General features: G+C 44.1%; 5 protein-coding genes across 15 annotated transcripts in view; 3 read left to right on the top strand and 2 right to left on the bottom strand.

Moving 5' to 3' along the window:
* APC2 (APC regulator of WNT signaling pathway 2) overlaps positions 1-34,719 on the top strand; it is a 44,046-nt gene extending 9,327 nt beyond the window's left edge. The window contains exons 1-15 of one of the 2 annotated variants that reach the window (XM_060785027.2): positions 4,803-4,856; positions 7,787-7,945; positions 9,683-9,773; positions 14,282-14,462; positions 16,309-16,417; positions 16,699-16,812; positions 17,209-17,286; positions 19,692-19,784; positions 21,049-21,436; positions 25,198-25,293; positions 25,492-25,631; positions 25,953-26,030; positions 26,199-26,315; positions 27,932-28,146; positions 28,239-34,719. In XM_060785027.2, coding sequence (XP_060641010.2) covers positions 4,818-4,856; positions 7,787-7,945; positions 9,683-9,773; positions 14,282-14,462; positions 16,309-16,417; positions 16,699-16,812; positions 17,209-17,286; positions 19,692-19,784; positions 21,049-21,436; positions 25,198-25,293; positions 25,492-25,631; positions 25,953-26,030; positions 26,199-26,315; positions 27,932-28,146; positions 28,239-33,852 — 7,512 coding nt within the window. In that variant the 5' untranslated portion in view covers positions 4,803-4,817 and the 3' untranslated portion in view covers positions 33,853-34,719. Of the gene's footprint in view, positions 1-4,802; positions 4,857-7,786; positions 7,946-9,682; positions 9,774-14,281; positions 14,463-16,308; positions 16,418-16,698; positions 16,813-17,208; positions 17,287-19,691; positions 19,785-21,048; positions 21,437-25,197; positions 25,294-25,491; positions 25,632-25,952; positions 26,031-26,198; positions 26,316-27,931; positions 28,147-28,238 lie in introns of those variants that run through there. The other variant, XM_060785028.2, reaches the window with a different exon arrangement.
* Positions 34,720-48,023: 13,304 nt separating this feature from the next.
* Positions 48,024-86,313, top strand: TJP3 (tight junction protein 3). 2 transcript variants are annotated; one of them, XM_060785030.2, is made up of 20 exons: positions 48,024-48,384; positions 63,706-63,762; positions 63,931-64,055; positions 65,891-65,993; positions 66,662-67,100; positions 68,328-68,431; positions 68,570-68,732; positions 69,187-69,262; positions 69,358-69,422; positions 69,506-69,581; positions 69,674-69,830; positions 69,923-70,031; positions 71,071-71,290; positions 71,844-72,046; positions 72,266-72,361; positions 73,070-73,140; positions 75,081-75,392; positions 76,932-77,165; positions 84,698-84,750; positions 84,895-86,313. In XM_060785030.2, exons 2-20 carry the CDS (start codon positions 63,715-63,717, stop codon positions 85,001-85,003), a joined length of 2,763 nt encoding a protein of 920 aa, XP_060641013.2. In that variant the 5' UTR covers positions 48,024-48,384; positions 63,706-63,714; the 3' UTR covers positions 85,004-86,313. The 2 variants fall into 2 exon arrangements, with proteins under 2 accessions (XP_060641013.2, XP_060641012.2); XM_060785029.2 differs by lacking the exon at positions 48,024-48,384 and adding an exon at positions 56,715-56,826.
* Positions 86,314-86,981: 668 nt separating this feature from the next.
* APBA3 (amyloid beta precursor protein binding family A member 3) lies at positions 86,982-101,155 on the bottom strand. The gene is made up of 12 exons (XM_067473430.1): positions 100,990-101,155; positions 97,940-98,227; positions 95,408-96,059; positions 95,031-95,070; positions 92,876-93,039; positions 92,521-92,607; positions 92,074-92,232; positions 90,787-91,005; positions 89,451-89,663; positions 87,863-87,982; positions 87,563-87,703; positions 86,982-87,322 (listed from the first exon to the last, which is right to left on the bottom strand). The coding sequence occupies exons 2-12, from the start codon at positions 98,194-98,196 to the stop codon at positions 87,251-87,253; spliced, it is 2,124 nt and encodes a 707-aa protein (XP_067329531.1). The 5' UTR covers positions 98,197-98,227; positions 100,990-101,155; the 3' UTR covers positions 86,982-87,250.
* Positions 101,156-104,825: 3,670 nt separating this feature from the next.
* On the top strand, positions 104,826-108,551 carry MRPL54 (mitochondrial ribosomal protein L54). Its single transcript, XM_060785750.2, has 3 exons — positions 104,826-104,961; positions 105,159-105,315; positions 108,296-108,551. Exons 1-3 carry the CDS (start codon positions 104,859-104,861, stop codon positions 108,426-108,428), a joined length of 393 nt encoding a protein of 130 aa, XP_060641733.2. The 5' UTR covers positions 104,826-104,858; the 3' UTR covers positions 108,429-108,551.
* A 2,681-nt stretch (positions 108,552-111,232) lies between these two features.
* Positions 111,233-202,038, bottom strand: TCF3 (transcription factor 3). 9 transcript variants are annotated; one of them, XM_060785038.2, is made up of 20 exons: positions 201,292-202,038; positions 195,475-195,567; positions 194,833-194,905; positions 176,892-176,968; positions 176,508-176,604; positions 161,234-161,298; positions 156,434-156,569; positions 154,621-154,670; positions 149,979-150,081; positions 147,500-147,639; positions 145,330-145,459; positions 139,901-139,959; positions 139,731-139,809; positions 136,926-136,999; positions 135,397-135,588; positions 134,236-134,365; positions 132,463-132,625; positions 119,359-119,585; positions 117,911-118,056; positions 111,233-115,632 (listed from the first exon to the last, which is right to left on the bottom strand). In XM_060785038.2, the coding sequence occupies exons 2-19, from the start codon at positions 195,544-195,546 to the stop codon at positions 117,914-117,916; spliced, it is 2,010 nt and encodes a 669-aa protein (XP_060641021.1). In that variant the 5' UTR covers positions 195,547-195,567; positions 201,292-202,038; the 3' UTR covers positions 111,233-115,632; positions 117,911-117,913. The 9 variants fall into 9 exon arrangements, with proteins under 9 accessions (XP_060641021.1, XP_060641023.1, XP_060641024.1 ...); XM_060785040.2 differs by having other exon boundaries at positions 132,478-132,625; XM_060785041.2 differs by having other exon boundaries at positions 119,359-119,582; positions 132,478-132,625.
* Positions 202,039-288,358: the final 86,320 nt, after the last annotated feature.

The raw sequence follows: 288,358 nt of genomic DNA, 5'->3' as shown, positions 1-288,358 counted from the left end.
GGGCCATTGGTGTCTCCTGAGTGGTGGGAGCCATAGCTGTTTGTGGAGGCAGGAGCTTGTCTGTATAAGTGGATACCCAGCCACATACACACATATATAATTTCACCTTTATTATGTGTATAGATAAGATATAGATATATGGTCATGTTCTAGAGGCGTTCTCTCTAATGTCGAAGGCTTTCATGGCCAGAATCACTGGGTTGTTGCAGTTTTTTTGGGCTGTATGGCCATGTTCTAGAAGCATTCTCTCCTGACGTTTCGCCTGCATCTATGGCAAGCATCATCAGAGGTAGTGAGGATGCTTGCCATAGATGCTTGCCATAGATGCAGGCAAAACGTCAGGAGAGAATGCCTCTAGAACATGGCCATATAGCCCGAAAAAACCTACAACAACCCAGTGATTCCAGCCATGAAAGCCTTCGACAATACAAGATATAGATAGATTTTTGTGTGTGTCAGGAGCGACCTGAGAAACTGCAAGTCGCTTCTGGTGTGAGAGAATTGGCCGTCTGCAAGGACATTGTCCAGGGTGTTTTGATGTTTTACCATCCTTGTGGGAGGCTTCTCTCATGTCCCCGCATATAGAGCTGAAGCTGACAGAGGGAGCTTATCCACGCTCTCCCCAGATTCGACCCTGCGACCTGTCAGTCTTGAGTCCTGCCGGCACAAGGGTTTAACCCACTGCACCACCAAGGGCTCCTTATATCTATCTAGATAGAATTGGTATTAGTATTTTGTAGGTCAACAACTCTGTTTTGCCCCCTCCTTATATCTGCGCCTCTGCAATAAAGGGAAATAAATCCATAAATACAAGCATCCTATATCTAGCAGAGGGACCCCTCTTTCCATCCCAGTTAGCATCGCCATGGTAACTGGAGCAGCCTTCCTGATTGGCTGGAGCATTGGGCATCCTTTCCCTGTGCCTTGCTGCCTCTCTTTCATTCCCTTCCATCTCTTTTGTTCTGATTTATTCCCTGATTTATTCAACTCAGTCTCCAGGGACCCCGCTTTGACTGACACCAAAATAAATGAAATACGGAGCACCAAATAAAGGTGATTTTCCATCGACATTTCGTAGGGAGATCAAAGTAATTTTGCAATGGCCCCCAAACTGGGAAAATACCTTTTGTTGTGGTTGTTGTTGTTGTTTTGTTGTTGTTGTAAGCATATATATCCAGCATTGCCCAGGTATGGATTTTCTTTGTGGCTCTTTCCTTCCTTCCTATGTTTCTCTCTCTCTCTTTCTTTTGTTCTTTCTTTTCCCTTCCTTCCTTCCTCTTCCCTTCTTTTTCTTCCTTCCTTCCCTTATCCCTTCTTTCTTTATTCCCTTCCTCCTCCCTTCTTCCTTCCTTCCTTTCTTTCCTTCCTCTTCACTTCTTTTTCTTCCTTCCTTCCCTTATCCCTTCTTTCTTCCTTCCCTTCCTCCTCCCTTCTTTTTCTTTCTTTCTTCCTTCCTTCCCTTATCCTTTCTTTCTTTCTTTCTTTCTTTTTCTTCTCTTCCTCCTTCCTTCTTTTTCTTCCTTCCTTCCCTTATCCCTTCTTTCTTTCTTCCCTTCCTCCTCCCTTCTTCCTTCCTTCCTTCCTTTATCCTTCCTTTCTTTCTTTCTTTCTTTCTTCCTTCCTTCCTTCCTTTCTTTCCTTCCTCTTCCCTTCTTTTTCTTTCTTCCCTTATCTCTTCTTTCTTCCTTCCCTTCCTCCTCCCTTCTTTTTCTTCCTTCCTTCCTTCCCTTATCCCTTCTTTCTTTCTTTCTTTCTTTCTTTCTTTCTTCTCTTTCTCCTTCCTTCTTTTTCTTCCTTCCTTCCCTTGTCCCTTCATTCTTTCTTCCCTTCCTCCTCCCTTCTTTTTCTTCCTTCCTTCCCTTGTCCCTTCTTTCTTTCTTCCCTTCCTCCTCCCTTCTTTTTCTTCCTTCCTTCCCTTATCCTTTCTTCTGTCCTTTCCTTTCTCTTCCTTTTTTTCTTTCTCCCCTCCTTCCTTTCCTTCCTTTCCCTCCCTTCCCTCCCTACACACCTTTTCACTTCCTCTCTCTTCCTTAATTCCTTCCTTCTTCCCTTTTTATTTGTCGCCTCTTCCTTCTTCCATATATTCTTTCCTCTCTTCTTTTATTTTCGTCTGTCTCTTTATAAATATGTTACTTAGCAGCAGCCAATCCGCTTTTGTCCTTGTTTTTGACTTTTATAGATAGATAGACAGACAGATAGATAATGCAAGTTTCTAGTCCATGCCATGGAAGAAACCAAGGCTAAAGCACTCCCAAAAGAGGCCCATTCGGTCTAAGGGCCTCCCAAAGAAGGAGAATCTTCTTTCCTTCAGAAGTAAATCATAGGCTCAGCGTTGGAAGGGGCCACAAAAGTCCAGCTCCCTTCCGCCACAACTAAAGCCTTTCCGACAGATGCCCTTCCAACCTCCAAAGAAAGTGAAGCCTACTGCTTCCCAAAGGCAGAGTGTTTCATTAGAGGTGGAAGGGGCCTCCAAAGGCCATCTATGCCAACTCCCTAAAGCACTCCCGACAGATACCTCTATATAAAAGTCAAAGTATGTGTGTAGATGCTTGTCCATTTGTACGACAAAACATGCTGCTAGGTGAAATGGTCCTCTTCAATGTCACTGGGAAAGGAAGGAAGGGGAAAAAAGAAGGGAAAGGATGGAAAGGAGATGGAAGAGGAAGGAAGGAAGGAAGGAAGGAAGGAAGGAAAAGGAAGAGAACAAAAGGAAAGGAGAAGGAAGAGGGAGGGAGGGAGGGAGGGAGGAGAAAAAAGAAAGGAAAGAATGGAAAGGAGAAGGAAGAGGGAGGGAGGAAAAAAGGAAAGGAAAGGAAGAGGAAGGAAAGAAGGAAGGAAGGAAGGAGAAAAAGGAAGGGAAAGAATGGAAAAGAGAAGGAAGAGGAAGGAAGGAAAAAGAAGGGCAAGAAAGGAAAGGAGGAGGGAAAGAAAGGAAACAAACAAATAAATAAAAGAAGGGAAAGATAGGAAATGAGAAGGAAGGAAAAGGAAGGAAGGAAGGAGAAGAAAGAAAGGAGAGAATGGAAATGAGATGGAAGAAGGAAAGAAGGAAGAAAGTAGGAAAGGAGAAAAAAGAAATAAATAAAAGAAGGGAAAGATAGGAAATGAGAAGGAAGGAAAAGGAAGGAAGGAAGGAAGGAAGGAAAGAAGGAAGGAAGGAAAAAAGAAAGAAAAAGAAGGAAAGGAAAGGAGAAGGAAGGAAGAGAGGGAGGGGGAAGAAAGAGAGGAGGGAAGGGACGAATGAAGAGGAAAAAAGAAAGAAAGAAAGAAGTGCAAGAAAGGAAATGAGGAGGAAGGAAGAGAGGAAGGGGAAGAAAGGAGGGAAGGAAGGAATGGAAGAAAGAGGGAAAGAAGGGAAAAAAAGGAAATGAGGAAGGAAGAGAGGGGGGGAGAAAATGAGGATAGAAGGAAGGAAAGAAAGAAAGAAAAAGAAAAAAAGGAAAAGAAGGGCAAGAAAAGAAAGATAAGGAAGGAAGGAAGGAAGGAAGGAAGGAAGAAGAAGGACGGAGGGAGAGAATGGAAATGAGATGGAAGAGGAAGGAAAGAAGGAAGAAAGTAAGGAAGGAGAAAAAAGAAAGGAAAGAATGGAAAGGAGAAGGAAGAGGGAGGGAGGAAAAAAGGGAAGGAAAGGAAAGGAAGAGGAAGAGGAAGGAAAGAAGGAAGGAAGGAGAAAAAGGAAGGGAAATAATGGAAAAGAGAAGGAAGAGGAAGGAAGGAAAAAGAAGGGCAAGAAAGGAAAGGAGGAGGGAAAGAAAGGAAACAAACAAATAAATAAAAGAAGGGAAAGATAGGAAATGAGAAGGAAGGAAAAGGAAGGAAGGAAGGACAGAAGGAAAGAAAGAAAGAGAAGGGAAGGGAAAGAAAGGAAGAGAAAGGAAGGAAAGAAGGAAAGAAAAAGAAGGAAAAGAAAGGAAAGGAGAAGGAAGGAAGAGAGGGAGGGGGAAGAAAGAGAGGAGGGAAGGGAGGAATGAAGAGGGAAAAAGAAAGAAAGAAAGAAATGCAAGAAAGGAAATGAGGAGGAAGGAAGAGAGGAAGGGGAAGAAAGAAAGGAGGGAAGGAGGGAAAGAAAGAAAGAAAGAAAGAAAGAAAGAAAGAAAGAGGGAAAGAAAGGCAAAAAAGGAAATGAGGAAGGAAGAGAGGGAGGGGGAAGGAAATGAGGAAGGAAGGAAGGAAAGAAAGAAAGAAAGAAAGAAAGGAAAAGAAGGGCAAGAAAAGAAAGAAGGAGGAAGGAAGAGAGGAAGGGGAAAGGAAGAAAGAAAGAGGAAGGAAGGGGAATAGGTATGAGAGGAGGGAAGGAAAGAAAGAAAGAGAAAGGAAGGGAGAAGGAAGGGGAAAAAAAGGAAAAGTGGGAAGAAAGCAAGAAAGAGAAAGGAAAAAGAGAGGAAGAGAAAAGAAGAACGAGAAGGGAAGGTGCACTTGACTTTTAAGACCCCCAGGCCCATTCCGTAGGCACTGTTTTCCAGCCAGATGTCTCCCATCCTATATATTCATTGCTTACGTATTGCATCGCGCATACTATGCCGATTGCAGTCCGTTTCTGGATTTGGATCCAGTTTCCTGGGTTGCGGGCCGTTATTCCCAAAGGGGTGCCATTCTGCCGACATGACAAAAAGGGCCTTCCTCGTCAATAGATGGGGTTGGGAAAGTATAGGAATGCGTGAGCAACAAAGCCAGCCGCGCTGAGATGAAGGAGGGAGGCGCCATCAGCAGAGGATGCTGCACAGCGCTTTTGTCCTTAGAGATGATGCCTCTCGCCATCCACTGCTATGGAAGCAGAGCATGAAACCCACGCATTCCTTTTGCAAAAGTGGGAATGGATGCCGCTGATGGGTCCCATCCATAGCGAGGAAGACAAGGTGAGGTCCATTGGGGAGTAAGGGCCTCTGGTTAGTGTCCGGGACATGATGCGCTTGAAGGGTTAGGCCTCTTTGGTTTGCATCCCTTGCCTGCCTTTTGCTCTCCTCCTCTGTAGGCTCTCCTCCTTTCTTTCTTTCTTTCTTTCTTTCTTTTCCTCCCATTGGCACAAGGGAAAGTGAAAGGACCCCCAAAAGGGCAGGGGAAGCTTGACCTTTGCCCCCCCCTTGAAGGTTGCAATGGGAGGAAAGGAGAGAAAGGGGGAGACAAAGGGATGAAAGTGGAGGAGCGAGGGAAGGGGAAACAAAGGGAGCGGAGGGATGGAGAGGTGTTTGGTGGCAGGTGGAGGACCGGGTGAGGCAACAAGGGCATCCAAAGTGGGGGCAAGGACCTATCACTATTATTATTATTATTATTATTATTATTATTATTATTGTTACGATTATTATCCTTCTTTTACCCCAAGACTGGGACCCACAATGGCTTTTATTCCATGGTGCATTTGCCTTTGTCTTCCCCTCCTATACCAGCAATTGTAACTTGTTGTTGTTGTTGTTGTTGCTGCTGTTGCTGTTTATATCTCTGTTTTTGCCATAAGATTGGGACGCAAAGTGGCTTTCCTTACATGGAGTGTTTTATCTTTGTATTTCCCTCTTTCTGTATATAGAGCCAATCAAAACTTCTCAGTTATTATTATTATTATTTATATCCCTCTTTTTGCCCCAAGATTGGGACCCAGAATGGCTTTCCTTGCATGGAGGGTCTTATCTTTCCCTTCCCCTCCTTCTATAGAGGAACAATGACAACTTATTCTTATTAGTAACTAGCTTGGGTCCCCAGCATTGCCCAAGTTATTTGAAAAACTCACTCTTTTAATTGTACAGAATGCATAAGGTTGTGGGTGAACTACAACTCCCATCATGCCAGGTTAACTCCGAGAAACTCCATCAGTACTTAAAGTTTGTTATGTTGGGCAAGTTTGCTCTATATGCATCATCAGTGGAGTTGAGTGTGCTCTCTGGCTGTAGGGTAAACTACAACTTCCACTATGGTGGGTCTGTTCCCTCAAATCCCTAAAGTACGTTGAGTTAGTCATGGGGGTTCTGTGTGCCAAGTTTGGTCCAGGTCCATCATTGGTGGAGGTCACGGTTTCTCTGGTTGTGGGTGAACTACAACTCCCAGAAAGGAAGGTCAGTTTTCCCCAAACCCCTCCAGTAATCAAATTTCAGCATATCAGGTCTGTGTGCCAAGTTTGGTCCAGATCCGTTGGTGTTTGGATTCGCAGTGCTGCCTGGATGTAGGCGAACTACAACTCCCCCAAATTAAGGTTGATTTCCCCCAAAAGACCTGGCTGGTGATGGGGGCTCTGTCTGCCAAGTTTGGTCCAATTCCATCTTTGATGGAGTTCAGCGGGCTCATTGATTGCAGGTGAACTTCAAATATCAGTACCTAAAACTCCACAATGTCCAGGCCAATTCCCCTCAAAACCCACCAGTATTCAAATCTGGGCATATTGGGTATGTATGTCAAGTTTTGGTCCAGATCCATCATTGTTTGGGTTCAGTGTGCTCTGGGTGTAGGTGAACTACAACTCCTCTAAATCCCTCCAAAAATCTCCAGTATTTTTTGTTGATCACGGGGGGGGGGGGGGGGGTTCTGTGTACTAAGTTAGTTCCAGTCCCATCATTGGTGGAGTTCAGAGAGCTCTTAGATTGCAGGTGAACTATACATCCCAGTACCTACGACTCCTACAGACCATGGCGAATTCTCCCCAAACCTTTCTAGTATGTTCAGTTCCTGATCAATTCCTCTGTTTGCTGTGTGTCATAGAAGAGAATAGGAAAGGGTAAAAGGAGAGGCAGTGGGTGGTATTATGCAAATTCCACACCAATGGAGAGAGAAAGAAACACTGGGATGTCTGTGGTGGAGGAAACACATAAAATCTAGGATGGAATTGTCCCCATATGAAAGCCTTCACTTGAGTGGTGGGCAGTGTGGTGTTTGTGGAGAACATTGGCAGGGCTCTTGGGCATGTTCATGATGCTCACTATAACCATGTCATTGGAGGGAGGGCCGTTGGTGTCTCCTGAGTCGTGGGATCTGGAGCTGTTTGTGGAGGCAGAAGCTTGCTTGTGTAAGTGGACACTCCAGCCACACACACGCGCATACATATTTTTACTTTTATTATGTGTGTATAGAAGATAGATAGATAGATAGATAGATAGATAGATAGATAGATAGATAATTATTCCTCACTTTCAACCCAGGATTGGCATCCAGAAAAGGTTTTCTCTTTCTCTTCCCCAACTCCTTCAAATAACAACAACAACAACTTTCTTCTCAAGATGGGGATCCAAAATGGGTATATCCTTTTCCTCCCCAACTCCTTCCAATAATATTATTATTAATAATGATAATAATAATAATAATAATCATCATCATCATCATCATTCGAAAACACATCACACTAAACACTTAGGAAGTGTTCGACTTGTGATTTTGTGATACGAAATCCAGCATATAGATCTCATTTGTTGTGACATACTGTGGTTTTGTGTCAGTAAAATAATAATAATAATATAATCCTCATCCTCATCACTTTCTTTTTAAGATAGAGCTGAAAATAGGGGTGAATCTCGTTTGCTTTCTAGTGCGTCATAGATATTTCAAGCGACCTCTACAAATCCCAGGATCCCATAGCTTTGCTAATGTTTGCCAAACCGAATCTTTCTGTGCAAAATCCCAGAGTGGCAACCCATCCCAAAGGAGCTTTGATATATGTGTCTCCCAGTGTGAATGCTGCTCAAAAATCTGCAGCTAGACAGAGGAGGAGGAGGAGCGGGCGGTGGGCCTATGTAAAATGGCCAAAGGGTTTCCTAGCCAAAGTCCTCATGAATGTCACATTCTCCCCATTGGGCCCCTTTCTCTCTAGTCCATGGCGGAGCTGAAGATGCCCGGCTGCCTGGCCTCCTACGACCAACTGGTGCGGCAGGTGGAGGCCCTGAAGACGGAGAACACGCACCTGCGCCGGGAGCTGGAAGACAACTCCTTGCATCTCTCTAAGTTGGAGAACGAGACCTCCGGAATGAAGGTGAGCCTCTGCACGGCAAAATGATATGGGGAAGGATATGGAGAATGAAAGATATGGAGGAGGCGCTTTCTTTTCTTCCTCCTTTTCCTCCTACACCCCTACTCTCTTTTCTGCCTTTCTTTCCATCTTCTGTTTTCTTTCCCTCATACACTTTCCTGTTTTTTTCTTCCTTACTTTCTCTCCCTTTCTGTCCACCTCCCTTTCCCTCCCTTTCCCTCCCTTTCCCTTGTACGCTTTCTTTCTTTCTTTCTTTCTTTCTTTCTTTCTTTCTTTCCTATCCCTACTTCTTTCCTTCCTTCCTTCCTTTCCTTCCCTCTCTCCCTGCCTTCCTTTTATCTTCCCTCATATTCTTCTTTCTTTCTTTTCTCCTTCCTTCCTTCCTTCCTTCCTTTCCATCTAACTTTGTTTCCCCTCATACACTTTCCCCTTCTTCTTTCCTTTCGTTCCTTTCTCTTCCTTTCCTTCTTTCCATCCCCTTTTGCATTCCCTCATTTTCTCCTTCATTTCTTCCTTCCTTTCTCTTCCTCCTTTTCTTTCTTTCCTTTTTTCTCCTTCCATTTCCATTTGCCTTCCCTCATACCTTCCTTCCTTTCTTTCCATCTTCCTTTGCTTTCCCTCATACATTTTCCCTTCCTTCCTTCCTTCCTTCCTTCCTTCCTTCCTTCCTTCCTTCCTTCCTCTTCCTTCCTTTCCATCTCCCTTTGTTTTCCCTCATATACTTTCCCCTCTTCTTTTCTTTCTCTCCTTTCCATCTCCTTTTGCTTTCACTCATTTCTTTCTGTCTTTCTTTTTCTTCCTGCCTGCCTCCCTTCCCTCCCTCTCTCCCTCCCTCCCTCCCTCCTTCCTTCCTTCCTTCCTTCCTTTTCTTCCCTTTTTCTTTTCTTTTTCTTCTTTCCATCTCCATTTGCTTTCCCTCATACTTCGTTCCTTCTTCTTTCTGTCTCCCTTTGCTTTCCCTCATACACTTCCTTCTTCCCCTTTTCTTTCTTTCCTTTCTCTTCTTTTCTTTCCACCTCCTTTTGCTTTCTCTCATTTCTTCATTCTTCCTTCCTTCCTTCCTTCCTTCCTTCCTTCCTTCCTTCCTTCCTTCCTTCCTTCCTTCCTTTGCTTTCCCTCATATATGTTCCCCCTTCTTTTCTTCTTCCTTCCTTCCTTTCTTCCCTTCCCTTTTCTTTTTCTCTCTCCCTTCTTTTCTTTTCTTCTCTTCAAGCTGCATTCCTTCAGCAGCTAACTCTTCTTGTGCAAATGTGATGCAGCCTGCCCCAATCTCTGGTGCCTTGCGAGGGACTGCATCTCCCACTATCTCTGCAGACTTACGGAAGTTTGTGTGGCCTCTTTGAGGGAAACAGATCCAGAAGCGGATTGTTCAGTTGGCCCTCTGCTTTTGCGGGTTTTGATTCTTCACAACTTAGGTTTATCAAATGGAAGAGAAAGAGCTGCATCCATTTAGGGAGAGAGCAACATTATCGGTGCCTAAAAGCTTTCTTGAGATTTCCACTTATTGATTGATAAACATCTTCTCTTGGAACACCTTGGTCCTTTAGCAGAGTTGCACTCGGTCTATTGGGAATTGCATTCGCTTGACGGGGGCACAATCCAAGGAGAATAGCTCTAGAGCCTTTCAAAGTGAACGGTCATTTCTCCATTCTGGTGGGCCCCTCGGTTGTTGCCTTCTCTGGATGCCATCATTCCCACTTCACCTCCTTTCCTCTCTTTCTGCACCTTCTGTGATCCCAGGAGGTTCTGAAGCACCTACAAGGCAAGCTGGAGCAGGAAGCCACGACCATGGTGTCTTTGGGCCAAATGGAGGTTCTGGATCAGCTGAAAGGTGAGTGGAAGGCTCTTTTATGGAAGGCTTTTTCTCCGAGGGGAAGGCTCTTGTTATTTATTTTCAGTACAGTAGAGTCTTGCTTATCCAACATGAACCGGCCAGCAGAACGTGGGATAAACGAAAATGTTGGATAATACGGAGTCTGCTATTATTACCTTTCCAATGCGGTACTAGACACCTAGAATACTAACAATAGGGACTCAAAGGGTTAAGGCAAGGCAACTCCTTGGGGATAGAGCGACCTAGCAGGAAGTGCCCGGATGCAGAAGAGGAGCATGGAAATCACAGAGGGAAAGAGAGAGGACGCTTCCACTTCTGCCTCTTTTCCCCCTTTCCTCCCTCCTCCTCTTCCTCTTCCTCTTCCTCCTCCTCCTCCTCCTCCTCCTCTTGTCTTTTTCACTTATTGGGAATGGAAAGAGAGTTGGGGACCGCTCCTTTAATTGATAGGGAAATGCTGGAGGAAAAGGGGGGCGTCGGATAAGACGGAATGTCGGATAAGCGAGACTCTATTTATATTCCGCACTTCTCACCCCGAAGGGGACTCAGGGCAAATCACAGAACACATATATGGTAAACATTCAATGCCGTTATGCACTCACAAGACAGTCAACTATACATAGATAAATGCTTTCTCATCTCCGGCATCTTGGAGGCTGTGCTCGGTTCTGGCCACAGGGGGTGCTGTCACTCCATCTTGCCTGGCGAAGAGCTTTGTTTGTTAACTTCCTCCTTGATCAAATCGCTGCCATTTTTATGATATTTTTTAGGTGCTTTAAATACCTCCCTGCTTTAAACGGTACCTATTTATCTACTCACATTTTGCTTTCGAACTGCTAGGTTGGCAAAAGCTGAGCTAAAGGCCAGGAGCTCACCCCAACCTGGGTTTCGAACTGTCAACCTTTCGATTGGCAAGATTTACTGCAGCTGGTAGTTAACCTGCTGTACTAAAACCCGGGTCTCATGTGATGAAGGCTTCCTTTCTGGGATGAAGGCTGTCTTTTTTTGGGTTGAAAGTTCTCTGTTTGGGAAGGAAGTTCTTATTTGTAGAAAACTGTCTCTGATGGTGGAAGGCTGTCTTTTGGGCAGAGGCTCTGTTTGGGCAGAAGGCTCTCATTTATGGAAAGCTCTCTTTAAGGGGGAGGTTCTTGCTTTTGGGGCAGAAAGCTCTTATTTGGGGCAGAAGGCAGCAGTTAGTACTGTGGGTTAAACCGACAGCTGCAGAAACTCTTCCCGACCGGAAGGTTGGCAGTTCAAGCCGCCAGTCAGCAGTTCGAAAACAGTAATGTGAGTAGATCAATAGGTACCGCTTTGGCGGGGAGGTAAAAAGGCACCCAGGAAGACATGCTGGGAATCCATGGACAACAAGCTCTTCAGCATGGAAAATGGAACAACAGCACCTCCCCATGGCTGGTTGAGCACAGCCTCCAAATGTCAGAGATGGAAAAAGATGGGAAGCCTTTACCTCTGTTTATGTACTGTCTATCTTTGTTAATTGTATAATGGCATTGAATGTTTGCCGTATACATATTCTGTAATCCGCCCTGAATCCCCTTGGGGAGATACAGCAGATTATAAATAAAGTTTATTACTGTTATTGTTATTGTTCTCTGGGTGGGAGCCTACCTTTTGGGACGGAAGGCTCTCATTTGTAGAAAGCTCTCTGATGGTGGAAGGCTCTCTCATTTGGGCAGAAGGCTCTCATTTATGGAAAGATCTTTGTGGGCAGAAGGCTCTCTTTTTTGTGCAGAAACCACTCTCTTTTGGGCAGAAGGCTCTCATTTATGGAAAGCTCAAAGTTTGGGTGGAAGGCACTCATTTATGGGTGTTGGAGCTCAGCCTATGATTGTGTTTCAGGATCAGGGTGCTTTGGATGTGGGGAGTGATGTCAATGAGTTTCAAGATGGTAATGGTTTGGTCAGTGATATTGATGCAGAGAATGACCATTGATCCCTGTCCAAAGTGTAGTTTCCCATGAGAATGTCCCTGAGGGGTGTGGGGATGATGGTGTGCTTCCTGAATTGTTACCAGAGAGTTCCCATGATAGAGAACATGAAAACAGCCCGGCACCTGGCCCTACTTCAGAAATTAATGAGCAAATAGATAATGAGCAAATAGACGAGAGGAGATTGGTCAAAACAGGAGAGCTGAACAGTGGCTTCGGCATTCTGCCAGGCTCTAAGAGAAAAAGATAAGAAATTCTCAGTTAAAGCGAAACCAATTTCTGAGCGCTAGAGACATAGCTACCCTAAAAGTCCCAAGTATAGAATATGTAGTCAGATGAAGCATCGTTTGGAATCAAGTCAAGATCTCGTCCTTGTTTCATGGAAGCTTTGTTTGGAAAATTCAAGTTTTAAGTGCCTTTGTTTCATGGTTTTAATTCTTGGATCCTATGCTTTTATATTCATGCCTTGGATTCATGTTTCCTAATTTCTTGCATTTTATTTGGGGGGTTTTTACTTTGTTTTTATTGACTTTGCTGGACTATTACCCTGGACTACTTTGCTCTTGCTTACCTTCCTACCTAGTTGGATTTACCTATTTCTTTACTGCCTTTTAATAATCTTCAATAAAATGATTGTTTCCCATCCAATGGTGTGGTGTTTAAAGTCAGAGGGCTTTTCCTGTCCTGGAGTGCAACAATGGGATGAATAAATATAATAATAGACTTTATTTGTCACCCCCTTGGTGACACAGTGGGTTAAACCACTGAGCTGCTGAACTTGCTGACTAAAAGATTAGCGGTTCAAATCCAGAGAGTGAGGTGAGCTCCCACTTTTAGGCCCAGCTTCTGCCAACCTACCAGTCCGAAAACATGCAAATGTGAATGTGCGGGAAGGTAATGGTGCTCCATGCGGTCATGCCAGCCACATGACCTTGGAGGTGTCTACAGACAACGTCAGGTCTTTGGCTTAGAAATGGAGATAAGCACCACCTCCCAGAGTCAGACATGACTATTTATATATTTACTGTATTTATATACGACTTTTCTTACCCCTGGGGGACTCAAAGCAGTTTACAAAAAATAATGGCACTATTCAATTCCTTACATACATAAACCAAATCATAAATCAAACAGCATATGACTAAGCACAAAATACAATAGGACAAATTCACTTTAAGATAATAGGACATTTGAACATAAAGTATAAAAATTAAAAACACCTAATTAAAAACATTAGACTTGACAATGTCGGGGAAAACCTTTACCTTGACCTACTTTATTTATATTTCACTTTGTCTCCCCGAAGGGACTCAGAGTGGATTACAGAATACATATATAGCCAACATTCAATGCCATTATAAAATTAACAACAGGGGCAAAGGCTTCCCCCTTTCCATCTCCGACATCTGGAGGCTGTGCTCAACTGAGAACTCTTATTCCATTTTTTAAGCCAAGAAGCCAGCTGTCTGTGGATGCCTTTCTGGTCATGTTGCTGGCATGGCTGCATACACACCTTAATTACCTTCCCACCAAGGCAGTACCTATTGAGCCAGGCATGTAGCCGGGGGGGGGGGGGGGGGGGGGGCTCGGGCGGCTTCAGCCCCCCCCCCCCCTGAAATTCTCATGGTGGTCCGTGAGAAGACCTTACTGGTACATTATTTAAACTGTTATGTTTATTCATATCATGATCTGATCACCATGCTCAATATATCCCATATGCATGGGGCTATTGGGGTAATGATACAAAAGATTTGCTAGGGCAGACCCTCTTTCACTCAGACTCAGCCCCCCCTCCCGAACCAAACTCAGCCCCCCCTCCCCCCGAAACAAAATCCTGGCTACGGGCCTGCCACCCATCATCATTTTTCTTAATGACATAAATGATGGCACCTTCCTGAAAGGAGTTCGTCCTCCTTGTCTTTGGAGTAGTCATAGATCGCCACAACTTTTTCCATGTAGGATGCTTGCCATAGATGCAGGCGAAACGTCAGGAGAGAATGCTTCTAGAACATGGTCATATAGCCCGTAAAAACCTACAACAACCCTGTATTTCTGGTTTTTTGGCCGGACATCTTGCAGCACCTTTTTGCTATAGTTTTTCAATGAATATCTCAACCAATTCGATATAATTTGCGCCAGCCACGAAAACGAAGGTTCTGGGGTAGAACAACGACTTCCAAAGTAACGTCCGCTAGATTAAACTGGATATAACACATTCGAACCAGGGACATAATTTCCTCCCCTTCTTTTGTTACATAGTGTATGAGCTACACACATTTTCATTTTTTCAAACTGCTAGGTTGGCAGGAGCTAGGGCTAACACCCCAACCCACGGCTTCAAACGGCCAAGCTTTAGGTCAACAGTCAACAGTTCAAGGCTCTCATTTATTGAAGGCTCTCTCTGTGGACTGTCTTTTGGGGTGGAAGGCTCTGTTTTGGAGCAGAAGGCTCTCTCTACAGGCAATGAGCCTTTCCCCAGCGGTGGTGCAGAGGATGGCGTACATCTGTGGTCTATTGTCAGCACACATTGACTGCCCACCTCATGCTTCCCATCTCCCCACAGCTCTCCAGATGGACATCACCAGCCTGTACAACCTGACGTTCCCCCCTCCGTCTGTGCCGGCACCCCCGCCCTCCTGCCCTGAGGACAGTCCAGCCCATTCGGTGTCCCTCCAGAGGAAGGACAGCTTGGGGGACCTCAGCCGGGCCACCCTCCGGCTCCTGGAGGAACTTGACAGGGAGAGGTGAGAGCTGGATCGGGTCTGGGGTTTGTGGGGGACTGAGAAGAGATACCCATTTCTCCAGTCCTCTTCTTCTGCTTCTCCCCTTCACTTGCTCAAGAGGCCTAAACTTCTCTTTCCTGGTCTCTTTTCCATCTATCAACATTTGTTTACTTATCTCCTTTTTCTGCCATTATTTCCCATCACTTCCTTCTAGCCCCCTTCTTTTTTCCTACCATTCTTATCTCTCTCTCTCTCTCTCTCTAATCCACTCATCTAATCTACCATTCTTCCTTCCTTTTCTTCCTTCCTTTTCTTCCTCCTCTTTTCCACACAACTCTCTCTTTACCCAATCTCTTCCCCTTTGTCCTTTCTTCCCTCTTTCTTTCTTTCTTTCTTTCTTTCTTTCTTTCTTCTCTTGCTCCTGCTCCCTCGCTCCTCCCCCTTCTTTCTTTTCTTCCTCCCTCCCTCGCTCTTTCATTTTTCTTCTTTTCTTTCCTGTCTCTTTCTCCCTCTCTTTCTTTCTCAAGTTCTTCTTTTATTCCCTTTTGACCATCCCTCTTTTCTTCATTTTTATCCTTTCTCCCTTTCTCTTTTTTCAAGCATGTCTCTCTCACTCACTCTAATCCAGGTATGGGTAAACCCAGGCCCGGGGGCCAGATGTGGCCACTTGGGCTCTTTACTCAGGCCCTCCTCTCCCTCACCATCCTATCCTTCTTTCCTTCTCTCTTTCCTTCCTCCTTTCCTCCCTTCCTTACCTCCCTCTTTCGTCCTCCTTCCTTGCTTCCCTTCCACCCTTTCGTCTTTCCTTCCTTCTCACTTTCCTTCCTTCTTCGCTTCCTTCCTTTCATCTTTCCCTTCCACCCTTTCGTCCTTCCCTCCCTTCTGTCTTTCCTTCCTCCTTACTTTCCTCACTCTTTCTCCTCCCATCCTTCCTTTCTACCTTTTCATCCTTCTTTCCTTCCCTCTTTCCTCCCTCTCTCCCTCTTTCTCCTTCCTTCCCTTTTGTCTTTCCTTTCTTCTTTCTTTCCTTTATCCTTCCCTTCCTTCATTCCATCATTCTTTTCCTCTTTTTCTTCCTTCCTTCTCTTTTTCCTTCCTCCTTCTCTTCCTTCCCTTCCATCCTTTCTACCTTCCTTCTTTCCATCTTTCCTCTCTCCTTCCCTCTCTCCCTTCTTCTCTTCCATCCTGGCTTCCTTCCCTTTTGCATTTCCTTCCCTCTTTTCTCCCTCCCTCTTTCCCTCTTTTTCCTTTCATCCTTGCTTCCTTTCCTTTTGTCTTTCCTTCTCTCTTTCCTCCCTCCCTCTTTCTCCTTCTGCCCTTTCCTTCCACCCTTCCACCCTTTAATCCTTCCCTCCCTCTTCCCTCCCTCCCTCCCTCCCTCTTTCTTCTTCCATCCTTCCCTTTCACCCTTCCATCATTCTTTCCTTCCATCTTTCCTTCCCTCTCTCCCTCTTTCTCCTTCCTACTTCCCTTCCATCCTTCCTTCCCTCGTTCCTCCCTCCCTCTTTCTCCTCCCTCCTTCCCTTCCATCCTTCCTTCCTTTCCTTTTGTCTTTCCTTCTTTCGCTTCCTCCCTCCCTTTCTCCTTCTGTCCTTCCCTTCCTTCCTTCCATCACCAGGCAGCCAGTTCTCCTAGCAGAGAGTGCTAGCATGCAGCCTCTGAGTTAGAAAGTTTGTCCATGCCTTCTCTAATCCCTCCCTCTCTTCCTTTCTTCCTTCCTTCGTTTTTTCCTCTCTCTTGTCTTTTTTTCAGTTTTTCTCCCCATCTTCTTTCCTCTCACTTTTTTCTGTTTATCTTTCCTGCTATTCCCTTGCAGCCATTCTTTCCTTCCTTCCGTCTCTTCTAATTGTTCTCTTTCTGTTCTCAGGTGTTTCCTGTTGGGTGAAATTGAAAAAGAGGAGAAGGAGAAACTATGGTATTATACTCAACTGCAAAGCCTTTCCAAGAGGTTGGATGAGTTGCCGCACGTGGAGACAGTGAGTTGAGGGCAGAACATGCGATTTGTCAGGTCCCTGGAAGCAAATGTGTGGGTCTCGCTGGGAAGATGGCACAAATACAAGACTTTCGTCCCAGCTGTGATCCTAGAAGCCTGAAGTTAGAAGAGGGCCCCAAAGGCCATCTAGACTAACCCCATTCTGCCAGGCAGGAAGACACAAATCAAAGCATTTCTGCATTTCTTCTCCTGGGATCTGACCTTTGTGCCCTACTCAAGGAGTGGTTTTGTCGCCCTTTCTCCCCACCTCCCTTCCTTGTCTAGTTCTCCATGCAAATGGACCTGATCCGCCAGCAACTGGAGTTTGAAGCCCAACACATCCGGACTCTCATGGAGGAACGTTTTGGGACGACGGACGAAATGGTGCAAAGGGCGCAGGTGAGAAAGATCCATCCCTTGTTGGGAGTGCTCAGATGGCACCTTTCTTAATGGCAAAAGGGAGTCAGACTAGATGGTCATCTGTCGGGAGGGATTGGATGGTGCCTTCTTTAATGGCAGAATGGGGGCAGACTGGGTGACCATCTGTCAGGAGGGATTGGATGATGCCTTCTTTAATGGTGGAAGAGAGTTGGACTGGACGGCCATCTGTCAGGAGGGATTGAATGATGCCTGCCATAATGGTGGAAGAGAGTTGGAATGGATGGCCATCTGTCGGGAGGGATTGGACGGTGCCTTCCATAATAGCAGAACGAGATCAGACTGGAAGGCCCTTGGGGAACTCCATGGTTCCAATCTGTACACTAACCGGATGCCTTGGTTCCTCATCTTCTCTAGATCCGTGTCACTCGATTGGAGCAGATCGACAAGGAGTTGATGGAGGCGCAAGACAAAGTGCAACAGTCCGAGACACCGGTAAGAGCTGCAGGGTTGTGTGGGAGATGCAGCCAGTTCCTAGAGGGGCCATTGTGGTTCTGACATGACGGGATTCTTTCTGCGTTTGCACCTTCAATGCCCCTGCGATCCCAATGCGCAGAATCATCATCTCCTTGTGTCTCTTGCTTCTTGGCGGCTGATGCCTCCCAGTACGATTCAGATGTGCAGGGAGCATAAGGCTGAGGGAGACGCTTTCTGTCTCTGGCAGGAGCATTGTTTCCATCAAAGAGGTGCACTTCATTCCCGGTGCCAGGAAGCATTAGCATCATGTGGCCTGGATTCGAGAAGTGGAGGAGATGCAAAGGGGAAAGGCGAAAAGAAGGAAAGCAGGTGGTTCCCATCCGCAGGGAGAGAAAGCCAGGGTAGTCCTCCATCTTGTGGAAGGAAGGGAGAAAGGGAAGAGAAAGATGAGAGAGGGAGATAGTTAAAGGGAGGGAGGAAGATCAAGAGAGGGAGGAAAGGGAGGGAGGGAGGAAACAGAAAGAAAGAGAAACAGAGGGATCGAGAAGAGAAAGAGGGAGAGAAAAAGGAAGCAGAAAGAAAAATGGAGAGGAGAAGGAGGGAAGAAGAAGGGAGGAAGAGAGGAAGGGAGAAAGAGAGGGAATAAAGAGACAGAGGGGAGAGAAGGAAAAACAGAAATGAGAAGAAGAGAGGGAGAAACAGATTGAGGAAGGGAGGGAAGAAGGAAGGAAGGAATAAACAGGTTGAAGAAATAGAGAAAAGCAGAAAAAAAGGAAAAAAAAGAGAAAGATAAGGGGAGGGAGGAAGAGAGAGGAAGGAAGGAGACATGAAAGAAAGAAAGAAAGAAAGAAAGAAAGAAAGAAAGAAAGAAAGAAAGAGAATGAAAAGGAAGAGAGGGTAAAGAGTGGAAGGGAGGGAGGGAGAAATAAACAGAGAGAAGGAAGGGAGAAAAGAGACAGAAGGGAAGGAAAGAAAAACAGGATGAGAAGAAGGAAGAGAGGGAGAAAGAGTAAGGAAGAGAAGAAGGAAGTAAGGCAGGAATGAACAGGGAGAAGGGAGAAAAGGAGGAAGAAGAGAGAAGGATAAAAAGGGAAGGAGGGAGAGAGGAAGGAAGGAGATGTGAAAGAAGGAAAGAAAGAAAGAAAAAAGAGAGGGAGAAAGAGGAAAGAAATAAGCATGAGAGGAGGGGAGAAATATACAGGGAGAAGGAAGAGAGGGAGAAAGGAAGGGAAAGAGAGATAAGGGGAGGGAGGGAGAGAGAAAGGAAGGAAGGAAGAGAATGAGAAGGAAGAGAGGGAGAAAGAGAGTAAGGAAAGGAAGAAGGAAGAAATGAAAAGAGGAAGGGGGAGGGGATAAATAAAGAAGGAGAAGGAAGGGAGGGAGGGAAGAAGAGAGAGAGAGATAAATGGAGGGAGGAAGAAAGGAAGGAGAGGAGAAAGAAAGAAAGGTTGGAAAGAAGGAAGAGAAAGGAAGGGAAGGCAAAAGGGAGGGAGGGAAAATAAACAGGGAGAAGGGAGGGAAGAAAAGAGATAGAGGGAGGAAGGAAGAGAGAAAAGAAGGAAGAAGACAGGCGAAAGAAAGAGAGAAACAGTGGGAATGAGAAGAAGGAAGAGAGGGAGAGAAAGGAAGGAAGAAATAAGAGAGAGGTAGGAAGAGAAAAAAGGAGAGAGGAAGAACTATTGAGGTGAGAGAGAGGAAGAAGGAAGGAAGGAAGAAGGGAAGGACAATGCACGGAAGGAAAGAAGAAAAATAATGGTAAAGTGAACGGAGGAAAGGAGGAAGAGAAGGAGGATGCAATGAAGAAAGGGAGAAAGAAAGGAAGGGGGAAGGAGGAAGAAAGAAAGAGGTGGCTAGAGGTTTCTTCTGTGCCTGAGCTACAGGCCAAGCGCAGGAGGCCCAGAGGGCTTCGGTCCTTCCACTCAGTCGCTGTGGCGCCATCCAAAAGGGAGGCAGTTGCCATGGAGACGAAAAGTAGGCCAGCGCAGGGACCAAGAAAGGGGGGGACCAAAGGCAGTCACACACTCTCTCTTGTTCCCAATGTATGGGAAGAAAGGAAGGAAGGAAAGAAAGAAAAGAGACAGGGAGAAGGTGGCTGAGGGCCGCCTTGATCAAGGAAGGACCCCAAGGAAACTCTGGGGATGGAAACGCTCCATTTGTCTGTGTTGAAAACATCACACACACACCTCGGGTTTTGGACCCAAAGGCCTGGCTAGGCCTTCTATTATTGCATTGCATTGAGTCTGCGCCAACACAATGCATCTTTCTCACTCTCCTAGGAACCCAACTCTGGGCAGCAAATGTCCTCACAAACAGGGCAGAGCGGGCGATTCCTGCCAAGCCTTTGGGCCGGCTGCCACCCGGCCAGCTATTCTTCCTTTTCTTTCCTCCTCCTTTATTTCATTCTGTTCCTGTCCTCCTTCCAGCTCAGTGGGAAACGATCGGACGGAGACGCCGCCACCGTGGAGATCCCCACGCATCCCGAAGAAGAAGGGGAGGACCAGCCGGGTGGCAGCAAGGTAGCCTTCCCTTTTGATCTAGTTGCCTGAATCCTTAATGCAATACAGGCCGTCCCTGAGTTACAAACATCCAACTTACAAATGACTTCTAGTTAAAGACGGGGCAGAGACAACAGGAAGTGAGAGGAATTTCCCCTCAGAAGGGGAATCCACTCCTGGAAGAATTACTATCAGGGGGGAAAGGGGCTTCCACTGAAGCCTTTTGTCCAATCCTTGTTTTCACAACAAGCCAAAAATTTCAAAATATCAATTCTTACAGGGATAGAAAGTGAGATGAAATCTTCTGAACAGGGACACAGAAAACTAAACAAACCCCACAGTGCTGTTAACCCTTCCCTATATAATCCAAAGCTTAAAAACAATGGCTGAAATACCTGTTCCAACTTACACACAAATTCAACTTAAGAACAAACTTATAGAACCTCTCTTGTTCATAACTTGGGGGCTGCCTGTATGACGTTTGCTGGAAAATATTGCACTCTCTTCCCTCCCGCCCTTGCTTCTTTCTCCCCTTCCTTCTTTTCTTCCACCCCTCTCTCCCTCTTTCCCTCTCTCCTTCTGTACTTCCTTCCTTCTCTCATTCCTTCCTTTCCTCCTGTCTTCCTTTCCTCCTTGCTTCCCTCCTTGCTTCCCTCCCTCCCTCCTCTCTCCTTCCTTCTCTTTCTCCCTCCCTTTCTTCCTTCTCTCCTTCCTTCTCTCCTTCAGTACTTCTGTCTTTCCATCCTTCTCTCATTTCTTCCTTCCTTCCTGTCTTCCTTTCCTCCTTGCTTCCTTCCTTCTCTCATTCTTTCCCTCTCTTCCTTCTTCCTACCTGCCTTCCTTCTCTCCTTCCTTCCTTCTCTCCTTCCATCTTCCTTCCTTCCCTACCTCCCTCCTTCTTTCCTTCCCTCCTTCCATTCCTCCTTTCTTCTCTCCTTCTGTTCTTCCTTTCTTTCATTTCTTCTTTCCTTCCTCCTGTTTTCCTTTTCCCCCTGCTTGTTTCCCTCCTTCCTTCTTCCCTTCCCTTCATCTCTCTTTCCTTCTCTTCCTCCCTCCCACCCTCCTTCCTTTCTGTTCCCCCTGTCCTTCCTTCCTTCCCTCCCTCCCTCCTTTTCTCATTCCTTCCTAGAGAAGGCTTAGGTCACCTTGCTTTCCTAGTGACCTCACAGAGGGTCACTTCACCTACCAGCAGCCTTTGTGCGGCAAACATACATACATGAATACATGCCTGCTTTGAGGTGTGTAACCTGACGGGATGTTGTTCCTCTTCTCGCCCCCCTCCCAGGTGGAGATGGTCTTCTGGCTCCTCTCCATGCTGGCCACCCGGGACAAGGAAGACATGTCCCGTACCTTGCTGGCCATGTCCAGCTCCCAGGAAAGCTGCCTGGCCATGCGCAAGTCAGGCTGCCTCCCACTCCTGGTCCAGATCCTGCATGATGCCGACCGGGGACCAGGTGCCCCCCAGAGCCCAGGGGCGGCCGGGAAGGACTGCCGCATGCGGGCCAACGCCGCCCTCCACAACATTGTCTTCTCGCAGCCGGACGAGGGCCAGGCCAAGAAGGAGATGCGGGTACTGCACATTCTGGAGCAGATCCGGTCCTATTCGGAAACCTGCTGGGATTGGCTCAAGATGCAAAACAGGGAAGCCGGGAAGAGCCCTGATGGGGCAGCAGGTAGGGAACCACTGGGGACCCGGCGGTGGACCAGGGTCAGAAAGTGGGGCTGGTTGGAGGATAAGTCACTGGACACAGAAGAAGAGGGACCGTTTTAACCATAGTCCGGTAACAATAATAATAATAATAATAATAATAATAATAATAATAATAGGAAAAAACAACGTGTGGATTGTCGATGTTGCAATCCCAGGGGTGACAGCAGAATCGATGAGAAGTAGCTGGAAAAGCTGACATAATATGAGGATTTAAAGATCAAACTGCAAAGAGTCTGGTACAAGCCAGTCAAGGTGGTCCCAGTGGTGATTGGCACCCTGGGTGCAGTGCCTAAAGACCTTGGCCTGCACTTAAAAACAATTGGCGCTGACAAAATCACCATCTGTCAGCTGCAAAAGGCCACTCTACTCGGATCTGCATGCATTATTCACTGATACATCACACAGTCCTAGACACTTGGGAAGTGTCCAACATGTGATCCACTAGTGATCGTGTTTGCTGTGTACAAATCTTGTTGTTCATTAAATAATAATAAAAGTATTAATAAAACTTTATTTGTACCCCGCCACCATCTCCCTGAAGGGACTGGAGGCGGCTCACAAAAGCATTCAAGCGTCTGAACAATATCACAATAAGAATAGCAGTAACAAACAGCATAAAACCAAAAAACCCAATAATTAAAAATCAGTAAAATGCAACAGCAGCAGCAAATATAAGACAAGTTGCAATCAAAACCAGTCTATAAGTGCTAGCTGCAATAATCCTTGGTATAATCAATTAGTCTTCGGTATAATTAATTGCTATACGAGGTCAAAGGCCTATTTGAAGAGCCATGTCTTCAACTTGGTTCGAAACACTTGGAGATTAGGGGCTAGCCTGATCATTCTCGGGAGAGCATTCCTTTTGCACCCCAAAGGCTGGGAACCACCTCTGTACTTAGCACACACTCCAGTCCAAGGTAAAATAGCAAAACAGTTTATTGAAGAATATATACGAAAAGCAATTCAGCAAAATAGTATTAAAAAACGAAGTCCAAATATCCGGAATAATCTACAGAAGTCATAGTACAGGAGTAGCATAAAAAAAAACCAAGAATGCAAAAGCAGAATAATTCCAAAATATGAAATTCAGGAACAGTCCTCAAAAACTTGGCATCATGAAACATGAACAAAAGGGAACATGGAACATGGAACTAGAAATCCCTTGACTTGACAGTAGTTCTATACTCTATACTCAAATACCAATGTTGCCTGGACTGACGGACCCATCTGCTGAACTACCTAATATTGAGAGAAAATCGATATTAGATTAGAAAGAGCTTCAAGTGCCTTCTCCCTGGGAAACTGATAAGGACTTCTAGGCTAATAGGCATCTTCTCCTTCGTAAACTCTCCTGAGAAGCTCTATGTTGATGGAATGTAAATCTCCTATTTAACTGCTCATTAGTCTGTCCATATAGACTTTCATTTTCATCCTCTGAGCTCAGATCTGTTTCTGACCTTGCTTCCCTAGCAAACTGCCTTTCAGGAATGTGGTTTTCAGGCACAGACTACTCATTTTCAGGGCTTAAAATCTCTTGTGGGCTCTCCTGCTGACTTGCAGGCCCAGAATCCCCACTAACAGGCCCAGAATCCCCAGAGATCAGGTGCAGGCACAATCAAAGGCTGAACTACAACAATTCCAAAGCTGGGGGTCCACCACCAAGAAGACTCTCTCATCCCAACCAACCACGTTTGGGACCTAGAGGTGGGCCTCCGCGCCAGATCTTAGAGATCTCGCGCTGGTACAGAGAAGAGGAAGGAGAAGAACTTTATTTTTCTACCCCGCCTCCATCTCCCCAAAGGGACTCGGGGAGGCTTACATGGGGCCAAGCCCAGGCAGAATACAATTAAAAGCAAAGCAATAACAATTAAGACAGCATAAAACGGCATAACAATAATAACAAACAAGAGCAGTAATTGCAGAATAGTTTTGAAGGGGGGGGGGGGGGGGGGAGAAGACCACTATGCAAGCTGGTTAAAGGATAAGGTGGTTCAATAAGGTGGATAACAATGTATAATAGCATAGGAAATATCATGAAAACAGAGCAAAAATTAACAGGATCAGAATCAATTCAATGTAATATAGGTTATGATACATGTTGTTTGTCATAAGAGTCGTCAGTCGAAAGCATGACGAAACATCCATGTCTTTAATTCCTTACGAAATATGGCTAGGGAGGGTGCCAGCCTAATCTCCCTGGGGAAGGAATTCCAGAGACGGGGGGCACCACCGAGAATGCCCCCTCTCTCGTCCCCACCAGCCGTGCCTGAGAGGGGGGCGGGAGCGAGAGAAGAGCATCACCGGAAGATCTTAAGGACCGTGTGGGCTCGTAAGGGAGGAGGCGGTCGCGCAGATAGGCAGGTCCTGAACCGTTTAGGGCTTTATAGGTGATAACCTGCACCTTGAATTAGGACCGGAAACTTATCGGCAGCCAGTGGAGCTGTTTAAACAGGAGGGTAGACCGTTCCCTGTAACTTACTCCAGTTAACAATCTGGCTGCCGACCTTTGCACCAGCTGTAGTTTCCGAACCATCTTCAAGGGCAGCCCTATGTAGAGTGCATTACAGGAGAAGGAGATGCGGTCTCACAGATAGGTTGCACCTGAACCCTATTGGGCTTTATAGGTAATAACCTACACTTTGAATTGAGTCCCGAAACTTATTGGCACCCAGTGGAGCTGTTTTAATAGGGGCATCGTATGCTCCTTATAATTGGTTCCAGTTAGTAATCAGTCAGCCGATCTTTGTACTAATTGTAATTTCCGTGCCGTCTTCAAAGGTGGCCCATGTAGAGTGCATTGCAGTAGTCCATTATAGATGTAATTAAGGCATGGACCACCGTGGCCAAGTTAGGCTTCTCGAGGTATGGGCACAACTGGTGCACAAGTTTTAACTGTGCCAAGCCCCACCGGCCACCGCCAACACTCGAGCTTCAAGCATCAGCGCTGAATCCAGGAGGACCCCCAAACTGAGGACCTGTTTCCTCAGGGGGAGTATAACCCTGCCGAGCACAGGTTGCCACCCTACACCCCAAACAGCCTTGCGACTGACCAGGAGGACCTCTGTCTTGTCTGAATTAAGCCTCAGCACATTGAATAGGTGTCCCCCAGCATTACCATCTGGGTACGATCCTCCAGGAAAGAGCGGAGCCACTCCAGAGCAGTGCCCCATTCTGGAGAGCTAACTCAGAAGGAGACCATGGTCGATGGTATCAGAGGGTTTTATGCCTTTCCCTTTTGTTGACATATTCACTTGCAAATATTACAACAAACAGAAGTGAGCCATTTGCTGGATATAAAGAGGAAGTAAAACGGTTAAGGCTATAGAGGAGCTGGAAATCCACTTTGCAAACCCGTTTGGTAGTTTTAGAGGTATAGGTTGAAATATACATTTGTTAAGCAATCGTTGTCTAAGTATGTCTGTGCTAATGCTTTTATTTGTGTGTGTGTGTTTGTGGGAAGGGAAGCAATAGATTCAATAGATGGGTGCAAATGGAAAAGTTGAAAGAGTCAGAAAAGCAGGAACCGTTGAAAAGTGCAACACTGAATACGTTCCGGGGAAGCGTCCCTTAGAATTGTATGGGGTTTGTTATTGCTTCCCTCCAAGGCTGAGAGAGCGTGACTTGCCCAAGGGTTGCAACAGTCGAGTGGGGATTTAGACCCAGCTCTCAAATCCCTGAAGCTCGGCCTGGATGTCAATCCTTTGAACCTTGCTGTCTTTGCAGGTCCAGTCCCCATTGAGCCCCAAATCTGCCAAGCAACTTGTGCCACAATGAAGCTTTCCTTTGACGAAGATTATCGCCACGCCATGAACGAACTGGGTATGTTGGCTCACTTCTTTGGCAGATATAATCTGTTGTCTATCTGTCTATGTAGGGCTAATGGCAGATGATGATGGGCGTCGTAGTTTATTCACATCCTTATATAGACAGGCCATTCATGATCCACCCTCCTTGCATCCCACAATGCCACATGTTTCCATCTCCCCACCAGTGACTCTCCCTTTGGCTTCCAAACAGGGGGTCTCCAAGCCGTCGCCGAGCTGCTCCAGGTGGACTATGAAATGCATGGTGCGACCCAGGACCCACTCAACCTGGCACTCAGGCGCTACACAGGCATGGCACTCACCAACCTCACTTTTGGGGACGTTGTCAACAAGGTAAGAGCATAGAATGGCACAGAGAAAAGATGGGCCCAAGATCACTTCAAGGGATCTAGGGGTCTTAGTAGAGTCCAAGCTGAACGTGAGCCAAGAGTGTGGTGTGGCAACGAAAAAGGCCAATGCAATTCTAAGCTGTATCCATAGGAGGCTAGTGTCTAGATGGAGGAAAATCAAACTGCATGTGAAAGGGATTAGGGGTCTTAATAGACTGAGCATGAGCCAGAAGTGTGATTTGGCAGTGGAAAAGGCCAATGCCAAGGCTGCAGATGGCCCGGCTCAGCTTTCACTCCTGATTCCTTGTTCCTGTTTCGCTTCCAGGCTGCCTTGTGCTCCCGCCAAAGGTGCATGCAGGCCATTGTGGCTCAGCTGGCGTCCGACAGCGAGGAGCTGCACCAGGTGGGTCAGTGCGGGTGGAAGGGTCCATGGGCAAAAAGTGTGTCTCTCCCTGAAGGCAACCTCAGTCTGGAAAACCCACTCCCTGGTCCTTCCTTACCTGTCAATGGGGACCTTGTCCTGTGACAATAAGTAACACCAATGTGCTTCCCGGCTTCCTCCTTGGCTCAGGTGGTATCCAGCATCCTGCGAAACCTCTCCTGGAGGGCTGACATTAACAGCAAGAAGGTTCTGCGTGAAGTAGGCAGCGTCACCGCCTTGATGCAATGCGCCTTGCGGGCCGCCAAGGTGAGAAAGAAACGTCCTCTCCTTCCTTCCTTCCTTCCTTCCTTCCTTCCTTCCTTCCTTCCTTCCAACATTCTTTCTTTCTTTCCTCCCTCCTTCTCTCTTCCTCCTAACCTTCCCTCCTTGCCTTCTTCCTGTATTCCCTCCTTTCTTTTCTCCCTCCCCTGTCTTCTTTCTTTCCTTCTTTCTTCTTTCTCTTTCTCTTTCCCTTCCTTAATTTTCCTCTCCATCCCTCCCTTCTTCCCTTTATTTGTCCTCCTTCCTTCCTTATCTCCCTCCCTCCCTTACTTTTTCCCTTCCTTATCTCCTTCCCTCCTTTCCTTTATTTTCCGTCCTTCCTTCCTTGTCTCCTTCCTTCCTTCCTCCTGTCCCTCCCTTCTTCCTTTATTTTTCTTCCTTCCTTGTCTCCTTCCTTCCCTCCCTCCCTCCCTTCTTTCCTTCCCTCCCTCCCTCCCTTTCTTTATTTTCCCCACTTTTTTCCTTGTCTCCCTCCCTCCCTCCTTCCTTCCTTCCTTCCTTCCTTCCTTCCTTCCTTCCTTCCGAACATGAGGAAGAACTTCCTGAGTGTGAGAGCCGTTCAGCAGTGGAACTCTCTACCCTGGAGTGTGGTGGAGGCCCCTTCTTTGGAAGCTTTTAAACAGAGGCTGGATGGCCATCTGTCAGGGGTGCTTTGAATGCAATATTCCTGCTTCTTGGCAGGGGGTTGGACTGGATGGCCCATGAGGTCTCTTCCAACTCTATGATTCTATGATTTCCTCCCTCCCTCCCTTCCCTCTCATACTCCCTCTCTTCTTTCCTTTATTTTCCCTCCTTCCTTCCTTGTCTCCTCTCTTCTTTCCTTCCTTCCCTTCTTCCCTTCCTTCCCTTCCTTCCTTTATTTTACCCATTTCCTTCCTTGTCTCCCTCCTTCCTTCTTTCCCTCCCCCTCCCTCTCTTGCTCCCTCTCTTCTTTCCTTTATTTTCCCTCCTTCCTTCCTTGTCTCCTCTCTTCTTTCCTTCCTTCCCTTCTTTCCTTCCTTCCCTTCCTTCCTTTATTTTACCCATTTCCTTCCTTGTCTTCCTCCATCCTTCCTTCCTTCCTTCCTTCCTTCCTTCCTTCCTTCCCTCCCCCTCCCTCTCTTACTCCCTCTCTTCTTTCCTTTATTTTCCCTCTTTCCTTCTTTGTCTCTCTCCCTTCCGTCCTTCCTTCCTTCCTTCCTTCATTCCCTCCCTGTCTTCTTTCCTTTGTTTTCCCTCCCTTCTTCCTTGTCTCTCTCCTTCCTTCCCTTCTTCCTTCCCTCCATCATTCTCCCTTTCCTGTCTTTCTTTCTTTCCTAACTTCTCTCCTCTTTTTCTCTCTATTGCCCCCCCTTTTCTCCCTTTTCCCTCCTCTCTCAGGAGTTGTAGTTTTACAAGGTCTCCTGCCTTGTCTGCCATAAAGTGCCCGTGTCTTTCCAAATGACAGTGCCCAGGATCCCATTGCATTAAGCATAACAGTTCCAGCAGTGTTAAACTGCATTAATTCACTTTTGAACCTTGAGCCTAAGCCCCCAAATCAGCACTCCTAATCCCTATGAGCTGTTCTGGTTGTGGTGGTTCTTGCTGACTATCTTTTCCCCGTATGGCTTGTCCCCGGCTAGGAATCCACACTCAAGAGCATCCTCAGCGCTTTGTGGAATCTGTCTGCTCACAGCACCGAGAACAAAGCAGCCATTTGCGGGGTGGAGGGGGCCCTGGGCTTCCTGGTCAGCACCCTCACCTACAAGTGCCAGACCAACTCGCTTGCCATCATCGAGAGTGGAGGAGGCATCCTCCGAAACGTCTCCAGTCTCATCGCTACACGGGAAGACTACCGGTCAGTCCTCTAGTACAATTCTTAGAGAGAAACTCCTCTTGAGCGAAGGGGAGAGTATATATGTAACCCACTTCTCCCCTACTGTCTTCCAGGCTCGTCCTACGGGAGCATAGCTGCCTTCAGACCCTGCTCCAGCACCTGAAGTCTCACAGCCTCACCATTGTCAGCAATGCCTGTGGCACCCTCTGGAACCTCTCAGCTCGCAGCTCCAAAGACCAGGAACTACTGTGGGACCTGGGGGCGGTCAGCATGCTCCGCAACCTGGTCCACTCAAAGCATAAGATGATCGCCATGGGCAGTGCAGCCGCCCTCCGCAACCTCCTGGCCAACCGACCTCTCAAGTACAAAGACGCCATGGTTATCTCACCGGGTTCCTGCATGCCCTCGCTGTACATGCGGAAACAGAAGGCACTGGAAGCCGAGCTGGACGCCAAACACTTGGCCGAGACCTTTGACAGTATGGAGAAGCAGACACTGAAGAGCCAAAGCTCCAAGAAGCCCATGCGGCACATTGACAGCTTGGCAAAGGACTACGCTTCTGATTCGGGGTGCTTCGATGACGATGAGGTGCCCAATGTGTCCAGCAGCGTAGAAACAGGCAACGCGTCGGTCCTCTCCATGTTTCTTAACAATTCCTTCCTCCAAGGCCAGGCGTCGCCAAGAGCTGTTGCCCAAAGGAGAGGCCCAGAGCCAGAAAAGGATGAAAGTGGGAAGCCGACAGAAGCCAAGAAGGTCCCACCGGTCCTCTTGCCCCCCGACAACGAAGTTTCCTTGGCGGCTGAGAAACTGGCCAAAAAGATCACCACCACTGTAGCTAAGATGGATAAGCTGGTAGAAGACATCTCCACCCTCCATACTTCCTCCGATGACAGTTTCAGTCTCAGCTCAGAGGACCATTGTCTTGACTGGCAGTATGTTTCTGATGAGGTCCATGAAGCCCGCGCTCAGTCATGCTCCCCGTGCCGGTTGTCTGACGCCGGCGGTTTCGTCAAGCGGGAAGATCTGAGCCGGGCTCACCCCCTTTTACGGCTAAAGACCGCCTACACTAGCTTGTCCAATGATAGCCTCAATAGCGGAAGCACCAGCGATGGCTATTGCACCAAGGAGCACATGAAACCATGTGCAAGAACCACCTTTGTGGACTTCAGGGATGAATTACACCGCTATCAGAAACGGCCTAGCCGGCTCGACTTGAAGAACATCCTGATGAATCGGCCAGAGAAGATGGAACAGCCAGTGAAGAAACTTCCAGAGTCTGGGGAGGTGGCAGAGAAACCGGAACTTCTTGAGAAGTTCAAGAAAGCCACAGTTTCATCTGGCAGAATGGTTGCTGAGAAAGAAAAGGAATGTGAGCAAAAAGAGCCGAGGAACGAGCTTGATCCTGATCCAAAGGTTCACACCATTAAGCTCTCCCCGTCATACCAACACATCCCCTTCATGGAAAATGTGGACAATGGAATCATGGGGCAGTCAGGAGGCAAATCTTATTATTCCATTTTGTCAGAACAGCTCAATAAGATTCCGGAGAAGCTCCCGGTCCAGATGGCAGGACAAGGAGAACCGGAGCAGCTGCAGAAATATTCAGTGGAGGACACCCCAATTTGCTTTTCCCGATGCAGTTCCCTCTCATCCCTTTCCTCAGCTGACAATGTGCTGGATGGGCAAAGCGAGAATGAGATGGACAGTGACTCCTCTTTGGAGATCATTGAAGTGGAACAAGTGGATGAACCACACAAGGAAGATGAGAAGTCCAAAAGGGAGGTGGAACTCCTCCCTGCTGTCTCACAGCCCATCTCCATCCCCTTCCCCAAGAAAGAGAAGATGTTCCTTCAGGGAGCATCACCATCCCGACTTGATGACTTGACCCCTTCCAGCTCCTCCGAGAACTATATCCAGGAAACGCCCTTGGTGATGAGCCGCTGTAGTTCGGTCAGTTCCCTGGGCAGTTTTGAGAGTCCTTCCATTGCCAGTTCAATCCAAAGCGAGCCCTGCAGTGAAATGATTAGCGGCACCATCAGCCCAAGTGAGTTGCCAGACAGTCCTGGGCAAACAATGCCCCCAAGCCGCAGTAAGACGCCTCTCTTTGAACTGAATGGCCAACCAGAGAAGGAGGCCAGTCAGTTCAACATCCAGTGGGAGAACAACGTCAAGAAGTTCATGGAGATCACTGACTTCAAGGAACGTTTTCAGATGCCCCAAGACCTGGACTCCATGGTCTACTTCACTGTGGAGAAACCCAACGAGAACTTTTCCTGCGCCTCCAGCTTGAGTGCTTTGCCCCTCCATGAGCACTACATCCAAAAAGACGTTGAACTGAAACTTATCCCCCCATTCCCGGAAAAGAATGGCTTGAGCTTCATGGCCCATGACAAGAGAGAAGAAGAGAGGGTCATTGAGAGCCAAAGGAAGCCAGAAAGACTCGAATTGACTTCTGACGAGGATATCGAGATCTTGAAGGAATGCATCAATTCAGCCATGCCATCCCGTTTTCGGAAGGTCCATACCTCCCTCGTCTCAGGCCAGATTTTGAACTCACAGTCCAAGAAATCGATGCAACTTCCGGTCTACATGCTGGTCCCTGCCAATTCCCATTTGGGCATCTCCAAGCATAGACGGGCTGCTGTTGCCCAGCACAAAAGCTACATCGGCGCCGAGGAGGATTCCTTCACTGACTCTGCAGAAGGAACCCCAGTCAACTTCTCCAGCGCTGCTTCCCTGAGTGATGAGACACTTCAGTACCCAATGAAGGAGGAAGCAGACTCGAAGCATTGTTCAGGGAAAAGGAAGGAACTGACTGGAGCAGGAAGCAAGATGGAAGCCAGACAGTATGAACGAGGTGGCCCATGCGCCGGAAAACTGACCTCCAGCCACTCAACTCCAACCAAAATGGTTTCCTCTTGCAAGCACAGGACTGGGTCAAACCACACCAGCCCACTTCACACAGGCAGGGCCCAATCCGCTGAGTCCAGGAGAGGACGCATTCCTCTCAAGAACCTGGAACTGACCCTTGTGAAGCACGGTGGTCTGAGGGCTTCTTCAGAGGGAAACCGTTCCAGGAAGGAAGCCTCCCGAGAGGACAAGGGGCATGACGACATGGTCTTCCCTTCCTTCTGTCACACCACGCCGACCGAAGAGGCGGTTTACTGTTTCTACGAGAATGACTCGGATGACCTGACAGAGTTGGGCGTGAAGAATTCACCCAAGAGGAAAGCCAGCACTGCTGGGAAAGGCCAAAAGAAAGAGTGCTGGGTGGCCAAGAGGGAACCGGAGGTAAGTTCTAGGCCGCAGCATCCTCAGGCTAAAACCAAGATGGCGGCCAAGCTTCGCAGCAACCTCATTGTGGATGAGACTCCGCCATGTTATTCCCTCAGCTCTTCACTCAGTTCCCTCAGTGACCTGGAGGTCTACAGCAATGGAGAGAGAGGGCAACTGTACGGCAACCGGGGTCTCCGCCGACCATTGGCCCTCGCCCGCCGGCATGATTTGAGAGCAGCCTTGACGAAAAGGAGGGACAGTTCTGCCAGTTCCCTCAGTTACAATTCAGAGGATGATCTCCTGCAGAAGTGTATGGGCTTGGCCGTGCCTAAAAAGAGACGGCATTCGGCCAAGAGGCGGAACGCTGAAAAGGAGCGGAAGGGACTCCGGGCCAAGGAGTGGAAGTCGGAGGCCATGCTGGACGACGGAAGAGCATCAGACTTGGACAGCGTGGACTGGAAAGCCATTCAGGAAGGAGCAAACTCCATTGTCACGTGGCTCCACCAAGCGTCCTCTTCCTTCAGGAGAGAGCCGTCTTCAGAATCAGACTCCATCCTCTCCTTCATGTCCAGCCTTTCCACCAGCTCCCCTCTGGAGCTTTCCCAGGACAGGAAAGACAAGAAGAGAGGGAAGAAGTGCTCTGGTGGGGGTTACCTGGAGAAGAAAGAGCGTCCCAGGGCTTTCCAAGATGGGAAGAAGCAGGTGGAAACCAGAATAGCCAGCAGCAGGAACGGGCAGCCAGAGAAAAATGCAGGGCAGCAGGCACCACTGACCAACTTACCAGTTGTCTTCCGTGGCCGAACAGTGATCTACATGCCCAAAGTGGCCAAGGAATCCCAAGTGCAGAGCCCCAGGTGTACCCCTAAGAAAACAGGGCCTGTAACGAAGACTGAGTCCCCCCTGAAGAATGGAAATCTGAACCAGCAGAGATCCCGGAGTCTCCACAGGCCAGGAAAGATTTCAGAGATTGCAGACCTTTCCTTGCCCAAACGGAGTGCGACACCTCCTGCCCGCATGACCAAAGCGCCTTCTTCGGGATCGTCCAGGACGTCCACACCATCACAGCCCAACCAAAAGAAGCTGACATCACCATCACAACAGCAGCCCAGCAGGCAAGCATCGCCTCGTGGTAGTGTGAAGGCAGATTCGAACTCCAGCTCCCCTGGTGCCAACCCCAAACCGGCCCAGAAATCGCCTGCCCCAAAGCAACATAAAACACAGAAATCCCCTGTCCGCATCCCCTTCATGCAAAAACCTGCAAAGAAGACTATATTGATGAGGAATACCATGCCGGTGTTGGAGGAACAAGTGGGGCGTGGGTGTGTTGCGGGCAGAGATCCCAGACCCAAGAGCAATGTGAAAGGCACCCTTCAGTCCAGCCGGCTCAATTTGGTCCGGGTCTCTTCGGCAAGATCGGTCAGCGGCGAGTCCGACCGCTCAGGCTTCCTGCGGCAGCTGACGTTCATCAAGGAATCCTCCACTCTTCTCATGCGGCACCGCACTGAGCTCTCTTCCTCAGAGCCCAGGTCTTCCTCTCCCTGCTCCTCTCTCTCCCAAGGCGCTTCTCCTCGGAGAGGCAGGCTCGGCCTCCCAACAGTATTTCTCTGTTCATCCAGGTGTGATGACCTCAAGGCGGAGAAACCTCTTGGTGCAAGCCAACGGCCTGTCATCCCTCGGGGGCCTCTTTCTGGCCAACGAGCCCCTGTTGGGATCAAGCCTCCAAGGCGAACCAGTTCGGAAAGCCCCTCCAGGCTCCCAGTGAAAACAAACAACCTCCCCCCAGAGCCCTTCAAGCGTTATTCTTCATCCCCTCAGATTAACGTCACCAAGCGGACCGCCAGTCCAGCATCCACAGTGCCATGTTGTCCCGAATCGCTGGCTGCGAGGAAGAAGAGCGAGGAGGGCCTCAAACTGCCAGTGGTACCTGCTCCAGGGATTCCAGAGAAACACCCAGGAGATGAACATGTGCAACATCAGCCACAACAACAGCAGCCATCCATGGTGAGAGGGACGTGGAAGAGAATTCGCGATGAAGACATTACCCATATCCTGAAAAGCACCCTCCCATCAACTGCACTGCCGCTGGTCAATGCCTTGCAGGAAGAAGCGGACCAACAGGCCCTGAAAGCTCTCCAGAGGAAGACGAGTGATGCTGTCGTCCAAACAGAAGACTTCCCCACCACCAAGACCAACTCCAGTACCTCCCCGACACTGGAGATCCCGCGGGAGATGCCCAAAATCTCCTCCGAGGGCTATGACGGTTCGGGCAAAGCCACAGCGGTGCCCCTCTCTTTGACCCACGAAGGGCCCATCAGCTCCTTGGGGAACTTTCCACCCAGCAGGCATGGCTCGCCCAGCCGTGCTGCACGGGTGACCCCTTTCAACTACACCCCAAGCCCCATGGCGGAGCCGCCGGTCAGTGACAAACAGCCGGAGAAGGTGGACGTTTGACAGCCTAAACAGTTGCCCTCTGCTAAGTTTCTGGGATGGATGTCACCTTGTTTCCATCCCATGCTCTTATAAAAAAAACAAGGAGGAATTGGGATGTCAGGTGTTTACACAAGACTGCTGGCGAACAATATTTATTCCCTTTCTTTTCTTTCTTAATATATTTTGGAACCGCTCACTGGATTCCCCCCCCCCCCCAAATATATGTTCACCCACAATATCTTCAGGTGTGCAATGCAACCTGTCTGCATTGTTTTGTCGGCAACGGTGCTACATCGGAAACATTGGAGGGAGGAAGAAGAGGACAACGTCAAGAGGAGCATTTTCCCCCAGACTCAGAGACACAGATGTTTGGATATCGGATCCTTCCAGCCACAAAACCTTTTGGATCCATGCCTCCCACACTGAATTTGATGTGATACCAGTACTTTGGATTTCCACAACCATGCCTCTTTCCACACGTGGACGACGTCTGTTTCGTCTTTTTGTACAAAACCACCCAGGCTCCATTTTGAAATGCAACCACATTGTTGGCAAGTGAGATATTGCAGGCTACGACTCCCATTTGGATGAGAATGGCTTGCATTCTTAACTGTGATTCCCGATCTGAAAGACCATCTAGATAAAAAAGACCTCTGCAAGTATTGAGAGTTTCCAAACTTGTTTTGATTGTCGTCCCTCCATAGACAGGAGTTTCCATCCAGTCTCTTCCTTGGAATTTCTTTTCCTGCTTTTGTCTTCCTCCTGCCCGCCTTGATCCGTGTCACATCCAGCCTCACGCAACGTGTCAGGAATTGATTTTGAAATTATTCTGATCACAGTCGGAGCAGGAAAGGGCTTTAGCAATATTACACTTGTTAAGCACTAAGATCAATGCATTCTTGAGGGCTTTCATGGCCGGAATCACTGGGTTGTTGTGAGTTTTCTGGGCTGTATAGCCATGTCCCAGAAGCATTCTCTCCTGATGTTTTGTCTGCATCTATGGCAGGCATCCTCAGTCATTGAGGGGTCTGTTGGAAACAAGGAAAATGGGGTTTACATATCTGTGGAATGTCCAGGGTGGGAGAAAGAACTCTTGTCTGCTTGAGGTAGGTTTGAATGTTGTAATTGGCCACCTACCTCAAACAGACATTTGGAGCATCTACACTGTAGAACTAATGCACTTTGACAACACTGCTATGTGGATTTAGTTGAAAAGTGCTTTTGCAATATATGACCAAACACTAGATGATGTTGGTGAGGAGAGAAGAAAATCCTAGTTTTTAAAGCTTGCAATAAATGATAAAAACTCTTACTTACTTAGGCGATCCCTCGTTGTCTGGTTAAGATTGTCCTCCAAGTGTGGTGTACTGGCGGTGGGTATGTAGGTGACTGTGGAGTCCTATTCTTGATCCGCATGTTCTCCCGCAGTGAGGGCATTTGTTTCTAGGTGGAAGGCGGTCCCAGTCAGGGTTGGCTTGACGCGCCTTCCTCTTGGCACGTTTCTCTCACCCTCCATTCGTGCAAATTCTACAGCACTGCTGGTCACAGCTGACCTCCAGCTAGAGCGCTCAAGGGCCAGGGCTTCCCAGTTCTCAGTGTCTATGCCACAGTTTTTAAAGTTGGCTTTGAGCCCATCTTTAAATCTCTTTTCCTGCTCACCAACATTCTGTTTTCCATTCTTGAGTTCAGAGTAGAGCACCTGCTTTGGGATACGGTGATTGGGCATTCGGACAATGTGGCCGGTCCAGCAGAGTTGATGGCAGAGGAGCATCGCTTCAATGCTGGTGGTCTTTGCTTCTTCCAGCACGCTGATATTTGTCCGCCTGCCTTCCCAAGAGATTTGCAGGATTTTTCGGAGGCAACACTGATGCCTAGGAAAAATCCAAACACTAGATGATGCTGGTGAGTAGAGAGGAAAATTCTGATTTTTAAAGCTTCCAATATATTACCAAACACTAGATGGCCCTGGTGAGTAGAGAGGAAGATACTGTTATTTAAGCTTGCAATCACTAGATGAGTGGAGAGGGAAATCCTGGTTTTTAATGCTTCCAATATTTCGCCAAACACTAGATGGCACGGATGAGTAGAGAGAAAAATACTATATTTTAAGCTTCCAATACTTACTTAGGTGATCCCTCGTTGGACGAGTACGATGGTCTTCCTTGATGACTATTTTTGTGGGTTTGTAGGTGGCTGTGGAGCCCTATTCTTGACCCGCATCTTCTCCCACAGTGAAGGCTTTGGTTTCCAGGTGGAAGGCGGTCCCGGTCGGGGTTGGCTTGACGCGCCTTCCTCCTGGCACGTTTCTCTCTTTCACCCTCCACTCGTGCCTCCTCGAATTCTGCAGCACTGCTGGTCACAGCTGACCTCCAGCTGGAGCGGTCAAGGGCCAGGGCTTCCCAGTTCTCAGTGTCTATGCCAGAGTTTTCAGGTTGGCATTGAGCCCATCTTTAAATCTCTTTTCCTGTCCTACAACATTCCGTTTTCCATTCTTGAGTTCGGAGTAGAGCACCTGCTTTGGGATACGGTGATCGGGTATTCGGACAATGTGGCCGATCCAGCAGAGTTGATGGCAGAGAAGCATCGCTTCAATGCTAGTGGTCTTTGCTTCTTCCAGCACGCTGACATTTGTCCGCCTGTCTTCCCAAGAGATTTGCAGGATTTTTCGGAGGCAACGCTGATGCCTAGGAAAAATCCAAACACTAGATGATGCTGGTGAGTAGAGAGGAAAATCCTGATTTTTAAAGCTTCCAATATATTACCAAACACTAGATGGCCCTGGTGAGTAGAGAGGAAGATACTGTTATTTAAGCTTGCAAACACTAGATGAGTGGAGAGGGAAATCCTGGTTTTTAATGCTTCCAATATTTCGCCAAACACTAGATGGTGCAGATGAGTAGAGAGAAAAATACTATATTTTAAGCTTCCAATATATCACCAAACACTAGGTGGCATTGGTGAGTAGAGAGGAAGATACTGTTATTTAAACTTGCAAACACTAGATGAGTGGAGAGGGAAATCCTGGTTTTTAATGCTTCCAATATTTCGCCAAACACTAGGTGGTGCAGATGAGTAGAGAGAAAAATACTATATTTTAAGCTTCCACTATATCACGAAACACTAGGTGGCGATGGTGAGATGGCGCTAATCAAGGTGGCCAATTGAAACATTCACACCTAAACTCAGACAAGAGCTCTTTCTCCCACCCTGGACATTCCACAGATATATAAATTTCACTTGCCTAGTTTACAACAGACCTCACAACCTCTGAGGATGCCTGCCATAGATGCAGGTGAAACGTCAGGAGAGGATGCTTCTGGAATATGGACAGACAGCCCAGAAAACTCACAACAACCAAGCACTAAGATCGTTTTGATTTTCTGCAAACACGCCTCTTTCCCACTGATTCCGTGTCCTGGAAACAGTTGCCGTGTTTATTTGGCAGAGGCCATCTTGATTGAAGCATGAGCCAAGTACATATATATATATACATTTATATATGTCTATATACAAGTGACTCTCAGTTAACTGGCACCCATGTGGATTAGTAGATGGCAGATTATAATGATGATGCTGATGATTATGTTTATTTATATGCTGCTTTTTCTCTCCACCAGAAGACTCAAAGAGATAAATGTTGTTTCTGGTTGATTGATAGTTACTGTTTGTTTATTTATTTATTATTTACAGTATTTATATTCTGTCCTTCTCACCCTGAAGGGGACTCAGAGCAGATCACAGAACACATATACGGCAAACATTCAATGCTGTTATACACTGACAAGACAGACAACTGTACATAGGTAGAGGTATATATAGGCTTTCCCATCTTGGAGGCTTTGCTCAGTTCCAGCCATCGGGGGGGGGGGGGGGGGGGCTGCTGTCATTCCACTTTCCCTGTCGAAGAGCTTTGTTTGTAAACTTCCCCCTTGATCAAATTGCCAGCATTTTTTTTTCTGTCATTTCCTTATGGGTGCCTAAATACCTCCCCATGTTTAAGTGGTACCTATTTATCTACTCACATTGCTGTTTTCAAAACTGCTAGGTAGGCAGAAGCTGGGCTAAGGACCAGGAGCTCACCCTGACCCAGGCTTCGAACTGTCAACTTTTTGGCAAGATTTACTGCAGCTGGCAGTCAACCTGCTGTGCTAAAGCTCGGCCCCGCTGTGCTAAAGCCTTGCCTAACCAATACTGTACCATACCATAAACTCTGCATTGTCTTGATATTAAGATTGAAACACTGGAATTTAAAAGCGAATTAAGACGAGCATAAGATAACGCACTTTTACTGTATGATACAAACTGGTTTTATTGCATTATAAAAACATTTTATTCAAATTTTTTATTTAAAGTACTAGCTTGGGGACCCGGCAGTGTCTGGGTTGTTTGAAAAAGTCATTTTGTAATGGTATAAAATGCATAAGATTGTGGGTAAACTACAACTCCCATAATATCAGGTTAACCCCAAAAAGCTCCATCAGTCCTTAAAGTGTGTTATGTTTGGCAAGTTTGCTCTAGATGCATCATCGGTGGGGCCAGGGGCGGCTCAACCCATTACGCAAAGTAAGCATTTGCAGTATAGTTGATTTTGCCCAGGGGCGCTCTTGAGGCGCTCTTGGGGGAAAATAGACATTTGCGAGTTGTAGTTACTGAGATGTATAGTTCACCTACAATCAAAGAGCTTTCTGAACTCCACCAATGATGGCACACAGAACTCCTACGACGAACAGAAAATATATATCAGTGATTGGTTGGGGGGGGGGGGGCGCCAAAATACTGTTTGCTTACAGTTGAAAATTACCTAGGACCGCCTCTGGGTGGGGCTCAGTGTGCTCTCTGACTGTGGGGTAAACTACAACTCCCACTACGGTGATTCAGTCCTCTCAAAGCCCTCCAGTAGGTTCAGTTGGTCATGGGGTCTCAGTGTACCAAGTTTGGTCCAGGTCCATCATAGATGGAGGTCACAGTTTCTCTGGTTGTGGGTGAACTACAACTACCAGAAAGGAAGGTCAGTTCCCCCCAAACCCCACCAGTAATCCAATTTTGGGTATATCGGGTATGCATGCCAAGTTTGGTCTAGATCAGGGGTCCTCAAACTAAGGCCCAGGGGGCAGATACGGCCCTCCAAGGTCATTTACCCGGCCCTCACTCAGGGTCAACTTAAGTCTAAAACGACTTTAAAGCACACAACAACATCAACCCTATCTCATCAGCCAAAAGCAGGCCCATACTTCCCACTGAATTACGGATAAATTTATATTTGTTAAAATTGTTCTTCATTTTAATTATTGTATTGTTTTTTAGTGTTTTTGCACTACAAGTAAAATATGTGCAGTGCACATGGGAATTCATTGATTATTTTTTTCCAAATCATAATCTGGCCCTCCAACAGTTTGAGGGACTGTGACCTGGCCCTCTGTTTTAAATGTTTGAGGCCCCCTGGTCTAGATCTATCATTCTTTGGGTTCATAGTGCACTCTGGATGTAGGTGAACTACAACTCCTATAAATACCTCCAAAGACCTCCAGTATCTTTTGTTGGAGTTCCGCGTGCCAAGGGAGTTCCAGGTCCATCCTTGGTGGAGTTCAGAGTGCTCTTAGATTGCAGGTGAACTATACATCCCAATATCTACAACTCCTATAAATCATTGTGAATTCTCCCCAAACCTCTCTAGTATGTTCAGTTGCTGATCAATTCTTCTATTTGCTGTGTGCCATAGAAAATAATAGGAAAGGCAGTGGGTGGGTTCACGCAAATTCCACACCAATGGAGACAGTCAGAAACACTGGGGTGCCTGTGGTGGAGGAAACACATAAAATCTAGGATGAAATGGTCCCCGTATGAAAGCCTTCACTTGGGTGGTGGGCAGTATGGTGCTTGTGGAGGACATTGGCAGGCTCGTGTACATGTTCATGGCACTCACTATAACCTGCAATGTCATTGGAGGGAGGGCCTTTGGTGTCTACTGAGGAGTGGGAGCCAGAGCTTTTTGTGGAGGCAGGAGTTTGTCTGTGTTAAGTGGACACCCTGGCCCCATACACATACATATTTTCATTTTTACAATGGACTAGCCGTCCCCTGCCACGCGTTGGTGTGGCCACATGGGGGTTCTGTGTGAGAGGTTTGGCCCAATTCTATCGTTGGTGGGGTTCAGAATGCTCTGTGATTGTAGGTGAACTATAAATCCCAGCAATTACAACTCCCAAATGTCAAGATTCTATTTTCCCCAAACTCCACCAGTGTTCACATTTGGGCATATTGAGTATTCTTGTAGAGTTTAGTCCAGATCCATCATTGTTTGAGTCCATAGCGATCTCTGGATGTAGGTGAACTACAACTCCAAAACCAAAGGACACTGCCCACCAAACCCTTCCAGTATTTTCTATTGGTCATGGGAGAACTTGTGCCAAGTTTGGTTCAATTTCATCGTTGGTGGGGTTCAGAATGTTCCTTGATTGTAGGTGAATTATAAATTTCAGCAACTACAACTCCCAAATGACAAAATCATTTTTTTAAGTGAAGGACATACATTGGGTTGTTAGGTGTCTTGTGTCCAAATTTGGTGTCAATTCATCCAGTGGTTTCTGAGTTCTGCTAATCCCACAAACGAACATTACATTTTTATTTATATAGATATAGATAAGATATAGATTATTTTTTTCAATTTATTTTTGCCGGTTGATTGAGTTCTGGTTAACTGAGAGTCTACTGTATATGTGTGTGTGTGTATATGTATATATTCATTTGGGAAAGTATTGGATGGGTTTCAACCAGACCTGCACAATTTGGCAAAGTCTAGGGGCCAAAATTAAAACGGGATAAACTTTGGGGTCACCAACAGGTTTTCAGCATCCCACAGGCGATTTTGGGCAGAGGAGGCTAGAGACGTTGCAAAACAATAACTCCCAGGGTTTCATAGCATTGGTGTCAAACTGAATTGTTCTTCGGTTTCAATATTGTGTTGCTCTTCCTGGATTTTTTTTACACTACAACTCCGAATGACCTCGCTCAGTGGTCTCATGTAGATATTCAAAAGCATGAGGAAAGAATAGAGCCTAGTGGGTCCCCCACAGGTCAATGGTCAGGGGTCCAAGCAGGTGTCCCCCAGCACCAACATCTGGGTACGATCCTCCAGAAAGGAGCAGAGCCATATGATTTGTATTTAGCATGTCAGAAGCAAATTGAGAATACAGTTATAATGTATAGAAAAACCACAAACAAAGTTCAAAACTTGGCATTATGCTAAATGCTGGCCACTTGAAGTGCCTCTGGTGTCGCTGTGGGAAAGTCCTCCATTGTGTATGTGGCAGGGCCCAGGCTGCATTGTAGTAGGTGCTCTGTGGTTTGCTCTTCTCTGCACTCACATGTTGTGGACTCCACTTTGTGGCCCCATTTCTTAAGGTTGGCTCTGCATCTCATAGTGCCAGAGCGCAGTCTGTTCAGCACCTTCCAAGTCGCCCAGTCTTCTGTGTGCCCAGGAGGGAGTCTCACAATTGATATCAGCCATGGATTGAGGTTCTGGGTTTGAGCCTGCCACTTTTGGACTCTCACTTGCTGATGTGTTCTTGCAAGTATCTCTGTAGATCTTAGAAAGCTATTTCTTGATTTAAGGTGTTGGTTTGCTGGCTGATATCTGAACAGAGGATGAGTCAGAGATGTCAATGCCTTGGTCCTTTCATTGCTGGCTGGTGCTTCACTGTGGATATCACGTGGTGCAATACTGGCTAAACAGTGTAATATCTCCAGTGGTGTTGGGTGTAGACATCCTGTGATAATGCGGCATGTCTCATTACAAGCCACGTCCACTGTTTTATTGTGGTGAGATGTGTTCCAATCTGGGCATGTGTACTCAGCAGCAGAGTAGCAAAGTGCAAGGGCAGATGTCTTCACTGTGTCTGGTTGTGATCCCTAGGTTGTGCCAGTCAGCTTTCATATGATATTATTTCTAGCACCCACTTTTTGGTTGATATTTAAGCAGTGTTTCTTATAAGTCAGAGTACGGTCCAGAGTAGCTCCCAGGTATTTGGGTGTGCTGCAGTGCTCTAGTGGGATTCCTTCCTTGGTCATCCTCAGAACTGGAGATGCTTGTCTGTTCTTAAGATGAACAGCACACATCTGTGTTCTAGAAAGATTAGGAATCAGCTGGCTTTCCCTGTAATCGGCAGTAAAAGCACCTAAACCTTTGGAGAGCTTCTTTTCAACCATTTCAAAGCTCCCTGCTTGAGCAGTGATGGCATGATCGTCAGCATAGAGGAAACTCTCTGTCCCTTCTGGCAGTGGCTGGTCACTTGTGTAGATGTTAAACATTGATGGAGCAAGTATGCTCCCTTGAGGCGGGCCGTTCTTCTATTTTTGCCATCTGCTTCTTTAGCCCTGGAACTCAACAAACAAGCTCCTGTTGTGTAGTAGGTTTCCTTTGAAGCTGGTGAGATGGTAATCCTTTGTATTATTATACATTTTTCTCAGTAGAAGGTGATGATTTACAGTATCATAAGCTGCTCACAGGTCTATGAAGACAGCTCCTGTAATCTGCTGTCTTTCAAAACCATCTTCTGTGTGCTGAGTCACATTCAGCACTTGTGATGAGGCATGCCGCATTATCACAGGATGTCTACTTGTGATGTGCAGAGCTGGCCCTCTGTCATCCATGGATTCAACGGCCCTTTGAAGGCAACCATAAAGCAATTGTGGCCCTCGATGACAATGAGTTTGACACCATTGGGCCAGATGGTGCCTGTTGGGGGAAAATTTAGGGGGACACAGAAGTATCATGGGGTCAGGGAGGAGGAGGAAAAAGCTCAGAGGCTCAGGGTGCAGGAGAACCAGCCTTTTTGGGATGCCCAACATCCTTTGGGGGATCGTATGCAGCCCTTGGGCTGAATATTGTGCAGGTCTGATTTAAACCCAAATGGGGAGGAGTGAACAGCCTTCTGTTATTGCCACAAGAATGGAGGCAACTCTCTTGGCTCCCTGAGGCTTCCAGATTCTTTTTAAGGGACACAAAGCAATGCAGATCCAGTTTTTTTAAAAGGACACTGAGAAGGTAACACAAGGCGGGATCTATCTTTGCTCAAAAGTGTTTTCCAATTTTTGCCAATTTTGCCGCTGCATTGAAAGAACCAAGCCATGCCTGAGAAAAAGAAAAGAAACTGGATTCTTTGCTATCCATCAAACCTGGCCCGGAGTTTATAGATGGGGCACAGTTTTCCTGCCATGCAAACAAACCAACAAAGAGAGACCTTTTGCCAACAGGAGGAGAAAGAAGAGCCTTAAAACCAACACTTGGCTGCATGCTTTTTTCAGGCCACGCTCCTTATGTAGTTCTGCCTGTGAGGAAGCCTGGTGGAATTGTAACGGGGCTTATTTCTGGGTAAATGCATATGAGATTTGCACTGTATCCGTCTCACATGTGGGCACTCTTCCCATCTTTTTTATATGGAAAGAAGGAATGAAAAGACACGACCGTGGTGAGGAAAGAAGGGTTGGCGGAGGGGAGAATGGCTCGGAAAAAGGATGTTATGATGCAATACACTCATGTTGGAGGCCTAAAAGAGATGGAAAGAAATTCAGATTGAGTGTCCCTTATCCAAAATGCCCCAGAGTTGTCCACAAATGTTGCTTCTTTGATGTACAACATTATTGCAAAAATTGTGTCTACCATTGCCTGAGCATACATTTTCTAATGTGGTTTACTAGAAATACTCATTCTCAGCGTGAGGCATATCTGGGCAATGCAGGGTACAGAACCAAGTGTTTTTTGTAAGTTTCAGTATTTATTCTCCTAGCACAGATGAACTCAGGGGAATTCTTTTCTCCATAAAGAATACACTGCTCTGAACAAAGATTTTTTTGTTAAGAATTGAATTAATAGTTTTGTCATCTTAAGGACAGTTTTCTTCCTTCTCCAGCTCCCTTCCATTTTTGCCCATCCTCCAAAGGGCACTTTCCTCCCTTCTCCAGCTCCCATTTTTGCCCATCCTCTAAAGGGCACCTTTCTCCCTTCTCCAGCTCCCTTCCATTTTTGCCCATCCTCTAAAGGCCACCTTTCTCCCTTCTCCAGCTCCCTTCCATTTTTGCCCGTCCTCTAAAGGGCACCTTTCTCCCTTCTCCAGCTCCCTTCCATTTTTGCCCGTCCCCTAAAGGGCACCTTTCTCCCTTCTCCAGCTCCCTTCCATTTTTGCCCGTCCTCTAAAGGGCACCTTTCTCCCTTCTCCAGCTTCCATCTTTACCTATCCTCTAAAGAAATGTTTTCTCCCTTCTCCAGCTCCCTTCCATTTTTGCCCGTCCTCTAAAGGGCACCTTTCTCCCTTCTCCAGCTCCCTTCCATTTTTGCCCGTCCTCTAAAGGGCACCTTTCTCCCTTCTCCAGCTCCCTTCCATTTTTGCCCGTCCCCTAAAGGGCACCTTTCTCCCTTCTCCAGCTCCCTTCCATTTTTGCCCGTCCTCTAAAGGGCACCTTTCTCCCTTCTCCAGCTTCCATCTTTACCTATCCTCTAAAGAAATGTTTTCTCCCTTCTCCAGCTCCCTTCCATTTTTGCCCGTCCTCTAAAAGGCACCTTTCTCCCTTCTCCAGCTCCCTTCCATTTTTGCCCGTCCTCTAAAGGGCACCTTTCTCCCTTCTCCAGCTCCCTTCCATTTTTGCCCGTCCTCTAAAGGGCACCTTTCTCCCTTCTCCAGCTCCCATCTTTACCTGTCCTCTAAAGGGATGTTTTCTCCCTTCTCCAGCTCCCTTCCATCCTTGCCCTCTAAAGCGCAACTTTCTCCCTTATGAGGTATATATGAAACATATATACATGCATTGAATGTTTTGCCTTAGGTCCCATCTCCAAGACATTTCATGATGCATTATCAGGAAACTCTCCAAACTCTTCTGGGCCCAAGCCTTTCGGATAAGGGATCCTCAGCCTGTATTTGAACAGAGCGAGATCGGATCGTATGCTACAGGAAGTGCTGTCAAAAGGATGGGTTGCCTCCACCCTCTCCAAATTGAAGCCAAAATCTGTACCATGTCTTAATTAGAAACTGCTCTTTAATCTGTCAATGGCTGTCAATTCTTTTGTCTTTCTACTGGGGAAGAGTGAAGGAGGGCGCAAAGGCGGGTATCACCCAGAGAGTCCATTGTAGTTTGTTATGTTGGGCAAGTTTGCTCTACATGTATCTACATGTATCATGGGTGAGGTTCAGTGTGCTTTCTGGCTGTAGAATGAACTACAACTCCCACTATGGTGAGTCAATCCCCTTAAACCCTTCCAATAAGTTGAGTTACTCATGGAGGTTCTGTGCGCCAAGTCTATCATCAGTGAAGGTCACAGTTTCTCTGTTTATGAGTGAACTACAACTCCCAGAAAGGAAGGTCCGTTCCCCCCAAACCCTTCCAGTAATCAGATTTCAATATATCAGGTCTGTGTGCCAAGTTTGGTCCAGATTCATCAGTGTTTTGGTTCACAGTGCTCTTTGGATGTAGGTGAACTACAACTCTCCCAAATCAAGATGAATTTTCCCCAAGAGCCTCCAGTATTTATTTATTTTATTTTATTGCTGGTCATGGGGGTCTGTGTGTCAGGTTTGGCCCAATTCCATCTTTGGTGAAATTCAGATTGCAGGTGAACTATAAATCCCAGTACCTACAATTCCAAAATATCCGGACCAATTCCACTCAAAACCCACCAGTATTCAATTTTGGGCATATCGGGTATGCGTGCCAAGTTTGTTACAGATCCATCATTGTTTGGGTTCATAGTGCACTTTGGATGTAGGTGAACTACAACTCCTATAAATCCCTCCAAAGACATCCAGTATTTTTTGTTGGTCATGGGGGTTCTGTGTGCCAAGTTAGTTCCAGGTCCATCACTGGTGGAGTTCAGAGTGGTCGTAGACTGCAGGTGAATTATACATCCCAGGACCTACAACTCCGAGAAATCATGGTGAATTATCCCCAAACCTCTCTAGTATGTTCAGTTGCTGATCAATTCCTCTGTTTGCTGTGTGTCATAGAAAAGAATAGGAAAGAGTTAACGGAGAGGCAGTGGGCGGGGTCATGCAAATTTAACACCATGGAGAGAGTCAGAAACACATACAATCTAGAATGGAATTGCCCTCACTTGGGTGGGGGGCAGGATGGTGTCTGTGGAGGACATTGGGAGGGCTCTTGGACATGTTCATGGTGCTCACTCTAACCTGCAGTGTCATTGGAGGGGAGGGCCTTTGGTGTCTCCTGAGTGGTGGGAGCCATAGCTGTTTGTGGAGGCAGGAGCTTGTCTGTGTCAGTGGACACCCCAGCCACATACATAAATACATATTTTCACTTTTCTTATGTGCATAGATAGATTATTGGCTGGGCCAAAAGTCAGCCAATGAATTTCAAGAGGGAAAAGGCTGACCCCTAGGCTTTCTTCAACATCTTTATCCAGGCATCCTCAAACTGTGGCCCTCCAGATGTTTGGGCCTCAAACTCCCAGAAGCCCCAACAAGCTTGTTGAATTGTCAGAAATTATGGGAGTTGAAGGCCCAAACAGCTGGAGGGCCACAGTTTAAGGATGTCTGTCTTTATCAATGCCTTGGATAATGATGATGATGATGATTATTAGTATTATTATTATTATTAATTTAATAATAATAATAATAATAATAATATCTCTGCCTTAACTGGCAGATTATGATGATGATTAATAATAATGATGATGTATTATTATTATTATTATTATTATTAATAATAAAATATCTTCCTAAACTGGAAGATGATGATGATTAATTTTTTTTTGTCGTGTCAGGAGCGACTTGAGAAACTGCAAGTCGCTTCTGGTGTGAGAGAATTGGCCGTTTGCAAGGATGTTGCCCAGGGGATGCCCGGATGAATTGATGTTTTTATCATCCTTTTGGGAGGCGTCTCTCATGTCCCCGCACGAGGAGCTGGAGCTTATAGAGGGAGCTCATCCGCCACTCCCCGGATTCGACCTGCGACCTGTCAGTCTTCAGTCCTGCCGGCACAGGGGTTTAACCCACTGTGCCACTGGGGGCTCCATGATGATTAATAATAATAATAATAATGTATTATTATTATTATTATTATTATTATTATTATATCTGCCTAAACTGGAAGATTATTATTATTATTATTATTATTAATGTAGTAATAATAATATATCTGCCTAAACTGGCAGATGATGATGACTAATAATAATAATAATAAATATCTCTGTGTAAACTGGTAGATTGTGATGATGATTAATAATAATGTATTAATAATAATAATAATAATACTATCTCTGCCTAAACTGGCAGATGTCGATGATGATTAATGATGATGATGATGATAATAATAATGTATTAATAATAATAATAATATATCTGCCTAAACTGGCAGATGATTATTAATAATTATTAAAAATACTGTATTATTAATAATAATATCTCTGGGTAAACTGGTAGATGGTGATGATTAATAATAATAATAATAATAATAATAATAATAATGACAGTAGGATTGCAGAGAAACAACTGGAAAAGTTGACACGATATGAGGATTTAAAGATCGAACTGCAAAGACTCTGGCACAGGTCAGTAAAGGTGGTCCCAGTGGTGATCGGCACACTGGGTGTAGTGCTAAAGACCTTGGCCTGCACTTAAACACAATCGGCACTGACAAAATTACCATCTGCCCGCTGCAGAAGGCCACCTTATTGGGATCTGCACGCATTATTCACAGATACATCTCACAGTCCTGGACACCCGACATGTGATCTAATATAACAACCAGCAGAGTGTCTGCTGTGGACTCATCTTGTTGTGTTTCAAACAATAATAATGTAATAATAATAATAATAATAATAATAATAATAATAATGAATCTGCCTAAACTGGCAGATGGTGATGATGATGATGATTAATAATAATAATAATAATAATAATAATAATATCTCTGCCTAAAGTGTCTGTGTTCTGAAGCAATGAGGAAAGAGGCCCTACTTTTGCTTCTTTGCTGCAGAGAAAACTTCTGCTTGTCAGAAGTATAAGGAATCAAAGCTGAATATAATAGAAACCCAAACCCAAGAAGGTGTTACCTGTCCATTGCAAAATGGCTTCGTCTGCACTGGGCACTGGATGCGGTTCTAAACCGGTAATGGGAGACGGAGGTGTGGAGATGAAATCCTGGCAAGGGTTTGGATAGTTGCGCCCTGATGCGCTTGGAGACTTTCCCTTTTGCGCACCCCTTCGAGGAGTTTGTTACCGAGCTGAAACCGCTTTAAAGGGTCAGTGTAGACGGGATGTTTGGGTCCTCCGTGCCCCCCAGGACCCCAGCCAACTTGAGACCCGACCTGTGCTCCGGTTTGGAAAGGGTTACGACGAGAAAGCGAGGCGGCGCCAGGTTTGGCCGCGCACCTGGGCCAGGCGTCTTCCTCCTTCCACCTGCGCCTCTTGGCAGGAAGAGGAAGAAGGGAAGGAAAGGAGAAAGAGAGCGCCCAAAGGAGGAGAAAGTTCGCTCCCGATCGGGCGCCTCGAAGAAGGGGTCGACGGAGGCGTCCCCAAAGACCCCCCACCCCCCAAAAGTTGGACGGTAAGTTCCTTTTTTCCTCCGACTCCGAGGCGCCTTCCTGGAAACAGGACACCTTCTTTCTCCCTTTCTGTGCGCCGTGGTGCGTCCAAGCGCCCCAGTTTTGGAGAGGTCTAGGGGGACCTCGCTTGGCCCCCTGTCACCCGCTTTGTGGGGGGCCAGGACCCCCCTTTTCCCCCCAGGAGGATTCCTCTGGGGTCCCCGCCGGGGCCGGATGAGAAACAAAGGGGGTTAGATCCGACAAACGGGTTAGAAAGAAGGGGGGAAAGGGACCCCCAATGCTTTCCCAACAGAGAGGAAGACCTCTTTCTCAAGGGATGGCTCAAGGCTTATTTCAGTTTGCAGAGGGCACCAAATGGGGAGGAAGGGCGATGGCCCCCAAGGACCAGGGCAGAACTGGAGCAGAGCTTTCCAAACGGAAAGTTTAGTCCCCTTCTGTCATTAAGGGAGGACAGTCAAAACCCTCTCGACAGATGGCCACCCAGCCTCCAGTTCACAAATTCTCAATTTACTGAAGTTCTTCTCTTCCAGACTATACCAGGCAGTCTATACTAGGGTTGAAGGGATCCCCAAAGAGCATCTAGTCCAGCCCCCTTCTCCCATTAAGGAGGACACAGTCAAAGCCCTCCCGACAGATGGCCATCCAGCCATAGTTCACAAACCTTCAGAAAAAGAGGTTCCATTGGACTCCTTGGCAGTCAATACTAGGTTTTGAAGGGATCCCCAAAGGGCATCTAGTCCAGCCCCCTTCTGCCATTAAGGAAGACACAGTCAAAGCGCTCCCGACAGATGGCCATCCAGCCTCAGTTCACATATCTCCAGAAAAAAAAGGTTCCATTGGACTCCTTGGCAGTCTATACTAGGGTTTGAAGGGATCCCCTAAGGGCATCTAGTCCAGCCCCCTTCTGCCATTAAGGAAGACACAGTCAAAGCCCTCCCGACAGATGGCCATCCAGCCTCAGTTCACAAACCTTCAGAAAAAAAAGGTTCTATTGGACTCCTTGGCAGTCTATACTAGGGTTTGAAGGGATCCCCAAAGGGCATCTAGTCCAGCCACCTTCTGCCATTAAGGAAGACACAGTCAAAGCCCTCCCAACAGATAGCCATCCAGCCATAGTTCATAAACCTTCAGAAAAAGAGGTTCCATTGGACTCCTTGGCAGTCTATAATAGGGGTTGAAGGGATCCCCAAAGCGCATCTAGTCCAGCCCCCTTCTGCCATTAAGGAAGACACAGTCAAAGAGCTCCCGACAGATGGCCATCCAGCCTCAGTTCACATATCTCCAGGAAAAAAAAAGGTTCCATTGGACTCCTTGGCAGTCTATACTAGGGTTTGAAGGGATCCCCAAAGGGCATCTAGTCCAGCCACCTTCTGCCATTAAGGAAGACACAGTCAAATCCCTCCCAACAGATGGCCATCCAGCCTCAGTTCACATACCTCCAGAAAAGGAGGTTCCATTGGACTCCTTGGCAGTCTATACTAGGGTTTGAAGGGATCCCCAAAGGGCATCTAGTCCAGCCCCCTTCCGCCATTAAGGAAGACACAGTCAAAGCCCTCCCGACAGATGGCCATCCAGCCTCTGTTTAAAAAACTCTAGAGAAGGACATTCCATTGGAAGAGACTCCTAAAGGGCATCTAGTCCAGCCCCCTTCTGCCAGGCAGGAAGGCACAGCCAAAGCCCTCCCAACAGATGGCCATCCACTTTAATTAAAAACCTCCAGAGAAGGAGGCTCCATTCGACTCCCAGGCAGTTTATACTAGGGTTTGAAGGGATCCCCAAAGAGCATCTAGTCCAGCCCCCTTCTGCCATTAAGGAGGACACAGTTAAAGCCCTCCCGACAGATGGCCATCCAGCCTCAATTCACAAACCTCCAAAAAAGGAGGTCCCATTGGTCTTCTTGGCAGTCTATACCAGGATTTGAAGGGATCCCCAAAGGACATATAGTCCAGCCCCTTTCCACCATTAAGGAAGACATAGTCAAAGCCCTCCTGACAGATGGCCATCCAGCCTCTGTTTAAAAAAACTTCTAATAAGGACACTCCATTGGAAGAGACCCCCAAAGGGCATCTAGTCCAACCTCCTTCTGCCAGGTGGGAAGGCACTGTCAAAGCCCTCCCGACAGATGGCCATCCAGCCTCTGCTTAAAACCTTCCAGAGAGGTTTAATCCCTCCAGAAGTGGAGTGCTGATGCTGTTCCAGTGTAAGTCTTGTTATATATGAAATATATATATGCACTATTTTAATATTACACACACACACACACACACACATATATATATATAACGAAACTCTTATAAGGGGTTGGTTTAACTCCTGGTTTGCCAGTAAAACCAAAGGGATCTTAGTAGACCGACATGCTGAATATGAGAGTCAAGAGTGTGATGCTGCAGCGACAAAAGCCAATGCGATTCTCGGGCTGCACGCATAGGAGCTCAGTGTCTTGAAGGAAGGATGTAATAGGCCCACTCTCTTCTGCTTTGGCCAGGCTTCACTTGGAAAGGATATTGTGTCCTGAGCCATTCAAGAAGGGATTTGATCATTGGAGAAGAGTGGCCCAAATGGCTAAAGGTCTGGCAAGTGAGGTCCCTCTGAGGATGAATGGGATGAATCCTGGATGGGATTTTTGTGTTGGATCGCAACTCCCGTCATCCTCAGCATGATAGGAATTGTAGTGCCAAGCCCTTCGGTGGCGGCTTGATTAGAAAAGGCTTGCCATAGCCTGGATGAATTTATTTGGTTTTACATAGAACACAAGATGTCATTATGATAGTTTTTGTCATTGTTTACATCATATGCAGCTAACAATATAATAATAATAATAATAGTCAAAGTATATATGGTGGTTGTTTCGTGGGGTTGGTTCCGCTTCCCTCCTGATGCCCTCTAGGCCTTCTAGAAAAGAAATCAATTCCTCCATCTCAATTTCTGCTTTCCGGAGGTCAATATTTGCTTTTGGGACTGGAATGTCCCAAAGAGGAAAGGAGGAGGGCAAAGGTAAAGAGTGTGAAATTCAGGGACTCTGGCCTTGTGTGTCAATGGGAACTTGTATGGCGGGTCTTTGGACCTCGCCCCATTCTCTGCTTCCATTCACTGTGGGAAAGCTGCGCCCTTCGGAAGTGAATTGCAGTATTTTGTGTGAAAAAAACAGAAGAATTTCGAAGTCTTTGGGTGGCTTCGAAATTACAAAGAAAGGAGGATAAGACATTGATTATTATTATTATTATTATTATTATTATTATTATTATTTTACTGACACAAAACCACAGTATGTCACAGCAAAGGAGATATATATGCTGCATTTCGTATCACAAAATCACAAGCCGAACACTTCCCAAGCGTCTAGGACTGTGTGACGTATTTTCAAATGATGTGCCAGATCCAAGTAAGGTGGCCTTCTGCAGTTGACAGATCGTGATTTTTTCGATGTTTATTGTTTCCACATTATTATTATTATTGCCACTAAGTCAATTTGAACATAGGGCAACTCTATGAATGAAACCGCCAACCATTATTTATTTATTATTGCTACTTAGTAAAATTGAACTTAGGGCAACCCTAGGAATGAAACTTCCAACTGTTTATTATTATTATTATTATTGACACAAAAGCACAGTATGTCACAGCAAACGAGATCTATATGCTGGATTTCCTATCACAAAATCACAAGTCGAACACTTCCCAAGCGTCTAGGACTTGTGTGATGTATTTTCGAATGATGCGCACAGATCCAAGTAACGTGGCCTTTTGCAGTTGACAGATCGTAATTTTGTCAGTATTTATTGTTTCCAAATGCTGGCTGAGATCTTTTGGCACGGCACCCAGTGTGCCCATGACCACTGGGACCACCAGTGCTGGTTTATGCCAGAGCCTTTGCAGTTCGATTTTGAGGTCTGAGTTTTTCCTGTTGTTTTTCCTCAATGTGACTGTCACCCGATATGGCGACATCAATAATCCAGACTTTTTTCTTTTCCACAATCGTGATGTCTGGTGTATTGTGTTCCAAAACTTTGTCAGTCTGGATTTGAAAGTCCCACAGTATTTTTGCATGTTCATTTTCCACGACCTTTGTGGGTTTATGATCCCACCAATTCTTTGCTGCTGGCAGGTGGTACTTGTGACATAAGTTTCAGTGAATCATCTGGGCCACAGAGTCATGTCTTTGTTTGTAGTCCGTCTGTGCCATTTTCTTGCAACAGCTGAGGATATGATCCAAGGTTTCATCAGCTTCCTTGCACAGTCTGCATTTTGGGTCATCTGCTGATTTTTCAATCCTGGCCTTAATTGCATTGGTTCTGATGGCTTGCTCCTGGGCTGCAAGAATCAGGCCTTCTGTCTCCTTCTTCGGGGTCCCATTCATGATCCATAACCAGGTCTTCTCCTTGTCAACTTTTCCTTCAATCTTCTCAAGGAACTGCCCATGTAAGGCTTTGTTGTGCCAGCTGTCAGCTCTAGTTTGGAGTGCAGTTTTCTTGTACTGACTCTTTGTCTGCTGTGCTTTGAGAAGTTTCCGATTATTGACTTCAATTAAAGCAGGTTCTTGGCTTTCCTTGACATATTCTGCCAGGGTGTATTTTTCTTCTTCGACTGCTTGTTTGACTTGTAAAAGCCCTCTTCTACCAGACTTTCTAGGCAGCTAAAGCCGGTCAACATCACTGCGAGGATGTAATGAATTATGAATGGTCATGAGTTTTCTAGTTTTTCTGTCCAAATTGTCCAGTTCTGCCTGCGTCCAGTTTACGATGCCAGCAGTATATCTTATGACAGGTATGGCCCAAGTGTTTATGGCCTTGATGGTGTTGCCTCCATTGAGCTTGCTTTTGAGAATTTTTCTGACCCTTTGAATGTATTCTTGGCTGACCACAGTTTTCACATGTTCATGTTTGATGTTGTCCAGCTGTAGTATGCCGAGATATTTATAGGCCTCTGGCTGGTGACACTTGATCGCTTGGCCATTGGGCATATTTATGTCCTCACTTTCAATGATTTTTCCCTTCTTCAGTGCCACTGCCGAACATTTGTCCAAACCAAACTCCATGTTGATATCCGTGCTAAAGATTCGGACGGTGTTAGTCAGAGACTGGATTTCAGTTTCAGTTTTCCCATACAGCTTCAGGTCATCCATGTACAGCAGATATGATATTATTATTATTATTATTATTATTATTATTATTATTTGCCACTAAGTCAACTTGAACTTAGGGCAACCCTATGCATGAAACCTCCAACCATTATTTATTTAAGCCCCCTGGTGGCACAGTGGGTTAAACCATTGAGCTGCTGAACTTGCTGACCAAAAGGTTGGCGGTTTGAATCCGGGGAGCGGAGTGAGTCCAGCATCTGCCAACCTACAAGTTCGAAAACATGCAAATGCGAGTAGATCAATACGTACCACTTCTGCGGGAAGGTGATGGCACTCCATGCAGTCATGCTGGCCACATGACCCCCCAGAGTCAGACATGACTATACTTAATGTCAGGGAAAACCTTTACCTTTACCTATTATTACATTATATTTATCATAATCATCATCATCATCATCATTTTTTTTCTTCTTCTTCTTCTTCTTATTATTATTGCCAATAACTTTAACTTAGGGCAACCCTACAGATGAAACCTCCAACCATTATTCATCATTATTATTACATTATTATTATTATTATTATTATTATTATTATTATTGCTGTTAAGTCAACTTGAACTTAGGGAAACCCTATGAATGAAATCTCCAATCATTATTAAATTATTATTATTATTATTATTATTATTATTAAATTTATGGTATTATTATTATTATTATTATTATTATTATTTAATTTATGGTATTATTATTATTATTATTATTATTATTTAATTGCCACCAAAGTCAACCTGAACATAGGCAAACCCTATGAATGAAATCTCCAATCATTATTCATTATTTTTATTACATTATTATTGTTATTATTATTGCTGCTAAGTCAACTTGAACTTAGGGAAACCCTATGAATGAAAACTCCAACCATTACTAAATTATTATTATTAAATGTATGGTATTATTATTATTATTACTATTATTATTCTTATTCTTATTTAATTGCCACCAAGTCAACTTGAACTTAGGGAAACCTTATGAATGAAACTTCCAACCATATTATTATTATTATTATTTGCCACTAAGTCAACTTGAATTTAAGGCAACCCTATGAATGAAACCTCCAACAACAACAACAATAATAAAAAAATAAAAAAATAAATTATTCCTGGCAAGCAGTAAATGGAAATGTAAGCTGGAAAATTCAGGAGGTGACTTTGAAATTCACAAGGAAAGGTGGGTAATAATAATAATAATAATAATAATAATAATAATAATAATAATAAGTATAGTATTAGTAAGTATGAGTAAGGAGCCCCCGGTGGTGCAGTGGGTTAAACCCTTGTGCCGGCAGGACTGAAGACCGACAGGTCACAGGTTCGAATCCGGAGAGAGCGCAGATGAGCTCCCTCTATCAGCTCCAGCTCCTCCTGCAGGGACATGAGAGAAGTCTCCCACAAGGATGGCAATACATCAAAACATCCGGGTGTCTCTTGGGCAACGTCCTTGCAGACAGCCAATTCTCTCACACCAGAAGCGACTTGCAGTTTCTCAAGTCGCTCCTGACACGACAAAACAAAAGTAAATATAGTATATTATAAAATAATCATAGAAAATAAATAAATAATATATAATAATCGTTTTTCATTCATTTGATTCTTCTTTATATATTCATTCTTCTTGTTGTCTTCTGGTGGGACCTGGACAATCTTCTTTCAAGTATTTGACCAGGTTTTCAGCAGAAGGGACCTGTGTGTTTGAAATGGGTTACAATGAGAAACAACAACAACAATATAATATAACATAATATAACATAACAGCCAAGACCTCCCAACAAAGGATCCTCCAGGCAGGAAGCAGCCAGACTTTGAAGCTACAAGGCCCTTCATAGAATCATAGAATCAAAGAGTTGGAAGAGACCTCATGGGCCATCCAGTCCAACCCCTGCCAAGAAGCAGGAATATTGCATTCAAATCACCCCTGACAGATGGCCATCCAGCCTCTGTTTGAAAGCTTCCAAAGAAGGAGCCTCCACCACACTCCGGGGCAGAGAGTTCCACTGCTGAACGGCTCTCACAGTCAGGAAGTTCTTCCTCATGTTCAGATGGAATCTCCTCTCTTGTAGTTTGAAGCCATTGTTCCTTGTCCTAATCTCCATGGAAGCAGTAAACAAGCTTGCTCCCTCCTCCCTGTGACTTCCTCTCACATACTTATACATGGCTATCATGTCTCCTCTCGTCCTTCAGGCTAAACATGCCCAGCTCCTTAAGCCGCTCCTCATAGGGCTTGTTCTCCAGACCCTTGATCATTTTAGTCGCCCACCTCTGGACACATTCCAGCTTATCAATATCTCTCTTCAATTGTGGTGCCCAGAATTGGACACAATATTCCAGGTGTGGTCTAACCAAAGCAGAATAGAGGGGTAGCATTACTTCCTTAGATCTAGACACTATGCTCCTATTGATGCAGGCCAAAATCCCATTGGCTTTTTTTGCCGCCACATCACATTGTTGGCTCATGTTTAACTTGTTGTCCACGAGGACTCCAAGATCTTTTTCACACGTACTGCTCTCGAGCCAGGCATCGTCCCCCATTCTGTATCTTTGCATTTCGTTTTTTTCTGCCTAAGTGGAGTATCTTGCAAGAGATGTAGTTTCCCAAAGTACCTTAGTAAGCCAGACTCCCTGGTGCATCAATCCTAGGAGAGTTTCTCCCCGTAGAGATGTTCAATGTATTGTCGAATTTATTTATTTATGTATTTACTTCATTTATTTACCGCTTTTCTCAGTCCTTGGTCGACTTTCTCAGCCCTTGGGCGACTCAAAGCGGTCGAAGGCTTTCATGGCCGGAATCACTGGGTTGCTAATCGAGGTGGCCAATCTCAACATTCACACTTGCCTCAGGCAGACAAGAGTTCTTTCTCCCACCTTGAACATTATTCCACAGGTGTATAAACCCCACTTGCCTAGTTTCCAACAGACCCTTCAACCTCTGAGGATGCCTGCCACAGATGTGGGCAAAAGGTCAGGAGCAAATACTTCTGGAACATGGCCAGACAGCCCGAAAACACTCACAGCAAGCCAGTGATTCAGGCTGTGAAAGCCTTTGACAACACATTCTCTGCCTGGCTTGCGTAGCTCCCTCCCTCCTTCCTTCTTTCTCCTGTTTGTTGTTTGCCAAACCGGAGCCTGCTGGCCTCACCTGGCCCAGGTGTGCCAGGCCCTGCCCGAGGGGGCGAGGCCAAGGGAGGGCCCAGGAGGAGGAGGGGCCAAAGGGCAGCCCTGGGCCTTTCCTGGGCAGGTAAGCCTTGGCGGTGGGCGATGGGACCTCCTTGAAGGAGGGCCTCTGAGCAGAACATGGCCGTGAGGTTTCAGGTGAGACCTGCCCTCCCTTCCTTCCTACATTCCCTCCCTCTCGCCCTCCTTTTCTTCTTTCCCTCTTCTTCTTGTCTTCTTCTCTTTCCAATTGTTCCTTTGGCCGCTGTCCTCATTCTTCCTTGTCTTCTGGTTCTTACCTTTTTTCTCTCCTTCTTTCCATCTTCCTTCCTCTCTTTCCAATTGCATATATTCTCCCCTTCCTTCCTTCCCTCCTTCTTCCTTGCATTCCATTCCTCCTTCCTTCCTTCCTTCCTTCCTTCCTTCCTTCCTTCCTTCCTTCCTTCCTTCTTCCTTCTTCCTTCTCTTTATTCCTTAATTCCCATATGCCTGCCCTGCCTCCTTTCCTTTCCCTTTTCTTTTCCGTTCTTCTCTCCTTCCTTCCTTCCTTCCTTCTTTCGTCTCTCTTTCTTTCTTTCTTTCTTTCTTTCTTTCTTTCTTTCTTTCTTTCTTCCCTTTCCTCAACTCAAAGGTCTTTGGACAGAGGACTTTTTCTTCTCCTTTTTTTAAGGCTCTTAAACCCTTCGAATAATCCAATCCTTTCTTTTCTAATCTTTTTTTCTTTCACTGATCTGGCCTTCTTTGGTGTTTTCCGCTCTGCTGGGCCTTGGAAGGGAGGCAAAAAACAGAGAGAGATTGGCATTGGATATGAAGCAAGCCGGTGCCCTTCCTTTGCTTTGTCTTGACAATAAGGGACCCCCAAAGGCCATCTAGTCTGACCCCGTTTGAATCCCATGCAATCCCTCCTAACAGATGTCCAGGGAGAGCACACGTTTCAGCGAGAGGCCCACGTTCCATTCGGGCGGCAAAGAGGGCTTGGCTTGGTTCCATTGGTTCGCCAACTGCCCAGGAATGTGGACCTGTCCCTCCCTTGTTGTGCCTTTCTGGGAGGCACTGTTTACCTTCCCAGGCGGCCTTTTGAGAAAAAAAAATCCCTTTTGAGCCTCAGAAAGACTTCTGACGCTTAGGACTTCTGACGCTTAGATCCACTTTTTCACTTGTTGACATTGAGAGGTCTAGTTGTGAGACCGATCGGGGAATAAAGTGGTTACCTATGCTCCACGGGTTTACATTCCCCGTGAGGACATATCTCTGCAGTCTGGGGGTTCTCCTGAACTCGGCACTGATGCTTGAAGCACAGGTGTTGGCATTGGCTGGGAGGGCCTTGAAAAGCCAGACTTGGCCACGGTGGTCCACCCCTTCGTTACATCCAGAATGGACTACTGAATGGCGCAGCTACTGACAGAGAGGTCATGAGTTCGAAACCAGCCTGGGTCGGAGTGAGCTCCCGACCATTAATAGTCTAGCTTGCTGTTGACCCATGCAGCCCAAAAGACAGTTGCATCTGTCAAGTAGGAAATTTAGGTACCGCTTTATGCCAGGAGGCTAATTTAACTAATTTACGACACCATAAAACCTTCCAGCAGCATGTGTAAGAATGAGGAAGTACTCCATCAAAGATTCGGTGTCACAAGTGGATAGTGAAGCGGCAACTACTCCCTGTGCATACCCTCAAAAGCTGGAATGTTAAATTGCCTCTGTGTCTGTCTATATATATTTTATGTCTAAATGACGTTGAATGTTTGCCATGTATATGTGCATTGTAATCCAGCCTGAGTCCCCTGCGGCGCGAGAAGGGCGGAATATAAATACTGTAAATAAATAAATCCTGCAATGCACTCTACATGGGGCTGCCTTTGAAGATGGCTCGGAAAGGTTGACAGCCAGGCTACTAACCTGGGCTAGTTATAGGGAGCATGCTAGGCTCTTATTAAAGCAGCTCCACTGGCTGCCGACAAGTTTCCAGTCCTCTAAAGCCCTACTCGGTTTAGGTCTTTCCTGTCTTCATGACCACATCTCCCCCTTTGAACTGGCACAGGCTCTAAGATCCATCGGAGAGGCCCTTCTCTCAGTTCCACCTCTGTCTCAAGCACAGTTGGTGGGGACGAGAGAGAGAGAGAGAGGGGGGGGGCTTCTTGGTGGTGGCCCCCCCGGCTCTGGAACGCCCTCCCCAGGGAACTTAGGCTGGCCCCCACACTCCAATGTTTTTGGAAAAACTTGAAAACATGGCTCTTCCAGCAGGCCTTCTCACTACCTCTGAGGATGCTTGCCATAGATGCATAGATGCAGGCGAAACGTCAGGAGAAATGCCTCTAGAACATGACCATATAGCCTGAAAAAACCTACAACAACCCTTCACACATGGTCAAAACATCAGTTAAAACTTGAGGACCAAGCGAATTGTTTGGCTCCAGCACTTTAATGCGACTGAAATTGATACGACCTATTTCAATCCACAGCTATGGCTGTGTTTTTCAGCAAGGATTTTATTTACATTAGTAGGGGTTTTTATTTGCGATTTTTATGTATATCTATTTTATGTTAATTGATATTGCTATTGTTTTATACATGTTCATGTATTTTACTGTACCTTGTGTATTCTGTTGCACTACTACATGCTTTTGTAAACTGACCCAAATCCCTTTGGTGGCAGAATATAAATAAAAGCATTATTATTATTATTATTATTATTATTATTAGATACACAACAAGATTAGTACACAGCAAACAAAATCAGTCTGCTAGCTTTTGAAATGGATCACACGTCGGACACTTCCCAAGTGTCTAGGACTATGTGATGTATCCACAAATAATGTGTGCAAATCCAAGTAGGGTGGCCTTTTGCAGCTGACAGATGGTAATATTGTCAGTGTCGATTGTTTTTAAGTGCAGGCCAAGGTCCCCACTTTGCATGTTGAACCTTGAATGCTTTTGTGAGCCGCCCCCAGTCCCTTCAGGGAGATGGTGGCAGGGTACAAATAAAGTATTATTATTATTATTATTATTATTATTATTATTATTATTGTACACAGCAAACAAGATCACTCGTGGATCACATGTCGGACACTTCCCAAGTGTCTAGGACTGTGTGATGTATCGGTGAATAATGCATGCAGATCCGAGTAGAGTGGCCTTTTGCAGCTGACAGATGGTGATTTTGTCAGCGCCGATTGTTTTTAAGTGCAGGCCAAGGTCTTTAGGCACTGCACCAAGTGTGCCAATCACCACTGGGACCACCTTGACTGGCTTGTGCCAGGGTTTTTGCAGTTCAGTCTTTAAATCCTCATATCGTGTCAGCTTTTCCAGTTGCTACCCGTCATCCCTGCTGTCACCTGGGATTGCAACATCAACGATCCATACTTCTTCTTCTTCTTCTTCTTCTTCTTATTATTATTATTCTCATCATCATCATCACCATTATCTCCTGGACACTCTCTTACTGACCTGATGGCCAATGAAACTCTCCTTGACTAAGTGGTAGGAGACTACCAATTACATCCCGTATGGACTACTGCAATGCACTCTATGTGGGGCTGCCTTTGAAGACAGCTCAGAACTTGCAATTGGGGCAAAGATTGGCAGCCAGATTACTAACTAGGGCTGCTTATAGGGAGCATAGGTAAGGTAAAGATTTTCCCCTGACATTAAGTCTAGTTGTGTCCAACTCTGGGAGTTTGTGCTCATCTCCATTTCGAAGCCGAAGAGCTGGCGTTGTCCGTAGATGCCTCCAAGGTCATGTGGCCGGCATGACTGCATGGAGTGCCGTTACCTTCCTGCTGCAGTGGTACCTATTGATCTATTCACATTTGTTGGCAGAAGCTGGGGCTAACAGCAGGAGCTCATGCCACTCCTCGAATTCGATCTGGCGACCTTTTGGTTAGCAAGTTCAGCAGCTAAGCAATTTCACCCACTGCGACATGGGGGCTCCTAATAGGGAGCATATTATGTCCCTATTAAAGCAGCACCACCGGCTACCAACAAGTTTCCGGTCCTAATCCAGAGTGTAAGTTATCAGCTACAAAGTCCTATGTGCTTCGGGTCCAACCTATCTTTAAGATTGCATCTCCTTGAGACACCAATGGGACCAAGAGAAGGGCCTCCCTGGCAGATTTCTTGGTCCCATTGGCGTCTCAAGCACGGTTGGTGGGGACGAGAGAGAGGGTCTTCTCAGTGGTGGCTCCTCGGCTCTGGCATGCCCTCCCTAAAGAGATTAGATCAGCCCCCACTCTCCAAGCTTTTTCTGCTAGTCTAAAAACTCGGTTTTTTAGACAGGCCTTGACCTTTACTCTTGAGTCATTTTTAGTCCCTTCAGAGAGATGGTGGCAGGGAATAAATAAAGTTTATTATTATTATTACTAGCTGTCCTCTGCCACGCGTTACTGTGGCCCACATGGCTGTTCTGTGTGGGAAGTTTGGCCCAAATTTATCGTTGGTGGGGTTCAGAATGCTCTGTGATTGTAGGTGAACTATAAATCCCAGCAACTATAACTCCCAAATGTCAAGATTCTATTTTCCCCAAACTCCACCAGTGTTCACATTTGGGCATCTTGAGTATTCTTGTAGAGTTTGGTCCAGATCCATCATTGTTTGAGTCCACAGCGATCTCTGGATGTAGGTGAACTACAACTCCAAAACCAAAGGACACTGGCCAACAAACCCTTCCAGTATTTTCTGTTGGTCATGGGAGAACTGTGTGCCAAGTTTGGTTCAATTCCATCGTTGGTGGGGTTCAGAATGTTCCTTAATTGTAGGTGAACTATAAATCCCAGCAACTACAACTCCCAAATGACAAAATCAATTTTTTTTTTAAGTGAAGGACATACATTGGGTTGTTAGGTGTCTTGTGTCCAAATTTGGTGTCAATTCGTCCAGTGGTTTTTGAGTTCTGTTAATCCCGCAAACGAACATTACATTTTTATTTATATAGATTAATCCTTCCTGACAGATGGCCATCTCTTCCTTGGATCACATTTGCTCTTTCACCGCCATAGCACAGGTCTGGAAAGTGAAAGGTCTTAAGGAATTGGTGTGTCATTTTGTTCCTCCTTCCTTCATTCCCGCATATTCAAAAGGAGAGGAATGCCTGTCTTTTTCTTATCTGCCCCAGTGCCCTCCGGTGTTTCCTGATAAGTGTCGTCAGCAAGTTTAGAGGATGAGTATTTGCTTTGGGCCTGAACTCAAAAGCTTGGAGGGCATTCAAGTTGGGAAGGCGCATAGCCTCCTGGGAAGCCACTCCCATTGGCAAAACAAGAGCACATTCCCAACTAGACAATGTGAAAGTACGTATGTTTGTTTTGCAAACGCTCTTCCATCGCTCGGTGGATCGGGACCAAACTTGGTACACAGACCCTTCGTGATCCAACTTAAAATATTGTCATGGTTTCAACTAAGAAATAAAAATAAAACTCCTTTGGGGGTAGGACCCCAAAATTAATAAATACGCAGCCACAAGAGGGTATTATAGAGATAGAATGATTGGAATGGAAGGAGCTTTTGCAAAACAAACATACGTACATACTGGGCTTGGGCGGTTTCGTTCGTTAATTTCATAATTCATTATTAATTCGTATTTAAATTAGCTTACGATCCAATATTGAGCCATGCAGGAATAGTGTGAGGAGTAATTAAGATTCGAAACAATTTTTTCAATTTATTTCGTAATTATTTTGTAATTATTTTGTAATTATTTCGTAATTATTTTCGCATGTCTGGTGCAAGTTTTATAGTTGTTGTTTGTTTTATCACACCAACAGTCAACAACAGAGGGAGAGGGAAGCTTCAGAAGTTCCCCCTGTCCCATTTGGAGGTTTTTTTAGCATATTGCGCAATCTCGTCCGCCATTAACGAATCGATTCGTAATTTTACGAAATTTCGTAAATTTCGAAATTTTTAAAAGGAAAATTTCAGAATTATTAAAAAAAACGAAATGCAAGGGCCCCCTAAAAACGAAACGAGTTTAGAACCAAATTTTTCCGTAGTTACCCAAGCCTAGTATATACATACTTTCGTATTGTCTAGTTGGGAATGTGCTCTTGCTTTGCTAGTGGGAGTGGCTTCCCAGGAGGCCACGCCCCCTTCCCAGGAGGCTATGCCTATGATTTGTGTATTTATATTATTTATTTGTGTATTTATTTGTATATATTTCTTTATTTCTCAAATTCAACCACAAGAGGATGGTATAGAGATATAAAGGATAAGCTACTGGTTTATGTTGATTTGTATATTTATATTATTTGTGTGTTTATATTATTTATTTGTGTATTTATTTGTGTATTTATTTGTATATATTTATTTCTCAAATTCAACCCCAAGAGGACGGTATAGAGATAGAAAGGATAACCTACTGGTCTATATTGATTGGTGTATTTGTTTATATGTGTATGTGTTTATATTATTTATTTATTTATATATATTAATGTATTTCTCAAATTCAACGACAAGAGGGCTGTATAGAAATAGAAAGGATTCACTACTGGTCTAGATTGATTTGTGTATTTGTTTATATATTTGTGTATGTGTTTATATTATTTATTTGTATATATTTATGTATTTCTCAAACTCAACACAAGAGGGCAGTATAGAAATAGAAAGGATTCGCTACTGGTCTAGATTGATTTGTGTATTTGTTTATATATTTGTGTATGTATTCATATTATTTATTTGTATTTGTATTTATATGTATTTATTTGTATTTATATGTATTTCTCAAATTCAACCACAAGAGGGCAGTATTCAGATAGAAAGGATAAGCTGCTGGTCTATATAAATTTAAGTATTTATATTATTTATTTCTGTATTTCTTTGGATATATTTATTTCTCAAATTCAACCACAAGAGGATGGTATAGAGATAGAAAGGATTAGCTACTGACCTCTAGGTATGGCTGTATGCAATACTTTGGTGCAGCCAGAAGAGGGCAGTATATAGATAAAAAGGTTCTCCAGAGGGAGAGATCGCAAATGAAAGATACATACCAAGGCAATGCTGGGCTAGTCTAATATATAATCATGTCATCCTATTTATCCTTGACTTTTGCAGGTTGCCGACATGGAGGAAATGGTGATCTGGGAGCAGTACACAATAACCCTCAATCGAGTGAGTAATGCACCCGACTTTTAATAATAATAGGTGATTGTATACGATAGTATCCTTTCTAGGAATTCTCAAGGTCTTCCAATGTGACTGTGTACTATAGTATCCTCTCTAGAAATGTTCCAGGTCTTCCATTGTAAGCAATGGCTCTCCGTTTCTCCTTCCGCACAGGATCCCCGGAAGGGCTTTGGCCTTGCCATCTCAGGAGGCCGGGATCGCCCCAGTGCTTCCGACAGAGATGTCTCGATCATCGTCTCTGACGTCGTCCCTGGAGGGCCAGCGGATGGTCGACTGCAGTAAGTCCAAACCCAAACTGCATTAATTCCACTGTGTAGACAGCCCCTGGAATGCCCTTGTTGGGCGAGTGGGCTTATTAACAAAAGACCCTCCTCATACATGTACAGCAGAGTAACGCAGCAGCAGCAGGACGAGCCACTACCATCAACCCAGTGGTAAAAAGAACAAGAACACACAGACCAAGGTTATCTCTTCCATAGGAGGCTTTTCTTTGTAGTAAAATAACATGGTTGCACTATTTACAACAACAAGGTTTCCATAACACAAATAAACAAATACACAGTAGCTTTACATGCAGCAGCCTTCAAACTGGAGCTTTCTCACACAGGGCTTCTCTCACACAGAGGTTTACCTCACTCTCCTCAGGACGACACTAGCTTTGGCCCACGGACTCTAACAGGCTTCGGCCTCCTTGCTCTCCTCAGGACGACCCTGTCTTTGGCCCACTGACTCTTACAGACTTTAGCCTACTCACTCTCCTCAGTTCGACACTAGCGTTGGCTCAGTGATTCTAACAGGCTTCAGCCCACTTGCTGTACTCAGGACATTAACTTTGACCACTGACTCAAACAGGCTTTGGCCTACTCGCTCTCCTCAGGACGACTCTGGCTTTGGCCCACTGACTTCAGCCTTCTCACTGTCCTCATGACGATGCTAGCTTTGGCCCACTGACTAACAGGTTTCAGCCTACTTGCTTTCCTCAGGACAACACTAGCTTTGGCCTACTGATTCTAACAGACTTCAGCCCACTCACTCTCCTCAGTTCGACACTAGCGTTGGCCCAGTGATTCTAACAGGCTTGTACTCAGGACGACATTAACTTTGACCCACTGACTCTAACAGGCTTTGGCTAATTGACTCTAACAGACTTCGGCCTACTCACACTCCTCAGGAAAACACTAGCTTTGGCCAATTGACTCTAACAGGCTTTGGCCTACTCACACTCCTCCTCAGGACAACACTAGCTTTGGCCCACGGACTCTAACAGATTTCGGCCTACTCGCTCTCATCAGGACAACCCTAGCTTTGGCCCACTGACACTTACAGACTTTGGGCTACTCACTCTACTCAGGACGTCACTAGCTTTGGCCCACTGACTCTAACAGGCTTCGGCCTACTTGTTCTCCTCAGGACAACACTAGCTTTGGCCCACGGACTCTAACAGACTTCGGCCTACTCGCTCTCATCAGGACAACCCTAGCTTTGGCCCACTGACTCTTACAGGCTTTGGCCTACTCACACTCCTTAGGACGACACTAGCTTTGGCCCACTGACTAACAGGCTTCTGCCTACTCACTCTCCTCAGAACGACACTAGCTTTGGCCCACTGACTCTAACAGGCTTCAGCCTACTCGCCCTCCTCAGTTCGACACTAGTGTTGGCCCAGTGATTCTAACAGGCTTCAACCTACTTGCTGTATTCAGGATGACACTAGCTTTGGCCTACAGACTCTAACAGGCTTCTGCCTACTCGTTCTCTTCATGAAGGTCCTGTCTTTGGCCCATGGACTCTAACAGGTTTCTGCCTACTCACTCTCCTCAGAACGACACTAGCTTTGGCCAATGGACTCTAACAGATTTCTACCCACTTACACTCCTCAGGACGACTAGCTTTGGCCCACGGACTCTAACAGGCTTCGGCCTACTCACTGTCCTCAGAACGACCCTAGCTTTGGCCCACGGACTCTAACAGACTTCAGCCTACTCACTCTTTCAGTGCTTGACTCACATTTTTGCAATTAAAAATACCTAGTTAATTTTTAATATTTCTGACAGCCCTGTTTGGTGCTGTACTCTCAGCCATCTCCTTCCATGTTTTTCTTTTTCTTGGGCAGGACCCGGGACAAGATTGCCATGGTCAACGGCCTCTCCATGGATAATGTCTCCTCCTCCTTCGCCATCCAGACGCTGAAAACCTGCGGCCGAGTGGCCAATATTGTGAGTGCAGAATTTGGGCGTTCCAAAAGCGAATAGTTGGGAATGTCTGCATGCAGCACTCTGGACTGAAAACTGACAGGTCGCAGGTTTGAATCCGGGGAGAGGCGGATGAGCTCCCTCTATCAGCTCCAGCTCCTCATGCGGGGACATGAGAGAAGCCTCCCACAAGGATGATAAAAACATCAATTCATCCGGGCATCCCCTGGGCAACGTCCTTGCAGATGGCCAATTCTCTCACACCAGAAGTGACTTGCAGTTTCTCAAGTCGCTCCTGACACAACCAAAAAAATAAAAAAAATAAAAAGAAGAAGCTAACTGGTTTGTATTTATGCAGTGCTCAAATGCAACCACAAGAGGGCAGTGTAGGATTAACTATTGACCTTTAGGGATGTATGTATTATTCACAGCTGAGATGCTGCCATAGAGGGCAGTATATATAGAGAAAGGATTACTGGTCTATAGCTATGTATAGATGCAGTGCTCAGATACAGCTACAAGAGGGCATAGAGAGAGAAAGACTATGTAAAGAGAAAGATGAATGAATGAAATCTGACCCCAGTGTAGATGCATCCAGTTATAAAATGTATTGATCTTCCATATACAGCTTATGCATAATTGGGCTCATTAATGTGGAGATTTTTTAGTGGGTTCTCCTTTTTTCTTTGCAGACGGTAAAGCGGCCCCGTAAAATCCACCTCCCGGCTTCCAGGCCCAGCCAACCCCAAAGCAGCCCTGCCCCACGCTCCCCAGAAGTCCGCCACGACAGGGATTCGGATGAGGAGGGCAGCTTTCGCCGTGGCGGAGGACGCCATTGGGAGGCGGACCACAACCGTGGCTATGAGGGGGACTCCTCCAGTGAGCGGAGCTCCGGGCGCTACCGGGACGAGGCCGACGGCCCCCGACGACAGCCCATCCGCAACCGGAGGCGCAGCCATGATGGGGGCCACCGCCGAAGGAGCCGCGATAGTGGGTCGGATGGGCCACCTGTCACCAACGGCTATGCCGGAGGCCTGGCCCTGATGTCTGGGTTCAAGCGGCTGCCAAAGCAGGACGACGTTCCAATGAAGCCCCTGCGCTCTGTTCTGGTCAAGAGCAAGGATAGCGAAGGTGAAGGCGCCCTCGGCATTGCTTCCTCCTTTGTCCCAGAGCTTCTATAGAATCACAGACTTATAGAATCATTGACTCAGAGAATCATACTCAGGCTGATAGACTCATAGATTCATACTCATAGACTTACAGAATCATAGACTCAGATTCATACTATAGACCAATGTTTCTCAACCTGGGGGTCGTGAAGGGGTGTCAGAGGGGTCGCCAAAGACCATCAGAAAACATATCATTTCCTGTTGGTCATGGAGGTTCTGTGTGAGAAGTTTGGCCCAATTCTCTCGTTGGTGGGGTCCAGAGTGCTCTTCGATTGTAGGTGAAATATAAATCCCAGCAACTACAACTCCCAAATGTCAAGATCTATTTTCCCCAAACTTCACCAGTATTCACACTTGGGCGTATTGAATATTCGTGCCAAGTTTGGTCTGGATCTATCCTTGTTTGAGTCCACAGTGCTCTCTGGATGTAGGTGAACTACAACTCCAAAACTCAAGGTCAATGCCTACTAAACCCTTCCAGTATTTTATGTAGGTCATGGGGGTTCTGTGTGCCAAGTTTGGCCCAATTCCATCATTGGTGGAGTTCAGAATGCTCTTTGATTGTGGGTGAACTATAAATCCCAGCAACTACAACGTCCAAATGACAAAATCAACCCCCCCCCCAACCCCACCAATATTCAAATTTATGCATATCAGGGATTTGTGCCAAATGTGGTCCAGTGAATGATAATACATCCTGCATCTCAGATTTTTACATGACGATTCATAACAGGAGCAAAATTAGTTGTGACTTAGCAATGAAAATAATGTGATAGTTGGGAGTCATCACAACATGAGGAACTGTATTAAGGGGTCGTGGCATTAGGAAGGTTGAGAAACACTGCTATAGACATACTCACAGAATCATAGACTCAGAATCATGGACATGTAGACTCATAAACTTATGCTCATAAACTTAAACTTATACTCATAGAATCATAGACTCACATGGTCATAGACTTACAGCATTATAGACTCATAGAATCATATTAATATAATCATGGATTCACAGACTCAGAATCATAGATTCATAGACTCACAGGGTCATAGACTCATACTTCTAGATTCATACTCATACTTATACTCATAGAATAATTGGTTTGTTAGGATTCAACCATAGAATGACTCCAGACTCACTTTGATTTTGCTGACCATTTGCCTTTGCTTCTTTCCTTCCCAAAAAACAAAGAATATGGATTGAAACTCGGGAGCCAGATCTTTATCAAACACATCCGGGATACGGGTCTCGCAGCAAAGGATCGCAACTTGCAAGAAGGGGACCTCATCTTAAAGGTGGGAGAGGATTCGAAGCTGGATGGCCATCTGTCCAGAAGATTTTGGTTATGTCTTCTCTGATGGCAGAAGGGTGATTGAACTGGATGACTCTTGGGGGTCTCTTCCAACTCTGAAACCCTTCCAAATCCCTCACAGATCAATGGCGTGTCCAGCGAAAACCTGTCCCTGGAAGAGACCCGGCACTTGATTGAAGGGTCGGAAGGCCGCCTCACGCTGTACGTCGTACGGGATGACACCCACTTTCTGGTCAACATCCCTGAAGTGGAGGAGAGCGAGGGCGAGAGCTCCCACTTGGACGGTGAGGGAACAACAGGAGTTGGGGAAATCCTTCGTGACGTGGGATACCCTTTTATTTGCCAGCCTTGTGTTCCCCAATGTTTGTACTCAAAAAACAGAGGATTATTTACTTTCAAGCCTGAAAGGATGTCGGACACAGAGTCTCCGCTCTAAAGGAAGCCGACATCAGCAAGCAATACAGTACAAGGCATTTTACCCCCTTTGACAGCCATTCAAAACTATTATTATTATTAGTATTATGTTTATACCTCACTTTTTCTTATTTTGGGACTAAAGATTTTTCAACAACACAGTCTCCCAGGCAGCCCCGTATTGGGTGCATTGCAGTAGTCATTCCAAAAGCAGCCATGAAGAACTATGGGAAGTGCTTCATTCCCCCCAATTCCTCTCTAAAAAGGTGTAAAGGAAGGGATTCTATTCTAACAAACTCTTCTTTTCTCTTGGTTTCCTTCCAGACATCTCTGATATCGGGTCCGACGTTTCGCCGCCGCCTCAGCATTCCCCCGAACCTCCTCTTCGTGATGATGTTCCGTAAGTGGATTTATTAGTGATTTTATCCCACTCTCCTTCGGTTCATCTGCACTGTGGAAATAACTCAATCTTCTCCCCATCTTTTCCCATTCCAGACCAAGGAGGCGCTCCAGCAAGAAACAACGTCCGGCAAAGGAATTGACTCCAATTCCTATTTTTGGTGAGTTCTACAACTTTTCTTGCTGCATATTAGAAAAATAAACTACAGCTGTGGAGCTAACTCTTGTATCCTTGCCTTTCTAGAGGTCCCAAAAATCCCGGAGAACAACTATATCTCCCAACAGGAGGTTGGCGACCCCCAGAGCAGTGACATTTATGGGTAAGGGTCATAGATGGGATGCTTTGGAAGGCGGTGGTGGTAATAACATCAAGCCACTCGATCCCTTCCTGAGGCTCCTTCTCCACTTCCAGGTACAGCCCGGACTCCAAAGTGGTCCGATTCATCAAAGCCCGGAGCATCGGCCTGCGTCTTGCCGGCGGCAATGATGTGGGGATCTTTGTGGCCGGAGTCCAGGAAGGGAGCCCAGCTGAGGGACAAGGCATCCGGGTAGGAGACCAGGTCCTGCAGGTAAGCGACGCCACCCTCTCCACCCCCACAGCCCAAGCGCCACAGACTCCGACTCCCATCCTCTTGACCCACCTGAGTCCTCCTCCTTCCAGGTCAACGAGAGGCCCTTCCAGCACCTGACACGCGAAGAGGCCGTGACCTTCCTGATGGAGCTCAGCCCTGGGGAGGAAGTTGCCTTCTGCCTCCAGAGCAAGCCAGACAGTAAGTGGACGCAGCTCTCTACTTTTCTCACCTACCTATCTCCATCCCTCCCTCTTTTCCTCTCCCAGTCTGCTTATCTATCTATCTATCTATCTATCTATCTATCTATCTATCTATCATCTATCTATCCATCTATCCCTCTTTCTTTATCCATCCCACTGTCTGCTTTTCTCTCTCTTCATCTATCTATCTATCTATCTATCTATCTATCTATCTATCTATCTATCCATCCATCCATCCATCCATCCATCCATCCATCCATCCATCCAATTATCTATCTATCCAACTATCTATCTATCTATCTATCTATCTATCTATCTATCTATCTTTATTATTATTATTATTATTATTATTATTATTATTATTATTATCTTTATTTATATACTGTTTTTCTCTCTATGGGGACTCAGGGCAGCTAACATCTATCCATACTGTTTGTTTATTTACCACACTAGCTGTACCCGCCAAGCGTTGCTGTGGCCAACCTTCCCTCCCTCTTTCTCTCCTTTCTTTTTCTTTCCCTTCTTCTTTCTTCCTGTTTCTTTCCTCACTTCCTTTGCTCTTTGGTTCCATCCTTCCTTGTCTCTTTCCTTCCTTCATTCCTTCCCTCCCTCTTTCTCTCTTTTCTTTCTTTCTTTCTTTCTTTCCTTCTTTCCTTCCTTCCTTCCTTCTTTTTCTTTCCCTTCTTTCCTTCCTTCCTTCCTTCCTTCCTTCCTTCCCTCCCTCTTTCCTTCCTTCCCTCTTTTTCTTTCTCTTCTTCTTTCTTCCTTTCTTTTCTCACTTCCTTTGCTCTTTGGTTCCATCCTTCCTTGTCTCCTTCCTTCCTTCCCTCCCTCTTTCTCTCCACCCTTCCTTCTCTACCTTTCTTTTTTTTCCCCCTTCCCTCCTTCTTTCCCTCTTTCTCTTACTCCTTCTCTCCTTCCTTTCCTCCCTCCCTCTATCTAGGTGCATATATTGCATACCCATTTTTGCCGCAGAAGTTGCTACCCCCCCCAAGAACCTTTGACCCCATTCCATGATTTCTGCCCTTTCCCTACAGTCTATGCAAAGATGGTCAAGTCCAACGTGGGCGACTCCTTCTATATCCGCACCCACTTTGATTTCGAGAAGGACACACCTTCCGGCCTGAGCTTCACACGTGGGGAGGTCTTCCACGTAACGGACACCATGTACCGGGGCAAAGTGGGCAGCTGGCTGGCTGTCCGGATGGGCAAGGAGTTCCAAAGGCTGGACAAGGGCATCATCCCAAACCAGAGCAGGTGGGACTAGACATCCTTTGGGGTCCCCTTCCAACTCTTAAGTGTCTATGATTACTCCATGACCAAATGGGGTTGGACTAGATGACCTTTGGGATCCCCTTCCAACTCTTAAGAGTCTATGATTACTCCATGACCAAATGGGGCTGGACTAGATGACCTTTGGGATCCCCTTCCAACTCTTAAGAGTCTATGATTACTCACTGACCAAATGGGGTTGGACTAGATGACCTTTGGTGGTCCCCTTTCCACTCTTCAGAATCTATGATTACTCCATGACCAAAAGGGGGTGGACTAGATGACCTTTGGGGTCCCATTCCAACTCTAAAGAGTCTATGATTATTCCATAGCTAAAAGGGTTTGAACTAGATGACCTTTGGAGTCCCCTTTCAACTCTTAAGTCTATAATTACTCACTGGCCAAATGGGGCTGGGCTAGATGACCTTTGGGGTCCCCTTCCAACCCTTAAGAGTCTATGATTATTCCATGAGCAAATGGGTTTGGACTAGATGACCTTTGGGCTCTCTTCCAACCCTCTGCCTCCTGTGTTTCTCAGAGCGGAGCAAATTGCCAGCCTGGAGTCGGTCCTCAAAGCCTCCTCCACCTCCAACCCCATCTCTGCAGCAAGGGCCGAGTTCTGGAAGCTACGGGGTCTGCGGGGGGCCAAGCGCACGCTGCTGCGGAAGAGCCGGGAGGACTTGTCGGCCCTCACCAAGCAGGGCCACTACCCGCCCTACGAAAGGGTTGTACTCAAGGAAGGTGAGCCAAGAGCATGATGCGGCGGTGGAAAAGACCAATGCGATCCCTTCCTGCATTACTCCAGGAAGAGGAGGATGCTTTGGCTGGAAGTTCTGCATTGGACTAGATGGCCTCTGCAGACCCCCTTCCAAGCTTTGTTCACCCTATCTGTCTCCCCTCTTGCTCTACCTCCACATGGACTAGAAACCTGGGTTTTGTTTTGTGCCTTTTATTTTGCAGCCACATTTAAGCGCCCGGTGGTGATCCTGGGGCCGATCACGGACATCGCCATGCAAAAGCTGAGCACCGAAATGCCAGAGGAGTTCGAAATTGCAGGTGAGATGGGCTCAAATCTTCTTTTGGAGTCCAGATTAACAGGGTTGGTTTTGTTTTTTATGAATGCTTCCAGTAGAAAATGCAGAAGGTTGTGGGTGAACTACAACTCCTACTATGGTGTGTCAGTCCCCTCACACCCTTCCAGTAGGTTGAGCTAGTCATGGGGGCTCTGTGTGCCAAGTCTGGTCCAATTCCATCTTTGGTGGAGTTCTGAGTGCTCATTGATTGCAGGTGAACTATGTATCCCAGTACCTACAACTCCCAAATGTCCAGGCCAATTCCCCTTAAAACCCACTAGTATTCGAATTTGGGCATATCGGAATGCATGCCAAGTTTGGTCCAGATCCTTCATTGTTTGGTCCAGAACCATCATACTGCACTTTGGATGTAGGTGAACTACAACTCCTATACATCCTATGCATTGGGTGGTGGGCAGTGTGGTGTTTGTGGAGGACATGTTCATGGCACTCACTATAACCTGGAGGGAGGGCCATTGGTGTCTCCAGAGTGCTGGGAGCTATAGTTGTTTGTGGAGGCAGGCGCCTGTCTGTGTAAGTGGGTACCCCTGCCCACTTTTATGATGTGTATAGCTTTAAATTATTACTATTAAAGTTATTTTAGTATTATTATAAATATTGTTAGTATTAAAAATATTGTTGTTGTTATTAGCCTTATTTTGAGTGTTATTTTCCTCTTCGTTTTTGACAGAGAGCATCGCCAGAGACGATGGCTCCGCCAAAGTGATCAAGCTGGACTCAGTTTGGCAAATTGCTAAGCAGGTGGGAGACGTAGTTTCACTAAGTCACAGAATTGTTATAGTTATTACATACCACTTTTTCCCCTGAAAGGCTACTCTGTCATCAACATTATTATTATAGTTATTATTATGATCTATCATCAATGTTATTATCATTATTATATACAACTTTTTCTCTTAAAGACAATTCAATTATTATTATTATTATTTCATATTATTTTATTATTATATTATATAATGACAACAACTACTACAACAACAAACCCTCTAGACTCCAATAATAATAATAATAATAATAATAATAATAATAAGGCTACTCTGTCATCAACATTATTATTATAGTTATTATTATGATCTATCATCAATGTTATTATCATTATTATATACAACTTTTTCTCTTAAAGACAATTCTATTATTATTATTATTATTTCATATTATTTTATTATTATATTATATAATGACAACAACTACTACAACAACAAACCCTCTAGGCTCCAATAATAATAATAATAATAATAATAATAATAATAATAATAATAATGATAACAACAACAATAACAATAATAATGCTACTCTGTCATCAACATTATTATTATAGTTATTATTATGATCTATCATCAATGTTATGATCAATATTATATACAACTTTTTCTCTTAAAGACAAATCCATTATTATTATTATTATTTCATATTATTTTATTATTATATCATATAATGACAACTACTACAACAACAAACCCTCTAGGCTCCAATAATAATAATAATAATAACAATAACAATAACAACAACAACAACAACAATAATAATAATAATGCTACTCTGTCATAACATTATTATTATAGTTATTATGATCTATCATCAATGTTATTATCATTATTATATACAACTTTTTTCTCTTAAAGACAATTCAATTATTATTATTATTATTATTTCATATTATTTTATTATTATATTATATAATGACAACAACTACTACAACAAACCCTCTAGGCTCCAATAATAATAATAATAATAATAATAATAATAATAATAATAATAAGGCTACTCTGTCATCAACATTATTATTATAGTTATTATTATGATCATTACAATAATTATAGTTATTATTATGATCATTATAATAATGATAATAACATCATCAATGTTATTATCATTATTATATCCAACTTTTTTCTCTTAAAGACAATTCCATTATTCAGTTCTTGTGGGTTTTTTTCGGGCTATATGGCCATGTTCTAGAGGCATTTCTCCTGACGTTTCGCCTGCATCTATGGCAAGCATCCTCAGAGGGTGCTTGCCATAGATGCAGGCGAAACGTCAGGAGAAATGCCTCTAGAACATGGCCATATAGCCCGAAAAAACCCACAAGAACTGAGTGATTCCGGCCATGAAAGCCTTCGACAATACAAATTCCATTATTATTATTATTATTATTTCATATTATTTTATTATATCATATAATGACAACTACTACAACAACAAACCCTCTAGGCTCTAATAATAATAATAATAATAATAATAATAATAATAATAATAATAATGAAGAGAAACAAGTGGAAAAGCTGACACAATACGAGGATTTAAAGATCGAACTGGAAAAGACTCTGGCACAAGCCAGTCAAGGTGGCCCCAGTGAGGTTTGGCACACTGGGTGCAGTGCCTAAAGACCTTGGCCTGCACTTAAACACAATTGGTGCTGACAAAATTACCATGTCAGCTGCAAAAGGCCACCTTACTGGGATCTGTATGCATTATTCGCTGATAAATCACATAGTCCTAGACACTTGGGAAGTGTCCGACATATGATCCTATACAACAACCAGCATAGTGATCTTGTTTGCTGTGTACTCATCTTGTTGTGTTAATAATAATAATAATAATAATAATAATAATAACAACAATAACAATAATAATATAAGCAGAGTGGCATCTTACTCCATCAAAGCTTGCTCTCTCCACAGGGCAAGCATGCGCTGCTGGACATCACTCCGGCCGCGGTGGAGCGGCTCAACTACGTCCAGTACTTCCCGGTGGTGGTCTTCCTGGAGCCGCAGAGCCGCCAGGGGGTGAAGGCCATGCGCAAATGGCTGGCCCCGGACTCCCGCAAGAGCTCCCGGCGCCTCTATGCGCAGGCCAAGAGGCTGCGCCAGCACTGGAGCCATCTCTTCAGCGCCACCATCAGCCTGGCTGACGGCTCCGATGCCTGGCTCCAGCGCCTCAAGGAGGTCCTCCGCGACCAGCAGAGCCGGCCCGTGTGGACCACCCAGGAGCAGGTGAGTGGGCTCCGTAGGACACACGGCCATCTGTCAGGGGTGATTTGAATGCAATATTCCTGCTTCTTGGCAAGGGGTTGGACTGGATGGCCCATGAGGTCTTTTCCAACTCTTTGATTCTATGATTCTATGATATAATATAGGATCCTAGAGCTGGAAGGGACCACCAGAGGGCACCCAGTCCAGCCCCTTTGATGCAAAAAAAATGAGGAAATAGGGCAATAGGATCCTAGATGTGGAAGGGACACCCAGAGACCATCTAGTCCAGTCCCTTTAATGCAAGAAGACATGATATTATTATTATTATTATTATTATTATTAATACCCCACTTTATCTCTCCTGTCAGAGACTCAAAATGGCTTGTCATAAAGCACCAGCATATTATTATTATTATTATTGTTATTATGATATAACGTATTATTATATAACTAGCCGTCCCCTGCCACGCGTTGCTGTGGCCCACTCTGGTGGTTATGAGGTTTCTGTGTGGGAGGTTTGGCCCAATTCTATCGTCGGTGGGGTTCAGAATGCTCTGTGATTCTAGGTGAACTATAAATCCCAGCAACTCCCAAATGTCAAGATTCTATTTTCCCCAAACTCCACCAGTGGTCACATTTGGGCATATTGAGCATTTGTGTAGAGTTTGGTCCAGATCCATCATTGTTTGTGTCCACTGTATTCTGTGGATGTAGGTGAACTACAACTCCCAAACTCAACATCAATGCCCACCAAACCCTTCTTGTGTTTTCTGTTGGTCATGGGAGTCCCGTGTCCCAATTTTGATTCAATTCCATCATTGATTGAGTTCAGAATGCTCTTTGATTGTAGGTGAACTATAAATCCCAGCAACTACAACTCCCAAATGACAAAATCAATTTTTTTAAGTGAAGGACATAGATTGAGTTGTTAGGTATCTTGTGTCCAAATTTGGTGTCAATTCACCCAGTGGTTTTTGAGTTCTGTTAATCCCACAAACGAACATTACATTTTTATTTATATAGATTATTTTGTTTATCTATGCCCTGCATTATCTCTCCTGAAGGAGACACAAAACGACTTGACATAAAAGCATTAGCATACAATTATTATTATTATTATTATTATTATTAATAATAATAATAATAATAATAATAATAATACTGTGCTTTATCTCTCCTTCAGGAAGATGGTGTCTTCCTGAATAAAAGCATCAGCATACAATTTTTCAAAATTATTATAATATAATATTATTATATAATATATTATTATATTGTTATATTATTATATAAAATAGAGCTGGAAAGGACTACCAGAGGGCACCCAGTCTAGCCCTTTTGATGTGAAAAGACATGGGCAAATAGGGCAATAGGATCCTAGAGATGGAAGGGTCCCCCAGAGGGCATCCAGTCCAGCCCCTTTAATGCAAGAAGACCTGGAGAAATAGGATTCTATCTGTTTAACTATCTCTTAAGAGGTTGGACTGGATGACCTCTGGGGGACCCTTCCAACTCTAAGATTATTATTATCTTTTCCATTTCATTTTCTTCCTCTCCCCTCAGGTGGACATCTCGGCCGAGGAAGGCTTGGAGATGCTGAACCAGGCTTCGGCCCCGGCTCCGGGCTACTTGACCTGCGACAGCCGGGCCAACAGTGACTACGAGGAGACGGATGCAGAGGGGGAGCCCTATACGGACCATGAACTGGAGGAGGCCTATCTGGAGCCGGCTCTGTCCCGCTCCTCAGAGCCCATCGAAAGGGAGCCGGAGCAGGACCTAGGCCAGGACATCGATCTGGTAAGGAGAGCTTTTTCCGTCCATTGTTGACACCATGCCATCTAGTATTTAGTCCTGGCATTGCAAGATGCAACAAAATTGAAATCTACTTTTCAACCAATTACCTTTTCATCCCTGTTGTTTGGGTGCCATCTATTATTCAGTTCTAGCATTGCAATATGCAATTTTTCAACCAATTAGATTTTCTAACTCTGCTCCATTTCTTTGAATCCCTAGGAGTGTCACCCCCCCCCCACCTTTCCCACCTCCACAAACAAAGGTTCAAAGAGACCCCCAAAGGGCATGTAGTCCAACCCCATTCTGCCATTAAAGAGGGCACAATCAAAGTCCTCCCAACAGATGGCCATCCAGACTTCAATTAAAAACCTCCATAGGAGATTCCACTGGACTCCAATGCAATCTATACCACTACGGTTGGAAGGGTCCCCAAAGGGCATCTAGTCCAACCCCATTCTGCCATTAGAGAGGGCACAAAGTCCTCCCAACAGATGGCCATCCAGACTTCAATTAAAAACCTCCATAGGAAACTTCAACGGACTCCAATGCAATCTATACCACTACGGTTGGAAGGGTCCCCAAAGGGCATCTAGTCCAACCCCATTCTGTCATTAAGGAAGATACAAATACCTCCCGACAGATGGCCACCCAACCTTCAGTTCAGAATCCTCCAACCTCTGTTCAAAAACTTATCTAGTACTAGCCGTCACCTGCCACGTGTTGCTGTGGTCCAGTCTGTATATATGTGTTTTGTGTGTGTGTATATGTGTGTGTGTGTATACTACCTGTCCCCTGCCACGCTTTGCTGTGGCCCAGTCTGTGTATATGTGTTTTGTGTGTATATGTGTGTGTGTGTGTGTGTGTATACTACCTGTCCCCTGCCACATGTTGCTGTGGCCCAGTCTGTGTATATGTGTTTTGTGTGTATATATGTGTATATATGTGTGTGTGTGTGTGTGTGTGTGTGTGTATACTACCTGTCCCCTGCCACGCTTTGCTGTGGCCCAGTCTGTGTATATGTGTTTTGTGTGTATATATCTCTGTGTGTGTGTATATATATACCTGTCCCCTGCCACGCGTTGCTGTGGCCCAGTCTGTGTATATGTGTTTTGTGTGTGTATATATGTGTATATATCTGTATGCGTGTGTATATATATATATACTACCTGTCCCCTGCCATGCATTTCTGTGGCCCAGCCTGTGTATATGTATTTTGTGTGTGTATATATGTATATATGTGTATGTATATATTTGTGTATCTGTGTAAATATGATGTTTTGCGCATGCATTGTTTTTTTTTTATTTTTGGCTTTTTTGTCTCTTCTGCTGTGTTTTTCAGTATTTTTATGAATGATGGTCACTTGTTGGCCTGATATATGTATTTTGTCCAAATTTTGTGTCTATTCTATCTGTTTAACTATCTCTTAAGAGGTACACACCACCTCTACACACCACCTCGGAGTTTAAGATCCTCTGGGGGGGCCCTGCTCTCGACCCCGCCTTTATCGCAAGTGAGACTGGCGGGGACGAGGAGTAGGGCCTTCTCAGTGGTGGCCCCTCGCCTGTGGAACTCACTCCCCGGGGAGATTAGAACAGCGCCCTCCCTTCTCTCATTCAGGAAACAGCTGAAAACTTGGATGTGGGACCAGGCTTTCGGAAACTCTGGCAGCTAAAAAGAAGGACCATAATGAAGGGCAAATAGTGTAGGAACCTATTTTAACCTATTGAACCTATGGAACGCGAACACTGACCATGAGATTGCTTACTGTTGTGCTATGGTGCTATATATGGATGTTTTTAATCTGTTAATTATTAATTACTGTTTTTATATTTGTATGTATTTGTATAAGGGCATCGAATTGTGCCGTCTGTGTAAGCCGCCCTGAGTCCCCCCTCGGGGGTGAGAAGGGCGGGGTATAAGTAGCAGAAATAAATAAATAAATAAATATTCGCCCAGTGGTTTTTGATTGATGTCAATCATAAATGCATGGACAGTATTTTATTTATATTTATAGGATGTCTTTAGCAGTATTTCTAAACTTTTAAAATGCCACAACCCCTTAATGCAGTTCCTCATGTTGTGGTGACCCCCAACCATAATACTATTTTCATTGCTCCTTCATAACTGTAATTTTGCTACTGAATCATCATGTAAATATCTAATACACAAGATGTATTTATGTTGAAGGTCTTCGAGAATACATTGTATTTCTGTTGTTATAAATTGAACATAATTAAAGCATTCTGATTAATCACAAAAACAATAAGTTTGGGGAGTATGGACAATGGATGATGGGATTTGGAGTACCTTCAACTGATTCAGGTCAGTCTTCCACAGACCACTAAAACCCCCATGAATGACAGATCTGAACCAAACTTGGCACACAAACCTCCATGACCAGCAGAAATGGAGGGGTTTGGGAAGAATTCACAGTAATAGGATCCTAGTGTTGCAAAAGACCTCCAAGTTCCATCCAGTCCAACCTCCCTCTGCCATAAGGGAAAAACACAACCCAAGCACTCCTAACAGATAGCCATAGAGCAGGGGTCCTCAAACTTTTTAAACAGAGGGCCAGGTCGCAGTCCCTCAAACTGTTGGAGGGCAGGATTATAATTTGAAAAAAAAACCATCAATGAATTCCTATGCACACTGCACATATCTTATTTGTAGTGCAAAAAAACACTTTAAAACAATACAATAATTAAAATGAAGAACAATTTTAACAAATGTAAACTTATTCAATGTAATATCAAAGGCTTTCATGGCTGGAATCACTAGGTTCTATAAACTTATTCGTATTTCAGTGGGAAGTGTGGGCCTGCTTTTGGCTGATGAGATAGGATTGTTGTTGTTGTGTGCTTTCAAGTCATTTCAGACTTAGGTTGACCCTGAGCGAGGGCCGGCTAAATGATCTTGGAGGGCCTCATCCGGCCCCCAGGCCTTAGTTTGAGGACCCCTGCCATAGAGACTCTGTTTAATAATAATGTTATTAATAATAATAGTAATAGAATCCTAGAATAGGGAGACCTCCAAGGGCCATCCAGTCCAACCTCCTTCTAGCATAAGGGAAAAGCACATCAAAACACTCCTGACAGATGGCCATTTAGACTCTCCTTAATAATAATAATAATAATAATAATAATAATAATAATAATTGTATTGTCAAAGGCTTTCATGGCTGGAATCACTAGGTTCTTGTAGGTTTTTTCGGGCTATAGGGCCATGTTCCAGAGGCATTTCTCCTGACATTTCGCCTGCATCTATGGCAAGCATCCTCAGAGGTAGTGTGGATGCTTGCCATAGATGCAGGCGAAACGTCAGGAGAAATGCCTCTGGAACATGGCCCTATAGCCTGAAAAAACCTACAAGAACCTAATAATAATAATAATAATAATAATTCCTTTCTTCCTCCCTTCCTTCCTCTCTCCTTTCCCTTCCTCCCTCCCTTTCCTCTCCCATCCCTGCCTCCTTTCCTTTCCTTCCCCTTTCTTTCCTTCTACCTTTTCTTCCATTCATATCCTTCTCTTCACCAGTCCTTTTCTTCCTTTCTTCTCTCCTTTCCCTTTCTTTCCCTTCCTTCCTCTCTTCCTTCCATGGCAGTTTGTAAGGGGTTTTAAAGGGGGGGGGGTTGGTTGGGGGGATGAAAGGGTGAAGGGGGGATGTGGACCCCAACTGGGAGAGTTGCTGGTCTTCCCCTGGTTTGCATCCTCCCTTCACCCAACAGGCTTGCCTTGCAATCCTCCAGTTTTGCGAGGAGGGTTGCTTAGGGGCCACTTGGGCCTCAAGGAGCCTCTATGGTGGCCGGGGCCAAGCCTCCACACCCTCCGTCTCTCCTTCCTTCCTTCCCTCTTTCCTTTCCCCAATCCCTCCCCTCCCCAAAAGAAAGAGGACTCTGCCTTTCTGCTTGAAAGGGGACTCCATGGCGAGGCTTCTCTTCCCTCACAATGGTTGGTGCGTCAGTCTTCTCGTGTGCTGGGGAGAAGGCCTTTTGCGCATGCTCTGTTAGGTATTTGCGAGGGGGGGGGATTTTAAAGTTATCCCCCCTTCTTTTTTGATGTTTTTTTTTGTTTGAAAGACATAGATCGGATTAGAATGTGTTTTGCTGCCAAATTTGGTGCCAATTCGTCCAGGGGTTTTGGAGTTCTGTTAATCCCACAACAAACATTTTTATTTATATAGATTATTTTTAAAAATTATCTTTATTAAAGTTTTATTTACAATCATTGAAAGAAAAGTTGAAAAAGGAATTGAGGGAACTTGGGGTGGGTGGGAAGGATTGGCACGGATAGTGCTCTGGGGTTTTATTTATTTATTTGTCGTGTCAGGGGCAACCAGACCATTGTATTATATTTCTAACAGAACAAAACAAACAAACAGACAAACACACAAAGTTTGCAAGCTTGGTAGTTGACTAAATGTCCTTTGACCAGTATCTGGCCACTTGGAGTGCCTCTGGTGTTGCCGCAAGAAGGTCCTCCATTGTCCATGTGGCAGGGCTCAGGTTGCATTGCAGCAGGTGGTCAGTGGTTTGCTCTTCTCCACACTCGCATGTTGTGGATTCCACTTTGTAGCCCCATTTCTCGAGGTTGGCTCTGCATCTCGTGGTGCCAGAGCGCAGTCTGTTCAGCGTCTTCCAAGTCGCCCTGTCTTCTGTGTGCCCAGGGGGGAATCTCTCATTTGGTATCAGCCATTGGTTGAGGTTCTGGGTTTGAGCCTGCCACTTTTGGACTCTCACTTGCTGAGCTGTTCCAGAGAGTGTCTCTGTAGATCTTAGAAAACTATTTCTTGATTTAAGTCGTTGACGTGCTGGCTGATACCCAAACAGGGGATGATCTGGAGATGTCACTGCCTTGGTCCTTTCACTATAGGCTGCTACTTCCTGGCGGATGTCAGGTGGTGTAATACCAGCAAATTTCTCCAGTGGTGTAGGGCGCAGACACCCCGTGATAATGTGGCATGTCTCATTAAGAGCCACATGCACTGTTTTAGCGTGGTGAGATGTGTTCCACACTGGGCATGCATACTCAGCAGCAGAGTAGCATAGCGCAAGGGCAGATGTCTTCACTGTGTCTGGTTGTGATCCCCAGGTTGTGCCAGTCAGCTTTCGTATGATATTGTTTCTAGCACCCACTTTTTGCTTAGTATTCAGGCAGTGCTTCTTGTAGGTAAGAGCACGGTCCAGAGTGACTCCCAGGTATTTGGGTGCGCTGCAATGCTCCAGTGGGATTCCTTCCCAGGTCATCCTCAGAGCTCAGGATGCTTGTCTGTTCTTAAGATGAAAAGCACATGTCTGTGTTTTAGATGGATTAGGGACCAGCTAGTTTTCCCTGTAGTAGGCGGTAAGGGCACCTAGAGCTTTGGAGAGCTTCTGTTCTACCATCTCAGAGCTCCCTGCTTGAGCGGTAATGGCACGATCATCAGCATAGATGAAACTCTCTGTCCCTTTTGGCAGTGGCTGGTCATTTGTGTACATGTTGAACATGGATTAAGCAAGCACCCTCCCCTGAGGCAGGCCGTTCTTCTGTTTCCGTCATCTGCTTCTCTGGCCCTGGAACTCAACAAAAAAGCTCCTGTTTTGTGCTCTGGAGTTGAAGTGTGGGGAAAGAGAAGATGCAAAAGAAAAGAAAAGAAAAGAAAAAGAAGGAAAGAATTAAAATACGTAGATGTATATTGACTTCCACCTTCATTTTCCCTGGATCATGTTGTTCTATCCTCTTAGTTTCTTTATTTGGATAACTCACGGTCACTTCTCTGTTGTAATCTGTAATTTTTATCCTCTTTTAAGGGGTACAGAAGTATTGTGGGATCTGTTGACTTTTCAGGTAGTCCTTATATAATGTCCAATCTGTAGGTGTTAATGGTTTTCCCTTTGGGTCTTTTAAGTAGAACGTCAGTATATCCATGTCCATGATTTCCCAGAGTTTATTTTCCCATTCTTCTTTAGTAGCCCACTCTTTTGTTTTCCATTGTGATTCTGGCAGCTGTTGTTATGTAAGTGAATAATTTATCCTTATTTCTATCAAGGTCAATGTCTCCATCCGTCATTCCAAGAAGGAAGTATTCTGGTTTGAGTTGCACTGTAGTTTGTAAGATCTTCTGTGAAGCTTCCTGTATGATTTTCCAGTATTTTTTTTTTTGCAATAGAACAAGTCCACCACATATGATATAGTGTTCCCACCTGTGTTTGACATTTTCAACAATTGTTTTGGGGCTCTTTATACATTAGGCCCAGTTTCTGTGGGGTCATGTACCAAGGAAAGAACATATGGTTGTTTTATGACTTCCATTCTAGTCCTCTGTGGTTTTCTGCTTTTCTTGTTTTCCCTTTTAAAGAGTGTTTTTTTAAATAACTTCTATTCCCCTTTCTTCTGTTGAATTTCTGGGCTTGTCCTTGTTCCAACATCATCTCTTCTGATTTTTTATATAGTTCTCAAACAGTCTCCAGTCTGTTTAATTGGTTTGCCAGTATTCTTCTTAATTAGGAATGTTGGTTTGTCCATATCTTTAATCTCCATAACTTTATTGATCCATAAGTCTGTGTTTGGTATTTCCTCCAATTTCCAAAACTTTGAAGAAGCAATTCTAGCTGCGGTTGTTATGTACGTAAACAAAATATCTTTGTTCACATCTAGAGCTAATTCTTTGTCTGTTATTCCTAGTAAATAATACTTTGTCTGTTATTACTAGTAAATAATACTCCGGTTTCCTAGGATATTTCATTTCAAGAATTTTTTTGGCATTCTTCATGTATGGATTTCCAATATCTGGTTGCTGCTTTTTTTCCCCTTTCTACTCACCATTGCCATCTAGTGTTTTGTCATATATTGCAGAAACATTTTTCAACCAAATCCATATGGCAGTTAGTGTTATCAAACAGGCTTGTTTGATAAAAAGAAAAGGTTCAAAACTCATTTCAGATGTAGAGGACACTGGTGGTTCGATTCTAAAGTCAATTCCAATTTTCATAGAAAAAAACGTTCAAAACTTTTCGAAACTTCTGAGACTTCCGAATCCTTTCATTAATGGTTTGAAAGTGTTATTTCCTGTTTAATTGGGTGGTCTTTACTTTGAAAGTAGTTGTTTTACCCAGAAGCAGGGAAAAGCAAGCGGAGGAAAGTCCTTCCTTCTCCGGTTTAAAACTGGCTTCTCTGGCTTGAGCCAAAAGCGGGAAAAGCAAACGGAGGAAATTCATCCTTCTCTGGTTTATATCTGGCTTCTCTGGCTTTAAAACTGGCTTCTCTGGCTTTAGCCGAGGCCAGGGACCAGAAGCGGGGGGAGCCGAATCATTTCCGACTCACTTCCTGAGTTGGAAGAAACATGGCGAGACTAGCTTCAGAAGGGCAAAGGGACTACCGGTTTCCTAAAAAAGTTCAAAATCGCTTCCAAAAGGTAATTTTTCCAAATTTATTCTGAATTACGAAGATTCCGATGGTACCTAGCCATGCCCATTGTCAAACTGCATAAGTTCTACAGTGTAGATGCTCCGAATATACAAAGAAGGTGGTCTCTGATTTGTTGTCTTGTCTTCCTACAGCATGACAGCAACCAGCAACCGCAAGGACAGTGGCGGCAAGAAAGCGACATCAGGTACCCGTCCCCAGAGAACAAAAACTATAAGATGGGTCCATATAAAAGGGATCTAGGAGTCTTAATAGACTGGCCATAAGCCAGGAGTGTGATGCAAAAAAGCCCAATGCGATTCTGTTGCTGATGTTTGTATTCCTTTGACAGGGAATATGAGCGCGAGGCCCTGCAGAGGAAGTTCACCAAGGCCCGGGCATACGAGTCGGAGTCAGACGAGGACTACGGCTACGGATGGGGACCGGCCACAGACCTGTAGCCCAATTACATAGACAATGCCTTCTCCGTTTGTGCCTTTCGTTGCCTCCCGTTTGCCCCTCGTTTCCATGGCGGAAGCCCCTTTCAGGAACTTGGGTGTTATAGTCCGTCCGCCCCCTGATGAGAGTTGTAGCCCGGCACCTTTTTGGGTGTGTGTTCCCATTGGCAATTCTGTAACCTTTCCTCCCATTTAAACATCGCTTATCAGTGAATCGGAGAGTGCGAAGCCGATTAGGAAACTACACATCCCAGATTTCCTAAAGGTATGGGTTTGGAAGAGTCCCTTATCCACAAAATGCTTGGGATTAAATGCATTTAAAATAATAATTAAAAAACTGGAATATTTGCATCTACCAAGAGTTATCTCAAGTCGAAAATAGGACATTTGCATATGTTTCACAGACATCATAGCTTTAATACTGTTTTTAGGGGGTGTTTTCTGTATTTTGTGCAACAAGATTTGTTATTCTTCTCCATTCATAGGAATATATATACACACACATATACATAAATATCCTATATAACAATAAAATATGTATGTGTGTGTGTGGCTGGGATAGCCACTTACACAGACAAGCTCCTACCTCCACAAACAGCCAGAGCTCCCACTATGCAGAAGACACCAATGGCCCTCCCTCCAATGACATTGCAGGTTATAGACAGCGCAGTAAACATGTTCAAGAGCCCTGCCAATGTCCTCCACAAACACTGTCCACCACCCAAGTGTAGGCTTTCATACAGGGACAATTTCATCCTAGATTTTATGTATTTCTTCCACCAGACATCCCAGCGTTTCTGACTCTCTCCATTGGTGTGGAATGTGCATGATCCTATCCACCACCTCTCCCTTAACCCTTTCCTATTTTTTTCCATGGCACACAGTAAACAGAGGAATTGATCAGCAACTGAACATACTAGAGAGGTTTGGGGAGAATTCACCATAATTTATAGGAATTGTAGGTCCTGGGATGTATAGTTCATCTGCAATCTAAGAGCACCCTGAACTCCACCAACAATGAACCCGGAACTAACTTGGCACACAGAACCCTCATGACCAACAAAAATACTGGAGGTCTTTGGAGGGATTTATCCGAGTTGTAGTTCACCTACATCCAGAGCACACTATGAACCCAAACAATAATGGATCTGGACCAAACTTGGTATGCATACCAAGGGTTTTGTGGGGAATTGGCCTGGATATTTGGAAGTTGTAGGTAGTGGGATTTATAGTTCACCTGCAATCAATGAGCCCTCTGAACTCTCCCAAAGATGTAATTGGACCAAAATTGGCACACAGAGCTCTCATTACCATTGGGGGAAAATTCACACTGATTTGGAGGAGTTGTAGTTCACCTACATCCAGAGAGCATTGTGAACCCAAATACCAATGGATATGGACCAAACTTGGCACACATACTTGATATGCCGAAATTTGATTACCGGGGGGGGGGGGGGGGGGGAAGTAACCTTCCTTTCTGAGAGTTGTAGTTCACCCACAACCAGAGAAACGGTGACCTCCACCGATGATGGATCTGGACCAAACTTGGCACACAGAACCCCCATGACTAACTCAACCTACTGGGGGGGGGGGGGGGCTTGAGGGGACTGATTCACCATAGTGGGAGTTATAGTTCACCTACAGCCAGAGAGCACACTGGACCCCACCCATGATATATCTAGAGAGCAAACTTGCTCAACATAACCAACTTTCAGTCCTGATGGAGTTTCTGAGGGTTGACCTGGCATGATGTGAGTTGTAGTTCATCCACAACCTTATGCATTTTGTACAATTAAAAGACTTTTTCAAATAACCCAGGCAATGCCATGTCCCCAAGCTAGTGTGTGTGTGTGTGTGTATTCCCCCTCTCTCTACACACACACACACACATATAGAGAGAGAGATGGATTTTTTGGTTCCCATCTTTGTAATAAAGTCTTTTCAAACAAATTATGCCTCTTTTTGCTTCTTTTTAAATTGAGTTTTTACAAAATGCTTTTTAATCCAGTCCTAACCACACACCATCACACAATAAAACACAAGGAAAAGGGAAAAGGGGAGCTAACCCACATTATATAGGGGAAAGATCTTTCTTGCAGACTCAATGATGAATTCTGATGCAACCAAATTGAAAAACTGTGCTTTTCCAAAATGCAACAGCAACAAAAGAAAGAGAAGGCAACCGATTTGTCTGTCCTTTTGCTATGTTTGTAAAAGTCTTTCAGGCTTTCCGTTTGCAGCCATCTTTGCTCAGAGGAAGACCGGTTGCTCCTGTCCGGTCAGAAGGCGGTAGGTTGAAGCCGGCATGGTTTTGATCCGGACCTAAGAAGGAAAAAGCCATAAGAAACAAAGGGAGGGGAGCTGGGGTCGTACTTGGGTGAACTACAGAGCCAACATAGTTGGAGAGATGGGGAAAGGAGAGACAGATCGAAGGAAGAAGAAAGTTTGAATGAGAAGAATGAGAAAAGGAAGGAGAGAAAAGACAGAGACTGAAAGAAGGCACACTCTCTCAGCCTCGCCATGGTGCCTTTGCCTCCCTTTGAGGACTGTGAGGAACCGCACCTCGCGAACGGCCTGCGTAAGGATCTGGATGACTTTTTGGTGGGGCATGGCCACCACGCTCTGGCCGTTGATCTCCAGGATGTGGTGGCCCACCCGGATCCCCCCGCGCTCGGCGATCCCTCCGCGCATCAGGCTGCAGATCTGCAACAAAGGGGGCACCTTTTAGATAGAGATATACAGAAAAACAAGCTCTGCGTCGCCAGTTCAGTCTGGAGCCTGGCTTTACAAGACCTGGAATTGATCCATAGTCAGACACCCACCCCACCCCCAAAAAAAGATAAGGCTTCCCGTGCAACTCACAATGCCGTTCTCCACACAGAAGCCCAGGGGGAACTTGGTGTCGGGCCTCCGCACAATGGCAGTGGTGACCGGCGGGCAGTGAACCACGCTGAGGGTCACCTCCGTCTGGTTCTTCAGCTCCTGGCAAAAAAGAGGAGCAGTCAGAGAAAGGGAAAGGACTGGTTACACACCACAAGAAGGCCTGGCAAAAATACATACATATATACATACACAGACATATATGGCAATGGTCTGTCCTTCCTTCCTCCTCTCCCTCCTTTTCTTTCTTCTCTCCTTCTTTCCTTACTTTTTCTTCCCTTCCTTCTGTTCTTCCTTGTTTTCTCCCTCCCTCTCTCCTTTCTGTCCTATCTTCCTTCTTTCTTTTCTCTCTCTCTCCTTCCTTCCTTCTTTCCTTCCATCCAACCATCCATTCTTTCTTCTTTCCTCCTTCCTAAATCCCTTTCTGTCTTTCTTTCTTCACTCCCTTCTTTCTGTTCGTCCTTCTTTTCTTTTCTCACTCCCTTTTTTTCTTCCTTCCTTCTTTCCTCCCTTCTTCTCATACTTCTTTCCTTCTTTCCTCACTCCCTTCTTTTTGTCCTTCCTTCTTTTTTTCCTCCCTCCCTCCCTCCTTTCTTTCTATCCTTCCTTCTTTTTTCCTCACTCCCTTCTTTCTGTCCTTCCTTCTTTCTTTCTTTCTTTCTTCCCTCCCTCCCTTCCCCTCCCTCCCTTTCTTTCCTCACTCCCTTCTTCCCATCCTTCTTTTTTTCCCTACTCCCTTCTTTCTTTCCTCTCTCCTTCCCTTCTTCCCATCCTTCTTTCTTTCCTCACTCCCTTCTTTCTGTCCTTCTTTCTTTCCTCTCTCCTTTCCTTCTTTCTGTCCTTCCTTCCTTCTTTCCTCACTCCTTCCTTTCTGTCCTTCCTTCTTTCTTTCCCCACTCTCTTCTTTCTGTCTTTCCTTCTTTCTTTCTTTCTTTCTTTCTTTCTTTCTTTCTTTCTTTCTTTCTTTCTTTCTTTTCTCCCTCCCTTCTTCCCATCCTTCTTTCTTTCCTCACTCCCTTCTTTCTTTCCTCTCTCCTTCCCTTCTTTCTGTCCTTCCTCCTTTCTTTCCTCCCTCCCGTCTATCCTTCCTTCCTTCTTTCCCCACTCTCTTCTTTCTGTCTTTCTTTCTTTCTTTCTTTCTTTCTTTTCTCCCTCCCTTCTTCCCATCCTTCCTTCCTTCCTCACTCCCTTCTTTCTGTCCTCCCTTCCTTCTTTCCTCCCTCCCCTTACTTCCTTATCCTAGAAGGCCACCATCCAATCTTCCTCTCTTCCTCCCACCCTCCCTTTCTTTCTTCTCTTTGCCCTCCTCCCTCCCTCACTCCATTCCTTCAACCATCCATCCTCCCCCCCCCCCATTTATCTGTCACTGAGCAGCAGCCAAGCCACTCCACCCCCTTTTTCTTCCCCAGTCCTGTGACAGAGGGCCACTTCACCTCACCTCACCTCATCTTCGCTCTTTTCCCTTTCCTCCCGTTGTCCAAATCCCTTTGGCCAATGAAAGGTCTTGTGGGAAAGGTCTGGTCCAGATCCCACCCGCCTCCCGACATGCTTTGAGCCCTGCACGTCTCACCCGGAGGATGCTCTGGGAGGTGGCCAAGGGCAGTCCCACCAGGCTGGTCCCATTGGCAGCCGTGATGCGGTCCCCAATGCTCAGCTTTCCCGACCGTTCAGCTGGTCCTCCGTGCATCAGATTGGCGATGACCACCGTGGGCAGCAAGGAGCCCCAGCCAGACTCCACCACTGCCAGGCCCAGGATCGCCCCCTTTGGCTTCAGGATCACAACCTGCAGCCACAAAAGAGGACACAGGAGAGGAAGCACACCATTAGAAGGGGGCCCAAAAGGGCATCCAGTCCAACCTCTTTCGATCAGGAAGGGAGACATAGTCAAAATCCTTCCAATAATGGACATCCAGCCTCAGTCCAAAAGCCTCCACTCCACTGGAAGAGGCACCCAGAGGTCATGTAGTCCAACCACCTTTGGCCAGGCAGGAAGACAGTCAAAGCCCTCCCAACAGATGGCCATCCAGCCTCAGTTCAAAAATAATATAATAATCATATATGATATAACAATGAAATGGGATTATACATATATGTAAATTATATATCATAATTATATCATTATATATAATATAGTAAGTAATATATGCGATATTACAAACAGTGTAATATATACATATATAATAAATACATTATGTAAGTATATGTAATGTAATAATTATATATTTATTACTAGCTGTGCCCTGCCACGTGTTGCTGTGGACTACAGTAAGAATTTTCGAAGTAGAGGTAGCTATCTGGACTATTAAGAAAGAGAGGTACCTACCTGCCTGTTCTCCCCCCCCCCCCCTTTTTCTTCCCCTTCCCCTTCCTCTCCTTTCTTCTGGATTGTGAGGAGTTTTGTTGCCAAATTTGGGGTCACTTCGCCCCGTAGTTTTTTTGTTTTTAACGTACTCACGATGCACAGAGCATTTATATATCTCTGAATATAGATATATAAATATAATAAATATTTATTATATATATTCATTATATAATTGATAATTATAATTATTATATACGATAATAATTGTATATAGTTATTATATTACATCATTATATATAATGTTGAAATTATATAATTATATACGATATAATAAATAATATAGTAATCATATATGATAAAATAATTAAATGGTATAACTCATATACCTATACAATGAGACTTCAGTATTGACGGATTTTCAGGGTCGAACCCCAGTGGCTATTGAGAGCCTGCTAAACTTTCTTTTATCTTCTCACTCCAAACTCATGGGATCATGAAATGATCAATCCCAAATTAGGTTCCAAATTAATGCAATTCCTTTGACGAAGGGGCCTTTCGTAGCAATCCCACTTGCCGCATCCCGCTTCTGGAACTTTGTCCTTACCTTCTCGCAGTTCTCTTGCTTGGAGAAGTGGGCCAGGTCGGCGTTGTACAGCTCCTCGCCTTGTGCCCGGATGGCGGCGGCGTCTTCATCGTCGTCTTCATCATCGTTGTGACCCGGAGAGGAGGGGCCCAGCTGCTGGGGAGTGATGCCGCTGGCCCTCAAGAAGAGCTGGTAAGCAACACTGAAGGCCTGGCCAATGGCTTGGGCAACCAGCTGGGCCTGCAGGTAAAGACAGGGAAGCAGCAGGGATCACCATTGCATCTTGGGGTGTCTTTCTTAATGGCAGAAGGGGGTTGGACTGGATGGCCATCGGTCGAAAGGGACTGGATGGTGCCTTCCTTAATGGCGGAAGAGGGTCGGACTGGATGGCCATCTGTCAGGAGGGATTGGGTGGTGCCTTCCTTAATGGCAGAAGAGGGTCGGACTGGATGGGCATCTGTCGGGAGGGATTGGAAGGTGCCTTCCTTAATGGCGGAAGAGGGTTGGACTGGATGGGCATCTGTCAGGAGGGATTGGATGGTCCCTCCTTAATGGCACATGGGGGTTGAACTGGACGACCATCTGTCAGGAGGGATTGGATGGTGCCTTCCTTAATGGCAGAAAGGGGTTGCACTGGTTGGCCATCTGTCGGCAGGGACTGGATGGTGCTTTCCTTAATAGTGGAAGAGGGTTGGACTGGATGGCCATCTGTCAGGAGGGATTGGATGGTCCCTCCTTAATGGCACATGGAGGTTGAACTGGATGGGCATCTGTTGGGAGGGATTGGATGGTGCCTTCCTCAATGGCAGAAGAGGATTGGACTGGATGGCCATCTGTCAGGAGGGATTGGATGGTGCCTTCCTCAATGGCAGAAGAGGGTTGGACTGGATGACCATCTGTTGGGAGGGATTGGATGGTCCCTTTGTTAATGGCAGAAGGGGGTCAGACTGAATGGCCATCTGTCAGGAGGGATTGGATGATCCCTCCTTAATGGCACATGGGGGTTGAACTGGATGGGCATCTGCTGGGAGGGATTGGATGGTGCCTTCCTTAATGGTGGAAGAGGGTTGGACTGGATGGTCATCTGTCACAAGGGATTGGATGGTGCGTTCCTTAATGGCGGAAGAGGGTTGGACTGGATGGCCATCTGTCAGGAGGGATTGGATGGTGCCTTCCTTAACGGCAGAAGGGGGTTGGACTGGATGGCCATCTATAAGGAGGGATTGGATGGTGCTTTCCTTAATGGAAGAATGGTGGAACCTATGGATACAAAATGCTTGCTAATATATCTGATGTGAAAGGTCTTACATCGGCCGAGTGAAAGACGTGGCAGATCATTTTGTAGAGCGGCTTCTCCGGGGAAGAGTCTGTCCTGCGAGGGAGTTTCCGGCGGGCCATCAGTACAACCACGTTCCCAATGTCCGCAATGAAAGAAATGGTCTGCAGGGGGTGGTCCATCATGGCCTCCTGAGGCGGGAAAGCAAGAGAAAAAAGGGGATTGTGGAGCTGGAGAAGGGAGAAAGTTGCCCTTTAGATGAGAGGCAAAGATATAAAAACCAATTTATATGCAGATGACGCCACAGTCCTAATAGGCATCATGGAGGATTCGGTAAAGACATTAACAAAAAGTAATTTTAGAAATTGAAAAGTTGATAGGCAAAGATGGAAGGGAGCTGGAGAAGGGAGAAAGTCACATCTTCTCATCAGCTTTTCCTTATTAAAGTGTTGATTTCTGGCTCTTCTTTCTCAGCTCACCTGGGAGTCGGTCGTAAGGACCTTGATCCTCTGCGTTGAGACAAAGAGATCCACTTCCGTCATGGGCTGGGACTCCCCTTCCGGTGCCTGCAAATCCCAAGGCAAGGCTATGAGATAAGCCACCTCCCAAGAAAACCCTTCCGACAGATGGCCATCTAGTCTTACCCCATCTGCCATTAAGGAAGGCACCATCCAATCCCTCCTGACAGAGACTTATCCAGTCGGACCCCCTTTTGCCATTAAGGAAGGCACCATTCAATCCCTCCTGACAGATGGCCATCCAGTCGGACCGTCTTCCGCCATTAAGGAAGGCACCATCCAATCCCTCTCGACAGATGGCCACCCAAAGCCTCACCTTCACCCGGTCCATGGCCTCCTGGGCTTGTGCCATGCGGACGCTGCTTGGGGGGCTCCTCTCCGAAACCAGCTGTGTGGAGCCCAGGTATTTTGCCGCAAAGAGTACCCCTTCGCGCAGGTCTTCGGGGTCACAAGGGCCTGGGGCTGCGGCTGAGAGGTCGTCTGAGGACAAGGAAGGGAAGGGAGGGCACAGCCCTTCTAGTCCTCATTGAGGGCAGCTCAACACAGCCTGCTCCAAAGAACCTCTTGCATTGAGACGAGCGAGAGAGGACTGAGATGGCGACGACAACAACACTATGCAACACAATTTTTGTTCCTGCGTTTTAAGTGTCATTCCCTAATTGGTTCTATCATTAAAACATGGAAAAGTTTATTAAAACTGCAAAAACATTGCAGAAAGGACATTCTGCAGCACATTTGGTTCTAGATTTTCAATGAATATCTCATCATAGAGTCTCAACCAATTCAAGTTTCTGGAGCATAACAAGTACTTTCAAAGAAAGGACTGCACAATTAAACAGGAAATAACATTTTCAAAACAGGAACAGGTTTTTTTTTCAAATTTTGTTACATAGTTGTAGCATCATCATCATCGCCTCTCCCTATCATCATCATCATCATCATCTTTGCTATTATTATTATTATTGTCTCACCCTATCATCATCTATTATTTTTGTTGTTGTTTATTCGTTCAGTCATTATCATAATTAACACTCCTCCATATCATCTATTTTTATTATTATTATTACTACTATTATCATTAGCACAACTCCCTATCATCATCATCATCATCATCATCATCATCATCTATTATTATTATAGAGCCGGGCTTTAGCACAGTGGGTTAAACCACCAACTGCAGAAAATCTTGCCAATTGAAAGGTCGAAAGTTCAAGCCCGGGTTGAGGTGAGCTCCCAACTGTCAGCCCAGCTTTTGGCATATCAAGTATGTGTGCCATGTGTGGTCCAGATACATCAGTGTTTGGGGTCACAGTGCTCTCTGGATGTAGGCAAATTACAATTCCTATAAATCCCTCCAGTGTTTTTGGTTGGTCTTGGGGGTTCGGTGTGCCAAGTTAATTTCAGGTCCATCATTGTTGGAGTTCAAAGTGCTCTTAGACTGCAGGTGAACTATACTTCCCAGTACTTACAACTCCTATAAATCATGGTGAATTCTCTCCAAACCTATGTTCAGTTGCTGATCAACTCCTTTGTTTGCTGTGTGCCTTAGAAAAGAGTAGGAAAGGGTGAAGGGGGAGGCAGTGGGTGGGGCCATGCAAATTCCACACCAATGGAGAGAGAAAGAAACACTGGGATGCCTGTGGTGAAGGAAACACATACAATCTAAGATGAAATTGTCCCCATCACTTGGGTGGTGGGCAGTATTGTGTTTGTGGAGGACCTTGGCAGGGCTCTTGTATAGGTTTATGGTGCTTACTATAACCTGTAATGTAATTGGAGGGAGAGCCATTGGTGTCTCCTGAGGCGTGGGAGCTATAGCTGTTTGTGGAGGTGGGAGCCTGTCTGTGTAAGTGGACACCCCAGCCACGCACACATACATATTATTACTTTTATTATGTGTTTAGATTATTAATATCATTATTAGTGACTCTCCCTATCAACATAATCATCATCATCGTCAATGCCTCTCCCAATTACTATCATCACCTAAAAAAATAATTGTCATAATCATAATTAATGTTTCTCTGTATAATTATCATCAACATCTGTCATCATTAATGCCTTTTCCTATTGTTGTTATTATTATTATCCTTATTAACAGCTCTTTCTATTATTATTATTATTGTTATCATCATTTTGCCTCTTCCTATAGATCGAGGTAGATTAAAGACAAAATATAACTTAAAGGAAAACTGGAAGGAAAGGAGAGAAAGCAAAGGGAAGGAAGAAGGGAAAGAAGGAAGAGAAAGACACAGAGAAAGAGAATAAGGAAGTGAGATAGAGGAGAGCAGAGCAGAGAAAGGGGCAAGACAGAGAGGAAAAACAGGGAAAAAAGAAAGAAAGAAAGAAAGAAAGAAAGAAAGAAAGGAAGGAAGAAAGAAAGACAGAAAGAATACCAGATTTCTGTCCCACTTAAAATCTTAAATGCCGGACCCCAGACCCATTTTACCAGTCACTCTTTTTTTTCTCACCTTCTTGGTAAACGGGGAAGGAGGAGATATCGCCTTTGTTCTGACAAAGCAAGAGAGAGAGAGAGAGAAGATTCAGGGGAAGGAGAAAGATGGATATGGGATTACACTATTGACAAAATAATTTGGTTTTCAAAATAAAGGGGACCCTCTGTTGGGAGGGCTGAGACTGTGTCACCCTGTCTGGCTGGAAGGGGTTGGACTGGATGGCCTTTAGGGGACCCTTCCAACTTGACATCCTGTCTGCGCAGAAAGGGGTTGGACTGGATGGCCTCTGGGGCCCCTTCCAGCTCTCCATTGTATCTGTGCAAAAGGGGGTTGGACTGGATGGCCTTTGGGGCTCCTTCCAACTCTACGATTGCTACGATTGCCTTGCTTACCTCTTGTGCCTCGCTGCCAGGGGATGGCTGTTCCAACCGCTCACTCGCCGGCTCTGACGTGGCCTCCTCCTCCTGCCGAACATCTTCATTTGGACCTGGCATGGAGGATGGTCCCCCTTCCGTCTCTGCCTTTTCGCCCCCCGAAACCGCCTCTGAGTGGGCCAGGGGGGTCCGCTCATCTGCTTCACCCGGGATGCCCCCTTCGTAGTGGAGAAGGCCAAGCAGGTCCTCCCGCTCGGTGTCGGCCGAGAGTAAACTCCGGTTTTTCCGTGGCCCACGGGCGACAACAGCTCCTAATCCGGCGGCAATATGCAGCGGGCAAGGGGTACCTTTCCCTGGTGGATCCCGGCTCTCAGGGAGAAGGCTTTGCTCTTCGCCTCTTCCCAATGCAGACTCCTCTTCACCGTCTGAGGAGGACGGTGGCGAACTGTCTCGGAAGTGCGGGTTGAGTCGCTCGAGGAGGTCTTGGATGAGGTCTGCCCTGGGAACGGTGCTGTCCTCTTCCTCCTTCAACTCCATCGAGGGGTTGCTCTCGTCCGTGCCAGACGGAGCAAGGAGGCTGGAGTCCCCTTCCACGGCTGGGATCTGATCCATCGGCCACTTCGGGGGAGGCTCCTGTTGGAGCGTGATGGCAACATCTTCCATGACATCCCTACAAGAACACCATGCAAAAGAAGAAATTTCAGCCATTTTCATTCACACTGAGCCAGAGTGAAGAGAGAGGGGACCAGGGGACACTTCCACCTTATCTCCTGTGCTATTCTAATAATATAATATAATATAATATAATATAATATAATATAATATAATATAATATAACATAGTATAGTATAGTATAATATAATATAGTACAATATAGTATAATGTAATATATTGTATATACATATATTTTTAAATATTATAATGTAATGCCATATAATAATAATAATAATAATAATAATAATATAATTATATATTTATATTACATGTAATATTACTCATTATATTATGATTTAGTGGTATAGTGCAATATAGCAATGTTTAATGTTGATATTGTACTATGCTAATAATATAATATATTGTATGTCATATATACCTGTAAGCCCCTCTGAGTCCGCTTCGGGGTGAGAAGGGCGGCATATAAATGTCGTAAATAATAAATAAATAAATAAAGACCGTCTCATCTGTCTGCTTACACATCCATCGATCCACCCGCCTGCCTGCCCCTCCATCTACCTGTCACTCTCCTGCTCTCACTCACTATAAATCCATTGATCCATCCACTCGTCTATCCATCCACCTACCTACCTACCTACCTACTACCATCTATTAATCCATCCACACATCTGTCTCTATTCCCATTGATCCATCTACCTACTTACCTATGAGTCTAATTATTTGTTCCCATCTGTCCATCCATTTACCCTTCGACCTGTCCGCCTGTCCATCCATCCACCTACCGGTCTTTTATTCTATCTATCAACCTATCTTTCTGAAGGCCAAAACATCTAGGGACCCACAGGTTGAGGACCACTGATCGAATCTATCCATCTATCTATCTTTCTAATTATTTATCGATACATTTACCTATCTGTCTTTCTATCGATCTTTGTATCCTTATCCTCTCTATCCATCCATTCATCTACCTACTTGTCTATCTAATTATCTATTTACCTACCTATCAAATTATTTATTCCTATCTATCCACCCATTTACCTGTCTCTCTTTGTATTGATATTTGTATCCCTGTCTATCCAACTATCCATCTACTTACTTGTCTATCTATCTAAATCTATCTATCCATCTATTTTATTTATCCCTATCTATCCATCCATTTACCTATTCATCTTTTTATAGATTGATCTGTCTGATCTATCTATCTATCTATCCATCCATTTACTTGTCTTTCTATCAGTCTTTGTATCCATCCATCCATCTACTTACTTGTCTATCCAGATCTATCTATCTATCTATCTATCTATCTATCTATCTATCTATATTATTTATTCCTATCTATCCATCTATCCACCTATTTATCTATCCATCGACTGATCTGTCTATACTGTATATCCATCCATCCACCTATCTGTCTGTCTATGTATCTTTCTATCTATCCATCCATTTACCTAACTGTCCATCTTTCTATCAATCTTTGTATCCGTCTATCTATCCATCCATCCATCTACCCACTTGTCTGTCTATCTATCTATCTATCTATCTATCTATCTATCTATCTATCTATCCCTATCTAGTCATCCATTTACCTGTCTTTTTATCAATCTTTGTATCTCTGTCTATCCATCTATCCCTTTACTTACTTGTCTATCTAATTATCTAACTCTATCTATCTATCTATCTATCTTATTTATCCCCATCTGTCCATCCATTTACCTATCCATCCATCTGTCTATCTATTGATCAATCTGTCTGTCCTATCTATCTATCTATCTATCTCTCTCTCTCTCTCTCTCTCTTCCCCTATCCCTATGTATCCATTCATCCTCCCACCTTTCTGCCCACCTGCCCATCTGTCTGTGGGTGTCTCCATCTTACCTGGGCCCTTCCAAGAGCCCCATGTCTGCCTGTCCCTCTGCTGTCTCCGTGGGATCCCCCCTCGCCGGCCTCTCATCCATTCCAGGCCCCCCAGATCCCACGTTGGGAGGCACCAGAGGGGCTACGAAGTCAGCACAATGAGGCCCAGGCACTTCCTGGATGGAGGGAAGGTCTTGGGGGTCTGGGGCCTCTTCCAGATCTATAGATCTCGGCCCCAGAAGAGCCTCCACCTTGAGCTCCATGCTCCTGTCGGCCATGACGGTTTGGGGAGAATGGGGTAGCCCTACACTGTGAAAGAATCAAAGAATCATAGAATCAAAAGAGCTGCAAGAAACCACATGGATCATCTAGTCCAACCCCCTGCAACCTCCCACAGAGACACAATAGAGGTCCATTGGTAAAGAGGGGCCCCCATATCCATATATATATACACACACATATATATGTGTGTGTGTGCTTATCTATATAAATATATAAATGTATATAACACATACATAAATGCACATATATATATAATAACTTTATATGTACCTATATACATGTATATTGTGTGTATTATATATACATACAATATATAATAACTGTATATGCTGTATATATAGTAACTTTATATGGTGCTTACTTATATAACTGTATATAATATATACATTCTCTCACACACACATATATAATAACTTTATATGATATCTATCTATATGTATATTCAATATACATATATAGAATATATACTTTTATATGACACACATATACATAGTAATTTTATATGACATCTACTGATCTATTTATTTTATTGTGATGCTTGTTTTATGCTTTTGTGTTATTTTATTGTAATGCACTACTGGGCTTGGCCTCATGTAAGCTGCCCCGAGTCCCCTTTGGGGAGATGGTGGCGGGGTACAAATAAAGATTATTATTATTATTATTATTATTATTATTATTATTAAAATGTTGTATGTACATATAATATAACAACCTATATAAAAGCTAACCTAAGCAACCAAAGATGCCCTGATATGAAAAGACAATACAAAATTCTCATGTCCTTCAAAAATACAATATCATAGTAGATAGGTATCCCATATATATATATAGCATAAAGTCAATATACATTGTATATATGTAGACATGATACACTTATATATACCATGTAAAGTTATTATCTATCTATACCATGTTATTATCTATCTATACACATAATAAAAGTGAATATATGTATGTGTGGATGTGGCTGGGGTGTCCAGTTACACAGACAAGCTCCTGCCTCCACAAACAGCTATAGCTCCCACAACTCAGGAGACACCAAAGACACTGCAGGTTATAGTGAGTGCCATGAACATGTCCAAGAGCCCTGCCACTGTCCTCCACAAACACCACACTGCCCACCACCCAAGTGAAGGCTTTCATACAGGGACAATTTCATTCTAGATTTTATGTTTCCTCCACAACAGGCATCCCAGTGTTTCAGACTCTTTCCATTGGTGTGGAATTTGCATGACCCCACCCACTGCCTCTTCCTTAATCATTTCCTATTCTTTTCTATGGCAAACAGCAAACAGAGGAATTGATCAGCAACTGAACATAGTTGAGAGGCTTGGGGAGAATTCACCATGATTTATAGGAGTTGTAAGTCCTGGGATGTATAGTTCACCTGCAATCTAAGAGCACCCTGAACTCCACCAGCAATGGACCTGGAACTAACTTGTCACACAGAACTGCCATGACCAAGAGCACTCTGACCTCCACCAATGATGGACCTAGAACTAATTTGTCACACAGAAGCCCCATAACCAATAAAAAATACTGGAGGTCTTTGGAAGAATTTATAGGAGTTGTAGTTCACCGACATCCAGAGCGTACTATGAACTCAAACAAAGATGGGTCTGGACCAAACTTAGCATGCATAGCTGATATGCAGACATTTGAATACTGGTGCATTTTGAGGGGAATTGGCCTGGACATTTTGGAATTGTAGGTACTGGGATTTATAGTTCACCTGCAATCAATGAGCCCTCTGAACTCCATCAAAGACGGAATTGGATCACACATGGTACATAGAGCCCCCAGGACCAGGAAAAATACTGGAGGTCTTTGGGGGAAATTCACCTTGATTTGGGGGAGTTGTAGTTCACCTACATCCAGAGAGCACTGTGAACCAAAACACTGATGGATCTGGACCACACTTGGCACACATATCTGATATGCTGAAATTTGTTTTTTTTGGGGGGGTGGGGACAGGGACTACTGACCTTCCTTTCTGGGAGTTGTAATTCACCCACAACCAGAGAAACTGTGACCTCTACTGATGATGGACCTAGACCAAATTTGGCACACAAAACTCCGATGACAAACTCAACCTACTGGAGGGGTTTGAGGGGACTGACTTGCCATCATGGGAGTTGTAGTTCACCTACATCCAGAGAGCACTGTGAACTCAAACACTGATGGATCTGGACTGAACTTGGCACACATATCTGATATCTTGAAATTTGATTACTGAAGGGGTTTGGGGAGAACTGACCTTCCTTTCTAGGAGTTGTAGTTCACCCACAACCAGAGAAATGGTGACCTCCACAGATGGACCTGGACTACCCTTGGCACACAGAACCCCCATGACTAACTAAAACCTACTGGAGGGGTTTGAGGGGACTGACTCACCATAGTGGGAGTTGTCGTTCACCCTACAGCTAGGGAGTACACAGAACCCCACCTATGATGTATCTAGAGCAAAAATGCCCAAGATAACATACGTCAAGTACTGATGGAGTTTCTCGGGGTTAACCTGGCATGATGTCAGTTGTAGTTAATGCAACATTGCCTTTAATTTTCCTTTAACTTTCCAGGATGTTTTTTGTATATGTATTATTGTCTATTGCTATTATTAATTCTGTAAACTTTGTTAACTCAACCCTGAGGATGTTTGACCCCTCGATTGACAATAAACACAACTTTCCAGGAGGTTTTGCAAACTTTGGGAAGAGTTCTAGTTCTCTGTAAAATCCCACCCAGCTTTTATTGCAAAACAAATTGAAATAAAACAATGCAAAACTTACTTCTAGGACACAACGTAGGTTGCAAAGCCTGCATTCAGATGTACACGTGTTCCAGATGCAGGTCTTTACTCCTGGGTTTACATGGAAAGTCTGCCACTTTTTGCTCCCTTCCTGTTGCTGCTGCTTCTCTCTCTCCTGCTCCCCCCCCCCTGTAGTGCTCACATGCTCCACTAAAGGCTCATGGGAAATGGAGTTCTTTTTCAGGAGGGTTCCCAGCTCTGGTAATAGGGAGCCTCCAAAGCTGAAAGAGATGAATTTCTTGGGTATTATTTTAAAGCTATTTTTATTACATTTTTTTTAATTAAAGCTGCCCAATTTTAAATAATCATAAAAATAAATAAAAACACAGGCAATAACATAAAAACAAAACAAAAATATTAGGTAGAAAGATAGATATATAGAAAATTGGAAAGATAGAAATGATGGACCGGGACCAAACTTGGCATGCAGACCTCCCCATGACCCACTTTACATTGCTATGATACTTCATCTTGTTGATGGGAAGCTTCCCACTGGAGTGGAAATCATCTATCAGACAGATGCCAAGCTATTCAACCTCAGTAGACTGAAAGCCAAAACCAAGGTTACAACTCCAATATGCTGATGATAATGTTGTCTGTGCGCATTCAGAAGAAGACCTACAAGCCACTCTAAATATCTTCACAGAAGCATAGAATCATAGAATCAAAGAGTTGGAAGAGACCTCATGGGCCATCCAGTCCAACCCCCTGCCAAGAAGCAGGAATATTGCATTCAAATCACCCCTGACAGATGGCCACCTAGCCTCTGTTTAAAAGCTTCCAAAGAAGGAGCCTCCACCACACTCCGGGGCAGAGAGTTCCACTGCTGAACGGCTCTCACAGTCAGGAAGTTCTTCCTCATGTTCAGATGGAATCTCCTCTCTTGTAGTTTGAAGCCATTGTTCTGTGTCCTAGTCTCCAAGGAAGCAGAAAACAAGCTCCCTCCCTCCTCCCTGTGGCTTCCTCTCACATATTTATACATGGCTATCATATCTCCTCTCAGCCTTCTCTTCTTCAGGTTAAACATGCCCAGCACTTTAAGCCGCTCCTCATAGGGCTTGTTCTCCAGACCCTTGATCATTTTAGTCGCCCTCCTCTGGACACTTTCCAGCTTGTCAATATCTCTCTTGAATTGTGGTGCCCAGAACTGGACACAATATTCCAGGTGTGGTCTAACCAAAGCAGAATAGAGGGGTAGCATGACTTCCCTGGACCTAGACACTATGCTCCTATTGATGCAGGCCAAAATCCCATTGGCTTTTTTTTGCTGCTACATCACATTGTTGGCTCATGTTTAACTTGTTGTCCACGAGGACACCAAGAAGCAAAGAAGAAGCTCGGCCTGTCATTGAACATAGAGAAAACCAAAGTGATCTTCCAGCAGGCACCAGCCGATCCCTCTCCAATGCCAGAAATACAGCTTAATGGTGTAACATTAGAAAATGTTGACCATTTCTGCTACCTCGGCGGCCACCTCTCTACAAAAGTCAACATTGACACTGAAATACAACACCGCCTGAGCTCTGCGAGTGCAGCCTTTTCCCGAATGAAGCACAGAGTGTTTGAGGACCGGGACATCCGTAGGAATACCAAGGTGCTTGTTTATAAAGCTATTGTCCTCCCAACCCTGCTATACGCCTGCAAAACGTGGACTATCTACAGATGTCACATGCAACTCCTAGAACGATTCCATTAGTGCTGCCTCCGAAAAATGGGAGCTATACCTGTTTGTGGAGGCAGGAGCTTGTCTGTGTAAGTGGACACTAGCCACACACAAACACATGCATATTTTCACTTTTATTATGTGTATAGATTTTTTAAAAGTTATATTTGCGTATAAGGTGTATAGGATATATATATATATATATATATATATATATATATATATATATATATATATCTGATATAATATAATACATAATATAAATGTGACATCCCTTTAGAAACTTGATTCAAGCAACTATTGCAACTCTGGGTCCAAAAGAGCCTCACTTTTCCTGAGCAACAAAACACCCTGTTTTCTTTCTCTGTTTCCGAAGATCAAGTTCCCTCCGAAAAGGTAGGTATTGTATTCTCTTTAATAATCCATGGACTTCCTTTCTATTGGTCTCTGAAGGCATGACACTGAAGAAGGGAGAGGATATGGAAAGAGAAAACAGAACAGTGAAAAGAGAGCTGATGAAAGAAAGGAAATACATATAGAGGACTAAGAAAAGGGAGCAAAGTGGATTGGAAGGATGGAAGAAAAGACAGAAGGAAGGAAAGAGATAGAAAGAAGGAAGAAAAGAAGGGAAGAAGGAAGGAAGACAACAAATAAGGACGGAAGGAAGGGGGAAAAGAAAGAAGGGATGAAAGAAAGAGTAAAAAGGGAAAGAAAGAGAGGGAAAGCGGGAAGGAAGAAAAGGCAGAAAGAAGGAAGAAAAGGAAAATAAAGAGGAAAGGAATGAAGGGAGGGAGGAAAAAAGAAAAGAGAAAGAAGGAAGGAAGGAAAGAAAGAAAGGAAGAAGAAATAAAAAAGAGTAAAAGGGAAAGACAGAGGGGGAAGGAAGGAAGAAAAGGAAGGAAGAAGGAAGGAAGAAGAGAAAAAGAAGGAAAATAAAGAAGGAAGGAGGGGAGGGAAGAAGAAAATATAGAAGGAAGGAAGAAAAGACAGAAAGAAAGAAAGAAAGAAAGAAAGAAAAGGAAGGAATGAATGAAGAAAAGAAAGAATGAAAAGAAGGAAGGAAAAGGAAGGAAGGAAGAAAAGAAAGAAACAAAAGCAAGAAGGAAGGAAAGAAAGGAAGAAAGGAAAGAAAAGGAAGGAACAAAAGAAACAAAGAAACAAAGAAGGACATAAAAGAGGGAAGGAAGAAACGAAAGGAGGAAGGGAAGAAGGAAGGAAGGGATGAAAGAAAGAAAAAGAAAGGGAAGAGAGAAGGAACAAAGAAAAGAAGAAAGGAAGGAAAAAGAAGGGAACGAAGGAAAGAGGAAGGAGAAAAAGCAGAGGCAAACACATACAATGAAATAATTAAACAAAAAGCATCTAAACCCTAAAACAAAATAAATCCATTTCGAACACATAGAACAAATTCAAGAAATGCAGAAAACACACACACATATTATATACACACATAATAAAATAACAAAACAAACGCCTTCAAAGTACCCAGAAGAAAACATAGATGAAATAATACAATCATATCATGGAGCAAACACAAGAGAATCTGGGTTGTTGTAGGTTTTTCCAGGCTATATGGCCATGTTCTGGAGGCAATTTTTCTCCTGACGTTTCGCCTGCATCTATGGCAAACATCCTCAGAGGTAGTGAGGCCTGTTGGAAGTAGGAAAAATGGGTTTATATATCTGTGGAATGACCAGGGTGAGACAAAGGACTTTTGTCTGCTGGGGCTAGCTGTGAATGTTTCAGCTGATCACCTTGATTAGCATTCAATGGCTTGGAAGTGCATGGGGGAATCTTTTTCTGAGAGTGATTTTATGTGCCTGTTTGTTTCCCCTCTGTTGTTTTGCTGTTGCTTCCTTCTTCCCTTCCTCCTTTCTTTTCTTCCTTCCCTTTTATTTCCTTCCTTGTTTCTTTTGTTCCTTCCTTTCTTTTCTTTCCTTCCTTTCTTCTTGTTTTTGTTTCCTTCCTTCCTTCCTTCCTTCCTTCCTTCCTTCCTTCCTTCCTTCCTTCCTTCCTTCCTTCCTTCCTTTTTCTTCCTTCTTTTCATTCACAAGAGAATCATTTGTGTGATAATGGACTCTTCAGGAAAGACTGGGGCGGGAGAGCACAGCAGGAACTACATTTCCCAGGACGCTCTGCGCGGGCCTTGATGTCACTGTAACGCGCGGACGGTGACGTCACGTAAAGGCATGGCTGCGTGCGGACTGGGGGCGAGGCTGGCTCTGCGGGGCCGGGGCTTCTTCTCCTCGCTGTGTCCCGGTGTCGGGCTCAGGGGCTACGCCAAGAAGGCCGGTAAGCGAAGGGGGCTACGGGAGGTGTAGTCCGGCCCGGGACGAGGGCTGCCCTTGGCCGCGGGAGGGAGAGCCGGCTTTCCTTCTTCCTGACGGGGAAAGCCGCCCAGCCACAACGCGGTTCTGCGCATGCTCGGAAGGCCAGCTTCACCCTGTTGCGCATGCTCAGAAGCAACCTGTGTTTTCCCTTTCTGCCAGTGACCAAGTCCAAGGGGAAAAGCGTCGCCAAAGAGGCCCTCCAAGGGCCCGAAGTCTGCAAGGACCCCATCCTGCTCACCACCCACGCCATGGGGGCCCACATATACAAGGAGGGCCCCCCAGTGGCCCTCAAGCCAGATGCTGAATACCCAGAATGGTGAGCCCACCAGGAAGAGATGATCAGTATTATAGTATTATTATTAGTGTTGATGTTACAGTAGGCATTCAATTCACCAGATAGACAAGTGACACAGAAGATATATCATGATATAATTATTATATTATTACTTCTTATCATCATTTATTTATTTATTTAAAAGTTTTATATACCGACCTTCTCACCTCTCTTGAGGGACTCAGACCGGTTTCCAACCATAATAACACATACAGTTAATAAAAACATCATAATTCATTTTACACTAAAACATTAAAACAGCAATTACATTCAATAACTACAATGGTCAGTCGTCACACTAACTCATTGTTCATCATCCTCCATCCATATCTGGCTCACTCGTCAAATGCCTGTCTCCATAACCACGTCTTCAGCTGTTTCCTGAATGTCAGGATAGAAGGGGCGGTTCTGATCGCCAGTGGGAAAGAGTTCCAGAGTTGAGGGGCCACCACCGAGAAGGCCCTGTCCCTCGTCCCCACCAGACATGCTTGCGAGGCCGATGGGACCGAGAGCAGGGCCTCTTCAGACGATCTTAATAATCTTGATGGTTCATAGGGGAGAATACGTTCGGAGAGGTAAACAGGGCTGGAGTCGTTTAGGGCTTTATAGGTTAACACCAGCACTTTGAATTGTGCTCGGAAGCTAATTGGCAGCCAGTGGAGCTGGTGTAGCAGCGGAGTCGTGTGCTCCCTGTACCCAGCACCAGTTAGTAGTCTGGCTGCCGAGCGTTGGACTAGCTGCAGCTTCCGGGTAGTCTTCAGAGGCAACCCCACGTAGTTCTATAAGCTTAGTACAGATAATTCACTAACTTCTGCAATACATTAATTCTGGAAGTAAATAAACAGCAAACTGTACATTCCATTCAAGAACTAGCCACAATAGCAATTATTATTATCATTATCATTATAGTAGGTGCTCTGTTCACCAGATAGGCAGGTAACACATATAATATATTTATTTACTAGCCGTCCCCTGCCACGCGTTGGGGGTTCTGTGTGAGAGGTTTGGCCCAATTCTATCGTTGGTGAGATTCAGAATGCTCTGTGATTGTAGGTGAACTATAAATCCCAGCAACTACAACTCCCAAATGTCAAGATTCTATTTTCCCCAAACTCCACCAGTGTTCACATTTGGGTATATTGAGTATTCGTGTAGAGTTTGGTCCAGATCCATCATTGTTTGAGTCCACAGTGATCTCTGGATGTAGGTGAACTACAACTCCAAAGCCAAAGGACACTGCCCACCAAACCCTTCCAGTATTTTCTGTTGGTCATGGGAGAACTGTGTGCCAAGTTTGGTTCAATTCCATCGTTGGTGACGTTCAGAATGCTCTTTGATTGTAGGTGAACTATAAATCCCAGCAATTACTACTCCCAAATGACAAAATCATTTTTTTGAGTGAAGGACATACATTGAGTTGTTAGGTGTCTTGTGTCCAAATTTGGTGTCAATGCATCCAATGGTTTTTGAGTTCTGTTAATCCCACAAAGGAACATTATATTTTTATTCATATAGATGTCAGCCATTTATGGTATATCCCGTCCTTCTCACTCCCGGAGCGGGACTCAGGGCGGCTTACAACCGGCAACCATTAGATGCCAGCAACAACAATAAAAACAGAGTTAAACATTAATTAAAACAGCATCATAAGTCAAAAAGACCATTCAAAAGAGATAAAGTATGATTGTTGTTATTGTTATTCTCTGTTCACCAGATAGACAGGTAACACATAAAATACACATAAAATATAGTATTGTTATTGTTGTTACTACAGTAGACACTCTGTTCATCAGATAGGCAGGTAACACATAAACTACTACAGTAGACAATCTTAACCAGATAGGAAGAAACTCATACAATTATTATTATTATTATTATTATTATTGGCACTCAGTTAACCAGATAGGCAGATAGCACACACACACACATATTATACTATTATATTATGATTGTATAGTAATAATAATAATAATATATTATTATTATTGGCACTACTACTGCAGTAGACAATCTTAACCAGATAGGCAAGTAACACATAAAATTATTATTATTATTATTATTATTATTATTACTATTAATTTTATAGACACTCGGTTAACCAAATAGGCAGGTAACACATAAAATATATTATTATATAAGTATTATATTATGCTATACCATTATAGTTATTACAGTAGCCACTCTTATTAACCAGATAGGCAGGCAACATGTAAAATATATTATTGTTATTATTATTATTATTATTATTATTATTATTATTAGAAACACAACAAGATTAGTACACAGCAAGCAAGATCACTATGCTGGCTGTATATTATTATTATTGTTATTGTTGTTGTTGTTATTATTATTGTATGTACTCTATTAACCGGATTGGCAGGAAACACAAAAAATGATGATGGTTATTAATAATAATCATGTTATAGACACTTAGTTAACCAGATAGTTAGGTAACACATGAAACTTATTATTATATCATTATTATTATAATAATAATTATTATTATAAAACATTATTAATATTGTTATTATTATTACAATAGACACACTGTTAACCAGATAGGCAGGTAACACATACAATGTATATTGTTATTATTCCAACTGACAGTAAACCAAATAGGCAGGTAGCATATACAACCTATTATTATTATTACTATTACTACTACGACTACTAGAGTAGACATTCTGTTAACCAGATAGGCAGGTAACACATAAATAATAATAATAATAATAATAATAATAATAACTGACATTTAGTTAACCAAATAGATAAGGAACAAATCAAATGTATAATAAAAAGGAAGACTCTCAGTTAACCTGGGAGGAGAGGAACAAACAAAATGTATTACGTTATTATTATTATTCTTCCAGCACTCTTGGTTAACTGAAATGACACCTGTAGAGTTGTGATGGAGGTGTTTCCTTTTATTTCTCTGTTTCTTCCCTCTGTCCTTTCTTCCCAGGCTTTTCCAGATGCATATTGGGCCCCCGAAGAAGCTGGAGGAGTTGGATCCAGACACGCTGGAGTACTGGCGCCTGCTGCGGAGGCAAACCATCCGTCAGCGGAACAAGGTGGGCAAAACCCGGCCATTTTGAGCCCAAGAGATTGGCAAGCAAAACTCAGACGGACTCAAAAGGGGACTGAATCTTTTCCCATTGCTCTTCCTGCTCTTTGTCTTTTTTGGTGTGAATGTCGACAAATAAAGAGAGTTATTCTGATATCTGCCTATTGATCTGTCAAGAAAGGATTAGCTCCTGGCCTCTAGGTCTGTATGTCTGGAGTGCTCGGATGCAGCCACAAGAGGGCAGTATACAAATAGAAAGGATTTGCTTCTGGCTTATAGCTATATATGTATGCAGTACCCAAATGCAGCCACAAGAGGGTAGTATACAGATAGAAAGGATTAGCTACTGGCCTCTAGGTATGAATGTTTGCAGTGCTCAGAGACAGCCATAAGAGGAAAGCATAAAGTTACTATTATTAATATGCAGATATAAGGTTTGTATGCAGTGCTCAGATGCACCCAGAAGAGGGCAGTATAGAGATAGAAAGGATTAGCTACTGGCCTCTAGGTATGAATGTTTGCAGTGCTCAGAGACAGCCATAAGAGGAAAGCATAAAGTTACTATTATTAATATGCAGATATAAGGTTTGTATGCAGTGCTCAGATGCACCCAGAAGAGGGCAGTATAGAGATAGAAAGGATTAGCTACTGGTCTACAGCTGTGTATGTATGCAGTGCTCAGATGCAGACACAAAAGGGCAGTATGGAAAAAGGATTAGCTCCTGGGCTCTAGGTCTACATATATGCAATGGCGCCCTGGAGGTTATGCTCGTTTCTGGCAACGGGGTGCTGTCGCTCCATCCTCTGTGGTGACGAGTCTTTTTGATCAGACTCTCCTCATATTCTTTGATCGCCGTTTTTTTATGGTGCCGTAAAATATCTCCCCGCTTAAGCGGTGCCTAATTTCTCTACTCATAGCTACAGCTGTTTTTCAACTGCTTAGGTGAACCATAAGCTGGGCTGAAGATTGGGTGTGTTGGAGCATGCAAGGAATCAGTGATTGTGTGTGTGTCAACTGTAAAATAAGATGCATGCAGCTGATTGGTCAGGCAATGCCCAGGCAGCAAGCTGAGCTTGGGATTTTTGGATACTGTTACATTTTTGTTCAGGCTTGAGCTATGCAGGTGCAGACAGGGAGGAAGAGAGAAGCAGAGACAGTTTGAAGGGTGCTCTTGCTTCACAAGCTGCTGGAGGAAGATTTATCTACATGGACAAAGCGATACCATTTTAAATCTCTTATAAAAGGACATTTAGTGAGTTGATACAACTGATCATATTGTACCTATGTTCTGAACTAAGGAGAATAAACTACTTGGTCTTTACTGATAACCTTCATAGCATTTTTTCTTTCTCTGGCAAGGCAGTGTGTGGGCTGATGAAACGTGAACTACTTGTGGTTTATTTTACATTACGCCACAGTGTGCTCATCCCAACCAGAGTTCAAAGTCCCAACCTTATTGCTGCTGGTGATTAACCAGCTGTGCTAAAACCTTTGTGATATATATATTTAGCTGTGCCCAACCACATGTTGCTGTAGCCCCCAGAAAACAGGAATTCCAGACATGAAACAATCTGGGTTAGGGAACACCTCCTCACAAAGGTTTCCCACAGGCAGGAAGAAGCCAGGCTTTTAAGCTGCAAGGCTTTTCAGAGGTAATCAAGATGGGCAGTTGCAACATTCACAAGTGGCTCAAGTAGAAAATAGTTCTTTTTCCCACCCTGGACCCTTCAGATATCTTTAAAGAGAAACCTCTCACAGGATGGTAAAAGATCTGCGTGATACATGGGAAACATCCTTGGAGACGGCAAATTCTCTCACGCCGGATGCGACCTGTAGTTTCTCAACGTTTGGGAGTTCCCCACAAATGGATGGTATATTTTTATTTATATAGAATGTCTGTGTGGGTATGTATATATGTGTGTTTATGTTGGGAAGGGAGGAAAGGAAAGGAAACGAAGGAGGGAAGGAAAGAAGTAAACGAAGGAGAAGAAAGGGAAGGAAAGGAAGGGAGGGAAGGAAGGAAGAAAATGAAGGAGGGAAGGAAAGAAAGGGAAGGAAGGAAAGGAGGGAAGGAAAGTGATGGAGAGAGGGAGGGAAGGGAAGAAGTAAAGGAAGGAGAAGGAAGGGAAGAAAGAAAGGGATAGAGAGAAGGAAGGAAGGAGGCAGGGAAGGGAAGGGGAAGGAAGGTTCTTTACTCAGAAGCACAGTCTTCAGGGCCGTGAGAGTTCCAGCTTGCTGTCCTCCAGGAAGGAGGCACCTCCATTTCTGGCGTCTGACCATGCGGATCATGAAGGCGAGGTAGAGGTCTTCAGCCTGAGGAAAGGTGGCCTCCTCGGTGATCTTTGCCTCCCTTGCCTCCTGTTTGGATTCTGAGGCGACGGAGGATGCTCCGCGGTGCCTCTTGTGCTTGTTGTATCCTCCCAGGTGTTGCCAGGGGAGCTGTTTGCATGCATGCACTGTTGTTTTCTAGCTTTTTGGATTTTTAGATCCTTGTCACTGCTTTTTTGATTGATGGTCACTTATTGTTAGGTGTATTGTGACCAAATTTGGTGTCCAGTGGTTTTGGAGTTATAGGGTCCCCACAAATGAACATTACATTTATATTTCTAGATAGGTGAATCCCACTTGCCAAGTTTCCAACAGACCTCACAACCTCTGAGGATGCCTGCAATAGATGTGGGCAAAACATCAGGAGAGAATGCTTCTGGAACATGGCCAGGCAGACCAGCAACCCAGTGATTCTGGCCATGAAAGCCTTCAACAACACATTGGCAATTATAAGTTTGGGGAACAAAAAAGTGTGTAAAAACAATTGAGAAAGCCTTCGAGTCCAATTTAGTACAAGGTAAAACCTTTATTACAACTTTTGTCATCGATAGGTATACAACATCTGAAAGACAGAGAATGGGGGAGAAAAGGGAGAAAACAAAAAACAGGTCATTGTCTTGTTATAAAAATGTCACATTTATTGCTACAGTACTGTTATATACAGGACAGTTCTCCAAAGTCTACTTCTTTTTTTAATTATTATTTATTTATTTTAAAAAACGTTAAGGATTATTTAAAAATTCCAAATAATCCAGCCAGCTGTGTGTGGGTTTCCCCCCCTAAATTTTCTTTTTTTTTGAACACTTGTATAAAATTATTTTATTTTATTTTGTTTTGTTTTTTTATACAAAAAAAAAAAAACGAACACAATCCGTATCTTGAGGCACTCGGAAACACCGTTCGAACCTCCCCATGAAAATTGTGATGAGGTTCAAAACGAGGAAAGAAAATGTCCCTCCCGCCATCCCAAATAAGCATTTTTTTGTTTTACGTAAAAATCAAGGGTTAGGCATATTCGTTTTTGTTTTTTTAATATTTATACTTTGTTTATATATATATATATATATTTATACTATATATATATCTTTCAAAACTATAAATGTGTCATCTGATTTAACAACAAGGATTTCAAGCCAGTTCCGGAACAGCTGGGTTGTACACGTCGGTGGTGTAAACGCTCCGATTTACTCTGATTTACTCCAAAAGACGAGTCATGAACTGGAGCTTTCTGTCCTTTTCTTCCCACAAAGGACTCGTTTTACTCATTTTTTTAAAAAAAATCATATAAAAAAACCCTTAATGACAACACTAACCCCCCCCCCCCCAATGAACCCTCAAAATCTTCGAAGAGGGCTAAAAAATACACACCCTCCCCGCCTAGAAAAATATATCTCAGCAGGAATCAAGTTGCATTATTTGTTCTCTGTGTTGCTTGATCCCTTCTTTTTACTTTTTCCGGAATTGTTTTTCCTAAGACATTATTATTATTATTATTATTATTATTATTATTGTGTATTTTGTTTGTTTGTTTGGCTGGTTGTCCCTTTGTTGTCTCCTCAAATGCTCTACCTTCCCTTCCTGACCAAAATAATAATAATATAAATATCCTTTGGGACACCTCTGGATTATGAACGTTGAACGGGGCTTCGAAGCCGTTGCCGAAATGCAGGAATCCCAGAAAGTATACAGGGAGAGATTACGGGAGAGTGAACAGTTCCTACAGACAGATGAAACTGGTTTACGGCTTGTAGTGTAGACGCGCCCTTCGAAAAGGGGGGGGGGGCTCCTTCCATCCGTTCACAAAACAGAGACATTTTCACACAATTAAAAAAAATTACTAAAAACAGGCATGTTTTTGAGCTGGTGAAAAGAGATTAGACATTTGAATGGAAGCCGCTTTGGAAAGATATGGAGCCTTGATGGTGACGGCAGGGAAAATGAGTGCCTTTTCTTGCATCCGAATGACATTCTTGCAAAGCTTTCCCCGACTTGCAAAAAAGATATGATGGTGGGGAGAAGACACCACTATCCTGTTTGCTTCGGTTTTCCATGAGACAGACCTTCATTGGACTACCAGGTCCCGAAAGGAACTGGGATGAATTGAGGGCATGGCCACGGGACCGTAGAAGGTGGCATCTGGGAACAGAGTGGATGGAAAAGATGGGAATTTCCTCATATCCAGCCAGAAGAAAAATCCCCAACGCCAAATCCTTTTCGATGATAGGCAAGAAGAGCAAGAAGGTGGGGTAGACTCATGGAAATTTAAGAACAGAACGCAGAAGGATTTGCTCTAGAGAGGGTCCCGGTGGCCAATCTTTGGTGGAATGTCAACAGAGTCAACACCTCTCAAACAAGGAACCATGAGCCCATCTTTGACTTTCAGGTCACGATAATCTCACAGCTGGACATCTTCCTTAGCTTCGGGTGAACAATCCAGTGGCATCAACTGTCTGATGTGGCCACAAGGAATGTCAACGGAGTGGGTCCTTCCCTGTGGGTCTTGGCGTCGTGGATGATTTGTAAGGTCAACATCTAAGTCTTTTACTCCACAATTCCACATTCAAGGGCCTTGAGGAGGCTCCCTAATCTTTGGTGAAATGTCAGAGGCCTCACACAAGAAACAATTAGCATCTTCCTTAGCTTCGTTGGACCGATTTGGCCCAACGTGGACATCTTCCATTACATATTACTCATGGACTGATTTGGATTCTTGACCTCTAGCTTTTGTTTCTCCCTTGTGGCACTGATTATTTTGACCGATGGACTTTGCTGATTTCTCGATTTGACCCAGATGGGCTTGATTGGCCACTAACTACATCTCCCAGCTCTGTCAACCGGTCTCTTGAGTCATTGGCACATGGCAGTGATATTCTTGTCTTCCACTCCTGAAAGGCGAAATTCAAGCAGTCCTCCAACAAATCTTCTGCAGCCTCAACCAGACACTCACTGGGTTTTTCTTCTGGTTCTCTGAAGCTACGGAGATTGCAAGTGATGTGTTGACGCTACAATCTGCCTGACCAACGTGGCAGGGTCAGTCTTCTCCTCCGCCTAACAAAAGCCAAAATCGAAGGACCGTCTGCAGCTGCAACCAACTGGTCTTGATATCATGGATGATTTGTAAGGTCAACATCCAAGTCCCTTACTCCACAGCTATGACCCAACATTGTCCTTAAGTAGGTCCGCTGGTACTTTTGACCACATCTGGGCCAGACATGAAGGAAGAGCAACACCGAGTTGATATGGTGGCAGCACCTCCACAGTTTCTGACAGCCTTCTCTCCACCGCAATGCCTTGTCTGAACAGAAAGGGGGTTCGGGGATATGAAAAATTAAAAAAGACTTGCAATATAGGGTGCAAATGAGAGGAGCCGCCCTATGCGTTCGTACTGCGGAGAAGCCACCGATGCTCCCCACATCACCAAAGATTCACGGGGATCCAGTCCTATCAAGGTGTCCCTTCTTCCATTCACAAAAGGCAGTTCTCTCTGTGTGGCAAGAGGAGCAAGCCAAGCGTCTGTGAAAGCCATTCAGACAGCTCTCGGAGGCCAGTCTTTCTGAGCTTCTAGAAAAAGCTGCAAAAGCATGTTGTGTTGTTGCCCCAAGATTCCCTTTTTGGAGGCCACATCTTTCACCTTTTCGCCTCTTCCTTTCATTTGTGCCGGTTGTGGCTCTTTTGTTCTTTTTTCTCCTGGTCTCCGTTCTGCCTCCCAACATGGCAGCACAATCCTTGCGTTCGGTCCTTTCATTCCACTGAAAGCGACTCGCGATCCATCTCTTTCTTTGCCTTCTGAAGGCGACTTCTGTATCCTCCTTGTCCTAGCTGTCTTTATGCCATTTTTAGGAAGCCACCGCCTTCATTTGGGATGTTCTTCCCACATATATTTTAGGGGAAAACAGGAGAGGACAAGCCAAACGGTAAGACTTTTTAGAATCACATAGAGAGACATAGACATCCTTTAGGAAGAAAGACAAAAGAACCAAGAATCGCGAGGTTCCTGGAGCAGCTCCCCCAACCCTCCGCAGCATCCAAAGCGGCCAGATAAGAAAAGAGATGATTCCAGTCCATTCTGGATTACTATATGTTTATGAGCCCCATGCGGCAATTGCTAAGGTCTGTGCTGGAAGTTTGTCAGGGCCCAAAAACGAACCTCTCTCCTTTCGTTTCCTTTTTTCGTTGCCAAAAACTATCCAGTCTCTTAATGCAAACTTTTAATATCTCAGGTTGAACTCACTGAAAAAATAATATGCAATATTAATGAGAGAAACAGCAGCAGGGGGAGAAGAAGGAAAAGGCGCAGGGGAAGGGGGAGGAAATCGCAAGTCTCTTTTTTTCTCTCGGTCACTCAGTCCATTTTTTACACATTATTTTTCACTGTTGCTTACAAAACATATATGCAAAAGAAGCTTTCTTTAAAAAAAACCCAAAAGGCATTACTATGTTTGTTCTACGTTTTTTTAAAAAAATTATCGTTAACTAATGTTCTTTTTAAAAAAAAGAAAAAGGGAAAAAATAATAAAATAAAAATGCGTAGGCACAATATATATATTTTTTTGCTGGCCTTTTTGTGAACAAGCCACTTGTAATGAAGAGGTTTCCCCGCACCGCCCCGCTCCGCAAATTGAAGGATATGTACTGACAGTTCCAGAATATACATTTAAGGCAATCTTTGCAGTTGTTTTTTTTAAAAGAGAAATCTGATTCAACGACGTTGTTGCATTTTCCGTTCGAGAGAAGAAAAAAGTTCCTTCGAGACCCACGGAATGTCCGTTTGCCGCACATCTATATTGAAACAGAGCTACAGTTTCTGGTGCGGATGCGACAGGCGGGCGGGCAGGAGGGAGGGGAAATTGTTGTCCGTTCCCTTCTTCTGACAGATGGCAGCTTCCTGGCGAAGAAAAGCAACAGTCTGGACAGAAGAACGAAGGAGAAACAAACAAACAAACATCAGGATATACGTTTTTTGAGAATGTTGTTCTCGAAGGAAGCAAGATCTAGGGGTCTAAGTACAACCACAATGGCAGTGGCTCTCAACCTGTGGGTCCCCAGATATTTTGACCGTCAACTCCAAAAAAATCCTAACAGCTGGTAAACCGGCTGGTATTTTCGGGAGTTGCAGGCCAAAACACCTGGGGACCCACAGGTTGAGAACCACTGCAGAAGGGAAATGTGAGCCAATAGTGTGCTATGGCAGTAAAAAGGGCATCCATAAGGGGATAGCGTCTAGATCAGTGTTTCTCAACCTTCCTAATGCCATGGCCCCTTAATACAGTTCCTCATGTTGTGATGACCCCCAACCATAACTTTATTTTCGTTGCTACTTCATAACTGTAATTTTGCTACTGTTATGGCCTGTAATGTAAATATCTGATATGCAGGATGTATTTTCATTTACTGGATCAAATTTGGCACAAATACCCGATACTGGTGGGGTTGGGGGGGGGGGGGGTGATTTTGTCATTTGGGAGTTGTAGTTGCTGGGATTTATAGTTCACCTACAACCAAAGAACATTATGAACTCCATCAACCATGGAACTGAACCAAACTTGGCACACAGAACTCCCATGACCAACAGAAAATGCTGGATGGGTTTGGTGGGCATTGACCTTCACCTACATCCAAAGAACTCGAACAATGGTGGATCTGGACCAAACTTGGCACAAATACTCAATTTGCCCAAATGTGAACACTGGTGGAGTTTGGGGGAAATAGCCCTTGACATTTGGGAGTTGCAGTTGCTGGGATTTATAGTTTACCTACAATCAAATAGCATTCTAAACCCCACCAATGAGAGAATTGGGCCAAACTTCCCCCATGACCCACAGAAAATACTGTGTTTTCTGATGGTCTATGGTGACCCCTCTGACACCCCCTCGTGACCTCCAGGTTGAGAAACACTGGTCCAGCTCAAGGGAAGTCATATGTCTATGTGAAAGGAATCTAGGAGTCTTAGGAGAAACCCAGGCTGAATGTGAGTCAATAGTGTGATGTGGTGGCTCTAGCTAGCATTACTCAGGAGACACCAAAGACCCTCCCTCCAATGACATTGCAGGTTATAGTGAGTGCCATGAACATGTCCAAGACGCCTGCCAATGTCCTCCACAAACACCATACTGCCCAACACCCAAGTGAAGGCTTTCATTCGGGGAACATTTCATCCTAGATTTTATGTGTTTCCTCCACTATGGACTTCCCAGTGTTTCTGACTCTCTCCATTGGTGTGGAATTTGCATGTCCTCGCCACTGCCTTTCCCATAACCTTTCCTATTCTTTGCTATGTCACACAGCAAAAAGAGGAATTGATCAGCAACTGAACATACTAGAGAGGTTTGGGGAGAATTTACCATGATTTATAGGAGTTATAGGACCTGGAACTAACTTGGCACACAGAACCCCCATGACCAACAAAACATATTGGAGGCCTTTGGAGGGATTTATAGGAGTTGTAATTCACCAACATCCAGAGCACACTCTGAACCCAAACAATGATGGATCTGGACCAAACATGCATACCCAATATGCCCGAATTTGAATACTGGTGGGTTTTGAGGGGCCTGGGCATTTGGGAGTTGTAGGTACTGGGATGTATAGTTCACCTGCAATCAAAGAACACTCTGAACTCCACCACATATGGAATTGGACCAAACTTGGTACACAGAGGCCCCATGACTAGCAAAAATATTGGAGATCTTTGGGGGACATTCACCTTGATTTGGGGGAGTTGTAGTTCTCCTACATCCAGGAGTAATGTGAACCCAAACACTGATGGGTCTGGACCAAACTTGGCACACATATGTGATATGTGTGTCTGGACCAAACTTGGCACACATATGTGATATGCCGAAATTAGGGGTTCTCAAACTTTTTAAGCTGAGGCCCAGTTCATTGTCCCTCAGACTGTTGGGAGCCAGACTATAGTTTGTTATTGTTCCTGTTATGTTGCCTTCAAGTTGTTTCAGATTCCGTGCGACCCCATGGCAAACAATCCTCTCACAGAGTCTTCTTGCCAAGATTCATTCAAAGGGGATTTGCCTTTGTGGGACTTGCCTAAAGGCACTGAGGGGGTTCAGAGCCACATTCCAATGTTCAAATCACATTCCTGATCTTGGGCACCTAAGAGAGGATGAGTACTACGCCCAGCCCTCACGGGTTTGACATCCATGGATTGGATTGTTTGGTGGCCTTACCTTCTACATATGTCCCACGGGGTTGTGCCCATCTCCGAGACCTGGATGTGACGCTGAAAGGGCCATTTGGGGGTCCCCCACGACGCCTGACACTTTCTCCTCCTCGCGGCGTTTCAAGCAGGCCGCCTTCGGGTTCAGGTTGCGCTCTGCAGCAGAAGAAAGCGACGGCGGACATGGGGTGAAGGCCGCTTGCAAGAGATACTTTCCCCAGCCTCCCTCCCACTTTCCCCACAGAAAACGAGAAGAAGCCAGGAAAAACAGGTAGATGCAGAAGCACAAGAGAGATCCCGGCACGGGACGCCGCTAGGACTGCATTTATGCATGAGAACCAACCCAAAGTGGGAACAGGATATTTGGATTTGGAGCACCCACCTGCTCCCCACCTGACTGAGGAAAAGGACACAGAATCTGTTAGGAAAGTCAAAAGGAACTGTGCCTTTCAATTCATAGGGTCTGAAGGCCATCTGGTCCGGCCTCTTCCTGTATGGCAAAAATTGGACCACATTTATTTATTTACGGCATTTCTAGCCCGTCTTTCTCAGCCCTAAGGCGACTCAAGGCAGGTTACAGATTGGCAACCATTCGATGCCATACATTCATAAAAATACAATTAAAAACATTCAGCATAATAATATTAAAAGCATGTAAAGAACCATTAAAAACATATAATTACATGGCCCTTCCAGCTCTATGAACTGCAATGCACAGATCCTGAATGAAGCCCACTCAACTTTAAAGACCCCCGAAGGTGGAAAGTCCACCATGTCCAGAACCATGAGGTCGGAAAGCACCCCAAGGGCCACCTAGTCCAACATCACCATGCGGAAATGCTTCCTTGAAAGGAGGACCACCACAAATGGCGAGTCCACTACCCTCTGAGGTGAAGAGGTTCTTCCAAACTTTTAGGTGGAATCTAAACAATGTCCACCCAACTTCAATTAGAAGACCTTCAAAGGTGGAGGGTCCGCCATGTCCAGAATCATAAGATTGGAAAGCACCAATCACTGTTGGAGGACCTCCAAAGATGGCAAGTCCATCACCCTCCGAGACGAAAGGGTTCTTCCAAACGTTTAGGTGGAATCTGAACAATGTCAACCCAACTTCAGTTTGAAGACTCTCAAAGGTGGTGGGTTTGCCACATCCAGAATCGTAAGGTTGGAAAGCACCAATCACTGTTGGAGGACCTCCAAAGATGGAAAGTCCACCACCCTCTGAGGTTCTTCTGAATGTTTAGGTGGAATCTCCTCACGGTTTGAGTCCATCAGTCCGAATGGCAACCAACAGGGCAGTGAACAACATAGAAGAGAACTGAGCAGAACGGGCGACAGGAACAGGCAGAAACACACATGCAAAGGCGAACACACGGAGCAGGAAGCATGCCCACAGACATGTGACCTCAAGAGTGGAAGGAGCAAGGACCCCGACCCACCCCCCTCCAGGCGCCGTACCTCGTACTTGCTGTTCCAAGCCCAGAATGACTTGGACGGCTTGCTGGAGGATGATGAGCTTGGTTTGAGCTTTGTCTGTTTTTAAGTGCATCTGGCACATGCGTCCCAGCTCTTTAAAGGCCTCGTTTATGTCCCGCACGCGAACCCTCTCCCTGGCATTATTGGCCATCCTCCTCTCCCGGTCCCTCAGGTCTTTGTCTTCCAGAGACAGCGCCTCATCCGTACTGCTGGGGTTCACACAGCACCACAACAGGGAGGGTTAGTCAGGGAGCGAAATTGGGGGAACGGGTGGTGGGTTGGTGAGGGGAGCGGTGCCGAGGTGTGGAGGAGAAATGTCCAGGTGGTCACGGGCCAAATCAGTAAAGGCCAGGCGCCAAGCCCTGAGGGCGGCGGGACAGATGCCTTCAAGTCTTAGGACCGGAAGGCAAACCCATGACGGGAGTGGCTCAATGTGTAAGCATTTACACTTGTCGAGGGCCGGTTCAGGGTCTCTCGGACTGTTGTAGGTCAGACTACAGTTTGTAGTTCTTGTTCTTGTTTTGTACCTTCAAATCATTACAGATGCAGGGTGATCCTAAGGCAACCCTCTCACAGAGTTTACTGATTCCAAGGGGATTGATCTCTGTCTTCCCCTGAGGCTGAAAGAGTGGGACTTGGCAAAAGCACTCAGTGGGTTGCAAGCCACAGTCCCAGGTTCACTATGCCATGCTTTCTGAATTCTTTCCCTTTCAGTTTCCTGCCTACCTTTCCTCCTCCCTTCCTTCTCTTCCTCCTGTTTCCTGCCTACCTTTCTTTCCCTCTTTCTCTTCCTTCCATTTCCTGCCTACCTTTCTTCTTCCCCCCCCTTTCCTGCCTACCTTTCTTATCTTCCTTCCATTTCCTGCCCACATTTCTTCTCTTCCCCTTTTCCTGCCTACCTTTCTTATCTTCCTTCCATTTCCTGCCCACATTTCTTTTCCTTCCCCCTTTTCCTGCCTACCTTTCTTCTCTCCCTCCCGTTACCTGACTAACTTTCATCTCTTCTTCCCATTTCCTACCTTTCTTCTGTTTCCCGCCTACTTTTCTTTCTCTCTCCCTTCTCTCCCTCTTGTTTCCTGCCTATCTTTCTTTCTCCCTTTCTCTTCCTTCAATTTCCTGCCTACCTTTCTTCTCATTCCCCCTTTTTCTGCCTACCTTTCTTCTCTTCCTTCAGTTTCATCCTTACCTTTCTTTCTCCCTTTCTCTTCCTTCTGTTTCCTGCCCACCTTTCATTCACCCTTCTCTTCCTTCCTTTCTACCACCCTACCCACCTTTCTTTCTTCCCTTTCTCCTTCCCTCTCTTTTTGCTATATCTTTTTTCTTTCTTCCCTCCCCCCATTTTGGAGATGAGCAAGAAGAGGGAGGAAAGGATACCCTCTGTTTTGGAGGGAGATAGAAGAAAGGAAATGAATGGAAAGGAGAGTAAAGGAGCAATAAGACAGTGGTGGTAGCAGCAGGATACAGTAGGGGCCATGTAAACACCCTCATCATCATCATCATCCTCTATCCTGACTATTCCTCCTGGCTCTTCCTCCCAAAGAAAGTGGCTAAACAAACCAAAGGGGAAAGGGAATTACATCCAACTCTAATTCCATCCATTTCCTCCCAAACAACAAACAAACAAACCATGGTTTGTGATGCTGCCTCATTGACAGACTGAGAAGCGAGGAGTCCCAGTACGGATTCAACACTATGGTTTGAATCCTGGTGTGTTTAGCCCCTCCCACCAATGGGAGGGGCCAAGCAGGGCAACTCTCGCACTGTTTTGAAGTCTCTAATCTCAGAACTCATGCAACGTGTTTCTAGTTCAATACCAGCTAAATTATACTGTTTAGCTGGTATTGCACCATCTGACATCTGTTGGGAAGTAGCATGTTTCTTGTCTCTTTTATGACAAGATCAGGGAGTTCCCTGGAAGCAGGATCAGAGTAACACCCAAAACGAAAATAACGTGGCCCTTTAAGATGTCCTTGGACTTCAGCTCCCACCGTCCCTTGCCCTTTGCTTATCATTGATAGATGCTTTGAGTCTCCTTGTGGAGAGAAAAAGCAGGATATAAATAAACATAATAATAATAATAATAATAATAATAATAATAATATAAGGGGAGCCTGTGGGGCTCCAAAATGTCCTGGATTTCAGACTTGACAACTAAGGAGGTGCCTCTACACCGTCGAATTAACACACTTTGGCACCACTTGGAACTTCAGGGCTGGCTTTAGCACCGTAGGTTAATCACCAGCTGCAGCTGCAGTAAATCCTGCCAACCAAAAGGTTGACAGTTCGAAGTTGGGCCAGGTGAGCTCCTGACCTTCAGCCCAGCTCCCTGCTCACCTAGCGGACAGGGAACTGGGCTCCCAAAAACAGCAATGTGAGTAGATTAATAGGAACCATATTAAGCGGGGAGGTATTTTAGGCATGGCCTTTCAATCAGAAAAAGGAGGAAAGTTTACGAACAAAGAAAGCTATTCAGCAAGGAGATGGAGAGACAGAACCCCTGTGGTCGGACACAGAGCACAGCCTCCAAAGATTCCAAAAGATTGGAAAAAAGCCTATAGATACCTCTATCTGTAGCCTGTCTTGTCATTGTATACTCGGCATTGAATGTTTGCCATATATGTGCGTTCTGTGATCCACCCTGAGTCCCCTTCGGGATAAGAAGGGCGGAATATAAGTACTGTAAACAAACAAACAAGCTGCCATGGAATCATGCCACTTGTACTATTGCAAGGTCTTTGCCATTCTCTGCTAAAGAGGGCTGGCTTCTCCCTATTCAAAACTCTGAAATATTTCCTGTGTTTATGGGTGGTTTCCCCTCCAAGGCCTAACTGAGACCCCATTAAGCTTCAGAGACGGGATGAGACTCGGTGTCCTTCGGGTATTGAAGGCTTATGTGTGGTTTCCAATGTTTTGGATGCCAAAAATGTTCCAATGTTTAGAAAGCCAAAACCAAGGTCACAACAACATGTTATAGAACTCCAGTATGCTGATGATACCGTAGTCTGTGCGCATTCAGAAGAAAACCTACAAGTCATTCTAAACACCTTTACAGGAGCATATGAGGAGCTCGGCCTGTCATTGAACATTGAGAAAACCAAGTGCCCTTCCAGCAGTCAGCAGCCAATCCCTCTACAATGCCAGAAATACAGGTTAATGGTGTAACATTAGAAAATGTTGACCATTTCCGCTACCTTGGCAGCCACCTCTCCACAAAAGTTGACACTGACAATGAAATACAACACCGCCTGAGCACTGCAAGTGCAGCATTATTCCGAATGAATCAGAGAGTGTTTGAGGATTGGGAAATCTGTAGGGAGACCAAGGTGCTTGTTTAAAAAACTATTGTCCTCCCAACCTTATTTATTTATTTATTTAGACAATTTCTACCCCGCCTTTCTCACCCCCCCCGGGGGGGGGGGGGGCCTCAGGGCGGCCAACACAGGCAACAATTCAATGCCAACAGTATCAAAACAACAATATAAAACAGCAATATAAAATCAATTACATAACAATTAAGCAGTGATATTAATTAAAATTACATAGTCACATAGAACAAATCACATAACCACAGGTCATAAAGCCATTCCCAATTTTCAAACAATCCTATTGTCCGAGTTCAGTGCCTAAAGTGCTGTTATGCCCACTAGCCAAAGGCCTGGCTCCAAAACCACATCTTTAGTTTTTTCCTAAAAGTAAGGAGGGAGGACGCCGATCTAATCTCGCTGGGGAGCTAATTCCATAAGCGGGGGGTCACTGCCGAGAAGGCCCTGTCCCTCGTCCCCACCAGACGTGTTTGAGACGCTGGTGGGACCGAGAGCATATGCCTGCAAAATGTGAACTGTCTACAGATGTTACACTCAATTCTTGGAACAATTCCATTAGCGTTGCCTCTGAAAAATCCTGCAAATCTCTTGGGAAGACAGGCGGACAAATGTCAGCGTGCTGGAAGAAGCAAAGACCACCAGCACTGAAGTCATGCTCCTACACCACCAACCCTGCTGGACTGGCCACGTTGTCCGAATGACTGATCACTGTCTCCCAAAGTGGTTACTCTACTCTCAACTCAAGAACGGAAAACGGAATGTTGGTGGACAGAAAAAGAGATCTAAAGAGGGGCTTAAAGCTAACCTTAAAAACTATGGCATAGACACCGAAAATTATGAAGCCCCTGGCCCTTGAGAGCTCTAACTGGAAGTCAGGTGTGACCAGCAATGCTGCGGAATTCGAAGAGATACGAATGGAGAGCAAAAGGGGGAAACATGCCAAGAGGAGGGCACGTCAAGCCAACCCTGACCGGAACTGCCTTCCACCTGGAAACTGATGTCCTCACTGTGGAAGAACAAATAGGTACCACTTTAAGCAGGGAAGTAATAAAAGTTGCCCATAAGGACATGCCGGCAAGAACATCTAAGGACAACAAAAGCTCCTTGGCATGGAAGATGGAGCAATAGTACCTCCCTATGGCTCCAGATGCCGGAGATGGAAAGAGATGGGAAGCCTTTACCTTTGTTTATGTACTGTCTATCTTTGTTAATTGTATAACGGCATTGAATGTTTACAGTATATGTGTCCTGTAATCCGCCCTGAGTCCCCTCGGAGAGATAGGGTGGAATATAAATGGTAAATGTATCCTCTGATATTAAGTCTAGTCGAGTCCAACTCTGGAGGGTGGTGCTCATCTCAATTTCTAAGAGTTGGTGTTGTCCGTAGATGCCTCCAAGGTCACATAGCCAGCATGACTGCATGGAGCGCCGTTACCTTTCCCACCAAAGCAGTACCTATTGATCTATTCACATTTGGATGCTTCCGAACTGCTAGGTTGGCAGGAGCTGGGGCTAACAGTGGGAGGTACCCCACTCCCCACTGACCTTTCGGTCAGCAAGTTCAGCAGCTCGACGCTTTAACCTGCTGCGCCACTGGGGAAATATCAATTATGAAGCCCTGGCCCTTGTAGGGAAAAGCCGTTCCCAAATTGGCCTCCTTGTCTGCCTTTCTCTATTCTGTCCTGTCTGTTAGACTGATACTTCTTAGAGACACACCTCTTTGTATTTTAAGTATCTGAGAACATGGCAAGCCTCTGAGTCTCCGTTGTGTTTGCCTCCTGTGAGCCTGGGGAGAGACAAGGTGTCTGCAGAGAGCAAGGTAAGTTAGCTAGCTAGATCCTAACTTTCCTGGCTAGAAATGTAGTTATTTCAATAAAGCCTTTTGCAACTTTTCAAGTTTGACTCTGCTGCTGTAAATGGCTGAAACTCATTTGCTCTACTGCTTTCCTCAAGAAGCTTTTGATCTCCTAGACTGCTGCTACTGTTGCTAAACATGGAGACAGATAAGATGTCTGCAGAGAGGTATTTATTATTTATTTATTTGCCGTATTTATACCCTGCTCTTCTCACCCCTTATATACACACACACACACACACACACACACACACACAGGTACCTAGGTCCTAACATTCCTATAGATAAATGTTCTTTCAATAAGGTCTTGTGTAAACTTATAAAGCTTGACCCTGGCTCCTGTAAATTGCTGAAGCTCATTTACTCTACTGCTGCAAATTGCTTCTGCTCAAATAGCCTGCTTCAGGGAAGCAAGCTTGCTCCAGCCATGTACACAATCCATCAGCCATTGCAAGAAGGGACACAGAGTTTTATCTATGCTGTCGATCATGCCATCACCACCCAAGCAGGGAGCTTTGAAATGGTTGAACAGAAGCTCTCCAAAGCTTTAGGTGCTCTTATTGCCTATTACAGGGGAAAACAGTTAATTCCTAATCCATCTAAAATGCAGACGTGTGCTTTTCACTTTAAGAACAGACAAGCATCTCGAGTTCTGATGAGGACTGCCTGGGAAGGAATCTCACTGGAGCATTGCAGCACACCAAAATACCCGGGAGTCACACTGAACCATGATCTGACTTATAAGAAGCACTGCTTGAATATCAATCAAAAAGTGGGTGCTAGAAATAATGTCATACCAAAGCAGACAGGCACAACCTGGGAATCACAACCAGACACAGTGAAGACATCTGCCCTTGCGCTTTGCTACTCTGCTGCTGAATTCGCATAACCAGTGTGGAACACATCTCACCACATTAAAACAATGGATGTGGCTCTTAATGAGACATGCTACATTATCACAGAATATCTACGCTCTACACCATTGGGAAAATTATACTGTTTAGCTGGTATTGCACCATCTGACATCTGTTGGGAAGTAGCAAAAAGTAATGGAAGGACCAAGGCATTGACACCTCTGGGCCATCCCGTTCAGATATCAGCCAGCATGCCGACACCTTAAATCAAGAAATAGTTTTCTAAGATCTACAGAGATTCTCGAAGGAACACCTCAGCAAGCAAGAGTCCAAAAGTGGCAGGTGAAAACCCAGAACCACAATCAGTGGCTGAGACCAGATGAGAAACTCCTTCCTGGGCACACAGAAGACTGGCAGACTTGGAAGGCTCTGAACAGACTACACTGTGGCACCACGAGATGCAGACCCAACCTTAAGAAATGGGGCCACAAAGTGGAGTCCACAACATGCAAGTGTGGAGGACAGTAAACCACAGACCACCTACTACAATGCAGTCTGAGCCCTGCCACATGTACAACGGAGGACCTCCTCACAACCACACCAGAGGCACTCCAAGTGGTCAGCTTCTGGTCAAAGGAAATTTAGTATAATGCCAAATTTTAACTTTGTTTGTGGTTTTTCTATATATTACAACTGCTTCTGACACAATAAATAAATAAATTTGCTCTACTGCTATACTCAAGAAGCTTCTGATCTCCTAGACTGCTGCAACTATTGCTGCCACCTTAACTTTTTCAACACGTTCCCCTTTTGATTCGACACTGGATTCAATGGCGGGAGCACACAACACAGCACAGGAACCGGACCGTTAAATGCGGCCAAAAGTGCGGACACAGCAAGGGGATCCAATATGGATGAACAGGGAGCGGGAGGGAAGGGAAAACATTCTGAAAGTCTCCAGAAGAGTGGATGACCAAGGGAGTAAGGCATCTAGGCCTAAGGAACACATTTAGCCTTCGAGTCTTTTTCAACTAAGGTGAATCCATCGTTGGGTTTCGGAGCAAAGTTGCCATTACCTTCCTCTGAGGCTGAGAGAGTGGGTTTCCATGGCCCTGCGCTGATCTGAACCTGGGTTTCCGAACCTCAAACCATTATATCACAATCTCTCTAAGGCTTTGAAATAGGAAAGTCTACAGGGAAGTGCCTAGAAATAGCTTTGTGTGCCAAGTTCCGCTTCGAGGGTCTCACTCCCGTTTGCCTCCAAATTTTCAATTATTATCAGAACGACCTGTGTGCCTCCTTGATTAATATATACGTATATATACATGTGTTTTGTATGTGCATGTGTGATGTTCTTGTTGTTTGGTCTCTCTCTGAGCAAGCAGCAAGTACAAGGTAGAGGGAGGGAACCACCGCGAGGTCACGGCCGGGGTCTGTCTGTAGGAAAGCAGGAAAAGGAGGGGAATGAACGGAGAGAAAAGGCAGAGGAGGAGAAGACACCAAGGCAAATAAATCAAAAATAAATAAAGTCCATACATGTTACGACAGGCTGAAAGAAAGGGGAGGCGGGTTAGACCGGAGAGAGCGGGTGGATCCCAGCGTCGCAACATGACGGCAGAGAAGAGAACAGGCCTGCGATACTTTACAAAAGGAATCATACAAAAAAACTGCAGAAGAAAAGAGCAAGGAGCGAAAGGAGTTAATCCTGCCGGGATGCACTTTTGGGGATGAGAGGTTAAATGCCCGCATGCAGAAGCCAAGCATGAAGAAAGGTGTTGGGGGTGAGGGACTCGAATCCAGCTCCCGTTCCAAGGCTGTCCACCAGATTTTTGCCCTAAACTGGACTGGAGAGACCTGAAAGGTCCCTGCGGGGTCACCAAAAAACAATGGTGTTGATTTGGCAACTACTGATGGAAGGGGAGAGACGGGACCGGACGTTGGAACTCAGCCAAAGCCTTCACAAGTTTATAGTCCTCCTTTTCTGAGCACCTGGCTAGCCCCTGAGTCCTCCATGTTTGTTCTTCCCCTGTGAGCATGGAGGGAGGCAAGATGTCTTTAGATCATTGGACATTAGGCCAGGCCCGGGCAAACTTTCTAACTTGGAGGCCACATGCTAATACTCCCTGCTAGGAGGACTGGCTTTCAAGTGACGGAAGGAAGAAGGGAAGAGAGAATGAAGTAAAGATGGAAAGGAGGAAGGGAAGAATGAAAGGGTGGAAGGGAAGGAGGAAAGAGAGAAGGATGGAAGGAGAAAGGGAAGGAGGGAGGAAAGAGGGAGGGAGGGAAGGAAGGGCGAAAGGATGCAAGGTAAGGATGGAAGGAAGGAAAGGAATGAAAAAGAGAAGGAAGGATGAAAGGGAGGAAGGGAAGGATGGAAGGAGAAGGATGAAAAGGTACAAGGGAAGGAGGGAGGAAAGAGGGAGGGAAGGAAGGAAAGACAAAAGGGAAAGAAGCGTGAAAGGAGGCAAGGGAAGGTTGGAAGAAAGGAAGGAAGGAAAGGAATGCAAAAGAGAAGGAAGGAAGGATGAAAGGGAGGAAGGGAAGGATGGAAGGAGAAGGAGAGAAGGAAGGAGTGAGGAAAGAGGGAAGGAAAGACAAAAGGGAAGGAAGGATGACAGGGTAGAAAAGAAGGATGGCCGGAAGGAAGGAACGGAAGGAGGAAGGAACAAGAAAAGGAAGGAAAGACCAAGTTGAAGGAAGGAAGGACAAAAGGGTGGAAGGGAAGGATGGAAAGAGAAAGGGAGACAGAGGGAAGGAGGGATGAAAGAGGGAAGGAAGGAGAAAAAGGGAAGCGAAGGATGAAAGGAAGGAAGGAGAAAGAGGGAAGGAGGAAAGGAGGGAAGGAGGAAGGAAAGAGAGGAAGGCAGGAAGGACGAAAGGGTGGAAGAGAAGGAAGAAGAGGGAGGGAAAGAGGAAGGAAAGAGAGAAGGAAGGTAGGATAGGATGGTGAGAGAGAGGAGGGATTGAGAAAAGAGCCCAAGGGGGCTGCATTCGGTCCCTGGGCCTGGTTTTGCCTATACCTGCACTAGGCCCGAACTTTCCTATAGCAATGTAGTTATATTGAAACTTTTAAAGCCTGACTCTGCTCCTGTAATTGCTGATGCTCATTTCCTCCACTGCTGCGTTCTAGGTGCTTCTGATCTGTAGAACTGTTGCTTCACACTTTTAAATGCTTTCCCCCTTTTGGAAATGACCAAACACAGGATGGGTGATCCACTGGGACCAGAGGAAAAACCTTTGAAGTTGGAGACAGTTAAAACCCGCTTTAGCACAGCAGGTTAAACCACCAGCTGCAGTAAATCTTGTCAATCAAGAGGCTGACAGTTCAAAGTCGGGGTCAGGGTGAGCTCTTGACCTTTAGCCCAGCTTCTGCCTACCTTGCGGTTTGAAAGCAAAATGAGAGTAGATAATTAGGGACTGCTTAAAAGCAGGGAGGTATTTAAGGCACCCATAAGGCAATGCCAGAAAAATGCTGGTGATTCAATCAAAGGAGGAAGTTTACAAACAACAGCTCTTTGACAGGGAAAGTGAAGTGACAGCAGCCCCATGGCCGGAACTGAGCACATCCTCCAAGATGCCGAAGATGGGAAAGCCTATTTATACCTCTATCTATGTACAGTTGTCTGTCTTGTCAGTGTATAACGGCATTGAACATTTGCCGCACATGTATGTGATCTGTCCTGAGTCCCCTTCAGGGTGAAAAGAGAGGAATATAAATGCGGTAAATAAATAAATGAACTTTTGGGGCCAGTGTCTTCCATTTGTTGAACTCCTGAAACTGTCCACCACCCATATCTTGCCCATACTTGAAGTCAAAAAACCAAGAAGAGTGGAAGAAAGGAAACGAGAGGGCAGAGAGAGTATGTTGAACCAACTATGTTTTTTCACAGGAACGGGTCACATGCGGGGAAAGAGAGGTACCACTTTACAGCTTCAGGAGTTATGCATTCGGTTTGCAGCTTGGGATATCTTTATATGAGAAGAAGAATTATGAGAAGGATTACGAGGATGGGAAGTTTGCCCAGAACTTTCTCCAGAAACATCCCATCCTGGGGTTCGAACTTGCATCCTGCTTCTCCTCTGGCTAAGCTAGTAATGACTTCAGGGAGGGCTTGGCTCCTAAGGGGGGGTTTTGGAACACTATATAACAAAATTTGAATAATGTTCAGTTTCTGGCTTGAAAGTGTTATTTCCTGTTTAATTGCGTGGTACTTACTTTGAAAGTTGTTGTTCTACTCCAGAAACTTGGTTATTTTGTGGCTGCCCCAAACTACATTGAATTGCTTGAGACTTGATGAGAGGTTCATTGACAAACTATAGTAAAATGTGCTGCAGGACGTTCTGCAAAATCAAAGTTTTTGTAGGGTTGCTGTGAGTTTTCTGGGCTGTCTGGCTATGTTCCAGAAGCATTCTCTCCTGATGTTTCACCCACATCTATGGCAGGCATCCTCAGGTTGTGAGGTCTGTTGGAGTTTCCAACAGACCTCAACATCCAGCCTGTTTCAAAGCCTTCAAAGGAGTCTCCACCACACTTTGGGGCAGAGAGTTCCAGTGCTGAACAGCTCTCTCACAGTGAGGAAGTTCTTCCTAATGTTCAGATGGAATCTCCTTTCCTGTACTTTGAAACCATTGCCCCATTGCATCCTAGTCTCCAGGGCAGCAGAAAACAAGCTTGCTCCTTCCTCCCTATGACATCCCCTCACATCTTGATCCCTGGCCCTCATCATGTCTCCCTCTCAGCCTTCTCTTCTTCAGGCTAAACATGACCAGCTCTTTCAGCCACTCCTCATAGGGCTTGTTCTCCAGATCCTTGATCCTTTTAGTCACCCTCCTCTGAACACATTCCAGCTTGCGAACATCTCCCTTCAGTTGTGATGCCCAGAATGGGACACACTGTGATTCCAGGTAAAGTGGTCTGACCAAGGCAGAATAGAGGGGTAGCGTGACTTCCCTGGATCTAGGCACTAGATTCCTATTGATGCAGGCCAAAATCCCATAGGGAAAAGGAAGGTGAGAGGGATGAAAAGGAACCACAAAGGAACAAGGCCAGCATGCAGAAAGGGCTCACGCTTCCCCCCTTCAGTTTCTCAGTCCAAATGCAGCACAAGAGGGCGAGGGATGCAGACCTGACCCTCCCGCCTCGAACGAACAATGTTGAGAAGTACGTACAACAAAACAAACCACACACAAGCAAAACAAAACAGAAAACACACAGGATGCGAGAATCGAGAATCCAAGGAAGCAGCAGCAAGCACGGAGACACGCCGGGGCCGGACGGCATGGCGGTTCCCGGCATTGGCATTGGAGTTGGCGGCAGAGGGGTTGGAAGGACAAGACAGACAGCCCCCATGCCGTTCCGAAAAAAACCTCACCCCGTCGGACGTCCTCCACTAACCTCGGACTTGTTGTTCCAGATTGAGAATGACCGAGACGGCCTGGTGTAGGATTAGCAGTTTGGTCTGCGGTTTTTCGCTGTTAAGGTGCAGCTGGCACATGCGCCCGAGCTCCTTAAAGGCCTCGTTGATGTCGCGGACCCGCAGGCGCTCGCGGGCGTTATTGGCCACCCGCCTCTCTTTCTCCCGCTCGGCTTTTTGCTCTGGGGGAAGGAGGTCATCGTCCTCATCCTCGTCTTGACTGAGCGTTTGAAACACAAGAATGAGACAAGGAGAAGAGGGAGGTGGGTGATGAGGTGGGTGGTTTGGGGGGGGGGGGGGGAGGACATCTTTCTCATTTTCCACACCTCGGCACCGCAACATCGTCACAATTATTAACATGCGGAGGGGAGGAGGGGGGGATTAAAACCAGCAATACATATCACACAATGCAGAACAATTTTTCAACAAAGGATGGAAACATACCATAACTAATCTCTACCCCAAAACACTGACTAATCCAGTGTTTCTCAACCCTCAAGACCCCTTAATATAGTTCCTCACATTGTAGTGACCCTCAACCATAAAATTATTTCCATTGCTACTTCATAACTGTAATTTTGCGACTGTTATGACTTGTAATGTAAATATCTCAGCATTTCTCAACCTGGGAGTTGGGACCCCTGTGGGGGTCGCGAGGGGGGGTGTCAGAGGGCTTGCCGAAGACCATCAGAAAACACAGTATTTTCTATTGGTCATGGGGGTTCTGTGTGGGAAGTTTGGCCCAATTCTATTGTTGGTGAGCTTCAGAATGCTCTTTGATTGTAAGTGAACTATATATCCCAGGAATTACAACTCCTAAATGTCAAGGTCTATTTTCTCCAAACTCCACCAGTTGGGCATATTGAGTATTTGTGCCAAGTTTGGTCCATATCCACAGGGCTCTTTGGATGTAGGTGAACTACAACTCTCAACCTCAAGGTCAATGCCCACCAAACCCTTCCAGTAATTTTCTGTTGGTCATGGGAATTCTGTGTGCCAAGTTTGGTTCAATCCTATCATTGGTGGAGTTCAGAATGCTCTTTGATTATAGGTTAACTATGGAAGTTCACCTATGGAAATCTCAGCAAACACAATTCCCAAATAACAAAATCAATCCCCCCCAACCCCAGAAATACTCAAATTTGGGCATATGGGGTATTTGTGCCAAATTTTGTCCAATGAATGAAAATATAGCCTGCATATCAGATATTTACATTACAATTCATAACAGTAGCAAAATTACAGTTATGAAGTAGCAATGAAAATAATTTTATGTTTGGGGGTCACCAGAATATGAGGAAAAGGTTTGTAGTCACAGAGAATGAAGCACCCCCCTGTGGCCGGAATTGAGCATAACTTCCAGGATGTCGAAGCCAACTTAATATCTCTATCTGTCTGTCTGTCTTGTATATCTAACGGCATTGAATGAGAAGGGTGGAATATAAATACTGTAAATACATATATACATACATACATAAAATATGGTGTAAGGACGAAGGGAGCTTGCAACAGGCCGGTCCTCTTTCATTCTAGTCTGAGAGAAATGAGGGGCAATCCTACTAATATCTATGGTTTGGACCCGGGGGGGGGGGGGGGCTGCCCTACGTTATGCTTTGGGGAGAGAGATAAACAGCGGAGACCTGTTCACTGAGCACCTGGTTCGGTTGCGCGAGCCTTTCAGCTCCTTCTTCTCTTCCTCCGAGTTGTCTGCCACTGACGTGTTCTCGTCGTCCTCCTTGTCTTCCCGCTTGATCTCACTGGTGCCCGACGAGACGCTGGCCCGGCCCAGACCGGCCGTCAGACCTTCAAAGGGAAGCATGAGTTACTACCGGGTGGGTGGGGGGATTCACTCTGGCTTTTAGTCCAAACTTTGCAAGGACCTGGGGTAAAATTTACACTGTTCGACAGGCTATGGCTCAACTATAGCCTCCCTGAAACTAGTTGACATTATAATGTATATACATCAGGCATGGACCGGGCCGGCCAACAAGTGACCATCACTCATAAAAACACTGAAAAACACAGCGGAAGAGACTTAAAAAGCCAAAAAATTAAAAAAATACATTACAACTTATGCCCAAAAACCACATATACACACATATATATACACACATACATATATACACACACAAAACACATATACACAGACTGGGCCACAGCAACGCGTGGCAGACGACGGCTAGTAAAATAAAAAAATAAAAAGGAAAGAAAGAACAATACAATACAATATCTAAAATTTAACAGTATTTCAGTGGAAGAACCCAGGGGCTATCGAGTCCAACCCCCTTTATTCTGCCATGCAGTACAGTCAAATCATCCCCAACAGATGGCCATCCAGCCTTTGAAATAATAATAATAATAATAATCTACACATAATAAAAGAGTTAATATGTATGTGGCTGGGGCGTCCACTTACACAGACAAGCTCCTGGCTTCAAAAATAGTTATAGCTCCCACCCATATACGAGCTCCCACTTCCACAAACAGCTATAGCTCCCACTACTTATATAGGCTTTAGGCTATAAAGCTCTAAAAGGTTCTGGCCCAGCTTATCTGTCCCAATGTATCTCCCTCTATGAACAACTGAAAAGTTTGAGATCATCTGGGGAGGCGCTGCTCTCTGTCCCGCCTCCTTCGCAGGCATGATTGGCAGAGACGAGAGCCAGGGCCTTCTCAGTGGTGGCCCCTCGACTGTGGAGCTCCCTCCCCAACGATGTTAGATCAGCTCCTTCCCTTCTGAAAACGTGGCTTTGTGATGAAGCCTTTAGAGAACTTGTGCATTTGATGGACTTGGGACAATGACCATCGGAACGGCCCGGATTACGTGTTTAACTCTTAATGTATTGTTTTCCATTGTTTTAACATACTTTTACATTATATTTTAATATTTATTTCAGGTTACATTGTGCTTTGAGGCATTAGATTGTTGCTGCCTTGAGTCCCCTCCAGGGTGAGAAAGGCAGGGTAGAAATGTCGTAAACAAACAAACAAACAAACAAACAAACACCCAAACACCCAGGAGACACTAATTGCAGGTTATAGTGATACCATGGCCGATGGTATTGAAAGCTGCTGAGAGGTCCAGGAGAACAAGCATTGACATACTATCCCTGTCTAGCTCTCTTTGTAGATCATCCACCAAGACGATTAATGCCATATCTGTCCCATGGTCACAGTGAGGAAGTTCTTCCAGACTGAGATGGATCCAGATAAATGGTTTCATCCAAGAACCCTTGAAGATGTGAGGCCACCACCTTCTCTAGAAACTTTCCTTTACAATTTGGGTATGCCTTAGAGCCCACAGGTCATTCTATACACAGTATGTTGTCGGACTTTCTTCACAGAGGGCTCTGGATTCCAATTTTGCTACCAAGGCGGGCAATATGGTCAGGCCTCAGCTGAACAAAGCTTACCGCTGAAGGCGTCCGAAGACTGGCCTCGACTGAGGTCTGGGAGTGAACCCGCCTGGGCAGGGAGCGCAACGTGGTTGTGGAGAAGGCTGGAGTTGTTCGGGAGGGCATCGTCCGGGTGGCCACCTCCAACCTGCAATGAGAAAAGGAAAGTGCTTGGAAGGCGGCTCCATGGGATGGATGGACTTTACTACTCAGGAGACATAAATGCCCCTCCCTCCAATGACACTGCAGGTTATAGTGAGTGCCATGAACATGTACATGTCCGCCACAAACACTATACTGCCCACCACCCAATGAATGCTTTCATTTGGGACAATTTCATCCTTGATTTTATGTGTTTCCTCCACCGCAGGCACCCCAGTGTTTCTGGCTCTCTCCACTGGTGTGGAATTTGCATGAATTTGAGGGAAATTGGCCTGGACATTTTGGAGTTGTAGGTACTGGGATGTATAGTTCACCTGCAATCTAAGAGCACTCTGTACTCCACCAATGAAGGACTAACTTGAAGAATCCCCATGACAATTGAGATTGACCGAGAGGGCCTGGTGTAGGATTATCAGTCTGGTCTGCGGTTTTTTGCTAGGCCTGGGCAATCCATGGTTCTAAATGGTCCTAAAGTACTTACAAAACGAAAGTTCTGGTGGTGAAAATTTCAGAACTCTAACAAAACTTTCAAAATTTAATTATTATTTCATTATTGGTGATTTTTATGACATCACCAATGAGGAACTGCCATTTTAACTGCTTTGTATTGTACTTGTTATTGCTTGTATTTCTTGTATTGTGGGCTCGGCCTCATGTAAGCCGCACCGAGTCCCTTGGGGATATGGTAGCGGGGTATAAATAAAGTTTTATTATTATTATTATTATTTATAATTAAATTTTGAGAGTTTTGTTAGAGTTCTGAAATTTTCACCACCAGAACTTGTGCAGCTGGCACATGCGCACGAGCTCATTAAAGGTCTTGTTGATGTCACAGATGCACAGGCGCTCGTGGGCGTTATTGGCCACCAGCCTCTCTTTCTCCTGCTTGGCTTTTTGCTCTGGGGGAAGGAGGGCCCGACAGACAGCCACCCAGCCGCACAAGTCATTCACAGCTTCATGGAGAAATAGGGCCATATGTGGTCACAATAAGTCTGATCCCGCCCTGCCCCATCATACCAGGTTCGAGTGCCGGCCGGCAAGGGGCAGAACAGAGGCCGAAGGGAAGGACTGGCTGAGGCTCCCGACCGAAGTGCTGTGCGCCGAGGCAGAGGCCAGCAGGTCGTGGATCTCGCGGTTGTTCCCTTGGCCCACGGCGTGGCTCCGCAGCACGTGGATGGCCTCGTCCAGGTGGTCCTCCATCTTGTTTTGCTGTCACAAAAAGAGAGGGAAAGAGAATATTCCACCATCTTCCACGCGTTGGCCTCTGGGCCATAGAATCCTAGGGTTGGAAGAGACGCCAAAAGGCCATCCAGTCCAACCTTTTCCTTCCAGCCCGGGTTGGGGTGAGCTCCTGTCCGTCAGCCCAGCTTCTGCTCACCTAGCAGATTGAAAACAGTAATGTGGCTAGATAAATAGGTACTGCTTTAAAGCAGGGAGGTAAGAAAAAGTGTCCATAATGATATCCTGGCTATTTGATCTGGAGGTTGTCTATGGACAACAAAAGCTCCTCGGAATGGAAGATGGAACGACAGCACCTCCCTGTAGCTGGAGTTGAGCACAGCCTCCAGATGCCAGAGAGGGAAAAGGATGGGGAAAGCCTATACCTCTGTTTATGTACTGTCTGTCTTTGTTAATTGTATAATGGCACTGAATGTTTGCCATATATGTGTTTTGTAATCCGCCCTGAGTATATAAATTATACTACGATTAACCTGCTAATATCTATGAGGCCAGATGGCCACCTGTCATGAGGGATCTGATGGTGTTTTCCTTTATGACAGAGGAGGGGGGTTTTTTTGGGGGGGGGGGGAGGGAGGTCTTTTCCAACTCTGGGACTCTACAACCCTATTTCTTTCCACAAACCTGCTAATGTCTATGGGGCTGGGTGGCGATCTGTCAGGAAGGATTGGGTTTGTCTTTCTGCATGGCAGAATGGTGTCGGACTGGGTGGCCTTCGGGGGGTCCCTTCCAACTCTTGGATTCTATGACTCTAGGGCCAGGCTTAAGTATAGCAGGTTAACTGCCAGCTGCAGTAAAATCTTGCCAATCGAAAAGTTGACAGTTCGAAGCAGATAAATAAGTACTGCTTTAAGTGGGAAGGTATTTAAGGCACCCGAAAGGAAATGCCAGAAAAATGCCTGTGATTCGATCAAAGGTGGAAGTTTACAAAGAAAGCTCTTTGGCAGGGAAAGTGGAGTGACAGCAGCCCCCCCCCCCCCCCCCCCCCCCGTGGCCAGAACTGAGCACAGCCTCCAAGATGCCGAAGATGGGAAAGCCTATGTATACCCCTATCTAAGTACAGTTGCCTGTCTTGTCAGTGTATAACGGCATTGAATGTTTGCAGTATATGTGTTCTGTGATCCGCCCTGAGTCCTCTTTGGGGTGAGAGGGGCAGAATATAAATACTGTAAATAAATTAATGACTTTATGCTTTTGTTCTGCACTAAAACTCCACAGCAGCATCCAAGGTGGACATACACACAAGAAGTCGTCTACACTCTGTATTCTGGAAACAACAAGCAGAGAACTAGAGGAGGGGGACTTACCAATGTGTGGAGGGTCCCTTCGTAACTCGGGGACAAGGCACCCTGCCCAGCCGCCCGGGGCCACTGCGAAGAACCTGGGAAAAGAGAGAAAGAGGGAGCTTTGGGTTCAAATCCCATTTTGATGACACCTCTTTCCTCGTACGGAACACCAATCCAGACGGGAAAACCAGAACAGACACACTGGGTCTTGCATGTAACAGGATTTTTGTTCCTGGGTTATAAACATCATTTCCTAATTGGTTCTATCATCAAAACATGGGAAAAGTTTATTAAACTGCCAAAACTTTGTGTTGTGACTCAGGTAACAGAGATTGTCTCAACACTTTGTTTATGTTTTGCTCTAGTTATTCAATGATAATATATTATTGATATTACATTACATTATTGATATTGTATTATATATTATAACTAGCTGTATCCTGGCTACGCTTTGCTGTGGCCCTCCGAAAACAGGAATTCCAGACATGAAACAATCTGGCCTAGGGAACACCTCCCTATAAAGATTTCCCGCAGGCAGGAAGAAGCCAGGCTCTTGAGCGGCTCTCAACGGCTGCCGGCAGCAAACCCCATCCACCACGCCTATGTCAACAAAAAGGCGGGTTAGCCTGTGTGTGCAGCTCTCTCTCTCCAGCACGCCCGCATGGTCCTCTGGGAAATGTAGTTGAATCCGATCCCAGTGGGCCTCTGGAGTTATTCTTTACTGATGTGTTTTTCTTCTCGGTGCATGGGGGGGGGGGGGGGGGGGCATTTGCACATGGTTTGGGGGGGGGGTGGTGTTAAAGTTATTTCTGCTGATTTTTAAAGGTTTTTCTTTATTGAAAGACATAGACTGGATTAGTATGTGTTTTGTGGCCAAATTTGGTGACATTTAGTCCAGTGGTTTTGTTGTTTACTTTGTCCTAAAAACAAAGAGCCTTTTTTATAGATAGATATAATATATAATATAGATAGATATAATATATACCAGGAGTCCTCAAACTTTTTAAACAGAGGGCCGGATTATAATTTGAAAAAAAAAAATGCATGAATTTCTTTGCACACTACACATATCTTATTTGTAGTGCAAAAACCGCTTAAAAACAATACAATAATTAAAATGAAGAACAATTTTAACAAATATAAATTTATTAATATTTCAATGGGTTCAATGGGAAGTGTGGGCCTGCTTTCGGCTGATGAGATAGGATTGTTGTTGTTGTTGTGTACTTTCAAGTCGTTACAGACTTAGGTTGACCCTGAGCGGGGGCCGGGTAAATGACCTTGGAGGACCCTTGATATATACTATAATATCAATAATATAATATAATATATCAATAATATGTTATAAAATAATATAATATAGATGCAATAAAATATTGTTGATATTTTATTGCATACTAGAACATATTATTGATATTACATTATTTATTTATTTATTTATTTATTTCACAGTTTTCTATACTGAGCTTCTCAACCTCATTGAGGGACTCAGCCCGGTTTCCAGCCATAAAAAACATATACACTCATTAAAATATCATATATCACAAATTACAAAAACAACTTTAAAAACACTATATATAAAACTACAGTGGTCAGTCGTCCTATTAAGATGGATCTACATCAACTTCCATCCAGGGTCCTATGGTGTTGTCTCATTCATCGAAGGCCTGACTCCACAGCCACGTCTTCACCCGTTTCCTAAATGTTAGGATGGATGGGGCAGTTCTGGCCTCCAGAGGGAGAGAGTTCCAGAGTCTGTATACTATAATACAGTGGATCTCAACTTGTGGATCCCCAGATGTTTTGGCCTTCAGCTCCCAGAAATCCTAACAGCTGGTAAACTGGCTGGAATTTCTGGGAGTTGTAGGCCAAAACACCTGGGGACCCACAGGTTGAGAAACCTTGCTATAATATTTCATTAATATTATATTATTGATATTATATATAATAACATATTATTATATACTATAACATACAACACAATATAATATCAATACTATATTATAATACCAATAACATATTATCAATGATATACGATTGATATTATATTACAATATATGAGTGATATATTGAACACTTCAAATCACCTCCTAGAAATGAAGCGGATTTCAAATAATGTCCTGGAATTCAGCATTATTGGGGAAATACATAAAAGACATTTATGGTAAATTCTATAGGAAGATAATATAAGATGTATTGTCGAAGGCTTTCATGGCTGGAATCACTAGGTTCTTGTGTTCAGAACATGGCTCTATAGCCTGAAAAAACCCACAAGAACCTAATAATATAAGATGCCATGAAGATTCTGGCATATTAACTCAGCCCTCCATTCTTTGAGGGTTATCATGCATTTAGTCCACCGCTAAGGAAGGAAGTGCAAGGAAATAATTGGACCGGGTGCAACCCCTCCACTCAACACTAGATGGCACCAATATCTCACAAATCTCAACTCTTCCTGTATGTTTCTGCCATTAATATTAGGAAGAGGAACCTAAATAGTCTTGGCATGACCCTAAGGATTGGCCAGAGCATTATTATCATTATTAGCCACCCCCTGCCATGCGTTGCTGTGGCCCAGTTTGTGTATATGTGTCTTGTGTGTGTGTATGTGTATATATGTGGTTCGCCGCATGCGTTGTAATTTTTTTGCTTTTTAAGTCTCTTCTGCTGTTTTCCAGTGTTTTATGAGTGATGGTCACTTGTTGACCTGATAGGTGTATTATGTCCAAATTTGATGTCAGTTCATCCAGTGGTTTTTGAGTTATGTCAATCCCACAAACGAACATTACATTTTTATTTATACAGATTATCATTATGAAGCCTTACCTGTGATTCCCTGAGGGGAGCCCACCGGTGTGGATGGGTTTGAAGAGAAGTTATTGCTGGAGTGATCTGGGGAGTAGATCTAAAAAACGTGGAAAGTGTCATTAACAGAGGGAAAGGGGGGACACTCAATTAATGACACCTCTCATAGTATTGTAGTATATCAATCTTACCGAAGCCAAGGCTTTTCCGAGGGCATCCCCTGAACTGCCGGCCGAAGTTGCACGGTTACCTGGAGGAGAAGAAGGCAAGATCAGAGAGTTGGAAGGGACCCCCAAAGGCCATCCTGTCCATCCCCTTCTGCCGTAAAGGAGGACACCATCAAAACCATCCGAACAGGTGGCCAGATCACCCAGCCTCGTAGACATTAGCAGGTTCATGGAAAGAAAGAGAGCTATAATTCCCAGGACTCCATAGCATCACATTCAAGTCATGGCAAACGACATCAGTGGAGAGGCATCCCGGTTGGAATGCTGTTGGTTTTGAATCATGTTCATGTCTATTTCTAATTTTAATGTTTTTCTGTTTTTAAATTGCACTGTATTGGTTTTTACCATGAGCTGCTTTGCGCCTCTTTTCATTTAAGGGAGAAAAAGTGGACTAATACTACTACTAGTACTACTACTACTACAAGAAAGGAGATTCCATCTGAACATGAGGAAGAACTTCCTGACTGTGAGAGCCGTTCAGCAGTGGAACTCTCTGCCCCGGAGTGTGATGGGGGCTCCTTCTTTGGAAGCTTTTAAACAGAGGCTGGATGGCCATCTGTCAGGGGTGATTTGAATGCAATATTCCTGCTTTTTGGCAGGGGGTTGGACTGGATGGCCCATGAGGTCTCTTCCAACTCTTTGATTCAATGATTCTATAATAATAATAATAATAATAATAATAATAATAATAATAATAATAATGTGGTGATTGGCACACTGGGTGCAGTGCCTAAAGACCTTGGCCTGCACTTAAAAATACTGGCACTGACAAAATTATCATTTCAGCTGCAAAAGGCCACCCTACTCGAATCTGCACACATTATTCGCTGATACATCACATAATCCTAGACAATTGGGAAGTGTCCAACGTGCGATCCAATACAAAAACCAGCAGAGTGATCTTGTTTGCTGTGTACGAATCTTGTTATGAATCAAATTATATTAATAATAACTGTTATTATCTGAACCCTGCTTTTCCTCCCTAAAGTAATCTATTTATACACACAATAAAAGTGAAAAATATATGTGTGTGTATATGGCAGGGGTGCCAACTTCCACAGACAGGCTCCCACTTCCACAAACAGCTATAACCCTTTCCTACTCTTTTCAACTCTGCACAACAAACAGAGCAGAACTGATCAGCAACTAAACATACTGCAGGAGTTTGGGGGATTGGCTCCACATGATGGAAGTTGTAGTTCACCCTGCATCAAGTCAGAGCATTGTGACCCCCACTGACAATGGACGGGGACCACTTTTGGCACACAGAAGCCCCATGACCTAAGAAAAATACTGGTCAATTCAGTATTTGGGGGGGAATTCACTATGATTTATACCTGTTATAGGTACTGGGATTTGTAGTTCACCTGCAATCAATGAGCACTCTGAACTCCATCAAAGATGGAATTGGACCAAACTTGGCACACAGAGCATCCATGACCAGCAAAAAAATGCTGGAGGTCTTTAGGGGTGAATCACCTTGATTTGCGGGAGTTGTATTTTACCTACATACAGAGAACACTGTGAAACCAAACACCGATGGATATGGACTAAACTTGGCGCACAGAGCCCCCATGACTGGCTCAACCAACTAGAGGGATGTGAGGGGAGTTGTAGTTTACTCTTCAGCCAGAGCATACTGAACACCACCCATGATGCATGTAGAGCAAACGTGCCAAACATAACAAACTTTAAATACTGATGAGAGTTTCTCGGGGTGAACCTGGCATGATGTGAGTTGTAGTTCACCCACAACCTTATGCATTTTGTAGAATTGAAAAATTGACTTTTTCAAATAACCCAGGCAATGCCAGGGATCCAAGCAAGTTAATAATAATAATAATAATAATAATTTGTATCCAGCTTTCTCTATAATAATAATAATAATAATAATAATAATAATAATAATAATTTGGTATCCTACTTTTTCTCTCTGATAAAAACATTTATTGTTATTTTGTTGTTGTTGTTGTTATCCTGCTTTTTCTAAAATAACAATTTGTATCTTGCCTTTTCTTTCTAGAATAGTAACATGTGTTATTATTATTATTTTACTGACACAAAAGCACAGTACGTCACAGCAAACAATATCTATATGCTGGATTTCGTATCAAAAATCACAAGTCGAACACTTCCCAAGCGTCTAGGACTGTATTATTATTATTATTATTAGGTATCCTGCTTTTTATCTCTAAAATAATAACATTTATTATTATTATTGTTAGTTTTTATTGTTAGTTTTTAATAACATTTATTATATGTTCCCTCTATAATAATAACATATATTATTCTTGTTATTTGTATCCTGTTTTTCTCTCTAAAATAACGCTGGGCATGAACAAGGTAGGATATAACTGGTATAGGGTTTTCAAAGAGAGAAAAGCAGGATACATATTATTATCAGTATTATTATTATCATTTATACTATTTTTATTGTAGAGAGGAAAAGCAGGATACCTATTATTGTCATCATAATTGTCGTCATTATTATTATTCTAGAGCAAAAAAGCAGGCTACAAGTAATAATTTGCAGCTTGCTTTTTCATGTAAAATATGATGATTATTATTACTTGTAGCCTGCTTTTTCGCTCTAGAATAATAATGATGACAATTATGATGACAATAATAATAATAGGTATCCTGCTTTTCCTCTCTACAATAAAAATAGTACATTTGGCCTGGTCATAGGTTTCTAAATCTTTGTGTGTTTACTGTTTATTGTTTATGCGATTTATATTAATTGTATTGTATTGATTGTTTTTGTTATTGCTTTTGTTATTGATGTATTGTGGACTCGGCCTCATGTAAGCCGCACCGAGTCCCTTGGGGAGATGGTAGCGGGGTATAAATAAAGTATTATTATTATTATTATTATTATTTATAATGAAATTTTGAGAGTTTCGTTAGAGTTCTGAAATTTTCACCACCAGAACTTGTGCAGCTTATTATTATTATTATTATTATTATTATTATTATTATTATCATTATCATTATCATTATTTCTCTATAAAATAATATTAATAATAATAGGCAACTTCCTTTTCCTCTCTAAAAGAGTGTTTAGACCATTATGAATGAGTTTCTACCATCTGATTCAGCAGACATGAGATTGGAAATGCTTTCTACAACCCCCAAGAGCAAATCTTTACCGCACACACACACACACAGTGTGTGTGTGTTGCCATTTAATGCCACCTGGGGGTCCCTGGGACCAAACCCCAACTGAGACATACCTCCCCTCAAAAAAGTCCCTATTTCTTTAAGGTGTTTCCAATAGAAGCCAGGAACGGATGCCTCGAAGGAAGGAAGGCAAAGTCAACAGAGTCCTCTGTCTCCGCCCCCCTTCTTTCCTTCCTTCCTTTCCGGGATTAACCTACTTGCAGCGGAAAAGAGGGGAGGATGACGATGGAGGGGATTTTCACGACTATTTATATATAGAGACCAGCATGTCACGACTATTTGCTCCCGAATCCCAGCCCCTCTTTGACCCACCGAGGCCAAGATTGGCTCCTGTTTCACCCTAAGAAAGCAGGGTAATAATAATAATAATAATAATAATAATAATAATAATAATAATAGCAGCATTGACATTAGGTGGCAACAATCAATGGCACTTTGGGTCTCAATAAAGAGAAGAAAGCGGGGCAATCTATACACGTAACTAAAGTGAAAATATGTATGGTGTGTGTGTGGCTGGAGTGTCCACTTACACAAGAAAGCTCCTGCCACCACAAACAGCTATAGCTATTCAGGAGACACCAATGGCCCTCCCTCCAATCACATTGCAGGTTATAGAGAGCACTGTAAACATGTCCAAGAGCCCTGCCAACGTCCTCCACAAACACCATTCTGCCCACCACCCAAGTGGAGACTTTCATATGGGGTCAATTTCATCCTAGATTGTATGTGTTTCCTCCACCACAGACATCCCAGTGTTTCTGACTCTCTCCATTGGTGCGGAATTTGCATGACCCTGCCCACTTCCTCTCCCTCAACACTTTCTTATTCTTTTCTATGGCACACAGCAAACAGAGGAATTGAACAGCACCTGAGCATACTAGTGATGTGTGGGGAGAATTCACCATGATTTATAGGAGTTGTAGGTACTGGGATATATAGTTCACCTGCAATCTAAGAGCACCCTGAACACCAGCAATGGACCTGGCACTAACTTAGCACACAGAACCCCTATGACCAACAAAAATACTGGAGGTTTTTGGAGGGATTTATCCGAATTGTAGTTTACCTACATCCAGAGAGTACTAGGAACCCAAACAATGATGGATCTGGACCAAACTTGGTATGCATACCTGACACTGGTGTGTTTTATGGGGAATTGGCCTGGACATTTGGGAATTGTAGGTACTGGGATTTATAGTTCACCTGCAATCAATGAGCATTCTGAACTCCACCAAAGATGTAACTGGACCAAACTTGGCACAGAGAGCCCCCATGACCTGCAAAGAATACTGGAGGTCTTTGGGGAAAATTCACCTTGATTTGGGTGAGTTGTAGTTCACCTACATCCAGAGAGCACCGTGAAGCCAAACACTGATGGATCTGGACCAAACTTGGCATGCATACTTGACATGCTGAAAATTGATTACTGGAGGGGTTTTGGGGGGGACGGGGACTGGCCTTTCTTTCTGGGAGTTGCCGTTCACCCACAACCAGAGAAATGGTGACCTCCACCAGTGATGGACCTGGACCAAACTTGGCACACAGAACTCCCAGGACTAACTCAATCTACTAGAGGGGTTTGAGGGGACTGACTCACCACAGTGGAAGTTGTAGTTCACCCTACAGCCAGAGAGCATACTGAACACCACCAATGATGCATCTAGAGCAAACTTGCCCAACATAACCAACTTTCAGTCCTGATGGAGTTTCTGAGGGTTAACCTGGCATGATGTGAGTTGTAGTTCATCCACAACCTTATGCATTTTGTACATACATCCCAGTGTTTCTGACTCCCTCCATGGGTGTGGAATTTCCATGACCCTACCCACTGCTTCTCCTATAACCCGTTCATGTTCTTTTCTGTGGCACACAGCAAACAGAGGAATTGATCAGCAACTGAACATACTAGAGAGGTTTGGGGAGAATTCACCATGATTTATAAGAGTTGTAGGTCCTGGGATGTATAGTTCACTTGCAATCTAAGAGCACTCTGAACTCCATCAACGATGGACCTGGAACTAATTTGTCACACAGAACCCCCATGACCAACAAAACATAGTGGAAGTATTTGGAGGGGTTTATAGGAGTTGTAGTTCTCCTACATCCAGAGTGCACTATGAACCCAAAGAATGATTGACCAACTTTACATACTTGCAGGGATTTTTGGGAAGGTATTAACCCAGGATTATGAGAGCTGTAGTTTGAATACGCACCCATCACGGCGGTCTCTGTCCCTCCGATGGGCGGCGTGTGGCTGGAGACCCCGAATTGGGTGGAAGTAGAAGAAAAGCCCGACACCGACGGCAGTCCACCATTGACCTCTCCTGAATGGAGCTGGTAATTCTGGAAAGGGGCCCAAGAGACACAAGAGGGTTAAGAGGATGGATGCGCGAGATATATCTTTCCCCTTGACATTACGTCTAGTCGTGTTCAACTCTGCGGGGTGGTGCTCATCTCCATTTCTAAGCCAAAGAGCTGGTTGTATGATTGTATGGAGCGTTGTTACCTTGCCGCAGGAGCGGTACCTATTGATCTACTCAAACTTGCATGTTTTCGAACTGCTAGGTTGGCAGAAGCTGGGGCTAACAGCGGGAGCTCACCCACTCCCTGGATTTGAACTGCCGACCTTTCGGTGAGCAGGTTCATCAACTCAGGGAAGAAATTTATCTATATCTAACTGAAATATATCTGTTATGCATAAATTTAACTGAACTTTAGCTAATTTAAATATACTGCATGTACACGATACATCTATTAACCTACTTAATTTTATCTATAGCTACCTGAAATATATCTGATATGTATATTTATCTAAGTCGGCCTGCATAAAATGGAAAGGAAGGAAGGAAGGAGAAAGAAAAGGAAAAAGAGAGAGGGAAGGAGTGAGGGATGAAGGGAGAAAGGAAGGGAGGGAGGAAAAAAGAGGAGGAATTAGGGAAAGAGAAAAAGAAGAGAGGGAAAAGGGAGAGAAGAGAAGGAGAAAGGAAGAAAGAGAGGAATAAAGGGAAGAAGGGAGGACCACAGGAAGCAAGAGAGGGAGGGAGGGAGAGAGAGAAAGAAAGGGAAAAGAGGGAAGGAGAAAAGGAAGGAAGGGAAGAAAAAAAGGAAAAGGGAAGGAGGGAGGGAGAAAAGGAAGAAAAGGAGGAAGAAAGGAAGGGAAGGGGAGAGGAACACAGGAAGAAAGAGAGAAAAAGAAAAGAAGAAAGGAAAAAAGAGGGAAGGGGGAGAAAGCAAGGAAGAACACAGGAAGGAAGATAAGAAAGAAAGAAAGAAAGAAAGAAAGAAAGAAAGGGAAAAGGGGGAAGGAGAAAGGGAGAAAAGGAGGGAAGAAAAGGAAGGAAAGAAAAAAGAAAAGGATAAAGGGAAGGAGGGAGAAAGAAAGAAGGGAAGAGAAATAGGGAGGAAGATAGGAACACAGAGAGGGAGAGAGAAAGAAAAGAGGGAAGGAGAAAAAGAAGAAAAAGAAGAAGAAAGGGAAGGAGGCAGTAAAAGAAAAAAGAAAGAAAGAAAGGAAAAGAGGGAAGGAGAGAGGGAGAAAAGGAAGGAAAGAAAGAAAGAAAGAAAGAAAGAAAAGAAAGAAAGGAAAAAGAGGGAAGATGGGAATGAGAAAAGGGGAAAGAAAGGAAAGAAAGATAAAAGAAAGAAAGAAAGAAAGAAAGAAAGAGAAGGAGGGAGGGAGGGAGAAAAGGTAGAAAGGGAGGAAGACTGAAAGGGGAGGCAGGAGGAACTCAGGAAGGAAGAAAGGGAGAGAGAGAGAAAGAAAGAAAGAAAGAAAGAAAAAAGACGGAAGGAGCAAGGGCCACAGGAAAAGAGAGAGAGAGAGAAAGAAAGGAAGGAAGGAAGGAAGGAAAGAAGGAAGGAAAAAGAGGGAACAAGAGAGGGAGAAAAGGAAGGAAGGAAGGAAGGAAGGAAGGAAGGAAGGGAAATGCCTTGAAGGTACTCAACTTCAACAACAATCATAATGAATATGACTCTCTCATCAGTCAAAAGCAGGCCCACACTTCCCATTTAAATACTGGTAAGTTTATGTTGACCACCATTGTTCTTTCATTTTTCCCCCATACAGTAAATATATCCGGTGAGCATAGTACGCCTTTGTGTCTTTTTTTTTTTCAAACTATAGGCCATCTCCTCCAACAGTCTGAGGGATCACAAACTGGTCTTTGGCTTAAAGTTTGAGGACCCCTGGTCTTTACGTTATCCTAACGCCTGAGGTCCTGTGTTTCAATAGAGTGTGCAGCTATTCGTGGTTGCGTAGATCTCCGCAAAGTCTGGGGACGTACCCCCCCCTCCCCCAAACAGATAAGAGTGAATTATCCGGTTCTGTGAAGATAATGGATTTGGGTCCCGTCAAATCAAGGCGACCCGAGTGCCCGTCCTTACCATGCGGTCGTGCTGGTGGAGGCCGCTGAAGTTGCCCGACTGAGGCAGTGGGGAGGAAGAAGCACCCAAGATGACCCCATAGTTGGACTGCCCCATGGTCCCCGAGGAGCTCCACAGATCGGCTGAGTTGTGGATCCCATCTGCAAGGCACAGGAGCAGAGGCCCAATGAGAGACCTGGATGGACGTCATTCTTTTTCATGGAATTAGAAGTCTTGGGGGGGGGGGGGGTATGACCCAGGATGATGTGAGTTGTAGTTCGCCCTGAATCCTGAGAGCAAGGTGAATCCCACCAGCAATGGATCCGAACCAAGCATTGGATCAGGACCACACAGATCCATCATGGCCAATATTAAATATTGGAGGCGTTGGGGGGAAATTAGGATTTATCCAGGATGATGGGAGTTGTAGTTCACCCTGCATCTCGAATGTACTGTGAACTCTGCTCTTGCCCAAACACTGTTGGATCTGGATCACATTGGAGACACAGACCGATCATGACCAAAATAAAATAGTGGAGGGGTTGGGGGGAGGGAATTGGGATTGATCCAGGATGATGGGAGTTGTAGTTTGCCCTGAATCCCGAGAGTGAGGTGAACCCTGCAGGCAATGGATCTGATCCAAACAACATTGGATCAGAAACACACTTGGCACACAGACCCATCATGACCAACATAAAATATTGGAGGAATTGGGGGCGGGGGAAATTGACCCAAGATTATGGGAGTTGTCGTTCACTCTGAATCCCAAATGCAGTGTAAACCCCACTCTGACCCAAACACAATTGGATCTGGATCAAATTTGACACACAGACCCATCATGACCAACTTTAAGTACTGATGGGGTTTGGAAAGATTGACTCGGGACAATGGGAGTTGTATTTCATCACATCTCGGGAGCACTGTGACTCCCACCAATGACAGATTTGGGCCAAACTTGGAATACAGACACATCATGACCAACTTTAGATGCTGGTGCAATCTGTGGGCGATGACAAGAGTTGTAGTTCACCCATATCTTTATGCATCTTCTAATGGGATCATTCATAACTTCCAGAAACACACAATGACTACTTGTAATAAATATCAGTGCACCAGATCTAACCTGGGCATACACACACATGTGTGTGTGTGTGTATCTCGTGTGTGTGTGTGTGTGTTTATACACACACACACACACACTCCTTTGCGGTAGGTTTTTGGGAGGGAGGGTCCCATCTTGAACCTGCAGTCGTTGGAGAAAATCATTGAGACCCAAATATAGGTAGTAGTAAGGCACAGCACTTTAACAGAGATAAAGGAACTCCCACAAAACAAAAACTGACAGGTACAAATAATAATAATAATAATAAGGAGACCCTAATATTAATGTATCACAAAGAAGAGAAGCATAGTGAACATGACGAAATATAACATAATTAAGGACAGACAGGTAGCCTAACTAAAGACAGGTAACCTACATGACAACAGTTAACTTAACTAGGGGCAGGTAACCCAGCTGAGGACTGGTAACCTACTGGAGGACAAGTGACCTAACTGGGGACAGCTAACCTAACTAGGGACAGGTAACCTACTTGAGGAAAAGTAACCTAACTGAGAACAGGTAACCTAAATGAGAACAGGAAACTTAACTGGGCACACGTGACCCAACTGGGGACAGGTAACCTACTTGAGGACAGCTAACCTAACTAGGGATAGGTAACCTAACTGTGGACAGGTAACCTACTTGAGGACAAGTAACCTGAGAACAGGTAACCTAACTGTGAACAGGTACCTTAACTGGGCACATGTGACCCAACAGGGGACAGGTAATCTACTTGAGGACAGCTAACCTAACTAGGGATAGGTAACCTAACTGTGGACAGGTAACCTACTTGAGTACAAGTAACCTAACTGAGAACAGGTAACTTAACTGGGCACATGTGACCCAACTGGGGACAGGTAGTTGAGGACAGCTAACCTAACTAGGGATAGGTAACCTAACTGTGGACAGGTAACCTACTTGAGGACAGCTAACCTAACTAGGGATAGGTAACCAACTGTGGACAGGTAACCTACTTGAGTACAAGTAACCTAACTGAGAACAGGTAACTTAACTGGGCACATGTGACCCAACTGGGGACAAGTAGTTGAGGACAGCTAACCTAACTAGGGATAGGTAACCTAACTGTGAACAGGTAACCTACTTGAGGACAGCTAACCTAACTATGGATAGGTAACCTAACTGTGGACAGGTGACCTACTTGAGGACAGGTAACTTAACTGAGAACAGGTAACCTAACTGTGAACAGGTAACTTAACTGGGGACATGTGACCCAACTGGAGATAGGCAACCTATTTGAGGACAGGTAACCTAACTGAGGACAGGTAACATGTAGTCAGGTGACCTAACTGGGGACAGGTAACTTAATTGGGGAAAGGTAACCTAACTGGGGACAGGTGACCTAACTGAGAACAGGCAACCAGGGGACAGGTAACGTACCTGGCATGTAGAAGGCTCCTGGGTAGACCGTGCTGGGGGCTTTGGAAGGAGCATAGCCGGCTGTCTCCCTGTTATATTCATCACCTGAGTTGGGTGGATACACCTGTTTGGAGAGACGAACATCACCAGGTTTAGAGTTTTGCTTGCCCCAAATGACTAATTCCAAGATTTGCCATGAGGGCAGGAACCCTAGAATGTCAGAGTTTCAGAATGAACTATTTAGGCCCCTGGAAAGGTTCTCACACTTTAAAAAATCTATGACATGATTTACTCTCCATTTGCCCACCGCCGACCAGGGCACACTTGGGGCATTTCAACCACAGGTTTTCACAAGTTCCCAGAAAGAAACATGGGGACAAGCAATCTACTGAACACAGCCTTTAACAAAGAAGGTTATGCAAAGCCTTCCTTGTCCTCCTCCTCTGTCTAGCAGCAAGCTTTCAAGCAGCATCAACACTAGATGGATGGTGGGGAAAGGCTGGGTTTTTGTGGCACCAGTTTGCCACAGTGTGTCCACAGAAGCCACAAAATAAAAATATACTTAAACTGAGGAGGAATGGGATCTGACTCTAAATGAACCTGTCTACAACAAGGAAGGCAAACGGGAGCCGCGAATGAATAGCAAAGCAAGTGTGGAAACGGGAGAATGAATAAGGCCATACTCTTACAATAAAGGGCACAGACCTATACATTCATATAGCAAAGGCATGGAAAAGTACTCCTTGGGTATCGTTTAGAAGAAGTCTTCGAGTTCCAAATATATTTTTGCTCGTTTTGGCCCACTTCCCCCAATCTGATTGTTTGGTTTCTCAAAATTTCAGCCCGTTTTCTGTTTTGAACGAAAACATTTGAATGAAAATTTCATTGTTTCTCAACATTTCGGCCAGTTCTTCATTTTGAATGAACATTTCGCCCAAATGTGTTGGATGCTTCTTTTAGATTTAGAACAGAAAAATACATGCCCAAATGTGATGGACAGCTCTTTTTTTTTTCTTTTCTTCAGAGTTCAAAATATTTTTGCTCACTTCAACACACTTTTCCCAACATTGGTCTCCCAATCCAAATTTCATCCAATCCTTCATTTAATCCAAATTTCAGCCAGGTTTTCACTCTGAATGAAAAATTCACCCAAACGTGTTTGATGGCTCTTCGTTCTCATTTATTGATTGATTGATTTCCTATATTTGTACCCTGCTTTTCTCACTCTGAAGGGCACTCAAAAGGTCTTACAGTTGACAATTTCAGTGGCACATTGAACATGCATAGTGTCTAAAATATAACACGTTAAAACAACAACAAATAAACATATAAATACAGTAAAACCATTAAAACTGTTAAAACCATATTCCTAAATCTGTGGTCATGCTCATACTGTAGCATTCAAATCAATTCTATTCCCCAAATGCCTGTGCCCAAAGACAGGTCTTAACTCTTTTCCTAAAAACCAGGATGGGGGGGGGGGCAGTCTAATGTCATCGGAGAGGGAGTTCCATAGCTGAGGGGCCATCACCGAGAGGGTCCTATCTCTCATCCCCACCGATTGTGCCTGCAAAGGAGGTGGGAATGAAAGCAGGACTCCCCCCCTCGGAAAATCTCAACGCTCTAACTGGTTCATGGGGAGAGATATGTTCGGACAGGTAACCTGGGTCAGAAACGTTTAGGGCAGTGGTTCTCAACCTGAGGTCCCCAGATGTTTTTGCCCTTCAACTCCCAGAAATCCTAGCAGGTGGTAAACTGGCTGGGATTTCTGGGAGTTGTAGGCCAAAAACATCTGGGGACCCCAGGTCTAGAACCACTGGTATAGGGCTTTATAGGCTAAAGCCAGCACTTTGAATTGTGCTCGGTACCAAACTTGCAGCCAGTGGAGCTGATGCAACAGGAGGTTGTGTGCTCCCTGTATGTTTATTTATTTATTTATTTTGGGAATTTCTACCCCGCCCTTCTCACCCTCTAGGGGGACTCAGGGTGGCTTACATCCGGCACAATTCGATGCCAACAATTACAATAAAAATGCAATAACAGTAAGCACAATAGTTAAAAACATACAATTAATACAAATAGTCAATGGGCAGCAGCCTTGCTGCTGCCCATTGACTATTTGGAGCTTCTGAACAGTCTTCAAAGGCAACCCCATGTAGAGTGTGTTGCAGTAGTCTATTTGGGATGCAACCAGTGCATGGACCACCATGGCCAAGTCTGGCTTCTCAAGGTATAGATACAACTGGCGCACACATTTTAATTGTGCGAAAACTCCCCTGGCCACCGCTGAGACCTGGGGTTCCAGGCTCAGCAATGCATCCAGGATCACGCCCAAACTGCGAACCTGTGTCTTCGGGGGAGTGCAACCCCATCCAGCACAGGCTGTAAGGTCTTCTGACTGACCAGGCGTACCTCTGTTTTGACTGTCAAACTTCAACATTTTCCCAGGACTTGATTGCTTCATTTCTCAAAATTTTACCCAATTCTATGTTTTAAACAAAGTTGTGGCCAGGTTTTTTTTTATTTTGAACGAGAAATTTGCCCAAACGTGTTTGAGGGTTCTCCTTTCTTGTTTCTTCAAGCCCAAAATATTTTCACTTGCTTCAAAACATTTTCCTCAACTTGGGGATTCCGCTTCTCGACGTTTCGTCCAATTCTTCGTTTCAAACAAAATTTCGGTCAGGTTCTCATTTTGAACTAAAAACTCAACCAATTAGGTTTGATGACTCTTCTTTGTTTTGGTTTTTTTTTCAAGCTCAAGATATTTTCGCCCACTTAGACACATTTTCCCCAACTTGGTTGTTTTGTTTCTCTAAATATCACCCACTTCTTTGTTTTCAGCAAAAGTTTTCATTTGGATGAGAAATTCACCTGAAGAACTCTTCTTTTTTGCTTCTTTGCGCTCAAAATGTTTTCATTCACTTGGATACACTTTCCCTGGACTTGGTTGTTTTCTCAAAATTCTGACCAATTCTGCGTTTGGAACGGAAAATTTCCCCTCTTCTTTGTGTTCCCCTATTCTTTCCTCACAATTCCCAGCAAACGTTCTCGCCACAAAGTCATGCTTAGGAACGCGCCGGCTGGAATATATCCGTCCACACATTCAGACTAACCTACAAGTCGTGCTCGGAAAGAGGGGGCAGGGCGAAGTTTGGCGACTCGAAATCCTTCCTTTCGGCCAAGTGCAGACAGAGATGTCTCTCGGAGTGGGAAGGAGGGGGCGGGAAAGAAAAAGAAAGAGGGGTGTTTTGTGTGTGCAAAAGCAATGGGGGAGAGGGGCAGAGCGGGGGAATGAAGCCAGCGCCGACGAAGAATACGAAATGCAGCAAATTGCCTTTTCCTATAATTTGATTAAATAGCAGGAGCCGGGGAACGGGGGACTCGAGCAAAGCAGGAATAATAGCCGCACGCCATCTGCCAGCGTTTGGCACCCGGCCAGTTCTTCAGGCAGCTGTGCGGCGCTGGGGCGGGAGACGGAGGGGAGGAAAGAGGGGGAGAGAAAGAGACACACAAAAAAGGAGAGGGAATTGGGGGCAGGGATGGGGGGACGGGAGGGTGGGTCCGCTTCTGGAGAGAAGCATGGGCCGTGAAGGCGCAGCAACAGAAGCTTCGGGAGCCCCCCAAATGGGTCCGTAGCCCATCCACAGCAAAAACCAAAGGGAGGGGGAGACCCCTTCCCACCTCAAAACTGGATGCATTTCAACACTCGCTCGGGGTTTTCTTCCCAGATGCGAAAATGCGATGCATTTCAGCATTCCATTTGGAAAGTGGGGCTTCTTTCACAGTGAAAATCAGATGCCTTTGAGTTTGGAAGAGGGTCATCCCACCGCTTTTCCGTCTCTTGTTAATTCTTCAGCTACTCTCGCTGCTGAGTGAACATACAATTCCTTTACAATTGAAGGGGTGCTAGCCTCCCCAACACAAATATATATAGTTTAGAGCCAAATTACGATATTGGAAGGCCTGGGTTCGAATCTTCACTCAGCCAGGCAACCCACTGAGGAGCTTGCGCAAGTTGCACTCTCTCAGCCTCAGAGGAAGGCAATGGCAACCCCTCTTTGAACAAATCTTAGTGAGATATAAATCCAACAAAACATAATGTAAAGGGTATGTGTGTGGTGTCTGCTTTTCCACCCATCTCTGACCCAAACATTGTGTTGGGGTTCCACCTTTGAAAACATCAGGTGCACTGAAATGACAGAGAATCCCAGAAAACGAGAGACTTATGGTGCCTCTACACATAGAATCATAGAGTTGGAAGATACCTCGTGGGCCATCCCGTCCAACTGCCAAGAAGCAGGAAAATCACATTCAAAGCTCATTCATTCATAAACAGTTGAATGAATGCAATTCGACCCCACTTGAACTGCCATGGCTCAGTACTATGGGATACTGGGAGTAGTGGCTTCATAAGGTTTCTACCCTTCTCTGCTCAAGAGTGCGGGCGCCTCACCAAACAACAACCCCCAGGACTCCATTGTTTGAACCATGGTGCCTTTAATGTTGTCAAATTGCATTCATTCTACATTATAGTTGCACCTCAGGTTAAAACTGGCCTTTAGTGACATCACAAAATCTCAGCCAATCAGAGAGGCTCAAAGCTAAATCAAAACACAGAAGTTTTTGCCAACTGCTATACATTTGTCGAGAAGAGAGAACTTACCGAAGAAGGGAGTCCAGGAGGCACCTTTCGGACCTTTTTTGGCTGCCCATCTGAAAGGGAAGGAACAAAGGATATATATACATACATATATATATATATGTAGTAAAGGTAAGGGTTTCCCCTTGGCATTAAGCCTTGTCGTCCGACTCTGGAGGGTGGTGTTCATTTCCATTTCTAAGCCGAAGAGCCAACATTGTCCATAGATACCTCCTAGGTCATGTGGCTGGCATGACTGCATGGAGCACTCTTACATGTTTTCAAACTGCTAGGGTGGCAGGAGCTGGGGCTAACAATAGGAGCTCGCCTCGTCCGTGGATTTGAACAGCCGACCTTCTGGTCGGCAAGTCTACAGCTTAGTGGTTTAATCGGCTGCACCACCACGCCCCCTGTGTATATATCTATTATTCAATGTGTGTATATACACAATAATATGTATGTGTGTGTGTATATATATATATACACATATATATGTAATATGTGTAATAAAAGTAAAGGTTTCCCCTTGGCATTAAGTCTAGTTGAGTCTGATTCTGGGGGATGGTGTTCATTTCCATTTCTAAGCCAAAGAGCTGGCGTTGTCTGTAGACACCTTCAAGGTCATGTGGCCAGCATGATTGCATAGAGTGCCTTTACATGTTTTCAAAGTGCTAGGTGGGCAGGAGCTGTGGCTAACAATGGGAGCTCGCTTCGTCTGTGGATTCAAATAGCTGACCTTCCGGTCAGCAAGTTCTACAGCTTAGTGGTTTAACCCACTGCGTGACCATGATCCCTATGTATATATTATTATTCAATGTATGTATTTACACAATAATATGTGTGTGTGTGTGTAGTATATATATATATATACATATATATTATATATATTTCAAGCCCTGACTCAGTTTGACTTCCTGTCCACTCTGTTTCCATTTTTCTAGCTGCCTAGGACTGTGAACTGAACATTGGGGATACATGTAATTTTGCTATGATTGTTGTCATTGTTTTTTTCGAGCAACGTGCCGCGGTTATTTTTGGCATTCGCAATTTCATGTTTTCTTCCTCTCTTTTGTTCTCTCTCGCTGTTGGTTTGTGATTACTGTAGACATGGACTTCTACTGATATCACACCTTGAATGTAATCGTTGAAAGAAAAACACAACTGTTCAGGAGTAGCTCAGTAGCCTAAGAAGATGTTGGGATTAACTCCCCTATGATCCACCGCTTTGGTCGGGGCTGATGGGGACTATAGTCAGCATGGAGTTGGCAGTCATGGGAATTGCTGTCCGAAGTGCCTGGGGGAAATCTTTTCGCCTCCTCCCTCAATGCGAAAAATCAAGAGAATGAAAGAAAGAAAGAAAGAAAGAAAGAAAGAAAGGGAAAGCCACATGGCCGACTTCTCCAACAGGTCTCCATTCCTGGGATTCCTTTCCGTCAATGAATGCCAGATGCAAGGATGTGGAGCGGGGCTTTTTTTCTCTCTCCCACCTCCGCTCCATCCCATAATAAGCCAGCAGGTGGGAGGGGGGTTTCAAAAGGGGAGTCTGGGGAAAGCAAAGGCTGGAAGGAACGTGCCCAAAGAGTGCATCTACACTGTCAAATGAATGCAATTTGGCTAAATGCGATGGAGTTGTCGTTTGGGGAGACTCAGGCACTTCTTTTGGACAGAGAAGGCTAATAAGACCTTCTAACATGACCAGGCCCAGGCTGGAGTTACACTGAGCCATGGTGATCGGAGCGGTGTCAAAGTGCATCCATTCGACAGTGTAGATGCACCCCAAGACCCTGGTTTCCACCCTCCAGAGACAACACCCCAAATCAGCAAGGCTCCCACGTACCGATGTTGCTCTCCGCACCTCTCCGGCGAGGGTTGCTGCTGCCATACGGGTAGTACTGTGACCCGCCCTTCACCCCCGTTGGCGACAGCGTGCTGGGACTTGCGATCCCCATTTCGCTGGGCAGGAAACCAGGTTGCTGGGAAGGAAGGAAGGAAGTGGAAGAGAAGAAATGAAGAGGAAGAATGACAACACAGGATACCATCCTGGAGCCAAGAGCATAAGGACAAACTGCCACCAGTCAGTCATCTATGTAGGGAAACTTACTACAGTACACTCTCAGGTTAACTGGCACTCATGGGGAAAGTTACTACAGTAGACTCTCAGTTAACCGGCACCCATGGGAAAAATTACTACCATAGACTCTAAATTAACCAGCACCCAGAGGGAAAGTTACTACCGTAGACTCTAAATTAGGCAGCACCAAGGGAAAGTTACTACAGTAGACTCTCGGTTAACCAGCACCCATGGGGAAAGTTATTATCATATTCAGTTAACCAGCACCCATGGGGAAAGTTATCATACTCTCAGTTAACTGGTACCCATGGGGACAGTTACAATAGACTCTCATTTAACTGGAATCCACAGGAAAGTTACAATAGACTCTCGGTTAACTGGCACCCATGGGGAAATTTATTACCATGCTTTCAGTTAACTGGCACCCATGGGGAAAGTTATTATCATACTCTCTGTTAACTGGTACCCATGGGGAAAGTTACTACAACAGACTCTCGAATAACCAGGACCCATGGGGAAAGTTATTACCATACTCTCACTTAACCGGCACCCAGGGGGAAAATTACCATACTTTCAGTTAACTGGCACCCATGGGGAAAGTTATTACCATACTCTCAGTTAACTGGTACTGATGGAGAAAGTTACAATCAGACTCCCAGTTAACTGGCACTAATGGGGAAAGTTATTACCATAGACTCTCAGTTAACTGGCACCCATGGGGAAAGTTACTACAGTAGATTCTCAGTTAACCGGCACCCATTGGGTTTGGTAGATGCCAGATAAATGTTGTTTCTGGTTGCATGAGATTTCCTATTAAAAATAGGCCCGACTAATACTATACTCTGTACTATACTATGTTGACTCCATATTAAGTCATTAAATACCAATTAAGACAAATAAAGACAACTCAGTAGTTGATGTATTTTGCTTTTTATCTAAAGTACTATTTTTTATTTTCTTTGCTGGTTGCTTGAGAGTTCTGATTGTTTGAGTGCTGGTTAACGGAGAGCTCAATGGACCAAAGATATGCATGCATGCATGCATATATATGGCTATTAAACATGTGTTGAATTTAAAATCCACCTTCTTTCTTCCCCTTCTTTCCTTGTTATGTTTTGGTTGTTGTTGTTGTTAAAAGGATTCTGCAAAGTTTCGCGTGTGCAGACGCGTCTCTCCGCATTATGCTGCCGGGATGGGAGCGGACGACTTACGCCTCTCTGAAACAGAGAGCTGCTCAACGGATGTGGAGGAAAGACTGGCGCAAACAGATGCGAATCGCGCCCGAGAAAGTCCGTCTTCTCCCTTGAGCTTCGCCCTCTGTCTGAAGAACGTAACCCCAGCTTTGAAAGGATTTGGATTAGGCTCTGGTTGTCTTTCTTAACCCAGACAAAATCCTTCAATCTTTAGGGAGAGCCAGGGATTCTGGGAGTTGTAATCTATAACTTTTCTTTCTACATATATCATGCTGTGTGTATGTATTTTCTAGGGTGGCTCCTACATCCAGAGAGCAGTGTGAATCCATTGATAATTCTTTTGTACTGGGTGGGAGCTGATCCAGGAATGATGTGAGTTGTAGTCCACCCACATCCGAAGAGCCCTGAAACTTCCATCGATGATGTATTGGGACAGTCTTTAAATATTGGGTGGGAGTTGACCCTATAACTCTAACCAAAGATAGATCTGGACTATCTTGAAATACTGGGTGGAATTTGACCCAGGATGATGGGAGTTGTAGTCCACCCACAACTGGAGAGTCTCGTAACTGCCACCAAAGATGGCTCCGCACCATCTTGAAATACTGGATGGAACTTGACCCAGGATTATGGGAGTTGTAGTCCACCCACATTCGGAGAGCCCAGTAACTCCTATCAATGATGTATCTGGACCATTTTTAAATACTGGGTGGGAATTGACCTGGGATGATGTGAGTTGTAGTCCACCCACATCCGGAGAGCCTTGTAACTCCCACCGATTATGGATCTGGACCAAACTTGGCACACAGTACCCATTGTGAACAGGTACTGCCTGGGTTGCGGGGAATTGGACTCAAAATAATGTGAGTTGTAGTCCCCCACATCCAGAGGGCACTGTGAATCCTGCCGGAAATTGATTCAAACCTCTTTGAAATACTGGGTGGGAGCTGACCCAGAATGATGGGAGTTACAGTCCCTCCTCACATACAGACAGCCCTGTGAACCCCACTTGGCACAAAGACTCATCTTGGCCATCTTTAAATACTAGCAGGGTTTCACTTACAAATAAAGCGTCATTATTATTATTATTATTGAGGAAGTATGGGAGTTGTACACATCCAGATAATCCCACCAATGATCTATTTATTTATTTATTTATTTCGAGTACTTCTACCCCGCCCTTCTCAACCCCCGAGGGGGGACTCAGGGCGGCTTACAAAAGGCACAATTTGATGCCTACACAGTAATGGACTTCAACCCAACGTGGCACCCATACCCATCATGACCAACCTTACCTACTATGGAGGATTTTGGGGGGGGGGGTGAGATGCCCAGGATGGTGGGAGTTGTAGTCCATCCACATTTAGAGAGCCAACCAACAATGGATCTAGACCAAACCTGGCCCATATAGCTATCATGATCGCCTTAAAATACTGGCAGGGCTTGACCCAGGATGATGGGAGTTGTAGTCCACCCACATCCAGAGAGCCCCATGAACTCCACCAATGATGGATATGGATTAAACTTGGGACACAGATCCATCATGACCAACCTAAAATAATCGCAAGGTTTTACGTAAGATTATAGGAGGAAGAAGGGAGTTTTAGTCCACCCACACTCACGAGAGCCCTGTGAACTCCATCAATGATGGATCTGGAACAAAGCTGGCCTTAGATAGCAATTATGGTCATCTTAAAATACTGGCAGTGTTTGACCCAGGATGTTTGGAGTTGTAGTACACCCATATCCAAAGGCCCACGTTTATCCTACATCAGAAGAGCCATATGTATAGCTAATCTAACCATTCATAATATCCAAAACCAAAACAATAACTATTTTTCTAATCAACGGCATTACAAAATACCTAACCCAAGTCTCGCCGCACCTAAACTAGTTCACCATAGTGAGAGACAAGAAAACTTTTGTGTTGTCGAAAGCTTTCATGACCAGAACCACTGGGCTGCTGTGAGTTTTCTGGGCTGTATGGCCATGCTCCAGAAGCATTCTCTCCTGGCGTTTTGCCCACATCTATAGCAGACATCCTCAGAGGTTGTGAAGTCTGTTGGAAACAAGGCAAGTGAATAACGGGAATATGTCTGTGGAATAACATCCAGGGCGGCAGAAATAACTCTTGTCTGCTTGAGGCAGGTGTGAATGTTGCAATTGGTCACCTTGATTAGCATTGAATGGCCTTGCAGCATAAAAGCCTGGCTGCTTCCTACCCGGGGAATCCCGTTAGGTTTTAGCTGGCCCTGATTGTTTCATGTCTGGAATTCCCCTATTTTCTGAGTGTTGCTTTTTATTTACTGTCCTGATTTTAGAGTTTTTTAATACTGGGAGCCAGATTTTGTTCATTTTCATGGTTTCCTCCTTTCTGTTGAAATTGTCCACATGCTTCTTGTGGATTTCAGTGGCTTCTCTGTGTAGTCTGACATGGTAGTTATCAGAGTGGTCCAGCATTTCTGTGTTCTCCAATAATATGCTGTGTCCAGGTTGGATCATCAGGCGCTCTGCTATGGCTGACTTCTCAAGTTGAATTCGACATTAGTGCCTTTCATGTTCCTTGATTGCAACATTAACACTTGCCTCCAACAGGCAAGAGTTCTTTCTCCCACCCTGGACATCACTCCACAGGTATATAACCCCCACTTGCCTAGTTTTCAACAGGCCTCACAACCTCTGAGGATGCCTGCCATAGATGTGGGTGAAACGTCAGGAGAGAATGCTTCTGGAATATGGCCAGACAGTCCGAAAAACTCACAGCAACCCAAGAGAACTTTTCTCGGCTCTGACCAACTACTGATCCTGTGCCCCCCCCCCCCCAAAAAAAAAAGGCCAAGCAAGAGAGGTGGAATATGGTAAAAATAATCTCCATGGGATTATAGGACTCCAGTTTACCTATAAACAGAAGTCACAGTCTCCACCTGCTCATGATCATTCCCTTTAAAAAATAAGTTCAAAACATTGCAAAAAAAGCAAAAAAAAATGGTAAAAGAGATTTTTTTTCTCCCACACAAAATGCAAAAAGCAAGGCCAAAAAAACCCTTGCAAAATGGAAACACTGCAAAAAATATGCAGAAAATATTGCAATTAAACAATATTGCAAAAAAACCCTATGCAATATTGCAAAAAGTTTACAAAAACCACGCAAAAGAAATATTGCAAATATTTTTGCAAAAAATGCTTTAAAATACTGAAAAAAAGTCAAAATTGCACAAAAGAATACCCATGCAAACAAATTGCAGAGGTTTTTTTATGCAAAAGACTTGCGAAAAAAATTAAAATAAATAAAACCAATGCAAAACAACTGCAAAAACACAACATTGAAAAAAAAAGACCACACCACAAAGGGAGGTGAAGAAGATCAGCTTACCTGATTAAGAGCTGGCATGCCCGCGTCTCTTCCAAATGCGTAGGCGCTTCTTTCCGAGCCTTTCCCTAAAGACGAGAAAGGAAACAAGTTTGCCAAGGCTCCAGATCTCCAGAGGGCTCAGCTGCTATGGCTGACATTGAGTCACAACAGGAAGGGAAAAGGCCTTCTTCGTCCGCCTGCACCTCCCAGCATCCCCTCTATATGGTGGAATGGCGTACGTAATGGCCATCTTCCGACAGTCCTATGACACCCTCCCCCTTTCCACTTGGAAATGGAGAAGTCCATAATGTTCGGAGCATATCACGGAGTGGACAAGTAGGGACGAAGGGGAATATTCCTCCCTAGCCACAATCGTGGTTTCTTTGACAACTACGTCTGCGCTACCAAAAATCCTTAGTTTTCGGTGGAATTTAAATTCAGAACGAACAACATGAGAACATGGAGTGAAACAGACTCAGGCAGAGTTTTCTGGTCAAGATGTATTCAAAGGGAATTGGCTTTTGTCTTCCTCAAAGGCTGAGAGAGTGGGACTTGCCTAAAAGCACCCATTGGGTTCACATCCACAGCCTCAGCTTCAAACCACTACGTCACGCTTTATCAGTTCCTTCCCTATTTCCTACCTACCTTTACTTTCTCTTTCTTCTCTCCCTTCCTCCTGTTTCCTACCTACCTAGCTTCCTTCCTTTTCTCCCTCCCTTTTCCTTCTTTCTTCCTTTTTCTCCCTTCCTCTTTTTCCTTCTTTCTTCCTTTTCCCCCTCACTTTCCTTCTTTCTTCCTCCCTTTCCTGCTTAATTTCTCCCCTGTTTCCTACTTTCCTTTCTCCCTCCCTCCCTTTCTCCATCCTTCATTCTCTTTTTCCTTCCTTTCCCCCCTCCCTTTCATTCTTTCTTCCCCGCTTTCTCCTTTTCTTCCGTTTCTTACTTCCCTTTATTCCATTTTCCCTCCCTCACGCCTTTTCTTTCATTCATTCTTTCTTCCTCCCTTTCTTCTTTCTGCTTCCTTCCCTTTTCCTTCTTTATTCCTTTTCTCCCTCCCTCTCATTCTTTCTTCTGTTTCTTCCACTTCTCCTTCCTTCTTTCTTCCTCCCTCCCTTTTATTCTTTCTTCCTCCCTTTCTTCTTCCTGCTTCCTTCCCTTTTCCTTCTTTCTTCCTTTTCTCCCTCCCTCCCTCTCATTATTTCCTTCCCTCTTTCTTCCATTTCTCCTTCCTTCTCGATTTCCTTCTTTCTCTCTCCCTCCCTCCCTTTCATTATTTCCTTCCCTCTTTCTTCCAATTTTCCTTACTTCTCTTTTTCCTTCTTTCTTCCTTTCTCCCTCCCTCCCTCCCTCCCTTTTATTCTTCCTTCTTCCATTTCTCCTTCCTACCTTCTCTTTTTCCTTCTTTCCTTTACTCCCTCCCTTTCATTCTTTCTTCACCGTTTTCTCCTTCCTTTCTTCCTTGTTTCCTACTTCTCTTTCTTCCTTTTCTCCCTCCCTCCCTCCCTTTCATTCTTTCTTCTTCCCTTTCCCCTTCCTTCTTTTTCTCCACCTCTCCTTTTCATTCTTTTTTCCCTACTTTCTCCTTCCTTTCCTCCATTTCCTACTTCCCTTTCTCCTTCCCTCACTCCCTTTCTTTCAGTCTTTCTTCCTCGTTTTCTTTCTTTTCTCCTTCCGTCCTTCTTTATCCTTTCTTTTCTCCTTCCGTCCTTCTTTATCCTTTCTTTTCTCCCTCCTTTTAATTCTTTCTTCCTCCCTTATCTTCTTCTTTTATCCCCTTTTAACTACTTCCCTTTCTTCCTTTTCTCCCTCCCTCCCACACACCCTTTCTTTCATTCTTTCTTCCTCCCTTTCTTCCATTTCTCCTTCCTTTTCCTTTCTCCCTTTTCTCCCTCCCCCTCCCTTTCTTTCTTTCATCCTTCCTCCCTTTCTTCAATTTCTCCTTCCTTCCTTCTCTTTTTCCTCCCTTCCTTCCTTTCTCACTCTCTCCCTCAGTCTCTCCATCATCCAGCATGACTGTATGGAGAACCTAGAGATCCCTAAAGATAGCATTTTCCTCAACTCCATGAAAGATCAAACTCATGGAAGTCAAACCAGTGAGAGTGGAGGGCCGGCCGTATGGGTCATTTGATTTTGCAATTTCAAAGATGGGGGACAGAGGCAGAGGAACCCTTGTCGTTATTTACATTTCAAAAAAAAATATCCCGATTCCTTTCCGTTCCACGCCAGACGGCCCCCTCGTCTTCCCACATTCCCCTGCTTCGCTCGGGCAGCTTAGCATTAAGTAAACACGAGGTCAAAGGGTCGCGGGGCCAAATCTTTTAACTGACCTAATTTTTCAGAAATCGGTTTAGGGGCTAAATTTGCCACGGAAGGGGAGCCACATTTGAGGGGGAAAAAACGGGCATTCGCTACAAATGCTTCGGACGGAAATACATTGCAAGAGATTGTCTTCAATACAACTATGATATTATCAGTTTTACAAAATCAGAGGTACTTTGGGTTCCTCCCCTCGATTTCGGGAAGGATTCAGGAGGCGGGACCCTAGTTAAGTAAAGAGGACATCTTGGATCCTATCGACATTGTGATGTTTTCTTGGGAGTCTAAATGCAATGTTTATTTATGTTTAAGACTAGCTTGAGTATCCGGTGGTGCCCCATTTATCTGAAAAAGGTATTGTTTTGGTGTGTTAGGTAATACCATTTAGTTAATTAGTATCAGAAAGAAGCCAGTTTCTGATTTGTTTTTGTTTGTTTTTTTGATGAGTGCTCCCATTAGAAAATGCTTAACGATGTAAGAGCCTCGTTACGAAGAACCTGGATGAGGTATAAAAAATATTTTTATAAAATGACCCCATTATGGATCTCTCCAATGGAGGCACTCCAGAGGAGACTTCTAGGTTGGATAACGTGGCCGACATATAGAGATGTTTTAATTAAAGACAGAACGGATATTAAGACGTTTGAACAATTGAAGGACAGTTATGAAAACATTACATGGCTCCATTACTTACAAATTAAAGATTATTACAAACAAGACAAAAAAGTAGGTTTGACTGGGATGAAACAATATGGGACAAAATATTGAAGTTGAAAAAGAAAATAGTCACAACGATTTATAATAAACTACTAGCTGTCCCCTGCCAGGTGTTGCTGTGGCCCAGTCTGTTGATCTGGAAAATAAAGTAATGAGAAAGTGTTGGTTTCTAATATATGTAATTTCTTTATATTTGTGGGTAAACAGTATTTCTTGCTATTTCTTTGTCAGTGTTGATGTGGAGAGTGTCTGGTTTGCCCACCCTGGAACATGCAACATATCCCTGTCCTTATTTAGGGGTCCCTTTCACATCTATGACACTATATCTCTCTGTGTGAATCATATCTATCTATCTATCTATATCTACGGCTGGATGGCTCTTTGTCAGGAGGGCTTTGATTACATTTTCTTGCCCTGGTGAAGGGAGTTGGACTGGATGGCCTTGAGTATTTTCTGTTGTCATGGGGGTTCTGTGTGGGAAGTTTGGCCCAATTCTGTCGTTTGTGGGGTTCAGAACACTCTTTGATTGTAGGTGAACTGTGAATCCCAGTGACTACAACTCCCAAATGTCAAGGCCTATTTCCCCCAAAGTCCATCTATGTTCATATTTGGGCAAATGGAATATTTGTGCCAAGTTTGGTCCAGATCCATCATTGCTTGAGTCCATGGTAGTCTCTGGATGTAGGTGAACTACAACTCCCAAACTCAAGGTCAATGCTCACTAAACCCTTCTAGTGTTTTCTGTTGGTCATGGGAGTTCTGTGTGCCAAGTTTGGTTCAATTCCATCGTTGATGGAGTTCAGAATGCTCTTTGATTGTAGGTGAACTATAAATCCCAGCAACTACAACTCCCAAATGACAAAATCATAATTCTTTGAGTGATGGTCACTCCTTGTGTTGTGAGACATTTTGTTGCCAAATTTGGTGTGATTTCGTTCATTGGTTCTTTTGTTTTTAAGGTACTCATTATGCACTCAGCATTTTTATATATATAGATTAGTATGGTTGACTGAAAAGGAACAGGTCAAATCCTGTATGATTAAGTGGGCAGAGAACTTAAGAAGGCCGGTCCAATTTAGAGAGTGGGAACAAATGTGGAACAAGAAATTAAAATATACCTATGCACTCCAAAAAAAATATATTAAACCATATGTATAAAAACATATTCAGATAAATATTGGAAAGGTTGTGATCAGACTGGTACATTCTATCACATGTGGTGGACATGTAAGGAAACATCTAAGTATTGGTCATTGATTCATGAGGAGACACAACAAATCCTAAACAGGAAGAAACCAGAGTATTATTTGCTAGGCTTTACTGACTTGGAACTACAACTTGATGAAAATGAAGACAAATTGTTTACATCAGGGGTCCTCAAACTAAGGCCCGGGGGCTGGATGCGGCCCTCCAAGGTCATTTACCCGGCCCTCGCTCAGGGTCAACCTAAGTCTGAAACTACTTGAAAGCACACAACAACAGCAACAATCCTATCTCATCAGCCAAAAGCAGGCCCACACTTCCCATTGGAATACTAATTTATTAACATTGTTCCTCATTTTAATTATTGTATTGTTTTAAGTGTTTTTTACATTACAAAGAAGATACATGCAGTGTCCATAGGAATTAATTCATTTTTTCCCCAAATTATAATCTGTCCCTCCAACAGTTTGAGGGACTGTGAACTGGCCCTCTGTTTAAAAAGTTTGTGGACCCCTGGTTTACATTCATCACAACAGTGGCTAGAATTATTTTTTGCAAAATTTTGGAAAAAAGAACAAATCCCTACTATTGATGAGTGGTTGGGTAAAGTTAAAGAAATAAGACATGGATGAACTAACTTTTTTGCTAAGGAAAAATACCGGGAAATCTTTAAAAAGGACAGATTGGGTCCTTTTCTATGACTATGAAAAAAATAGAAAAACGAAAGAGACAAAGAAGATGTAAATAAAACAACGAAACAAAAGACAAGAAGATCCTGAGACTGGAATGGAAGTCATTTTACTTATTATTATTATTATTATTATTATTATTATTATTCCCATCTCTTTCCTACTTTCCTATCCTCTTTTGAATATTCTCCCTCTTTCCATGTTTAAATTTACTAATAAAAATCTATTACCAAAAAAAAAGTGTGGGCCAATCTTCCACAAAACCAGGCCTGTATGCACAGTTGTCCATGATGCATCTGTGTGCCAGGTTTGGTCCAGATCCAACGTTGTCTTTGGAGGGATCTATACGAGTTGCAGTTCACCTACATCCAGAGTGCACTATGAACGCAAACAATGATGGATCTGGACCAAACTTGGCATGCACACCCAATAAGCCCAAATTTGAATATTGGTAGGTTTTGAAGGGTATTGGCCTGGACATTTTGGAGCACTCTGAACTCCACCAGCCCACATGACCAGCAAAAAATACTGGAGGTCTTTGGTACAAATTCTCCTTGATTTGGGGGAGTAGTTCACCCACATCCAGAGAGCACTGTGAACCCAAACACTGATGGATCTGGACCAAAATTGGCACACATACCTAATATGCCGAAATTTGATTACTGGGGAGGTTTGAGGGGAATTGACCTTCCATTCTCGGAGTTGTAGTTCACCCACAACCAGGGAAACTGTGGCCTCCAACCATGATGGACATGGACCAAACTTGGCACACAGAACCCCCATGACTAACTCAACCTACGGGAAGGGTTTACGGGGACTGACTCACCATAGTGGGAGTTGCAGTTTACCCTACAGGCAGAGAGCACACTGAATCCCACTGGTGATGTATCTAGAGCAGTGGTTCTCAACCTGGGGTTCCCAGATGTTTTTGGCCTACAACTCCCAGAAATCCCAGCCAGCTTACCAGCTGTTAGGATTTCTGGGAGTTGAGAACCACTGATCTAGAGCAAACCTGCCCCACATAACAAACTTTAAGTACTGGATGGAGTTTCTCAGGGTTAACCTGGCATGATGAGAGTTATAGTTCACCCACACCCTTATGCATTTTGTAGAATTAGAAAATTAACTTTTTCAAATAACCTATGCAACTCCAGGTACCCAAGCTGGTATATATATAGTTTTTTCCAAACACTATTGTCATCCTACAATTTAGTCCAGGAACATATGCAGTAGACACTTTGTGGCCTCAAAAATTTTCAATGTATTCATATAATGTTGCCAAAGTGGTTGTCACATTTCCCGAATTAAAGATTTATCAAAACTGGATAAATCAAAGCCTAATAATAATATGTTGTATTGTATTTTTATTATACTATTACACTAGGTAACATGACTTTTGTTCCTGGGTTTTTAAATATAAGTCCATAATCGGTTTGATCATAAAAACATGGGAAAAGTTCATTAAATTGCAAAAACTTTGTGTTTGCGGGAGGGACATCTTGCAACACATTGGGCTATAGTTTTTTAATGTGTATCTCATTCGGTCTCAACCAATTCGTGTCTCAACGAGTTTGTGCCACGAAAATGAAGTTTCTGGAGCAGAACAACTACTTTCAAAGTAAGTACTTCCAACACTTTCAAACCAGAAACACATTTCCCCCCAAATTTTGTTAGTGTTAGACACCTTTACATTCAACATTGTGACCTTTTCTTGGGAGTCTAAATGCAATGTTTGTTTATGTTTAAGACTAGCTTGAGTATCCGGTGGTGTCCTATTTATCTGAAAAAGGTATTGTTTTGGCGTATTAGGTAATGCCATTTAGTTAATTACTATCAATATTTTTCAGAAAGAAGCCAGTTTCTGATTTGTTTTTTGATGAATGACCCCATTAGAAAATGCATAACGATGGGGGGGGGGGGGTGAACTACATTTATCGAAAATGTGGGCCAATCTTCCCCAAACCAGGCCTGTATGCACAGTTGTCCATGTTGCACCTGTGTGCCAGGTTTGGTCCAGATCCAACGTTGGCTGGGTTCAGTGCTTTCTGGATGCAGATGAGCTACAACGCCCAAAACCAAGGTCAATTCCCACAAACCCAAGCAGTATGTTCAGTTGGCCATGGGGCTTCTCTGTGCCAAGTTTGTTCCCAGTCCATTGTCGGTGGGGATCGCCTTTTCTCTGGATGCAGGTTTACTACAACTCCCAGATTCCCAGGGCAATCACCCCCAAACTCAACCTGTATTCTCAGTTGTGCATGTTGGGTCTGTGTGCCAAGTTTGGTCCAGATCTGTTATTCACAGTGTTCTCTGGATGTAGGTGAACTACAACTCCTATAAATCATGGTGAATTCTTCCCAAACCTCTTGTTCAGTTCAATTCCTGTTTGCTGTGTGCCTTAGGAAAGGGTGAAGAGAGGGGCAGTGAGTGGGGTCATGCATATTCCAAATGGAAAGAGTAAGGAACCCTGGGATGTCCATTCTGGAAGGAAAACAGAACATCTAGGATGAAATTGTCCCCGAATAAAAGCCTTCACTTGGGTGGCGGGCAGTATGGTGTTTTGATAGGACATTGGCAGGGTTTGGGCCACATGCTCATGGTGCCCGCTGTAACCTGAAATGTCCTTGGAGGGAGGGCTTTTGGTGGCTCCTCAGCACTGTGGGTTAAAGTTGTTTGTGGAGATAGGAGGTTGTGTGTGTAAGTGGACACATACACACATACACATTTTCACTTTTATTATGTGTATAGGTAAACCATAAACAACATGATTTTATGCAGGATATCTATACACCTAATAAACGTCAAAATATGTGCGTTGCTGGGGTGCCCACTTTCACAGACAGGCTCCCACTTCCACAAACAGCTATGAAGAGACACAAATGGCCCTTCCTCCAATGACACTGCAGGTTACAGAAAGCACTGTAAACATGTACAACCCCCCGCCAACGTTCTCCACAGACACCACCCAAATGAAAGCTTTCATACGGGGACAATTTCATCCTAGATTGTATGTGTTTCCTCCATCACCGACATCCCAGTGTTTCTTACTCTCTCCATTGGCGTGGAATTTGCATGATCCCGCCCGCTGCCTCTTCCATAACCCTTTCCTACTCTTTTCTATGGTGTAAAACAAACAAAGCAGAATTGATCAGCAACTGAACATATTGGAGGAGTTCAGGGGACTGACTCAACATGATGGAAGTTGTAGTTCACTCTGCATCAAGACAGAGCACAATGACCCCCACCAGCAATGGATCTGGACCACATTTGACACACAAGAACTTCCATGACTAACAAAAAAGACTTGAGAGGTTTCGGGTGAACTGACCTTGATTTATATGAGTTGTAGCTCACACCCAGAGAGCACTGTGAACCCAAACAACAATGGATCTGGACCAAACTTGGTACGTACACCCAAATTTGAATACTGGTGGGGTTTTTTTGGGGGGGGGGGGGAGTTGCTTTTGACATTTGGATGTTCTAGTTACTAGGATTTAAAGTTCACCTGCAATCAAAGAGCACTTTGAATCCTACCAAAGATGGACCCAGAACTAATTTGGCACACCAAACCCCCATGTCCAATAAAAAATAATGGACGGCTTTGGGGGGAATTCACCGTGATTTTTGGAGTTGTAGTTCACTTACATCCAGAGACACTGTGACCACCACCAATGACAGATCTGGACGAAACTTGGCACACAGAGCCCCCATGACCAACTGAACATACTGAAGGAATTTGAGGGGACTGACACACCATTGTGGCAGCTGTAGTTGTCCTGCAGCCAGAGATCACACTGAACCCCACCAATGATGCATCTAGAGCAGCGTTTCTCAACCTGGGGGTTGGAACCCTTGAGGGCTTCGCGAGGAGGTGTCTGTGGTTGTCAAAGACCATCAGAAAACAGTATTTTCTGTTGATCATGGGGGGTGTGGGAAGTTTGGCCCAGTTCTATTGTTGGTAGAATTCGGAATGCTCTTTGATTGTAGGTGAATTATAAATCAAAGTACAGAAACGACAACTCCCAAAGGTCAAGTCTATTTCCCCCAAACTCCACCAGTATTCACATTTGGGCATGTTGAGGATTCGTGCCAAGTTTGGTCCAGATCCATGCTCTCTGGATGTAGGAGAACTACAACTCCAAAACTCAAGCTCAATGCCCACCAAACCCTTCCAATATTTTCTGTTGGTCATGGGAGTTCTGTGTGTCAAATTTGGGTCAATTCCATCGTTGGTGGAGTTCAAAATGCTCTTTGATTGTAGGTGAACTATAAATCCCAGCAACTACAACTCCCAAATGACAAAAATAATTACCCCCAACCCCACCAGTATTCAGATGTGGGTGTATTGGGTATTTGTGCCAAATTTGGTCCAGTGAATTAAAATACAGCCTGCATATCTGATATTGACATTATGATTCATAACAGTAGCAAAATGTCAGTTATGAAATAGCAATGAAAATGACCTTATGGTTGAGGGTCATGACAGCATGAGGAACTGTATTAAGGGGTCGCGGCATTAGGAAGGTTGAGAAACACTGATCTAGAGCAAACTTGCCCAACATGACAAACTTTAAGTAGTGATGGAGTTTCTCAGGGTTAACCTGGCATGATGTGAGTTGTAGTTCGCCCACAAACTTACGCATTTTATAAAACAAAACAAAACGAAAAGATATTTTCAAATAACCCAAGCTAAAAATGGGGTGCGTCTAAAGAATCTCAGGTACATCTTATGCATTGTTCCTGAAGTTAGGGTGCATCTTACCATATTACAATGGTGTTTTATACAATGGAAGTAGTACACTATTTTGGGGAGGGGGGGCTGAGAGTGTGTGACTCACTGTCTAGTCTGACGCTGCAAGTCGGGAGATGCATTAAAACAAACCAACCAGACACACCAAAACCACCACCCAAGGAATCACAGTGAAGGAAAAAAAATACCCCCCCCCCGAAACACGACTCGTTTCCCCCCTCGAGGTAAGGCGGGCATTCCCAGATCCAATCATTCTATTAAGTATGCAATTCCTGGCCGAAGGGAGGGGTAGGAAGGATTTGAGGAGGGGGAAGAGATAAGTCATAGAGATTAAAGGCTGCGTCGGGCGAAAATGGGGGGGGGGGGCATGGCGCTTGAGAGGGAAGACACCCCCTGCGTGAACCGATTAAAATCCATTGTCCGAGATTCCGCGCCAGTCACAATGCCGGCTAGATTAGCTGAAAAGAAGTTAATTGCTAGAAATAATTACTCGAAAGACATTGGGGGGGGGGGGGGGGGGAGATGGGCTTTCCCCCGACTTGCAAGTGAAGCAATTTCCATCAAGGCAGTTTCTGCTCTCTGTCGTTGCCCCCACCCCGCATGTGTTAATCCATAAATACTCCACACAACGGTGGATGGAGAGGAGGACCGAAGTCGTTTTGGGCAAAACACTGATTGGAGACGGATACCAGACCCCCCTAAAAAAAAAACCTCCAACCAGAAATGGATACCAGACACCCCCTCCCCCCACAAAAGAACTCCCTCTCCCCACAAGCTTTTAAAAGGATAACTGTGGTTCAAAACAGAGAAGTCGAGACAGGGAAAGAGCTATTACTGAGACTTCATTCCCTGTTTACAGCTAGGTGGACCTCCTATCAATCTACTGCATGAATTTCTAATACCTTTGAAGGCCCTCCAAAAGCACAACAAAGTTTGGAAAGAGACTTTCTCTCCCAGTCAAATCTATTCCAGAGCAAGGATTTGAACCCAGATCTCTGAGTCCAGACCTCAGCATTATGCTCCTTCTATAGCAGTGGTTCCCAATATTTTTTTTGACCAGGGACCACTTTGACCAGTGACCACTCTCCAACATTAGTAAAGTTTTTGGTCAACTTTAGATTTGGTTTGGGGTGCTGATTCTGAAAATTGCATTGGATAGACCACATCAGCTCTAGTTTCTGATACAGAGCATATGCAATGGTCAGTGACAGGGACGGTGCGAAAGGAGCGGAAATAAAATAAAATAAAATAAAGAGAAAGGAGGCTCGTGGACTAGATTTCGTCCTCAGAGCCCACTGGTTGTCCGTGGCCCACAGGCTAAGAACCACTGTTTTATATATATACACACATAATAAAAGTGAAAATACGTATGTGTATATGTGGCTGGTATATCCACTTACACAGAGAAGCTCCTGCCCCACAAACAGCTATAACTCCCACTAGTCAGGAGACACCAATGGCCCTCCCTCCAATGACACTGCAGGTTATAGTGAGTGCCATGAACATGTCCAAGAGCCCTGCCAATGTCCTCCACAAACACCACACTGCCCACCACCCAAGTGAAGGCTTTCATAGGGGGACAATTTCATCCTGCATTTTATGTGTTTCCTCCACCACAGACATCCCAGGATTTCTGACACTCTCCATTGGTGTGGAATTTGCATGTCCCTGCCCACTGCCTCTCCCATCACCCTTTCCTATTCTTTTCCATGGCACACAGCAAACAGAGGAAGTGATCAGCAACTGAACATACTTGAGAGATTTGGGGAGAATTCACCATGATTTATAGGAGTTGTAGGTCCTGGGATGTATAGTTCACCTGCAATCTAAGAGCACTCTGAACTCCACCAATGATGGACCTAGAACTAATTTAGCTCACAGAACCCCCATAACCAACAAAAAATACTGGATGTCTTTGGAGGGATTTATAGGAGTTGCAGTTCACCGACACCCAGAGTGCACTATGAACACAAACAATGATGGATCTGGACCACACTTGGTATGCATACCCGATATGCCCAAATTTGAATATTGGTAGGTTTTGAAGGGTATTGGCCTGGACATTTTGGAGTTGTAGGTACTGGGATTTATAGTTCACCTGCAATCAATGAGCACTCTGAACTCCACCAAACTTGGCACACACAGCCCCCATGACCAGCAAAAAATACTGGAGGTCTTTGGTGCAAATTCACCTTTATTTGGGGGAGTAGTTCACCCACATCCAGAAAGCACTGTGAACCCAAACACTGATGGATCTGGACCAAAATTGACACACATACCGCACTGAGTCACCTTGGGGCTGAAATGGGCGGGATAGAAATAATGTAAATAAATACATACCTAATATGCCGAAATTTGATTCCTGGAGAAGTTTGAGGGGAATTGACCTTCCTTTCTTGGAGGTGTAGTTCCCCCTCAAACTGTGTCCTCCAAACATGACGGACCTGGACCAAACTTGCCACACAGAACCCCCATGACTAACTCAACCTACTGGAAGGGTTTACAGGGACTGACTCACCATAGTGGGAGTTGTAGTTCACCCTACAGCCAGAGAGCACACTGAATCCCACTGGTGATGCATCTAGAGCAAACCCCACATAACAAACTTTAAGTACTGGATGGAGTTTCTCAGGGTTAACCTGGCATGATGAGAGTTATAGTTCACCCACAACCTTATGCATTTTGCAGAATTAGAAAATTAACTTTTTCAAATAACCCATGCAACTCCAGGTACCCAAGCTGGTACATATATAGTTTTTCCAAACACTACTGTCATCCCACAATTTAGTCCAGGAACATATGCAGTAGACACTTTGTGGCCTCAAAACATTTCAATTTACTCATATAATGTTCTCAAAGTGGTCGTCACATTTCCCATGTCAGTCCCCAATTAAAGATTTACCACAACTGGATAAATCAAGGCCTAATAATAATATGTTATACTGGATATTTATTATAATATAGTATTACACCAGGTAACATGACTTTTGTTCCTGGGTTATAAATATAAGTTCATAATCGGTTTGATCATAAAATCATGGGAAAACTTCATTAAACTGCAAAAACTTTGTGTTTGCGGGAGGGACATCTTGCAACACATTGGGCTATAGTTTTTCAATGTGTATCTCATTAGGTCTCAACCAATTCGTGTCTCAACGAGTTTGTGCCACGAAAATGAAGGTTCTGGAGCAGAACAACTACTTTCAAAGTAAATACTTCCAATACTTTCAAACCAGAAACACATTTCCCCCCAAATTTTGTTAGTGTTAGACACCTTTACATTCAACATTGTGACCTTTTCTTGGGAGTCTAAATGCAATGTTTATTTATGTTTAAGACTAGCTTGAGTATCCGGTGGTGCCCTATTTATCTGAAAAAGTTATTGTTTTGGTGTGTTAGGTAATGCCATTTAGTTAATTACTATCAATATTTTTCAGAAAGAATCCAGTTTCTGATTTGTTTTTTCATGAATGACCCCATTAGAAAATGCGTAACGATGGGGGGGAGGGGGGTGAACTACTTTTATCGAAAGTGTGGGCCAATCTTCCGCAAACCAGGCCTGTATGCACAGTTGTCCATGTTGCACCTGTGTGCCAGGTTTGGTCCAGATCCAACGTTGGCTGGGTTCAGTGCTTTCTGGATGCAGATGAGCTACAATGCCCAAAACCAAGGTCAATTCCCACAAACCCAAGCAGTATGTTCAGTTGGCCATGGGGCTTCTCTGTGCCAAGTTTGTTCCCAGTCCATTGTTCGTGGGGGGTCACCTTTTCTCTGGATGCAGGTTTACTAAAACTCCCAGATTCACAGGGCAATCACCCCCAAACTCAACCTGTATTCTCAGTTGTGCATGTTGGGTCTGTGTGCCAAGTTTGGTCCAGATCTGTTATTGGTTGGTTTCACAATGTTCTCTGGATGTAGGTGAACTACAACTCCTATAAATCATGGTGAATTCTTCCCAAACCTCTTGTTCAGTTCAATTCCTGTTTGCTGTGTGCCTTAGGAAAGGGTGAAGAGAGGGGCAGTGAGTGGGGTCATGCATATTCCAAATGGAAAGAGTAAGGAAACCTGGGATGTCCATTCTGGGGGAAAAACAACTACTTTCAAAGTAAGTACTTCCAACACTTTCAAACCAGAAACACATTTTCCTCCAAAGTTTGTTAGATAGTGTATTAATTTTAAAATATTATAATTATTTTATGATTAGTCCCCAGGTGTTATTCTTATTACCATTATTATATATTATTATCATTATAGTGAGAAGCGCCCTGTGGCACAATGGGTTAAACCATTGTGCCAGCAGGACTGAAGACCAACAGGTTAGAGGTTCGAATCCGGTGAGAGCGCGGATGAACTCCCTCTGTCAGCTTCAGCTCCCCATGCGGGGACATGAGGGAAGCCTCCCACAACAATGCCAAAACATCAAACATCTGGGCATCACCTGGGCAATGTCCTTCCAGACAACCAATTCTCTCACACCAGAAGCGACTTGCAGTTTCTCAAGTCGTTCCTGACACAAAAAAATATTGTTATATATTATTATATTTAACATAATGATTAGTATATACACACACGTATTATATTATTAGTTTCCTGGATGTCTTTATTATAGTATTATATTATTACACTTTATTATTCTAGTACAGATATGGGCAAACCCAGGCCTGGGAGCCAAATGTGGCCCTTGGGCTCTTTATTTTTCAGGCCCTCCTCTCTCACCATCCTCTCCTTCCTTCTCTCTATCTGTCCTTCCTCCTTCTCCTTCCCTTCCACCCTTTTGTCCTTCCTTCCTTTTTGTCTTTCCTTCCTTCTCTTTCCTCTCTCCCTTCGCTCCCTCTAGTCTCTTCCACCGTTTTGTCCTTTCTTCATTCTCTATTTCCTTTCTCGTTCCCTTCCTTCCTTCCATCTTTCCTTTCCTTTTGTCTTTCCTTCCCTCTTTCTCCTTCCATCCTTCCCTTCCACTTTCATCCTTCCTTCTCTGTTTCCTCCCTCTTTCTCCTTCTATCCTTCCCTTCCACTTTCATCCTTCCTTCTCTGTTTCCTCCCTCTTTCTCCTTCCATTCTTCCCTTCCACCCTTTTTCCTTCCTTCCTTCCTTCCTTCTTTCTTTCTCTCTTTCCTTCCTCCCTTCCATCACCAGACAGTCAGTCCTCCTAGCAGGAAGTGCTAGCATGCGGCCCCCAAGTTAGAAAGTTTGCTCACGCCTGATCTAGTATGTTGTTATAGTATTAGTACTATATTATTATTATTATTATTGTATAATTGTTCTTCTTTTTACTACTACTATTATTTTTAAATATTATTAGTCCCCCAAGTGTTGTTATTAGTATTACTACTAAAGTATATATATTTATTTCGAATTGTTGCAGATAAATTGCAAAATCTGCATCATGAAACATATATTTATTATTATAGTATTATATTATTATTTTTGTATTGAATGTTTGCCGATGTCTGTTGTAAACCATCCTGAGTCCCCTCAGGGAGATAGGCCGGGATATAAATAAAGTATTATTATTATTACATTATTATTATTATTTCTAAAGACCCACTCTCAAGTCATCCCAAACCCGTATGGGACATCCCACCTCCAGATCAGAAACGTCCGAATTAAAGGACAGCGCTTACCGACAATCCCGGATCCCAGGAATGAGGACGAAGATATGTTATTATGGGATGGCAGGTCCCGAAGCTCGCTGTAGTGTGAGCCTTCGCCGTAGCCCTGCTAAAGGAAACAGAGGAAGAGAAGCATTTGCAGGATGCACCAAAGCCCCAGTCCGGAGGCTAGATAGCCAAATGTCAGGATGGTTTCCTGGGTAAGAGGGTTTGGCTAGATGGTCCTTGTGGTCAATTCTAACTCCAGGATCCTCATAATAATGGCACAGTACAGTCTAATCATATAGGAGCTCAGCCAGTGGGCAATCTGATTGGCCGCTGAATGTGAACCCATCGGTGGGGCACCCTGACCTTGCCCCCTCCCCAGCATGGCCACCACCTTGAGGTCCTTCTTACCCTGACTTGGTCAAAAGTCGAGTTGTTCTGATCTCCAGATGCCCATGACCCAGAGGCCGGCCGCTCTTCCAAGGCCGCTAGAAAGAGAGGAAAACAGAAGAAGAATAAAACAGGAGTGTTACTTGATCACTCTCCAAATGGTAAAGCAAACTTCCTTATAATCGCTGTAAACTTCAACAGCGAACTGTTGAACCTGCTGTTGTCGGACTACAAATCCCACCATCAACAGACCACAAATACCAGAAACAACAGTATACAAATCCCAACATTAAAGGACTTCAAATGCCAGCATTTTTGAACCACGAAGCCCAGCATACCCAGACTACAAATCCCAGCTTTCTTGGACTACAAATCCCAGCATCCCCAGACTACATATCCTCGCCTCAATGGACTACAAATCCCAGCATGAACAAATTACAAATCCAGACATCAACAAACTACAAATCCAGACATTGGTGGACTACAAATCCCAGCCTTGAGAGATGACAAATTTCAATCTCAATGTACAAATTCCAGCCTCAACAGATTACAAATCCTGGCATCAATGAACTACAAATCATGCCATCGTCGGACTACAAACCCTATCACCAACGGACTACAAACCCCAGCACCGATGGACTACAAACCCTAACCTAGACTGACTATAAAACTCAGAATCAAGACACTACAAATCCTGCATCGACTGACTACAGATCCCAGCATCACAGACTACAAATCTAGAAATAGTTTTCTAAGATCTACAGAGACACTCACTGGAACACCTCAGCAAGCGAGAGTCCAAAAGTGGCAGGCTCAAACCCAGAACGTCAACCAATGGCTGATACCAAATGAGAGACTCCCCCCTGGGCACACAGATGACTTGGAAGGCGCTGAACAGACTGTGCTCTGGCACCACGAGATGCAGAGCCAACCTTCAGAAATGGGGCTACAAAGTGGAGTCCATGACATGCGAGTGTGGAGAAGAGCAAACCACTGACCACCTGCTGCAATGCAACCTGAGCCCTGCCACATGCACAATGGAGGACCTTCTTGCAGCAACACCGGAAGTACTCCAAGTGGCCAGATACTGGTCAAAGGACATTTAATCAACTACCAAACTCACAAATTTTGTATTTTGTCTGTTTGTTTGCTTTGTTCTGTTAGAAATGTAATATAATTTGACTGGTTGTCCTGACACAACAAATAAAATAAATAAAAGACTACAAATTCCACCATCAGTGGACTACGAATCCCAGAACTCTCCATTCCCAAGCCAGTTTTATGTCCCAACTGGACTGTAGGGAAGAAAGGCATAGTTTTCATTATTTTCTTCCTGTTTTGAGAAATGTGAAGGTTTTCATAAGCAAATTCGTAATCGGCTCTGCCTTTCACGAAAAATTCACGCAGGAGCAAACAAGGATGAAAAGAACAGTTTTTTTCAAACAGAAAATCATATTTCTCTGCGGTAATATGATTAGATTCATAAGTTTATTGTTGGAAGAGACCCCAAGGACCATCCACTCCGAACCCATTCTTTCATGCAGGAAGACACCATCTGATCTCTCCTGACAGATGGCCATCCAGCCTCTGCTTTAAAAGCTCCAGAAAAAGCAAATCTATATATACACACACACACACACCAATGCAAGTCAGTGTGTCGTGCTTGAGATATATTCCTCACCCCCCCTCCCCGAAAAAAATGCTGATTATTATGGGAAAGGCACCGTCCCCATTTCTCTTCCTCTGCTGTTCATTTAACCAGAAACGTCTTTCCGAAATTGCACGCTTCCCTCCCGAAAGCCTTTTGTGTTCATCATTCCCCGGGAGAATTGGTGTTTAATTGCTACCTCATTTGCATAATTATGCATATTAATCTCTGCGCCTAATGAATATGCATGGTTCTCGTTTAGATTTTGTTTTCTAATCAAAAATTTTCTTTTCTTTTTTTTCCATTTCTCCCTATCTCTCCTTTTTTCCCTTCCCTCCAATGTGATTACTTTGCGGAATTCAGTGGTGACGCTAATACGACTCGGGACGAAAGAAAGAAAGAAAAAAATGAAGGAAGGACAGAAAGTGTGTGGAGAGCTTCAACCAAAGCAGAACAGACCAGGACTATAACTTCCTTTGATCCAGACACTAGACTCCAATGGATGCAGCCTAGAATCGCATTGGCCTTTTTGGCTGCTCCATGACACTCTTGGCTCATGTTCAGCTTGAGGTCCCTTTCAAATGCTTGTAACTCTATTGAGGGAGTTTCCTTCTCTCCTTCATTCCAAATTCCTTCTCTCTTTTCTCTCTATCTATTTCTCCCACTCTTTCTGAGTTATGACCTCCTCTTGGAAACCCAGTTCTCCGAAACCAGGGGATCCTGGGAAATGTACTTTGCGGGATAGAAGAAAGGAAGGAAGGGAGGAAGATAAAGAGGAAAGAAGGAAGGAAGGAAGGAAGGAAGGAAGGAAGGGAAGGGAAGGGAAGGGAGGAAAGAAAGAAAGAAAGAAAGAAGATGAAGGAGGGGGAGTGAAGGGAGGAAAGAAAGAATTGAAAACAACGAAGGAAGAAAAGAAGGGGATTGGAGGGAAGGAAGGAAGGAAAGAAATGGAAATAAGGAAGGAAGAAAAGAAGGGGAAGGGGGAAAGAAAGAAGGAAAGAAAGGAAGAAGGAATGAAGGGGAAGGAGGGAGGGGGAAGGGGAAGGAAGGAAAGAAGGAAGGGAGGAAGGAAGGGAGGAGGAAGGCGAAGGGAGGAAAGAAGGAATTGGAAACAAGGAAGGAAGAAAAGGGGAAAGGAGGAAAGGAAGAAGGGGAAGGAGGGAGAGGGAATGGGAAAGAAGAAGGAAGGCAAAGGGAGGAAAAAAGGAATTGGAAACAAGGAAGGAAGAAAAGAAGGGGAGGAAAGAAATGGAAATAAGGAAGGAAGAAAAGAAGGGGAAGGGGGGAAAGAAAGAATCAAGGGGAAGGAGGGAGAGGGTAGGGGAAGGAAGGAGGGAGGAAGGCGAAGGGAGGAAAGAAGGAATTGGAAACAAGGAAGGAAGAAAAGGGGAAAGGAGGAAAGAAAGAAAGAAAGAAAGAAAGAAAGAAAGAAAGAGGAAGGGAGGGAGGGACGGGAGTGGCAGAAAGAAGGAAATGGAAATAAGGAAGGAAGAAAAGAAGGGGAAGGGAAAAAAGAAAGAAGGAAGGAAGAAGGGGAAGGGAAAGAGAGAGAGGAAAGAAAGAAAGAAAGAAAGAAAGGGGAAAGAAAAAAGGAAGAAAGGAATGAAGGAGAAAGGAAAGAACGGAGGGAGGGAGGGAGGAAGGGAGAGCCGACATTAACTTTGCTGATGGCTGTTTCTTCCCTCCATTCCTTCCTAGAAAAGCTCAATCTGAGAAAGATAGAAGAGACGGGTCGCCAGATCCCAAAATGCCCCTGCCTGACGGTGCCCCTTTCACGGGGTTTCCTCAGGGCTCGCCACTACCTTCCTCTGGGGCTGAGACAATGTGACTTGCCCAGGTTCTCTTTGAAACCAGAGTTGCGACCCTCAAAGTTTGAAAGGACGTTGGGGGGAAAGGGGGGAGGGTGCTTCAGTGGCAAGGAAGCGGCGGACCTAGTGCTATTCCCAGAAGAGACTTCTCTTCTCGCATCTTCTCGCATCCCATAAAACCTGTCCTAAGAGTTTTTCCAAGTTGTCTATTCGATTCTATGGTTACCATCGAGTCTCGCTGACAAATTCCTAGCAACATCTCACTGTCTTCTTCCCTCCTCCATTTCTATTCCATTAATAGAGTCATTAAAATTGGGGAGGGGGGGCAGTGAGAAGGGAGCGAAACCCCACAGATTAATTGCGCCTCTTAATCGTTCTGCTCATGAATATTCACAAAGCAGCCCGTGCTCACGGTCTAATTAAAACGCACTAACGGTACAGGAAAGAGCTGTTGGGAAAAGGGGGAATCTTCCTCCGCTTCGCCCACTGTTTTGGGGTTTCGGCCCCGGGATCCCTTCCGTTTTGGAGGGAGATAAAGAGAGACAAGAAAAAAAGGGCTTCTGGACCTGAGGTCCTATGATCCCCTGCCAATCAGGGGGACCATGGGCTTTGCAGTCCCCAAAAGGCCCCAGAGATGAAAGCGAGGAGCCGAGAGGGGAGGCGGCAACCGGCACAAACGCAGGGGAAACGGAGGTCCCGGAGAGACAGGCTCCTCCCGGCAGCTGCAAAAACAAGGGAGGCCCCGCGGCCGAGAAGAAACAAAGGAAGGGCTCCCAAAGAACCAAGGCGAGGGAAAGCATCTCTCGTACAGAGCTTTCCAAACTTCTCCCACTTTGGAGACCTGCCTCCTTTCGCAACACGGTCATTTGGTCGCTGGCAAACAGAGTTAAACAATCTCTTCAAAGAGTTTCATACTATACACACACACACACATTCACTCACACACACACTAGCTTGGGTACCCGGCGTTGCCTGGGTCATATGAAAAAGTCATGTTTTACAATTGTACAAAATGCATAAGCTTGTGGGTGAACGATGCCAGCTTAACCCCAGAGTACTTAAAGTTTGTTATGTTGAGCAAGTTTGCCCTAGATGCATCACCAGTGGGGTTCTGTGTGCTCTCTGGCTATAGGGTAAACTACACCTCCCACTATGCTGAGTCAGTCCTCTCAAATCCCTCCAGTAGGTTGAGTTAGACATGGGGGTTCTGTGTGCCAAGTTTGGTCCAGGTCCATCATTGGTGGAGGTCACTGTTTCTCTGGTTGTGGGTCAACTACAACTCCCAGAAAGGAAGGTCAGTCTCTCACCCTTCCCCCGCACCCAAACACCTCCAGTAATCAAATTTCAGAATATCAGGTATGTGTGCCAAGTTTGCCCAGATCCATCGGTGTTTGGATTCACAGTGCTCTCTGGATGTAAGTGAACTACAACTCCCCCAAATCAAGGTGAATTTTCATCAAAGATCTCCAGTATTTTCTGCTGGTCATTGGGGCTCAATGTGCCAAGTTTGGTCAATTCCATCTTTGGTGGAGATCAGAGTGCTCATTGATTGCAGGTGAACAATACATCCCAGTACCTACAACTTCAAAATGCCCAGGTGAATTCCCCTCAAAACCCACCAGCATTCAAATTTGGGCATATCAGGTATGCATGCCCAGTTTGGTCCAGAGTCATCATTGTTTGGGTTCATAGTGCGCTCTGGATGTCAGTGAACTACAACTCCTATAAATCCTCCCAAAGACCTGTAGTATGTTTTTTTGGTCATGAGGGTTCTATGTGGCAAGTTAGTTCCAGGTCCACTTTTAGTGTAGTTCAGAGTGCTCTTAGATTGCAGGTGAACTATACATCCCAGGACTTACAACTCCTAGAAATCACTGTGAATTCTCCCCAAACCTCTCTAGTATGTTCAGCTGCTGATCAATTCCTCTATTTGCCATAGAAAATAATAGGAAAGGGTTAAGGGAGAGGCAGTGGACAGGGTCATGCAAATTCCACACCAATGGAGAGAATAAAAAATACTGGGATGTCTGTGGTGGAGGAAACACTGCATCTCAACCAGCAAACTGTAAGAGTTAGAATGGTCCCAACACTTGAACAGTGCAAAGCACCCCACTTCTGTAGGATCAAACCTCTCTGTGGGGTTTTAACCACAGATGGCCATCTGTCAGGAGGGATCAGATTGCACCCTTTTTCATAGCTGAAGGGGGTTGGAATGGATCCCCTTTGGGAGTCTCTTCTAATGGAGTCTCCGTCTCTGAAGGTTTTTGAACTGAGGCTGGATGGCCACCTGTCGGAAGGGATCGAATTGTGCCCTCTTTCCTAGCTGAAGGTGGCTGGACTGGATGCCCTTTGGGGGTCTCTCCTGGTGGAGTTTCTGTCTCTGGAGGTTTTTGAACTGAGGCTGGATGGCCATCTGTCAGGAGAGATTGGATTGTGCCTTCTTTCATAGCTGAAGGGGGTTGGACTGGATGCCCTTTGGGGGTCTCTTCTAGGGGAGTCTCCGTCTCTGGAGGTTTCTGAACTGAGGCTGGACGACCATCTGTCAGAAGGGTTCGGATTGTGCCCTCTTTCATAGCTGAAGGGGGTTGGACTGGGTACCCTTTGGGGGTCTTTTCTAGGGGAGTCTCCATCTCTGGATGTTTTTGAACTGATGTTGGACGGCCATCTGTCAAGTGGGATCGGATTGTGCCCTCTTTCCTAGCTAAGGGGGTTTGACTGGATGCCCTTTGGGGGTCTCTTCTAGTGGTGTCTCCGTCTCTGGAGGTTTTTGAACTGATGTTGGACGGCCATCTGTCGAGAGGGATCGATTGTGCCCTCTTTCATCGCTGAAGGGGGCTGGACTGGATGCCCTTTGGGGACCCCCTTCCCAGCTCAACAGGATACTTGCATCCAACGGGAGCCAGGATCCGGGACAATGCAAATGGTGACTCACGGCAACGGGAAGAGATAAGTAAGGAGTATTGTTTGGGTTGGGAAGGACGATTGCTCAGGCGAAGACGGAGAAAAACAATCTCCCCCTGTTTGTTTTGTTTCCCTTTCCTTAAACTAAAGGGGAGGAAAGTTTTCCTTCTTGGCCACCTGCTCCTTCGAAATCAACACAACGAGGGGCGGAAACCCCTTCTTTTTTTCCTTTGACCGGGGTTGTTTCCCAAAGGGCCGTTGCCACAACAGAGAGAAAGGGCAAAGCGGGACACAAGGCGCTGGGGCTGCTCTAGGAAATGAAGGCCTTTCTTCAGCACTCAGGGCGACACCTGGGGAACTCACTGCCACAAGACGTGGCAAAAGCAACCAGCATAAAGGGCTCCATGATCAAGAGGCCATGGTGGACAGGTTTGCCCAGAGGAGTGGAAGTGGCTGCAGTTCAATGGCACCTTCACAGGAAGCTCTACCCATCCGTCAAATACTGTATCCATCAATCCATTCACCAAATAACGTATCTATCCATTCATCTATCAATCCACCCATCCAGGTGTCAATCAATCATATGATGGATAGATATCAAATAATCATCCATCAATGTATTGTTGAGGGATTTCATGGCCGGAATCACTGAGTTGTTGTGAGTTTTCCGGGCCGTATAGCCATTTTCCAGAAGCATTCTCTCCTGATGTTTCACCTGCATCTATGGCAGTAAGAAGCCAGACCTTGAAACTGCTAGGCCATTAAATGCTAATCAAGGTGGCCAATTGCAACATTCACACCTGCCTCAAACAAACAAGAGTTCTTCCTCCCACCTTGGATATTCCACAGATATATAAACCCCACTTTCCTAGTTTCCAACAGACATCGCAACTTCTGAGGATGCCTGCCATAGATGTAGGCGAAATGTCAGGAGAGAATGCTTCTGGAACATGGCCAGACAGCCCAGAAAACTCACAGCAACCTAATCATCCATCAATCCATCAATCCATCCATCAAATAATTATTAATCAATAATAATTTTTAAAAAAACGTTATTTATATCCCACCACCATCTCCCAAAAGGGACTCGAGGCGACTTACAAGGCACTCCAAGTACAGCATACCAAAAATGGTACATGAGTATAAAACAATATCACCTAAAAATGGTATAAACAACCACTATCAATACATATAAAAATAAAATAACACAATTTTAAAAACGCAGATAATCTGTAGTTAAAACCAGCTGTCACCAATTCATAACTAAAGTGCTAGAGTGTCAACCTCATCTGGGCCCATTTCAGCCAATTTGAGGCCCAAAGCCTGCTTAAAAATCCGTTGTTTTTATTATTATTTATTTATTTACTCTATTTGTAACCCGCCTTTCCCTACCCCGAAGGGAACTCAAGGCGGCTTTAAATATGGCAACTATTCAATGCCTTTGGACAACAAACAGTTCAAATACACTTAAGTTAAAAAAATAAAATTAAAATTAAATACACATTAAAACATATAAAACATTGCATTCGCCATTTAAATCACACCATCCTTAATCATAATCCGGGGCCATTCCAATGCCCAACTGCACGTATTTCAAGGCTATTACTGCACTATAGATTAATCTCCAAAGGCTCGGTCCCACAGCCAAGTTTTCACTTTCCTTCTGAAGGCCAGGGGGGAGTTGCTCTAGTATCACTGGGGAGTGAGTGCCATAGCCAAGGGGACACCACTGAGAAGACCATGTCTCCCGTTCCCACCAGATGCGCCTGCAGCGGAGGTGGGACCGAAAGCAAGGCCTCCCCAGACGATCTTAATCTCTACGATGGTTCATAGAAGGAGATATGTTCGGACAGGTAAGCTGGACTGGAACCATTTAGGGAAAAGTGCTGGCTTTATAGGCTAAAGCCAGCACTTTGAATTGTGCTTGGTAGCAGACTGGCAGCCAGTGGAGCTGACGTAATGGGGGTTGTATGCTCGCTGTACACCACTGGATCGGAAGGACTGGAGGGTAGAGGCTAACCGAATCTCTTTTGGGAGAGTATTCCAAAGCTTTGGAGCCAGAACTGAGAAGGCCCTCTCTCTTGTCCCCACCAACTGCGCTTGAGACAGTGGTGGGACCGAGAAGGGCCTCCCCTGCCCATCTCAAAGCCCAAGATGGTTCATAGAAGGAGATGTGGTCTCAAAGATAGGTTGGATCCGAAGAGTACAGGACTTTGTAGATAATAACCTGCACCTTAAAATGAGCCCAGAAACTTATCAGCAGCCAGTGGAGCTGTTTTAGTAGGGGCACAGTATGCTCCCTATAGTTAGCTCCAGTAAGTAATCTGGCAGCCGACCTTTGCACTTACTGCAGTTTCCGAACAGTCTTCAAAGGCAGCCCCATGCAGAGGGATTACAGTAGTCCATTCTGAATGTAACTAAGGCATGGACCACCGTGGCCAAGTCAGGCTTCTTGAGGTACGGTTGCGGCTGGCACACAAGTTTTAACTGTGGGAATGCCCTCCCGGCCACCACTGATACCAGAGCTTGAAGCATTAGTGGTCCATCTAGGAGGACCCCCAGACTGTGGACCTGTGTCCGCAGGTGGAGTGTAACCCCGTCGAGTATAAGTTGCCACCCTATACCCCGACTGGCCTCACGACTGACCAGGAGGACCTCTGTCTTGTCTGGATTAAGCCTCAGTTTGTTGGCCCTCATCCAGTCCATCACAGCTGACAGGCACTGGTCCAGGATTCAGGGAGCTTCCTTGGATTGAGGTAGAAAAGAGTAGTAGAGTTGTATGTCATCTGCATAGAGATGGCAGCCATCTTCAAAACTCCAGATGACCTCACCCAGTGGTTTCAAGTAGATAATGAAAAGCATGGGGGACAAAACAAAACATTGTGGGACCACAAAGGTCAAAGACCAGGGGTCCGAGCAGGTGTCCCCCTGTATCACCATCTGGGTACGATACTTCAGGAAGGAGCAGAGTCACTGCCAAGCAGTGCCCCCAAGACCCATTCCGGAGAGCCGACCCAGAAGGAGACCATGGTTGATGGTATCAAAAGCCACTGCGAGATCCAAGAGAACCAGCAGGGACACACTCCCCTTGTCTAGCTCTCTGCAGAGATCATCCACCAAGAAGACCAAAGCTGTCTCCGTTCCGTGACCAGGCCAAAAACCAGACTGTGATGGATCAAGTAATCAATTTCATCCAAGAATCCCTGGAGTTGAGAGGCCGCCACCCGCTCCAGAACCTTGCTCAAGAAAGGGAGATTAGAAATAGGCCAGTAGTTGTTTAATATAGAGGAATCCAGGGATGACTTTTTTTGAATTGGTTTTACAATTGCTTTTTTCAAGATGGTATTTTTTCCTGCTCCAACGAGGTGTTGAGGATTCATCTTTCTATATAACCAATAACCAATCCATTGATCTACCTATTCATCCAGCTATCAAATAATTAATCTATCAATCTATCTATTCATCCATCTATCAAAAAATTGATCCACCAATCTATCAATCCATCCATCCATCAAATAATCTATCCATCAATCCATCTATCAAATAATGGATCCACCAGTCCACCTGTCTATTCATCCATCTATCAAATAATCTATCCATCAATTTATCTATCTATTCATTCATCAAATAATCGATCAATGGATCCATGTATCAAATAATCGATCCATCAATCCAACTATCTTTTCATTCATGTATCAAATAATCCACCCATCAATCAATCTGTTAACCCATCTATCAAATAACTGATCCATCAATCCATATATCAAATAATCTATCCACCAATCTATCTATCTATTCACCTATGTATCAAATAATGGCTCCATCAGTCCATCCACCTGTCCATCTATCTATTCCTCTATCAAATAATCTATCCATTGATCAATCCATTTATCTAATCACCCATCTATCAAATAACTGATCTGTCGATCCATCTATCAAATATTAGATTCATCAATTCATCTATGTATCAAATAAACTGTCCATCAATCTATTTATCAAATAATCTATCCATCAATTAAATAATCAATCCATCAGTCCATCTATCTATTCATCAAGCTATCAAATAATCAATCCATCAGTCAATCTATCAAATAATCAATCCACCAACCCATCTATCTATCCATGCAACAATCATTCCTACCCTGTAATATTCACCCCTCTATTTATTTATTTATCTATCCATCCATAATACAAAGATAAATACTTTTTTAGAAGCATGTTACATTTCTGATTTTAAAACTCCCCAAAGCAGTCTAAAAATAACCCCGGAACCCCATCTTGAAACTTGTCCACACAGAGTCACCTTTGAGGGCCTAAAGATTCCTAGAGATGGGGGGAAATAACATAATTGTATTTAGTTCCTCACTTTCCCGGAGATGGAAGCCTAAAAGGAGCCCACGCTTCAAAGGGTACATCTACAATGTAGAATTAATGCAGTTTGACACCACTTTTAACTGAGGTGGGTTCATGCTACAGAGGCCAGGACAGAGAGAAAAAGGGCCGCGCCAAGAGGGAAGAGATTCTCAAGCCGGATTAAAATAGCAAGCCGAAGGGAGTTAAAATTAGTTTTTCGTCCGGCTTCCTGATTTAAAACTCCCGTTCACCGGATCTGGAATTGTCATCAGAGATATAAAAGCCTTGGCGCGCAAAGCATGCAAACCCTCCTCCGCGGCTTGGTTTGGCTCGATCCTGCTCTCTCCCCAGAAAGAAGGCAGCCTTGTCCGGGGAAGAAACTGGACGCTAAAGAATTGGACACAGATTTCATTAGGTTGATCTAAACAAGAGACATCAAAAATAGCGTGTGCCTATAGTGTAGATGCACCCATCATCAGAACACCTAGTGGATAGACAAACCCATCATTGGACCACCTGATACACTGTGTATCTACAGCGTAGATGTATGCATCATCGGGGCATTTGATATGGCAAGTATCTATGGAGCAAACAAACTTGTTCTTGGACCACCTGAAACTTTGTGTATCTACAGTGTAGATGTATGCGTTGTTGGACCACCTGATATAGCAGGTGTCTACGGAGTAAACGCAACCATTATCAGACCTCCTGGTTGACATACAAACCCATTGTCAGACCACCTAATACAGGGTATATACAGTATCTATAGGGTAGATGCACCCATTGTCGGACCACTTAATCGGGAGGCAAACACATCATCAAACAAGCTAATATAGCAGGGATTCACAGTGCAGATACATCCATTGTTGGACCACCTAATGGATAAACAAACCCACGGTTGGACTATCTAATATAGCAGTAATCCACAAGGTAGGCGCACTCGGCGTCAAACCACCTAATGTTTAGACACATTGTCAGACAACCTAACATAGCAGGAATCTACAGAGTACACGCACCCATCATCAGACCACCTGATGGATATACAAACCCACTGTTGGACAACCTAAACAAACAGATATCTACAGAGAACACGCACCCATCATCAGATGACCTAATGGATAGACAAACCCATCATCAGACTATCTAATATAACAGGTTTCTACAGAGTACACGCACCTTTCATCAGATCACCTGATGAACATACAAACCCATAGTCAGACAACCTAATACAGCAGCTATCTAGAGGGTAGACACAGCCATTGTCGGACCACCTAATGGATAAATAAACCCATCGCTGGATATCTAATATAGTAGGTATCCACAGAATAGACACACCCATAATTGGGCTACCTGATAGACATACAAACACATCACCGAACCACCTGATATAGCAGTTATCTAAAGGATACACAAACCATTGCTGAACAACCCAATATAGCAGGTATCTACCAAGTAAATGCACCCAGCATCAGACCACCTAATTGACATATAAACATATTGTCGGGCAACCAAATATAGCAGGTATCTACAGAGTAAACACACTGGTCGTCGGACCACTTGATAGATATACAAACCCATCGTCAGACCAGCTGATATAGCTGGAATCTATAGAGTACACACACTTCATCAGAACACCAAATGGATAGATCAACCCATCATCAGACAACCTAATACAGCAGAAATCTAAAGAGTACACACACCCATTGTTGGACCACCTGATGGACATACAAACCCATGGTTGGACAGCCTAATATGTCAGGTATCCACAGGGTGGACACACCCATCATTGGACCACCTGATGGACATACACACACACTGTCAGCCAACCAAATATCACAGGTATCTACAAGGTAGATGCACTCATCACTGGACCACCTGATGGACAGACAAACCCATCATCAAACCACCCAATATGGTGCATATCTACAGAGGAGACGCACATTAGTTAGACACCTTGATATAGTTTGAAACTATGGTACACATGAATCTACCCTCAATCCGCCTGATATAGCATGTATCTACCCTGCAGATGCAAGTTGTCAGACAACTTGATATAGCATAAACCTACAGACCAACTTATATAGTTTATATTCACAACATAGATGCACCTGTAGTCAGTTTGCCTGATATAATGCGTATCTAGTGTTATTTGTCCTATCTGAGAAGGTGTGACTTGCCCAAAGTTGGTTTCCATGGATGTAGAGGGAATTGAACACATGTCTGTCTCCAGGGTCACTGCCCAACTCGTAAATCCTAATACACTCAATTAAGAAAGTAGATCCTCTACCATAACTTTCCAATTTCTAAATATATGCAAAAAAGGACACACCAAAGCCCTTCTCAAGAAGAAAATCTACCCATTCCAAACCAATTTCTGCCCCGTTATAAGCAATTCAGGATCTAAGTGAAGATTCCAGATTTGATACGAGGAAAAAAACACATGTCTGAGACTTCCTTCTCACTCCCCCCGCCCCCAATTCTCGCTCCCCATAGCAACCCAAACTTGGAGGCCATTCAATATGGCGAAAATCCCAATCTCTGCTGCCGAGAATGTACTTGGACTTTCAAATGCAAATACCAACAGAAGCCGAACATATGGCGGAGGTTAGCTCTTATTTTTCCTAATTAAATGGCGCACGGCTGTTTTGTATAACAGTGTTAATAGGGCAGCCGCCAGTTTTTTTGGAAGGGAGACCAGTGCAAATTTTTGGGGGGGAGACAAAGGGGGAAAAGAAAACCGTCGAAAAGAAATTGGCAGAGTTGGAGGGAGAAAACAGAGCCCAAAACGGCGCTCGTCTCGCCGCAATCGATGCAGCCATTTGCGACGGCGCAAAGCCAGTTTGGAGGAAAGGCAAAACCTTGGTGATCAGAAGACCGGAGGGTGAAATTATGGCCTTCTGGGGGTGTGTGAAATGGCACATTTTGTTTTCATGAAGGTTTTTCCCAAAACGGAAACAGAACTCAGGGTTCCGAATTACGAATCCAAATGGCCCTCCTCCTAGAATCTTCCCCAAAACAAGAAGGGGGCGGGATGGACAATTTGTAAGGAAAACAAAACGAAAACAGAATGGATTCACACACCCCATGCCTTCTTTAAACAGCTCAAGGTCTGCTCAGGAAAGGATGGTTGCGACTCCAAAAGGGTCAATATTGGTTGAATGTCCGAACAAACATCTGGATACTGAAAAGGTTCGGCATTGGTACCAATTGCTGAAATAGGTCTTGGGGGTCTCCTTCTCCGGACGTCTTCAGTAAAGAGGTTGGATAGCTCTCTCTTGGGGTCCCCTCCAACACTTAAAGACATCTACTGAGGGTCGCATTTTTAAGAAATTAAGTCATGATAATACAGCCGAATCCTGGAAAACGCATGCGGCGCCGCGCCAGGGTGGAAGCGGTAATGCTGAAGCGGTTGCCAAGGCCATTTGATTTAGAGCTGTTCTCTCTCTCTCTCTCTCTATATATATATATATATACACACACACACACACACAATTTATACAGACATACACATATACATGCACACACACACTACAAAAATGGCCCACATCTCTTCTTTCCAAGGTTCTGTTGAACTCGTTTTCGTACTTGCCAGAAATTTGAAAAAACCGAAGGCCGTGACCCTTTTGTTATTGCCATTTGATACCAACCCAAAGAATGGAAACACAACAAATCACGGGTTTGAGAGCATGTCGAAATAAATTATACTGTCTCAGTTTTTGCACAGAGTAACATTGCTTACCTTTATTATCTATAGTTATATATCTACATTCAATCGATATAATAAAAGTGAAAAGACATTTTTATGTATGTATGTTTGTGGGCAATTTCTAAGATGGCTCCCACATCTGGAGAGCACTGTGACTTCTGCCAAACTTGGCACATAGACTACCCATGACCAACTGAAACTACAGACGTGTTTTTTGACTTTGGATGATGGGAGTTGTTGTTCATCCACATCCAGGAACCACTGCAAACCTGCCAACGATGGAACTGAAACAAACTTGGCACACAGACCCACAATACAATACAATACAGACCCAACTTTTAATACTAATGAAGTCAGGGAGTAATCGACCTTGGATGATGGGGGTCGTAGTTCTCCACATCCAAAATACTTAATCCAGGCATCGCCGGATATCTAAGCTACTATATAATAAAGGTCAAAGTATCTATGCATGTATTTTCCAAGACAGTTCCAACTTCCAGAGAACACTGTGACTCCCACCAACAATGGATCTGAACCAAACCTGGCACATAGACCACCCCCCCCCCCCATGACCAACAGAGAATACTGGAGGTTTGGAGGGGGGCTGACATTGGAGATTGGGAATTATAGTCCACCAACTATCAAAGAATTCAACTGATGATATATCTGGATCAAACCTGGCACACAGACCTATCATGAGAAACTCTAGATAGTGACCGGGTTTTTTGTTTTTTTTTGGAGGGGTGTGTGACTCTTGATGATGGAAGTTGCACTCCGCCCACATCCAAAGAGCACTATAGAGAGGGAATGATGAAAAAAATGACAAATTTCTATTATTTTAACTGGTTATGTGTGCAAAAACTGGCAAAACTCCCGGTCCAGATGGAAGTCATTTTCGTCAGGTGGAGAAACACTTTTGTCCTCACAATAAGGGGCAGAGGGAAGGGGGGGGGGGTTCTTTTTTCACGTGGAAGGAGGCATTGTGGTTCTTTATTTAGCAGACAAAAGGCAGGGGGAAGAATCCCAGGAAGGGAAAGCTCTGCCCATCAAAAGCAAGGCCAACTTTTGTATTGTGTTGGAAGGAGATCAAAGTACAATGGGTGAACCATTTACCGGGGGGGGGGGGGGGGGGGAGGTACAAATGTGGTGTTTAGACATGCATAATCCGACCCACGCTGTATTGTTTATTCCCTAACTTTCATTAGGAAATAATGAAAAGGATGCAGGTTGAGACCATGCAAGCCTTGGACCCCACTCTGGCTGACCCCGAAAACCCACATTTTTCCCCACCAAAAAAATTAAATTAGTGCAACTTCTGAAATGTCCCCCGAACCAGCCAGAAAATGCAATAATCCCCAAATCCATACAACAACAAAACCGATATTACCAGATATTTCTGTTCTGTCTCGAAATGGGGACAGGAAGTGATGAGGGGTCACTTCCTGCTGCCATTTTGAGAGGGAAGAGGGGTAAATTTTCAGGGGAGATTGTGGTCTAAGGAGAGGTGGGTAAGAAATAATAAAATGTATTATATTATTATGAAGGCAGAGAAATCAATTTGTGCGCCCTTTTTGAGGATATTTCTCGGATTCGGTCATTTGTCAAAATCACCGCAAAGACATTCCAAGTTTCGGGGAATATTTTGAAACATAAACTAGATGCATTTTGGTTCGAAAATGAAGGATATCAAAGAAGGAATGAAACTCATCAGACGCAACATGCTCCGGGCAAAAAGGAGCGGCTCGTTCACGAATTTTCATGGCCCGGAGTCTCAAAGTCTCATACGTGTTCATACGTGTTGTAATCCAAGAAGACGTACAGTTAATCACCCCCCCCCCCCTTTCAATTTAAAGTTTTAGAACGTCCCTGGAAAAGTTCTGGAAAGAAAGGAAGTCAAAAAGAGGGGAAATCCCCGAACTGAGAAGGCGGACTAAGAACAAAAAAGTTAAGGGATTTCCCCTCTGCTTTGAACTTTTCTTTGAAAAAGTCTGAACTTTTGGTACGAAGGTAATGTATTGCATAAGGCCAGAGAGGAAAATAATAATAATAATAATAATAATAATAATAATAATAATAATAAATTTACAAACAAGAATAATTATAATTGTAATAATAATAATTTAATAAATTCAATAATAATAATAATAATAATAATACATTAAGGGATTGTCCCTCAACTATGAACCTTTTCTAAAGTGAAACGTGAACTTTTCATATAAAAGTAACTTATTGCCTAAGACCAGAGTGCAAAATCTATATCCACAATAAAAGTGAAAATATGTATGTGTGTGTGGGGTGCCCACTTCCACAGACAGGCTCTCACTTCAAAAAACACATTAACCCACAGTGCTGAGGAGCCACCAAAAGCCCTCCCTTCAATGACATTTCAAGTTATAGTAAGCGCCATGAACATGTAGCCCAACCCCTGCCAATGTCCTCCCCAAACACCATACTGCCCACCATCCAAGGAATGCTTTCGTTCAGGGACAAATCATCCTAGATTTTACGTGTTTCCTCCACCACAGACATCACAGTGTTTCCGACTCTCTCCATTGGTGTGGAATTTCCATGATCCTGCCCACTGTCTCTCCCTTCACCCTTTTATACTCGTTTCAACTCTGCACAACAAACAGAGCAGAACTAATCAACAACTAAACACATTGGAGGAGTTTGGTGGACTGACTCCACATGATGGAAATTGTAGTTCAACCTGCATCAAGTCAGAGCACTGTGACCCCCACTGACAATGGGCCCAGACCACATTTGGCACACACAATCCCCATGAACAAAGAAAAATCCTGGAGATGTTTGGGGGGAATTCACCATGATTTATAACCATTGTAGGTACTGGGATGTATAGTTCTCCTGCAATCAAAGAGCACTCTGCACCCCACCAACGATGACCCTGGACCTCACTTGGCACACAGAACCCCCATGACTAACAAAAAAATACAGGAGGTCTTTGGGGGAAATTCATCTTGATTTATAGGAATTATAGTTCACCTGCATCCAGAGATACATAAACAATGATGGATCTGCACCAAATATGGCACATATACTGATAAATTTGAAAACTGGTGGGTTTTGGGGGAAATTGGCCTTGACATTTGTTAGTTGTAGGTACTGGGATTTATAGATTACCTGCAATCAATGAACACTCTGAACTCCACCAAAGATGGAATTGGACCAAAGCTGGCACACAGAGCCCCCATGACCAGGAAAGAAAATGGAGGTCTTTGAGGGAAATTCATCTTGATTTGGGGGAGTTGTAGTTCACCTACATCCAGAGAGCACTCTGAACCCAAACACCAATGGTTCTGGACCACACTTGGTACCCAAGCTGGTAATATAATAAATTCCATAATAATAATAAGTTAAGGGATTTTCCCTCTGCTTTGAACTCTTTCTAAAAAGAAACGTGAACCACTTTTTGTTCAAAAGTAGTGTATTGCCTAAGATAAGAGCACAAAATAATTGTAATAATAATAATTGTAATAATTTGTAATCATAATGCAATAATAACAAATAATTTTGCATAAGCCTCACCTGATCCACCAAACTGAGTGCTGGCCAGAGTCGTGGGTCTGTTCTTCCCATTTGCAACAGGAAGCGGAAACATCTAGAATAAACAATAAAATAAAATAATAAATATACTAATAATATTATATCAATATAATATATAATAATATACTAATATGAATAATATATTAAAATAATATATCTCTTTTATCTTGCCCTGATCTCTTCTGGGATTCTATAGCCCAGTGGTTCTCAACCTGGGGTCCCCAGATGTTTTTGGCCTACAACTCCCAGAAATCCCAGCCACTTTACCAGCTGTTAGGATTTCTGGGAGCTGAAGGCCAAAAACATCTGGGGACCCCAGGTTGAAAACCACTGCATAGCCCTATTCCTCTCCAAGAACCTGCTTCTGGCTATGAGGGTTGGGTGGCCCTCTGCTGGGAGGGATCAGATGGTGCCTTCCTTCATTAAAGGGGTTGGGCTGGATGGCCTTTGGGGGCCCCTTGCTGCTCAATGCAGAGCTCATAAGGCCTCCTTATATATCTCTCAAAGCCAGGAACCCATGAGGCTCTGTCTCTCCTTGGACCCAGGTCAAATGACCCACATGCATTTCTGAGGCTAAGCAGGGCCTGCCCTAGATGTTATTTGGATGGTAGTCCTCCTGCCTACCATGCTGAAGTCCAAGAGGTCACTCAGCTCCTTGTCTGTCCCGGCAGCCGCCATCCTCTGCTGTGGATTCATCGTCCCAAAGGATTCGAATGCCTAATAATAATAACAACAACAACAACATGAAATGATATTGTAATATAAATTAACAGTAAGAATAACAACAACTTTATGTCAGCATGGACTTAGCTCTCTCTCTCTACACATGCGTGTGTATACTTTTATATTACTTTAAATATATTATTGTACATATACACAGAATAAAAGTGAAAAATATGCATACACATAATAAAAGTGAAAAATGTGTGTATGTGGTTGGAGTGTCTACTTACACAGACAAGCTCCTGCCTCCGCATACAGCTCTAGCTCCCACTACTCAGGAGACAACAATGCCCCCCCTCCAATGACACTGGTGGTTATAGTGAGCGCCATGAATATGTCCAAGAGCCCTGCCATTGTCCTCCAGAAACACCACACTGCCCACCACCCAAGTGAAAGCTTTTATACGGGAACAATTTCATCCTAGATTTTCAGTTTTTCCTCCACTACAGACATCCCAATCTTTCTGACTCTATCCATTGGTGTGGAATTTGCATGATCCCGCACACTGCCTCTCCCTTAACCCTTTCCTATTGTTTTCTAAGGCACACTGCAAACAGAGGAATTGATCAGCAACTGAGCATACTAGAGAGATTTGGGGAGAATTCACCATGATTTCTAGGAGTTGTAGGTTCTGGGATGTATAGTACACCTGAAATCAATGAGCACTCTGAACTCCACCAATGATGGACCAGGAACTAACTTGGCACACAGAACCCCCATGACCAACAAACAATACTGGATGTCTTTGGAGGGATTTATAGGAGATGCAGTTCACCGACATCCAGAGTGCACTATGAACGCAAACAATGATGGATCTGGACCACATTTGGCATGAATACCCGATATGCCCAAATTTGAATATTGGTGGGTTTTGGAGGGTATTGGTCTGGACATTTTGGAGTTGTAGGTACTGGGATTAATAGTTCACCTGCAATCAATGAGCACTCTGAACTCCACCAAAATTGGCACACACAACCCCCATAACCAGGAAACAAATACTGGAGGTCTTTGGTGGAAATTCACCTTGATTTAAGGGAGTAGTTCACCTACATCCAGAGAGCACTGTGAACCCAAACATTGATGGATATGGACCAAAATTGGCACACATACCCAACATGCTGAAATTTGATTACTGGAGGGGCTTGGGGGCTAGTATATTCCAGGGGTATATACTAGCCCCCAACTGTCCTTCTATTCTGAACTGTCCTTCTATTCTGAACTGTCCTATTCTGGGAATTGTAGTTCTCCCACAACCAGAGAAAGTGACCTCCACCGATAATGGATCTGGACCAAACTTGCCACACAGAACCCCCATGACTAACTCAACCTACTGGAGGGGTTTAAGGGGACTGACTCACCATAGTGGGAGTTGTAGTTTACCCTACAGCCAGAGAGCACACAGAACCCACTGAGGATGCTTCTAGGTACTGATGGAGTTTCTGAGGGCGAACCTGGCATGATGTGAGTTGTAGTTGACCCACAAACTTATGCATTTTGTACAATTTAGAAACTGACTTTTTTTCAAATAACCTGGGCAACACTGGGGACCAAGTTTTATATATGAAATAAAAATAATATTCTATTTCAATATTATATGAAATATTGAAATCTAAAACAAAATGATATACATACATCTTAAGATGTACATGTATATCTATATAATATAAATAATATATATAATTAAAATAAAATATTAATAATATATAAAATAATATTGTACCATAAAATAATATGGTGTATGTGTGCATATATATGCCATCTTTAAAATGTATGTGTGCATATATATATTAAATAATGTATTATATAAATAATTATTTCTTTATTATTTACATATTATTTGTGTATGTGCGTACATATGTATATATGTGTATGTATGTGTGTGTATATATAGACATCATATAAAATATGTATTTATATCTACATGTATATGTTTATATATAATATAATATACAGAACTTATATAGGAATATTAGATGAACAATGAAAACCTTTAAATGGGGGATGATAATAATATAATTATTACATTATAAAAACAAAGGTAATATTAACATATTATTTATTAACATCGTTTATTATAATTATATATTGTCATTATTATATTTTATTTTATCATTTTTATTATATATAATTTTAAATTTATTGAATTACATATATATATATATATATATATATATAGTATAATAAAAAGAAAATATTATATATAATAAAAATGATAAAATAAAGATATAATGACAAGAATATATAATAAAAACTATGTGAATTAATAATAACATAAAATGTAATATAATAAAATATAATAAAAAGATAATACATTATAATACAAGAAAGTAAAATACAGTAAAATAAAATAATAAATAATAAGATTAAAACATAATAATGATAAAATATAAGAAAATAATATAAGAAAAATAAAATAGTGTAGAATTAGAATACAAAATAAAATTCATACAAGAAAATGATAATAATGTACAATAATAATACAAAATAATAAAAATAATGTAAGAAAAAATAAAATTGCAATATAATAATAATTAATCTATATAAATAAAAATGTAATGTTCATTTGTGAGATTAACATAACTCAAAATCCACTGGATGAATTGACACCAAATTTGGACACCATATACATATCAGGTCAACGAGTGACCATCACTCATAAAAACACTGAAATACACAGCAGAAGAGAGTTAAAAAGCCAAAATTTTAAAAATGCCATATATATATATACATACACACACACACACACACACACACATGCAAACATACACATATATACATATACACAAAAACGTACACACACATATACACACACAAAACACACAAACACAGACTGGGCCACAGTAACGTGGGGCAGGGGACGGCTAGTAATAATAAATATGATAGGATTAAAGCATATTAATGATCAAATATAATGATAAAAATAAAATATAATCATCACCATCTCCATCACTTTCTTTTGCTTAAAAGTGTAGGAAGCTTTGGAACGAGAAAGACTTGACTATTCGGTCCTCCTTTATTTGAAATAATAGAAATGTTGTAATAAAGAAAGGGTTTTCAATAAGAAGGAGCCTAGATCCAAACCCAAAACTGGATCCAAGGAAAACAAGGCTTTTTCCAGAGACTAAATCCCCTCCAAGCAAGAAGCTTTGGCCAAAGTTCCCCTGAAGAAAGTCAGAGGCCTTTCAGTCCCTCCCCTTTAAATGTCCCTTTAAGAAGAAAGGGCCAAACTTCAACCTGCAGAGAAGCCAAAGAGACAATAAAGCTCCACGAGGCCAGAAAATGGGGGCAAAAAGGAGAGGTAAATATACTAATAATCATAATATATACTATATTATTATTATAAACAGGGGAAGTGTAGGTAAAAGGGGCCCAAGTTGAACTTATGTATGTATATGTATGTATAGATAGATAGATAGATATAATTTTATTATTATTAATAATAATAATAACAGGGGAGTATAGAAAAAGTGTCCCAAGTTGAACTTATACTTATAACAGTAACAATATACTATTATTACTATATATATGTATATATATTTATTAATAATAATAATAATGGGAGAGTGTAGGCAAAAGTGTCCCAAGCTGAACTTATACCTATGTAATAATATATGTATCTTATTATTATTATTATTATTAATAATAATAATAATAATAATAATAATGAGGGAGTGTAGGAAAAAGTGGCCCTGGTTGAACTTATGTATATAATAATAATCTATAATACATTAGACTAGATTATAGTCTAATTTATTATCAAGACTATGAACCGCCTAAAGAGAGAAAAATCAGAGTCAAAAATGACTGAGAAATAGATATAATTTTAATTAATAAATAATAATCAATTATAATACATTAAACTGGTTATTGAATGAGGAAAAAGGTCCCCAAGTTAGAAGTTGCACAAAGTCAGGTATGGGTCCCATTTAAGAAGAAAGAAATAGAGAGTAAAAATGTCTTTTCAAAGTATATAATAATACTAATAATAATTCAAAGTAATAGTTTATAAATAGGAAATAACAACAATAATAATTCAATGTTGTTTATAAATGGGGGAAGTGTAGGAAAAAGTCTCCCAAGTTGGAAGTTCTGGATTCAATAAAAGAAAAAAAAAGAGAAGTAAAAAATCACAATGAAATATTTGTGTGTGTGTGTGTATACACACAGCATAACAACAACAATAACAACTCAAATTAGTTGATCAATCAGGAGAAAGTGGTCCATTAAAGCGTAAAAAATAACAATGAAGTTACCTACACACACACATATATATGTGTGTATAGATAGATAGATAGTTCGAAGTAGTTTAGGGGGAAATGGCCCAGGTTAAGAGTTGCATAAAGTCAAGTCTGGATCCCGTGAAAGAGTAAAATGAACATGAAAAATATATAATAATAGTAATAATAATAATAATGGTTCAAATTAGTTTTTAAATGAGGGGGAAGTAGCCCAAGTTAAAAGTTGCATAAAGTCAGATTTGGATCACATCGAATCAGCATAAAAATCATTATGAAGAGATCTATATAAATAAAAATGTAATGTTCGTTTGTGGGATTAACATAACTCAGAAACCACTGGACGAATTGACACCAAATTTGAACACAATACACCTATCAGGCCAACGAGTGACCATCACTCATAAAAATACTGAAAAGCACAGCAGAAGACACTTAAAAAGCCAAAAAATACATTACAACGCATGCGTAAAACCACATGTATACACAAAGACACATATAGACGTATACACAAATATACACACACACAAAACACATATACACAGACTGGGCCACAGCAACGTATAGCAGGGGATGGCTAGGATAGATATATAGTATAGTATAGTAGAGAGAGAGAGAGATCCAGCTACTTATATTACTTTTGGCACAAGTTAAAAGTTGCATAAAGTCAGGTCTGGATCCCATCAGAGAGCAAAAAAAAAAATCACCATGAAGACTATTATATTTATGTGTGTGTGTATACACATATGATGTAGTAATATATAATAATAACAACAACAACAACAACAACAATAAATTTCCAATTAGATTAGGGGGAAATGGCCCAAGTTGGAAGTTGCATCAAGTCAGATCTGGATCTCATCAGAGGGCAAAAAACCACCATGAAAAACTACATATGTGTGTGTGTATAACAACAACAACAACATAGTTCCAAGTAGTTTGGGGGAAATGACCCAAGTTGGAAGTTGCATGAAGTCAGATCTGGATCCCATCAGAGAGCAAAAAAAAAATCACCATGAAGACTATTATATTTATGTGTGTGTATACACATATGATGTAGTAATATATAATAATAATAACAACAATAATAATAAATTTCCAATTATATTAGGGGGAAATGGCCCAAGTTGGAAGTTGCATGAAGTCAGATCTGGATCCCATCAGAGAGCAAAAAAATAATAATTATCTAACTATATATTTTAGTAGTAGTAATAATGATGATGTAATATAAAATAATAATAAACTAAAATAATAGTTTCAAGTAGTTTAGGGAGAAAATCACCATGAAGACATATATATGTGTGTGTAGTAGTAGTAGTAGTAGTAGTAATAACAATAATGGCCCAAGCTGGAAGTTTAAAAAGTCAGATCCCATCAACTCAGAAAAGTCATATATATATATATATATATATATATACACACACACACACACAATATATCTTATTATTACTAGTAGGATTGTGATGATTGTGAATAGGCTTACCTTGGGGTGGGTTTTGGGGTGCTAGAGTGGGGGGAACCTCACATCCCCAGCTTCTCTATTGTTCTCCCTGCGGTCCGATGAGAGTTATTAGCCTCCACAAAATAATAATAATAATAATACACTAAATAATAATATTATTTAATATAATAATAAAAGGGGGGGAAAAGAAGCAAAAGAACAGAAATAATAATAATCAAAATAATAAGAAATAATATTTCATAATCATAACAATAAAGGGAGGGAAAAAAAGAACAGAAATAATCATCAAAATAAGAAGGAAGGAGGGAAAAGGACCCAAGAGGCTCCCCCTTTGGAACGTTGGGCCCTTCAACGTTCCATCCGGGGCGTGTTCTTGTGGAGGCTGTGGAACGTTGAGACCCTCAACGCTCCATCCGGGAAGAAGCAGCAGTAGCAGTAAGGAGAGAGAGAGAGGAAAAAAAACACAGTCGGGCGGGCGCAGGAAGCGAACAACAAAACGCCTCCCTCTACGAAAACAGTGCAATCCTTCTCCTCATCATCTTTGTGTTTCTCGTCCGCCGTCGCCCCTTCCTTAAAAGGCGCGGCCGGGCTGGTTTTCTCCCATGGTGTTTTCTCTCTCTCTTTGCCCCCCTGATCCTTCTTCTTTCCTCTTTTCTCTTCTTCTTCTTCTTCTCCTTGGGCTTTTTTTTTCTTCTTCTTCTCTCTCTCTCTCTTTGCAGAAGACACGCAGCAAGGCCTCGCCTCCTCCTCCGAAAGGGGGATCCCTCCGCGGAAGCCCCGCCCCCACGAGGGAGGGAGGGAAGGAGGGAGGGAGGGAGATCAGGAAGGGAGGGAGGAAGCAAGGAGGCTGGCCTTGCCTAGAGTCTATTATATAATAGGTTACTATTTCTATTATATAATTATTTATATTATTTCATACTATATATTTATATTATATATTTCTATATTATATTATATATTTATAGTAATGCTATCTATAATAATAATAATTCAAACAAGTTAATAAATTGGAAGAGTTAATCTAAATAATAATAGTATTTTAGTATAATAATACCTATCTATCTATCTTCTATCTATCCCTAATCCATCTAAAACACAGACATGTGCCTTTCACCTTAAGAACAGACAAGCATCCCGAGCTCTGAGGATTACCTGGGAAGGAATCCCACTGAAGCATTGCAGCGCACCCAAAGACCTGGGAGTCACTCTGGACCGTGCTCTTACCTACAAGAAGCACTGCCTGAACATCAAGCAAAAAGTGGGTGCTAGAAACAATATCATAGAATCAAAGAGTCGGAAGAGACCTCATGGGCCATCCAGTCCAACCCCCTGCCAAGAAGCAGGAATATTGCATTCAAATCACCCCTGACAGATGGCCATCCAGCCTCTGCTTAAAAGCTTCCAAAGAAGGAGCCTCCACCACGCTCCAGGGCAGAGAGTTCCACTGCTGAACGGCTCTCACAGTCAGGAAGTTCTTCCTCATGTTCAGATGGAATCTCCTCTCTTGTAGTTTGAAGCCATTGTTCCGCGTCCTAGTCTCCAAGGAAGCAGAAAACAAGCTTGCTCCCTCCTCCCTGTGGCTTCCTCTCACATATTTATACATGGCTATCATGTCTCCTCTCAGCCTTCTCTTCTTCAGGCTAAACATTATTTATTATATTTATTTGGGGTTCTTGTACCCCGCCCTTCTCACCCCGAAGGGGACCCAGAGCGGCTTACAGCTGCAAGGCGCACTTAGACGCCTGCTACACAAACAATCATCACAAAAAATATAACAGTACAAATTCCCACAATTCAACATTATCCAATAAAATCAGTAAAATGATAAAATCAGTAAAAACAATACAACCCAACCATGCCCAGCTCCTTAAGCCGCTCCTCATAGGGCTTGTTCTCCAGACCCTTGATCATTTTAGTCGCCCTCCTCTGGACACATTCCAGCTTGTCAATATCTCTCTTGAATTGTGGTGCCCAGAATTGGACACAATATTCCAGGTGTGGTCTAACCAAAGCAGAATAGAGCCTGGGGAGCATGACTTCCCTAGATCTAGACACTATCCTCCTATTGATGCAGGCCAGAATCCCATTGGCTTTTTTTGCCGCCACATCACATTGTTGGCTCATGTTTAACTTGTTGTCCACGAGGACTCCAAGATCTTTTTCACACGTACTGCTCTCGAGCCAGGCATCGTCCCCCATTCTGTATCTTTGCATTTCGTTTTTCCTGCCAAAGTGGAGTATCTTGCATTTGTCACTGTTGAACTTCATTTTGTTAGTTTTGGCCAATCATCTCTCTAATCTGTCAAGATCGTTTTGAATTCTGCTCCTCTCCTCTGGAGTATTGGCTATTATTCAAACAAGTTAAGAAATTGGAAGAGTTAATCTAAATAATAGGTTCCTGTGGGTTTTTTCGGGCTATATGGCCATGTTCTAGAGACATTCTCTCCTGACATTTCGCCTGCATCTATGGCAAGCATCCTCAGAGGTAGTGAGGATCCTACAACACTCACTACCTCTGGGGATGCTTGCCATAGATGCAGGTGAAACGTCAGGAGAGAATGCCTCTAGACCATAGTGCCTCTAGACCAGGGGTCCTCAAACTTTTTGAACAGGGGGCCAGTTCACTGTCCCTCAGACCATTGGAGGGCCGGACTATAGTTTTGTTTTTTTTAGTTTTTTTTAAAGATGATCAAATTCCTGTGCACACTGCACATATCTTATTTTGAAGTAAAAAACAAAATGGGAGCAAATACAGTATTTAAAATGAAGAAACACTTTAATTCAGGGGTCCTCAAACTGTGTAAACAGAGGGCCAGGTCACATTTCCTCAAACTGTTGGAGGGCCGGATTATAATTTGAAGAAAACATGAATAAATTCCTATGCACACTGCACATACCTTATTTGTAGTGCAGAAAACACTTGAAAACCATACAATAATTAAAATATGTTGTTCGGGCTTGGCCCCATGTAAGCCGCTCCTAGTCCCCATCGCGGATATGGTGGCGGGGTATAAACAAAGTTTATTATTATTATTAAAATGAATAACAATTTTAACAAATATAACCTTATTAGTATTCCAATGGGAAGTGTGGGCCCGCTTTTGGCTGATGAGATAGGATTGTTGTTGTTGTTGTTGTTGTTGTTGTTGTGTGCTTTCAAGTCATTTCAGACTTCGGCCCAATTTACCTGTCCAAACATATCCTCCCCTATGAACTATCTAGATTGTTAAGATCGTCTGGAGGGGCCCTGCTCTCGATCCCACCGGCCTCACAGGCACAGCTGGTGGGGACGAGAGACAGGGCCTTCTCGGTGGTGGCCCCTCAACTCTGGAACTCCCTTCCACTGGAGATCAGAACTGCCCCTTCTATCTTAACGTTCAGGAAACAGGTGAAAACTTGGCTTTGGGGATTGGCATTCGACGAATGAGCCATGATCCTGTGACATGGATGGATGACGACGAATAATGATTTTTGATGACGACTGACCACTGTAATTATATGATTGTATTTTGCTATTTTAATGTTTTACTGTGATTTAGAATATGATGTTTTAATGACTGTCTGTAATATTGATGTTGGAAACCGGCCTGAGTCCCTCGAACGGAGGTGAGAAGACCGGGATACAAAACTGCTAAATAAATTAAATAAATTAGGTTGACCCTGAGCAAGGGCCGGGTAAATGACCTTCAAGGGCCGTATCCAGCCCCCGAGCCTTAGTTTGTTCTCCAATAATATGCTGTGTCCAGGTTGGTTCATCAGGTGCTCTGCTATGGCTGACTTCTCTGGTTGGAGTAGTCTGCAGTGCCTTTCATGTTCCTTGATGCGTGGCTGGGCAATGCTGCATTTGGTGGTCCCTATGTAGACTTGTCCACAGCTGCATGGTATGCGGTAGACTCCTGCAGAGGTGAGAGGATCCCTCTTGTCCTTTGCTGAACGTAGCATTTGTTGGATTTTCTTGGTGGGTCTGTAGATAGTTTGTATGTTGTGTTTCCTCATCAGCTTCCCTATGTGGTCAGTGGTTCCCTTGATGTATGGCAAGAACACTTTTCCTCTGGGTGGATCTTCATCTTTACTCTCTACCGTATACCATGCAGCTGTGGACAAGTCTACATAGGGACCACCAAACGCAGCATTGCCCAAACACGAATCAAGGAACATGAAAGGCACTGCAGACTACTCCAACCAGAGAAGTCAGCCATAGAAGAGCACCTGATTAACCAGCCTGGATGCAGCATATTATTTGAGAACACAGAAATGTTGGACCACACCAACAACCACCATGTCAGACTACACACCAACAACCACCATGTCAGACTACACAGAGAAGCCATTGAAATCCACAAGCATGTGGACAATTTCAACAGAAAGGAAGAAGCCATGAAAATGAACAAAATCTGGCTACCAGTATTAAAAAACTCTAAAATTACAACAGCAAAACATCAGAGAGGAAACAACCAGGCACAGATTAACACCTCCCAGCAAGAGATTTTCCCAGGCTCAGGCTAATGAAGGTGATCAGCTGAAACATTCACACCTAGCTCCAGCAGGGAAGAGCTCCTTGCCCCACCCCAGCCGTTCCACAGATATATAAACCCATTGTCCTATTTCCAACAGACCTCACTACCTCTGAGGATGCTTGCCATAGATGCAGGCGAAACGTCAGGAGAGAATGCCTCTAGAACATGGCTCTATAGCCCGAAAAAACCCACAAGAACCTAGACCTCATTATTATTATTATTATTATTATTATTAAACTTTATTTGTACCCCGCTAGCATCTCCCGCAGGACTCGATGCAGCTTACAAAGGCCAAGGCCTCAACACAACAATAGCAAAGCAATAACAGTACAATTTAAAGCAAATTAAAAACATAAGCAATAAAAAACATACATCAATTACGCAATAAAAAAACCAGGGCCAGGCCAGTGATGGGTACAGGTTAAAAAGTGCTGGGTGTGAGAGGTGGTGTGTTGGATTTCCGGGCAAGTGCAATGTGCAGAGAGTCTTAAACTCTAATAAAGTGCTTCTGGGACGTAGTGCTGGAGGTTATCCTATTCAGGAAAGGCACATCGGAATAGCCAGGTCTTCAGATTCTTCCTAAAGACTGCCAACGTGGGTGCTAATCTAATGTCTTTGGGGAGGGTGTTCCAGAGTCGGGGGGCAACCACAGAGAAGACCCTGTCCCTCATTCCCCACCAGACACGCCTGTGACGCAGGTGGGATCGCAAGCAGGACCTCTCCAGATGATCAGAGGGAGCGTGCGGGTTTGTAGACGGAGATGCGGTCACACAGGTAGGGTGGTCCCAAACCGTTTAGGGCTTTGTAGGTAAGCACCTGCATCTTGAATTGGGCTCGGTAAGTAAACGGCAGCCAGTGGAGCTCCTTGAACAGGAGGGTTGACCTCTCTCTGTAGGGAGCACCAGTTAACATCCTGGCCGCCGCTCGTTGAACCAGTTGGAATTTCCGAGCCGTTTTCAAGGGCAGCCCCACGTAGAGCGCACTGCAGTAATCCAATCTAGAGGTGACCAAGGCATGGACCACCACGGCCAGATCAACCTTTGAGAGGTACAGTCGCAGTTGGCGCACGAGTCTCAATTGTGCGAAAGCCCTCCCGGACACCGCTGACGCCTGAGCCTCAAGCGTAAGTGATGAATCCAAGAGGACTCCCAAACTGCGGACCTGTGGCTTCAGGGGGAGTGTAACCCCGTCCAGCACAGGTTGCCACCCTATACCCTGATCAGGTTTACGATCTACCAGGAGGACCTCTGTCTTGTCGGGATTGATCTTCAGCTTGTTCCTCCTCATCCAGATAGACACAGCGGCCAGGCACTCATCCAGCACCCGAGAGGCCTCCTTGGAATCAGGTGGAAAGGAGTAGTAGAGTTGTGTGTCATCTGCATAGAGGTGGCACCCAACTCCAAAACTCTGGATGACCTCTCCCAGCAGTTTCATGTAGATGTTGAAAAGCATGGGAGACAGAATAGAGCCTTGCGGGACCCCACAGGTCAAAGGCCGGGGGTCCGAGCAGGCATCTCCCAGCTTCACCAATTGGGACCTACCCTCCAGTCTAACCCCGTGCCAAGAAGCAGGAATATTGCATTCAAATCACCCCTGACAGATGGCCATCCAGCCTCTATTTAAAAGCTTCCAAAGAAGGAGCCTCCACCACACTCCGGGGCAGAGAGTTCCACTGCTGAACGGCTCTCACAGTCAGGAAGTTCTTCCTCATGTTCAGATGGAATCTCCTCTCTTGTAGTTTGAAGCCATTGTTCCGCGTCCTAGTCCCCAGGGAAGCAGAAAACAAGCTTGCTCCCTCCTCCCTGTGGCTTCCTCTCACATATTTATACATGGCTACCATGTCTCCTCTCAGCCTTCTCTTCTTCAGGCTAAACATGCCCAGCTCCTTAAGCCGCTCCTCATAGGGCTTGTTTTCCAGACCCTCGATCATTTTAGTCGCCCTCCTCTGGACACATTCCAGCTTGTCAATATCTTCAATTGTGGTATCCAGAATTGGACACAATATTCCAGGTGTGGAGTACCTGGAATATTGCACTCTATGTGGGGCTGCCCTTGAAAATGGTTTGGAAATTCCAGATGGTCCAACAGGTGGCAGCCAGGTTGTTAACCGGGGCTCCTTACAGGAAGCGGTCAACCCTCCTGTTCAAGGAGCTCCACTGGCTGCCATTCATTTTCTGGACCCAATTCAAGGTACAGGTTCTCACCTACAAAGCCCTGAACAGTTTGGGACCCGCCTACCTGCATGACCACATTTCTGTATACGAACCCACACGATCTCTTCGATCATCTGGAAAGGCCCTGCTCGTGCTCCCACCTGCATCGCAAGCACGATTGGTGGGGACAAAAGAGAGGGCCTTTTCGGTGGTGGCCCCTCGACTCTAGAACTCACTTCCTAAGGACATCAGGCAAGCCCCAACCTTGGCAGTCTTTAGGAGGAGCTTGAAGACGTGGTTGTTCCAGTGTGCCTTCCCAGAATTATGATCCCATAGCCCTTTGTCCTCCGAAGCACTTTAGGTCTGCTTTTATGTTTCCACAAACCTCCCCATCACTTTTTCGCCCATGTCCAGCATTATTTTTAAATTTTAATTACATTTGGCCTACCCATAGATTTTGAAGTGTGTTGTCCTATTGTTAATGCTTATGTTATTGTCTTACTGTCTTGTTGATTTTAATTGCTTGTATTGTTGTTGTTATTGCTTGTATTGTTGTATTCTGGGCTTGGCCTCATGTAAGCCGCACTGAGTCCCCTGGGGAGATGGTAGCAGGGTATAAATAAAGATTATTATTATTATTATTACTTCCTTAGATCTAGACACTATGCTCCTATTGATGCAGGCCAAAATCCCATTGGCTTTTTTTGCCGCCACATCACATTGTTGGCTCATGTTTAACTTGTTGTCCACAAGGACTCTAAGACCTTTTTCACACGTACCGCTCTCGAGCCAGGCATCGTCCCCCATTCTGTATCTTTGCATTTCGTTTTTCCTGCCAAAGTGGAGTATCTTGCATTTGTCCCTGTTGAACTTCATTTTGTTAGTTTTGGCCCATCTCTCTAATCTGTCAAGATTGTTTTGAATTCTGCTCCTGTCTTCTGGAGTATTGGCTGTTCCTCCCAATTTGGTGTTGTCTGCAAACTTGATGATCATGCCTTCTAACCCTTCATCTAAGTCATTAATCAGGATGTTGAACAGGACCGGGCCCAGGACGGAGCCCTGCTTGTGGCACTCCGCTCGTCACTTCTTTCCAGGATGAAGAGGAAGCATTAGGGAGAATCACCCTCTGGGTTCGTCTATTTAACTAATTCCAGATCCACCTCACCGTAGTTTTGCCTAGCCCACATTGGACTAGTTTCCTTGCCAGAAGGTCATGGGGGACCTTGTTGAAGGCCTTACTGAAATCCAGGTACGCCACATCCACGGCATTCCCCGCATCTACCCAGCTTGTAACTCTATCGAAAAAAGAGATCAGATTAGTCTGGCATGACTTGTTTTTGATAAATCCATGTTGACTATTAGCGATGACCACATTTGTTTCTAAGTGTTTGCAGACTGCTTCCTTAACAATCTTTTCCAGAATCTTGCCCGGTATTGACGTGAGGCTGACCGGACGGTAGTTGTTTGGGTCGTCCTTTTTTCCCTTCTTGAAGATTGGGACCACATTGGCCCTCCTCCAATCTGCTGGAACTTCTCCCGTTCTCCAAGAACTCTCAAAGATGGTTGCCAATGGTTCCGATGATATATGATATCTATAAAATTTATTTATTTATTTATTTATTTATTTATTTATTTATCATGTCAGGAGCAACCAGAAATAATAATATATAAAATATATTATTTGATGTATTATTAAATTATGTTATTAGTATTATTACTATGTCTCTTATATTATTATTATTTCATATTATTATATTTATATATTTATATTATTGTGATGTTATATTATATATTATAGGAGCCCCTGGTGGCGCAGTGGGTTAAACCCCTGTGCCGCCAGGACAGGTCGCAGATTCAAATCTGGGGAGAGGCGGATGAGCTCCCTCTATCAGCTCCAGCTCCTCCTGTGGGGACATGAGAGAAGCCTCCCACAAGGATGATAAAAACATCAATTCATCCGGGCATCCCCTGGGCAACGTCCTTGCAGACGGCCAATTCTCTCACACCAGAAGCGACTTGCAGTTTCTCAAGTCGCCCCTGACACGACAAATAAAATAAATTATATATTATTTTATTATTTCTTATATTATTATTATTATTTTAAATTCTTGTATTATAATATACTATTCATTTTTCTTTTATTATTATGATATATTATTATATAATATTGTGTTATTATATTTGTTTTTCTTACATTGTTAATGTTATTCTATATTATTATTATATATCAATTTTATTTGTTTTTCTTATATTATTATTTTGTATTATTATTATATATTATATTTGTTTTTGGGTTGTTGTAGGTTTTTTCGGGCTATATGGTCATGGTCTAGAGGCATTCTCTCCTGACGTTTCGCCTGCATCTATGGCAAGCATCCTCAGAGGTAGTGAGGATTCTCACTACCTCTGAGGATGCTTGCCATAGATGCAGGCGAAACGTCAGGAGAGAATGCCTCTAGACCATGGCCATATAGCCCGAAAAAACCTACAACAACCCAGTGATTCCAGCCATGAAAGCCTTCGACAATACATATTCGTTTGTCTTTAATATTATTATTAGTTTCTTTTATCATATTATTATATATTATCATTTTATTTATTCTTATTATTTCATATTATTATGTTGTATTCTTATATATTATTATTTTATTCTTTTTCTTATATTATTATTTTGTATTATTATTGTGTATTATATTCGCTATTATATCCTTATATCATATTATTGTATATTATCATTTTATTTATTCTTATTCTTATTTCATATTATTATGTTGTATTCTTATATATTATTATTTTCTTTTTATATTATTATTTTATATTATTATATACTTATAATTTATTATTATAGATTATTATTTCTTGTATTATTTATATTTTTATAATATTTTTGTATTATTTTATTATATTTTATTAGTTTTTCTTATATTATTTATATTATTATTTTATTATATATTAGCATCCTATATTATGATTTTATTTTTCTTTTATTATTATTTTATATTATTATATACCTATAATTTATTATTATTATAGATTATTATTTCTTGTATTATTTATATTATTCTTGTATTATTTTATATTCTTTATTATATTTTATTAGTTTATTTTTCTTATATTATTTATATTATTATATTTTAGTATCCTATATTATTATTATTTTATATTATTATATACTTAGAATTTATTATTATTATAGATTATTATTTCTTGTATTATTTATATTATTGTATTATTTTATATTCTGTATTATATTTTATTAGTTTATTTTTCTTATATTATTATATTATTATATTTTAGTATCCTATATTATTATGTTTTCTTTTATTATTATTATTTTATATTATTATATACTTAGAATTTGTTATTATTATAGATTATTATTTCTTGTATTATTTATATTATTTCATATGATTCTTGTATTATTTTATATTCTGTATTATATTTTATTAGTTTATTTTTCTTATATTATTTATATTATATTTTAGTATCCTATATTATTATTATTTTATATTATTATATACTTATAATTTGTTATTATTATAGATTATTATTTCTTGTATTATTTATATTATTTCATATGATTCTTGTATTATTTTATATTCTGTATTATATTTTATTAGTTTATTTTTCTTATTTATATTTTTATATTTTAGTATCCTATATTATTATTATTTTATATTATTATATACTTATAATTTATTATTATTATAGATTATTATTTCTTGTATTATTTATATTATTTTATATTATTATTGTATTATTGTATATTCTTTATTATATTTTATTAGTTTATTTTTCTTATATTATTATATTATAGTATCCTATATTATTATTATTTTATTATTATTTTATATTATTATATACTTATAATTTATTATTATTATAGATTATTATTTCTTGTATTATTTATATTATTTCATATGATTCTTGTATTATTTTATATTCTGTATTATATTTTATTAGTTTATTTTTCTTATATTATTTATATTATTATATTATTATATATTAGCATCCTATATTATGATTTTATTTTTTCTTTTATTATTATTTTATATTATTATAGATTATTATTTCTTGTATTATTTAATATTCTTTATTATATTTTATTAGTTTATTTTTCTTATATTATTTATATTTTAGTATTCTATATTATTTTTTATTATTATTATTATGTGATATTCTTCCTTCTATTGTATTCTGATGCTTCTGTTATTCTACGATTGAAGTGTATTGAGAGGGCTGGACTTGCAAGGCGGGGGCGTGGCCTCCTGAAAGAGGGCGTGGCCTAAGCGTATAGGGACTACTTTCCCCGGCGGAGGGACACGCCAAAAGAAAGGAAGGCGAAGAGATCGAGAGAGGAAAAAAAAACCCGACGGCGTGACGAAATGGGAGCACCGGGGAGATAGAACGATAAGGTCCAGAGCGGCGTCCAATGGGAAATCAGGCTTTGCTAGAGCGGCAGGCGTTCTGACCAATCAACGGCGACACCCTCTCCTTGGCCCCCCTCTTGAAGCCCTTCTGAGCAAAAGGCAGCTGCCGGTATTGCTTTGTTTCGTGTCGCCCGCCCGCGCCGTTTCCCCCCCCCCAAATTTTCCCCTTCTTTATCAAAGTTTTAGAGAGGCTTAATTAATTAATTAATACTTCTTATTTAAAGCGTAAGTACTACAATGATTATAGTATACATAGTATATAATAGATACTTTGTAATTTTGATTTGAAGAATAAATTTAAAGAGTACATATTTTATTATAATATAATCTATATCATATATTTTAATTCCTAACTAAATAATCAATATAAATAATTCTTTTATATTATTCTGTATTATAGAATTAATATTATTTTATATTTTTATTGTATATTACTATTTTATTTTTTTCTTACATTTTCCTATATTTTATATTATTTATATTATATTTTATATTATTTTATATATTATTTTATATGTTATTACTTTATTTTATATTTTATTATTAAATATGTACTTTTTATTTTTTTCTTACACTATTTTATATTTTTATTGTATATTACTATTTTATTTTTTTCTTACATTTTCCTATATTTTATATTATTTATATTATATTTTATATTATTTTATATATTATTTTATATGTTATTACTTTATTTTATATTTTATTATTAAATATGTACTTTTTATTTTTTTCTTACACTATTTTATATTTTTATTGTATATTACTATTTTATTTTTTTCTTACATTTTCCTATATTTTATATTATTTATATTATATTTTATATTATTTTATATATTATTTTATATGTTATTACTTTATTTTATATTTTATTATTAAATATGTAATTTTTATTTTTTCCTAATTTTATATTTTTATTGTATATTACTATTTTTTCTTACATTTTCTTATATTTTATATTATTTATATTATATTCTATATTATTTTATATGTTATTACTTTATTATATTTACATATATTATTATATTTATTTACTTTATATTATTTATATTATATTTTGTATTATTTTATATATTATTTTATGTTATTACTTTATTTATATATTTTTATATATTTTTATATATTTTTCTTATATTATTTTATATTTTTATTGTATATTACTATTTTATTTTTTCTTACATTTTCCAATATTTTATATTATTTATATTATATTTTATATTATTTTACATATTATTTTATACTTTTATTACTTTATTTTATATTTTATTATTAAATATGTAATTTTTATTTTTTTCTTATATTATTTTATATTTTTATTGTATATTACTATTTTTTTCTTACATTTTCCAATATTTTATATTATTTATATTATATTTTATATTATTTTATATGTTATTACTTTATTTTATATTTTATTATTAAATATGTAATTTTTATTTTTTCTTATTTTATATTTTTATTGTATATTACTATTTTTTCTTACATTTTCTTATACTTTATATTATTTATATTATATTTTATATTATTTTATATATTATTACTTTATTATATTTACTTATATTATTATATTTATTTACCTTATTTATACCCCACCTTTCTGTACCTCCATGGCGCCTTACAACATATCACATCAGTTAAAACATAAGTTAAAAATTACAACATAGTAAGCATAATAAAAATACATTTCAATGAATTCATCACGTCATCCAGTCATAGTCTAAAGCCTAATCCGTAGTCAAATTGCACATATTTCATATTTTATATATTATTATTTTCTTATATTTTTATTATTTATTTTATATTTTGTATTATTTTATATTTTATTATTATATATTATTTTGTATTTATTATATTTTCTTATATTATTATTTTATATTTTATTATAGATTATTATTTTATTGTTTCTTATATTTTATAGTATTTATTTTACATTTTATATTATGTAATATTTTATTATTTATTATATGTTCTTATATTATTATTTTATATAATATTATTATATGTTTTCTTATATTTTTCTTATATTTTATATTATTTATTTTATATGTTATATCCTTTTATATTTAATAATAATAAGTGTTATTTATATCCCGCCCCCTCTCCCCAAAGGGACTCGGGGTGGCTTACAGCAAAACAAATGAATACAGTAAATGATATAACACAGACAATAATCACATATCAATTAATAAATGCATAAGTTACATAGCTTTCTTAACCGTACCTCATGTAGTATAATTGCATTGTAACTGGCAGTCTACAAATACATTATTTACTTTTGGAATTTGCCCATGTGTTGTTGTTTTTAATAATTATTCTATATTATTATTTTATTTTATTTTTTCTTATATTTTATATTATTTATTTTATATTTTATATTATTGTATATGTTATTAATATTTATTATTATTTTATTTTTTTCTTATATTAATTATTATATATTATTTTATTTTATTTTTTCTTATATTTTATATTATCTATTTTATATTTTATATTATTGTATATGCTATTAATATATTATATATTATTAATTTTTTTCTTATATTAATTATTATATATTTTTATTTTATTTTTTCTTATTTTATATTATTTATTTTATATTATTGTATATGTTATTAATATATTATATATTATATTTTTTCTTATATTAATTATTATATATTTTTATTTTATTTTTTCATGTTTTATATTATTTATTTTATATTTTATATTATTGTGTATGCATATTATTGTATATATTATTTATATATATTATTTGATTTTTTTCTTACATTAATATTTTATATTCTTATAATTTTATTATATATATAATTAATATTTTATATTCTTATAATTTTTATTATTATATATTATTATTACATATTCTTACACATTTTAATTATTATTTTTGAAGAATAAATGTAAAGAATCCTTCTTTGGAGGCCTTTAAACTTTTCCCAACTTGGATTCAGGAGTTTCCATTCCTGCCCTCCCGGGCGGCCCTCCTCTGCACCTGATGGCCAGCAACCCAAGAGCCAATCCGTCTGGCTTTTTCTGGGGCTGATTCATGGAGAGAAAGAAAGAAAGAAAGGAAAAAAGAAAGAATGAAAGAGAGGAGGAGGAGGAGTGGAAGGGAAAGAAAGTGTTGGAGGAAAACAGGGGGAGGGGAGCAAGGAGAGGCCCAGAAGCAAAATTATTGGTTTGCAAAGCAGGCCAAGAAGAGGATCATGATCATTTGGGAGTTTTTCCTCCAACTTAAAAAAAGAGTTGGGCAAAGTTGGGCCACTCCACCCCCTTGGCCTGGCCGCCTTTATAGAGGGAACCAAATAATAATTATAATCATATAATAGTAATAATAATAATAATAATAAACACACACACACACACACATATATATAATACCATAGTATTTATTATTATTTATTATTTACTTTGCTTATATACCGCTGTATCTCAAACCCGAAGGCGACTCACAGCGGTTCACAAACAGTAGAAACAGCAGTGGTTCCATACAACATATAACAATTGACTTAACACATTATCCATAAATTACCAATAAGCAATTACAATGCACAATTATTACAAAAAACAACCGTACCCAATCTTCTCATCATCCAAGCGTAGTCCGGGTTCGTCGTCCATTGTTCCATTCCTATGTTCCATTACCAGATTGCACTAAATTACTCAAAAGCCTGCACAAACATCCAGGTCTTCACCTTTTTGCGGAATACCATTAGAGATGGTGCTAGTCTAATGTCCGTAGGAAGGGCGTTCCACAGCCGAGGAGCCACCACCGAGAAGGCCCTATCTCTCGTCCCCGCCAGCCGAGCTTGAGAAGCAGGCGGGATCGAGAGCAGGGTCTCCCCGGAAGATCTCAAAGTCCTGGTGGGTTCATAGGCAGAGATGCGGTCAGATAGGTAGCTTGGGCCGGAACCGTTTAGGGCTTTAAAGGCCAACGCCAGCACTTTGAATTCAGCCCGGTAGCAGATCGGTAGCCAGTGGAGTTGGCGCAACAGGGGGGTTGTATGCTCCCTGCGCTCCGCTCCTGTTAAAATCATGGCTGCCGAGCGTTGGACTAGTTGGAGCTTCCGAGCTGTCTTCAAAGGCAAGCCCACGTAGAGAGCGTTGCAGTAGTCTAAACGGGATGTAACCAGAGCGTGGACTACCGTGGCCAAGTCAGACTTCCCAAGGTACGGGCGCAGATGGCGCACAAGCTTTAGCTGTGCAAATGCTCCCCTGGTCACCGCCGAAACCTGGGGTTCCAGGCTCAGCGATGAGTCCAGGGTCACACCCAAGCTGCGAACCTGCGTCTTCAGGGGGAGTGCGGCCCCATCCAACACAGGCTGTAACCCTATGCCCTGTTCGGCCTTGCGACTGACCAGGAGGACCTCTGTCTTGTCTGGATTCAATTAGTAGTAGTAATAATAATAATAATAATAATAATAATAATAATAATAATTTCCAGCAGACACCAGCCAACCCCTCTCCAATGCCAGAGATACAGCTTAATGGTGTAGCATTAGAAACTGTTGATCATTTCCGCTACCTTGGCAGCCACCTCTCCACCAAAGTCAACATCGACACCGAAATACAACACCGCCTGAGCTCTGCGAGTGCAGCATTTTCCCGAATGAAGCAGAGAGTGTTTGAGGACCGGGACATCCGTAGGGATACCAAGGTGCTTGTTTATAGAGCTATTGTCCTCCCAACCCTACTATATGCCTGTCTACAGACGTCACATGCAACTCCTAGAACGATTCCATCTGTGCTGCCTCCGGAAAATCCTGCAAATCTCTTGGGAAGACAGGCAGACAAACGTCAGCGTGCTGGAAGAAGCAAAGACCACCAGCATTGAAGCGATGGTCCTCCACCACCAACTCCGCTGGACCAGCCATGTTGTCTGGATGCCCGACCACCGTCTCCCAAAGCAGCTACTGTACTCCGAACTCAAGAACGGAAAACAGAATGTTGGTGGACAGGAAAAGAGATTTAAAGATGGGCTCAAAACCAACCTTAAAAACTCTGTCATAAACACTGAGAACGGGGAAGCCCTGGCCCTTGACCACTCCAGCTGGAGGTCAGCTGTGACCAGCAGTGCTGCAGAATTTGAGGAGGCATGAGTGGAGGGTGAAAAAGAGAAACGTGCCAAGAGGAAGGCGCGTCAAGCCAACCCCGGCCGAGACCGCCTTCCACCTGGAAACCAATGCCCTCACTGCGGAAGAAGATGCAGAGCAAGAATAGGGCTCCACAGCCACATACGGACCCACAAGAATATTGGAAGACAAGCATCCTCGGAAAGCGAGGGATCGCCTAAGTAATAATAATAATAATAATAATAATAATAATAATAATAATAATACAAAAAGGCACAATTCGATGCCTACACAATAATACAAATAAACGTGTAAACAGCAATTAAAACAATTAAGACAGTTAAAACAATCAATATATATCACAGTCAATAAACCAATCTCAAGCTCAGCGTTCGCCAACTCAGAGTCCATATTTCGTTCTACATTATCTATTCTTATCGGTCGTCGTCGTCGTCTTTTATTCATCTGCCAGATTGCCCAAACGCCTGGTCCCAAATCCAAGTTTTCAATTTCCTTCTAAAGGAAAGGAGGGATGTCGCTGATCTAATTTCCCCGGGGAGAGAATTCCACAGGTGAGGGGCCACCACCGAGAAGGCCCTGCTCCTCGTCCCCACCAATCTCACTTGTGACAAAGGTGGGGCCGAGAGCAGGGCCTGCCCAGAAGATCTTAAACTCCGAGGCGGGACGTAGAGGGAGATGCGTTCGGACAGATACACTGGGCCGGGGCCGTATAGGGCAGTGGTTCTCAACCTTCCTAATGCCACGACTCCTTAATACGCTTCCCCATGTTATGGTGACCCCCCAATCATAAAATTAGTTTCATTGCTACTTCTTAATTGTCATTTTGCTGCTGGTATGAATAGCAATGTAAATATCTGATATTCAGGATGTATTTTATTCACTGGACCAAATTTGGCACAAATACCCAATACACCCAAATTTGAATACTGGTGGGATTGGGGGATGATATTGATTTTGTCCTGTGGGAGTTGTAGTTGCTGGGATTTATAGTTCACCTACAATCAAAGAGCATTCTGAACTCCAATGATGGAATATAATCAAACTTGGCACACAGAACATCCATGACCAACAGAAACTCCTGAAAGGGTTTGGTGGGCATTGACCTTGAGTTTGGGGGTTGTAGTTCACCTACATCCAGAGAGCACTATGGACTCAAACAATGATGGATCTGGACCAAACTTGACATGAATTCTCAATATGCCCAAATGTAAACACTGGTGGAGTTTGGGGGGAAATCGACCTTGACATTTGGGAGTTGTAATTGCTGGGATTTATAGTTCACCTACAACCAAAGAGCATTCTGAACTCCACCAATGATGGAATTGAACCAAACGTGGCACACAGGACTCCCATGACCAACAGAAAACACTAGAAGGGTTTGGTGGGCATTTACATTGAGTTTGGGAGTTGTAGTTCACCTCCATCCAGAGAGCACTGTGGACTCAAACAATGATGGATCTGGACCAAACTTGGCACAAATACTCCATATGCCCAAATATGAACACAGATGGCATCGTTTGTAGATAACATAGTACTGATTATATATATAAGCAATAATAATAAATATATAATAGCAATAATTTTATATATATTTATATGTATGTATATGTTATGCCTGGGCAATGCATGGTTCTAAATGGTTCTAAAGTACTTACAAAACTAAAGTTCCGGCGGTGAAAATTTCAGAACTCTTAACAAAACTTTCAAAATTTAATTATTATTTCATTATTGGCGATTTTTATGACAGAACCAATGAGGAACTGACGTTTATAATGAAATGTTGACAGTTTTGTTAGAATTTTGAGATTTTCACCACCAGAACTTTAGTTTTGTAAGTACTTTAGAACCATTTAGAACCATGCATTGCCCAGGCCTAGTATATGTGTATGTATGTGTATGAGTGTGTGTGTGTGTGTGTGTGTGTATGTTAGGCGAAAGGGATCAAGTTATAATAGTGTGTGTGTGTGTGTATGTATATATATATAATCATATAATATAGTAATGTATTAATAACATTAAATATATGTTATTAATACTTAGAAACACTTAGAAACAAATGCGGTCATTGGTAATAGTCAACATGGATTTATCAAAAACAAGTCATGCCAGACCAATCTGATCTCTTTTCGATAGAGTTACAAGCTGGGTAGATGCGGGGAATGCCGTGGATGTAGCGTACCTGGATTCCAGGAAGGCCTTCCTTCGACAAGGTCCCCCATGACCTTCTGGCAAGGAAACTAGTCCAATGTGGGCTAGGCAAAACTACGGTGAGGTGGATCTGTAATTGGTTAAATGGACGAACCCAGAGGGTGATTCTCCCCAAGGCTTCCTCTTCATCCTGGAAAGAAGTGACAAGTGGAGTGCCACAAGCAGGGCTCCGTCCTGGGCCCGGTCCTGTTCAACATCTTGATTAATGACTTAGATGAAGGGCTAGAAGGCAGGATCATCAAGTTTGCAGACGACACCAAATTGGGAGGGAGAGCCAATACTCCAGAGGACAGGAGCAGGATTCAAAACGATCTTGACAGATTAGAGAGATGATTGGCCAAAACTAACAAAATGAAGTTCAACAGTGACAAATGCAAGATACTCCACTTAGGCAGGAAAAACGAAATGCAAAGATACAGAATGGGGGACAATGCCTGGCTCGAGAGCAGTACGTGTGAAAAAGATCTTGGAGTCCTCGCGGACAACAAGTTAAACATGAGCCAACAATGTGATGTGACGGCAAAAAAAGCCAATGGGATTTTGGCCTGCATCAATAGGAGCATAGTGTTTAGATCTAAGGAAGTAATGCTACCCCTCTATTCTGCTTTGGTTAGACCACACCTGGAATATTGTGTCCAATTCTGGGCACCACAATTCAAGAGAGATATTGACAAGCTGGAATGTGTCCAGAGGAAGGTGACTAAAATGATCAAGAGTCTGGAGAACAAGCCCTATGTGGAGCGGCTTAAGGAGCTGGGCATGTTTAGCCTGAAGAAGAGAAGGCTGAGAGGAGATATGATAGCCATGTATAAATATGTGAGAGGAAGCCACAGGGAGGAGGGAGCAAGCTTGTTTTCTGCTTCCCTACAGACTAGGACGCGGAACAATGGCGTCAAACTACAAGAGAGGAGATTCCATCTGAACATGAGGAAGAACTTCCTGACTGTGAGAGCCGTTCAGCAGTGGAACTCTCTGCCCCGGAGTGTGGTGGGGGCTCCTTCTTTGGAAGCTTTTAAACAGAGGCTGGATGGCCATCTGTCAGGGGTGATTTGAATGCAATATTCCTGCTTCTTGGCAGGGGGTGGGACTGGATGGCCCATGAGGTCTCTTCCAACTCTTTGATTCTATGATCTATGATTCTATATAATATATATTATCATGATCCCCTTGGCCTGACCTTCTTGATGGAGGAATCCTAATAATAATACCATATAATAAAACCCCTTTGGGGTTGAGAAAGGTCGGATATAATAATATAGGCCACGCAAAGGGGATCACTTGTGTGTGTGTGTACCGTCATCCCCTTCAACTGGCCTTCTTTATCAAGGGAGAATAATAATAATAGTAATAGTAATGATGTAATCATATAATGAAAGGCCAGGCAAATGGGGACAAGTTATAACAGTGTGTGTGTGTGTGTGTGTGTGTGTGTGTGTGTGTATATATATACACACACACACAAACACACACACACAAATATATAAAATATTATAATAATACTATTATATCGTGTGTGTGTGTGTATATGTATATATATATACACACACACACACACACATATATATACATACATTTATTCATTATCCCCTTAGCCTATATCTATACAAATAAAAATGTAATGTTCATTTGTGAGACTACTATAACTCAAAATCCACTGGACAAATTGTCGCCAAATTTGGCCACAAAACACCTACTAACCCAAGGAGTGGCCATCACTAAAAAAAATTGATTTTGTCATTTGGGAGTTGTAGTTGCTGGGATTTATAGTTCACCTACAATCAAAGAGCATTCTGAACTCCACCAATGATGGAATTGAACCAAACGTGGCACACAGGACTCCCATGACCAACAGAAAACACTAGAAGGGTTTGGTGGGCATTTACATTGAGTTTTGGATATGTAGTTCACCTCCATCCAGAGAGCATTGTGGACTCAAACAATGATGGATCTGGACCAAACTTGGCACAAATATTCCATATGCCCAAATATGAACACAGATGGAGTTTGGGGGAAATAGACCTTGACATTTGGGAGTTGTAGTTACTGGGATTTATAGTTCACCTACAATCAAAGAGCATTCTGAACCCCACCAACGACAGAATTAGGGCAAACTTCCCACACAGAACCCCCATGACCAACAGAAAATACTTAAGGCCATCCAGTCCAACTCCCTTCACCAGGGCAAGAAAACATACTCAAAGCCTTCCTAACAAGCAGCCATCCAGCCATAGATATCTATATAAAGAAAAATGTAATGTTCGTTTGTGGGATTAACATAACCCAAAAACAACTGGACAAATTGCCGTCAAATTTGGCCACAAGACACCTACTAGGCCAAGGAGTTACCATCACTCAAAAAATTGATTTTGTCATTTGGGAGTTGTCGTTACTGGGATTTATAGTTCAACTACAATCAAAGAGTATTCTGATCTCCACCTATGATGGAATTGAATCAAACATGGCACACAGGACTCCCATGACCAACAGGAACACTAGAAGGGTTTGATGGGCATTGACCTTGAATTTGGGAGTTGTAGTTCACCTACATCTAGAGAGCACTGTGGACACAAACAATGATGGATCTGGACCAAACTTGGCACAAATATTCCATATGCCCAAATATGAACACAGATGGAGTTTGGGGGAAACATACCTTGACATTTGGGAGTTGTAGTTCCCACACAGAACCCCCGGGACCAACAGAAAATACTTAAGGCCATCCAGTTCAACTCCCTTCACAAAGGCAAGAAAACGTAAACAAAGCCCTCCCAACAAAGAGCCATCCAGTCATAGATATAGATAGATAGATATAATTCACACACACAGATATAGTATAGATTTGAAAGGGACTCCTAAAGATGGAGAATTATATGTTGCATGTTCCAGAGTGGGCAAGCCAGACACTCCCCACATCAACACTGACAAAGAAACAAGAAGAAATACTGTTTATCCACAAGCATAAAGAAATTACATATATTAGAAATCAACACTTTCTCATTACTTTATTTTCCAGATCACCAGACTGGGCCACAGCAACGCTCTGTGATTGTATAAATCCCAGCAACTACAACCCCCAAATGTCAAGATTCTATTTTCCCCAAACTCCACTAGTGTTCACATTTGGGCATATTGAGTATTCTTGTACAGGTTGGTCCAGATCCATCATTGTTTGAGTCCACAGTGATCTGTGGATGTAGGTGAACTACAACTCCCAAACTCAAGGTCAATGCCCACCAAACCCTTCCAGTATTTTCTGCTGGTCATGGGAGAACTGTGTGCCAAGTTTGGTTCAATTCCATCGTTGGTGGGGTTCAGAATGCTCTTGGATTGTAGGTGAACTATAAATCCCAGCAACTACAACTCCCAAATGACAAAATCAATTTTTTTCAGTGAAGGACATACAGTGGATTGTTAGGTGTCTTGTGTCCAAATTTGGTGTCAATTAGTCCAGTGGTTTCTGAGTTCTGTTAATCCCACAAACGAACATTAAATACACACACACACACACACATATATATACAAAGGTAAAGGTAGTCCCCTGACATTAAGTCCAGTCATGTCTGACTCTGGGATGTGGTGCTCATCTCCATTTCTAAGCCGAAGAGCCAGCGTTGTCCTTAGACACCTCCAAGGTCATGTGGCCGGCATGACTGCATGGAGCGCTGTTACCTTCCCGCCAGAGCGGTACCTATTAATCTACCCACATTTGCATGTTTTCGAACTGCTAGGTTGGCAGAAGCTAGGGCTGACAGCGGAAGGTCACGTCGCTCCCCGGAATCAAACCTGCGACCTTTCGATCAACAAGCTCAGCAGCTCAGTGCTTTAACCCACTGCACCACCGGGGGCTCCTATATATATATATAGGGGCCATTTATATACTCTGCCATTCCATTTCCCTTATTGCTTTTTAAAAATGCCTTGGATTCTCCCTTCTCAATGCCGTGCTTTGCTGCCTCAGCAGAGAGAAATGGATCCTAGAGTTGAATGGGTCCTCCAGAGCACATCCAGTCCAACCCCTTTATTGCAGGAAGACACCATCCGATCCTTCCCGACAGGTGGCCATCTCATAGACATGAGTAGGTTAATGGAGAGAGATAGGGCTACAGAATAAAATAATTGGACACAGTCGTTTCAAGTGAGCAGAAGAAAGAGACTTTATTTATTTATTTATTTACAGTATTTATATACGGCCTTTCTCACCCCTGGGGGGACTTTCCTTGATCTAGACACGAGACTCCTATTGACGCAGCCTAGAATCGCATTGGCCTTTTTCACTGCTGCATCACACTCTTGGCTCATGTTGTCTCCCCCATGCTGTCTCTGTGCCTGTGGTCTCTTTCCCCCTTGCATTTCCTGTTCTGCTTTCGGGTGCCCATCCCTCCCTCCCTTCCTTCTCTTTGCTTGAGGGAGTGGAGGTCCCCCTTGCAGGGGCGGTGTCAGTTTTCCGTATGGCAACGATTTTGAGGCCTTTCCAGGGCACCACCGGGTTTTCCCCCTTCACCGCCCACTGATATTGTCGTCGTAGTGTTGCCTTCAAGATATGAGTTTCCTTGCCAATATTCATGCAAAGCGGATTGGCCTTTGTCTTCCTCTGAGGTCGAGAGAGTGGGGCTCGCCGAAAGGTACCCACTGGGTTCAGAGACACAGTCCCAGCTTTAGTGTTAGGAATTTTGGGAATTGGAGTCCAAAACACCTGAAGGGCTGACGTTTGCCCATGTCTGGTCTAAAGTTTAGAGCAGGACCGGGTATACAAACTTTTGGGGCCGTATCAGTCCTGCGGGCCGTCTTCTGGGGACCCCTTGATTACATCGAGAAAAAGTCATTATCTCTGGGAAAGGGATCAAGGAGTGTTAGCAGACCACAAGCGGGACATGAGTCAAGAGTGCGATGCTGCAGTTCATAACACCGATGTGATTCTGTTTTTGTTCCCAAACTTCGGGGTTGTTTCATTTCACAACAAACGCATGTTTCTCGGAACCTGTTGAACTGCTCTGCTTTCCTTTGTGGTGTGGGAGCCTCTCCCTATTTTGGGAGCGGGTTTTTCTGTTAAGACGCAACTCCCACGAACGGCTTCCCAGAGACACACGTTGTTGTTGTTGTTGTTTTCGTTGTTTTCAAGGTGGCGCTCTCACCCTAAGATTCTTTCCTTGGCAAACAGGGCTGAGACACATGTCTATGGCACTGGAGATGCGAAGGGAATGCTCTCCGAACGTTATTCGAGTCCCCTCGGGGAGATAGGGCAGAATACAAATAAATTATTATTATTATTATTATTATTATTATTATTATTATTATTATTTTGCTATCATTATATTCTATAACATTCTCTAAGTTCCTGAAAGAGGACCATCGTACAAGGGACATCCAGTCCAACATTCTCCTATAACTTCCTGAAAGAGGACCATTGAATAAAGGCCATCCAGTCCAAATTTCTCCTATAACTTCCTGAAATATGGTCACCCAAGAAGGGCCATCCATCCAACCTTCTCCTATAAGTTCCTGAAAGAAGACCATTGAACAAGGGCCACCTAGTCCAACTTGCTCCTATAAGTTCCTGAAATATGGTCATCCAAGAAGGGCTATCCATCCAAAATTCTCCTATAACTTCCTGAAAGAGGACCATTGAACAAGAGCCATCCTGTCCAACTTGCTCCTATAAGTTCCTGAAATATGGTCATCCAAGAAGGGCCATCCATCCAACCTTCTCCTATAAGTTCCTGAAAGAAGACCATTGAACAAGGGCCACCTAGTCCAACTTGCTCCTATAAGTTCCTGAAATATGGTCATCCAAGAAGGGCTATCCATCCAAAATTCTCCTATAACTTCCTGAAAGAAGACCGTCAAACAAGGGCCACCTAGTCTAACTTTCTCCTATAAGTTCCTGAAAGAAGACAGTTGAACAAGGGCCACCCAGTCCAACTTTCTCCTATAAGTTCCTGAGATATGGTCATCCAAGAAGGGCCATCCAGGCCAACCTTCTAGAAGTTCTTGAAAGATTGCCATCCAACAAGGACCATCTAGTCCAATCTTCTATCATGGAGGAGTATACAACTAAAGCTTTCCTAAAAGATGCCCATCCAATCTTGGTCTGAAGGTCTCCAAAGATGGAGACCCTCAGAGGTTGTTCTTTCAACCCTCAAATAGCTCTTACAACCAAGAGTATTATTATCCGACTGCAATGCCCAGTGTCCCTCATTCCTGGGGATGCTGGGAATTGAGGCCCAACACTTTGTGCACACTGCCTGAAATGTGTCTCGAATGCCTTCAGCAACACGAAGAGAAGCCTGTGGTTCACCCGCCATGGAAACAGCGTTCCTCTCGTGGGCAGAGATGCGCCCGCCGTAATTAGAAAACACCGCAACCTTCTGCAGGTGTGATACCCCCCTCCTTTTCCGGGTTTTACCTCCTCGCACTGAAGCCTTTGTTTCACTTCTCTGAAGTCACCCGCCTTTGTTGGGGGAACCAACTGCCTGTTGGCACCTCTAAATATAGGTGTGGGCACCTCTCTGGAGGAGAAAAGAGAAGCAGGGAGTCGTGGTGGGAGGAAGAGAGAGGCCGCTATCCCCCGCTTCTTCACCCGAATGGGCTGAAAACCTCATCCACAACCCAAGGGGGGAATTCTGGGGTTGGTTCTATGCTGTGGTATCGCAACACTTAGCTGGTTCAGACCATGTATTCCTGACAGCCATCCAAGAAGGGCCATCCAGTCCAACCCTCTCCCATCTGTTTCTGAAAGATGACCATCCAAGGAGGGCCATCTAGTCGAACATCCTCCTATAAGTTGTTGAAAGAGGGCCATCCAATAAGAACCATCCAGTCCAACCTTCTCCTATGAGTTCCTGAATGATAACTATCCAACATCCAGTCCAACAGTCTCCTATAAGTTCCTGAAAGTTGACTATCCAACAAAGGACATCCAGTCCAACCTTCTCCTATACATTCCTGAAATATGTTCATCCAACAAGGATAATCCAGTTCAACCTTTCCTATAAGCTCCTGAAATATTGCCATCTAACAAGGGCCATCCAGTCCAACCTTCTCTGAGTTCCTGAAGGAGGACCATCCAACAAGAAACATCCAGTTCAACCTTCTATAAGTTTGTGAAATATATCCATCCAAGAAGGAACATCCAGTTCGAACTTTTCCTATAAGTTCCTGAAAGAGGACCATCCAACAATGGCCATCCAATCCAACCTTCTCCTGTGAGTTCCTGAAAGGGCCATCCAACAAGGGCCATCTAGTCCAACCTTCTAAAAGTTCCTGAAATACGATCATCCAAGAAGGGCCATCCAGTCCAACCTTCTCCTATAACTTCCTGAAAGATAACCATCCAAGAAGGGTCATTCAGTCCAACCTTCTATAAATTCTTGAAAGATGGCCATTCAACAAGGGCCATCTAGTCCAACCTTATATCATACAGGAATATAAAACTAAAGCTTTCTTAAAAGATGCCCATCCAAACCTTGGTCTGAAGGTCACCAAAGATCCATCAAACATCTCCTACAACCAAGAGTTTCATCCTAACTTTGAACTGGAACCCCCTTTCAGAGAATCATGGGGTCAGAAGGAACCCCAAGGGCCATCTGTTTCACTCTCCTGGAGCATACAACTCAGGCTGTCTTAAAGGATTCTAATCCAACTTTACTTGAAAGACCTCTGAAGAGGGAATATGTTCCTGGCTGGACTGTGGTTCAAACAAATTCCTAGAGGTGTGGGTAACTCACCAACGCGTGTTCTGTGGTTATGGGGGTCTTACACTGCTGAGAGCTCCCTCCCCCCTGAACTTGGAAAGGCCCTTCTATACAAACGGGGCTGAAGGGGTTGGTCTGGAGGAGGAGGGTCCCAGCTCCGAAAGCGAGCTGCCGAAGCCGCCTCCTTGTGAGAGTGTGTGTGTCGGAGAAGCAAACAATGAACGGCCCTCCATCTGTTTTGCATTAGGTTCATTTCCTTTGCACCGCTTTGCCCCAGCCTCAGCTCCTCCTGAAGCCAGGCAGGTGTTTGGAAGGGGAAGGACTGCTTCCAAGGAAGGCCTTTGCAGAGCATTTCATTTTGCCGAAGGGATTCGTCGAATCGGAAGGGACCCCCAAAGGCCATCCAGTCCAACCCTCGGCGCAACGTGGATGGAAGTCCTTCTGTCCGCCACCTGTGCTGGGACAAACACATCTCTTGATTCGTTCATTTGATTTCTGGTTTTCTGAGGCTTGAGAGAGCATCATTAGTTGTGTATCACAGGCACCCAAATCTTTTTATATTCCCAAGTAAGGTGTTGCCTTGATGCGGGGATGAACCAAGGTGTGCTTACAGATACTACGGCGAGACAAAATGGCAAGCAATTGTTCCCTGGGGTCAAACAACTGGATCCAAAGGCTAAGCTTTGCCCTAGACAAATGGGGCAAGAGGGCAAGACCCCCAATATGGACCACGAAATAGGTATCCCTGTAGTGACTGGAACAGATGAGGGAAACACTGCACATTGCGCAATCACGATTCTGGCACAGTGCATTGCACTTATGCAATACCTGTGCAACGTATTGCAATGACACAATGCCAGCACGGCGTATTGCAATGACACGATGCCGGTGCAACATATTGCAATGACATGATGCCGGTGCAATGTACTGTAATGATACTATGCCAGTGCACCATATTTCAATGACACAATGCTGGTGCAACGTATTGCAATGATACTATGCTGGCACAATGTATTGCAATGACACGATGCCAGCACGACATATTGCAATGACACGATGCTGGTGCAACGTATTGCAATGACATGATGCCGGTGCAACATATTGCAATGACATGATGTCAGTGCAATGTACTGCAGTGATACTATGCCAGTGCAACATATTGCAATGACACAATACCGGTGCAAGATATTGCAGTGAGACTATGCTGGGGCAACATATTGCAATGATACTATGCTGGTGCAATGTATTGCAATGAAATGATGCCACTGCAACGTACTGCAGTCACATACTGGTGCAACTTATTGTAATCATGCAATGCTGGTACAACATATTGCAGGCACACGGTACAGGTGCAACGTATTGCAATATGTGATACCTATGCAACGTATTGCAATTGATACCGGTGCAACGTATTGCAATCACACGCGTCGGTGCAATACGTTGCAATCACTTGATACCGGCACAACATATTGCAATCACATGATAATGGTGCAATGTGTTGCAATCATGAGATACTTGCTCAACGTATCGCAATCACGTAATACCGGCACAACGAAATTGCAAGCACACAATACCTGTGCAACTTTTTCACATATCACCATTTCCCTCAATTGTGAGCCTCCACTCCCTAGGAAATGGGGAATTGATTCACTCCATGCTGAGCTGCGGTTCTTGGGGGACACAGCTGCAAATGTTCCCAAATTGGTCAAATTGAAAGTTTGAAATTTCGATGGTGGCGGAGCGAAGTAGCGCAAACCCTTCCCCCTTTACCCCTTGGCTTCGTCCCCTGCCCACTGTCTTGGGCAAGGCCAGCTTATTCAGAGACTGGAGGAAGATTTCCCAAAGTTTAGTCCTCCGGTCCCATAACTGGACCCCAATGAGGCCCAGCACAGCAGAGCTGGGTCTGCAGTGCCCACCCACTCCATGAAACGCCTCTGTTAGGAACAGCTGCAAAACTCCTCGCATTTCTTTCTTTCCCTCTTGGTTTGTGTGTTCCCCCCCCCCCCCCAAGATTCCTGCCTCCTCCAAAGTCGAAAGAAACCAATGCTTCTCTTGCTGGTTTCTCTTCCTTCTTCCCTTCCTCTGCCACTACTTCTTCGTTCTCCTCTTCTTCCTCGCCTCCCCCACCCCCTTTGCTCTTTTGGGCTGACATTTGAAAAATGGCAGACTTAAGACGCACAGCGGCAGCTGCGAGGTGGCAACGCGCCAAACCCGCTCGTTTGGAGATGTAGCCGTCGCTGGTTTTTTTTTTCTTTTTGCCCGAGCGCAATGCATCTATGAAACAAACCCAGAAAGAAGCCAACACAGGTCCCCTTTGGAAAAAATATGGCCTTGTCCTGACTTGGAAGGAAAGACCGGAATAATCCTCTGCCGTCCCTCTTGGTTCGCAGGCGTTCCGGTTTCTCATTCTTCCTTCCACTTCTGTTTATATCGCATGAAGTGTCAAAGGAAAGAGCAAACCCTAGAACCCAGGACACAATCGAGGAACACGGCTGTTTTTGCCATGTTGCCATTTTTGAGTGCTTTTTCAGCCTTTGTTTCCATTGGGTTTGGAATTATCCACAGTTCAGGTGTAGCCGGTAGCAGGTCCAAGAAACCTTCCCCACTCGATGTCATTCTTTGTCATTCACATCAAAGCTATGTATCTCTGAACTACATTGGAAAGTGGTAAAGGCTGAAAACATTATAAACAGCGAATAGAGAATGAGATTGAGACTGCGAGATTGTGAGAGACAGAGATTGTGAGACTGAGAAACAGACTAAGAGACAGATTGTGAGGCTAAGAGATTGAGGTTGTGAGATTGAGAGACTGCGAGATTGTGACTGTGAGAGTCTGAGAAACTGTGAGATTGAGAGACGGCAAGACTGTGAGATTGTTAGAGACTGAAAGACTGAGATTGTGAGACTGAGAGACTGAGAGATTGAGGCTGCGAGATTGCGAGACTGTAAAACAGATTGTGAGACTGAGAAACAGACTAAGAGACAGATTGTGAGGCTGAGAGACTATGAGATTGTGAGACTGAGAAATTGTGAGAGACCGAGATTTCAACTGAGAGATTGTGAGACTGCGAGATTGCAACTGTGAGAGACTGAGAAATTGTTAGACTGAGAGATGGCAAGACTGAGAAATGGTGAGACTGTGAGATTATGAGACAGAGACTGAGACTGTAAAACAGATTGTGAGGCTGAGAGACTATGAAATTGTGAGACTGTGAGACTGAGAAATTCTGAGAGACTGAGATTTCGACTGAGAGAGTGAGAGGTTCTGAGCCTGAGCGAGATTGTGAGACTACAAGATTGCGAGACTGTGAGATTGTGAGACTGTAAAATATACTGAAAAACAGACTGAGACTAAGATTGTGAGATTGAGAGACTGTGAGATTGAGGTTATGTGTCATTGTGAGATTGCATGACAGAGAGATTATAGCCATTTCCTTTTTTGCCCGGACGTTTTGACCATGGCAAGATAACTCTCTCTTGTTTCCTCTTCCTTTGGATGGAGTATCAATCCCATTTGCAAATGAAGGGATCTGAGGACGAAGGCAGACGAGCGAAAAACCGGGATGTTTTAAGAAGTTGCTGAAAAGTGGGAAAGCAGAGGAGGAATCAAGGCAAACCAACCCTTCATTTCTGCCACATTCTAAAGAAAAACAAGGGATATTTCCTTTACCGTAGGTTTGCGGATGCACACAGTTGATACCTGATGCCTCGTATGGGCATTCATTATGCGCCTTCAGAGGTGCCAGTGCCAAAAAATACCCTCCTTATGTGCATCTAACTGGATTCGCACATATTGGAAACGGCACCAATATGGCGGGGAGCGGAAACGTCAGCAGAGGGAGCGATAAGAAAGGATTGTTCCTTCCTTCCTTCTTCACCTGGCCAAAGAGACCAAAATCCCCCCTCTTCTGATTTAATTCTCCCCAAATTTGGGGGTTGTCCCATTCTGACCGTTGTGCAATATTCCTTTTTTGTTTTAAAAGCCTGCGTGTTATTTATTTATCTCTCCCCCCCCCCCCCAATCCCTGACAATAGAATTCATTATGATGGAAATATTCTCCGGAGGACTGCAGCTTAATTACCTCCTCATTTGCATTTTTGCATATTAATGACTGCGGCGGCTGCTGCTGCAGTGTTTCCCGCAAGGCGGAGGGAAGTGGGTGGAAAATTGAGAGAAATGAGGGAAGGAAGGAGAAAGAAGGAAACCCCTTTGGCGCAGCTCTCAATTTTCCTTCCTCCAACAATCAAAGATGGCGCCATCCTCTCCAGCCAAGCTCTGCTTGAAGACTGAAAAGAATGTATGGTTTCATTTGTCCCACTGTTCAAAATTTCAGCTGAATCGCCATTCTGTACAAAATCAAAGAATCCCCGGAATTCAAAATTTTAGCTGAATCGCCATTCTGTACAGAATCATAGAATCCCTTCCCACCACTTGAAATTTCGGCTGAATCGCCACTCTGTCCCTTCCCACCACTTGAAACTTCGGCCGAATTGCCACTCTGTACAGAATCATAGAATCCCTTCCCATCACTTGAAACTTCGCCCTAATCTCCACTCTGTCCCTTCCCACCACTTGAAACTTCGGCCGAATTGCCACTCTGTACAGAATCATAGAATACCTTCCCACCACTTGAAATTTCGGCTGAATCGCCACTCTGTCCCTTCCCACCACTTGAAACTTCGGCCGAATTGCCACTCTGTACAGAATCATAGAATACCTTCCCATCACTTGAAACTTCGCCCGAATCTCCACTCTGTCCCTTCCCACCACTTGAAACTTCGGCCGAATCGCCACTCTGTACAGAATTATAGAATCCCTTCCCATCACTTGAAATTTCGCCCGAATCTCCACTCTGTCCCTTCCCACCACTTGAAACTTCGGCCAAATCGCCACTCTGTACAGAATTATAGAATACCTTCCCACCACTTGAAATTTCGCCCGAATCTCCACTCTGTCCCTTCCCACCACTTGAAACTTCGGCCGAATCGCCACTCTGTACAGAATTACAGAGCTTTGGGGGCGGCTGGGCTGGGCCCCACATAAGCGGGGTTGTGGCTCTTCCGCACCCCTAGGTGGCGCTGCCTTTTTTTTTGCTCTAATCCCGAGGACTACCCTCCGCAATCCACCTCCGGAGGAGGCACCAGAGCCTGCTCGGCTGGCGCGTTCGGGAGATGACGCACGGACGCCATAAAGCGTCGCGACCCGCGCCTTAACCCTGCAGAGGCCAGCGGTCTTGTTGAGATCTCTATATCGACCCACCAACTGGGGGCGGAAACCTCCCTTCGGATCATAACTGCTGCTACAGGACAGAATTAACACCGGCTGTCGCCTGGAACTGCCATCTTGTCATTGCCACCTCATCCGCCTTTACTCCGGAAGAAACTGAACTGAATATCATAGTACCAGCTTAATATCAGATCTGGAGCCTTTAGGGCTATCCTTATCCAATATTCCTTGTGAAGTGTTATAACAGCCGCATTGTTATCGTAGCAATTACAACTGTCTTGCTAAACGCTGCTAACCTCCATCCACTTGCACTTTACCCATTAGTGGAATTGCACTTTAAAACTTGTGCACTTTAACTCTATTGCACCACACTACTGCACTTTAGTCCTTAATAACGTTAGCATTTAAGAACTTTGGAACGTTAACCTTGCACTTTACTTCCTGTTTACTTGAATACCCATGTCGACCCTCACCCTATGGTATTTGCTAATAATACTGCTAGCAAACTGGAAAGGGGATAGAGGGTGGAGTGGGGGGGAAAATCATAGTAACATCAGAACAGAGCCAGGATTAAACTGGAAGGAGGTAGGTCGGCAAAAGGTGGGACCAGTAGAGGTAACAACCGGGAAGGAGTTATGGGATAGGACCACAATCTTGAGGTGCAACATGGATGGAGGGGGACATTCCATTGGCCGAGGGGTTCCCATAGAAACTATAACGGGGAGGCGGAGATGCGGGAAAGGGAGACCATCAATTCGGCTTAAAAGGGATAGAAAATTAACAACCCAAATTCGGCCTAGGGAGAGAAAAAGAAATCCAAAAAATTTAACAACTTGTAATTGGTCTCCTGACAAGGTAAATGGGTGTACCCAGGACGGCGGTCCCTCTGGGTTGAAGATGGTGCTGTTGAACGCCAGATCTGTCAACGGTAAAACATCTTTCATCCAGGATCTAATTCTGGAGGAACGGGCAGATCTGGCGTGCATTACGGAGACCTGGTTGGACGAAGCTGGAGGAGTAAATTTGACCCAGCTTTGCCCACCAGGGTTCTCCGTACAGCACCAGTCGAGACCTGGAGGGCGGGGAGGCGGAGTAGCGGTAGTCTATAAAAATTCAATCCCACTGACCAGAGGCCCCATCCCGCAGTCAACTCATTTTGAATGTGTCCACCTGAAGGTGGGTGACCGGGACAGAATAGGGATTCTGTTAGTGTACCGCCCACCTCGCTGCACTACAGTCTCCCTACCTGAGCTAGCAAGGGTGGTCTCGAGCCTGGCATTGGAGTCCCAACGGCTTCTTGTGCTGGGGGACTTCAATGTACACGCCGAGACTACCCTAGTTGGAGCAGCTCAGGACTTCATGTCTTCCATGGCAACCATGGGGCTGTCCCAACGAGTAACTGGCCCCACCCACAGTGCTGGACACACACTGGATTTGGTTTTCTGCCAGGGATGGGAGCAAGGGGGCGGGGTTGAGGAGTTATCCATCTCTCCGTTGCCATGGACCGACCACCATCTGGTCAGCTTTAGACTTACTGCACCTCCTAACCTCTGCAGAGGTGGGGGACCCACTAAGTTGGTCCGCCCCAGGAGACTTATGGATCCGAATGGATTCCTGATGGCTCTTGGGGATTTTCCCGCCGCCTCGGTTGGTGATCCTGTTGATGCCCTGGTGTCCCTCTGGAACGGGGAGATGACTAGGGCAATAGACACGATCGCTCCGGAACGTCCCCTCTCAAGTAGCCGAGCTAAACCAGCTCCTTGGTTCACCGAGGAGCTGGCAGCAATGAAGCGAAAAAAGAGGAGACTAGAGCGCGTGTGGCGTTCAGACCCGAGCGAGTCAAATCGAGCACGGTTTGTTGCCCTATTAAGGGCATATGCCGTGGCAATAAAGGCGGCAAAGAAATCTTTCTTTGCCTCCAATATTGCGTCCGCAAAGAACCGTCCGGCTGAGCTGTTTCGAGTTGTCAGAGGCCTATTAACCCCCACCACTCCGGATGGGAGCCCTGACAACTCGACGGCCCGCTGTGAAGCATTTGCTCGGTTCTTCGCGGACAAAGTCGCTTTGATCCGCTCGGACCTGGATACCACGTTAACGGCGGTCTCTGAGGATGTAACAAGAGCACCTGTCTGTCCGATTTTGTTGGATTCGTTTCAATTGGTGAAACCTGAGGATGTGGACAAGGTGCTTGGAGGAATGAGAGCAACCACATGCATCCTAGACCCCTGCCCATCCTGGCTTCTAAAGGAGGCCAGAGGGGGATTGGCCGAGTGGGTGAAGGTGGTGGTTAATGCCTCCCTTCGGGAAGGCAAAATTCCAGCCAGCTTAAAACAAGCTGTAATAAAACCGCTGTTGAAAAAACCATCACTGGACCCCACTCAATTCGTCAACTATCGGCCTGTTTCCAATCTCCCCTTCTTGGGCAAAGTCCTGGAACGTGTGGTGGCCTCACAACTCCAGGCATTCTTGGTAGACACTGATTATCTGGATCCGGCACAGTCTGGTTTCAGGCCGGGACATGGTACCGAGACAGCCTTGGTCGCCTTAGTGGATGATCTCCGGCGTGAGCTAGACAGGGGGAGTGTGTCCCTGTTGGTTCTGCTGGACCTCTCAGCGGCCTTCGATACCGTCGACCACGGTATCCTTCTGGGGCGCCTCGCGGGAATGGGCCTGGGGGGCACTGTTTTACAGTGGCTCAGGTCCTTCCTAGAGGATCGCACCCAGAAGGTGTTACTGGGGGACAACTGCTCGTCCTCACAACCATTGACTTGTGGGGTCCCGCAGGGTTCGATATTGTCCCCCATGTTGTTTAACATCTACATGAAGCCGTTGGGAGAGATCATCCGGAGTTTCGGGGTGCGGTGTTATCTGTACGCAGATGACGTCCAACTCTGTCACTCCTTTCCACCCACTACTAAGGAGGCTGTTCAGGTCCTGAACCGGTGCTTGGCCGCTGTGTCGGACTGGATGAGGGCTAACAAATTGAAACTTAATCCAGACAAGACAGAGGTACTCCTGGTCAGTCGCAAGGCCGAACAGGGTATAGGGTTATGGCCTGTGTTGGACGGGGTCGCACTCCCCCTGAAGACGCAGGTTCGCAGCTTGGGTGTGACCCTGGATTCTTCGCTAAGCTTGGAACCCCAGGTTTCAGCGGTTTCCAGGGGAGCATTTGCACAATTAAAACTTGTGCGCCAGCTGCGCCCGTATCTTGGGAAGTCTGACTTGGCCACGGTAGTCCACGCTCTTGTCACATCCCGTATAGATTACTGCAACGCGCTCTACGTGGGGTTGCCCGTGAAGACTGCCCGGAAGCTTCAGATGGTCCAGCGTTCGGCAGCCAGGTTGTTAACGGGAGCGGCTCTCAGGGAGCATACCACTCCTCTGTTGAGCCAGCTCCACTGGCTGCCAATTCGCTACCGGGCACAATTCAAGGTGCTGGCTTTAGCCTATAAAGCCCTAAACGGTTCCGGCCCCACCTACCTCTCCGAACGCATCTCCTCCTATGAGCCGGCAAGGACGTTAAGATCGTCCGGGGAGGCCCTGCTCTCGGTCCCGCCAGCGTCACAAGCGCGGTTGGCGGGGACGAGAGACAGGGCCTTCTCGGTGGTGGCCCCTCGGCTATGGAATGCCCTACCCGTGGACATCAGGCAGGCCCCTTCGCTGTTAACGTTCCGGAGGAGGACCAAGACGTGGCTCTACGAACAGGCATTCGGTCAACAATGCAATTAAACTCACAATGACGGCATTATTGAACAAGGAACGGCTAAAGGATTATGAGAACGAGATCTGATTTCACTCAGGCGTAGATGATTATCTGTTATATGTTTGTGTATGTTATGTCCTATTTATTGTAATTGTTATTAATCGCACTGTAAACCGCATAGAGTCGCCGTAAGGCTGATATATGCGGTATAGAAGAAAAGCAAATAAATAATAATAAATAATTATAGAATACCTTCCCATCACTTGAAATTTCGCCCGAATCTCCACTCTGTCCCTTCCCACCACTTGAAACTTCGGCCGAATCGCCACTCTGTACAGAATCATAGAATCCCTTCCCATCACTTGAAATTTCGGCTGAATCGCCACTCTGTCCCTTCCTACCACTTGAAACTTCGGCCAAATCGCCACTCTGTACAGAATTATAGAATACCTTCCCACCACTTGAAATTTCGCCCGAATCTCCACTCTGTCCCTTCCCACCACTTGAAACTTCGGCCGAATCGCCACTCTGTACAGAATTATAGAATACCTTCCCATCACTTGAAATTTCGCCCGAATCTCCACTCTGTCCCTTCCCACCACTTGAAACTTCGGCCGAATCGCCACTCTGTACAGAATCATAGAATCCCTTCCCATCACTTGAAATTTCGCCCGAATCTCCACTCTGTCCCTTCCCACCACTTGAAACTTCGGCCGAATCGCCACTCTGTACAGAATCATAGAATCCCTTCCCATCACTTGAAATTTCGGCTGAATCGCCACTCTGTCCCTTCCTACCACTTGAAACTTTCGGCCGAATTGCCACTCTGTACAGAATTATAGAATCCCTTCCTACCACTTGAAACTTCGGCCGAATCGCCACTCTGTCCCTTCCCACCACTTGATACTTTGGCCGAATCGCCACTCTGTCCCTTCCCACCACTTGAAACTTTCGGCCGAATTGCCACTCTGTACAGAATCATAGAATCCCTTCCCACCACTTGAAACTTCGGCCGAATCTCCACTCTGTCCCTTCCTACCACTTGAAACTTTGGCCAACTTGCCACTCTGTACAGAATCATAGAATCCCTTCCCATCACTTGAAACTTTGGCCGAATCGCCACTCTCTCCCTTCCTACCACTTGAAACTTCGGCCAACTTGCCACTCTTTACAGAATTATAGAATCCCTTTCCATCACTTGAAACTTTGGCGAATCGCCACTCTGTCCCTTCCCACCACTTGAAACTTTGGACAAATTGCCTCTATGTACAGAATCATAGAATCCCTTCCCATCCAACCCTATTCAGGTCAAGCAGGAAAGTATCATTTAATAATAATAGTAACAATAATAATAATAATAATAATAATAATAATAATAATAGTACCACCCTTTTTATATTATTCCCTATCTCCCCAAGGGGACTCAGGGTGGATTGAAGCCCTCCCAACAGATGGCCACCCAGCTTCCGCATAATAATAATAATAATAATAATAATAATAATAATAGATTTCTGGATTTAGAAAGGACCCCCAAGAGCTCTCCAGTCCAACCCTATTCATGTCAAGCAGGAAGGACCCATTGAAGTCCTCCCAACAGAAGGCCATCCAAGTTGGCCAAACCCTCACTTTACTTGATGCTCCACCTTTATCATAGAATCTTAAGAGTTTGAAATGGACCCTGTGGGTTTTGCTCCCCAGATCTGGACACATTTTTATTCCATGTAAACAAAATAAAGCAGGGCAACTTGGATACTCTTCTCCTATGGATGCAGCCTAGAATTGGCCTTTTTTGCTGCTGCATCACATTCTTGGGATACGTTCAGTTTGTCATTCTACTGAGACTCCTAGTGACCTCCTTTGATTTAGATTGCCATCTGTCAGAAGGGTTTGAATGATGCATTTCCTTCATGGCAGAATGGAATTGGACTGGTTGGCCTTTGGAGATCTCTTCCAACTCTATGACTCTTTGACCTTCTAGTCCTATTTCTCTCCATAACCCTTCTGGTGTCAATGAGGCCGGACGGTCATTTGTCGGGAGGAAACGGATGGTGCCTTCCTTTAGGGCCTTGGGGTCTCCTCCAACTCTAAGATTCTATTATCCTATTTCTCTCTATGAGAAGGCATTGTATAGCGTCATGGCAAAAAATGGGTTGGACTAGATGGGCTTTGGGGGTCCTTTCTGACACTAGGATTCGAAAGCCTGCTCTGTATCGGTCTGTATTTGGGACTCAAACGGTCACTCTGTCGAAGTTCAACCCAAAGTCATTGTTTGCGGCCGGCCCTGTCGGAGCATGTTACTTCCACTCCATGAAGCCCAACTGCAGCCAAGAGAACTCTGGTGGCGGGAAACCAGATATTTATTATAATTATAATTATATAATATAATATAATATTATAGTGATTAAACTATACTATACTATAATATAATATACTTTGTCCTGCATACAAATTCAATGATCCTCTGCTTCTCCCCATTAGACTGTGTGTCCACAATGGACTACAACTCCCAGCACCCTCTGCTGGGCAGCGTTCCATTACGATCAAGATTCCTTGACGTCCCGAAAAGTGCGTCTCGATGGTACGTCTCCCATACCTTTCCAACATTGCACTCCATCCTTTTGGGGGGTAAGTTACACTCTGTCATCCTCAGAAGAGAGCCGCCACTCACTCTCTCTGAGCCAATCGAGCCAAAACTTGACCCAAAAGTGCCTAATAAGAACCAAAATCCACAATATTAAAATAGTCCAGGATTCCCAGTCTCTGAAAGCAGCGCTTTCACCCCTTGAATTCTGAGTTGTAATATATATATATATATATATATATATATATATATATATATATATTTGGTAGGCTGTAATGGGTCAGTCCTGTTGATGGAGCCACATTCATTAATATGGGAGGTAGGGCCTTTGGCACCACCTGCTGGCCATGCAGGGAATGGTTAATTTTGGGAATTCTGAATGAAAAAGGTTCAACTTCTAAACTTTTATTTATTATTAGCTTGGGGACCTGGTGGTGCCCGGGTTATTTGAGAAAGGCATTGTTTGTTTTTTGAAGTGTGATAATATCAGTTTGGTAATGCACAACACTATTTATTAGGAAAAAGGCCGATCTTTCCTTTGGTTTTTTAAAAATGCTCCCATTAGAAAATGCATAAGGATGTGGGTGAACTACAATTTTCAGAATTATGGGTCAATCCTTCCCAAACCCTGCCATTATTCAAAGTTGGCCATGTTGGGTCTGTTTGCCAAGTGTGGTCCAGATCCGATATCAACTGTTCAGTGCTCTCTGGAAAAGGGTGAACTACAACTCCCAGATTCACAGGGCAATTGCCCCAAACTTTTCCAGTATGCACATTTTCCCATGGTGGGTCTCTGTGTCAAGGTTGGTCCAGGCCTGTCATTCTTGGGGTCACAGGGGTCTGTGGGAGTGGGTGAAGGTCTGCAAATCCCATCGTCTGTGGCCTAGCCTCCCCTAACTCTCACCAGGACATTAAGTGCATCATAGGGAGTCGGTGTGCCAAATTTTGTCCAGGTGCATCATTTTTGGGGGTTGTAGTGGTTTCTGGAAGTGAGTGAAGATACTGCAAATCTCATCATCCCTGGTCCATCCTCCCCCAACTCACCAGGACAAAAAACGTGTCATGGAGAGTCTGTGTGGCAAGTTTGGTCCAGGTCCGTTATGCGTAAAGGTCGCACTGGTCTATGGGAGCTCAGTGGAGTGAAAGTACTGCAAATCCCATCATCCGTGGTGTGTCCTCCTCCAAACTTCACCAGGACATATAGTGGGTCATGGCGGGGGGTGGGTCTGTGTGCCAAGTGTGGTCCTGATCTGTCATTCATGGGGGTCACAGTGCTTTCTGGAAGTGAGCGAAGGTACTGCAAGTTCCATCATCCATGGAAGGTTTGGTCCAGACCCATTGTTGGTTGAGTTCACAGTGCTCTCTGGATGTAGGTGAACTACAACTCCTATAAATCAAGGTCAATCTCCCCAAATCTGGTCATGGGGGTTCTGCATGCCAGATGTGATCCAGGTCCATTATTGAAGGGGGTCACAGTGCTCTGCTTGATGCAGGGGGAACTACAACTTCCATTCTATCGAGTAAGCCCCCCAAACCCCTCCAGTCTGTTCAGTTGCTGATCAATTCCTCTCTGTTTGCTGTGTGCCATAGGAAAGGTTGCAAAGGGTAAGAAGAGGCAGTGGGTAGGTTCATGCACACAAGGAACCCTGGGATGCCTGCCTGTGGTGGAGGAAACACATCAAATCTAGGATGAAATTCTCTCCGAATGAAAGCATTTCTTGGGTAGTAGGCTGTAGTGTTTTGGGAGGACATTGGCGTTTGGGCTACATGTTCATGGTGCTCGCTATAACCTGGAATGTCAGTTCAGGGAGTGCCTTTAGAGGCTTCTCAGCACATGGAACTATGTCCTGTTTGTGGAAGTGGGAGGCTGTCTGTGTAAGTGGACACCTTCGCCACATACACACATGCACATTGTTTATGTTTATTATATTATGTGCATAGATAGATAGACCATTGTATATAGACTAGCTTGGGTACCCGGCATTGCCAGGGCTATTTGAAAAAGTTAATTTTGTAATTGAACAAAATGCATAAGGTTGTGGATAAGCTACAACTCACATCATGCCAGGTTCACCCCAAAAAACTCCATCAGTACTTTTGTTGAGCAAGTTTGCTCTCGATGCATCATTGGTGGGGTCCAGTATGCTCTCTGGCTGTAGTGTAAACTACAATTCCCACAATGGTGAGTCAGACCCCTCAAACCCCTCCAGTAGGTTGATTTAATAATTGGAGTCCAGGCCCATCAGTGGTGCAGGTCACAGTTTCTCTGATGGTGGGTGAACTACAACTCCCAAAAAGGAAGGTCAGCCCCCCCCAAACCCCTTCCGTAATCAAATTCCAGCATATTTATTTATTTATTTATTTATTTCGAGTACTTCTACCCCGCCCTTCTCAACCCCCCGGGGGGGGGGGGGGGACTCAGGGCGGCGTACAAAAAGGCACAATTTGATGCCTACACAAAATTAATATACGTACAAAACAGCAGTTAAAACAATTATCACAGTTAAAAACAATCGGTACATGACACAATCAATAAAACTAATCTCATGTTCAGCGTTCATCTTTCAGAGTTCCATAATTCCATTCCACTTAGTTAATTCCTGTCCATCATCAAATTCCTTTCTTTATCTGCCAGATTGTCCGAATGCCTGGTCCCAAATCCATGTTTTCAATTTTTCCTAAAGGAAAGGAGGGATGTCGCTGATCTAATTTCCCCGGGGAGTGAATTCCACAGGAGAGGGGCCACCACCGAGAAAGCCCAGCTCCTTGTCCCCGCCAATCTCACTTGTGATAGAGGCAGGGTCGAGAGCAGGGCCTCCCCAGAAGATCTTAGTTCTATGTGCTAAGTTTGGGCCCCAATCTATCAGTGTTTGGGTTCACAGTGCTCTTTGCATGTAGGTAAATTACAACTCCCCCAAATCAAGGTGAATTCCCCCCAATGACCTCCAGTATTTTTTGCTGGTCATGGGGGCTCTGCGTGCCGAGTTTGGTCCGATTCCATCTTTGGTGGAGTTCAGAGTGCTCATTGATTGCAAGTGAACTATAAATCCCAGTACCTACAATTCCAAAATGTCCAGGCCAATTCCCCTCAAAACCCACCAGTATTCAAATGTGGGCATATCAGGTATGCATGCCAAGTGTGGTCCAGATCCATCATAGTGCTCTTTGGATGTAGGTGAACTACAACTCCTATAATTCCTTCCAAAGACCTCCAGTATGTTTTGTTGGTTATGGGGGTTCTGTGTGCCAAGTTCCAGGTCAATTGTTGGTGGAGTTCAGAGTGCTCTTAGATTGCAGGTGAACTATATATCCCAGTCCCTACAACTCATATAACTCATGGTGAATTCTCTCCAGACCTCTCTAGTATGTTCCATTGCTGATTGATTCCTGTTTGCTGTGTGCCATAGAAAAGAATAGGAAAGGGTTAAGGGAGAGGGAGGGGGTAGGGCCATGCAAATTCCACACCAATGGAGAAAGTCATAAACACTGGGATGTCTGTGGTGGAGGAAACACAGAAAATCTAGGATGAAGTTGTCCCCATATGAAAGCCTTCACTTGGGTGGTGGGCAGTATGTTGTTTTTGTAGAAATGGGCAGAAATGAAAGGAATAACTGAAATGTTGACCTCCGATCTTAAAAATTAATAAAGTTAATACAACTAATTAAAATTAATTAATTAATTAATTAATTAGATTAATTAATTCACTTGCTTGATACAATTAAATATTAATAAAGTTAATACAACTAATTAAACAGAAACAAAAACAGTAAATTTAACACAGAAACAAAACAAAAAAGAGTTTTAGCCGTTTACTAATCTGTTTGCAGTTGTGCACCTTTCACTGCTGAACCAATTGAGTCTTTGGACTGTAATAAGGTTTTGATTGATTGAGTAAAATTCAGAGACCGACCACTAGGTGGCGCTAGATCCACATGCATTAAAGCTCCAATGTCTCCCAATGAGTCCATCCAGCTGTAATTTGAACTCTGTCCATCCGGCAAGGTCAGACTACAATCTGGACTGGATGCCGACTCCTTCGTTTGCCCTTTCCGCCCCTTGTTTCCCTGGGCTTTGGCCACACGCCAGAGCCAAGTGGCTCGTGGCCACCAGCTCTATCTGAAAGGCCACCCGCAGAACTGATCTCCTCCCAAACATCTAATCCCTGAAAACATGGCCACGGCCTGAATGGAAAGGTCCTGCAGGGAGGTCAGATCAAAAGGTCGGAGGTGGTGACCTGGGGGCGGGAGGTCACCAGATGCCAGCAAATCATTTCAGGTGCCAGGAAGACAAGGGGAACGTGCATCCATCCTCCCACATGGAAAACATCTTTGTCCCAAGAACCAGGGATTCATCAAACCTGAGAGCTGGGAGGATCCCCAGTGGCCATCTCGTCCAACCCACAGACATTTGTTGTTGCTGGTGTTTGCTCTCAAGGCAACTTCAACTTATGGTCTGGGAGGGAAAGAAGAAGAAGGCATTTTCTTGGAAACACATGGAAACCCATCCCAACTGCCTCTGCCCTCAACCCAGAAGAAGAGGTGGGCAAAACTTCATTATGTCTAAGCCAAGGAGTAGATGGAAGATTCTCCTCCATCCCAACTGCCACTGCCTTATTCACAGATTAGGAGAAGAAGAGTTGGACAGAAATCCATCATGCGCAGGCCCAGAAAGACCTCTTTTCCAACTGTCACTGCCCATTCCTAGGCTCAGAGGCAGATGGAAGGCTGTCCCTTCATCCCAACTGTCACTGCCTTATTCATAGACATATGAATCCAACATATCTGGACCCAGAAACAGATGGAAAAGGCTTTACATCTATCCCAACTGCCAATGCCCTGATCCCAGAATGAGAGAAGATAGCCAAAGCTCAATTATGTCTAAGAGCCGCCGCAAACTAGGCTCCCGTGGGAGCAAACCTTGCCAGCACGTCCCTGACGTCATGAGACTGCGCCTCTCACCCCGCCTCTTTCTCCATGCCAGAGTGGTTTTTCCTTTGCTAGGGCAGCATTGCCAGCGTACTCTCTCAGTTGGCAGAATTCAACTGAGAGAATATGCTGGCAATGCTGCCCTAGCAAAGAAAAAACCACTCTGGCACGGAGAAAGAGGCTGAGAAAGGGGCGGGGTGAGAGGCGGAGCCTCATGATGTCAGGGACGTGCTGGCAAGGTTTGCTCCCGCAGGAGCCTAGTTTGCGACAGGTCTAAGACAAGGACCAGAAGGAAGATTCTCCCTCCACCCCAACTTCCACTGCCTTATTCACAGGTTAGGAGAAGAAGAGTTGGACAGAGCTCCATCATGCATAGGCCCAGAAACACCTCTTTTCCAACTGTCACTGCTCATTCCTAGGCTCAGAAGCAGATGGAAGACTGTCCCTTCATCCCAACTGCCACTGCCTTATTCATAGATAAAGAAAAGAGGAGGTGGACAAAGCTCCAACATATCTGGACCCAGAAACAGATGAAAAAGGCTTTACATCTATCCCAACTGCCAGTGCCCTGATCCCAGAATGAGAGAAGATAGGCAAAGCTCAATTATGTCTAAGACAAGGAGCAGAAGGCAGATTCTCCCTCCACCCCAACTGCCACTGCCTTATTCACAGATTAGTAGAAGAAGAGGTGGATATAGCTCCATGATGCCCAAGCCCAGAAGCACCTCCTTGCCAACTGTCACTGCCCATGCCTATGCTCAGAAGCAGATGGAAGACCCTCCCTCTATCTCAACTGCCACTGCCTTTTTCACAGATGAGGAGAAGAAGAGCTGGACATAGCTTCATCATGCCCAGGCCTAGAAGCACCTCCTTGCCAACTGCCACTGCCTTATTCACAGATTAGGAGAAGAAGAGTTGGACAGTGCTCCATCATGTGCAGACCCATAAAGACCTCTTTTCCAACTATCACTGCCCATTCCTAGGCTCAGAAGCAGATGGAAGACTGTCCCTTCATCCCAACTGCCACTGCCTTATTCATGGATGAAGAGAAGAGGAGGTGGACAAAGCTCCAATATATCTGGACCCAGAAACAAATGGAAAAAGCTTTACACCTATCCCAACTGCCAGTGCCCTGATCCCAGAATGAGAGAAGATAGGCAAAGCTCAATTATGTCTACGCTCGGAAGCAGATGGAAGACCCTCCCTCCATCTCAACTGCCACTGTCTTGTTCACAGATTAGGAGAAGAAGAGTTGGACATAGCTTTATCATGCCCAGGCCCAGAAAGACCTCTTTTCCAACTGTAACTGCCTATGCCTATGCTCAGAAGCAGATGGAAAAGCCTCCCTCTATCTCAACTGCCACGTTCACAGATGAGGAGAAGAAGACCTGGACATAGCATCATCATGCCCAGGCTCACAAGCACCTCCATCCCAACTGCCACTGCCTTATTCACATATTAGAAGAAGAGGTGAACATAGCTCCATGATGCCCAGGCCTAGAAAGTCCTCTTTTCCAACTGTCACTGCCCATGCCTACACTTGGAAGCAGATGGAAGACCCTCCCTCTATCTCAACTGCCACTGCCTTGTTCACAGATAAGGAGAAGAAGAGCTGGACATAGCTTCATCATGCCCAGGCCCAGAAATTTATTTATTTATTTATTTACAACATTTGTATACTGCTTTTCTCACCCCGAAGGGGACTCAAAGCGGTTTCCACATAGGTAATGGCAAAATTCAATGCATGCACAAACAATTACAATTATACAATTACAGTTAGACATAAATCAAATTAAAATACATCCATAAACAGTAAAACAGTCATTAAAACAGTAAAACGGTCTCATCCGTCGAATCGCCTTTTCAGTCATTGTCTTTCCGAAATGCTGCATAGATTTGTTTCTACTGCCCGAAGGCCTGGTCCCAAAACCATATTTTTAAAAGCCAGGAGGGAGGGAGCGAATCTTACCTCATTTGGGAGAGTGTTCCATAGGCAGGGGGCCACAGCCGAGAAGGCCCTGTCTCTCGTCCTCGCCAGGCGCATTTGCGCTGTTGACGGGAGCAAGAGCAGGGCCTCCCCGGATGATCTTAGATTACAAGGTGGGACATAGGGGTAGATGCGTTTGGACAAGTAAGCTGGGCCAGAACTGTAAAGACCTCCTTGTCAACTGCCACTGCCCATGATGAGGACCAGAAGCAGATGGAAGACCCTCCCTCCATCCCAACTGCCACTGCCTCGTTCATGGATGGAGAGAAGGAAAGATGGACAAAGCTCCATCATGCTTAGGCCTAGAAGAAGAAAAGTCATTGCTTCATTCCAGCTGCCACTGCCCTTGCGTCAGAGGGGAAGAAGAAGAGGAGTTCAGCATGCCAGAGGAGCAGAAGCAGATGAAGACCCTTCTTCTCTCCACCCTATTCCTGGGTGGAGAGAAGGAGAGACAGGCTCAGCTCCATCACACGTAGGTCCAGAAGCCGATGGAGATTCCCTATCCATTCCAACTGCCATTGCCTTGGTCCCTGCTCCTCTTTTTCTACCCAGTTTGGAGTGGGCGCAGTTGCGTCCAACAGGATTGGGGTGTGTGTGTGTGGAGAGAAACAGTGTTGCCTTGGCAACGGGAGCTGGTCAGCATCTTAGTGACCTCGGAGACCCCCAAAGAGACCTTTTCTCTGCCAGGGTCAGAAAGGTCAATTGATCGCATTCAAATGAAAAAGGTCACCGTAGAACGCGGATCGATAAGCTGTTTTTGAGCGCGTGGAAGGTGGGAAAGATGGATGGAGGGGAGAGGAGAGAGGAAGGAAGGAGGGAAGGAAGGAAGGAGAAAACAGGGAGGCAAAGGAAGGATGGATGGAAGGAAGAAAAGAAACAAGGAATGTGGGAAGTAGAAAGGAAGTAAGAAAAGGAAGGAAGGGAGGATGGAAAGCAGAAGAGTTTTGTGTTTCATGTCAGGAGCGACTTGAGAAACTGCAAGTCACTTCTGGTGTGAGAGAATTGGCTGTCTGTAAGGACGTTGCCCAGGGGACACCTGGGTGTTTTGATGTTTTACCACCCTTGTGGGAGGCTTCTCTCATGCCCCCTTTGCATGGGGAGCTGGAGCTGACAGAGGGAGCTCATCCGCTCTCTCCCCAGATGCGACCTGCAACCTCTCGGTCTTTAGTCTTTAGGACTTGTGGGGTCCCGCATGGATCAGTACTGTCCCCCATGTTGTTTAACATTTACATGAAGCCGCTGGGAGAGATCATCCTTTTTTTTTCTTTTCTTTTCTTTAGGCGATCCCTCGTTTTCCGAGGATGATTGTCTTCCAGTATTCTTGTGGGTCCGTATGTGGCTGTGGAGCCCTATTCTTGCTCTGCATCTTCTCCCGCAGTGAGGGCATTGGTTTCCAGGTGGAAGGCAGTCTCAGACAAGGTTGGCTTGATGCGCCTTCCTCTTGGCACGCTTCTCCCTTTCGCCCTCCATTCGTGCCTCTTCAAATTCTGCAGCACTGCTGGTCACAGCTGACCTCCAGCTGGAGCGGTCAAGGGCCAGGGCCTCCCAGTTCTCAGTGTCTATGCCAGAGTTTTTAAGGTTGGCTTTGAGCCCATCTTTAAATCTCTTTTCTTGCCCTCCAACATTCCGTTTTCCGTTCTTGAGTTCAGAGTAGAGCAACTGCTTTGGGAGACGGTGGATGGGCATCCAGACAATGTGGCCGATCCAGCGGAGTTGATGGCGGAGGACCATCGCTTCAATGCTGGTGGTCTTTGAGATCATCCAGTTTTGGGGTCAGATGTCATCTGTATGCGGATGATCAGCTCTATCACTCCTTCCCACCTGTTACTAAGGACACAAGTCCTGAATTGGTGCTTGGCCCCTGTGTTGGTTTGGATGAGGGCAAACAGATTGAAACTAAATCCAGACAAGACAGAGGTACTCCTGGTCAGTTGAAAGGCCGAACAGGGGATAGGGTTACAGCCTGTGTTAGACGGGGTTACACTCCCCCTGAAGACACAGGTTTGCAGTTTGGAAGTGATCCTGGAATCATCGCTGAGCCTGGAACCCCAGGTCTTGGCAGAAGCCAGGAGAGCTTTTGCACAATAAAAACTTGTGCGCTAGCTGCGCCTGTTCCTTGTGAAGTCTGACTTGGCCACAGTTATTATTATTATTATTATTATTATTATTATTATTATTATTATTACTTTATTTGTACCCCGCTAGCATCTCCCGAAGGACTCGATGCGGCTTACATAGGCCAAGGCCTCCAAACACAACACAACAATACAACACCTAAAGCAAATTAAAAACAGTTAAAGCAGTATTAACAACAAGCAATAAACAATACATCAAGATACTATAAAACTGGGCCGGGCCAAAGTAGTGGATACAAGATTAAAAGTGCTGATGTGGCAGGAGGTATGTAGGATTATAGGGTAAGTGCAGAGTGTGGTGTGCAACAATCTTAGTTCTACTAAAGTGCTTCTGGGACTTGGTATTGGAGATTCCTAATCTGGGAAGGCACATCGAACAGCCAGGTCTTCAAGTTCTTTCTAAAGATTGCCAATGTAGGGGCCTGTCTAAGATCTTTGGGGAGGGAGTTCCAGAGTCGGGGGGCCACCACAGAAAAGGCCGTCTCGAGTCCCCACCAAGCGCGCCTGCGACGCAGGCGGAATCACGAGCAGGGCCTCTCCGGATGAACGCAGTGAACGTGTGGGTTCATAGACGGAGATGCAGTCACGCAGGTAGGATGGTCCCAAACTGTTTAGGGCTTTGAAGGTAAGCACCTGCACCTTAAATTGGGCTCGGAAAATAAACGGCAGCCAGTGAAGCTCCTTGAACAGAAGGGTTGACCTCTCTCTGTAAGGAGCACCAGTTAACATCCTGGGTGCTGCCCGTTGGACCATGCTCTTGTTACATCTCAAATAGACTACTGCAACATACAGGGAACATACAACTCCTTTGTTACACCAACTCCACTGGCTACCGATCAGCTTCCGAGCACAATTCAAAGTGCTGGTTTTAACCTTTAAAGCCCTAAACGGTTCTGGCCCAGACTACCTGTCTGAACGTATCTCCTGCCACGAACCATTACAAAGTTTAAGATCTTCAGGAGAGGCCCTGCTCTCGATCCCACCACTATTGCAAACACAGTTGATGGGGACGAGAGACAGGGCCTTCTCAGCAGTGGCCCGCTGCCTATGGAACGCCCTCCCTAGAGATATCAGATTGGCCACCTCTGTCTTGTCTTTTAGAAGGAAAATCAAGACCTGGTTATGGGACCAAGCATTTGATCAGTGAGCAGCAAGTGGAAGGGGATCACACAACTTATGGCAATAAATTGACCCGGACTGGTTTTTTGGATTTCGATTTTAATGGATGTGTCTTAATTAATTATTTTAATTGTTGTTTTAATTTTTAATATTTGATTGTACGGTGGTTGTTTTTATGATGCTAGCATCCTATGATGCTTTTGTTCGGCTGCCCTGAGTCCCCCTTCAGGGGGGTATAAATATAGGAAATAAATAAATATAGTCCTGCTGGCACAAGGGTTTAATCCATTGCACTACCGGGGGCTCCAGCAGAAGAGTGGAAAGGATATTCAGAGATATCCTGACAACAATATGAAAAATATGGTTCTTGAGTGTCAGAAAACTGATGCATTGAATTATCAATCGAGAACTATTTTTGCACAGCAGGACACTTTCTGCACAAAATTCGCATTTGTTTTATTTCACAGAGAACCCCACTGAGAAGCTCTGGAGTGGCTCAGAAGGGCCTTGATGTAGCTGGGAAGTGCATGAGAGCTCTTAAAAAGTGTCGGGTGCGCATTGGTGTACTTTTGCTGCTGTTCACAAATGGGTTTTTTCCTCGCCTTTCTGCTTTGTTGTTGTGTGTCTTCGAGTCTTCGGCTTTCCTTTCCTGAAGTCATGTTAGCTGCCACTGCCTTTCCCTGATGCTGAAAGTGTGTGATCTGAACGAGAATTCAAACTCTCATCTGAATTGTAGCACAGTGTCCATATAACTATCTATATGTAGATGTATATGTATATTTATTAGGGCTGTCCAACCACGGAAAAATTTGTTTCTAAAATCGATTCATTTTTTGGGGTTTTTTGCGTTTCGATTTTTAAAAGAATTCCGAAATCTTTCTTTTAAAAAGTTCGATATTTACGAAATTTCGTAAATTACAAAAACAATATGAAACAATTACGAAACAATAACAAATCGATTCGTTAATGGCGGACGCGACCGCGCAATACGCTAAAAAACCTCCAAATGGGACAGGGGGAACTTCTGAAGCTTCCCTCTCCCTCTGTTGTTGACTGTTGGTGTGATATTTATAATTTTTTTTCACTGATTAAACAAACAACAGCTATAAAACTTGCTCCAGACATGCGGAAATAATAACGAAATGATTTCAAAACGATAACGAAACGAATACATAACGAATTCGAAACAACTACGAAATGAATTAAAAAATTCGTTTCGTTTTTTAGTTGATCCTGAATGGTTCGTTATCGCTTCGTTATCAAAAAAAAATAACGAATTTTTAACAAATTACGAAATTACGAAACGAAACTGCCCAGCCCTAATATTTATCTATATAAAAATGCTCTGTGCATAATGAGTACCTTAAAAACAAAAGAACCAGTCAACGAAATCACACCAAATTTGGCAACAAAATGTCTCACAACACAAGGAGTGACCATCACTCAAAAAATTATGATTTTGTCATTTGAGAGTTGTAGTTGCTGGGATTTATAGTTCACCTACAATCAAAGAGCACTCTGAACTCCACCAACGATGGAATTGAACCAAACTTGGCACGCAGAACTCCCATGACCAACAGAAAATACTGGAAGGGTTTGGTGAGCATTGACGTTGAGTTTGGGAGTTGTAGTTCACCTACATCCAGAGAGCACTGTGGACTCAAACAATGATGGATCTGGACCAAACTTGGCACAAGTACTCAATACGCCCAAATATGAACACAGAAGGAGGTTGGGGGAAATAGACCTTGACATTCGGGAGTTGTAGTCACTGGGATTCACAGTTCACCTACAATCAGAGAGCATTCTAAGCCCCACGAATGACAGAATCGGGGCAAACTTCCCACACAGAACCCCCATGACCAACAGAAAATACTTAAGGCCATCCAGTCCAACTCCCTTCATCAGCGCAAGAAAACGTAATCAAAGTCCTCCTGACAAAGAGCCATCCAGCCATAGATTGATATAGACAGATAGATAGATAGATATGATTCACACACACACAGATATAGTATCACAGATTTGAAAGGGACCCCTAAAGAAGGACAATGATATGTTGCATGTTCCAGGGTGGGCAAACCAGACACTCTCCACATCAACACTGACAAAGAAATAGCAAGAAATACTGTTTATCCACAAGCATAAAGAAATTACATATATTAGAAACCAACACTTTCTCATTACTTTACTTTCCAGATCAACAGACTGGGCCACAGCAACGCATGGCAGGGGACACCTAGTATCTATATAATAAAAGTGAGTGTTTGTATGTATGTACATTTGTGGGCGGCGATGTATTTTTGTGGCCAATTTCCTATGAGCTCCCACTTCTAGAGACCACTGTGACCCTCACTGATGATGGAGACAATTTCATCCTAGATATTATATGGTTCCTCCACCACAGACATCCCAGTGTTTCTTACCCTCTCCATCGGCGTAGAGTTTGCATGATCCCACCCACTTTTTTTTGTCGTATCAGGAGCAACTTGAGAAACTGCAAGTCGCTTCTGGTGTGAGAGAATTGGCCGTCTGCAAGGACGTTGCCCAGGGGATGCCTGGATGATTTGATGTTTTTATCATCCTTGTGGGAGGCTTCTTTCATGTCCCCGCATGAGGAGCTGGAGCTGTTAGAAGGAGCTCATCCACCTCTCCTCGAATTCGAACCTGCGACCTGTCGGTCTTCAGTCCTACTGGCACAGGGGTTTAACCCACTGCACCACCGGGGGCTCCATATCCCACCCACTGCCTCTCCCATAACACTCTCCTACTCTTTTCTACAGCACACATCAGGCAAAGTGGAACTGATCATTAGCTGAACATACTGGAGGGTTTTGGGGGACTGACTCAACATGATGGAAGTTGTAGTTCACCCCACATCAAGACAGAATGCTGTGACTCCCACCAACAATGGATCTGGGCCAAATTCGGCACCCAGATCCCCCCCCCCCCATGACCAATAGAAAATACTGCAGGAGCTTGGGCAAGATTGACTCTAGAATTTGGGATTTCTAGTTCACCCACATCCAGAGAGCATTCTGACCACAACCAATGACAGCTCTCAACTAAACTTAGCACACAGACCCAACATGCTCAACTTTCAATACTGGTGGGGTTTGGAGGGGATTGACCTCAGAAGTTGGGAGCTATAGTTAACCCACATCTACATTGCACTGTACACCCAACTGACGATGGATCTCGACCAAACTTGGCACACAGACCCACCATAACCAACTTGAAATCTTTAAGCAGTTTGTAATGGGACCATTCATGACAATGTCTACTTGTAATCATTATTGTTGCAGAATCCCTAGTAGCCTATCTGGACCATACATCTATAGCTATACATTTGCATAGTTATGAAACAGAGGGTTTCCGTCCAAATAAGAGCAATAATCATAATAATTCCTGTGTCCTGTCCCTTTCTGGGATACTCTTCAGAGCCCGTTTTCTCCCCGACCCGGTCGATCTCCCAACAGATTCCTTGCCTTGCCTCATGCGCTATTTCTCGGCCATCGATTTTCCTCAAGTAAATGAGTTTGTATGGATCCTTCAGCGGGGAGGCAAGGCTGTCCGTTGGGCAGCATGGAGAGCACAGAGAAAGAAAGGGAGCGAAACAGGGGGAGCTGGGGGCGGGTAGGATGAGCAAGAAGAAGGGAGGGAGAAAGAGAGAGGGAGGGAGAAATGTGGGAGATCAATCTGAAGGGTGTGAAGTGAATTAATGGATGACTCTCAGAGGATGAGACCAAGAGATGAGAGGCTCCCGGCAGACCAAATAGGGGGCACTCTCCTCTCCTTGGATCTGTGCACCTCTTATCCAGCCTGAAGGGCTGGTGGCGGGCGGGGGAGGGGGGATCTCAATTAGGCTGACATTACGTTTAGGCCAGACTTGGTAGGGTGACAGAAGGCTTTAATGTTTAGGCTGGAGTTTAAAGGGTGGCTGAAGGTTTAGGCTGGAGTTTAGAAGTTGACATAAGGCTTTAGTTAAGCTGACTTAAGATTTAGGCTGGGAGTATGTAGGATGACTGAAAGCCTCATTTAGGCTGACCTAAGGTTTTGGTTAGCATTTTGAGGGTGACCTAAGATATCAGGCTGATCTAAGGTTTAGGCTAGAGTCTGGAGGACAACATAATTCAATTTAGGATGGATTTGGAGGGTTCTGTAAGGTTTCCATTTAGCTGACCTAAGGTTTAGGTTGGAGTTGGGAAGTTGATTAAGTTTAGGCTGGAGTTTGGAGGCTGACCTTAGATTTAGGATGGAGTTTGGAGAGTGGCTTAAGGTCTCAATTAGGCTGACTTAAGGTTGGAGCTTGTGAAGTGACATAAGGCTTAAGTTTGGCTCACCTAAGGTTTAGGTTGGAGTTTGGGAAGTGGTCGAAGGCTTCAATTTAAGCTGACCTTAAAGTTTATACTAGAGTTTGGAAGTTGATGTAAGGCATCTGTTGGGCTCACCTAAGGGCTGGATTGGAGTTTGGAACGTGGTTAAGTTTAGGCTGGAGTTTGGAGGCTGACCTAAGATTTAGGATGGAGTTTGGAGAGTGGCTTAAGGTCTCAATTAGGCTGACTTAACGTTGGAGCTTGTGAAGTGACATAAGGCTTAACTTAGGCTCACCTAAGGTTTAGGTTGGAGTTTGAGAAGTGGTTGAAAGCTTCAATTTAAGTTGACCTTAAGGTTTATGCTAGAGTTTGGAAGTTGATGTAAGGCATCTGTTGGGCTCACCTAAGGGTTGGATTGGAGTTTGGAAGGTGGTTAAATTTAGGCTGGAGTTTGGAGATTGATCTAAGGTTTAGGATGGAGTTTGGAGAGTGCCTTAATGTCTCAATTAGGCTGACCTAAGTTCACGTTAGAGCTTGTGAGGTGCCACAACACTTAAGTTAGGCTCACCTAAGGATTTGGTTGGAGTTTGGAAGGCGATTCAAGGCGAGTCTGGAGAGGAGTTTGGAAGGTGACCTAAGGCTCTGGTTAGAATAATGCTTGGGTCTGGTTGGGGTCTGGTGAATAACAAAAAGCTTTTATTGATCTGACCTAAGGTTTCGTTAGGACCTTGGGGGATGATATAAAGTTCATTTAAACTGACTTTAGGTTTAGACCAGAGTTTTGAAGTTTGTGTAAGGCATCGGTTAGGTGGGCCTTAGGTTTAAGCTGGAGTTTGGCAGCTGACATAAAGGTTAAGTTTAAACTAGAGTTTGGAGGGTGACCTAAGGCTTCGGTTAGACTGACCTACATTTTAGACTGGAGTTTGGAAGGTGATTTAAGGTAGGTTTGGACTGGAACTTGGAGATGTTCGTTAGGCTAGCATAGGATTTCGGCACTTTGTTTAGGGGGCCATGGATACATCCACATTATAGAAGTAACTATTTGACACCATTCAAAGTGCCATGGCTTCAGACTCCAGAATCCTGAGAGTTGTAGTTTCACAAGGCCTTCCTCAAGCTACAAATGGACTGTTGAGCCACGGCAGCTCAACAATGTTGAACTGCATTGATTCTTCAGTGTGGATGCAGCCCTGCCGGCCGAGACGAGCTTTTCCTTTAAGAGAAATTTCTCTCTCTTTTTTTCCCTCCCCGGCCCTGGCCTGCTGAGTTATTGATCGGCACTATGGTAACGTATATTAGATTATGTATAGCTGGAAATGTGGGAAGGCGGGAGCCCGGTTTGGGAAGGCGGAGGGGCGCTTCTTGGAAACGGGTTCCCTGCAGAAGGTCTCCGGGTTGGAAAGGGCTTGCGGATGGACATTTGGGTGGGTTAGATAATTGAGGGATGGAGAGGGGCCAGATCCAGGCAGGTGATGGATCCGCCTTGAAAGAAGGGAGGGGTGAAGTGGGCTGGAGGAGGACAGCAAGGAAGGGAATAAACTGAGAATGAGAACAAATTTTGAGGTTTCCTTTTCTTGCAAAAAGTGAAAATATGCATGCATGCATGTAGATGGGGTGCCCACTTCCACAGACAGACTCCTGCCTACACAAACAACTATGATCCCCACTTATGAGGAGACACCAATGGCCCTCCCTCCAATGACATTGCAGGTCATAGTGAGCACCGTGAACATGTCCAAGAGCCCAAACAATGTCCTCCACAAACACCACACAGCCCACCACCCAAGTGAAGGCTTTCACACGGGGACGATTTCATCCTAGATTTTCTTTTCTCCCTTCACCACAGGCATCCCAGTGTTTCTTATTCTCTCCATTGGCATGGAATTTGCATGACCCCGCCCACTGCCTCTCCCTTAACCCTTTCCTGTTCTTTTCTATGGCACACAGCAAACAGAGGAATTGATCAGCAATAGAACATACTACAGAGATTTGGGGACAATCATCATGATTTATAGGAGTTCTAGATCCTGGGATTTATAGTTTGCCTGCAGTCCAAGAGCACTTTGAACTCCACCGATGTCCCTGGAAATAACTTGGCACACAAATCCCTCATGACCAACAAAGCATATTGCAGGCCTTTGGAGGAATTTATAGGAGTTGTAGTTCACCTATATCCAGAGCGCACTTCGAACCCAAAGAACGGTGGATCTGGACCAAACTTGGCATTCATACCCAATATGCCCAAATTTGAATACTGGTGGGTTTTGAGGGGAATTGTCTTTGACATTTTGGAGTTGTAGGTACTGGGATTTATATTTCAGCTTTCAATGACACTCTGAACTCTACCAAAGATGGAATTGAGCCAAACTTGGCACGCAGAGCCCCCATGACCAGCAAAAAATACTGGAGGTCTTTGAGGGAAAATTCACCTTGATTTAGAAGAATTGTAGTTCACCTACATCCAGAGAGCACTGTGAACCAAACACCGATGGATGTGGACCAAACTTGGCACACAGAGCGGCTATACCGAAATTTGATTACTGGGGGGGAGGGGGGATGGACGGGGGGACGGGTTGCGGGGAACTGACCTTCCTTTCTGGGAGTTGTAGTTCACCCACAATCAGAGAAACTGTGACCTCCACCAATGATGGACTTGGACCAAACTTGGCACAAAGAACCCCCATGACTAACTCAACCTACTGGAGGGGTTTGAGAGGACTGGCTCACCATAGTGGGAGTTGTAGTTCACCCTACAGCTAGAGAGCAAACTGAACTCCACCGGTAGGCATCTAGAGCAAACTTACCCAAAATAACAAGTACTGATGGAGTTTTTCGTGGTTAACCTGGCATGGTGGGAGTTGTAGTTCGCCCAAAACCTTATGCATTTTGTACAATTAAAAATAACTTTTTCAAATGACTCAGGCAATGTTGGGGAGCCAAGCTAGTGTGTATGTATGTATGTGTGTGTGTGTGTGTGTATGAATGAAAGATATTGGGCGTCTCTACACTGTCAAATGAATGCAGTTTGACCCCACTTGAACTGCCATAGCTCCTTGCTGGGAGTTGTAGTTTGAACTATTTCCCCGCCAGACAATTGGTAGTAATACCCTGCTCGACCTGAAGAGGGCACCAAAGGGATGTGGCTCCTAGTTTCCCCCCATATTTGTCTCCTATTGGCCCCAATTGTCACAATACAAAAAGTACACATTGAACCATGGGCCTGGATTTAGTTCCGACATTTGGGAAGGAGCCTTTTCCTTCGCATTCACTCTCTCCCTTTACCCTATGGAAGAAGACCCCTTACTCTTTTCAGTCCTTGACCTTGAGGACAATGGGGGGATTGTCCTCAATCTGCCTCTCGCTCGATGATGCCCTTCCGATGGAAAAAAATTGGATCAATACCAGGGAGAGGAAGGGAAAACGGCGCCTCAGTTTTCAGATTTCTATTTGAAGAAGGATATATCATCTTCGTCCACGAAACAATACCTTCGATACCAAATTCTCGGCGAGAGGGAGTCGCAAGACAACACGGATGGGACCGAGCCATTAAAATACGTCTTATCTCTTATGCCATTCCCATTCCTGGCTATGTCTTGAAGGAGAGTCTCCCAGCCGATTAAAAAAAAGAGGAAAAAGCAAACAATTGACATCCTATTTTCCCTCTTTTGTGTGTGTATGTTTATGCGTAATAGCGCAATTGCGCACAGCCAGCGACGGGGCCCAGAGACAAAAGGCTCTGAACCGTCCATCGAGCCGAAGATATTTGGAAGCAATTATCGGCAATTGGCCGGTTGCTAAAGGCAGCAATGGACCCCCGTCTCCCCCCGTCCTCCTTGAACGCGACATAAAAATGTATTGATCGCAGCTAGGAGGTTGGAAGGAGGAAATTGAGGGGGATGGCAAGAAACCATGGTGACGGGGGCGGGAACGGGGGGACCCCAACATTCAGTGGAAATGGGGTCTTCTACGATATTGTAGGGATATCTCAATATTGGGATGACATGAGAGCTTTGGTTTTCTGGGTTGGCTGCCTGTGAGACCCTTGGAAATTGGTCCCAAACTGTGAAAGGAGAGGCTTACAAAGACCCCCACTGGGTAGGACCAAAGCACCCCCCTCCCCCCCAAGCCAAGATGGAGGCGTGGATCAATGGCAAATTATTTCCACTGTATCCTTCTCTTTTCCCAGGCTGCAGGCAGAGCTCCTTCCTTCCCAAAAGCCCAGGCAAAACCAGCAGGCCATGTCTGCAATGACAATTGATAGAACCCAAGTCAGTGGGGTGGTCATTCCAGTCCAGGCTTTAAAAAAAGGTTCCCAACCTTTTTTTGACCAGAGGCCACTTGACCAGGAACCACTTTGATCAGGGACCACTCTCCAACATTAGTACCAAAAGGGTTAGGGAAAGGGAAAGGTTTTACCCTGACATTAAGTCTAGTTGTGTCTGACTCTGGGGGTTAGTACTCATCTCCATCTCTAAGCCGAAGAGCCGGCATTGTCCATAGACACCTCCAAGGTCATGTGGCCAGCATGACTGCATGGAGCGCCGTTACCTTCCTGCCAAAGCGGTACTCACATTTGCATGTTTTGAACTACTAGCCCGGCAGGTGCCCCACTCCCTGTATTGGAACCGCTGACTTTTGGTCAGCAAGTTCAGCAGCTCAGCAGTTTAACCCACTGCATCACCGGGGGCTCCTCCAAAAGGGTTACAAATCAGGTTTTAGTCAACTTTAGATTTGGTTTGGTTCTTTGGGGTGCTGATTCAGAAAATTTCATTAGATAGACCACATCAGCTCTAGTTTCTGATGCAGAACATATGCCATCCAGTAGTTGCTATCTGCTCACCCACAGAAAACCATATTTAATAAGCCTTGGCACTATAAGAGGGTTTCGTGAGACCGGTCACTTTCGTTACAATGGTGTAGTAACAGTGAGGCCACAGAACACATTTTAGTTTTTGCAGACCACTGGTGGTCCACAGACCACAGGTTGGAAATCCCTGCTTTAATGCAAGGAGCTCTCCAAGGAGCTCACTTTTTAGGCTAATTCTGCACCTTGGACAGTGACACCAAACACATCCTTCCAGCTTATTTTGGCCTGAAAAGAATCCCAAGAAGATTGGCACAGGGAGGAAAGCAACACACAGTAGATAGATAGATAGATAGATAGATAGATAGATAGATAGATGCTAGAAGATAGGTAGGTCAATAGATGATAGACAGATAGGCAGCAAAGAGACAGGTGATAGAAAGTATAGGGTGATGGATGATAGATGGATAGACAATAGATTATAGATTATTGATAGATGATAGAAGGGTGATAGCACAATAGATGATAGATGGAGCTCTATAGGCGTTGGCCTATAAAGCCTTAAACGGTTCCGGCCCAAGCTACCTATCCGACCGCATCTCTGCCTATGAACCCACCAGGACTTTGAGATCTTCCGGGGAGGCCCTGCTCTCGATCCCGCCTGCTTCTCAAGCATGGCTGGCGGGGACGAGAGATAGGGCCTTCTCGGTGGTGGCTCCCCGGCTGTGGAACGCCCTTCCCACGGACATTAGGCTAGCACCATCTCTAATGGTATTCCGCAAAAAAGTGAAGACCTGGCTGTTTGTGCAGGCGTTCGAATAACTAATGCAATGATTGGTAATGAACATAGGAATGGAACAATGGATGACGAATCTGGACTATGTTTTGATGATGAGACGATTGTGATTGGTTATTGTAGTAATTGTTTATTGATTGGGTAATGTGTTAAGTTGTTAATTGTTGTTATATGCTACATTGAATTATTGCTGTTTTATTGGTTGTGAACCGCTGTGAGTCGTCTTCGGGCTGAGAACAGCAGTATATAAGTAAAGTAAGTAAGTAAGTAAATAAATAAATGGATAGATAGATAGATAGATAGATAGATAGATAGATATTAGACAGATGATAGGAGATAAATAGGTCAGATGATAGATATATAGATTAATAGGTAGACAGACAGATAGATGGTAGATAGAAGGCGGATAGGTCAATAGATGATAGAGTAGATTAGATAGATAGATAGATAGATAGATGGTAGGTTGATAGATGGTAGATAGGAGATAGATGAATAAATGATAGATACAGTAGATAGATGTTAAATAGTTGATAGGTAGATATAGATAAAGATAGACAGTAGATACATAGTAGATAGATAGTACATAGATGATAGATATGTCAATAGATGGTAGATCAGTGGTTCGCAACCATTTTTTGACCAGGGCCCACTTTAACCAGGGCCCACTTTAACTGGGGCCCACTTGACTGGGGTCCACTTTGACCGGGACCCACTTTGACCAAGACCCACTTTGACCGAGACCCACTTTGACCGAGACGCACTTGACCGGGGCCCACTTGACCGGGGTCCACTTGACTGGGGTCCACTTTGACCAGAGCCCACTTGACCAGGGCCCACTTTGACCAAGGCCCACTTTGACCAGGGCCCACTTTGACCAGGGCCCACTTGAACTGGGGCCCACTTTGACCGGGGCCCACTTGACCAGGGCCCACTTTGACCAGGGACCACTTTGACCAGGGACCACTTGAACAGGGACTAGTTTGACCGGGGCCCACTCTCAAACGTTAGTCCCAAAAGGGGTGGGACTGGTCAGCTTTGTGGAAAGAAACAGTAATAAAATAAATAAATAAATAAATAAATAAATAAAATAAAGAGGAAGGAGGGTCATGGACCAGATTTTCATTCTCGTGGCCTGCTGCTGGGCCATGGCCCACAGGTTTGGAGCCACTTCGCTATATGGATGGATAGATAGGTCAATAGATGATAGGTACATAGATATAGATTTAGATATAGATATATACATAGTAGATGATAATAAATAAATAGGCCAATAGATGATGGACAGTAGGTCGATAGATAGATGGTAAATAGATAGCCGATATCAACCAAGCAATTAATGCACTGCTGGGGTTAATTCAGGCTTTAAAGCAGACAATGACTCTCTTCTAAACCAGGCTCTGCACCTTGGAAAGCTAATTTGAAGCCTTCCAAAACCCAGACCAGATTTGCTGCCCCGCTGACATGGAAAGGACCAGTTAGTCCTGGATTCAGGGTGGAAGGAAGAGTGTTCTTCCAATATAAATGTTGGGAAAGAGTGGGATTGAACTCAGGGAACAATGAGAAAGAATCAGATATGGAAATCATGTGGACATTTTGCCGAGCGAGACATGAATAACTGTATGCATATAGAGTCGCTGAGAGGAAAATTGCAATCAAAATTATATTACGCAAAATATGTCTCACACCTAGAGTGGGGTTCCTTCCCTATGGATAGAGAGACTCGAACCTGGATTTTGGTTATCGGATGGAAGATGGGGAGGAGAGGAAGGAATCCCAAAGGCGGGCTTTCAAGATGAATGCAGAGTGAGGGAGAGAAAGAGCGAGAAGAACGACTCTCCCCCTTTCTTTCTTTCTTTCTCTCTGTGTCTCAAACGCCTCCTTCATGCAGCTAGGAAACGATCTTCCATCAAGTGCAAGCGGTCGATTTCCCTCCTTTGCACTGGGACTCCTCTGGATCTATTTAAAGGATCTGTCTGACCAGCTCTGAAAAGGCAGACGCTCCTCACAAAAACACACCTCTCTCCCCATTGGATTCTTGCCGGTCATTGATCCGGCCCTCTTTGAGAAGGAGGCTCTGAGGCCTTCCAGCTTGGATCCCACCTTTTCCCCAGAATTGATACATAGAGACAATTCTCTTCCACTGTGAATCGGGCCCTAACTGTTGCTTCCCATGTCGGCGGGACAGTGAAGTCGGTCTGGGTTTTGGATTGCTTTGAATGAGCTCTCCAAGGTCCTGAATTCTGGATCAATTCAAATCCTTTAAAGCCCAAGTTAACCCCAACAATACATTCACTTCTTCACAGATACATTAGACCAGGGGTCCTCAAACTGAGGCCCAGGGGCCGGATACGGCCCTCCAAGGTCATTTAACCGGCCCTTGCCCAGGGTCAACCTAAGTCTGAAATGATTTGAAAGCACACAACAACAACAATCCTATCTTATCAGCCAAAAGCAGGCCCACACTTCCCATCGAAATACTAAGTTTATATTTGTTAAAATTGCTCTTCATTTTAATGATTGTATTGTTTTTAAATGTTTTTTGCACCACACATAAGATATGTGCAGTGTGTATAGGAATTCATTCATGTTTTGTTTTTTTCAAATTATAATCTGGCCCTCCAACAGTTTGAGGGACTGTGACCTGGCCCACTATTTAAAAAGTTTGAGGACCCCTGCATTAGACTGTGACCCCATAGACTCCCATTGGATTCTGTGTGTGTGTGTATGTATGTTTATTATATATATATATATATATATATATATATATATATATATATATTAATGCATTGCCTACTTTGCTGACTCATTAGACTGTAACCCCATTGGACTGTCTCTCGACATCTATCTATCTATCTATCTATCTATCTATCTATCATCTATCCTATCTCTCTTGGTATATATAAAATAAACAATGAATTCTCCACTTCACTGAGCATTAGACTGTGACTCCATAAACTCCCATTGGACTATATCTCTGTCTGTCTGTCTCTATCTACTATACACATAGTAAAAGTGAAAATATGTGTGTGTGTTTGTGTGTGTGTGGCTGGCTCCCACTTCTACAAACAGCTGTAGCTCTCACTCTGACAGGCTTCCACTTCCACAAATAGCTATAGTTCTCACTCCTCAGGAGACACCAAAGACCCTCCCTCCAATGACATTGCAGGTTATAGTGAGCACCATGAACATGTCCAAGAGCCCTACCAAAGTCCTCCACAAACACCATACTGCCCACCACCCAAGTGAAATCTTTCATACAGGGACAATTTCATCCTGGATTTTCTGTTTTTCCTCCACCACAGACATCCCAGTGTTTCTTATTCTCTCCATTGGTGTGGAATTTCTATGACCCTACCCACTGCCTCTCCCTTAACCCTTTCCTATTCTTTTCTGTGGCACACAGCAAACAGAGGAATTGATCAGCAACTGAACATACTGGAGAGGTTTGGGGGGAATTCACCATGATTTATAGGAGTTGTAGGTACTGGGATGTATAGTTCATCTGCAATCTAAGAGGACTCTGAACTCCACTAACAATGGACCTGGAACTCACTTGGCGCACAGAACCCTCATGATCAACAGCTTTAGATTTGGTTTGGTTATTTGGAGTGCTGACTCAGAAAATTGCATTGGGTAGACCACATCAGCTCTAGTTTCTGATGTAGAACATATGCCACCCAGTAGTCGCCATCTGTTTGCCCACAGAAAACCATATTTAATAAGCCTTGGCACTATAAGAGGGTTTTGTGAGACCAGTCACTCACTTTGCTCTCTTAAATGAGACTCAAATCAGAGGGGAACGGAAGGCAGAAAGAGAGCCTATTCACCACAAACTCCATCTTCAGAGCATTTCCCCATCCCTTCATTAAGACGTGACGCGTATTGCAGCTGTGGAGGAGATGAAAGCAATGCCTCGAACGAAGGATGAAAGGAGCCCTTTAGGCCGGACAGACCTCTTGAAAGCTAAATGCAGATAGAGGTGCACGCCCGCCTGCCTTTAATCTTATTATACACCTCCTTCTTGGCTTCTAGACTTCTTCATCTCTTCCGCCCTCCTCCTCTTTCCATCCATCTCTCCTTCTGATCATTTGTTCGTATTTGTACCAAAAGAGCTCTCCAAGATGCTGAATCTTACCTTTGTGGATCAGTTCAGCATCATGGAGAGCTCGCCAGGGATGGATGGATGGGTAGATAGATAGATAGATAGATAGATAGATAGATAGATAGATGGATGGATAGAGGATAGAAATAGATCAGTTGATAGATGATAGACAGACAGTAGGTAGATGATAGATAGAAGGCAATTAGTTTGGTAGATAGTTGATAATAGATAGATAGGTCAATAAATGATAGACAGGCAGATGATAGGTGATAGAAGGTATTTAGGTCAATACATGACAGATAGATAGATAGATAATTGATAGATGATAAACAATAGATAAAAATGATATGGATGGATGGATAGATAGATAGATAGATAGATAGATAGATAGATAGAAGGTAGTTGGGTCAATAGATGATAGAAAGATGGTAAATAAAAGGTAGATAGTTCAATGAATGATAGATCGATCGATAGATGAGAGAAGCTAGTTGGATCAATAGAGGATATAAAAATTATAGATAAAAGGTAGATAGGTCAATGAATGCTGAATAGATACCACATATACTCGAGTATAAGCTGACCCGAATATAAGCCAAGGCACCTAATTTTACCACAAAAAACTGGGAAAACTTATTGACTCGAGTGTAAGCCGAGGGCACAGCAACTCCTGGTAAACTTCAAAATAAAAATAGATATCAATAAAACTACATTAATTGAGAAATCAGTAGGTTAAATGTTTTTGAATATTTACTATATTTCATATATAAACAGTAAACTAGCTCTGTAAGTGGAAAAGTAGGGTCAAGAAAAACAATATGGTATAAACAATAACTCAGGCTGGCTTCCAACATAGTAACAGGCAAACATTCAATGCCTATATAAACAATGCAGAGCTAGATATAGATCTCTAATTATATATACTGATTTCACATATGCATTTCCCCCTGAAACGTTTGCAAATCCTCTCGCTATATATGTGCATTTCCCTCCTGCAATATTTGCAAACCTTATAGACTGTATCTATGTTTATATCTATCTAGACATATCTCTCTCTGTGTGGGTTCATTGCCCCTGCAATATTTGCAAATCCTATATATCTATACATGTCTATACATATTTGTGTGTGCATTTCACCCTTGTAATATTGCAAGCCCTATATATCTATATTCATATCTATCTATCTAGACATCTATCTATATACAGATAATTATTCTATGTACGATTTGCAAAGACTTGCAAACATGTGAGGGGAACATTCATATCACACATATATACATATACTTATATACAGATATATAGGTACCTCTATATATTTCTTGATATCACGATCTATATAGGATTTGCAGAAACTTGCAAACATGTGAGGGGAAAGTCATATATAAAACTAATGTCTACATATAGATACAAATATACAGGTACATGGAAATCTCTAGATATCTATATGCATATAGGATTTGCAAAGATCTGCAAACATATGAGAGAAAATTCATATATAAAATTAATGTAGATAGATAGATAGATAGATAGATAGATAGATAGATAGAGATATATAGGTCCACAGGGATTGCAAAGACCTGCAGGGGGAAATGCCAGTATATCTGTAGGAGAGATTACCAAATATTTCAGGGAAAAATACTTTTATAGGATTAATGGATATATATGGTTTGCAAAGACTTCAGGAGAAATGTGAATATATAGCAGTGGTTCTCAACCTTTGGGCCTCCAGGTGTTTTGGACTTCAACTCCCAGAAATCTCAGCCAGTTAACCAGCTGTTAAGAACTGTGAGAGCTAAAGTCCAAAACACCTGGAGACCCAAAGGTTGGGAACCATAGAAACCTATTTATAGATAAGGCCAGTGAACACTTCCAAGGGAACAAAAATGCACATATAAAGTTAATATATGTAGATACACAAACAAAAAAAGCCAGGAAATTGGGTGGGTCTGAAAGACAGCCATATAAACAAGGAGGACATGAACTATATCTCCTTTCCCTCCTTCCCGCCCTTTTGTCTAGAAAAGAAAACACACTGTTAAGGGAGATAAGAGGAGAGAGAAATAGATCATATATTGCAAGCAGTGGCCTCAGGCTCCGCTGCCCGGCCTTGACCCCATTATGTAAAAGGAGGCTTGTTCAGGTCACAAAAGGACTGAAAAACTTGGCTTATCTTCAAATATATAAGGTAGATATAGATAGATATGATGATAGGTCAATAGATGATATATAGAAATTTGATAGATGAGAGATAGATAGTAGATGGATTCCATAATTCTGTGATTCCACAATTCTGTAATTCTATCTATATAAATAAAAATGTGATGTTCGTTTGTGGGATTAATAACCCAAAAACCACTGGGTGAATTGACACCAAATTTGGACACAATACACCTATCAGGCCAATGAGTGACCATCACTCAAAAAAACACTGAAAAACACAGCAGAAGAGACTTTAACAGCCACAAAATAAAAAATACATTACAATGAATGCGCAAAACCACATATATATGTGCAAACACACAATATATACACATATATACACACAAAACACATATACACAGAATGGGCCACAGCAACGCGTGGCAGGGGATGGCTAATGATTTCATAATTTTACGATTCTGAAATTCCACAACCCTATGATTCTATGATTTCATGATACTATAATTCAATTATTCTATTATTCCATGGTTCTATGATTATACGATTCTATGATCCAATGATTCCATGATCCTATGATTCAATCATTCCACAATTCCATGATTCTATGATTCCACAATTCCATGATCCTACAATTCCATGATCGTATGATCCTATATTTCTATGATCCCACAGTTCCATGATTCTATAATTCTATGATTCCACGATCCTATGATGTTATGAAGCTATAGCTCTATGATCCTATGATTCCACAATTCCATGATCTTATAATTCTGTGATTCCATGATTTTATTTATTTATCGTGTCATCAGCAACCATTGTATTACAATTCTAACAGAGCAAAACAAACACAGAGATTAAAAAGAAAAGGAAAAAAGAAGAAAGAAAGAGAAAAAAAACCATACAGATTTTGCAAAATTTGGTATTTGGTTAAATGTCCTTTGACCAGTATCTGGCCACTTGGAGTGCCTCTGGGGTTGCCGCAAGAAGGTCCTCCATCGTGCATGTGGCAGGGCTCAGGGTGCATTGCAGCAGGTGGTCAGTGGTTTGTTCTTCTCCGCACTCGCATGCCGAGGATTCCACCCTGTAGCCCCATTTCTTAAGATTGGCTCTGCATCTCGTGGTGCCAGAGCGCAATCTGTTCAGCGCCTTCCAAGTCGCCCAGTCTTCTGAGTGCCCAGGGGGGAGTCTCTCATCTGGTATCACCCATGAATTGAGGTGCTGGGTTTGGGCCTGCCACTTTTGGACTCTCGCTTGCTGGGGTGTTCCAGCGAGTGTCTCTGTAGATCTAAGAAAACTATGTCTTGATTTAAGTCGTTGGCGTGCTGGCTGATACCCAAACAGGGGATGAGCTGGAGATGTCTCTGCCTTGGTCCTTTCACTATTGGCTGCTACTTCCCGGCGGATGTCAGGTGGTGCAATACCGGCTAAGCAGTGTAATTTCTCCAGTGGTGTGGGTCGCAGACACCCTGTGATAATGCGGCATGTCTCGTTAAGAGCCACATCTACTGTTTTAGTGTGGTGAGATGTGTTCCACACTGGGCATGCATACTCAGCAGCAGAGTAGCATAGCGCAAGGGCAGATGTCTTCACTGTGTCTGGTTGTGATCCCCAGGTTGTGCCAGTCAGCTTTCGTATGATGTTGTTTCTAGCGCCCACTTTTTGTTTGATGTTCAGGCAATGCTTCTTGTAGGTCAGAGCACGGTCCAAAGTGACTCCCAGGTATTTGGGTGTGCTGCAATGCTCCAGTGAGATTCCTTCCCAGGTAATCCTCAGAGCTCGGGATGCTTGTCTGTTCTTAAGGTGAAAGGCGCATGTCTGTGTTTTAGATGGATTAGGGATCAGATGGTTTTCCCTGTAATAGGCAGTAAGAGCGCCTAGAGCTTCGGAGAGCTTCTGTTCTACCATCTCAAAGCTCCCTGCTTGAGCAGTAATGGCACGATCGATGGATTCCATGATCCTATGATGCTATAATTCTATGATTCCAGATTCTATGATTCCACGATCCTATGATGCTATCATTCAATCATTTTACGATTTTATGATACTATGATCCTACAATCCCATAAGTCTCTAATTCCATGATTCCATCATTCTATGTTTCTACGATTCTATGATTTGAACCCTGGTCTCCCAGAATCTTAGTCCAATGCTTCAAACAGGCTCTCTCTTCTGAAGTTTTTACATTTCAATGCCGCAAAGCGGAGCATTGGAATTTGCTCATCTGCCTTTGCGCAAACATCTTCCAGCTGAGAAGAACATGATGGGATTTGGGCTCTTTGGTCCCATGACGGGGTTAAATAGATGTTTTGTAGCAGAAATGCAAACCCGGCGGCTTTGTGGCTGGGCCTGAACACGGCAGCGCTTTCCTGGAGCCCCGGAGGGAGGCAAACGGTGGATTTGCTTTCGGAGGAAAACGGCCCCGGCTCCTTGTCTAATGGAATCCGCCGTTGAAGTAATTAAGCCTGGGCTACTGCTAACCATAATGTGATGTATATATGCCTTTAACTAATCATTTATTAGACCCGTTGATGGTTTGTCAATATTAATTCATTTATTTAAACAACTCGGAGCTGTAATGAAGATGTTTGCTTTACCAGGATGGCGGGATGGGGGTGGGATGGCGGAGGGGGTTATGCAGCACAGAGAAGGAGGAACCCAGAGCCCTTTTTGTGGCTTCAATGGATCGCCATCAAGGCCGAGAGCAGCTTAGGATAGAAACTATCCATGCTGGAGAATGCTGAAACCCTGCATTTCCTTTTCTAGGATGGAGGGCTGTGCCAATTGAATATTTTTCCCCGTTTTGGAGCTTTTTAGGTAGGACTACTGTAAGATGCTCTACATAGGGCAGCCCTTGAAGACAGTCTAGATGCACCTTGGAGAACTCTCTGTTGTATCTATGGGTTTTAACTAGGTCGTACCTTGCTTTGAGTTGTGAGGAGAGTAACAAATAAAATCATGTTGTCACCATCGTCGTTGTCGTCTTAGCTATCCAGCGATGCCTGGGTTAGGTATGCAAACAAAATAGTCATGTTTTGTTTTTGGATGTAACAAATGGTCCCATGAGGAAATGCATAAGGATGTGGGTGAACTACAACACCCATCATCCACTCTCATAGCCTCCCCAAACCCCTGCAATACGTAACATTGGTTATGTTGGATCTGTGTGCCAAGTTTGGCTTAGATCTGGCATTGGTGGGGTTCACAGTACTCTCTGGATGTAAGTGAACTATAATTCCCGATATCCAAGGTCAATCCCCTTCCAAGCCCTGTTAGTATTCAAAGTTGGCCATGATGGTTATATGTGCTAATTTGGTTCAGATCCATCATCGGCGGGGTTCAGAGTGTGCTTAGATTGTGAGCAAACTATAATTCCCAACATCCAATTCCCTTCAAATCCCTCCAGCATTTTTTATGATTATTGGGAGGGCGGGGGAGGTGTCTGTTTGCCAAGTTTGATCCAGATCCATCATTAGCGGGAGTCACAGGGTACTCTGGATGTGGGAGCCATCTTGGAAATCGTACACAAACATAAATACATATATACATAAAAACATATTTATATAATAATAATAATAATAATAATAATAATAATAATGAAAAAGGAAGAGGGGCCTGGCAAGGGCAAGATGGATGGATGGCATCCTTGAAATGACTGGATTGACCTTGAAGGAGCTGGGGGTGGTGACGGCCAACAGGGAGCTCTGGCGTGAGCTGGTCCATGAGGTCATGAAGAGTTGGAAATGATTGAACGAATGAACAACAACAATAATAATAATTTCCCCATAACACCCAAGAAAGATTCTCCGTCCCAGAATGTCAATGTCAGCCTTTATAACCTGAGTAGATTCATCACCTTGGACAAACCCACTGCAGTTCAAACCAGAGCGGATATGAAAACCACCATTAGTCTTTGGGTCCAACCCAGGCGGATAAAAGGCCCAAGCCAAATGGGGTAGAATTGCACTTCAGTTGGTGTGTTTGCATTATTATTTGCCATCCCATAGATTTGCACTCAAAGTATCTCCTGCTTTGCGCTAGTCTTTCTCAAAAGCTGTTCATCCCAAAGACCTTTTCTGGAGAATCCACGTCTTCCCAAAATCATGTCCGAGTTAACAGGGAGAGTGATTCCTTCCCGGCTGAGTCCCCATAGAGACGTCAAAGCGGCAGCCTTTCCAAAGAGCTGCGATTACATCAGGTTTATGGAGCGTGGCTGGCCCTCCCAACGACCCCGTGAAACATAAAGCGCCGGGGAAGACTATCAGGCCAGCGGGCCATGAAGTCAAAGCCCTCTAAGCAACTCGTTCCCTAAGTGGAGCGGGGAGCCCATCTGTCCAAAAGTCACCACGGTCTGCTGGTTTACAGGATTTCTTTCCTGCTGCAGAGAGCATTGAGACATCTCTCAGCGAGACAGAAGACCAGGATGAGAACATTTGGATTGTCATTGTTGCTATTAATGTTGTGTGCCTTCAAGTCATTTCAGACTCAGGACGACCCTCAGTCTAAGGTTTAGGGCATGGGTTGTGTACATGACTTTGGCGCGCTGTATTTGGACCGTGGGCCGTCATTAGCGTTGTAGAATTAACACAGTTTGACACCACTTCAACAACTGCCAAGGCTCCATGCTATGGCGTCTGCACCCATTCTCTGCTCAGGCTCGCTGAAACGTCCCTCGTTTTAATTAAACCCACTCTGAAATTGATTTCATTAGCTCGGCGCTTTAACTACCTCACCGTCAGGTTGATTTAAGCTTCAAATGTGGCACCGTCGTGGTGGGGTTCTGGGGGCCACGCTTTGTGATTGTCAGTGGTCAAATGAAATGTCTCCAGAGGTCATTGGGGCCCCTCAGTGGGCCAAATCCGGCCCAACCAGCATCCCAAACTCTCTCTCTCTCTCTTTTTCTCCATCTATCTGTCTGTCTGTCTGTCTGTCCGTCCATCCGTCCATCCATCCGTCCGTCCGTCCATCCATTCATCTACCTGTTCATCTATCTATCTATCTATCTATCTATCTATCTATCTATCTATCTATCTATTTGAAGACTGTGACATCTGTAGGGATACCAAGATGCTTGCTTATAAAGCTATTGTCCCCCAACCCTGTTTCGAAGCAGGCCTGGTACCTGCTAGGCCCTGCGCAGCCTATTTAAGGCTGCTGGGCACAGGGTGCAACCAGCCCCTGGCCAATGCCAGGCGCTGGGTGGGGCTGGCCGCTGGTTGGCCAGCTGACCCAGTGGCGGGAAGCTTCCCGCCACGCAGGGGCTTCTGGGAAGGCGAAGCCCCTGCTACTAACATGGCCAGAGGGAAGGGCACCCCCTCCCCCGCAACAGGCCTTGCCCGGTAAGTCGGGCAATGAATTTGTCCCCCAACCCTGTTTTGTGCCTGCCCTGCGAAAGGTGGACTGTCTACAGACGTCACACTCAACTCCTAGAATGATTCCATCAGCATTGCCTCCAAAAAATCCTGCAAATCTCTTGGGAAGACAGGCGGACAATTGTGAGCATGCTAGAAAAAGCAAAGACAACCAGCATTGATGCGATGCTCCTACGCCATCAATTCCGCTGGACTGACCATGTTGTCCGAATGCCAAGGATCACTGTCTCCCAAAGCAGTTACTGTACTCCCAACTCAAGAATGGAAAACAGAATGGAACAGACAGGAAAATGGAATGGAAAACAGACAGGAAAAGAAATTGAAAGCTAACCTTAAAAGCTGTGGCAGGGACACCGAGAACTGGGAAGTTCTGGCCCTTGAGCACTCTAGCTGGAGGTCAATTGTGACCAGCAGTGCTGTGGAATTCAAAGAGGCAGGAATGAAGGGCGAAAGGGAGAAACTCTCTAAGAGGAAGGCGCATCAAATCAGCCTTGACCAGGACTGCCTTCCACCTGGAAACCTATGCCCTCACTGTGGAAGAACATGTGGGTCAAGAATGGTTCTACAGTCACCTACATATCCACCACTAAAACACTGCACTTGGAAGACCATCATACTCAGACAATGAGGGATCGCCTAAGTAAGTACTATCTATTTATCTGATTTCCCATCTATATTCTAGAGGTGAAGCTTAGGTCTTTTGACCCTCAATCATCATCATAGATGGGAAATCAGATATAGACTGATATTTATAGTGTTGGATATTCCCCCCTCCCCGGTGCCATCCCCACAACCTCTCTTTAGACTGCCTTCAGATGATCTCATGGGTTGAGTTGGGTTTTAATAACGACTTGTATGTGGTTTTTAGCTTAGATTTTAAACTCTTTAAATAGATAGAAAGATGGGTGGATGGATGGATGGGTAGGTATGTAGGGGGACAGATAAATGGATAGATGGATGGATGGATGGATCGGTAGGTAGGTAGGTAGGTGGACGAGTGGATGGGTGGATGGATGGATGGATGGATGGATAGGTAGGTAGGTAGGTAGGGGGATAGGTAAATGGATGGATTGGTAGGTAAGTAGGTGGACAGGTGGATGGGTAGATGGATGGATGGACCAACTGACAAACAGACAGACAGATAGATGGGTAGGTAGATGGATCAGTAGGTAGGTGGACAGGTAGATGGATGGATGGGTAGGTAGGTAGATAGGTGGACAGGTGGACAGGGTGGATGGATGGATAGATAGATAGTAAACTTTATTACGGTCAATGACCAGATCATAACAGGGGGATCCAGTCCCACACATCCACATCAAGCCCAAGGGGTTATATACTTCAAACCCCTTGGGCTTGATGTGGATGTGTGGGACCGGATCCCCCTGTTATGATCTGGTCATTGACCGTAATAAAGTTTACTATCTATCTATCCATCCATCCACCCTGTCCACCTGTCCACCTATCCATCTACCTACCTACCCATCCATCCATCCATCCATCCATCCATCTACCTGTCCACCTACCTACTGATCCATCTACCTACCCATCTATCTGTCTGTCTGTTTGTCAGTTGGTCCATTCATCCACCTACCTACCGATCCATCCATCCATCCATCCATCCATCCATTTATCTGTCCCCCTACATACCTACCCATCCACCCATCTTTCTATCTATTTAAAGTTGACCCTCCACATTTGTGGATTTGATTCTTCGTGGATTTTAATTCAAATGTTCTCTGGAGGAATCCCTAGGCCTTCTGCTGAGATCAATCAGTTGATCAATCGGTAGGTAGGTATGTATGTAGGTGGACAGGTAGATGGATGGATCCATGGATGGATAGATGTAGAATGGGTTCTAGGATTGTATAGCACTATTTTTATCCCTGGACCTGCTAATGGCTATGAAGCTGTCGGAGGAGACTCCCAACAGTCATGTCATGTGGTCCAACCCCTTTCTGCCATGTAGGAAGACACTATCGGATCCCTCCCAACAGATGGCCATCCAGCCTCATATGCAGTCCAACCCTCTTCAGCCAGGCAGGAAAAGCACAATCAAAGAGCCTCTGATATATGGCCATCCAGCCTCTGCTTCAAAGCCTCCAAAGAAGGAGTGTAGTATGGATGGAGATGGAAGAGAGCTGGGATTTCAGCTCATTCGGAGGCCGGATGGGCTATTGATCGAGGCCTGAGGATTAATTTATGTTTGTCGAGAGAACCCTAATTAAGTCCCTTGCAGAGGAAGGTTAACTTTAATGGGGCCTAAATAGGCAGAACTCTTGCTTATGGGCCTCGAAGTTGACTCTGAGTTTTGGCAATCAACTCCTATGGTTTTCAGGGCAAGGTGGCAGGCTGCAGTATCATAATAATAATAATAATAATAATAATAATAATAATAATAATAATACAAAATAAAAATAACAACAATAATATAAAATATAATACTAATAAAATATTAAATAATATAATAATATACAATAATACATAATATAAAATATAATACTAATAAAATATTACATATAATAATATAATATAATAAATATAATAATAAAAACAAAATATAATAATAATAATAATAATAATAATAATAATAATATCAATATTAATATCAATATGTATGTGTGGAGTGAATCCATTCCGGGTTTCTGTCTGAACTTGAAACCACTCATCTAAGGTGGTAAATCCTCTCCTATCATGTTTTGGAGGTTGCACTGAAACCAGGGTTGGATTTTATTGGAGAGCCATCAGTACCCAAAGAGACTCCCTGAACTGTACAGCACTATCTAGATTTCTTTGGAGTTCACACTAAAACTTGGAGCGGATGTGTCACTGCATCAGAGAGCCATTGGTACCCACAGAGACCGCCAAACCATACAGTTTTATGAGTGTGTTAGCCATCTTTTTTGCGGAGCGAGAAAGAAAGAAAGAAACCCTCATCACGTCGCTAGCTGCCAAAGCGATCAATAGTCATTCCAATATCATACGAGTCAATTTCAACCTGTCATGGACGGCGCTCCCTCGATCGCAGCCCGGGCTGATAAATGGGCCACTCAAAAAGCATATTTATAGCAAGGACACATACGTGTGTGTGCATGTCTGTGCAAGGGAAGAGACGTAAAAGAGGAGGAGGGAGCCGGGAGACCACGATGACCGCCCCTGAGGGCTAACACTGAAGTCTGATGTATTGTTCCTTGTTTTGGATCTGAAACGGTTAGGAGGCATGCCATATATATACTGCAGTATTTATTGGATTCTAAGGCTCACTTTCCTCCACATATAGACATCTCTAAAAATGGGGGGCACCTTAGAATCATGGGTGCTTCTACATTATATATAGTAAAGGTCAAAATATGTATGTATGTATTTTTCAGGATGGCTCCCATATCCAAAGAGCTGTGTCTTGGCCAGCAGTGATGGACCAAATGTGACACACAGATCCATCGTGACCAACTTCAAATATTGGGGAGGGATTGATCCAGGGTGATGGGAGTTGCAATCCACTCATGTCTAGAGAGTTCAGTGACTCCCACCAAAGATGGCTCTGGACCAAACTAAAGGGATTGACCTAGGATGATGGGAGTTGTAATCCACCCACACCCACAGAGCACTGTGACTCCCACTGATGATGGATCTGGACCAAGCTTGGGGGAATTGACCCAGGGTAATGGGAGTTGCAGTCCATCCACATCCAGAGAGTCCACCCACAATCAGAAAGTGCTGTGACTCCATCGATGATGAATCTGGACCAAATGTTGGGAGGAATTGACTCAGGATGATGGGTGTTGTAGTCCAACCACATCCAGAGAGCTATGTGATCCGCGCTGATGAAGCCGGACCAAACACAGGGAAGATTGAGCCAGGATGATGGGAGTTGTAGTCCACCCACATCCAGAGAGCACTGTGACTCTGGTGATGGATCCTGACCAAACATTGGGGGGAATTGACCCAGGATGATGGGAGTTGTAGTCCACTCATATCCAGAGAGTCCAGCCACACCCACAAAGCACTTTGACTCCCACTGACAGAGGATCTGGACCAAATATTGGGGGATTGACTCAGAATGGTGGGAGTTGAAGTCCACCGATATCCAGAGAGTGCCATGACTCCCACTGATAGAGGATCTGGACCAAACGTTGGGGGATTGACCCAGGATGATGGGAGTTGTAGTAAATCCAAATACAGAGAGCGATGTGACTCCCACTGATGGACCAAACACAGGGAAAATTGATCCAGGATGATGGGAGTTGTAGTTGACCCATGTCCAGAGAACACTGTGACTCTGGTGATGGATCTGAACCAAACATTGGGGGGGTTGACCCAGGATGATGGGCATTGTAGTCCACTCACATTCAGAGAGTCCACCCACATCCAGAAAACACTGTGACTCCCACCAACAGAGGATCAGGACCAAATATTGGGGGATTGACCCAAGATGATGAGGGTTGTAGTCCACTCACATTGAGAGCTATGTCAGCTTCACTAATGAAGCTGGAACAAACATGGGGGAGACTGACCCAGGATGATGGGAGTTGTAGTCCACCCACATCCAGAGAGTCCACCCACAACCAGAGAGTGCCATGACTCCCACCAATAGAGGATCTGGACCAAACATTGAGGGGTTGACCCAGGGTGATGGGAGTTGTAGTCAATCAAAATACAGAGAGTGATGTGACTCCCACTGATAGACCAAACACAGGAAAATTGATCCAGGATGGTGGGAGTTGTGGTCCACCCACTTCCAGAGAACACTGTGACTCTTGTGATGGATCTATCCAAACTAGCAGATTGACTCAGGAGGTTGGGAGTTGTAGTCCACCCATGCCTAGAGAGCACTGTGGAACCCACCAGTGATGGATCTGGACCAAAAGTGGGGGATTGACCCTGGATTGTGGGAGTTGTCATCCACCCATATCCAGAGAGTGCTGTGACTTTGGTAATGGCTCTGGATCAAATGTGGTGGGAATTGACCCAGGGTGATGGGAGTTGTAGTCCACCCACATCCAGAGAGTTCACCCAGATCCAATCCACATACAGAGAGTGATGTGCCACCCATCAATGATGAATCTGGACCAAGCTGGGGGGCAGGGGGGCAGGGGGGAGAGATCCAGGATGTTGGGAGCTGTAGTCCACCGACATCCAGAGAGTGCAGTGACTCTGGTGATGAATCTGGAATACACGTGGCAGGATTGACCCAGAGTGCTGGGAGTTGTAGTCCACCCACATGTAGAGAGTGCTGAGAACCCCACCGACAATTGAGCTGGACCAAACTTGCCTTACCATTGATGGTGTCTTAGAATCGAGGGAATATGGGATGTACGAGCAATGCCTCACCATAGCTCATCCTGGCTATTGATGGCATGCGTTTGATCTTTGTGATACCAAAAAGTGGGGGGGGGGGGGCACTTGCGCTTTCTTTGTGGGGGAAGAAAAGCCGTTCCTGGAACCTGCAACTCTTCCCCTGACTCCCTGACAGAGCGCTAAAACGATCCGGCTCTCGACGGCACGCTCGGCACTTCATAAATATTAAACTATGACATTATGGACCGCCGAGCAGGGAGTCTGTAAACCCGAGAAATCAAAGCCGGATAAATAACCAATCAACACTGCTGGCTATCAGTCAAATGGCGGTCGAGGGTGAGCCGCAGCGGCCGGAAAACACAACACAATCCACTAAAACACGGCACTGGCGTTTGATGATGCCCTCGTCTTTCGTTCTATCAATAGGCCTAGACCAGAGTCAAATACTTTGCAAATGTTCTCACATTGTTGTCTGAGGCTGCAGCTACACTATAGAATTGATGCAGTTTGGCACCACTGTTATTGCTTATGTCTTCCATTGTAGTGCCATTCACCAAATTGGTGAATAGCGGGCATTTCCACTTTCGGATTGGACAGGAAAGTCCTTTGGGTTCTTTCCCTGAAGAAGCATCTTTCCGAGCTTCTCTTCCTTCTCCTCCTCCTTCGTCTTCTTCCTCCCTCCCTCCCTCAATCCGTCTTGGTGTCTCGGCCCGCCAGGTCAAGCCTAGCCGCCGTGGGCTTCCCTTAATGGACCGCCTGCCTTGCGCTCGGCTGCCAACCTGCCGGGAAAGACGGCCTGCCTCAGACGTTCCTCCGGGGCCTTTTGCCTGCGGATCCGGCTTCCGGAGGCCCAGTCGGACTCCCAGTGGAAACCAGCCACTGGCATTTCCAGGAGCTGCTCGGCTGCCTCCAGGCCTTGATGTGGAAAGGCATTTCTCAGAAGAAAAAAGAGAGATTGAGGGGAGAAAAGGAGGAAAGAGGGCCCCCCAAGTCCATTGGAGCCTCTTTCTCGGGTCTTAAGTAGAAGCGGGGTGGCCATCTACCAGGGAGGATTGGATGGTGACTTCCCACATGTAAGAAGGGGGTCAGATTGGATGGTTGTCTGTCGAGAGGGATTGAATGGTGTCCTTCCCCATGGAAGAAGGGGGTCAGACTGGATGGTCATCTGTTGAGAGGGACTGAATGGTGTCCATCCCCATGGAAGAAGGAAGTCAGACTGGATGGCCATCTGTTGGGAGGGATTGGATGGTGACTTCCCGCATGGAAGAAGGAGATCAGACTGGATGACCATCTTAGAATAATAGAATCTTAGAGTTGGAAGAGACCTCATGGGCCATCCAGTCCAACCCCCTGCCAAGAAGAAGGAAAATTGTATTCAAAGCACCCTGACAGATTGCCATCCAGCCTCTGATTAAAACCTTCCAAAGAAAGAGACTCCGCCACACTCTGGGGCAGAGAGTTCCACTGCTAAACAGTTCTCCCTCACAGTCAGGAAGTTCTTCCTAATGTTCAGGTGGAATCCCCTTTCTTTCCGGTAGTTTGAAGCCATTGCCCCACATCCTAGTTTCTAGGGCAGCAGAAAACAAGCTTGCTTTCTCCTCCCTATGACACCCCCTCACATATTTATAATTGGTCCTTATCATGTCTCCTCTCAGCCTTGTCTTCTGCAGGCTAAACATTTCCGAGCTCTTAAATCCGCTCCTCTGGACACGTTCCAGCTTAGAATCAACATTTCCCTTCAATTGCAGTGCCCAGGATGGGACACAATGTGATTCCAGGTAAAGTGGTCTGACCAAAGCAGAATAGAGAGGTAGCATGACTTCCCTGGATCTAGGCAAAGAGAATAGACTACTGCAACGTACTTTACGTGGGGCTGCCTTTGAAGACTGCCCGGAAGCTTCAATTAGTTCAACAGTTGGCAGTCAGGTTGCTCACTGGAGCGGCATACAGGGAACATACACCCCCCCCCCCCCGCCCCGTTATGCCAGCTCCACTGGCTGCCGATCAGCTTCCAAGCACCATTCAAAGTGCTGGTTTTAACCTTTAAAGCCCTAGACAGTTCTGGGCCAGACTTCCTGTCCGAATGTATCTCCTGTTATGAACCATCATGAAGTTTAAGATCATCTGGAGAGGCCTGCTCTCGGACCCACCGCCATTGCAAATGCAATTGGTGGGGATGAGGGACAGGGCCTTCTCAGCAGTGGCCCCCCATCTGTGGAACTCTCTCCCCAGAGACATCAGACTGGCCACCTCCCTCCTGTCTTTCAGAAAGAAACTTAAGACTTGGCTATGGGACTAGGCATTCGACTAGTGATTAGCAGCATTAAGTCATTAATAAAGGTGTTGAATAGAACCGAGCCTAGGACGGAACCCTGCTTGTGGCACTCCACTCCTCACTTCTTTCCAGGATGAAGAGGAAGCATTGAGGAGAATCGCCCCTATTATAGATCCAGCTAACTGTAGTTTTGCCTAGCCCACATTGGACTTCTTGCTAGAAGGTCATGGAGGACCTTGTTGAAGGAAGGCCTTTCTGAAATCCAGATATGCTGCACTCCCTGCATCTACCCAGCTTGTAACTCTATCGAAAAAAAGAGATCAGATGAGTCTGGCATGACTTGCTTTTGATAAATCATGTTGACTGTTAGCGATGTTGGGAGGGATTCGATGGTGACTTCCCGCATGGAAGAAGGGAGTTGGACTGGAGGGCCATCTATTGAGATGGTGTCCTTCCCCGTGGAAGAAGAAGGTTGGACTGGAGGGCCATCTGTCAAGAGGGATTGGATGGTGACCTTCCACATGGAAGAGGGTTCAACTGTATGGCCGTCAGTTGGAAGGGATTTGATGGTGACTTCCCACATGTAAGAAGGGAGTCAGACGAGATGGCCATCTGCAGGGGTGGCTCAACCCAGTAAGCAAAGTAAGCATTTGCAGTATAGTTGATTTTGCCCAGGGGCGCTCTTGAGGCGCTCTTGGGGGAAACTAGACCTTGACATATGCGAATTGTCGTTACTGGGATGTATAGTTCACCTACAATCAAAAAGCATTCTGAACTCCACCAATGATGGAATTGAACCAAATGTAGCACACAGAATTCCCACGACGAACAGAAAATATATATCAGTGATTGGTTGTGGGCGGGGGCGCCAAAATGCTATTTGCTTACCCTTGAAAATTACCTAGGGCTGCCTCTGCCATCTGTGGAAAGGGATTGAATGGTGTTTTCTTTCATTTAGGGGTGTGCTTTTGCCTAAACCCAAGAATGGCTAGATTTGGCCTTGTCTTCATCCCTTTAAACGCAGGCCAGTTCTAGGCTGACCAAGTAATACAGCGTGGACTGCTTTGAACTGCATTATGAACCCAGTGTAAAACCATACAATGCAGTTCAAACTGGATTACATAGTCAGTGCAGAACCAGCTTCAGTTTACAGTAATGGAAGCTATCTGTCTATCGAGCTATCTATCTATCTATCTATCTATCTATCTATCTATCTATCTATCTAATAAAAGTGAAAATATGTATGTGTCTATATGGCAGGGGTGTCCACTTACACAGACAAGCTCCTGCCTCCACAAACAGCTGTAGCTCTCACTACTCAGGAGACACCAACAGCCCTCCCTCCGATGACATTGCAGGTTATACAGAGTGCCATGTACATGTCCAAGAGCTCTGCCAATGTCCTCCACAAAAACGTCACCCTGCCCACCACCCAAGTGAAGGCTTTCATGTAGGGACCATTTCATCCTAGAATTTCTGTGTTTCCTCTGCCACAGGCACCCCAGTGTTTCTTACTCTCTCCATTGGTGTGGAATTTGCATGACCCACCCACTGCCTCTCTCCCTTATCCCTTTCCTACTCTTTTCAGTTCTGTCTGCACGACAAACAGAGCAGAACTAATCAGCAGCTAAGCATACTGGAGGAGTTTGGAGGCTTGACTCCATATTATAGAAGTTGTAGTTCACCCTGCATCAAGTAAGAGCACTGTCACCTCCACTGACAATGAAACTGGACCACATTTGGTACACTGAACTCCCATGACGTAAGATAAATCCTGGAGAGGTTTGGGAGGAATTCACCTTGATTTATAGTTCACCAGCAATCAAAGAGCACTCTGGACCCCCCCAACGATGGCCCTGGACCTTACTTGGCACACAGAACCCCCATGACAACAAAAATACAGCAGTGCTTTAGGGCAAATTCACCTTGATTTTTAGGAATTATAGTTCACCTTTATCCAGAGAGCACTGTGAATGCAAACAACAATGGATTTGCACCAAATTTGGCACACATACTCGATACGCACAAATTTGAATATTGGTGGGTTTTGGGGGGAATTGGCCTTGACATTTGTTAATTGTAGGTACTGGGATGTATAGTTCACCTGCAATCAAAGAACACTCTGCACTCCACTGATAATGGACCTGGATCTCACTTGGCACACAGAACCCCCATGACCGACTGAACATACTGGAGGGATGTGACGGGAGTGACCCACCATAGTGAGAGTTGTCATTCATCCTACAGCCAGAAAGCACACCGATGATGCATCTAGAGCAAACTGTTTGTCATGTTGGGGACAACATGACAAACTTTAAATATTTATGGAGTTTTTCGAGGTTAACCTGGCATGATGTCAGTTGTAGTTCACCCACAACATTATGCATTTCATTAAATTTTTAAATGACTTCTTCTAATAACCCGGACATCATCATCATCATCGAACTGCAAAGACTGTGGCACAAGCCAGTAAAGGTGGTCCCAGTGGTGAACGGCACACTGGGCACAGTGCCTAAAGACCTTGGCCTGCACTTAAACACAATCGGTGCTGATAAAATTGCCATCTGTAACCTACTAGGATCTGCACGCATTATTTGCCGATACATCACACAGTCCTGGACACTTGGGAAGTGCCTGACATGTGATCCAATCAATACAACAGCCAGCAGAGTGATCTTGCTTGCTGTGTACTAATCTTGTTGTGTTTCTTCTTCTTCTTCTTCTTCTTCTTCTTCTTCTTATTATTATTATTATTATTATTATTATTATTATTTGAAACACAACAAGATGAGTCCATTGCAGACACTCTGCTGGCTGTTGAATTGGACACACGTCGGACACTTCCCAAGTGTCTAGGATTGCGTGAAGTATCAGCGAATAATGCGTGCAGATCCCAGTAAGGTGGCCTTCTGCAACTGACAGATGGTAATTTTGTCAGCGCCGATTGTGTTTAAGTGCAGGCCAAGGTCTTTAGGTACTGCACCCAGTGTGCCGATCACCACTGGGACTACCTTGACTGGTTTGTGCCAGAGTCTTCGCAGTTCGATTTTTAAATCCTCATATTGTGTCAGTTTTTCCAGTTGTTTCTCTGCAATCCTGCTGTCACCTGGGATTGCGACATCGACGATCCATACTTTGTTTTTTAACACGATTGTGAGGTCAGGAGTGTTGTGCTCCAGAACTCTGTCTGTCTGAATTCGGAAGTCCCAGAGGAGTTTGGCATGTTCATTCTCTGTAACTTTTTCCGGCTTGTGATCCCACCAGTTCTTTGTTGCAGGCAGATGGTGTTTGTGGCACAAGTTCCAATGAATCATCTGAGCAACAGTGTTGTGCCTCTGCTTGTAGTCTGTCTGCGCGATCTTCTTGCAGCAGCTGAGGATGTGACCTATTGTTTCATCCTTGCTTCCTTGCAGAGTCTACATTACAGAGTTTACATATTATTATTATTATTATTATTATTATTATTATTATTATGTACCTCTCCTCGTGACTTGAGGCGGGCCACAACATTGCTAAAAACACGCAATCATCTAAAAACATTCTACAAAATGCACATATGAAAACATATTTCCACAAAATACATATTAAAATACACATAACAAAGCTATGCCTCAATGCAATGGAATCCTGGGATTTGTCAAGAAGGCCTATGGTAAAACTCCAGCGCCAATGATCCCATGGTAGTTCAAGTGACGACAAACTGCATTAATTCTTGAGCTGAATCCGGACACTAGACTCTTCCCGATGCAGGCCAGGACTGCATTAGCCTTTTTGGGCTGCTGCATCACACTGTTGGCTTAGCACATTCTATATATATCTTTTCTCTGCGTTTCAGGCAGATTGAGGGATGCATCGAATTCCCACTTGGTCGGCCTCCAAGGGGCTGGTCGCCCGAGGCATCCGACATTTCGGCATCTGTTGCCATGTCGCATTCACTCCGTTCCGGATCATGGGTTGGCAGAAGGTCAGGAGAGGAAGGGGTCGCCGGTAAGGAGGAGAAGCTGGAAATAAGAATTGTTCTGTGAAAATAATGAGGGACAAACCCTCTAACTTGCCAAGCGAAGTGGCACCATCCGATGGAACGGCAACGTCGAAGCTCCATCATTGTCGTTACTAGCGATGTGCGATCCATTTTTTAAAAAATTGTCCAAAAACCATTACAAGACTGTGGGGTGCTAGCACTTCATTTGCATTCTAATGCCTTCCTAATGCCACGGCCCCTTAATACAGTTCCTCATGTTGTGGTGACCTCCGTCCCTAACATTATTTTCGTTACTACTCCGTAACTGTAATTTTGCTATTGTTGTGAATCGTAACGTAAATATCTGATCTGCGGGATGTATTTTCATTCACTGGACCAATTTGGCACAAATACCCGATACACTCAAATTGGAATACTGGTGGGGTTGGGGCAGGGGATTGATTTTGTCATTTGGTAGTTGTAGTTACTGGGATTTATAGTTCACCTACAATCAAAGAGCATTCTGAACTCCATCAACAATGGAATTGAATGAAACTTGGCACATAACTCCCATGACCAACAGAAAATACTGGAAGGGTTTGGTGGGTTTTGGCCTTGAGTTTGGGAGTTGTAGTTCACCTATATCCAGAAAGCACTGTGAACTCAAGCAATGGTGGATCTGGAGCAAACTTGGCATGAATACTCAATATGTGCAAATGTGAACACTGGTGGAGTTTGGGGAAAATAGACCTTGGCATTTGGGATTTGTAATTGTTGGGATTTACACCTATAATCAAAGAGCATTCTGAACTCCACCAATGATAGAATTGGACCAAATTTCCCAAACAGAACCCCCATGACCAACAGAAAATACTGTGTTTTCTGATGGCCTTTGGCAACCCCTTTGACACCCCCTCGTGACCCTCCCCAGAGGTCCTGACCCCCAGGTTGAGAAATGCTATTCTAAAGTATAGTTAGTGAAAAATTAACCGCCAGCTGAAAGGTTGACAGTTTGAAGACTGGGTTAGGATGAGCTCCTGGCCTGTTGTCCACCTTCTGCCTTCCTAGCAGTTTCGAAAACAGCAATGTGAGTAGATAAATAGATACCACTTAAGAAGGGGGGCATTTAAGGCACCCATAAGGAAATGCCAGAAAAATGGCAGCAATTCGATCAAGGAGGAAATTTACAAACATAGGCTGGGAAGATGGAGCAACAGCACCCCCTGTGGCTGGAACTGAATATATCCTCCAAGATGCCGAAGATGGCAAAGCCTATATATACCTTTCTATGTACAATTGTCTGTATTGTCAGTGTAGAAGCAGGATTGAAAGTTTGCGGTATATGTGTTCTGTGATCTGCTCTGAGGGTGAGAAGGGTGGAATATAAATATTGTACATAAATAAATAATTTGTTATAGTTATTACTATAATTGGGGAAACTTCAGAGGCTCCTATCTCCCTCATTTTCAAAGCTATTGGAGTGAATCTTGCTACAATGATAGAACACATTGACCACTGTTAGCCAACCCAATTTCAGAATGTTTCATTTATCCACAGATTTTTGGGGAATTTTCAAAGGATTTATAAACAACATCTTTTAAAAACTACAAGAGCTATCTACTTGAATTTTATATATTATGCACAAGATTACCAATGCATCAATCCCCAGGAGTTTCAAAAAGATTCACACATCTACAGATTTTTGAGGATTTTTAAAAGTTTAGACAAAAATAATTTATCCCCTTTTCCTCTTCGTTCTTTCTCCTCCTCCTCCTCCTCCTCCTCCTCTTTTCTCTCTCTACCTCGTCTTTCTTCGTCCTCTCTCTCCTCTTCCCCATCTCTCATTTCTCTCACTCTTCCTCCTCCTCTTCTTCCTCTTCTACTTCCTCTTCTTCCCCCTCTACTGTCTTCACCTCCTCTTCCTCCTCCTCTTCCTCCTCCTCTTCCTTTTCTACTTTCTCTTCTCTCCCTTCCACTCTCTTCACCATCTCTTCCACTCTCCTCCCATCTCCTCTACCTCATCCCTCTCTTCTCCCCCCCCCCCACATCCATCTTTCTTCCCAGTGAACCAAGCAGAAGATAACCCACCTCTCGATGCCCCCATCTATGGCCTGAAGGCATCTTCCATATTTTATAAGTGTCTGCATTTAGCTCAGGCAAGGGATGTGGGGAGATCTTGGTGTCAGGAGGAACACCTAGGGAAACAAAATGTTGAGCAGAGGGTATGTGTGCCTTTGTGTTTTTTCTACCCTGATTGTTTTAACAGTGGTTGAACTAGCTGTAGTGGGTCTGAGGCCTACCAATGTTAGAAGGCTGTGAGCTCAAAGTATAACCAAGAGGACCAAAGGTCTGGAAAGCCTCCACCAGGAACAGCTTATGGAGATGTTTAGCTTGAAGAAGATGGAGAAGTGAGATAGCAAAGAATCATCTTTGAATATTCGAGGTGATGTCACGGAGGAGATGGAGCCAACTTCAGAGACTTGAACATAAACCAAAGAATTCAAAGAGATTCCATCTAAACATTTGGAAGAACTTCTTGGATCACGAGAACTGTTTGTTAATGGACTCAGAGGGTGATGGGCTGTCCATCTTTGGAGGCCCATCTTCAGAGGTCCATTGCCTCAGAAGGTGATGGACTGTTAATCTTTGGAAGTCCATCTTTGGAGGTCCATTGTCTCAGAGGGTGATGGGCTCTCCATCTTTGGAGGCCCATTTTCAGAGGTCTATTGCCTCAGAGGATGATGGACTGTTAATCTTTGGAGGTCCATTTTTGGAGGTCTGTTGTCTCACAGGGTAATGGGTTGTCCATCTTTGGAGGTCCATCTTTGAGGCCAATTGCCTGAGGGTGATGGGCTCTCTGTCTTTGGAGGTCCATCTTCAGAGCTCTGTTGTCTCTGAGGGCAATGGGCTCTTCATCTTTGGAAGCCCCTTCAGAGGTCCATTGTCACAGAGGGTGATGGGCTCTCCGTCTTTGGAGGCCCATCTTCAGAGGTCCACTGTCTTTGGAGGCCCATTTTTGGAGGTCCATTGTCTCAGAGTGTGATGGGCTCTCCATCTTTGGAGGCCCATCTTCAGAGGTCCATTGCCTCAGAGGGTGATGGACTGTTAATCTTTGGAGGTCCATCTTTGGAGGTCCATTGTCTCAGAGGGTAATGGACTATCTATCTTTGGAGGTCCATTGTCTCAAAGGGTAATGGGCTCTCCATTTTTGGAGGCACATCTTCAGAGGTCCATTGTCTCAGGGGGTGATGGGAAATTCCGTCTTTGGAGGTCCATTGTCTCAGAGGGTGATGGGCTCTCCATCTTTGGAGGCCCATCTTCAGAGGTCCATTGCCTCAGAGGGTGATGGACTGTTAATCTTTGGAGGTCCATCTTTGGAGGTCCATTGTCTCAGAGGGTGATGGACTATCTATCTTTGGAGGTCCATTGTCTCAGAGGGTAATGGGCTCTCCATTTTTGGAGGCACATCTTCAGAGGTCCATTGTCTCAGGGGGTGATGGGCTATCTGTCTTTGGAGGTCCATTGTCTCAGAGGGTGATGGGCTCTCCATCTTTGGAGGCCCATCTTCAGAGGTCCACTGTCTTTGGAGGCCCATTTTTGGAGGTCCATTGTCTCAGACAGTGATGAGCTCTCCATCTTTGGAGGCCCATCTTCAGAGGTCCATTGCCTCAGAGGGTGATGGACTGGTAATCTTTGGAGGTCCATCTTTGGAGGTCCATTGTCTCAGAGGGTGATGGACTATTCATCTTTGGAGGTCCATTGTCTCAGAGGGTAATGGGCTCTCCATTTTTGGAGGCACATCTTCAGAGGTCCATTGTCTCAGGGGGTGACGGGCTATCCGTCTTTGGAGGGCCATTGTCTCAGAGGGTAATGGGCTCTCCATTTTTGGAGGCACATCTTCAGAGGTCCATTGTCTCAGGGGGTGATGGGCTATCTGTCTTTGGAGGGCCATTGTCTCAGAGGGTAATGGGCTCTCCATTTTTGGAGGCACATCTTCAGAGGTCCATTGTCTCAGGGGGTGATGGGCTATCCGTCTTTGGAGGGCCATTGTCTCAGAGGGTGATGGGCTCTCCATCTTTGGAGGCCCATCTTCAGAGGTCCACTGTCTTTGGAGGCCCATTTTTGAAGGTCCATTGTCTCAAAGAGTGATTAGCTCTCCAACTTTGGAGGCTCATCTTCAGAGGTCCATTGTCTCAGAGGGTGATGGGCTATCCATCTTTGGAGGCCCATCTTCAGAGGTCCATTGCCTCAGAGGGTGATGGACTGTTAATCTTTGGAGGTCCACCTTTGGAGGTGCATTGTCTCAGAGGGTGATGGACTATCCATCTTTGGAGGTCCATTGTCTCAGAGGGTAATGGGCTCTCCATTTTTGGAAGCAAATCTTCAGAGGTCCATTGTCTCAGGGGGTGATGGGCTATCTGTCTTTGGAGGTCCATTGTCTCAGAGGGTGATAGGCTCTCCATCTTTGGAGGCCCGTCTTCAGAGGTCCATTGTCTCAGAGGGTGATGGGCTCTCCATCTTTGGAGGCCCATTTTCAGAGGTCCATTACCTCAGAGGATGATGGACTGTTAATCTTTGGAGGTTCATCTTTGGAGGTCCATTGTTTCACAGGGTAATGGGTTGTCCATCTTTGGAGGTCCATCTTTGAGGTCAATTGCCTGAGGATGATGGGCTCTCTGACTTTGGAGGTCCGTCTTCAGAGCTCCGTTGTCTCAGAGGGCAATGGGCTCTCCATCTTTGGAGGCCCCCTCAGAGGTCCATTGGCACAGAGGGTGATGGGCTCTCCATCTTTGGAGGTCCATCTTCAGAGGTCCATTGTCTTAGAGGGTAAGGGAGTCTCTGTCTTTGGAGGCCCATTTTTGGAGGTCCATTGTCTCAGAGAATGATGGGCTCTATATCTTTGGAGATTTCTCAACAGAATTTGGATGAGCATCTTTCAGGAGGGCTTTAGTTCTGTATTTCTATATGACCAAATGGGGTTGGTTTGGATGGCCCTTGGGGTCTGCTCTATGATTTCATTGGATTTCTTTTTTCCCACAAAGTTATGAATTTACAGCCTTTGAAAAGAAGGAGGAGGAGTAGCACTCAGGAAGAAAATGGCTCATCGATCCTTTCCAGACCTTCTGGCACTTGTCCGAGAGAGTCTTAAAATCTCTGCACTTCACAGAGAGAGAGTCTCCTATTTTCTTCCTCCATTTTAGGCCAATCAGGGAGTAAATTTTAAGCGTCAGTTGGGTGTAAATTAGCAGTGTTTTTCGCTGATGGTTTGAGCGCCATTTGTCTCTATTGTCCGCAAATGAGCCTTCCACAGGAGAGCAATCAGACGGCTAATATAGATGCTGGCGAAATCGGCTATTCTTTGCTATTCAGAACCAAGTATCTGCAAAAGGCTGAAAGTCCTCCAACCTAGGTGCTTCCCATTAGCATCCATAGTGAATCTAGATATTCCTCTACTTTTTTCCATGGTGCCAATTGGACCAATGTGTTTGGAAAGGGAAAATCCTAGGGAGGAAAGAACTGGAGAAGAAGTGGACAGTTGCGGGTCTTTTCCCCTGTTGAAATGCCATCTTATCGGCCCCAAATGACGCAAAACTGATTCTAGGCCATACGGAGATGAGGTCCTCCAATGCGCTCCTGAGATCTATATACATGTCAGCATTAAAAGGCTCCTCTCTGCCTCTTTAAACAATATATGACCGCTGTCCATTATTCGCATTAATGCATCCAAAATCATTAGCCATTTCGCCAGAGACCCGGTGCCATAAACGGCGTCCGCAAAATGCACTCCATCGCCAGGGAGGATCAACGGAGGTCCATTTCCAGAGATAATTCACCCGTCTCCCCGCTGTCTCTTCCCCCCCAAGTTCTCCATAAGCCGGTCCAGTTTCCCCTCTTTCCAGGTTGCTTCCATCCCTTCAATCAATTTTATGATACTCGCCGTGGGTTGGTTAATGTTTCCGGAACATCTCTTGGTTACTGTCTCTCTTCCCCCTGTTTAAAAATTCTTAATTAACCAAGGGCCCTTTTTTTTCCTTGTGTGTATTTACACTTGAACTAATTACACTTTTAAAAGAGACAATAAAACATCAGAGATGGCCCATTAAGGCCCGTGCGCCGTCACGATGTCGGGAGCGATGCAGGAGATGGCCCGGGGATCCCACACATTGGCTTCCGGAGCCGAGGGATGAGCCGAGGTGGCAGCCAGGTACCCACTTAAGCTCCCCGGACAATCACTGATAGCCCATCTGGG

The sequence above is a fragment of the Anolis sagrei genome, chromosome X (assembly GCF_037176765.1).
Source record: "Anolis sagrei isolate rAnoSag1 chromosome X, rAnoSag1.mat, whole genome shotgun sequence".
Lineage (NCBI taxonomy): Eukaryota > Metazoa > Chordata > Lepidosauria > Squamata > Dactyloidae > Anolis > Anolis sagrei.
This window is presented reverse-complemented; position numbering and strand designations above follow the sequence as displayed.

What these genes read in the sequence shown, in the direction of transcription:
- TJP3 (XM_060785029.2), top strand. An exon ending in ACACAATAACCCTCAATCGA is followed by an intron (nt 63,763 to 63,930) that starts GTGAGTAATGCA and finishes CCTTCCGCACAG; the next exon opens with GATCCCCGGAAGGGCTTTGG. An exon ending in CCTCTTCGTGATGATGTTCC is followed by an intron (nt 69,263 to 69,357) that starts GTAAGTGGATTT and finishes TTCCCATTCCAG; the next exon opens with ACCAAGGAGGCGCTCCAGCA.
- APBA3 (XM_067473430.1), bottom strand. Translation starts at nt 98,196, where the DNA reads ATGGCCGACAGGAGCATGGAGCTCAAGGTGGAGGCTCTTCTGGGGCCG. An exon ending in CTTCCCCGTTTACCAAGAAG is followed by an intron (nt 93,040 to 95,030) that starts GTGAGAAAAAAA and finishes CCTTGTCCTCAG; the next exon opens with ACGACCTCTCAGCCGCAGCC. An exon ending in AGGCCATGGACCGGGTGAAG is followed by an intron (nt 92,608 to 92,875) that starts GTGAGGCTTTGG and finishes TGGGATTTGCAG; the next exon opens with GCACCGGAAGGGGAGTCCCA.
- MRPL54 (XM_060785750.2), top strand. Translation starts at nt 104,859, where the DNA reads ATGGCTGCGTGCGGACTGGGGGCGAGGCTGGCTCTGCGGGGCCGGGGC. An exon ending in GGGCTACGCCAAGAAGGCCG is followed by an intron (nt 104,962 to 105,158) that starts GTAAGCGAAGGG and finishes CCTTTCTGCCAG; the next exon opens with TGACCAAGTCCAAGGGGAAA. An exon ending in GATGCTGAATACCCAGAATG is followed by an intron (nt 105,316 to 108,295) that starts GTGAGCCCACCA and finishes CTTTCTTCCCAG; the next exon opens with GCTTTTCCAGATGCATATTG.
- TCF3 (XM_060785034.2), bottom strand. Translation starts at nt 195,546, where the DNA reads ATGAATCCACAGCAGAGGATGGCGGCTGCCGGGACAGACAAGGAGCTG. An exon ending in GCATGCCAGCTCTTAATCAG is followed by an intron (nt 156,570 to 161,233) that starts GTAAGCTGATCT and finishes CTTCCTTCCCAG; the next exon opens with CAACCTGGTTTCCTGCCCAG. An exon ending in CTCCTGGACTCCCTTCTTCG is followed by an intron (nt 150,082 to 154,620) that starts GTAAGTTCTCTC and finishes CTCTCCAAACAG; the next exon opens with GTGTATCCACCCAACTCAGG.